Source organism: Notamacropus eugenii, chromosome 3 (assembly GCF_028372415.1).
Source record: "Notamacropus eugenii isolate mMacEug1 chromosome 3, mMacEug1.pri_v2, whole genome shotgun sequence".
Taxonomy (NCBI): domain Eukaryota; kingdom Metazoa; phylum Chordata; class Mammalia; order Diprotodontia; family Macropodidae; genus Notamacropus; species Notamacropus eugenii.
This window is the reverse complement of record NC_092874.1, coordinates 213446989-213702418: the sequence shown is the minus strand read 5'-3', so window position 1 is coordinate 213702418 and position 255430 is coordinate 213446989. Positions and strand designations below refer to the sequence as shown.

General features: G+C 36.7%; 2 protein-coding genes and 3 pseudogenes across 8 annotated transcripts; 3 read left to right on the top strand and 2 right to left on the bottom strand.

The window, feature by feature from the left end:
- Positions 1-22453: 22453 nt before the first annotated feature.
- ZCRB1 (zinc finger CCHC-type and RNA binding motif containing 1) lies at positions 22454-54087 on the bottom strand. Of its 4 annotated transcripts, XM_072654320.1 has the most exons (8): positions 53881-54087; positions 40156-40241; positions 38971-38999; positions 31904-32015; positions 31429-31536; positions 24382-24494; positions 24110-24185; positions 22454-23225 (listed from the first exon to the last, which is right to left on the bottom strand). In XM_072654320.1, the coding sequence occupies exons 2-8, from the start codon at positions 40237-40239 to the stop codon at positions 23094-23096; spliced, it is 654 nt and encodes a 217-aa protein (XP_072510421.1). In that variant the 5' UTR covers positions 40240-40241; positions 53881-54087; the 3' UTR covers positions 22454-23093. The 4 variants fall into 4 exon arrangements, with proteins under 4 accessions (XP_072510421.1, XP_072510424.1, XP_072510425.1 ...); XM_072654323.1 differs by lacking the exon at positions 38971-38999 and having other exon boundaries at positions 53881-54018; XM_072654324.1 differs by lacking the exons at positions 38971-38999; positions 40156-40241; positions 53881-54087 and adding an exon at positions 32460-32478.
- Positions 54088-54095: 8 nt separating this feature from the next.
- PPHLN1 (periphilin 1) lies at positions 54096-190835 on the top strand. 4 transcript variants are annotated; one of them, XM_072654316.1, is made up of 11 exons: positions 54149-54269; positions 63607-63638; positions 64623-64714; positions 84419-84586; positions 97764-97825; positions 119088-119299; positions 132456-132512; positions 135979-136061; positions 141371-141490; positions 154597-154737; positions 188520-190835. In XM_072654316.1, coding segments are annotated over exons 2-11 (1131 nt in total). In that variant the 5' UTR covers positions 54149-54269; positions 63607-63637; the 3' UTR covers positions 188715-190835. The 4 variants fall into 4 exon arrangements, with proteins under 4 accessions (XP_072510419.1, XP_072510420.1, XP_072510417.1 ...); XM_072654318.1 differs by lacking the exon at positions 84419-84586 and having other exon boundaries at positions 54096-54269; XM_072654317.1 differs by lacking the exon at positions 132456-132512.
- Positions 190836-237897: 47062 nt separating this feature from the next.
- On the bottom strand, positions 237898-238467 carry LOC140531958 (death effector domain-containing protein pseudogene; annotated as a pseudogene).
- A 10397-nt stretch (positions 238468-248864) lies between these two features.
- On the top strand, positions 248865-248961 carry LOC140497885 (U6 spliceosomal RNA; annotated as a pseudogene).
- Positions 248962-250602: 1641 nt separating this feature from the next.
- Positions 250603-251183, top strand: LOC140531362 (large ribosomal subunit protein eL20-like; annotated as a pseudogene).
- Positions 251184-255430: the final 4247 nt, after the last annotated feature.

The window sequence follows — 255430 nt, the reverse complement described above, 5'->3', positions numbered from 1 at the left end:
GCAACCAAATTTTGAAATAATTTTCTATAAGCCCTCACGACTAACAGTATCAAAGGCCTTGATCAGATCTACATATGTTGTATACAGACCTCTGTTCTGCTCCTGGCATTTCTCTTGGAGTTATCGGGCAGCAAACACCACATCGACTATTCCTCGGCCCTTTCTGAAGCCACACTGGCTCTCAGGTAGATGACCATCTTCCAAGTGAAAGATCAGCTTATTAAGGAGGACTCTTTCAAGAATCTTACCAGCAATGACTAAGAGAGAGACACCTTCTATGGTTGTCACAGGATAATCTATTTCCTTTGCCTTTATAGAGATGGACAATGGAAGCGTCCTTGAACTCCTGGGGAATAACCTTCTCTTGCCATATAACCTGAAAAATTTCAGTCAGCTTTTGTATTAGCAATGGACCCCCTACCTTGAAAATCTCTGCTGGAATAGAATCAGCACCAGGTACTTTGCCACATGAAAGGAGCCTAATGGCACTCAAAATCTCTTCTTCAATTAGAAGTTCAGCTAAGGAAGGATTGGCTTCAACCTGAGGTAGTTAGTCAATGGCCTCAACATTGATTGATGATGGACTATTGAGAACACTATGAAAGTGTTCAGCCCATCTCTAGGATCATGTCCTTATCACAAATCAATGTGGCTCCGTCAGCACTGAGTAGTTGTGATGCACCATAGGTTTTTGGTCCATAAATATCTTTCAGGGAATCATAAAAGTGCCTTGGATTGTTATTATCAGCATAAAACTGAATCTCATCTACCTTCTTACTGAGCCAGGAATCCTGCATCTCTCTAAACTTTGCTTGTACTTGACTTTTGATGGAATTAAATGCTGGCTTCTTAGAGATGGATGAACTGTCTTGCTGGTAAATTCTGTGGAGCTCTCATTTTTCAATTAGCAGCTTCTGAATTTCCCCATCATTTTCATCAAACCAGTCTTGGTGCTTGTGAGTGTTCTGACCCAGATGAGCAAATGCAGTGTTATACACCACATCTCTGAGAGCTGCCCACTCTTTTTCTGCTCCACTGTTGCCAACTGTGTATTGGCTCAACTTTCCCTCCAAGTTAGCAACAAATTGTTCACGCTCAGAGAAGAGCTCTAATTTGTTGACATTAATTCTTCTAGTTGTCCTTTTGCTTGGAGGTGCCACTCTTGAAGAATGAGAATATTTAGCTTGGAAAGGATAAGCCTATGATCAGTTCAGCACTCTGCACAACACATTGCCTTTGTCACCCTCACATGTTGTCTGTCTCTTCTCTTTACAATCACATAGTCTATTGGATGCTAATGTTTGCTGTGCGGGTGCATCCATGAAGTTTTATTGTGTTTAGGTAAACAGAAAACTGTGATGACAAGGTCTTCAGCAGTCAATGACCATTGCTGTTGCTGTTTCCAACTCCATTCCTCCCTAGGACTCCCTGCCAAGTTTGGTAGTCTGAGCCTACTGTAGCATTAAAGTCCCAGAGAATTAGAAGCTCTTTTGGCACCTTGATGATAAGGGTCTCTAGGTCTTACAAAATTTTTCTTTGACCGCATCAGAGTTCATCATGGTGGGAGCATAGGCATTGATGATGGTGGCATGACATTTTCCTAGAAGTAGTAATTGCATTGTCATGAACCTATCATTCACTCATTTTGGCAGGCATACCAGCTTGCTGACCAAATTAGTTTTGATTGCAAAATGCATGCCAGCTTCATGGTGCTCCCCTTCACTGCAGCCATTTCAGAAAAATGTCTATTCAGCTCTTACTTCAGTCAGTTGGCCTTCATTTGCCAGCCTTGTTTCACTCAGGACCACTATTTGGATGTGATACCTGTTGAGTTCTCTTGCAACAAGAGCTGTTCATCTTTCAGTTCTACTGGATTGAATATATGTATGTTCCTTGTGCCAAGGATGAGTGGAATCATCTTTGCAGATGTTTTTGTACATTTTATATATATATTTTTTTTGTTTGGATCACAGAGTGGGATTCCCCACTTGCCACAATATTCAGGATAGCGTTGGATAAGCAGACAATTTCTAGGGCACTTTTTCTAGCCCCTTCCTCACACCAGGAGGTGAGCGGTGCAATCCTTAAAAGGCTGCTCAGACACCCAGGGGACTGCTGAATCTCTCTGCTGCTTCCAGTAAGAAATGACCCTGTGGCCTGGGCCACCTGTGTGCAGGGTTGTGATTACAACTCCCATTGTATCTGCACCTGCTGCTTCATCACTTGCCTGTCTCCACAGGACTTTGAGGTATAATAGTAAAATGGTATGGGTGATGTCTTTTGATTCTAGCGTAAATTGGATTTAAGTGAGGCAGAGTTGCATGAAGTTGTCAGCCTCACACTCTCCATCATAGTCCAGTGGCAGGACAAAGTCAAGGCAACTGGCGATGGCTCAGGATGCAGTGGATGACCTTAGCATCTTCAGTGTCTAACCAAGCTCTAAATGCTCCACATCACCCGCTTCAGCTTCCTTCATGGCCTTTGGAACAAATTGTTCTCATCCATCCATTCCACCAGGGGAAGTCTTTACGTGCTTGGAGTAGACACCCCTCTAACTCACCAATGGGTTTGAGACCCCTCAGTTACCCTCAGCCTGGTTTAGTGATCTACCAAAACAGTTTACCAGGGTGTGACCACTGTGTATACTACAGCTTCTTGGAGTCACAGGTGAGAGCTGTGTGGAACAGGTGGACACCAGTGGTGAAAAGCAGCCATGAAAAGAGCTCGGCAGCCATCACATCAGAGATACTAGTCCTCCCTAGTGTACAGGGCTAGGAATCAGGAAGGCTTAACTTCCTAAGTTCAAATCTGGCCTCAGATACTTACTTGGCTGTGTGATCCTAGGCAAGGCATGCAGTTTACCGGTTTAACAAAAGCGTGTAGCTAACCAAACACTCTCTTACCTTCAGGGGATGGGGGCCCAGGGTGAAGTGGAAATAGAGCAGGTAAAAGCCTACTGGCCTTTGGTCACTGCAACCAAACAGAACAGGCAGGAAGAGTTCATTAGAGGAACAGAGGGTGCAGAAAAGATATCATTACCAGAGAGACCTGAAGTGATTTGGGTCACCAGAGGGCCCCAGAGCTTTCCTGACAAAGAATGGGGAGTTCCACCAAGGCAGGAGCTCAGAGATTGATGCAGGAACAAAGACAGAGGACTCACCAGACAATGAGGGGGTCAGACTCTAGAGAAACAAATCTCTAGTGGCACCTAGTCCATTCCCAAATACCATCTTCTGCAAGAAGTCTTTCCTAGTTTCTACTAGTTTCTCTCTTCTGAGATTTCTTCCCCTTCCATCTTTCCATCTCTCTCTCTTTCTCTCTCTCTCTCTCCATCTCCCTCTTTTCTTCCCTCCCTCCCTCCCTTTTTTCTTCTCTCTTTTCCCCTCTCTCTCTCTCTCCATTTATTTATTAGTGATAGTTTTGAGACATGAACTTAGGTACAGCTTTGGTTGCACCCCAAAGTTCTGGTATGTGTTTTTATTCTTTGCATTAATTTTAGTTAAATTAGTCATCACTTTCATTGATTTGTTCTGTGAAGATATTAAGGCCCAACAAGCAAGCTGGCCCCTGAACCTGGTATGACAACAATCCTTTGAGCTCACCTTCTAGATGATGTCAACCAAGCAAAATCCCAAAATTGTTTCTGGTCATGAAGCCTTGCTATGAGTCAAACTTGTCACATTGTTGTTGATAACCCTCATTTTTAGGGCTACAGCTCACTGTGCAGTGATTGGTATAAGTATTGAGATCTCCCCTCACCGAAGCAGTTTGTCTCCCATACACACTTATGTATTTGCTTGCAAGCTGTTTCCCTCTCTTTTAAATTAAACTTCTGCTTGAATCCCCTCTCTTCTGTCTGATCTGTTTGGCTTTATCTACCAGAGGTTAGAGGCCAGTTGCTCCTATTGACGTTGTTGTCAGAAGTGAGATTGGACATGAAACTGGGCCATTGGAGTCCACATTTCTCTCCTTTCCTCCCATCCCTCCCCCCTCCCTAAAACAATAAGCAATTTGATATGTGTGATCATGTACAACACATATCCATATCAGTCATATTTTGAAAGAAGAAGCAGACCAGAAGGAGGAAAAACATGAAAAAATAAAATGAACATAATATGCTTCAATCTGCATTCAGGCTCTTATAAGTTCTTTCTCTGGATGTGGATAGCGTTTTCAATCATGAGTACTTTGAAATTGTCTTGGATCATTGTATTGCTGAGAAAAGCTAAATCATTAATAGTTTATCATTGCACGATGTTCTTGTTGCTGTGTTCAGTGTTCTCCTGGTTCTGTTCACTTCACGCAGCATCAGTTTATGTAAGTCTTTCTAGGTTTTCCTGAAATCATTCTGCTTATCATTTCCCTTAGCATGATAGTATTCCATTACATTCATGTGCCACGACTTGCTTATCCATGCCGCAATTCATGCAAATAACCACAGTTTCCAATTTTTTGCCACTATAAAAAGAGCTGCTATAAATATTTTTGTGCATGTAGGTCCTTTTGTTTCTTTATTTTTAAAATCTCTTTGGGATACAGACCTATCGGTGGTACTACTGAATCAAAATTTTACTGCCTTTGGACATGTTTTCAAATTGCTCTCCAGAATGATTGAATTAATTCACAATTCCACCAACAATGCATTAGTTTCCCACTTTTTGGACATCCTCTCCAACATTTCTTATTTTCCATTTCTGCCATATTAGCCAATTTGGTAGGTGTGGTGGTACCTCAGAGTTGTTTTAATTTGCATTTCTCTAATCAATAGTGATTTAGAGCATTTTTTCATGTGATTATAGATAGCTTTCATTTCTTCATCTGAAATTGCCTGTTCATGTCCTTTGACCATTTTTCAATTGGAGAATAACTTGTTTTCTTATGAATTTGACATAGTACTCTATATATTTGAGAAATTATCAAAGATATTTGCTGTAAAGACTGTAAAGTTTCCCAGCTTTTTGCCTTCCTTTAATCTTGTTTGCATTGGTTTTGTTTGTGCAAAAAACTTTCTGAATTAATATAATCAAAATTATCCATTTTATATCTCATAATGCTCTTTGTCTCTAGGCCCTCTATGTCTTCACTTGTAACCCTTTGACTGAATCCCAACTTCACACAACAAATTCCCTTAATAAAAGAAACTAGGCCCTAGTTTCTGCCAACCTGTTTTCCAGTTTTTCCAGAAGTTTGTGTCAAATAGTGAGTTCTTATCTCAGAAGCTACGGTCTTTGGTTTTATCAAACGCTAGATTACTATGGTCATTTACTACTGTTGTCTTGTGTACCTAATCCATTCCACTGATATACCACTAAATTTCTTAGCCAGTACAAAATAGTTTGGATAATAGATGTTTTACAATATAGTTTGAGATCTAGTATAGCCAGTCCACTTTCCTTTGTATTTGTTTCATTAATTCCCTTGATATTCTTGATCTTTTGTTCTTCTAGAAGAATTTTGTGATGATTTTTTTCTAATTCTATAAAATACTTTTTTGGTAGTTTGATTGGGATGGCAATAAATAAGCAAATTAATTTAGATAGAATTGTGATTTTCATTCTATTGGTTTGTCCTACCCGTGAGTACTTGATATTTTTCAGTTGTTTAGATCAGACTTTATCTGTGCGAAAAGTGCTTTATGATTCTGTACTGATAGTTCCTGGGTTTGTCTCAGCAGGTAGACTCCAAACTATTTTCTATTGTCTACAGTTATTTTAAAAGGAATTTCTCTTGCTGCTAAGCTAAATTGGTATTATATAGAAATGCTGATGATCTATGAGGGTTTATTTTGTATTCTACAACTTTTCAAAATTGTTAATATTTCAATTAGTTTTTTAGTTGATTCTCTAGGGTTCTCTAAGTATACCATCATACCATCTGCAAAGACTGATAGTTTTGTTTCCTCATTGTATAGTTTAATTTTGTTGATTTCTTTTTCTTCTATTATTGATATAGCTTACATTTCTAGTATAACATTGAGTAATAGTGATGATAATGGGAATCCTTGTTTCACCTTTGATCTTATTGGGAAGAATTCTGGCTTATCCAATTACAGCCAATGCTTTCTGTTGGTTTTAGATAGATACTACTTATCATTTTAAGGAATTTCATTTATTACTATGTGCTCTAGTGCTTTTTTAAAAATAGGAATGTGTACTATATGTTGTCAAAAACTTTTTCTGCACCTATTGAGATAATTATATGATTTCTGTTCATTTTGTAATTGATATAGTCAATTATGCTGATGGTTTTCCTAATGTTAAATCAGCCCTGCACTTCCTGATATAAATCCCATGTGGTCAAAGTGTATGATCCTGGTGATATATTGCTAGAATCTCTTTGCTGGTATTTTATTTAAAAATTTTTCCATCAATATCCATTAGGGAAATTTGTTTATAGTTTTCTTTCTCTGTTTTGGCTTTTTCTGGTTTAGGTATTAGTACCATGCTTGTGTCATAAAAGGAATTTGGTAGGGTTCCTTCTTCACCTACTTTCCCAAACAGTTTCTATAGTATTTCTATTAATTTTTCTTTAAATGTTTGGTAGAATTAACTTGTGAATCCATCTGGCCCTGGGGATTTTTTCTTAGGGAGTTCATTAAGGGTTTGTTGAAATTCTTTTTCTAAAATGGGGTTAAGTATTCTATTTCCTTTTATGCTAATCTGGGCAATTTATAATTCTGTAACTACCCATTCATTTCACTTACATCATCAGATTTATTGGCATACAATTGGGCAAAATAGCTCCTAATTTTTGCTTTAATTTCCTTTTTATTTTTGGTGAGTTCACCCTTTTCTTTTTTGATATTGGTCATTTTGTTTTCTTTTCTTAAATCAAATTAGCCAATAGTTTATCTATTTTATTGTTTTTTTCATAAAACTAGCTCTTAGTTTTATTTATTAGTTCAATGGTTTTCTTTAAATTTTATTAATCTCTTCTTTGATTTTCAGGATTTCCAATTTGATTTTCAACCGGAGATTTTAAATTGTTCTATTTCTAGCTTTTTAAGTTGCATACCCATTTCATTGATCTTTCTTTCTCTACTTTGCTGATGTAAGCATTTAGAGATATAAATTTTCTCCTAAATGCTGCTTTGGCTGCATCCCATAAATTTTGATATGTTGTCTCATTGTTGTCATTCTCTATGATGAAATGATTATTTCTATGATTTGTTCTTTCACCCACTCATTCTTTAGGACTAGATTATTTTGTTTCATATTAATTTTTAATCTTTCCAGGGCCTTTTATTAAATATAATTTTTATTGCATCATGATATCAAAAGGATGCATTTAATATTTCTGCCTTTCTGTATTTGAATATCTGGTTTTTATGCCCTGATACATGGCTGATTTTTTTTGTAGGTGCCTTATTCCACTGAGAAAAAGATATATTCTTTTCTGTCCCCATTCACTTTTCTCCAGAGGTCTATCATATCTAACTTTTCTAAAATTCTATTCACCTCCTTTTAACATTTTTATTGTTTATTTTGTGATTGGATTTATCTATTTCTTATGCCCAAAGGACTCTAAAACCCTGCATACTCTTTAGCAATACCACTTCTAAGTCTATATCCCAAAGATATTTTTTTTAAAAAAGGAAAAAGACCCATGGGGATAAGAATATTTATAGCAGTTCTTTTAGTGTGGCAAAAATTGGAAACTGAGGGGATATCTATCAATTGTGGAATGGTTGAACAAGTTATTGTATATGATTGTAATGGAATACCCTTGTGCTATAAAAAATGACAAACAAGATGCTCTCAGAAAAACCTGGAAAGACTTATATGAACATTGTACATGGTAACAGTAATATTGTATGATGATTACTGTGAATAATTTAGCTTTTAACTCAGCAGTACAATGATCCCTAACAATTCCGAAGGACTTATGATGAAAAGGTGCTATCCATCTCCAGAGAAAGAACTGGTGGAGTCTGAATGCAGATCAATTTGCTTTCTTTATTTTTCTCGTTTTGTTTTCTTTCACAGAATGACTTACAGGAAATGTGTTTTGTATGACTACACATGTATAAACTATGTCAAATTGCTTGCCTTCTCAAGGGAGGAGGGAGAGCATTTAAACTCAAAATTTGAAAAAAAAAGAATGTTAAAATTGTTTTTACATGTAATTGGGAAAAATAAAATAATTAAAATTATTCATGTAATTAAATTAAATTAAATAATTTAAAATTTAAATTGTTTTAAAAATATTTATTTAGTTCTGAAAGGGGAAAGTTGAGGTTCCCAACTAGTATGGTCTTACTGCCTATTTCCTCTTTAATTCATTTAGCTTCTCCTTTAAAATCTGGATGCTATGCCATTTAGTGCATACATTTTTAGTATTGATATTACTTGATTGTATGTTATACTTTTTAGCAAGATGTAGTTTACTTCCTTATCTCTTTTTTATATTTTTTTGCTTTTGCTTTATCTGAGATCATGATTGCTATCCCTACTTTTTTTTTACTTCAGCTGAAGCATAATATATTCTGATTCAGTCTTTTACCTTTACTCTTTGTGTATCTCTGTGTTTCAGATGTGTTTCTTATAAACAACATATTGGAGGAGCCTGGTTTTTTTATCCCCTCTGCTATACATTTCCATTTTATGCATGAATTTATCCCATTCACATTCACACTTATGATTACAAACTATATTTCCTTCCATTCTATTTTTCCTCTGTTTGTATTTCTCTCTCTTTCCTTTCACTTTGTCCTTCCCCACCAGCGTTTTGCTTCTGACACCAGTTCCCTCAAACTGCCCTCTCTATCAGCCCCAACTTTTTCTTATCCCCCTCCCCTCCTACTTCCTATAGGGTAAGATAGATTTCTATATCCAAATAAGTATATATGTTTATTCCCTCTTTGAGTCAAATCTGATGAGTGTAAGTTCAAGCAATGTTTTACCTGCTCTCTTCTTTCCCTTCACTGTAATAGATCATTTGCATCTCTTCATGTGATATAATCTACTCTATTCTGGCTCTTGCTTCTCTCTTCTCTCAGTGCAATCTTCTTTGTCACCACTTAATTTTTTCTTATATCATCCCTTCAAAGTCAACTTATGTTTAACTTATGTTGAACCCTCTGTCTGTGTATACTTACATTGCTTCTAATTGCCCTAAGAAAGATAGCTTTCTTAAGAGTTATGTCTCATCTTTCCATATGTCTCATCTTCCTAGTTTAATATTATCAAATAACACTTTCATGATTTCCTTTTTGTGCTTCTCTTGAGTCTTGTTTTTGAAAATAGACACTTCTATTTAACTCTTGTTGTTTCATTAGGAATATTTGGAAATCTCCTATTTCACTGATTGTCCATTTTTCCTCTGAAAAATTATGCTCAGTTTTGCAGAGAAGGTGATTCCTGTTATCCAAGCTCCTCATAGGTATGCCACTGGCCTGTGGAATCAAAACTACAGGGCTTCTGCTGCTGATCTGTGCTATGACTAGGGACCTCCTGATGACTTGCCTGGACACCACCTATACTGGGCTGCACTCTCCTTTTGCCCAAGTGAGACAGACCTTTCCTGCAGTCCTTATAAGTTATTTTGGGCTAGAAAATTGTTTCACCCCATCCTTTTGTGGATTCTGTCCCACAAAAAATAGATTAGAAATCAGAATCCAACAATAAGTTGTTTAGAAGAACATACTAGAAGTAGAAAGACACACCCAGAGTTAAAATAACAGATTGGAGCAGAATATACTATGGTTCAGCTGAAGTAAAAAAGGCAGAAGTAACAATTAGGATGTCAGACAAAGCACCAACAAAAATAGACCTAACAAAAGAGATAAGCAGAGAAACTACATTTTGCTAAAAGGTATCATAGATAATGAATTATCAGTACTAAGCATATGTGCAAAAAAAAAAGGTAGCTCATCTAAACTCTTAAAGGAAAAGTTAACTGAAATAAAGGGAGAAATAAAGAGTAAAATCACAATAATGGAGGACATTAATTTGCCCCTTCCAGATCTAGATAAATCTAACAAAAAGAACAAAAAGAAACAGAAAAGGACCTGAATAGAATTTTAGAAAAGTTAGTTATTATAGACCTCTGGATAATATGAAATGGGAATAGAAAGGAATATAACTTTCCCTCAACTGTGCACAGTATCTTCACAAAAATTGACCATGTGTTATAATACAAAAAAACTCACAGACATTTGCAGAAGCAAAAAGTACTAAACACATCTTTTATAGATCACAATGCAATAAACAATATATTCAGCAAAAGGCCTTTGAAGCCCTTTTAAAGGCAGCAAGATTAAAAATTATTTGGAGACTAAATAATCATAAAGAATGGGTGGGTCAAAGAATAAATCATAGAAGTAATCATTAATTTCACTAAAATCAATGCAAACAATAAAATGACATACCAAAACTTTGAGGAGGCAGCCTAAGCAATACATAGGGGAACCAAGTTCTCCTAAGTTTATGTCTCAACACAGTCATCAAGAAGAGAAAGAGCAAATAAATTGGGCACACAACCACAATTTAGTCATCAGTTAGGTGCTTACTGTGTGCTAGGCACTTCACTAAGAGCTAGGGATACAAAGAAAGCCAAAGCACATCCCCTACATTCAAGGAATTCACAAAATAATGGAAGAAGACATCATATAACAAGAATCAGAAAAGTGTTGGGGGGTTGGAGGAAGAATGTGGAGAGATAATAATGAAGTTCAGTAGAGTGCAGCTGCGTTAGAAATAAAAAAGGTGACCACCCTAGTCTCTCTTCCTAAATGGAGGATTTGGGAGAAGTTCATCACCCACCATAACCTCTTCCATGGGAGAAAGGAAGGAGCCCCAGGGACAAGGAGTACAGGGGAGGCATCTTACATGATGGCGAGATTCAAATAAATTCCTAGAATACAGCCACCTGGGCAGTGACAAAATGACTTCCCTTCATGCCCTCCTTAAACTATGAACTTAATAGAGGCTCTAAAAATCTTGAAAACTAACAAAACTTAACATAATACCCAAATAGAAATTCTGAAAATCAAAGGAGAGATTAACAAAATGGAAGGGAAAATTGAAATAATAAATGAAACTAGAAATTGTTTTTTTGGGGGGATGAAAGTAAAATAGATAAGCCTTAGGTAATTTGATTTTAAAAAATGAAAACAAATTTTAAAAAAGCAAATTCACAGACAATGAAAAAGAAATAAATTTATTTGGAGGTTTTTGCTCAACTATATGCCAATAAAACTGATCATTCAAAAAATAGATGAATATTTACAAAAATATAGATTGCCCAGATTAACAAAATAGGAAATAGAATTCTTAACTAACCTCCCTAGAGTTGGAAGTACTAACTTTGTCACATATGTTACTTTTTATATGTGTGTCTCACTACTATCATGGTCTAAGTTTAAGCTTAAGCATCCCATGGGAACCAGGTTTTTTAGGACAGCATTTTGTATTAATTGTCTCTACTATGTTATCTCAGCAAATGACTTTGTTAAAAAAAAAACTGAGACTGTCGGATGACTGTCAATGGGGACTACTACATTTGGCCCATAGGACCTACAGTAGGAGAAGCACAGTTTCTGAGTAATCTCTAGAACCCTTAGAGTAGTAGTAGTTGCCTCTGGGGAACTAATCTGCTAATCTGAGCAGAAGATGGGGAATGATTTTTCTCTTCTTCCTTCTTCCATTTTTCCCTCCCCTGCCCCTACTACATAGTGTCCCTCTCTCTACTTGGGGTGACATTTCTTTACATGTGGATGCTCTGTCCATAGGAATATAATTTTTGGTTATTTATATTTTGTAAGATACTGGATTTTTAAAAATCCTTTATTTAGTGTTATTTATTTATTCATAAATTTTTATATTGTTGTTGATTTTTAAAAAGTTGGAATAATTTGCTTTTTGTCCCGTGCAGTTTTCATTTATAATTTCTTGAACTATAGCTCTGAAAAAAATAAGCTTTAAGAAAGCTTCTTAGCTAGTCTTTAAACTCAAATCACTGTATCACTTTGACTTTCATTAATTTAATTTAGAAAGGTCAAGGTCACACATTGTATCCTGGGCCATCACCAGTCATCTTGATTCTTTCTTGCCATTGGACTTAGATAACTCTAGAGAAGAGAGTAAAGCTGATGACTTTGAGCAGCTCTGCCTCACTTAAATCCAGTTCACTCTTGAGTCTAAACATGACTCTTGTGATGTCATTGATCCTCTTATAGATTGAAGAATTAACAAAAACGATAGTCCTGATACTTAAAAATGTGGTAAGTAACAACAGGAAGAAAACTATAGAGGAATGTCCTGGATTAATGGTGATGCAAAAATTTTAAATAAAATATTAGTAAGGAGACTTCAACAAAATATCACAAAGATTATATATTAAGGACTCAGCTAACTTTTCAATATTAGGAAAAATATAAACAAAGTTAACCATAATGAAACAAAAACATATTCACAAATATATGTAACAAAAATATAGATATATAGATATAGATATCATAGAATAGATGAAGGAAAGACTTTTGACAAGATAAAACATTCCTGTTAAAAATACTAAAAAGCATAGTAATAAACATAACCTTCCTAAAATCAGTAGCATATACCTAAAACCAAGAGTCAATTAATGGGGATAAGCTAGAAGCCTTTCCAGTAATGTCAAAGAGGTCCATTATCATCTGTGTTTATCATTCATTTTTTGAAGAAGACCATGGTCCATTATCACCACAACTATTGAAAATACTTCTAGAAATGATAGCTAGAGCAAAAAGACAAGGAAATAAACTTAGGCAAAGAATTTACAAAAGTATCACTTTTTGCAGCTGATATAATAGAGATCCCTAGAGTCAACTAATTGAAACAATGTAAGCAAAGTTGTAGGATATTAAATAAACCCACAAAATCATTAACATTTTTGTACATTACCAACAAAACCCATCAGGAAGAGATAGAGAAATTCGACTTAAAATAGTGATGGAGAGTGTAAAATACTTGGTATTCTTCCTGGAACAATATGACCACACAGGAACTATATGACCACAATTACAAAACATGTTTTAAAATAAACTAAAATAAAATTCTATTTAATTGTTACAATATGTAATCAATTGCATAATTCACAAAGTACAAAGTATTTTACAAAGTATTCTCCTTGGCTTGTCCAATTTTATACATACAAACTTTCCATACTTATCCATAAACTTGTCCAAAGTTATCCACACAAACTTTCAAAATAATTTTCAAAATCTGGATTACAAAATAATTTTTAACCTTTTAGGAAGTATTGCAATGTATTAATGCAAAACAGAATTGCTATTTCAAACTCTATTGGCAAAATGATTTTTTCATTTTAAGACCTAATATGCAAGTAAATGAACTCATAAATACTACCTCCTTTAAACATGCTGAAGAAACAATAGGAAAATGCAAGTTTATCTGAAAAAATAAAAAAAAACTTTGAATTAAGTTAATTACAGAATTCTAAATTCAGAGTTCTGATGATACTTTTAGGAATAGTAGAACTAAGAAGACTCTATAATCATACAAAACACTAAAATTTAATATTTCATTGCAAAATGAACCATTTAAAGAATAAAAACATCAAGAGGTACCTCTTTCTTGTAAACTGTAATAGGGAAATCAAATTACACTTGAGGCACATAGTACTATACAAGGCTGCCCTATGGGAAGATGTTCTTCCTACATACAAGGAAATTATTCATCACCCCAAAAAGAGAAAAGACCTCTCCGTATTATTTCTCCTGGATCTGATATTTCAAATTTTCCATTAAATTCTGCTAATATCTGAAAGTCTTTTGGTTTGTTAAATATCCATTTTTTTTCTTTTGGGAATTATACTTTGCTGAGTAAATTACTGTTGGTCATAACCCCAGCTCTTTTGCTGTATGAAATATAGTATTCCAAGACCTCCAGTCCTTCAACATAGTAACTGTAAGTCTTGTGTAATCCTTATTGTAGTTCCATGATATTTAAATTGTTTTTTTTCTTGTTGTTTGTAGTATTTTTTCTTTAACCTGAGAGATTTGACTTGGCTATGATATTCCTGTAAGTTTTTCTCCTGGGTAACAAGTGGATTTTTTCTATTTCTGCTTTGCCTTCCTGTTCTATAACTTCAGAGAAATTTTCCTTGATAATTTCTTGTAATATTGTATCAAGATTCTTTTTTTAATTGTAAATTTCAGGTAACCTAACTATTCTTATACCATTTCTCCTCAATCTGTTATCTAGATTAGTTGTTTTTCTGATGATATATTTCATATTCTCTTCTATTTTTTCATTCTTTTGATTTTTTGTTATTTCTTGTTGTCTGATAACATTATTAGTTTCCCCATACCCTATCCTATTTTTTCAATGAATTATTATCTTCTTTAAGTTTTTGCTTCTCTGTTTCAAGTTGGTTGATCTTTTCATAATTTTCTTGATTTCCTTGGATTGCTCTTATTTCCATTTCTAATTTTTACTTGATCTCTCTTACATGACTTTTAAAGCTCTTTTTATGTTCGTCCAAGAACTCTTTTTGTGCTTGGGACCATTTGAATGTTTCTCATTAAAAAAGGAGTGGCTTTCAGTGTGCAAGGACTGTTTTTGATAGACTTAGTCCTCCACAGCAAGGATCCATGATGTAAAATGCCATCTACATCCAGAGAAAGAACTATGAAGTTGGAGCACAGAATGAAGCAGACTATTTTTTCTTTTGTTATGTTTGGTTTTGTTTAGTTTTACTCACACTTTCTCCCGTTCATTTTAATTCTTCTGTGCAATATGACTAATGTGACAATGTGTTCAATAAGAATGTATGCGTAGAACCCATATAAGATCACATGCCATCTTGGGGAGGGAGGGGGATAAAATTTAAAATTTATGGAAGTGATTGTTGAAAATCAAAAACAAAATAAATAAATTTGAAAAAAAAGAAAAAGCAATAATAAAAAAAAAGGAAAAAAAGGAAAGAAAGAGGAGTGGCTTTTTTAGCTCTTCCTCAGAATATGAGCCCAGATCTTCTCTATCCTCATAGTAACTATGTTTGGGTTCTTTCTCCTTTGCCTACACATTTTTATTTTGTTTTATTTTGTTTTTAGTAGCTATTAATATAATCAAATTCTAGTTCCACAGTGTGGGGAGTGGTGCCTCAAACCTCAGGTACTTCTTACTTTTATTTTCTGAGATTTGTCCAGGACTCAACTTTGGGTTCTCCTCTCCATCCTGGGCCATCTTCAGTCATCCTGATGAATATCAGGCCACTGAACCCAGATGGCTCAGAAGAAAGTGAGGTTGGTGACTTTGCACAACCCTCCATCACTCATTACTGAATTACTGAAATGAAAGTCATGTCATCATCTGGATGTCATGGTCCTCTTTAAGAATGAAGGACAAACACCACCACCACGACAACAAGCCACAGCTAAGGCTCTCAGCCACGCTGTCCCACAAACACTCTTGCTTTCCACACTCTTGTTCCCTATAGTCCCTCATGTAGCTGCAAACTACAGTTTTTCTCTCTGCCTTGGGAATAAACCAGGGACTCTGCTCTCCTGCAAGTGCCCACAGACAGCAGGGTCCTTGCCCCTCTGCTTCTGCATTCACCTGCCATGTTCTAGCACCTTCTTCCCCTGAAACCACAGCCTGGGACTGAGTCTGTCCAGCACAGCTGTGCTTGACCTCCCTCAACAGTGTAAGGTCTTTCAGTCTTCTCCTGCTTGAACTTCCAATCCATTTTCATCATGAGATAAAAGTTCCTGAGGCTGAGGCTGCTTCCTAACCAGGCTGCCCCAGAGCTTGTTGCTTGTTAATCCTTAGAGTCAGCCTGCAGGTGTTTGCTCTTCAATCAGGTTGAACTTCCACCCCTGGAGGTCAGGTCTTTCCTGGGGTCTTTTCAAGTTGTCTTAGAATGACAACTGCTTTACTCTGACTTTTATTTATTTCTGCTGCTCTTTGAGGCAATGTTCTTTCTTTTTCTTTTTCTTTTCCTTTGTGGAGGAATTTTGGAGAGCTGAAAGTTTTTTTGACCTACTCTGCCTTCTTTCCTAAATCCTCTCTCTAGGGGAAGAGTTTGTGAATAAACAACAGAGAGTAAGGTTCACAGGAGATAAAATGGGTCATTATGATCACATAAAATTAGTTTCTGGGCAAATAAAATCAGTTCAGCTAAAATTAGAAGAGAAGTGGGAAATTGGGAAAAAATATTTGCAGCAAGTTTCTCTGATAAAGGTCTCATTTCTAATATAGTCAGTTCTCAGGATTCACACATTTAACTTTTGCAACTTCCAGCATTCATGTGATTTTACTAATAACTTCACTTTCACTTTTGTATTGGCAACCCCACACATTTGAAGCTACTGCACAGCAGAGAGAAAAAATGAGTGATATGATGTATGCAAGTTTGTGGAGTGGTTAGTAGCTTCACTAGTTTATCCACTCTACCATTGTAGAGTTAAGAGCTTGCTGTGCAAAATTTGAGAAATGCAAATTAAAACAACTCTGGGTTACCATCTCACAGCCATTATATTTTCAAAGCAGATAAAAAGGAAAATGGTATGCTAAAGAGGCTATGGGAAAAGAGGTACATTAATACATTGTTGGTGGAGCAGTGAACTGGTTCAGACATTCTGGAAAGTAATTTAAAACTATACCCCAGAAGTTATCAACTGTGCATAACAATTATACTACTTTTAGGTTTATGACCCACAGAGACCAAGAAAGAGTAAAAGGATCCATGTGTACAGAAATATTTATAGGAGCTCTTTTTGTGGTGGCAAAGAGTCAGAAACTGAGGAGGGATCCAAACAATTGAGAAATGGCTGACCAAGTTATGGAATACTATTGTGCTACAAGAAACGTTGAAGGGGATGGTTTCAGAAAAGCCCAAAAAAGACTTGTACGAACTAAGGGAAAGTGAAGTGAGCAGAACCAGAACAATTTATACAATAACAACAATATTGTAAAGATAAATATCTTTGAAAGAGTTAGTCATTTTCATCATTTCAGGGACCAATTACAATTCCATAGGATTCATAAGGAAATAGGCCTTCCATCTCTAAAGAGAAAATTGTACTAAAGGTACAGACTGAAATACATTTTTCTCTTTCTTTTCTTCTTCCTCCCTCCCTCCTTTTCTTTCTTCCTTTCATTCTTCTCAAAGGACTCATGATGGTTATTTTGGACATAGCTAATGCAGGAATTTGTTTTGCTTGGTTATACATATTTGCAATTAGTTTTGTTTTTCTTGCTTTTTCAGATCTCCAGAACTGAAAATAAAATAAACCTGAATTTTAAAAAGTCATAGGGAGGTTTGAAACAGGGGAGGAAAGAAAATAGTTCATTAGGATATGTTGATTTTAAGATGTCTACAGGAATCCAGTTTAAGATGTTCAATAGGCAGTTGAAGATGGGAGTAGAAAGGTTAAGGCTGTATATAGAAATGATAATTGAATCTATGGGAGCTAATAAGATTACCAAGTGAAACAATTTAGAAAGAGAAGTGGAGTCTAGAGTGAACTCTGGAGACAGTCACCATTATCAGTATGACTTGTATGAAGACCCAGCAAAGGAGAATGAGAAGAGGCATTCAGATAGATAGGAGACCAAGGACAGAGGTTGTGTCTTAAAAGCCAAGAGAGTATCAAGGAGAGAAGGGTGGTTAACAGTGTCAAAGGCTGCAGAGAGGATATAAAAGGATGCAGATTGAGAAAAGACTACTGGATTTAGCAATTAAAAGATCACTGATAATTTGAAGAGTGTAGTTTCAGTTGAATGATGAGGCTTTAGAAACCAGAATGCAGAGTTAAGAGGGGAATGAGAGCAAATGAAGTGAAGGCACCTTTTGTAGATAGCCATAAATGTAGCCATAGAAAGGAGGAGAGATATTGTATGATAGCAGGGATGGATGGATCAGGTGAGGATTTTTTGAGGATGAGAGAGACATGGGCATCTTTATAGGCGGTAGGAAAGCAGCCTGTTGATGGTGAAGATGAGAGTGAGACAGAAAATGATAGAAGAGGCAACCTTCTGAAGAAGATAGCATGGAATAGGGAGGACTTGTGCTTATTCTACTAAGGTGTTAGCCTTGGCAAGGGGAAAGGCCACCTTATGTGAGGCAGGCAAAGGCAGGGAATATGAGACAAGGTATTTAGCTGAGAGGCTGGAGGGGAGTAGCCATGGGAGATTTGAAGAGTGATTTTAAAAAAAGTTTGGAAAGCAAAAATATTTATAGCAGTTCTTGTTATGGTGGCACTTGTTATGGTTAAACTGGAAACTAAGGGGATGCCCATCAATTGGAGTATCAAAGAACAAATTATACTTTAGGAATGTAGTGAAATATTATTGTAAGAATAATGAATAATGAATATTGTAAAGAATAATGAAAGTAACACTTTCAGGGCAACATGGGAAAACTTGTGTGAATTAATAAAGAGTGAGGTAAGTGGAAGTCTAGCACAATTTATGCAATAACATCATGCAGTCAGCCTTGAAAAACTTAAGAATGCTAATTAACACAATAATCAATGAAGATGATACAAGATGAAAATGAAACATGAAACCCTCTTCTTGATCAAGAAGTAATGGACTGTGCTTATCAAAACATTTTTTGGACATGGCTAAGGCAGGATTTTGTTTTGCATGCTTATGTGTATTAGTTACATGAATTCTTTTTCAATGGTAGGGCTGATGGAAGAGAAAATAAATTTTCTTAACTGAATAAAATATTTCTACAAGAAAATGTATTTACAAAGAAATTACATATAGTAAGAACAATTAGTACAAAACATTTCCCCCAAAAGCTTGAGGTGCACATCTCCAGTTGAGGACACTCACATTGTGGTGACTTCATCCTATTGAGATCCTCATTGATGTTGGTACTACAATGTCTGTCCTAAACCTCACTGCTTTTCCATCCTCCTTCCTCAGAGTTCCAGAAAGACTTCAATAATGGGGATCACTATGTGCAGTCTGTCTATATTTCCCTCCTCCTTCCATTTATCCTTGGGAATTTGCTCAGAAACCATCCCTTTGAAGGAAATGATTATTTTTCTTATATTAATAACTAATTATTAACTGAGATTAAGGTTTTCCCTTTCTATTTCCTCGTTCAGAAATAATTCCCTCTATTCAACCAGTCTCTGAAGGACATTACTAATAGATGAGATTGCCCAAATCATTCCATCACAGTCATATACCACAATTCGTTTAGCTATTCCCTAATTGATGGACATCTCCTCAGTTTCCAGTTCTTTGCCACCACATAGATAGCTACTATAAATATTTTGAAATATACAGGTTCTTTTCCTTTTTCCCTGACCACTTTGGGAAACATACCTAATAGTGGTATTGTTGGGTCAAAGGGTAGTCTTTGGACATAATTTCAGATTTCTCTCCAAAATTATTGGATTCAATTCACAGTTCCACCCACAGTGTACTAGAGTTTCAATTTTTCCTTATCCCTTCCAACATTTGTTGGGAATGGGTATATGAGAACAATTTATTGCAATAGCCATGAAGGTGGTTGAAGTAGGCCCTGTGGAGTTGCTTGGTCAGACATTGAAGACACCAAGGTCATCCACTGCATCATGGGCCCTTGCCAGTCATCGTGACTTTAACTTACCAATGAGCTTCACTGATTCTGGAAGAGTGAAACTGGTGACTTTATGCAACTCTGCCTCACTTAAATCTGCCAGGCCTAGAGGCCTGTGTGGGCTACCCGAGTCTTCTTACCTCACCTCCGAGGTCTTCGGTTGGCCAAAACCGGATGCTCATATGAGAGAAAGGACGTTCCAGAGTCGAACAAGGGTTGAGCTTTATTTCAGGGTCTCGGTTACAAGTGCAGGGAGGTCTTCCTTAGGAGGAAGAGGGGGAGATTTCCTAAGGAGGCTAAGATCTTAAGGGATTGGAAGTAGAAGTACAAGCGGGGAGAGAGGGGGAGGGGAGAGAGGAAAGAAGAGAAGCGGAGCCTACTGTCCTCTTGGCTCCTCACGTGCTAAGAGAGCTTTCAGGCTTCCTCAATCCTACTTAACCTTCAGCCGCATAGTTTGCATCTAAATACCGTGCTGTTAGGTAACTAGGTGTGCCCAGATCCGGGACAATCTCGAGGGCGGGGAGATCTCTCTCCCATCACGTTTCTCATGGGAAGAGGCGGAATTACTCGAGATAGCTCGGTTCACCTCGATTCCCAGCCGTTTCCTGGGGGGGTCTCGTGAGAGCTCTAAGATTTAGAAGCTCCCACCTTTACCCGCCCGAGACTGTCCACACGGAATTGAGCTTCCAATCCCAACAAAATCCAATTAACAAATGAGTCAAGATATCAAGATGTCATAGGTTGTCTTTAAAAATGAAGGACAAACAACAATTTTCTCCCTAGTATTAAGCTAACTCTATCTAACTCTGAGTTGAAATATGGCTTTTATGTTGTGTGACCCTGGGCAAGTTACTTAGCCTCTCTGTATCTAATTGTCCCCAATTATAAAATAAGAGTAATAATAATACCTTCCTCTCAGGTTGTTGTGAGCATCGACCTAGGTGTTTGTAAAGTGCTTAGCATGGTGCCTGGCAAATGATAGGTGCTTAATTAGTTCTTGTTTACTTCCTACATATACTTCCACATCCCTCACACTCCCCTTTCCTGCTTATTTCTCTGTTGAGTTTGGTGTATTTCTGTTTCAAAATGTTTGTCTATGTATGTGTGTGTTCAACCCTTCTTTGACTATTTCAGACAAGACTGAAGTTCATCTGATGAAAGCTCCTCTCAACCTTTCTTTCATTTTTATATACTCTTCTCAGGCATAGCAATGAGAAGTAGGTTCCATCTCCCTTCTTATTCTTTTCTATCCTAGTGTGTTCCACTTACACTCCTTTCTCTTTAAGAGATAACACAACACAAGGTCCTCTGTTTTTGTTGTTGTTTTTTGCTCTTATCAGATGGTTAACACTATTTCACAATATAGCCCCTTTCAATCATTCAAATAAATTTGTTTCTATGTTTCTCTTGACACTGGGTACAGGCCCTCATTAACTTACACTCCCACCCCCGCCACCCCACCTTGGTCAACTCCAGTACTGCCTATCACTGTCAGATCAAATACAAAATCCTCCATTTTGTGTTTGAAACCCTTCATAACTCAGTGCACCTCTCAATCTCTTTCCAGTCTTCTTATACTTTATTCCTTGTCACTACTCTTTGAATCCGTGACATTGGTCTCCTTGTTTTTTCTTGAATAAGACATGCCATTTCTCAGCTCTAGGTTGGCTATCCTCAATTTGGAATTCTTTGCTTCATCTCTATTTACTGACTTCCTTGGTTTCTTTCCCATCTTCAATCTATAGGAAGCCTTTTCCAGCATTTCTTAATCACAGTGCCTTCTCTCTTTTATTTCCTATCTATTCTGTTCATAGCTTGTTTGTAGGTATTTGTTTGGTTGTTGTCTCTCAATAGAATGTGGCTTCCTCAGCATGTCTCTGATATCTTTGCCTCCCTAGTGACTTTTGGGCTTTTTCTTTAGGAGACCCTCTCTTGCTTTTGAAATGAGATGAAATGAAAAGGAATCATTCAGTCTTGCATATTTTCTAGCATTTCTAATCTGTTTAAAAACTCCAATTTATGCTTGCTGTTTGCTTGGCTACATGGGTTTAATCACTATCCCACATTTGTGATGGTCTTTAGTGTAACCAGTGTTTAATGGGAAAGGAACAAGTTTATGTATGTAAGCTTTCCCTTTAAGGTAAGGGTTGGTAACCAGAGAAGGAGCTTTGGTTTTGAAGCTGACTCATACCCTTAGTCAAGAAATATTTAAGATGGCAGGTAGATGTAATTCTCTTCCAATGCCTCTTTTGAAGATAGTTGAGAGGAAAAATCTCCTTTAATAGTAAAATTGTAGTTTCCTTTGAAGGATGGGCAAGATTATAGAGATATCTATCCAAGCTTCCCCTGCAAATGAACTACATTTTAGACAACCTCTGACATCCTTTTCATTATTTTGATTACTGTGGAAATTATCCTCCCAGTTCTACATCCTTTGCTCTGTATCTGTTTCTACAGATGTATGGTCAATTTAGGTAAAGACAGAGAACTTAGTCTTAGAGAGGAAATGGGATACTTTTTGTGTTATCAGGGAAGGAGATTAGGTGATAAGGTTGAGTTTTGAAGAATGGAGGAAATGGCGCTGTGAGTACTCATGTTGAACGGCCTCAAAACAAAATAGCAAGAATAATGAGATTTTTGGCTAATGTATGGAACAAATATTAGAACAAAATGTAAAACTCATTTCTCATTTTCTCAAAGGATTTAAAAAAAGTACAGTAAAATACTTTCCTTCTTTTAAATAGAGGAAGCTAAAGCTGGGACATTTTTGAAGAAACTGATTAGACTTCATGGATATTTGAAAATTGCTCATGTAGGTATTCAGTAATGAATAGGCAATGGAAGAATCCAAAGAGATGTGACTTTGTAATGATTTTATAGTTGTAAGTGTGACTCAAATTCCAAAGCATTATCTGTCAGACATTTATGTAATTTATTTATGTTTTACATAAGTAGAACACATAGTAAATACTACCTCTTTTTCCCCAAATCCTGCCATTCATCCTTTAAAAAAATTTTTTTGGTAAGTTAAGTAAAGAACATTTCTAAATACAATTAAGTCACTGACTTTCTTTAATTTTTAGGAAGTTTTTGTTTAAAATTAGATCTGAGAAGTGCTCGAGTTGACATGTGAAATGTGAAGAAAGCTTTAACTTTTTAGTAGCTACATAGAAAGTATTAAGCTTCAGCTTTTTAATGCATGTCTGCAGTGGCATCATGTCAATATTTAGCAATTTAGTTTTCTTCTTATTACTGAATACAACTGGTTAGATCGCATTTAGGCATGGTTTTAGAAAGGTAATAGTTTTAGAAGCAAAGTTGGATTTTTATTACTCTATTAAAATAAATTCAGAAACATGATACTTCTAAATTATTTTTTGGTTTCCTATGAAAGTAAACCTTGTAGTCCTAGTTTTAAGGTATAAAACAGGTTAGTTACATGTTTCCTTATATTCAAAATTCCACTGGTAATTTCAACACCAATTTTAACACTGAAACTATGCTTTAAGATTTTTATATTTCAGTAATATGTACATAATAAATCAATTTCAATCACTAAGTTCTTCCTCATCACTGAAATATGCACTTTTCTTTATCCTTGGGCGTCTTGAATCATCTGATGTTGAGGGTTCCCCTGCACTGGGTTTCCATCTTTGTTGGTCTTCTTCAATTTTGGCTTGCTACATAATGGATTTAAGAAAAAAAAGTTTAGATATTACTTCTTTTGTACTAAGAATAACCAAACATCATAATGGCGTTTTTATTATGCAAAATTATTTTTGCATAGTCTTTAATAAAAGTCAGTGTAATGCAATGGATAGTGCAGTAGATAGGGAGTCATGAGACTTGAGTTGTAATCCTATCTCCATCAATAATAAGATGTGTATAATCACAGGCAAGACATTGAATCTTTCAAAGTTTATTTCCTCATCTGTAGAATGGGAGTAACAATACTTATACTACCTACTTCATAAGACTGTTGTGAGGAAATTGCTTTGCAAGTGCTTAAGCATTCTATAAATGTCAAATGTCAGTATTGGTCAAATGACTGGAAAAAAGAATTTGATTTATGCTGTTTATGTTAAGTAAACCAAGCTACAGTATCATAAAAAATAATGATTTTTACTCAAATAGGAAATTATATTCACTATTTTCAAAGGTATTCCTTTTGCAGTCACCATGGATGAACATACAAATTTTTTACCTTTTTTGGTGGAGTTCTTTCAGGAAATAATGATGTGGGTAAATGAAAATTTTTCTTCTGTCATATGGGAATTAAAATCAGTTTCATTTTGCCTCTGTAGTAGAAGCAGAGGTAAGACTATGAAAAATACTGTTGCACACTGGTCAAGAAGAATACTGGGAATGCTACTCTAACTCATTATATCTATCTGTCTTGACACAAAAATTTTTCCCCCCAGTTTATGTGGAAGAGTGGAAAGGTAAAGAGAAGTAGAGATAGGGAGGGGCTCCTGTGATTCTTGCATGCTGATATAAGTGGTTCCAGGCAGTATGCAAAAAGTAGTGAATTGCTAACTGTAGGAAGATGGAAGCTTATACTAACCTGAAAAGCTATGGCTTGGCTGAGGCTATCAAGAGCAGGGTCTTCTCCTTCATCTTCACTTTCTTCCACTTCTTCACTGAAATACAAACATATACGTACATATGTACACATGTGTGTATACAGTATGTATACATATGTATACAGTATACATATGTATCTATATTACATATAGATATCTCTATATATCTCTCAAATCATAACATATATGATCCATAGTAGGTACATGTTATACAATGTAATATCTTATTCTCACAGAAGAATGATATACATACATTTCTTCTTCCAGTTCAATAATTTTCTTTCTTTTTTTCTTTTCTTTCTTTTTTGGTGGTTCACGTTCTCCAAGCACATTTTTAGGACAAGCGTAACTTAGGTGACCTGTTTCCTTTATTATATTTTTATTATTTGAGGGAAAAAAAAAGACATTAAAAGTATGCATTGGTGAGCAGGAATTTTTTTTTGTGGTTTTTAAGAACAATGTGTTGTTGGAATTAGAAAAAAAATACAGAAGCCACATCAAAACAAGCACAAGTAATATTCTTATCTCTTTGTTAGAAAATCAAAATAAAAACCAAAAACTAGAATGATAGAGCTTAAATTTTTTTCACATTAAATGAAAATTTTCTACAAATCAAAGATTTTTCCATTTGGAATGGACCTCAGCAACCATTCAGTCCAATCCAAAGAAGAGGGGAAAAAAAATCCCTACTATGATATCCTGGACAAGTAGTCATCAAGATTTTGCTTGAAGATCTCCAATGAGGCAGAACCCACAGCTAAGGCAGCCCATGCTACTTCTAGATAGCTCTTTTAGGAAGTTTTTTCTGGACATCAAGCCTTTATTTGCTTCTTTGCAACTTCAGCTCATTGCCTTTAGTTCTGCCCTCTGGGACCAAACAGGAAAATTTCAAATACTTGGAACATAGCTATCATATCTCCTTTGAGTTTTCTCTTCTACTGGCTTAAAATCCCTGTTTCCTTAAATTGAACTCCATATGGCATGGACTCAAGGACATTGGTTGCCTTCCTCTATTTATTTCTCAGTCTATCAATATCAATCACTATCAAATTACTGTGCCCAAAATACACAATACTCCAGATGTGGACTGATTAGGGATGAGTAAAGGAAAACTATCATCACCTTATTCTGTGATTCTATGCCTCTTTTAATATTACAGCCTCAAATTTAATTACTTTTGGCTATCTATGTCAAGTTTATAGTTTATTAATTGTCAGATCTTTCCCAGAACAACTCCTGTCCAATTATTCTTTCTCCATCTTTTACTTGTTGACTTTTTGAACCCAAGGGTAAGCAAAACCTTATATTTATTTCTACTGAATTTTATCTTATTAATTTCATCTTATTAAATTAAATGAAAACCCAAACTCTAGCTACTGAAAATCTTTTTGGATACTGAGTCTGTCACACGGTGTGTTAGCTGTCCTTAGCTTTGTGTCTTCTGGAGATGAGTATACCATCTGTGTCTTTATTTGAATCACCGATAAAAATTTTTTAAAAAATTTAAAATTTTAAAAAGAGCAAAGAATATATCCCTGGAGCACTCCACTGGAGACCAACTTGATACTAAATAATCATTCAATATCTCCTTCAATAGTGTCTAATACTATTCTTTGAGTCCAATCATTCAAACAATGGTAAATTTATATAAATGTGTCATTGCCTAGTCCACACTCTACAGCTTTTTGACAGGAATAGTATAAACTATTTTATCAAATGTCTTGCTAAAATTAAAGTATGCATACATATTTCCCTTGATCTACAATGTGAATAAGACTGTTAAATAATTATATATTATTTTACAAATTTTAAAGACTAAAAAAAAAGTTTCTTGCCTCAAAAAAGAATGTAAATTTCAAGATTCAGAGACTGAAATGCTCCAATAGATCTGTGATCTCATTGATGTTGGTGCTCCAATGATGCATAATGCAGTACAGCTATGCTTGAGTGTACCATGTGATTCTTGAAACTCCATGTTAAAAATAACTCAAATGTAAATGGATACGAAATAACATGTAAGCAGCCTGAAACTACTGTGACATTTTATAATATAAATATATAATAACAAGATAAAACCATTTCCAACAAAGAACACTTTGTTGTCTTTCAGTTGTTTCAGTTGTATCTGACTCTTCATGATAACGTTTTGGATTTTCTTGGCAAAGATACTGGAGTAGTTTGCCATTTTCTTCACCAGCTCATTTTCCAGATGAGGAAACTGAGGCAAACAGTGTTAAGTGACTTGCCTAGGGTCATACAACTAGTAAGAATCTGAGGCCAGATTTGAACGTAGAGCTTAGAACTCAGATCTGACCCCTGGCCTGGCACTGTATCCACTACACCATGTAGCTAGCCTAAGGAACAGTTTGTAGTTTCTTAACATTTAAGTTAGTTATGGGAGAAACATTAAAAAAAAAACATTAAAAACTACCACTGAGAAATTAAATTCTATGGTCCCCTTTTGAATACTGCTTACTTTTTTCTGAAACAAAATTTGGCTCCTTCCAATTAAAGTAGACCAGAGTCTACTTCAGTCTTTCAAGGATCTGTGATTTTATTGTGATTTATCTATAATTTCTCCAAGGCTGAATGCTTTGTAAGCTGCTGACTGAAAACATCTACCATTTAGCAGACAAATCTCAGGTGATATGACTCTGAATTTAGGCTGGCCCTCAGATGACAGAGAGACCATGGTAAGGACCATACACTGAAAGTTTTTGAATGTCATAGCACAGTCATTAGTTGGACTTTGCTAGCATTTCTTTGAGAATATAGGGTTACCTCAAAACTTTGATGAAATACCAGGCCCTAGCCTTTAGTAGAGATGAATAATTTGTAGTAATCTAAAATATTTTTTCTTACATCAAAAGTTTAAATTCTGATATAGACTAGTATAGCTTACTCCACTCCATATTTCATTATTACATTATATAGTTTAGCTTGTGTTTGTTGATACGTCCCTCATAACATAAAAGATGAAAGCTTAAACTTATCTCGGATGCAAAGATTACAAATACACAGAACAATCAGGGAAACTCTGATACTAATTTAGCAAGTAAGCTCTATGACAAAAGGAACTATCTGAAAGCATGGTGCTGTTTATAGATCTTGAATTAGGGGTTTTAAAAAATTGGCAAAAAAAGACATGTATTTACAGGTTTCAGAACCTGCAGTAATACCAAGCCCAAATGTCTGGGACCTGTTCTTGCATCCACCTCTACTGATGACAAAACTGGGAGAGGGAGACAGGGGGAGGATGTATTGTAAAAATTTATTTTCTATACCATTTCAGTTTGTATCCAGGTGTTTCCTTTATTCCCAATTTGAGTTATACCTATGGATGCATCCACTGAATCTATCCTATAGTCATCTCATTAGAACATGAAGGGAATGAGGCCTTAAGGGCCCATTAAACTATGAGCTCCTCGAGAGAAGGGGCTGTTTTTTGCCTTTCTTTGTCTCCCGAATGCTTAATACAGTGCCTGGCACACAGCAGATGCTTAAATTCTTGTTAACCAGCTTGTTGTTTGTTGACTTATGAACTATATGAAATTTTGTTCAGTGGTCCCAATATACTTTTCTTAACTTCATGAAACTGCTTTGCAAATATTTAGAGTTGGTTACAATGAGAATCAGGGAAGGAAACATGTATGACTTGGGAAAAAATCAGTACCTGAAAGACAAAGCATAAATCCTAGCTACAGAAGGTAGTTTGAGACAATATAATTTGATTTTATGCTGCATTTTGGAAAATTCTTAGTACATGAAGAATAATGATACAGCTACTGAAAACATATCCCTATTAGATAAAATATTCTGCAGTTTTTCAAAGAAGTAATTTATCCTCCACAAAGTCCTACTCCTATGTCTCTTGATGGCACTGAGGTGTCCTAACTGGCCAGATATAACAAGCACCAGCAGATTTTACCATGCTAGATTCAAGTATGATCTGAGAAAGAGATTGTGTCTTCAGTATGGGGATTAACTTAGAAAAAGGTCCTAATCAGTAGGATGGCCACTTGAAGATGATTTCTTTAGCTATGGAAACCCATGGGAAAAAAAAAAAAAGCAAAACTTCTGCAGAGGCAATGGCAAAGTGCTAAAAAAAAAAAAAAACGTGCTGAGAATCACAATTTTAAGATCAGAAAACAAATTTTAATTTGGCTTTTGGTATTCTAAATGTAAGAACCTTGTTTACATGGACAGACTACTGGAAGAATTGATTTATATCGATTTTAATGTTCTTGCTATAAATCAAATCAGAAGAAACAGTGGCACGTGAATTCATAGACACACATAGAGTCTAAGAACTTGACAGACTCCCTAAATGAAATGAAAATATTCTTTGATATTGGGTGACCTCGATGTAAAAATAGTAATAGATAAGAATGGTAAGAATATATATATATACATATATATATATACATGTACACACACACACATATTTTGAAACATGTGTATTAGAAACAAGTGAGAGAGGACAAAGACTTGTAAACAACACAAAAAACACATCTATACAACATGAAGACCTTTCTCAAGAAAAGAATAGGAAGGTTTTGGTCATGGCAAACACTGAATGATCACAAAAAATAAAAAAAAGCTTACATGTTAATAGGCAGGAAATTGACTCAGTACCATCAGATTATTAATGTTAAAAGTAAATATCAAAATTAGTACAAGTTAGATAAAAGAATAAAAATCATAAAAAGATATGGCATATACATGTTATACATACATAAATATATATGTATGTAGAGGCAATTCAATCCTGATGAATCAAACAACTTACTGATAGTTTAAAATATGGACAATGAGTGAAAAAAGAAGACATAGATGGATCATAATACTTTATTTATTTTCAAATAATTTTTTGTTTCCAACATGCACTTCCATAAGATTTTGAATATAATACTTTTATATAGAAGCTTAACTGATAGAAATTAATTGCCAAAATAAGGAAAGGTTTAAAAGTCTAAAAAATTGCCTCAGTCAGCAAACACAATTTATGTGCCAAGCCAAAAGTCTTATGAACTAGGATTACCAAAGACATTATAATGGAAACACCTCACAAAACAGAGGAAAGCAGTGGAGGGAAAAAAAATTTAAAGAAAATCTGGCACGAGATCCAGCAAAGCAGATTCACCTTAAAGACAAAATGGAAGGATAACAAAGGGAAGGAAACTGGAAGAGAACTGCAAAGATTTTTATAATAAATTTTTCACCATCAAGGATAGTGAAGCTACCATGCTTGGATTCTAATATCACAGTGCTGAATATATATGCTTATAGAAGTATTATATCCAAGTGAACAGATCTGGAAAAAGAAGTTGGAATAGAACAAGTATACACTGTAGACATGATAGGGGCAACATAACGGTGAGATTGAGAGACTGATTCACAATATATCTGAAGGAGAATAAAATACCAAAGACATGGAAAAATCTCAGACCTAATTAACAAAATTAATAAAAAGGAGATGGAGAAATCCACAACTACCACCCTATAATCCTATCTTTGCATCTACATAAAGTTTTTATGAGAATCATTTAAACACATACTGAAGGCATCCTTGAAGAGAATATGCTTAAGGATCAGGAAGAATTTGTAAGCAATATTAACAGTAGACCACTGTTTAGCATCACACAACTGATTGAAAAATATAAAGAATACAAGATCCTTCTATATCTTATTCACTAACTCCAAAAAAAAAAAAAAAGCATACTGATTTAACAGAGCACAACACTATTGGTGTCTCCTATTCACAAATCTAAAATATTCAAAGGGCTGATAGGTGGAATAGTGGATAGAGTTTTGGTCTTGGAGTCAAGAAGACTCATCTTCGTGAGTTCAAATCTGGCTCCAGACCCTTAACTAGCTGTGTGATCCTAAGCAAGTCACAACCCTGTTTACCTCAGTTTTCTCATTTGTAAAATGAGTTGGAGAAGGAAATGGCAAGTCACTCCACTATCTTTACCAAGAAAACCTCAAGTGTGTCACGAAGAGTTGGACACAACTGAAAATAACTGAACAACAAATTATTCAAAAATTCTTGGATGATGATGTTGGTTGACAACTCTCACAAAATATCAAGGGAGGCAAGGAATAGGAAGGTCTTTCTAGCCACAAGAGTTTATTACTGTCATAGAAGAAGGACAGTACAAAGTCAAAGGTGAAAAGGGATTCCTTATAAATAGTGAGGTCCTTCATTTGTTTCTATCTGCAGATAAAAGTTACATCAAATCCTAGAATGCTGCAGAGTCTCATGAAAAAGTTCTATAATCTTTCAAGAGTATGGCTTAACCATTCATGAAGGGAAAAGCAATGAGGAATGCTTATGTCTCAGATGATGGACTGCAGTCAGGAGAACAAGCTTTATTGCTTGTCCATCAGTTTATATATCTGGGACAGTTAGTACAAATGGACAATGAGTAGAGGGGATCAGATTTAAAAAGAAGAGTAGGTTGTATTCCTCTCAGGAAAAGTAAAGCTTCTTTAACAGTCTCAAACTTTTTCTTGAAACAAAGTCCTATCTTTTTAATATCTACCAGAGTTGCAGAATGTTTGCAAGTTATGGGAAAGTATAATTTCTAAAAGAATCAAAAATGGGCACCACATAGTCATATGGTAGGTGTGAATAGGCTGCAACATTTAACAAATAAGAAACTAACTATTAAACTATTATTTAACCAGTAAGAAACTAAGTTTTTTAAACTATTTATTATTTAACAAATAAGAAACTTCAAAGAAGAGCATGTTATCAGGGAAAAAAAGAAAGATTGGTTAAGGACAAGTATGATTGATAGACAGCCTGTGAGCTCTGCTAGTATTCTTGCAATTTCAGAAAAAATTGAGCAAGACCCCACCATGATAGGTAAATCCACTATTGCAAATTTATTAGAGAATATGAACACAAATTGCAGAGGATAGGAAGGAATAGATGGGTTGTGAAATGCATTATTGGAAAGAATATACAAACTGATGAGCTCACAGATTCACTTGAATACCCAAGTGATTTTTCATTTTATATTCACTCAAACCTTGACTATATGATCCAGGTTAAAGGAAATTAACTTGATAAGTGGCATGTATTACAGTACCGAAAATGAGGGAAAAGAAAAATTATATCGAACACAGTAAATTCCTCTTAGGGCTGGCTTTAGATACTCAGACTCTTCACATACAGCCTCCTTATATCATAGCTTTATGAACCAGAGTACTAGATAACTAACATTTATGAAACATGAATATGAAACATAATGAATAATAACGTATAGAAAATTTTGTAAAGTTTTTTACTTACTCCACATTCATAACACCTGGATTTATCAAAGTAGTTGCGCCTTCGGATAAATTCAGCAGCTCTTCCATTGTCAATAGCAATGCTTGCTTTTATCACTCTCCCAAATAACTAAACCAAGGAGGAAAAATAAAGCAAAATGTAAATTTTACACATCAGAGAATTCTATTTCCCCCCCAAACCTTCAATGTGATTTTTTTAAAAGTTAATTTTAGTTACTGCAAAATAGGGATGTCTGCTTTCCTGAAGCAAGAGCTAGTAAGCAATGGGCCTCCTACTTTCTCTCTCTTTTGAATCCTCTTTTCATTTTGGAAAGGTAAAGGCCAATGAAGCTCTGTAGCTTTTTCATTTCTTACATATTTTCCCAGTCAATCTACTAAATTCTCTCGGACTTCATTTTCATCTTTTATCCCCCTTTATTCTTTGAGTGGGTGGTCAGACAGGCAAGGTCTTTCTGCTGCCTAGATGACTGGCCTACCTGCTTATTGTTTAGTGCCCTCGAACAATTTTGTGCTGATTCTTTATCCAAAAACAAAATAAATGCAACACCTTTACTCTTCCTGGTATCTTTGTCTTTCATAATAGTAACCCTGAAAAGGAATATACAAAAGTATTGAGAAATCAAAATGGGTATAAGTGAATAGTTGGGAGGTACAAATAAAATGAGTATATTCAAAATCAAATACTTTAACGTGTAAAGGGAATTATTTCAGCAAATCAATTATTTCTAAGTTATGGATGATTTAGAAGGACAGCAAAGAAAATATAGTACTAATTTAATAAAATAAAAATATTTTAACTGCTATACTCCTTCAAATCTGTGGTTAAATCCATTAAATCAGTGGTTGCAGAATGGCATAAATTGGAGGACAATGGAATTTTTAAGAGAAATTATAATTCTTTCTTTTCCTTTGTTAGCAAGGCAATACATCTTTGAAATAAAAAAAAATTACTTAAAATGTCTATTCCTTTGCTTTGTCTGACTAGACATTTAAAAATTTGCTGATTCTTCTAATGTGTTACGAATGACATACTAAAATAGAATGGTGATCTATCCCATTCTCTCTGTTCCTTGGTTCTTTGGCATAACACTGGCAGTTTGGAGACTGTTGGCATCAACAGTTCAGAGGCTGCCTTTCCTGGCACTGGCATTGGTGCTTCCAGGTTGCAGTCCTTGGCAGGGTTTTGCTCCTGAAGGACTACGGCCAGGCTGGTTGTTACGGCCTGAGGAAATTTCCACAATCTGGAGCTGGGGTTCTATGGCACTGAAAAGAGGAAGGGGGAATGGGAGTTTAGGGGTGGGTTTTGATGTAAACCTATGTCATATCCTTGGAGCTGCTAATGCAGCCTCTCTGACAGTAGCATGAGATGTGGGGAAAGGGTGCTAAGTGAGCTCAGGGTCAGTGAGTGTCAGTTACTGGATTTTTCTTTGATCTTCTTTTGAATTCTGGGTATCTGACACCATGGAAACAGCTGAAGTTTCTTTATCGTTGGTGCATTATTTGTGTTTTGAAGAGGTCTGAGAGGTTGTGGGGTTTGGAGAAAATGTCCATTCTGCCATCTTTTTGGTCACCTTTCAGCTGATTTTGAAAGAATAATTAGGTAAGAAATGTTTTATCTTTTTGTAGACTTCCTTTAACTTCCTAGTAAATGTGGTGATTTAGAAGTTAAGACTAATTTCCTATCACTTATTTTTTCAAAGAATTATATTATTTACGCTACATATTATTGATATATACATATATTCATACATATGACAAAACATTCTTTAATTATTTTTTTCAAAATAAGATGAAAGGTTTGTTATACAAATTCTTAGTTAAATATAGTAGCTTTGATGGAAACCACTCTGAACTTGATCCCTCCTAGTCAAGGGCATGGTGCTGAGCATCTGGGAAAATTTTTCTTTGATATCTTTTTTCTTTATAATGACTAAGTTCTTTATAAATATACACTTACATGGAGACTCTCCAAGGAGCTTATTTTCTATTCCATTTTATAACCGTATTTCTTTACGTAACTTAGCAGTAGTGAGAGGATATTGGAGAAAAATAAAAGATGCCCTATACATTCAAATTTCATCTAGTTAAATACTTTATTTGCCCAGTTTGACTCAGTGATTACTTATTGCAATCTGGAAGTATTTTATAAATATTCTAGTAATTGTGAAAAACAATGATAACAGGCTTTATAGTTGGACTTCAGTTTTTTTAAAAAACATTTGAAACTCATACTTGAGTCATCTTTTATTCATGCATATTGAAGTAACCTGGTATTTTATTTTTCAGGAGTATGACAAAGACACACCTTGGTTTTGTAAGAACAGTTCTAGCCTCTAACTCACTAAACAAACTTTATAAACAAATGGTTGCAGAAATCTGACACTGCAGAACAAAGGATCAAGTGAAAATTTAATTTTAATTTAAAATAAAGGATTATATAAATTAGATATAATTAGTTTTCACATTCTCTAATGATCACAGGATCTCAGAAAATCTGGCATTTTTCAATTAGAGCTAAAAATCTGGGGGGCAGGAAGGGATCTATGCCTTTTTAGGGATTTCTACATAATTAGACTTAAATTTAGCCATCAAATTTTATTATCTACATTTTTATAAGGATTGCAAAGGTCGGTTAAATTTTAGATTGTTAAATTTCTATGAATGTACTCCCAAGGTATATGGTGTAAGAAAGGGATACATGGAAAAAGTTCAGTTCAAGGTAGGACCTAAAATTGGACTTGGTAACTTTTCTTTAATACTCTATACATATAGTATATGTAATATCTCATTACTTTTGTGATCAAAATGGGTTTTAGAAGCCAGGGTTTCATTTAAAAATACAACAAGGGCAGGACATGTAAATTTTCCAGGGTTGTGTGTTTTTTTCTAATGTGAAGGTCATGGCAAAATTATGAGAAACATGTAAATCAGCCTGTAAAGAAGCAATTTAAAGTAGCTATTATCACTAGGTACCTTCCAGATACTCCTGTGGTCTGTTAAGAGCTCAAAGTAAGATTATATACTATAGGTACGTGTACTAGGATTTTACTCTTCTGAATTTACCTCTGACATCTCGTTACTACTACCTGTTGACAAAAATTAAGTTAAACAGAACAGAAAAAGTTTTGTACATTCAAATGTGGTGTATGACTATAAAAAACTATAAAAAATAAGGCATTTCCTAAATCTATAAATTTCATAAATATAAAACAATCAACTGGGAGACTTTACTGATAATTGCTTCTGAATGTCATCAGGAAAAATGATGTTCAGAAAATGAACATGAAGCACTGATCCCTATGTTTCTACTGTATTGTAAGGATATGGTTATGTTTCATAATATTGTAATATTAAGTATAATTTATTAACATTTCTGTTGTTAACAAATATTAAGTATAATTTACTAACACCTTTGTGCCAATAAAAAGGACATCTTGTATTTCAACAAATGCCTGCTGAATACATGTGCTTGGAAGTTAGACCCTTGTTTTGAACTCAACCTTGTCTAAAATGAATTTAGTACCACTTCCTCCAAACTGCAACATTTTCCAATTAATTGTAAAAAGGTAAATGTGGTCCATTGCTGAATACAGCTTGTGAATGCCTGTTGAGGAACCAACAGGTTCCTCCCTAATACCCTCATCAAGGATGCCTCTGATTCATGTATAAATGACTGTCATAAAGATTTTTTATATATGAGAAGGTAGGGATATACATTCAGTGTTCTGTCTCCCAATAAAGTTTGAGATTTTTCCCATGCTTTTGTAACCCTCAATGCTATCACAATTTTGTTGCCTTGAGCATATATCTCTTCTATAAACATCAGGCTCAATCTGGTTATTTCTCTCCTCTGTTCTCCTTATTACTATTTCAATCTCCTTTATATGCACATTTGGACTGATTTTCAAGGTTTACCACATCCACTATTTTTGATGGAGCAAATCAGTCTGTCATAAAACTTTAACAGATCTTTCCAGTATTTCTTATCTTGAGTTCTCTTCTCATTTCCCTCCCAGGAAACAGAAAAATGATGATTTATGATTAGGATCTTTCTTTTATCTATCTGTTGCTTCTCCTTTCTATTTCATTCTTAAATGCTATCAGAATGATTTTCTTTAGCTGAATCTCTTGCCATGTTTATTAACAAACTGATTTTACCTTCTGCTTCTCTGTCTTTTGAAGAGATGCTGCTTGTAAACTTTTTCCATAATCCTTCTAAGATTTTAGAAACAAATTTTTATTCTAAACCAGTGTTGCCTCTAGCTGCCATATCAGGTTGGCATGTTCATTAAGAGATTCTAACTAAGATTTTAGAGACATTTTTGGACCTGTTTATCAAGACAATTGACTTACACCTGCTACATTTTCATGTGAAATTACAATTAGCATTGATATTCCTTCCTTTATTTATTTCCTGTTTTGAGGGTGTATAATAAACATGGTTATATAAGTCAAGTCAGAATTGCTTAAATTGCATACTATATCTTTTTCTGATTTTTACAATTTTTTTCTAATTTTGTACTAATTTTGATCTTTGCTTCAACAAGGCAATGTGATAGATAGCCTGCCTGTACCCAGAAGTCTAATTCAGGAATGAATCCCCCATCATTGATAATCATGTATTGCTTGTTAAAATATTATGGCTTTTATTCTTTGTAATGGTATTCAAAGTTTGCATTACCAGAGTCTTCTGATTATTTCTTTGACATTTTATAATTTGAAGTTTTTGGATGACCTACAAGTCTTTGGCCTTTCTCATTCCATATTCCTAACTCATATTTTCTAATATTTTTTCCAAAATCTTCACTTATTTCCACTTTGTACTGAAGTCATATTCATGACATTTGGAGAATTACTGAATTACGAGAATTTCTCTTCAGCTTCTGCAACATGTATTGTTGCATAACCTGCAATTACTTTGATCGGTTGCTCTGGAACATAAATTTGGATTTATGTCAGAAAAGTAACTAAACCATTTATTTTCAATGAATTAATCAACAAGCATTTATGATGTACCTATTATTTATCAGGAACTATGCTAGGTGCTGTGGATACAAATTCAAAAATGAAATAGTCACTACCCTAAAGATGCTTATATTTGACTGAGGGGAAAATTGTGTACCTATAAGTATATATGAAACAATTACAAAGTAATTGGGAGGGGCACTAGCATGTAGGTAGTCAAGCTGAGTTTTGAAGGGTACCAGGGATTCTTAGAGGTAGAGATAAGTAGTACATTCCATGCAAAGAGGACAGCCAGGACAGACTAGAGATGAAGGGTCATGTATGAAGAACAGTAAACAGGTCGGTTTCGTTAAATCAAAGTATTTGTGAAGGGGTGTAATATATAATAAGGCTAGAGATGTAGGCTGTGGACAAGTTGTTAAGAGCTTTAAAGGTTAAATCGAAGAGGTTACATTTGATCCTAATGGTAATAGGGAGCTACTGGATAGGGGAGTGACATAATCAGACTATTCAAAAACTCACTTAGGCCTCTTTGTGGAGAACAGAATTGAGAAGAGAGACAAATTAGGAAGTTATTTATTACATAAATCCAAGGAAGGTAATGAGGGCCTGAACTGGGGCAGGGGCTTTGTGAATAGAGAGAAGTGGACAGATTTAAGAGATTCTGTAGAATTAGATGAATATGGCTTAAAAATGTATTGGTTGAGAGAGAGTGAAGAGTTGAGAATGACACTAATATTTTCAGTCTGGGTGACAGGAAGGATGGTAGCAGACAGGTAGAGGAAATTTAGAAAACAGGTTTAAGGGGGAAGATGAGTTATTTTAGACATGTGGAGTTTTGAGATACCTACAGGACATCCAATTTTAAATAGCCAAAAGGCATTTCCTGATGGAGACTGAACTCAGGAGAAAGAGTAGTGCTGGATATATAAATCTGGGAATAATCTGCATAAAACAACTAATGAAGCCACCAAATGAGAAAGTAGAGACAGAGAAGGGCCCAGAACAAAGTCTTGGAGTATATGCAGAGTTAGGGGGTATAATCAATATGAGGAGATGGGAAAAGGGGAGATCACTCTTCTGTAAAAGACAGGAGGAGATGGGACCAATGATACATGAAAAAGGGTAGGCCTTGGTGAAGAGAAAGGTTATTTCCTCATGACTGACAAGTATAAAGTAGGAAAGAACAGGGACTGGTATCAATGGGTTCTGAGATAGAGAAAAAGGAAGAGAGAGCTCACTTTCTGACCTTTTTACTATATATGTACCCCAAAGAGTTCAAAGAATCAAAGAATCTTTAGAACCAAAGAATCTTTAGAACTTTAAACTTAAAAGAGATCTCAGAATCAAAGAACTTTAAACTTAAAAGAGATCTCAGCAGCTATTCAGTTAAACCTATACCTGAAAAAGAATCATCACTACAACACCTCTGATAAGAAGGGTCAGCTTTTATCCGAAGGCCTCCAGTAAGTAGGAACAACTAACTCCTACTCCACTTTTGGACAGCTCTAATTATTTAGAAATTTTTCTTTTATTAAAGCCTAACCTGGCCCCCTAGCAACTTCTACCCAAAAAAAGAGGGAAGAGTTCCATATGTATAAAAACAAATGCAGCAGTACTTTTTGTGGTAGAAAAAACCCCAAATTAAACCAAGGGTATGGATGTAAATTAGGTAATGGCTGAACAAACTATGGAGGTCTTTGAGTATAATGATAAATGATACTCATGCCAAACATTTTTCTTTTAAATCATGAATCCCTATCAATAATGAATCACAATAATGAACTGAAGGAATTCAAAGTTAACATGGGAAGATTATGGTACAGTGAAAGGAGTGTTGGATTTGGAGTTACAGGACATGATTTTGAGTCTTTGCTGTGTTGATTACTTACTACCTGTTTAACTTCTCTGGGACTCAGAGACTTATTCATCTGTAAAACAAGGAGGCTGGATTAGATGATATCTAACTCTCTTCCAGCTCTAAATCTATGATCCTATACATGGTACTTGTATAAAATGATACAGAGTGAAATAAGTACAGCCAAAACAAAAATACAAAGATGATATTAATGCTAACAAAAACAACACTAACAAGTGCTGACTCAGATTAACTTCAATGACCAATTTTGGTCTTGGAGAAAGATGATGAAGGAGATAGATGATGAAGACTCAATAAAACTAACAATGGAATATATAATCATCCTCTGGGAATCAAAATATCTGATTAACTAGAATTCCTAATATTCTCTGATCATGTCAGGTAACAACTTATAGTTGAACATTGGTATAGAGATTTTCTGTCGAGGGAAGTCCATCAATGCACACTGGCTATATTTCTTCAATTTCTTAGATGGTTGTGTGGAAGCGCTGAGAAGTTAAGTAACTTTACCAGCCTGTATGTCTCAAAAGTGAGACTTGAACTTAGCTCTTCCTGACTCCAAGGTCAGTTTTTTTAAACTACTATACTATGCTAAACTCTTTATAGCATTAAGTTGTTAAACAGAAATGGAACCATATTAAAACAACAACAAAATTAAAAACCAGTTTAAGAAATTTTAAAATTAAAATGCATACTTACTTTACAACTTTTCCATATTTGGAAAATATCTGCAATAAAGACCATAAAGGGAGACAAATCATTCTAACAACATACAAGTGTATGAATATGCCAGTTACCATAAATTATAAACTGATGAAATGCCTCTTTAGTGAAAGTCATAAAAAGTTCTACAGTCTAGTTCTAAAATTTAGGTTTAAGACAAAGAAGGTAAGGTAAATGATTTTTTTTACTGCCTATGGGTACAACATATCTTTCAAGTTTTATTAGTTGGGTTATTGAAAGTATCTCATGAGTATGCAGGAATAAACTGGCACCCATGAATTAAGGGGAATATGCTGGTACCTCTATAAAGGCAATGACCCTAAACGCTTTTCTTTCCCCACCCTAGAGTAGTACTCTGTATACAGCAAGCACTAAAAAGTTTGATAAACTGTCATTGGTATTGATGTTAATGTAAAACAATTCTACTTCCATTTATTAATGGGAAAAAAACCACTAGTTTCAAAGTCTAGGGAGAAATAACAAGCAGGTGTGCAATGGAGTCAAACTCAAATAGAAATCAATTTCTGCTGTTACATTTTGACTTAGAAAACCATAAATTAGTATTATCTACATTGTATTGTATTTTTATTTTATCAAGTGTTTCTCAATTACATTTTTATTTTAAAAATAAATTTATTTTACATGCACTTGTAATTTTTCCTCATGCTGAACAACAAAAAAAATTCTTTTAAACCCTCTTCATTAACCTGCAAATTTAAAGTCCAGCAAAACAAGTTTCCACATGCTAACTACATTTTAATCTGGCTTGATGACATTTCTGGTCCAGACAATGTTATGCTATTTTAGAAAAAACAAACAAACCCACTGTAGATTGGCTCCTAAATTAGTAGAGAAGACAGGAGAAAATTAGAGAATACTCACTTCTAAGTCATATAGCATAATTAATTAGTGGTACTTATAGGCACTGTATAACAGAAATAAAGTTGTCTGAGATATCTTCCTGATGCCCCATCTTTGAAGAATGGTCATTGTTTAATATTTGGAGATTTTTCTGATATATGTAAACACACATATTATGGACTGGATAGATTTGCATTTAAGTAATAGTTAAGCAGTTCTGTCAGGGCAAATATTGTTCATTTAGGACCCCAACACAGTTCATACAGACTTTAGTAAAGGTTTATAAATACATTTGCTTACCCTGTATAGGTCGTTGTTCGTCAGTGAAAAAGGCAAGTTGGATACATATACAGTGCTTTTACTTGGTGCTAAACCACCACTCATTTCTGTATCAAGAAGGGGAAAAAAGATGTAATCAGTTCAAATACAGCTAACCGTCATTCTAAGAAAACACAACACATAGCACACTGAAGTGTGCAAATCTGGTAGTTTAAAAAAAAAATCTGAAGCTTGGAATTCAGGAGAATGCTTAGGCTATTATTAGCTACCATAAACAGTTGCAAATTATCAAGATTAAAAAGCAAACATTTGCTACCCTTAATGTATTACACTAATCCAGTTGTTTCCAAACTTTTTGGATCACTCCTTTCTATCAGTAAAAATTTTTAAAGCATGTAACACCAATATATGTATATTTACTTATTTATAAATTATAAAGATGTACAACTGTATAAATATGTATACTATAAAACGCAAAAAGGAAAATTAAACAGCTTTTATATAATGATCAAATAATTTCTGATCCAAGAGTAAATAGGGAACATTAGAGTTTACTGAATGGGGGAATGACATGGTTAGACCCATCTTTAGGAAAACCACTTTGGCAGCTATATATGGCAGATGGATTGGAATGGAGAAAGACTTGAAGCAGGGAAAACAATTAGCAGTTTATTACAATGGTCCAGGGGAGAGATCATAAGGACCTGAGTTAGGATAGTAGCTAAGAAGAAAAAGGGGACAGATGTGAGGCAAATTGTAAAAGTAGAAATGATAATATTTAGAGACAAAGGAGAGTGAAAAGTTCAGAATGACACCAAGGTTTCCTACCTAGGTGAATGGAAGGAAGCAGGGAAAGATAATGTAATGAGATTTAATCTCAAGCCATCTGTATCAATGAATTTTCTGATGTCTAAAAATTTGAGTGTTGATTGTTGGTTGAATCCTCTTACACATTCACCAAATGTTTTTCTCTTAGATGACCTTATTTAATGATTGTTCAGGGATATTCTCTGAAGTCTTTGCCATACTAATTAATCACATTTTTAGGGTTTTTCTTTTATCAACTTAACATATCCCAAATGAAACTTTTTATCTTTCACCTCAAACCTACCCCTTTCCAAATTTCTTCATTACTATCAAAGGCATCCTCCCAATCACCCAGGCTTGTGGCCTAGGTGTCATCTGAAACCCCTTACTCTGTCTCACCCTAAAAATCTAATCTGTTGACAAGGCCTGCAAATTTTCCTTTTGTGACGTCTTACCCTTCTTTCCTTTGATACTGCTACCACTTTGGTGCAGGCCCTCATAACCTTAAGTATAGACTATTGCAACAGACTACTAATGTTTCCCAGCTTCAGTTCTTTCTGCAATCTCCACTCAGTTATCAAATGGTCTTAAAGCACAGACCTTAAAGCACAAACCTGGCTCCCTCCTGTCTTTCCAGTCTTCTTACTCCTCCCAGAGGGCCCCCTCCCCCAGCTCTGTGATCCAGCAATACTAGCTTCCTTGCTATTTTTCTCACAAGGTATTATATCTCTAGACTCCTCATACTGGTAATATTCTTGCTCCTCATCTCCATCTCCTGGCTTCCTTCAAGTCTCAGCTAAAATCCTATCTTCTTTTTTTTTTCTTTTTTTTTTTTTTATTATTTTTTAATGTTTAACAATCACTGCCATACAATTGAGATTTTATCCCCCCCACACCTACTCCCACTACCCCCCTCCCTCCCCACGACTGCATACAATTCTGCATAGGTTCTACATATACTTTCCTATTGAGTATACTTTCACTATAGTCATGCTATGTAGTCAGACTAAAATAAATGAAAGAAATCATATAACAAATCAAAACATGATACACAAACACATACACATACACAAACATGATCTGCTACATTTTGTGAATGACTTCCATATTTCTTTCTCTGAGTGTGGAAGGCATTTTGCCTTGAGAACCACCTTTGGGATTTTTTTTTTTTAATAAGAAGTTCTTGCGTTATTACAAAATTCCAAGTCTACCAGAAAAAACTCTCGCACACTGTGGTCGTTGCTGTGCACAAAGTTCTCCTGGTTCTGCTCCTTTCACTCAGCATCAGGTCATATAAGTCCTTCCAGGCCTCTCTGCAGTCTTCTTGCTCATCATTTCTTATGGCACAATAGTACTCCATTACATTCATATACCATAATTTATTCAGCCATTCCCCAATTGATGGACATCCCCTTGACTTCCAGTTTTTGGCAACTACAAAGAGTGCTGCTATAAATATTTTTGTACATGTGGGACCCTTTCCCATTTTTATGATCTCTTGGGGATATAGTCCTAGTAGCGATATTGCTGGGTCAAAGGGTATGCACATTTTTGTAGCCCTTTGGGCATAGTTCCAAATTGCTCTCCAGAATGGTTGGATGCGCTCGCAGCTCCACCAACAATGAATTAGTGTTCCAACTTTCCCACATCCTCTCCAGCATTTATCATTTTCTTGTTCTGTCATGTTTGCCAATCTTATAGGTGTGATGTGGTACCTCAGAGTTGTTTTGATTTGCATCTCTCTAATCAATAGTGATTTAGAGCATAAAATCCTATCTTCTGAGAAGCCTTTCCTGATATCCCTCAATGTCAGTGTCTTCCCAATCCTGATTATCTTCAATTTATCCTGTATATAGTTTGTTTGTACATAGTTGTTTACATCTTATCTCCCCTATTAGTCTATAAGCTTTTTGAGGACCAGAAACTCTCTAGCAAAAGGTGGGAAAACGGAAATGAAATGGTAGGTAGGGTGGTGGGACAGATAGCAGATGCCTGGGTAGGCTTGGCTTTTCTGGTAGACATTAGATTGGATATGAAGGATGCTCTAGAAATAATTAGACATTATGAGTTAGTTAAACAATATTCACCTCCTCACTAATCTAGACAGCAAACCCCAGAGTAGAATTCCAAAGCTGAGCAGACTAACTCTCTCAGTGAAGTGAGGCACAATCTCTTGAGGTCCAGTCTGGAGGGTGCTATTCCAGACAGAGAAAAGGGAAGCAGATGGCAAGATGCCCAGGTAGGACTGGATTTCCTGGTAGATTACTGGTTGGGATGTGGTTCATGGTCTGGGTTCATATTCACATCCACAGAAGATTGAATGTTGGCTATATACAGTTCACCATTAGAATGAAGTAATTTGTAGTCCTGCTATGAGTTTAATGTTACTTCCTATTCAGGGTTCTAATGCTTTTCAATTTAGGTGTGGGCTCCTATGGACTTAGTATGAAGAACAAATTGTTATGTTCATAAAGGGGAAGGTGTCTTGGGAGTGGGGGAAGGGAATGTTAGCGTTCTATCTGAGTACATGTATTCACTTCAGATTGAGCTCCCAATTAGGATTGGGGAAAATATAATTTTTGAAAGGTTCCAGTTATGTTTTATACTTAGGATACCTGAAACCAGGTTAATTACAAAGTATTTATAAAATACTTGATAACGGCATGGCAGCAAAAGAAAGAAGAAAAGTGGAATAGTAAGCAGTAAAAGCAATAGGTTTGAATAACACATGCGTCAAAAACAGAGGAGCCAATCTTGTTTTTATAAAGGTTCTTGTCCCACCTTGACTGATACCTGAATAAAACGAAGTTGTATTTTCCTATAGTTCATTATATTCCCAGGTTACTTTTTGGCATGCTGTTCTTGTTGTTGGAGGACAGATGACTTGTGACTGAAAACTTTTCCTACATGTTACACTCACAGGATTTTTTTACAGTATGAGTTATCTGATGTTGATTATAGTACTTGTTCAGGTTAAAGGGTTTCCTATATTGACAGCAAAAGATTTCTCTTCAATTATGATTTTTTTTTCTGATGTTGAGCAAAATTAAGCTTTCCAACGTTTATCACATTACTAGGTTCTTCATTTTGTGTGATTCAACTGATGTCTCTCCAAAGGCTAATTAAAGCTAAAACTGAAGGACTTTTCCACATTCGTTAAATTTATAGTGGCTTTCTCCAACAGAAAGTCTTTGTAGTTGAGTAAGATTTGAACAGTTAAAGAAGGTTTTCCCAAATTTATAATATGCATAGGGTTTCTCTTCAGTATAGTTTTGTGTATAACATGGGAAGAAGAATCAAAGAATGCATTTCTACTAATCTATTATGTGGATTGGGTTTTTCTTCTGTGTATGTAATCTGATGTCTTCTGGAAACTACTTCTAATGAAATATACAATGTTTTTTATACAGGGGAACATTTTCTTAAATGTTCATTTATTTATTTTTAGTTTTCAACATTCATTTCCACAAAATTTTGAGTTCCAATTTTTGGAACTCCTCCCATGTCTCCCCTCCCCCTACCCCAAAACGCTGTGCACTCTGGTTACCCCTTCCGCCAGTCTGCCCTCCCTTCTATAACAATCCTCTCTTCCTTTATTCCCATCTTCTCTTTTTTCTTGTAGGGCAAGATAGATTTCTTGAACCCCATTACCTGTATTTCTTATTTCCCAGCTGCATGCAAAAACAATTCTCAACATTCGTTCCTAAAACTTTGAGTTCTAACTTCTATCCCTCCCTCCCTCCCCACTCATCCCCACTGAGAAGGCAAGCAATTCAATATAGGCTATATATGTGTAGTTTTGCAAAAGACTTCTATAATAGTAATGTTGTATGACTAACTATATTTCCCTCCCTCCTATCCTGCCCCCCACTTATTCTATTCTTTTTTGACCTTATCCATTCCCAAAAGTGTTTACTTCTAATTACTCTCTCAACCCTTTTGCCCTCCCTTCTATCATGCCCCTCACCCCACTTATCCTTTTCTCCTCTGCTTTCTTGTAGTGTAAAATACTTTCATACCAAATTAAGTGTGCATATTATTCCTTCCTTAAGCCAAATGTGATGAGAGTAAGCGTCACTTTTTCCCTCTCACCTCCCCCCTTTTCCTCTCCATTGAAAACGCTTTTTCTTGCCTTTTTTATGAGATAATTTGCCCCATTCCATTTCTCCCTTTCTCCTCCCAATATATTCCTCTCTCACCCCTTAATTTTATTTTTTTAGATATCATCCTTTCTTATTCAACTCACCTTGAGCTCTCTGTCTATATATATGTATATAATCCTTCCAACTCCCCAAATACTGAGAAAAGTTTCAAGTGTTATAAATATTATCTTTCCATGTAGGAATGTAAACAGTTCAACTTTAGTAAGTCCCTTATGATTTCTCTTTCCTGTTTACCTTTTCTTGCTTCTCTTGATTCTTGTGTTTGAAAGCCAAATTTTCTATTCAGTTCTGGTCTTTTCATCAAGAATGTTTTAAAGTCCTTTATTTCACTGAATGATCATTTTTTCAATCAAATGAGGTCCACAAAGAGCTTAGCAGTATTTGGCTCATGCTGTAGTTCATTCCTGTCTGACCCACTGTGACCCCCATGGACCATACTGTCCATGGTGTTTTCCTGGCAAAGATATTAGAGTGGTTTGCCATTTCTCCAGTGGATTATGGCAAACAGAGGTTAAGTGACTTGCCCAGGGTCACACAGCTAAGTGTCTGAGGACAGATTTGAACTCAGGCCTTCCTTACTCCAGGTTCAGTGCTCTATCCACTGAACCATCTAGTTGCCCCAACAGACACATAGCAGGTGTTTAATAAATGCTTGGTTCTTTCTTCCTCTATTAAAAAGCAAACAAGTTAAGCATATAGTGGTCTTTTTGCCTGATCACTTATATTTGGGTTTTCATGTTTCTTTTGACTTGTGTATTTGTATTTTAAAGTTTCTATTCAGTAATGGTCTTTTCATCAGGAATACTTGGAAAAGATTCTATTAATTTTGCTGCATAGATTACTTTTGGTTTTAAAGCCTACATCTTTTGTGTCCTGAAGTATCATATCCTATGCTTTCAACTCCTACTAAATCTTCTGTGATCCTGTATGTTGTTCTTTGGTAGTTGAACTCTTTTTCCCCCCTTAATAGTATTTTATTTTTTTTCCAATTACATGCAAAGATAGTTTTCAACATTCATTTTTGTAAGATTTTGAGTTTCAAATTTTTTCCTCCCTTCCTCCCAAAGATGGAATGCAATCTGATATAAGCTATACATGTACAATCACACATTATTCATGTTGTCAAAGAAGAATCAGAACAAAAGGGAAAAAACATGAGAAAGAAAAGTAAAGAGAAAATAGTGTGCCTCGATCTGCATTCAGACTCCATTGCTTTCTTTGGAGCTGGACAGCAAATTCCATCTTGAGACTTTTGGAACTGTCTTAGATCATTGTATTGCTGAGAAGAACTAAGTCTATCAGAACTGGTCACTGCACAGTGTTGCCATTACTGTGTACAATGTTCCCCTGGTTGTGCTCACTTCACTCAGGATCAGTTCATGTAAGTCTTTCCAGGTTTTTCTGAAATCTACATGATCATTAATTCTTGCAGAACAATAGTATTCCATTACATTCATATATCACAACTTGTTCAGCCTTTCCCCAATTGATGGGCATCCCCTCAATTTCCAATTCTTTGCCAGAAGACTTTACAGAAGAGAGCTACTATAAATATTTTTGTACATATGGGTCCTTTTCCCTTTTTTATGATCTCTTTGGGGTACAGACCTAGTAATGGAATTGCTAGGTCAAAGGGTATGCACAATCTGATTGCCTGTTGGGCATAGTTCCAATTTGCTCTCTCTTTACAACTCTACCAACAGTGTATTTGTGTTGAACTCTTTTCTTTCTGGTTGCTTGTAATATTATTTTCTTTGACATGGAAGCTCTGGATTTTGCTCATGATATTCTGTGAGTATTTATTATGGAGATGATCAATGGTTTCTTTAAATTTTCATTCTGTTCTCTGGTTATAAGAGGTCTGGTCAATATTCTTTTTTTCATTTCTTGAAATATGATATCTAGACTTTTTTTTTTAATAGTCCAGCAATTCTTAAGTTGTCTCTCCTTAATCTGTTTTTCAGATCCATTGTTTCTGATATGAAGAGTTCATTCTTTCAATGATCTATGCCAGAAAATCTAGGATTGCTGTTCTGGTCGAGAGTTTAGGAGCTGAGTCTGTGATCTTGATTCCTCTGAGGGGAACCTTACCTTACCAGTGCTGTCCTGTGATGGGACTTCTGGTCTGGGTATTCCTAAACTTGGGGTTCCAGGTGCTCATCTGTGCTACTGGCTCCATAGAAGAAGACTCTGTGCTGCTGGCCTGAGTTCATGATCATCTTGATCATGTAAATGGAAAAAAATTATATCCTTGCACCAAACTGGGTACAGAGCTGGTGCATTCCTGAGCCAGACTCAGAACTCTGGTCACTGAGACCATGTTCTTTCTTTGGGAGATCCTGTATTGCTGGCTTAGTCTAGAGTTTGAAGCACTAAGTTTGTGAGCCTGAGCTACAACTGTTCCATAGATCTTTTTTTTAAAGAATTTTTTCCCTAATTACATGTAAAAACAATTTTTAATATTTGTCTTAAAAATTTTTGAGTTCCAAATTCTCTCCCTCCTTTCCATCCCTCCCCCTTCCATAGGGTGTGTAATCATGCAAAAAATTTCTATATTAGTCATAGTGTGAATGAAAACACAGAACAAAAAAAAAAAAAAACATGGGAAAAATGAAGTAAAAAGTAGTATGCTTCGATCTGGATTCAGACTCCATCAATTCTTTTACTATTGTTAATAGCATTTTTCATCATAATTCCTTCAGAATTGTCTTCGATCTTTGTATTGCTGAGAATAGTTCATTACCATATAATACTGCTGTTACTATGCATACTATTCTGTTCACCTCACTCTGCATCAGCTCAGGTAAGTCTTTACAGGTTTTTCTGAAAGTATCCTGCTTCTCACTTCTTAAAGCATATTTTATCACAATCATATACCACAACTTGTCCAACCATACCCTCAATTTCCAATTCTTTGTCACCACAAAAAGAGCTGCTGTATTTTTGTACTTACAGATCTTTTCTCATTTTTTAAAAGAAAAATCTAAAGAGGTGGAGCCAAGATGCGGGAGTAACAGTATAGACTTGCTAGTACTATCGCCCCAAACGCAGCCAAATACTTATAAAAAATGACTCTAATCAAGTTCTGGAGCGCAGAACCCACAGAATAACGGAATGAAGCAAATTTCCAGCCCAAGACAGTCTGGAAGGTCACTGGGAAGTCTATCATGCCATGCTGGGAGCAGAGCACAGTCCAGTATGGGCCATTTTGGCACAGATGGGACCTGAACAGGTCTCAGGGGGACTGAATCTCGGGCACCTGTAATGGTTTCCAGACTTCATGACCCCAAAAGGCTGAGGAAAAATTGGAAGGTCAGGGGAAAAAAACCTATGGAACCTATGGGAGAGAGCAGAGTAGTCAGGTTCCAGCCCCAGTGTGGCAGAGACGGTGGAGGAGCCCACGGCAGCAATAGCAGGGGCAGGGGCACCAGCAGTGACTGTTTCTGGAGCTCTAGGCCCACAGATTGTGGGGGGAATCAAATGGCTGACTACACCTCCTACCCCCACTGGAAGCAGAGAACTACCTTGACAAAGAGCTCAAAAGTCAAGTAAACAGCTGGAAAATGAGCAAAAAACAGAAAAAGAATCAGACTAGAGAATCTTACTTTGGTGATAAGGAAAACTAAAGAATACAAACAGAAGACAGCAAGTCAAAGCTCCTACAACCAATGCCTCCAAGAAAAATCTGAATTGGTCTCAGGCCATGGAAGAGCTCAAAAAGGACTTTGAAAATCAAGTAAGAGAAGTAGAGTAAAAATTGGGAAGAGAAAAGAGAGGGATGCAAGAAAATCAAGTCAACTGCTTGTTAAAGGAGACCCAAAAAAATGCTGAAGGAAATAATACTTTAAAAAATAGACTAACCCAAGTGGCAAAAGACATCCCAAAAGCCAATGAGGAGAAGAATGCTCTAAAAAGCAGAATTAGTCAGGTGGAAAAGGAGGTCCAAAAGCTCGCTAAAGAAAATAATTCCTTAAAGATTGGAATGGAGCAGACCAAAGCTTGTTGTGTTTGTCCTTTGTTCTTGAAGAGGACCATGAAATCAAGATGATGACATGACTTGTACTTGACTTTGATTTGAGTGAGGGAGGGCTGTGCAAGGTCACCAACCTCACTTTCTTCTCCTGAGCCACTTGGGTCAGCTAGTGACTTTTTGAAAAATCAAGAAATTGTAGAGCAAAGCCAAAGGAATGAAACAATAGCAAACAATGTGAAATATCTCATTCGAGAAACAACTGACCTAGAAAACAGATCCATTAGAGACAATTTAAAAATTATTGGACTACCTGAAAGCCATAATCAAAAAAGAGCCTAGACAGCAACTTTCAAGAAATTATCAAAGAAAACTGCCCTGATATTGTAGAACTGGAGGGCAAAATAGATATTGAAAGAATCCACTGATCGCCTCCTCAAAGAGATCCCGTCCTGAAAGAGATCCCCCCAAAACCTCCTAGGAATATTGTAGCCAAATTTCAAAGCTCCCAGGTCAAGGAGAAAATACTGCAAGAAATCAGAAAGAAATAATTCCAGTATTGTCAAAACACAATCAAGATAATACAAGATCTAGCAGCTTCTACATTAAGGGATTGCAGGATTTGGAATATGATATTCCAGAAGTCACAGGAGATAGGATTAAAACCAAGAATCATCTACTAATTCTTCAGCGGAAAACATGGTCATTCAGTAAAATGGAGGACTTTTGAGTATTCTTGTTGAAACAATCAGAGCTGAATAGAAAATTTGCCTTTCAAACACAAGAACCAAGAGAAGCATGAAAAGGTAAACAGGAAAGAGAAATTATAAGGGACTTATTAAAGTTGAACTGTTTACATTCCTCCATGGTAACATCACATTTGTAACTCTTGAGACTCTTCTTAGTACTGGGTAGGGATGATATCTAAAAAAAATAAAATTAAGGGGTGAGAGAGGAATATATTGAGAGGAGAAAGGGAGAAATAGAAACAGGGCAAATTATCTCACATAAGAGAGGCAAGAAAAAGTTTTTTTCAATGGAGCAGAAGAGCGAGGAGGTGAGAGGGAAAGAGTGAACTTTACTCTCATTGCATTTGGCTTAGGAAGGGAATAACATGCACACTCAATTTGGTATGAAAATCTACTTTACACTACAGGAAAGTAGGGAGAAGGGGATAAGGAGGGGTTGGGGGATGACAGAAGGGAAGACAAATGGGAGGAGTGGGTAATGAGAAGTAAATAGTTTTGAGGAGGGATAGGGTCAAAAGAGAGAATAGAATAAATGAGGGGCAGGATAGGATGGAGGGAAAAAAGTTAGTCTTTCACAATATGACTGCTATGGAAGTGTTTTGCATAACTACACATGTATAACTTATATTGAATTATTTTCCTTCTCAGTGGGGATGGGTGGGAAGGGAGGAAGGGAGAATAACTGGAACTCAACATTTTAAAAATGAACGTTAAAAATTGTTTTACATACAACTGGAAAATAAGATGTACAGGCAATGGGGTATAGAAATCTGTCTTGCCCTACAAGAAAATAGAGGAGATAAGAGAAGGGAAGGATGTGATGGAAGGGAAGGCATATTGGGGGAAGTAGTAATCAAAATGTATGCTGTGTTGGGATGGGTGGAGGGGAGAGATAGGGAGAAAATTTGGAACTCAAAATCTTGTGGAAGTGTCAGTTGAATTAAAAATAAATAAATAAATAAATTTCAAAAAAAAAAAAAGAAAAGAAAAAAGAGAAATCTCTTTGCTGTACAGACCTAGTAGTGCTATTGCTGGGCAACTGTACAGCTCTCTGATCACAGTCCTAAATTATTTTCCAGAATGGTTGGATCAGTTTACAATGCCACAAAGAATGCATTAGTGTTCTAATTTTCCTACACCCCATACAACATTCTTCATTTTCCTCTGCTTTATTGTTAGCTAATCTGATAGAGAAATTAATGTTATACTTTTTTATCAATAATTATTAATTTATGATTTACTCTTTTCCTTTTTGTTCTCTTAAAAACCAACTCCTGAAAAAATCAGTCTTTGAAGGGCATGGCTGAGAGATGAGATTTGCTCCTAGACCAAAAGGAACATGCTCCTTAGTTGGATAGGTCCCCACTCAACTGTGACAATTAGGTAATTTTTGTTTACAGTATGAACAGAATTCAATCTGGGCAAGTCTTTGCCTAGAGGAGCCCCCATCCTTGGTCCCCTCCGTTAGATTTTAGGGCAACTCACTCATGGAGAAAACTAGCTGGAGAGGTCTGGTTGGAGATGGCTTCCTCTGCCTAGATACCTGGAGGGTGCTGCGTCTCATGATCAAGCCACATTCTCAGCAGAAAGAACTAAAATTTTTAGTTCACCTCCTCATTAAAAACGTCCACCAAGCAGCCCTGGCCCTCTAGGTCCTCAAATGTGGCCCTTTGACTGAATCCAAATTTCACAGAGCAAATCCCCTTAATTAAAGCATTGGAGTCAGTCAAAAGGCCATACCCAAGGATCAAGAATACACATGTGGCCTCAAAACTGCAGGTTCACCATCCCTGCCCTAGGGCATGTTCTCCCACAAATATATATAAGAGTCTTTTGGAGAGGAAAATGTTCATAAACTTGAAGTACAACAGCAATAGGTAAGATGTGAAGGGAGCGTATTATGGACACATTGTGTCACACTGTGAAGAAGCTAGGCAGTCACAATTATGGACACACAACTGATATTTTTTCTCTCTCTGGAGAGTCTTCATGATGTAAACTGAGGGGTATGGCATTGGTGATAGACCAGTTGTTCTACTGTTAGGCTGGGCCAGATGGTTGGCTGTTGAACAGATTCCTCAGACAGCATGGTACATACCCTGGATGTATTAAGCCACTGTGCTTACTAGGCTCACTCTTTAATAGGCAGCTGCAGTCTCTATGACCTACAACGTTAGGCTTGTCTGTGTGCTTTAAAAAGGTATAGACCCTTAATGCTGAAATGACAGAAGTCTTTCTAATTCAACTCCCTTGGAACCTCAGTTCTGAGGTTTGTTACCTCTCATGCAGGAAGAGGGAGAGAAGTAGCTTCTTGGTTTTTTGATTACTCTTTCTAGTTTAACTCCTTAGAGTACCTGAAAAGGCCAGCCTAAAAAGGCCAAGGTCTCCCACTGCATCCTGGGCCATCTCTGGTTATCCTGTTAAATATCTGGTTACTGGATTCAGATGGCTCAGGAAGAGAAAGTGAAGTTGGTGACCCTGCACAGCCCTCCCTCACTCAAAACAAAGTCAAATGCAAGTCATGTCATCATTTCTCTGATGTCATGGTCTTCTTCAAAAATGAAGGATGAACACAGACAGACTCTTTCTGGTTACCTTGGTAAGAGATTTAATTCTAGCTAATTTGTGACCACCTACCACATATCTGAAAATCTACCTTTCTCTTATGCTTACTGGCTGGGGACAGGCTACTGAAGTGATCTATATCCTGGTTCTAAGTTCAATGTACCTGTTAGCTTTATGTAGTTGAGCTACTTGATTCCCTAAAAAATACAAAATAATTCAATTACTCTTGAAAGGACGTCATCTTTATATTTCATTACCTTTATCTTTGCCCCTTCAACTTAGCTGAAGTTTAAGGGGGGGGCATATGCTTAAATTTTATACATGCCATAACATTTTCTGAGACTAAAGCATTACTGGGTTGGATAGCTTTCCCTTTGTCTCCTTATTGGATTTTCCAAACCACCGTCAAGAGAAATAACTGTGGATAAAATCAATACCTGTGTTTGCTTGAAAAAAGAAACTATATTTAAGACATGGTAAAATTAAGAACAGAGTCAGCCTACTGTGGTGGAGAGAGAACCAGACTCAGAGGCACAAAGACCTGAATTCAAGTTTTGCCTTCTGATGCATACTTGCCACTAGCCAGGCCAAGTCACTTAATTGTCTTAGGCAACTTGCCAAAATTCTAAATCAGAGAACAACTGCCTAGCTTCTTCACAGTAAAGAAATTCTAGAGTGATGGAATCACAGATCAGAATAAGAAAAAAAACCATCAAGAACATCTCCTCTCCTCTTCAGTTATGAAGAGACAATAATTCTTTCTTTTGACATAAAGCATACTTTGACCCTGACCAAGTCCCCTAACCTCTGCTTGCCTCAGTTTCCTCATCTGTAAAATGGGGCTAATAAGAGTAGCACCTACTTCTCAGGGCTGTTGTGAGAATCAAATGAGATTTCTGCGAAGTGCTTAGCGCATGATCGGCCCATATAGAAGTTCTACAAACTCCTGTTACTATTATTTTATATTATTTTATTATTATTTATACATATATTAAAAATATAAATATATATTATTTTATATTATTACTTGCATAATGTCATATCCATAGCTTTATGAGACTTATCGGTAAAAAACCCCCAAAACTCATTTACTTAAATAGCCGCATTTTCCTCATCAGTAAATCACACAGGAAAGTGTCTAGTGACCACAGTGAAATGAGGCTGCAACTAAATTCTTCACTTTAATTGAAAACAGAGGAAAAGGGGGGCATCCTGCATACGTATATTACCGTTCCAGGAACCCACGTTCATCCCACTGGCCGGAGCCTGAGTATGGCCCTAGAAAAGCAAGGCGGTAAATACGCTTTCATTTTCTTCCCGAACCTAGCTGCGCAGCCTGAAGCGATATTAGAGGGTCCTTTCAAAGCTTTTCATCTAGATCGCCTGCACCGCACTGGGCGTAGCATGTACTTAAAAACGCTGAAAATCCTGAGGAAGGCAGGTGGTAGTAAATAAACAAGTCTGGCAGGTTGGAGATGAAAGCGGGTTTTACCTTTCTCTCACAGCACGACGCGCCGGGAGATCTCTGGAGTTCCCCCGAACCACTGGAGATCCAATCCGCCTTTACCTCCTCCCCTCCAACAGCAGTCACCGCCAGGCCGGGTGTCTTAAAGACAAACAGCAACAGCAGGGCCTGTTTTTATTTTTTTGTATCCTCGTCGCTTTTCGGATGACGTAGGACGCTGGAACTCACGCTTTCAGGTGGAGATGGACCAGCTGAGTGTTACGTAATTGCTCGCGCGCCGGATGTGATCATCTAGGAGAAACGGCGTAGCGTGGTGTGGTTTGACGGTTTCCTGTGAGTCCGCGGGCGGCGGAGGGGCTGATCTCCTGGAGGAGGCGGCGTGGGGCGGCCTTCCCCTGGTACCGTGGATGGTCGTGGTGAGTCTTGTTCTGTACTGGTTCTGTAGTACTCGCTTAGGCCTGTGTACGCCGAACAGTCCCTTCTTTGCCTAAGCCGGGAGGAGTAAGGGAGGCTGGTGGTGGGGCCTCCCGCTTCGGTCTAGCCCCGGTGGGGGATTTCTTCTTCCCCTTAAAAAAAACACCCCCGTTCCCGTCAAAACGAACGGAAGCCACCTAACAAAAACCCCGAAGGGAGACTAGGCCACACGAAGTCGATCCCATTAGGTTCACACTGGATTCCAAAGTTCTCATTTTAGAGAAGGGAAGGGAACAGACATTTAGTTGTCGTCTATTATGTGCCATGTAGTTATACAAATGTTATCTCATTTAATCCTCACCCTAGGAGGTAGGTGCTGAATATTGTCCCCATCTTGCACTTTAGGAAATTGAGGCAAGTAGAGGTTAAATGACTTACCTTAGGTAACAGTTAGTGAGATGCGGAATTTGATCTCAGCCCCAGGGGTCTACGCGCTGAGCCACTTAGCTGCCACATTTTACAGAGCGGAAAATTGAGGCCCAGGTAGACTAGATGTATTTTGGTTACCTTTTGTTAGCAGTTGAGTCTTTTGAGATAGTGGTATTCAGTGATTTGCAACCGTATAGTTTTATTGGGATAATACTGGTGTTAAAGATGTCCGTTTGCTTTAGTGAGCAGCTTGAGATAGTTTAAAGCACTGTGTAGTATCTCAAATGGGTAGCCAGGTGGCACAATGGATAACGGATAGAGCACAGGGTCTGAAGTTAATAAGACCTAGGTTTAAATGAGGTTGAAGACTTGAGCTTTGTGATCCTGGGTGAGTCACTTAACCCTGTTTGCCTTAGTTGCCTTATCAATAAAATGAGCTGGAGAAAGAAATGCAAGCTGCTCCAATATCTTTGCCAAGAAAACCCCAAATGAGGTCAGAAAGGTGCAGTACTGAAAAAAAATATACACACATATGTATATATACATTCATGTACACACATCTCATCCTGGGCCATTTCCAGTAGTCCTGATAAATATCAGGCCACTGGACCCAGATGGCTCAGGAGAAGAAAGTGAGGCTGGTGGCAATGCACAGCCCTCCCTCACTCAAGTCAAGTCAAGTGCAAGTCATGTCATCTTCTTGATGTCATGGTCCTCTTTGAGAATGAAGGACAAACGCAACAATCTCATTTTGTGTTCTGAATCTTTCACTTCTCTCTCAGTAGGGAAGTAACATTTTCATCATTAGTCTTTTTGGATGATGGTTGGTTGTTAGGCTGATCTGAGTACCTAAAGTTGTCCATCTTTACTATTTTGTTGTTGTATAATTGTTCTCCTGTTTGTTTGACTCTTTAGGGGTTTCCAGGTTTCTCAAAAACTTTGTTGTTCATCATTTCTTATAGCACAGCAATATTGGATCATATTTATATACCATAATCCCAATTTATGAGTACCCCCTCAGATTCCTCTTCTTTGCTACCTCAAAAATAAATGTAAAAATACTTATATTTTCTTAAAGTCTGTTATGTGTAGTACTAATTCCTCTCTTAAAATGCCCTCTTGATTAGCCATTCTCCACTTTCCTTCATATTTCTCTATTGCATGAATTATTTGTGTACCCACTTGTGTCTGGGTATATTCTTTCCTCCTTTGACCAGCTCTGATGAAAGTGAAGTTTAAGTGTTAGTAGCTCTCCCTGTTTCTTTTTCCTTGTTTTTATATAATTATACTTCTGTACCCCAATTATGTGAGGTCATTTTCTTTAACTTTTCTTTCCTTTCCTGTTCCCTTACTCCTTTTTCCCTTTCTTTCCATTCTTCTTTCAGATCATCAAGACAAAACAAAACTACTCCCAGGCCTAGTCTAATTCGATTTCCTGTATGACCCTTGATGTTAGGTTTCAGTGGGGACATTTTTTTTTTATCATCTCTTCATATTTAAATGTAAGCAGTTTATCCTAATAAAAAAGTATTTACCTTTTTATGTTCTCTTACCTCTTGTGTTTGAACTTCAAAGTGTCTGTGCAGCTTTGGTTTTTTCATCAGGAATTTTTAAGAAATCTTCTATTTTGTTAAAAGTATAGTTTTCTTACCTGTATGATTATACTCAGTTTTGCTAGAGAATTGATTATTGGCTGTAAGCCTGGATCCTTTGGCACCTGGAATATGTTATGCTAAGCTCTCTGCTGCTTCATATTGGTGACTGCTAATTTGTATGTGATCCTGACTCAGGCTCCTTGGTTTTTGAGTTATTTCTTTCTGACTGCTTGCAGGATTTTTTTCTTTCACCTGGGGTTTTCATTTTGGGGTTTCTTGCAAGAGCTGACAGGCAGGTTCTTTATATTTTCACTTTGCTTTCTAGTTCTAAGAAATCTGGGCAATTTTCTTCTTAGATTTCTTGAAATATTATGCCTCGGCTCTTTTGGTCATGGCATTGAGATAGTCCAATGATTATTAAAGTTTTTCTCCTCAATCTGTTTTCAATCAGTTTTTTCTGTGAGAAATTTTATGCTTTTTATTTTTTCAGCCTTTTGACTTTGTTTCAGTATTTCCTGAAACCTCATGGAAATATGAGCTTTTATTTGGTTCATTCCAATTTTCAGGGAGTTTGTTGTGTGGGCAGGATTTTGTATCTCTTATGCCAGACTGTTATCTCTCTTTCTAATTCTTTCTTCCATAATTTATCTTTTCCAATTTTTTTTATCAAGTGATCTCACTCAATTTGTGAAAAAAAACCCAAAAAACTCATCCCATTTTTAAAACTCTTTAAAACTCTTGCTTCATCTTTCTCCCAAATTCTTATTGAATTTGTGCCCAATCTGTGTTGTTTTTTTTTCTGAACCATTATGGCTTGTAGATGTTTTGATGACACTCTTGTCTTCTTTGTTTGTGTCTTGATCATCCCTGCTACCATAATAGTTCATTATGTTGGGATTCTTTTTTTTGTTTCCTCATCTTTCCAGCTTGCTTCCTGACGTCAAATGATGTTAAGACTTGACTCTGTGCACTTCAGGAGGGAAAGTCTGCTGGTCTGGTCTTGTTATTGTTTTCTTGGAGATATTGAGTTCTCTGAGTTATCTGATCCAAGATAAAGTCTGGTTTGTGCCTTTTTGGTTTGAAGCCTGCAAGTTAATAACTTGGGTTTGAATTTGAACAACAGTAGCATGCTGTTGGACTTAGCCACTGTCAACCTACCCTAGTTATTCGTTTGTAAGCTTCAGATTGGACAAGAAAGTGGAAGTGAGATTGAACCTGTTCCTTCCTAGATTCTAGTTCTTCCACTGCTGCTTCCTTTTATTAGAAGACCACTTGTGAGCACAGTTCTCCTCAATCTATTCTAGATCTGACCCCTGAAACTGGATAGTAAGCAACTGAGACGCCAGGTGACACTTGTACTCTTGTCCTGATCTATAACTACTTCTTGTACTGAAGTACTCATGTCTGTAGCATGACCCTGTCCAGATCTGTGCCTTCAGACCTCTCTGTCTCTCTCTGCTGATCTGGGCTGGAAAAATGATTCACTGTGAGTTTTGCTTAGATTTTCCCATTAGGATTCAGCGTTTTCTGGATCTTTTTGTAGGAATTTTGCAGGGGAGAATCTCAGACTTCTTTAAAAATATATGTGTCTGTATGTACATGCTACTACATGCATGTGTAAACACATTTTTCAATCAGCAAAAGTCTTGTCTTTTCAATCCTTGACCCCAAATTTCCCTCCGTAACTTGAGAACTATAGAAAAAAACCCCATTGCCAACATGTATAGTAAATTAAAAAAAATGTTCACATCGGTCATGTCAAAAAATAAATATATTTGTTTCATTTTGCACCCTGAGTCCTTTATTTGTCTTATCAGTATGTAGAAACTTGTTTCATCATTAGTCCTCTGACTAGTGGTTGGTCATTATGCTTGATATGAGCTCCTAATTCCTTCCAAGTTGTTTGCCTTTATCATAAATTGTTCTTCTGGTTGTATTCACTTCAGTCTTTAAACTAATTTAAGTAAGTTAGGTTTCTTTATAATTTCTTGCAATTTCAACAGTGTTCTATCACATTTTTATGTTACTGGAATAACTTGTTTATCCATTTTCTGATTTGTCTGCACCCCTGAAGATTTCCAATTTTATCACCTCAGAAAGAGTTTTATTTTTTGGCGGGGAGTACGTCCTTACTTCTTATTTTCCTTAGTATGAATCACTCCCTCCACTTTCCCCTCCCCCTCTCATCTTTTCTTTCTATTTCTCTATTGAATAAAATGTATTTCTGTACTTGTGTATGAGTGTGTGCATGCATATGAATGTGTATGCCGGTGTGTGTATTCTTCCTTTTTAAACCAGTTCAGATGAGAGTGAGGTTCAAGTGTCACCTGGTCCTATCACCCGCTTCTCCTTGTTTATAAAGATGTCTGCTTGGTATCCTGATGATGTGAAATAAGTTTTTGTACCCCCCCACCCCCACCCCCAACATGTATTTCTCTGTCCTTTCCATTCTTTTCTTAAGCTCATTAAGACATAAAAGAGCCATTTCCAGGTCTGGTCTAATTGAATTCCGTTTGTGACTCTTGGTGATGTTAGGGCCCAGAAAGGACATAGGTATCATCTAGATGTCACAGTAGATAGAGCATTTGGACCTGTAGTTAGGAAGATATGAGGTCATATCCCATCTCAGGAACTTACCAGCTGTGTGACTCTGGGCAAGGCACTTGAACTCTCTCTGCCTCAGTTTCTCCAACTGTAAAATGGGGATAATAATAGCACCTACTTTGCAGGGTTGTTGTGAGAATAAAATCAGCTAATATTTGTAAATCACTTAGCATAGTACCTGGCACACATTTGGTGCTATATAAATGCTTATTTCCTTTCCTTTGTTAAAAGTACAGTTTTCTTGCATGTATGATTATACTCAGTTTTGCTAGAGAATTTATTATTGGCTGTAAGCCTGGATCCTTTGGCACCTGGAATACGGTATGCTAAGCTCTCTGCTGCTTCATATTGGTGACTACTAAATTGTGTGTGATCTTGACCCTGATTCTTTGTTTAGTTTCTGTCATCGTTCATTTATATTTACCTTTTTAGTGTTTCTCTTTATTCCTGAGTTTGACATGATTAGTGTTTCTCTTTATTCCTGAGTTTGACATGATTATATTTGTATGCAGGAGGGAAGGAGCCAGTATAACTGGAGAAATTGAGATAAGAGAAGGGAGATAAGAGATAAGAGATAGTAAGGGCAGTTTGCTGGAAAAATTGGGAAGGAATGGAATCAGGGGTGTCTATAGAAAGGTTTTCCATGTTAAGAAGAAAGGCTATCTCTTCTTCCCAGTAAAAGAGGAGATCATGGAGGAAGGTGTCTGAAATGATATGAGATCTGGAGGAAGAGAAAAAGGAAGGATCTCTCAGTAAATGGTCTCAAATTTTTCAGTGAAGTTTTTCAATACAGTGGGAGGCTTGAAGAGAGCTGAGGTTTCAGAAAGAGTGTGATGGAATAGCAAGTCAAATAGGGATGAAAAGAATGTTTGCCGTGCTTTAATATAGAATGCACAGTTGATATAATGTGTTTCACTACATATGTGTGTGTGTGTGTGTGTATATGTATAGACATAATAGTAAATCTGTATAATTTATAAGTAAATATACATATATTGAGCCAAGAGATAGAATATCTTGTTCATGGTTCACAGCAAGGATCCCAGTGTCACTGGATGGAAGAGTATGTGGTGGGGAATAAAGTGTAAAAAATGGAAGTTGAGGCAAGAAAGACGAATTAGGTTATGAGGATCTTGTATTTGATCTTAGAGAAAATACGAAAGCTGCTGGGGTTTATTGAGTAAATGGGGAGGGGAGAGGTAGCTGGTCATAAGATGATCTGTCTTGTATTTTAGTCTCTTTGCCAACTGAATGGAAGACTGGTTAGAGTGGACAGGCTGACTCATCAACAGACTATTGTAGTCCAAGTTTGAGCTTATGAGGGTCTGTATTAGTGGAGTAGCAGTATCAGAGAAGACAAAGGGGTATATTTAAGAGATACTGCAAAGATGAAATCAACAGGCTGCATATGGAAGATGAGAGAGTAGTTGAGAGGGACACCTAGATTGAGAACCTGAAGAACTGGGATGCACTCAATAGTGATAGGGCAGTTAAGAGGAGTGGAGAATATAGGAGAAAAGATAATGAGTTCTGTTTTGGACATTCTGAGTTTCAGATAGCCCCTGGACTTCCACGGAGATGTCTGAAAGGCAGTTGGAGATGCAAAATTGGAGGTTACCAAGGAGGTTAGGGCAGAATAGGTAGGTATGAGAATCATCAGAATTGAGGTAGTATTTAAAAACTGTGGAACTGAGATTAGCAAGCCACTCAGTCTGGAGGGAGAAGAGATAAGGGCACGGGACAGAATCTTTTGGGACATCTATGTAATCGTAGATGACCATGATGTGAATGATGATCCAGCAGAGGAAGCAGTGGAGCTTTCATATACATAGGAGGAGAAATAGGAGTGAGTGATGTCTCCAAACCCAGTACCAAGGAGGATTATTAATTATTATTAATATTATATTTTGATAATATTATTTAACCATATTGAATGTCTAATGCTTCAGAGAAGTTGAAGAGAATGAGATTTGAGAAAAGGCCATTGGATTTGACAACTAACTGATGATTTCTAACTTTGGAGAGAACATTTTCATTGGAATGATGAAGTTGAAAGCTGGGTTGTATGGATTTAAGAAGAGTGAGAAGAGAGTAAGTAGAAGCATATATTGTAGATGGCTTTTTCCCATCTATTGTAGATGGGAACAAAGGACAAAAGTCTAGCTAGAGGATGATAATGGGAATGGAAGGGTCAAGTGAGAGTTTTTTGAGATTGGAGGAACCAGGAAATGTTTGTAGTTAGTAGAGAAAGAACCATTAGATGGAGATTGAAGATAAGTTTTTAGAGAGGAGATGACAAGGGGCAGTTTGTTGGAGAAGATGGGTTGGAATAAGATTGCTTGTCCAGGTGGAGGAGTAAGCCTTCTTGCTAAGTAATAAATCTAATTTTATGTGAGACAAGGGTTAAGAAGGAGGTGTGGGTAGGCAGAAAGCATTTGAATGATGTGAGATGAGAAAGAAGAGGGAGCTGGTGGCGAATAGCTTCATTTTTTTCTGTAAAATATGTGGCAAGGTTCTCTACTGATAGGGTGGGGGTAGAGGGAGCTATAGGAGTTTTGAGAAAGGATGAGGAGGTTTGGAAGAACTGCTGTGGAAAGAGGGACAGTAAGTTGATAAGAAAGGTTTAGAGATTTCTAGGGACTGCAGACAGACTGAAGATTGTTGGTTGGTGTGGGTCACATGACAGCTGCCTGAAATCCTTTTGCAGACCACATGTTGTGCAGGTCTGGTTTAGAAAGATTGCCTAGTAGTAGTAAGGTCCCAGATGAGGTTGTCTAACATAACTGTGTAGTGGGCCCAGTCAGAATAGTTGTGTGACTTTCTCTACCTTCATTCAGTAGCATCAATAATAGTATGTGATCCAAGGCTGAGGCTTGGGAGGGCAAAATTAGAGATAAAATAGGGGAGCCAATGAATTCAGTAGATGTAGAGCTGAACTAATTCACCAAGGAGTGAAAGTGCACGGGAGATGGTCTAGAAGAGAAATGAGGGTTCACGGGATTGGAGGTCCCATTGTGAATGGATGGGTTTTGGTAAGGGAAGGCAGGAGAGGTGGAAAGCCAATATATTAAAGTCAAATGAGGAGATTATGGAATTCTTGAACATGGAGGTGGTACATTTTTGGGTAATCACAAGGTTAAGTATGTGATTACTCTAGTAAGTTGCAGAACTGAGTTAACTCTTTATACCACCTGAAACTGCTCTCTCCAAGGTTACCAGTGCTCTCTTAGTTGCCAAATCTAATGACCTCTGCTGAATCCTCATTAATCTTTACTTTTCTACATCCTTTAGTTCAAGGGTCTTCTGGTTTCTCTTTCTGCACTTGGGGGTTTATGCCCTGGTGTGCTATCTCAGCTCTTTGGCTGAGAAGATCCTGATGTGCTATGGTTCATGGGATCACAAAGAGTTGGATACAACTGAATGATTGAACAATGACAAAAATGTATGGGTTGGACTAGATAGCCACTTCCCTAACTCAAAGATTTTGACTTTCTGATTTGTTGACATGATTATAATCGTTGTGTATATTCTCTTTTGTCTGCTTCTTTTCCTTTGTACCAGACTATACAAATCTTTCCTAAATTCCTAATTTATTATTTTCACTGCATATTATAATACTACATTCATATGCCATGTTTTCAGCCATTTGCCTTTGATGTAAAATTTTTTTTAAAATTTTTGGCTACATCTACAAATACTTTGTTGTTCATTCGTCCTTTGTTTCTTTCTTTGACTTCCTTGAGATATCTATCCAGTAATGTTATTGCTGTTTGAGATAGTATGGACAGTTCAGTCATTTTTCTTTCATAATTCCAAATTGAAACCCAGAATAGTTGGACCACTTCACATTTTCATCATGCATTTCAGTGTGCTTTCTCTTAGCCCAGTCATTCCAACATTGATTTTTCTTTATTTTTCTCACCTTTGCCATTTTGGTCAGTTGTGAAAACTTGAGTTGTTTTGATTCCCATTTCTCTTACTGTTAGTCATTTGGAACATATTTTTATGTGGCCATTTTTAGTTTGTACATCATTATTTGACTTCTCTGACTGACTTCTGTACTATATCCCTCTAGTGGATACCGTCTCCATCATTCCCCTTTGAATTTCTTTTTGTGTTTTTTCTTCCTCTACCCCATTAGATCGTTAATTTCTTGAAGGCAAAACTGTTTTTCTTTTTGTATCTCCAGTACTTACTGCAGCGCCTTGCTCGTAGTAGATGCTTAATAAATGTTATTGAAGAAGAAACTTATAATGCTTTGTAAAGTGAAATAATTTATTTGCTAAGGACAAATCTTTATTCAAAATATAAAGGTGAGGGAGATACACAATTAATTGGTTAATTTTGTTAATATTGCCATGGAATCATTTTTTGTCTTGAATATGTTTAGTTATAGGAAATATTAGGCATGACTTATTTGAAGATGAATATATTAAGATATCATTTACCTTTGATAAAAAGGAGAATATTTGGTTCAGATTTTTAAATATATCGTTCAATTTTATAAGCTATTATTTATTTCATTAATTTTATTTTTCATTCATTTTCATTACAAAGCCCTCCTAGACCCAGAATCTTAACCTTATGTTTTTAATGCTGTGGAGTTTCTGGCAATGTGGATTATACATATTTGTGACTTTTATTTTATATTAATTGTTGAATTCTTTGTATAGAAACAGCTGTTTAAATCTGTACTTTTTTCCTCCTATAGGAGCTTATTGATTCCTGAAGAAATATATGCAAGTAAGTTCTCTTATTTATTTGGAGGGAAGGGTGACAGATTAGCCAAATTCATCAGTGTTTACATTAAATAAATAGATTACATTAAAATAGGTTAGTATTTTACTCATGTCAAATTATTTATTATTTCATCCAAGGTTATAGTATTATTTTAAGTTTTTAAAAAAATTTTTTTTATTTTTGTTGCTTTTAGTTTTCAACATTCACTTCTATAAGAATTTGAGTTCTAAATTTTCTTCCCCTCCTTTTTTCCCTCCCTCCCCAAGGCAGTATACAATCTGATATAGGTTTATTTTAAGTTTTATTGATAATTACTTTAAAAAGTTATAGTATAAATGTTTTCATAATCTTCCCATTTCTGGAAAATAAAACTTTTTTTTGAAAAGTTTAAATTTTCTCTAAAATTTTTGGATGAAGATGGGAAACTATGTGACTAATTTTTGTTTTAGAGAAACTCACAGCCTCTGTTCCAGCCAATACAGTATTAAAACATATACCTTATGTCAGGCTCTGTACTGGCAGGGGGGTGGGGGAGTGAGGATGGGATAAATGGATGACTAATAAGTAGTTTACAGTCTAGCAAGGGAAAGAAGGCAAATATACACATAATTGCAATGTAGAATAAAATGTGATTATGTAGTGGTTTGTTGAGGGCTTGTAGATTATATCTGTTTGAGAGCATCAAGGAAAATTTTATGGGAAGTGGAAGCAATATATGTGGACCTTTAAAGGTGGGGAGGACAGAGGCCATTGGATGGGTGAATGAGGCATATTTCATGGGTAAGCACATCTACAGAGGTGGGATAGGGTTATACAGGAGTATAATAATAATAATGATAATCAATTTGGCTGAGTCATCAAGTGTTTAAAGAGGTTGTAAAAGAAAAGAGGGCTTTGACTGTTAGGCAAAGCAGTTTATTAAATAGTTTATCTCAATAAGTATACAAATTATGATTCAGTGATTCTTTTTTGTTTTTTATTTCTTAGTGGCATATAGAAGAGATGATATGTGGTCTGAAGGACGCTATGAGTATGACAGACTCCCAAGAGAACGCTTACCTCCTCGAGGTCATCCTGAGGTTAGTTGCTCTTATAAAAAAGAAAAACACAAAATAACTTTTGGAATTTTAATAGACTTTGATTCAAATCATTACTTTACTTTTCAAAGGAAACAGTAAAATTCCGTAGTATTAAAAACTCTTAAAATACTAGTTGGATAATAGGTATTATTTGCTTACTTTTCCATTGCAAATGAGTCAGTCAGACGTGAAACACAGATGTCTTTCATACAGTATGAATGTGAGCACTAGTGGTAGTATCAGTGAATTATATTTGTGTAATCTTAGAGTTTCCAATGTTTTTATCATAGTTGTGCTGTAAGACAGGTTGTGTAAGTAACACTATTTCCATTTTACAGAGTAGAAAACTGACGTTTGTTGAGGTTGTGTCTCACCCAGTATGACGAATAAAATTTCCTGAGACACAGACTTTCTGGGTAACTAATAATCAATTTATTAATTATGGCTAGCAAATATTTAATAAAATGATATCAGTGGTACTCCTGGGAATCAAAGATGAACCTTGGGGAACATTGAATGCCTTTTGAAAGGGGAGTGTACCTGAGGGTAGAAATTAGCTGTGATGGCTTAACAACTAGTGAGGGGGATTGACAAGGAGGTGAGCTAAAGACCTTCAGCTCCTCCTTCTGGCGACGTGACAAAGCTCAAGTACCTCCAGCTATCTAAACAAAAGCATCCATGTCTACCCAGTCAATGAAAAATGAATGATGTTGGGGTAAGAATTCCACCTAGATAATACTCTCTTTTAAGGTCTTCTTGTTGTGGTCCCATCAAAGATCAAAAAACTTGTATCCTTTGGATTTGGGCAATCTCATCTATTACAATGTGCTTCAGAGACTGGCTGAATAACCTATAGACTGGTTTCTGAATGAGGAAATAAGAGAAAACTTTAATTCTAATTTAACGATTGCTTATTAATATGAGAGAATTCGTCTCACTCAAAGGGTACAGCTGGTGACAAGGATATGAGTCTAGCATAGCAGACAAATGCTACAGATATAGTTTACCTAGATTTTAACAAAATATTTTTCACATGTGATTCACTTGGACAAAAATGGTTAGCTGGTAGTGCCATTAGGCAAACTCTGAATTAGTTGAATACCTGGACCCAAAGGAGTAGTCCTTAATGGTTTTTTTTTGTCATCTTAGAAGGAGATTTCTAGTAGGATGCTCTAGGGCTATGTGATTTTCATCACTGACTTCGATGATGAAATAGATGGCATGTCTATCATTTCCAGATGTCACAAAGCTGTGATGGGTAGCTAACATCTTTCAGGATTTTACTCTGTAAGTTAACATCTAAGTCTTCAAAAATATCTTGATTGTCTGGAATATTAGATACAGTCTAGTAAAGACATATTTTAATAGAGATAAATACTAAATCTTACGCTTGTGTGCCAGAACAACTTCACAAATGTAAAATTGGGTAGGTGTTGTTCCACAGCATTTTGCCTGAAAAAGATGTAAGATTTTCAGTGTACTAAAGACTGTACTGAGAATAGTGTGGCATTCAAGAGAGGAACTTCAATCATAGGCTACATTAAGAGTGTGATAATGTCTAGGTCTGGGGAGATGATAGTCTCATTGTTCTCTATATCGGTCATACCACATCTGGAATATTGCATTCATTTCTAGACTCTGTGTTTTAAGAAGGTATGAAGAGTGTCTGCTATAGCTGTCTTCAAGTAATGGAAGTGTTGCCTGTTATGTGAAGAAAATTAGATTTTTATAGTATTAGAATTGTTCTTCGTAAGTCTGATAAAATTTACTTGTAATTCCATTTATTTCTAATGATTTTTTCCTTTATAACTCATTATTACATTGTTCAATATATTTTTCTGAGATTAGGATATTTAAGTCCTCTTTCTTGTTAATTTGAGTATTTTTATTTTTGTAAAATATTCATGTACATCATTTAGACTATAAAGTTTATTGGTATATTGAAATATTTTCTGATTTAATAGTGAAATAATTTCTGTTTTGTTATTGTGAGGGTTGTATATTCATTTTTAATTTTAGGTATAGTTAATTTGATTTTCTTTTTTTAAAAAAGTAGTACCCTAATGGTTTTTTGGCATTTTTTTTTTTTTTGTATTTCCAATAAACTAGTTTTTATTTTTGTTAATTTTTTAAACTTTTGTTTTCAGTTATGCTGATCTCCAAATTTCAATATTTTCCTTGGGTCCTTAGTTGGGACCTAAAGCATTTATTAGCTTTTCTAATTTTCTAGTTGCACATGCAATTTATTGTTCTCTTTTGTTGACTGAAGTGTTTTATATATTCATGTGCACACAATCATGAATATGTATATACTCATACATTTATACACACACTTCTCCTAAAGACTTTTTTAGTGATATCTCTAAAACTTAAGCATGTTATCTTTTTGTTGCCCTTGTCTTTAATGAAATTATCAATTGTTTCTTTGATTTATTCTTTGACCCATCCATTCTTTAGGATTTATTTAGTCTCCAATAATTTTAAATTTTGCTTCCAAGTCTGCTTTGTCGGTATGATTTTTGTTGTGGACCATAAAAGATGTTTAGCATTTTTACTTTTTGGCATTTGTTTATAAGGTTTTGTAATTCATGCTCAGTTTTTGTAAAGGTATAATAAACAGTTGAGAAATATGACTGCTTTTGTATTCACAGTTCAAAAGTTTTCTGATGTCATTTTCTGAAATTCTATTCAACACCTTACCTTATTTCTTGTTTCTTTTTTGTTTTCATTTATCAAAGTTTAGGAGAGTTAAATTGAAATCCTCCAGTTTATGTTTTACTGGCTGGGAAGGTGCTCAGGGAAGATTAGTACCTCTGGTGTGAGAGCTGCTGTGACCTTTTAGGGCTGCTTTCTTCCTTAGAGTCCACCTGGTTGTCCCAACTCTCACCTGTGGCTCCAAGAAGCTGTAGCATACACAGCAGCTACTCTCCAATAAATTGTTTTGGCAAATGGACTAAACCAGTTTGAGGGTAACTGAGGGGTCACAAACTCTTTAGGGACTTAGGGAGGTGTCTACCTCAAGCCTGTGAAGTCTTCCTGTGGTGCAAGGGGAGAATGAGAACAATTTGTTTGAACAGTAATGAAGGCAGCTGTAGCAGGTGCTGTGGAGTGCTTAGAACTAAGACATGAAAGATGCCAAGGTCATCCCCTGCATGCTCTTACTTCTTTAAATTTAGAAGATTTTTTTTTTTTAGACCCTGCTATATGTTTATGTCATTCCTTCTTTAACCCAGTTCTCATGAGAGTAAGGTTTCGGCACTACCAGCCCTCCAACCCAACCTATTTCCTCTGTATTAAGTTCTTCCTTTCAATGCCTTTTTTGTGTGGTGAGATAATTGCTCCTTTTAATCTTTCTCTGCTGAGTTTTTTTTAGAATCACCCCATCATGTTTAGTTCAGCAGGAGTCTTTTTAAAAAAATAATTTATTTTTCGTTTTCATCTTTCACTTCCATAAGATTTTGATTTCAAAATTTTCTCCCCATCTCCCTCTTCCCTGCACTGTAAGAAAGTGTGCATTCTAATTACCCCCTCCCCCAGTCTGCCCTCCCTGTTGTAACTACAACCCCTGTCCCCTGCTTCTTTGGTCCCCTTCCCTTTCTATTTTCCTTTTGGGCAAGATAGATTTCTATACCTCATTGCCTATATATCTTATTTCCCAGTTGCATGTAAAAACAATTTTTAACATTTATTTTTAAAACTTTGAGTTGCATATTCTCTTCTTTCCTCCCCACCTACCCTCATTGAGAAGGCAAGCAGGTTGCTAGTTATACATGTGTAGTCATGCAAAACACTTCCACAGTAGTCATGTTGTGAAAGACTAACTATATTTCCCTTCATCCTATCCTGTCCCCCATTTATTCTCTTCTTTCTTTTGACCCAGTCCCTCCTCAAAAGTGTTTGCTTCTGATTACCACCTCCCCTAGTCTGCCCTCCCTTCTCTCATTCTCCCACTTTACCCCCTTCCCCTCTACTTTCCTGTAGAGTAAGATAGATTTCCATACCCAGTTGAGTGTGTATTTACTCTGTTCCCTTCTTAAGTAAAATCAGTCGAGAGTAAGTTTCACTCATTCCCTCTCAGGTTTCTTCTCTTTCCCTCAACTGTAAAAGCTTTTTCTTGCATTTTTTGTGTGAGATAATTTACCCCATTCTGCCTCTCCCTTTCTCATTCTCCCAATACATTCCTCTCTCATTCCTTAATTTTATTTTTTAGGTATTCCTTCACATCCAACTCACCCTGTGCCCTCTGTCTCTCTCTATGTGTGTGTACACACACACACACACACACACACACACACACACACACACACATATTCCCTCTAATTCCCCTAATACTGAGAAAGGTCTCATGAGTTACAAATATCATCTTTTGTAAATAGTTCAACTTTAATAAGTCCCTGTGATTTCTTTATCCTGTTTACTGTTTTATGTTTCTCTTGGGTCTTGTATTTGAAAGTCAAATTTTTTATTCAGCTCTGGTCTTCTTATTAAGAATACTTGAAAGTCCTGTATTTCATTGAATGTCCATTTTTTTCTCCTGAAGGATTATACTCAGTTTTGCTGAGTAGGTTATTCTTGGGGGTAATCCTACCTTTTGACCTCCAGAATATCATATTTCAAGTCCTCCTATCCTTTAATGTAGAAGTGGCTGAATCATGTGTTATCCTGATTGTGTTTCCACAGAACTTGAATTGTTTCTTTCTGGTGACTTGCAGTATTTTCTCCTTGACCTCGAAACTCTGAAATTTAGCTATAATCCTAGAAGTTTTCTGTTGGGAATCTCTTTCAGGAGGAGATTGATGGACTCCCTTAGTTTCTATTTTATGCTCTGGTTCCAGAACATCAGGGCAATTTTCCTTGATAATTTCTTGAAAGACTATGTCCAGGCTCCTGTTTTGATCTTGGCTTTCAGGTAGTCCAATAATTTTAAAATTCTCTCTCCTGGATCTATTTTCCAGGTCAGTTGTTTTTTCAATGAGGTATTTAACATTGTCTTCTATTTTTTCATCATTTGGTTTTGTTTTATTATTTCTTGATTTCTTATAAAGTCATCAGCTTCCATTTACTCCATTCCAGTTTTTAAGGAATTATTATCTTCAGTGAGCTTTTGGACCTCTTTTTCCATTTGGCCAATTCTGCTTTTCAAGACATTCTCATCATTGGCTTTTTGGACCTCTTTTATTATTTGTCTTAGTTCATTTTTTTTTTTAGGTGTCATTTTCTTCGGTGTATTTTGGGGTCTCCTTTAGCAAGCTATTGACTCGTTTTTCATGATTTTCTTGCCTCAATCTTCTCTTTCCAATTTTTCCTTTTGAGCTCTTTCATGGCCTGGACCAATTCTTTTTTTGGAGGCTTTGGATGTAGGAGCTTTGGCTTTGTTGTCTTCTTCTAGTTATATGTTTTGATCTTCTTTGTCACTAAAGTAAGATTCTATAGTCTGAGGTTTTATCTACTGTTTGTTCATTTTTCCAGACTTTTAAACTCTTTGTTAAGGTAGAACTCTGCTTGCAGTATGGAGAGGGTATACTGTCCTGAGCATCAGTGGTTTTGAGCAGCTGTTTTCAGAGATACTGCTAGGGACCTGTAAATTTTCAGTTCTCCTAAGGTGGTACGTATGATCCAAGAAGAGGGAAGTGATTACTCCTTTCCTCGCCTGTGCTCTGGTCTGTAAGTGACTACAAGCACTCTTTTCTGCCTTGGAACTTTGAGGATGATTCCTTTTCAACTGCCGCCACAAGCTCTGCCACAGCAGCACTTATCCTTGCTCCAGGACTTCCACCCAAGACTGCAACCCAGTTCCAAGCAAGGGCAAAGCAAGAGACTCCTGCCTTGGTGCCAGCAGAGAGATCCCTGTAATCCTCTCTGATCAGCCACTTGATCCCTCCACCTTCTGTTGTCCAAGAGCTCAGGAAGCAGCTGCCACCACCACTGCTACTTCAGGTTTGGGGCTGGATCACTCTCCTCTCTCGCCCAGGTCTGTCAAACCTTTCCTGTTGACCTTTTAAGTTTTCTTTGACTTTTGTGGGTTGAGAAGTCTGGAAACCACCACAGCTGCCAGTGATTTAGTCCCAGGAGGCCTGTTTCAGGTTTGCCAGAACCTGGTCTATGCTGGCTTGTTTTGCCCTGGGTTGCACTCCTTTCTCAACCTGGTGCAACAGACCTTTCTTGCTGATTTCCAGGTTGTCTTGGGCTGGAAATTTGTTTCATTCTGTCATTTTTGTGGGTTCTGCTGCTCTAGAATTTGTTTAGAGTCATATTTTACATGTATTTAGAGGGGTTTGAGGGAGAGCTGAAGTGAGTCCCTGCCTTTTACTCTACCATCTTGGCTCCACCTCAGCAATGACAGTCTTAAGAGTATTGATAACATTTTCACATATAAGAAGTAAACAGTTTGATCTTATTGAGTTCTTTATAATTATTTAATGTTTACCTTATATTTCTCCTGAATCTTACATGACCATTGAGTTTTTGTTTTTTTGTTGTAATACCTGAAAGTCTTTCAGTTCATTAAACATCATTTTGTTTGTTTGTTTTTTGTAATTCGGGACTGTACTCAGATTTGCTGGGTAAGTTATTTTTGGGGGCAACCACACCTCTTTAGCTCTTTAAAATATACTGTTGTAAGACCTGTGGTCTTTTAATGTAGAAGCTGCTGGGTCTTGTGTGATGATCTTAATTGTAGCTTTGGAGTGCTTAAATTGGGGTTATTTTTCTTGTTGTTTGTAATATTTTCTCCATAACCTGGGAGCTTTGAAACTTGGGTTATGATATTCCCTCCTGGAATCTCGTTCAGGTGATGATTTGTAAATTTTTTCTGTTTCTACTTAGCCTTCTTGTTCTAGAACTTAAGGACAGTTTTCCTAATAATTTCTTGTAAGATTCTTTTTTTTTTGATTGTAACTTTCAGGTAGTCCAACAGTCTTTGTATTGTTTCTCCTTGATTCCATATCATTTGTTTTTCTAGTGAAGTGTTTCACATTTTTTTCTGTTTTTTCATTCCTTTCTAAAAAAATTATTTCTTGGTGTCTTATAACATGATTAGCTTTCCCTGGTTTTCAGGGAGCTATTTTGTTCCTTAAATTTTTAGATCTTTTTTCCATACACTTTATCTGTTGGTCCTCTGCTTGAAGGGAATGCAAATTTTAATCCTTGAAACTTTTGTATTTTTTTTTTCCTAAAGACCAGCCTTAACCCCAAATCATCCTGGTCCCAGACCAAGCATTACTTGGTCAAGGTTTAGGAGCTGATTGGCTTGGAATGAATGTAAATAACAATTGTAAAGCATAGGGACTGTGGTAGTAACAGCTTGAAAGTCCCCTACTTGAACTTTTGGGAGCCAAGATGGCAGAGAAAACTGTGAGTGCTCTCACTTTCCTTTGCTGACCTTGAAAAACCTAGAGAATGTTGCCTCAGGAAAAATCCTGAAATAGTGGAGTCAACAGAAGGGGCACAGAAGTCTTTTACCTCAGAAGGCTGGGGAGATTGAGGTGAAGGGTTCCCCTTGGTGTGGCTGAAGGGGACTAGTGCAGGACCAGAGGCATCCCAGCAAGTTCCACCTTTGTGGACTAGCAGGAAATTCTGAACCCCAGCAGCATAGAGCCAGTAAGTGCCACCACCAGGACTCCAGGTGTGCCTTAGGACAGCCAGGGGAGTTGGACAGACACCAGCACAGATGGGGTTCCCCAGCCACTGAGTCTGCTGGTGTTCCAGTGCAGTCCTTGGGGAGAAGGAGACCTCCAGCAGCCAGACCACCCCTACTCAACACCTCATTCCAAGATTTTCAATGTGACCCTGGGGAGATTCAGATAGTCTTCACCTGGCCTCAGCCTTGGCATGCACCTGGCATGCACCTTAGCTGAGCACCTGGTAAACTGCAGCATTGTATAACTTCTGGTTGAAAGAACCAGAAGTCACCGCATACAAAGCCAGTATTCAGGCCCCTAACTCCCAGCATAAGAAATGTGAGCCTTCTGTGCCCAAGAAGCAGAGATCCACTTTAAAAGCCAGGAAAAAGACAATCACCATGAGCAAGAAGAAAATTAGGAAAGCAGAGATCATAGATTTTTACTATGGCTACAGGGAAGATCAAAATATGCATTCAGAAGAGGACAGCATTGACAGTGTACCCTCATCTCAAACCTCAAAAGGGAATATGAACTGGCCTCAAAATGACCCAGCAATACCACTTCTAGGAGTGTACCAAAGAGATCATAAAAATGGGAAAAGGTCCCACATGTACAAAAATATTTATAGCAAATCTCTCTTTGTGGTGGCCAAGAACTGAAAATCGAGGGGATGCCCATTAATTGGGGAACAACTGAACAAGTTGTGGTATATGAATGTAATGGAATACTATTGTGCTGTAAAAAATGATGAACAGGAAGACTTCAGAGAGGCCTGGAAGTGGTGCTAAGTGAAAAGAGCAGAACCAGGAGAACTTTGTACTCAGTAACAACCACAATGTGTGAGGAATTTTTCTGATAGATTTAGCCCTTCACAGCAATGCAAGCACCTAAAAAATTCCCAATGGACTTGAGGCAAAATGCCTTCCACATCCAGAGAAAGAAGTATAAAATTGGATTGCAGAATGAAGCAGACTATTTTCTCTTGTGTTTTGTTTTGTGTTGGTTTTTCTCATGGTTTCTCCAATTCATTTTAATTTCTTCCATGCAACATGACTAAGGTGAAAATGTATTTAGTAAGAAGGTATGCGTAGAACCCATATTACATGCTGTCTTGAGGGACAGAGGATGGAATGAGGGGAAAGCGTGGGGGAGAAAATTTAAGATTTATGGAAGTGATTGTAGAAAACTGAAAATAAATAAAATTTGAAAATCTCTTTTGAGATAACAGAAAATTGTCCTGAAAAATAGGTACAGGAGAGAAAATCTAAGAATTATTGGTCTAACAGAAGCCATGAAGAAGAAGAGAGCCTGGACAATATCTTCCAAGAAAGCATCAAATAAAACTTCCCTGAGGTCCTTGCTCCAGAGGTCAAAATGGTCATTGAAAGAATCCACCAATCACCTCCTGAGAAAGATCCCAAATTGAAAACGCCAAGGAATATTGTTGCCAAATTCCAGAATCATCAGGTCAGGATCGTAGTAGTTCAGCAATAACTGAATTGTTGCTTTTTGGCTGCTTGCAGTATTTTCTCCTTGACCTGATCTTTCAGGAGGTGATTGGTGGATTCTTTGAATGATAAGATGTGAGAATGTTGGAACCCTAATTATTTGTTGGTGGGGCTGTGAGCTGATCCAAACATTCTGGAGAGCAATTTGGAACTATGCCCAAAGGGCTATTAAGCTTGCAAACCTTTTGACTATAGGAAATTGCCACCAAGAGTAGGAACATTGAAGGGATACACTATCTCCCCAACTTCATGTCAGTTCCAGGCAGGATTAGATTGTCCACTTGCATTCAGTCAGGCTTAAAGTCTGCCAGATGTCAGTGGGGAAATTGAGTCAGGAGAATCCTACTTCAGCCCAGAAGGAACAGCCACTCTTCCACCCTTCCCATGACATCACCTTTTGCAGTTCATACCAGCATCTCACCAACTTACTGGCTTCATGGATTGGAGGCTCAGACTGCCTTTCTTGCTATCCATACCTGGAGTTAGACTCAGAAGAACAGTCACTTAATAGTCCCATAGCATCTAAAAATGGCAAGTTCCAATAACCAGATTTCAAATATGATTATAATTTCACTTTGGCTAAGGAACATCTTTTGAGGCAAGTCTTAAGTGGCTTACATGCCTTTCTATATGTGTTCTAATTCCTGATTAAATAGCAGTCATAAAATCAACTTTACCATTAAAACCTTAACTTTTCCATCAATGCCAAATTTTACCCTAGATTGCCTTCCTCTAGGAAATTTAGACTACAGTTCTTTTCCCCAAACTAGAGATATCATTGATTTATTCTCAGTAATTAATTCAGTCAATTCTTTTAATATTAATTGCTTTTACCTCACTTTGTGACATGTCCAATTTTTCTCCCCATCACTCCCCTCCCCCTGCTTCCTAGTACCTTGCATTCTGACTACTCCTTCCCTCAGTGTACCCTGCCTTCTATCACATCCCACTGTTCCCTTATCCCCATCTTCTCTCTTGTAGGGCAAGATAAATTTCTACACCCCATTCCCTGTATTTCTTATTTCCCTGTTATATGCAATAAGAATTCTCAACATTCATTGCTAATACTTTGAATTCCAACTTCTCTCCCTTCCCCCTCCCTCCCCAGCCCCACTGAGAAGGCAAGCAATTCAATACAGACTAAATATGTGTTGTTTTGCAAAAGACTTCCATAATAATCATGTTGTGTAATAGTAATTATATTGCCCTCTGTCCTACTCTATCCCTCCTTATTTTGTTTTCCCCACAGTTGACCTTGTCCCTTCTCGAAAGTGTTTATTTCCAATGACTCCCTTCTCCCATTTGCCATCCCTTCACCGCACTTGTCACCACCTTTCCTACTTTCCTGTGGTGTGATATAAATTTTCATATCAAATTTAGTGAGCATGTTATTCCCTCCTTTAGCCACATGTGGAGAGAGTAGCTTCATTTTTTCCCCTCTCCCCTTCTCCCTTTTCTCCTCCATTGAACAAGATTATTTTTTTTTTAATTTTACCTAAAATTGCGTTTTTATTGATGCAATTAATGATATCAGGCAGTGTATAACAATAGTTTTAAAAAACATTTTCTCAATTGTATGTAAAAACTATTCTTAACATCTTTCAAAAATTTTTTTAAGAATTATTGTTATTTTTTTTTAATTTAACTTTTGACATTTATTTTCACAAAATTTTGGGTTACAAATTTTCTCCCCTTTTATCCCCTCCCCCCCCCCAAACCCAAGCATTCTAATTGCCCCTGTGACCAATCTGCTCTCTCTTCTATCCTCCCTCTCTGCCGTTGTCTCCATCTTCTCTTTTGTGTTGTAGGGCCAGATAGCTTTCTTTACCCCTTAACCTGTATTTCTTATTTCCTAGTGGTAAGAACATTACAGTTGATCCTAACACTTTGAGTTCCAACTTCCTTACCTCCCTCCCTCCCCACCCCTTCCCTTTGGAAGGCAAGCAATTCAATATAGGCCAAATCTGTGTAGTTTTGCAAATGATTTCCATACTAGTTGTGTTGTATAGGACTAACTATATTTCCCTCCATCCTATCCTGTCCCCCATTACTTCTATTCTTTTATGATCCTCTCCCTCCCCATGAGTGTCGACCTCGGATTACATTCTCCTCCCCATGCCCTCCCCTCTATCCTCCCCCCCACCCTACTTGTGCCCTTGTCCCCCACTCTCCTGTATTGTGAGATAGGTTTTCCTATCAGAATGAGTGTGCATTTTATTCTTTCCTTTAGTGGAATGTGATGAGAGTAGACTTCATGTTTTTCTCTCACCTCCCCTCTTTATCCCTCCACTAATGAGTCTTTTGCTTGCCTCTTTTATGAGAGATAATTTGTCCCATTCAATTTCTCCCTTTCTCCTCCCAATATATTTCTCTCTCACTGCTTGATTTCATTTTTTTTTTAAGATATGATCCCATCCTCTTCAGTTCACTCTGTGCACTCTGTCTCTATGTATGTGTGCGTGTGTGCATGTGTGTGTGTGTACTCCCACCCAGTACCCAGATACTGAAATGATTCAAGAGTTACAAATATTGTCTTTCCATGTAGGAATGTAAACAGTTCAACTTTAGTAAGTCCCTTATGACTTCTCTTTGCTGTTCACCTTTTCATGGTTCTCTTCATTCTTGTGTTTGAAAGTCAAATTTTCTTTTCAGCTCTGGTCTTTTCATCAAGAAAATTTGAAAATCCTCTATTTCATTGAAAGACCATTTTTTCCCCTGAAGTATTATACTCAGTTTTGCTGGGTAGGTGATTCTTGGTTTTAGTCCTTGTTCCTTTGACTTCTGGAATATCCTATTTCATTCCCTTCGATCCCTTAATGTAGAGGGTGCTAGATCTTGTGTTATCCTGATTGTATTTCCACAATACTTGAATTGTTTCTTTCTAGCTGCTTGCAATATTTTCTCTTTCACCTGGGAATTCTGGAATTTGGCCACATTGTTCCTAGGAGTTTCTCTTTTTGGATCTCTTTCAGGCGGTGTTCTGTGGATTCCTTGAATATTTATTTTGCCCTCTGGTTCTAGAATCTCAGGGCAGTTTTCCTTGATAATTTCATGGAAGATGATGTCTAGGCTCTTCTTTTGATCCTGGTTTTCAGGTAGTCCCAAAATTTTTACATTGTCTCTCCTGAATCTATTTTCCAGGTCATTTGTTTTTCCAATAAGATATTTCACATTATCTTCCATTTTTCCAATCTTCTCGCTATGTTCTGTGATACCTGTCTTTCTCACAAAGTCCTTAGCGTCCATCTGTACCATTCTAGTTTTGAAAGAACTATTTTCTTCAGTGAGCTTTTGAATCTCCTTTTCCATTTGGCTAATTCTGCTTTTGAAAGCATTCTTCTCCTCATTGGCTTTTTGAACCTCTTTTGCCAATTGAGTTAGGCTAGTTTTCAAGGTGTTAATTTCTTCAACATTTTTTTGGGTCTCCTTTAGCAGGATGTTTACCTGCTTTTCATGCTTTACCTGCATGTCTCTCATTTCTCTTCCCAGTTTTTCCTCCACCTCTGTAACTTGATTTTCAAAATCCTTTTTGAGCTCTTCCATGGCCTGAGCCCATTGGGTGGGCTGGGACACAGAATCCTTGATTTCTGTGTCTTTGCCTGATGGTAAGCATTGTTCTTCCTCATCAGAAAGGAAGGGAGGAAATGTCTGTTCTCCAAGGAAGTATCCTTCAATAGTTTTATTTCTTTTCCCTTTTCTGGGCATTCTCCCCAGCCAGTGACTTGTCCTCTGAATATTCTCCTCACACCCACCTCGCCTCCTGGTCCTCCCAGCCAGCGTTTGGGGACTGAGATTCAGATGCTGCTTCCCACCTTAGGGCTTTTGGCGGGGGCAGGGCTGCTATTCAGCGTGAGAATTAAGTTCAGGTGGTCAGGTCGGGGCAGGGCCGCCTCTCAGGCTCCGTTCCCTCAGGGGGTTTATGTACAGACCTTCCACAATGGATCCAGGCTCCCGCCCGCTTGGGGAGCCCCTGTCTGCAGCCGCCTCTCAGCTTCTACCTCCCGGGGGGCCCGAGCCATGGGGGAACCCCACTCCCCTCTCGATCCGCCAAAGAGACTCTCTCACCGACCCCCCTCACCTGTGGGTGGCGGGACTTGTGCTGCCGCTGGAGATCCTGTCCCTGAAGCCTGCTCGGATCTGTACCTCTTGGAGCCGTGGCCGCCGTAGGTTTGGGCTGGGCTCCGCGTCTGCAGTGCGACGGACCTTTTGTGAGAGGTTTGCAGGTCCCTCTGTGGGTGGAGGGACCCGCGTGGCTGCTGGAGATCCCGTCCCCGTAGCCTGCTCAGATCTTTTCCTCTTGGTGTCGCGGCCGCTGCAGGGCTGCACTCAGCTCCCAGTCCTAGCGCCCAGTCCGCAGCGCGAAGGACCCCCCGCGAGAGGTTTGCAGGTCTCTCTGGAACAGAAATCTCCCTCGCTCCAATATTCCGTGGCCTCTGGGTGCAGAATTCACCGTGAGTTGGTCCCCTGTAGCCATTGTATGGGTTGTGGGTTCGGAGCTATGTGTATGTGCGTCTTTCTACTCTGCCATCTTGGCTCCTCCCCCCAAACAAGATTATTTTTATCTCTTTTATGAGTTATAGCCTGCCCCATTCCATTTCTCCCTTTCTCTTCCCGGAATTTTCCTCCATCCCTTAATTTTTATTTTATTTTATTTTATTTTTTTTGGTATGGATAGCATCTCTTCTGATTCAACACACCTTGTACTCCCTATCTATATATGTGTATATGTGTATGTGTATGTACAATCACTCCCTCTACCCAAATATTGAGAAAAGATTCAAGAGTTATAAATATTTTCTTTCCATGTGGTAATGTAAGCAGTTCAGCTTTAGAGAGTCTTTTATGATTTTTCTTTCCTGTTTACCTTTTCATGCTTCTCTTGATTCTTGTCTTGGGAAGTCAAATTATCTGTACAGATCTGGTCTTTTCCTCAGTATGAATGATTGAAAGTCCTTTATGTCATTGAATGACTATTTATTCCCTTGAAGTATTACAGTCAGATTTGCTGGATAGGTGATTTGTTGGGGGTGTAAGCTCAGTTTTCACATGAACAGTCTCGGGCAGGTAAAAGTGAGGACTTCTAAACCTCAGAGTTCTCATGAGGCCCCCCCCCAGGGAACAGCTGGGGATTGAGGTGTGAAACACGGACTATCTCGTGCATTTCCACCTCTTCTCAGTGGGAAACCTGCTGAGGAGAGCATCCCACCCTTGAGATTGGTCCGTGGTCTGAGCACACCTGTTGTTGACTAGCTAGGGGCTGAGAGCAGGTGCGGTATTCACGTGCAAACTATGCAACTGGAGAGCTTAAGTAGGGACAGGAAAGCCTGAAGGCCCTCTTCTGGATGCGGAGCCCCCTCAGGGGGCTCTTCACACTGAGGGGCCCTTGGAGGGAAGAGGGTCCCCCCTCTTCCACTCCCATCCTCTTGCTGTATGATCCTTGCCCCTTGGGAGGAGGAGGATTCCTCTCTCCTGAGGAAGAATTCACCCTGCACATGTAACCAAGACCCTGAATAAAGCCTAACCCTTGTTTGACTCTGGAAAGTCTCTTCTCTCAATACGTTTGTCCGGTTGGCCGCCGAACACCAGTTAAAAGGTAAGTCTCGGGTAGCTCATCGGCCTCTATGCCGAACCGTGATTCTTGGTTTCAATCCCAGTACCTTTGACCTCTGAAATATCCCATTCCAAGCCCTTAGATCCCTTAACATTGAAGCTGCCAGATACTGTTTTATCCTGATTGTATTTCTACAGTACTCAAATTGTTTCTTTCTAACTGCCTGCAGTTTTTTCTCCTTGATCTGGGAACTCTGAAATTTGGCCACAACATTCCTAGGAGTTTCTCTGTTCAGATCTCTTTCAGGAGGTGATCGGTAGATTCTTTCAATATTTATTTTGCCCTCTGGTTCTAGAATATCAGGGCAGTTTTCCTTCACCATTTCATGGAAAGTAATGTCTAGCTCTTTTTTTGATCATGGTTTTCAGGTAGTCCCATAATTTTTAAGTTGTTTCTCCTGGATCTATTTTCCAGGTCAGTTGTTTTTCCAATGAGATGTTTCACATTATCTTCTATTTTTTTATACTTTTGGTTTTGTTTTTTAACTGTTTGGTTTATGTCATAGTCATTAGCTTCCCTGAACTCAATTCTCTCTTTTAAAGAACTGTTTTGTTCAGTGAACTTTTGAACTTTCTCCTCCATTTGCTAATTCTGCTTTTTGAAGCCTCCTTCTCCTCATTGGCTTTTTGGAGCTCTTTTTCGAATTGAGTTAGCTTCTTTGGAAAGGTGTTATTTTCCTCATTATTTTTTTGGTTCTCCTTTAGGAAGCTGCTAACTTACTTTTCAAGCTTTTCTATTGCCTGAGACCAGTTTAAGTTCACTTTGGAGGCCCTGGAGGCAGGGGCCTTGACTTCCTGTGATAGTATGCATTGTTCTTCCTCTTCTGAAAAGATGGGGGGAAATACCTGTTCCCCAAGAAAGTAACCTTCTATGGTCTTATTTTTTTCCCGTTTTTTTGGCATTTTCCCAGCCAGTTACTTGATTTCTGAGTTTCCTGTCCACACCTACCTCACCTCCAGTTCCTCCAAGCCAGCAGTGGAAGCTGAGATTCAGATGAGCTGCTCCAGAGGCTCAGGGGCTTTAGGTGGGGGCAGGGCTGTTATTCAGTGTGAGACGAAGATCAGCTGCTCAGGTTGGGGCAGAGCTGCCACACAGGGCTCACATCCCTCAAGGGCTTTACGATGGGACCTTCTACAATGGATGCGGGCTGCTTCCTGCTTTGGGAGCCCCATCTGCTGCTGCCTCCACTGCTGCCACCTGAGGAGGCCCGAGTTATGGGGACACACTGCTCCCTTCTCAGCCAGCTGAAAAGCCCCTCTCACTTACCTTTGGCGCTTGTGGGTTGTGGGATCTGCCCTGCGGCTGCAGATTCTGTTCCTGAAGCCTGTTCGGATCTGGTCCCCTCAGTGCTACATGGTGAAGGCTGGCCTGGCCTCTGCTCTGGGTCTGGTGAGACAGACCTTTCCTGTCAGTCTTTCAGGATACTCTCGGCTAGAAATCTCCTCCATTCCTTTTTTTCTGTGGCTTCTGCTGCTCTAGGATTTGTTGAGAGTTCTTCTTCACAGGTATTTTATGGGCTGTGGGGTAAGAGCTAGTCTTTCTACTCTTCCATCTTGGCTCTGCCCCCATGATAGGGTGTTCTTAAAAAAATAAAACTTTAGGGAGAGATCATACAAATGAGGTATAAAAAGGATATTTAATGCGGAAGGAGGCTAGTAGGGGTGGGGTGGATGTTGCTGGAACCCTATTCTGACTGGGAATGAATTCAGAAGGGAACATCATATATATCTAGAAGGGTGTAAAAGCCTTCTAAATGCAAAAGAAATAAGAGGACCAAAGGTGAGGATTAGGCCCGGAGGTTTAGAGGGGTGACTAGGTTAAAGAATAGGAGGGCAGTTTAGTGGGTAGAAGTAAATCAGAGTAATGAAGGAGAGATAGGGTAAATAGGGTGAGAAAGATAGTGTGGAAATATAGGAAAGAGAAAAATACAAAACAAGGAATTGTCACTTAGAATGTGAATGGGACAGATTTGTCCATAAAATGGAAATGGATAGCAGATTAAAAATTTGAATTCAGCAGTATATTGCTTTTAGGAAACATTAAAATAAGGCTTCACAAAAAGATAAAGGAGAAGAGTTAAACTTTGTTATGTAAAAATAGCAGGGATAGTAATCATCATCTCAGAGTGTTAAAATAGAAGCTGCACTGTGTCAACAATTTTCAGTATTGTTTTAGACCATTTCAAATACCTATATAGTAGAAAATACTTTAACATAGACCTACCAAACAGACAGACCTATATGATCATAAACATAAAATGCTTTTTTATAGAAATAAACTCAGATCTAAATAATTGAAATTACATTTATTGTTCATGGGAGGTAAAGCCACTATAATTTTTTACATGACTATTTTACCTAAGGTATTTATTCAGTGTCATCTCAGTTAAATTACTAAAAGATTATCTTACTGAGTTAGAAAATAAAAATTCGTTTGGAAGATTAAAAGCTTTGGAACTTCAAGGAAATGAGGTAGAAAAGGTGTAAAGGAAGTAGATTCAGCAGTATCAGACCTTAAACTATATTATAAGGTGAGAGCACTGTTGGAAGTGTGACAAGGATGATTTGATTATTTTAAATAAAAATTTTCTTATATAAGTAAAACCTGTGTACCCAAGAATAGAAGGAATGCAGAAAATTGGAAAAATTTTCAGGCTCTCAGGTAGGATGTGATTGGATTGGAATACTGCTGTGGTATATGCCATGATGAGCTGGGTGATTTACAGAAACACAGAAAGACTTGAAACTATGATGGAAGATGCTATGCACCTTTAGAGAAACAGATGACAGGTGGAGATAAGCATAGTATGGTCCTATGTGTAAGAGTGTGTTTGTGTATGTATATGTCCCTTTATAGATATCTGTCCGTGTGTGTATCCATGCTTAATTTTAGCCTTCTTTGGAGGTTGGGGAATTAAAAACTGGAGCAGAAAACAAAAAAAGCAGCAAGGAAGCAAAGAAAAGGTGGGCAGCTTGGGTAACAAGGTGTAGTATAATAGGTTTTCTTGAAATAGACAATTATTTTATATTGAATCTTCTCTTTTGATATGCTGTGTATGTGGCAATTTTTTTCTTATTTTGTCTTTAAGTTTAAAATGAAAACAATTTATAAGAAAAACCAAAAAGAATGTAGTTTTTTGTTATCTAAATAAATGCTACTGTGTAAAAATTAAATTGTTAATAGGGTATAGAAAAATCAGAAATTGTAAGACCAAAATAAATGATTCAGGAAAATTTTGAATAGTTACTATGAAGTAGATGTTTGGTAGACATAGTAATTAATGTAAAAATAGCACAGCTTTGTCATTAAACAATCATGGTTTTATTTGTACCTTTACCTTTAGCTTTGTGTAACCTTAGGGATGTTGCTTCTTCAATGTGGGCCTCAGTTTTGTCATCTTTAAAATCAAAGTGTTATACCATATGACCTGAGTTATATACAATACTTGCTTCTACTTCTTTGTTTATTGCTATCATGCTGTCTTTTAAAGTGTTATTGTTTTCCCTTACAAATGGAATATTCGACTGAATGACTCTGTGCCTGTACGACAGATTACCTTCAAATGTGATATATTTTCAGTGACATAAAATTGATTCAGTAATAGTGGTACTTGACATAGAAACATTTTAAAATACATGTGTCTTTCATCCAGGAAGATCCATCAAGGAGACTGAGAAGGAGCACTCAGATAGGTAGGAGAAGAGGAAGGGAGAGATGGATTACGAAAACCTAGAGAGGAGAGTATTCAGAAGAAAAGTGACAAGTCAGAGACTGCACAGAACTTAAAGGTTGAAAACACAATTTTAAATTTGGCAATTAAAAGTTCGGTAGTACTTTTTGTGAATATAGTTTGACTTGAATGATGAAGTTGGAAACCAGATTATGAAATCAAATTGTGTCCTACTCTGGAGTGTTTTACATAAAAATAATGTTGAATCATTATTTGGCAAATTGAACCACACAGCCTTTGAGGTCTCTTCTATTTTTGTGTTTTTAAGTCTTTAAAATACAGGGACTTTATTTGGGAAGAGAGGGTATTATTTGTTTTGATTTGTTGCTGATGTGTTAGTTTGTTATTATTACCAATTCCTGTTCAAATAGAAGTGACATATCAAATATATCTTAATATATAACCTATTCTGATAGTGGAGAAATTATTCTGTATTCTCCTTAAGTCTACTTAATACGTACACGCACACGCACCCACGCACGTAGTTTTTATAAGTTGCAATCCACAGATTGGTTTTTAGAAAAGAGGATAAGTGAAATTGTTGTTTTATTGCATGTTTTATGAGTTCTCTTTTTGCCCTGAGCTTAGGACATCAATTGAATTTTGAATAAATAAATAAGTTCTAAGGATTTAAAGAACTTCTGGAAACAGCTTTGGAATTTGTTTAACTATAAACACCAGTAAGATCTTCCTTTCATGAGTGAAATAGTGATTTTATTGCTTTCAAAATAGCATTGTCAAAGCCATGTATCTGTAATTTTTTAGCTGTTGGGTTTGCAGATTCTAAATTTATTGTATACTAGAAATATTTTAAGGTCATGGCCACTAACTTTGGTCATTTGCTCTATTTTGCAGAAGTTCAGAGATATCCAAGTTAATGTATAAACTATCAGCTTTTTACTTAAGCCTTTCACTGATCTATACAAATACATTTAACTCAATTATATCTTATATTTGTATAGAGCTTTATAGTTTTTCTGAATACATTCAAACTTTAGCTTATTTACATTAATGGAGAGAGGAAATGCCATAGTTTCTATAATTAGCTTTGTTTCACTGAGTAGCTTACTTAAATTTTTCTGGTCTTTTAAAGGCTTTATAGTGTTAGGTTAATAAGATTTTTTTTTTTTAAGTTTACCCATTTTATTTAAAGGAAAAGACTCCTGTGCTTTTAAAAAAGCCCTTCTAGTAGAGGAATTAGTGATTTTATATATTTCTTTTTGTCTGTTTTAGGATGACTACCATAGAGTAGTTAATAATGTATTCAAGAAACCACCACTGCTAGACAGACCTGGTGAAGGAGGCTACAGTAGATATGATTATGGTCATGTTGATTATCGGGAGTATGACGAGGGCCGCAGTTTTTCTCATGATCGAAGAAGTGGTCCACCCCAAAGAGGCGTATGTAAATTTCCCCTCCCACTTGTCACTTTTTTGTTCCTGTACTTTTAGAAAGTTGATCAGATGCAATTTTTGACTGCTCTGTGGTCATGTAGACAGTTGAATAAATCTTTCTGACTTGATGTTCTTTTAAAATGCCTACTACATAGAAATTGTAGGTGAGACCTATTTAAGCATCATATCTTCCTCCCTCCTCTTTTCTCTAGGTGGGCAAGTGATTGGATCATCCATGGCACTCTAGAGATGGGTAGATAGTCTGTGTATATATGGCGGTTCTTAACCTTAGGTTTTTACGTTATAATTATTGTTTTGAGCATTTAAGATACAAGAAGACAGTAGAATTTGTTTGGATTAGAGTTGTCAAGATTGTGTGTGTGTGTTTGTGCATGTGTGTGTTTATTAGGCTATTTGCTAACTTGGAGAACAAAAGCTATTGTTTCTTTTATTCCTTTTTTTTTCTGATATATTGCTTCATTGGTAGCTAGCAGTCCCTTGGTGTGATTCTTTTCTTCTCTCCTGCCTTTTTATTTGCCATTCCTCTGCTACTTATTTCTTCAGTATCCTGAATTAATAGGTAATGAAGCATATGTCAAGGTCATATAAGATTACCCGTGAACATTAACAATTCTTGTTTGATTAAAGAGTAAGTATTGGGGATGTAAGAAGATAGGAAAGGGAGAGCAGAAGGCTTGGTTATAAAGGGCTTTGAATGCCAAACAAAAGATTTTGTATTTGATCCTGGAGGTGATAGGGAGTGGGAGTTTATTGAGCAGGGAGTAACAAGTTCAGACTGACTTTAAGAATATCACTTTGGGAGGGGGAGCCAAGATGGTTGAATAGAAAGATGGACCTGCCATAGCTCTTCCCTCCCCTCCCCATAGCCATAAAATACCTGTAAAAAGTGACTCTAAACAAATTCTAGAACAGCAGAAGCCATAAAATGAAGGAGTGAAAGAGATTTCCAGCTCAAGACAGCCTATAAGGTGGACAGGAAAGGTCTATTGCACTGGGTTCAGAGCAGAGTGCGACCCAGCCTTGGCTGCACAGGATGGCAGGAGCAGGACTACCACAGGTTTCAGAGCGTGGAATCATGGGTAGCAACTGCGGTTCCCAGATTTCTCAACCCACAAATGCCAAAGACAGCTTCAAAGGTCAGTGAGAAAGCTTTCACCTGGGTGAGAAGGGAGCAGGTCTGGCCCCAGGGTGACAGCAGCATCCATTTTTGGGAGTCCTCTGCCTAAATACCCTGGGGGGATTGTGCGTCTGGGTCCTGGGGTGAGGAGGGGCACTGGTGTGGTGGAGCTGGTGGAGGCTCTGGAGAGGGAACCCTACTCACATCCTGGGCAGAAAAGCTTGCGATTGCTCTCAGACCAGAGTGCAGGCCAAGAGAGGAGTAAACTCCTCTCCCTGGATTGTGCCACCTTGAGAGGAACTAAGAACTTACAGGTCCCTGGAGTATACCTTCCACTTGACAAAGAACTCAAAAGTCAAGTAACTGGCTGAGAAAATGCCCCAAAAAGGGAAAAAAAATAAGATTATAGAAGGTTACTTTCTTGATGAACAGGTATTTTCTTCCATCGTTTTGGATGAGGAAGAACAATGCATACCATCAGAGGAAGACATCAAAGTCAAGACTCTTCATCCAAAACCTCCAACAAAAAAATGCAGTGGTCTCAGGCCATGGAAGACCTGAAATAGGATTTTGAAAATCAAGTAAGAGAGCTGGAGAAAACATTAGAAAGAGAAATGAGAGCAATGCAAGAAAATCATGAAAAGTAAGTTAACATCTTGCTAAAGGAGACCCCAAAAAAATGCTGAAGAAAATAATACCTTTAAAAATAAACTAACCCAAATGGCAAAAGAGGTCCAAAAAACCCATGAGTAGAAGAATGCTTTAAAAAGCAGAATTGGCCAAATGGAAAAGGAGGTTCAAAAGCTCACTGAAGAAAATAGTTCTTTAAAAATTAGAATGGGCAGGTGGAAGCTAATGACTTTATGAGAAACCAAAAAATTATAAAACAAAACCAAAAGAATGAAAAAATGGAAGACAGTGTGAAATATCTCATTGGAAAAACAACTGACCTGGAAAATACATCCAAGAGAGATAACTTAAAAATTGTTGGTCTACCTGAAAACCATGATCATAAAAAGAGCAAATAATTTGATATAAGTTGTACTTGTTATATATATGTTATAAATGTTCAGGCATACAAAACTTATTACCATATTAGTCATGTTGTGAAAGAATACATAGACCAAAAGGGGGGAGAAAGCCAAGGAAAGAATACAGAAAATGAAAAATGGTATGCTTTGATCTACATTCAAACTCCTATCAGGTCTTTCCCTGAAGCTAGAAAGCATTTTTCATCATGGGTCTTTTGCAGTTGTCCTAGATCATTGCTTTGCTGAGCATATATAAGTCATTCACAGTTAGTCATCCTACCGTACAATGTTTTCCTGGTTCTGCTCACTTGACTTGGTATCAGTTCATATAAGTCTTTCCAGGTTTTTCTGAAATCAGCCTGCTCATCATTTCTTATAACACAGTAATATTCCATCATAGTCATATACTACAACTTCTTCAGCCAATATCTAATTGATGGACATCCCATCGATTTTCTAATTCTTTGCCATTATAAAAAGAGCTGCTACAAATATTGTGGAACAGATAGGTCCTTACTACTTTTTGATCTCTTTGGGATACAGACCTAGTAGTAGTATTGCTCAATCACATTGTCCTCTGTAGATTGATAGGACTAGTTCACAACTCTACCAACAGTGTATTAGTTTCCCAGTTTTCCTACATTTTCTTCAATATGTATCATTTTCCCTTTATTTCATATTAGCCAAACCGATAGGTATGTGGTGGTAGCTCAGAGTTTTAATTTGCATTTCTCTAATTAGTAATGATGTAGAGCATTTTTATATTATTATAGATAGCTTTGATTACTTTATCAGAAAATTGCTTGTTCATATCCTTGGACCATTTTGTCAGTTGGAGAATATGTCTTATGCTTATAAATTTGATGTAGTTCTCTCTATATTTGAGAAATGAGGTCTTTATCCCAGACTTGCTGTAAAGATTGCTTCCCAGCTTTCTGATTTTTTTTTTCCTTTCTTAGTCTCATTGGTTTTTGTTTGTGCAAAAACTTTTAAAATTTAATGTAATTAAAGTTGTCCATTTTACATCCAGTAATATTATTATTTGGTCATAAATTCTTCCCTTCTACAAAGATCTGATAGGTAAACTATTCCATGTTCCCTTAATTTGTTAGTGGTATCAACTTGGATGTTAAAATTAAATCCTTTTGATCTTATATTGGTAAACACTATTGGTCTATACCTGTTTTTTTCCATACTGTTTCCCAGTTTTCCCAAAAGTTTTTGTCAAACATTGAATTCTTGTCTGAAAAGCTGGGTTCTTTGGATTTATCGAACACTAGATAACTATGGTCATTTACTACTGAATCTTGTATACCTAGTGTATTCCACTACTCGACCAATCTATTTCTTAACCAGTACTAGATGATTTTGATGATTATTGCTTTATTATAGTTTGAAATATGGTATGGTTAAGTCACCTTCCTTCACTTTCTTTTCCCCCAATAATTCTCTTGAACTTTTGTTCTTCAAGATGAATTTTATTAGTTTTTCTAGCTTGATAAAATAAGTTTTTGGTTGATTGGTATGGCACTGAAGAAGTAGATTTATTTGGGTAGAATTGTCATCTTTCTTATATTGACCCAGTCTATCTGTTAGCAGTTAATATTTTTTTCCAGTTGTTTAGATGTGAATTTATTTGGGTGAAAAGTGTTTTGTAATTGTGTGTCAATAAATTCTGAGTTTGCCTTGGCAGGTCGACTCCCAACTATATTATATTGTCTGGTTATTATAAATGACATTTTTATTTCTCTTGCTTGTGGACTTTTTTGGGTAACAGAAATCCTGATGATTTGTGTGGGTTTATTTTCTATCCTGCAACTTTGCCGAAGTTGCTAATTATTTCAGCTCATTTTTTAATTGATTCTTTAGGATTCTCTAAGTATACCATTATATCATTTCTGAAGAGTGAAAGTTTTTTTTTCTGCCTCATTGCCTGTTCTGATTCCTTTGATTTCTTTTTCTTCTTTTACTGCTATAAACCAGCATTTCTAGGACAATATTGAATAATTATGGTAATAATGAGCATCCTTATTTCACCCCTGGTCTTATGGAGAAGACTTCAAGGTTATTCCCATTACAGATAAATGATTACTGATGGTTTTAGATAGTTACTACTTAATCATTTAAGGAAAGCTTAATTTATTGTACTCTATATTTTTAATAGGAGTGACTATTGTACTTTGTAAAAAGCCTTTTCAGCATTTGTTGAAATAATCATGGTTTCTGTTAGTTTTGTTATTGATATGGTCAGTTATGCTGATGATTTTCCTAAAATTGAAGCAGCCCTATAATTCCTCCTATAAAACTCACTTGGTCATAATAGATGATCTTTGCGATATATTGCTTTAATCTCATTGCTAGTATTCCATTAAAAAATTTTTTTTTTTAACAATATTCATTGGGAAAATTGGTCTATAATTTTCATACTCTTTTTCTGCTGTTCCCTGGTATAGCCATCAGCACTATATTTTTGTTGTAAAAGGAATTTTGTAGGACTCCTTCTTTGCCTGTTTTTTTTTGTTTCTTTTTTTTTAATACATAATTTTTTTATTTTTCAGTTTTCAACATTCACTTCCACAAGAATTTGAATTCCAAATTTTCTCTCCATCTCTCCCCATCCCCAAGCCCCAGGACAGCATGCACCCCATCCACCCTTTTCTCTGTCTTCCCTTCTATTAAACCCCTCCCACCTTCTTACATCCCTCTCCCCTCTAGTTTCCTGTAGGGCAAAATAGATTTCCATACCCCATTGTGTGTACATCTTATTTCCCAGTTGTATGCATGCAAAAACAATTTTTAGCATTCATTTTTAAATCTTTTAGTTCCACATTCTCTCTCTTCCTTCCTCCTCACCCCACCCTCAGTGGGAAACCAAGCAATTCAGTATAGGTCATACATGTGTAGCTATGCAAAACACTTCCATAACAGTTAGGTTGTGAAAGACTAACCACATTTCCCCCTGTTCTGTCCTGCCCTCCATTTATTCCATTCTCTCCCTTGACCTATCCCCCCATAATAGTGTTTGCTTCTGATTATTACTCTCCCCAATTTGCTGTCCCTTCTGTCATCTTCCCTCTACTGTCCCCTTCCCCCCACCTTCCTGCAGGGTAAAATAGATTTCCATACCCAATTGAGTGGATTATTTCCTCCTTAAGCCAAATCCAGTGAAAGTAAGGCTCACTTATTCCCTTTCATCTCCCCACTCTTCCCTTCCATTGTAAAAGCTTTTTCTTGTGTCTTTTATGTGAGATGACTTGCTACATTCTACCTCTCTCTTTCTCCTAGTAAATTCCACTCAAGAGTAAATTTTATTTTTTAGATATTTTCCTTTCATATTCAGCTCACCTTGTGCCCTCTATGTGAGAGTATATGTACATATATATGTATATGTATGTATATATGTATATGTATACACCCATATGTTCATATAAATAACGTATACATACACACATACACCCATATACATACATACACATATACAGTATACACATACGTGCACATACATACCAACATCATATGTATGTGCGTATATATGTGTATACACACATATACATTCTAACTACCCTGATACTGAGAAAGTCTCATGAGTTACAAATATCATCTTTCCCTGTGGGAATGTAAAACAGTTCAACTTTAACGAGTTCCATATGGCTTCTCTTTCCTGCTTTCCTTTTCATGTTTCTCTTCATTCTTGTTTTTTGAAAGTCATTTTTTCTATTCAGTTCTGGTCTTTTCAACAAGAATGCTTGAAAGTTCTGTATCTCATTGAAATTCCATTTTTTCCCTGGAAGTATGATGCTCAGTTTTGATTCTTGGTTTTAATCCTATCTCCCTTGACCTCTGGAGTATCATATTCCAAGCCCTCAGATCCCTTAGTGTAGAAGATGCTAAATCTTGTATTATTCTGATTCTATTTCTACAACACTTGAATTGTTTCTTTCTGGCTGTTTGTAATATTTTTTCCTTGTCCTGGGAATTCTGGAATTTGGCTATAATATTCTTAGGAGTTTTCCTTTTAGGATTTCTTTCAGCAGATGATTGGTGGAGCCATTTTTATTTTACCCTCTGGTTCTAGAATATCAGAGCAGTTTTCCTTGATAATTTCTTGGAAGATAACATCTAGGTTCTTTTTTTGTTCATGGTTTTCAGGTAGACCAATAATTTTTAAAATATCTCTCCTGGATCTGTTTTCCAGATCGGTTGTTTTCCCAGTGAGATATTTCACATTGTTTTCTATTCATTTTTTTGGTTTTGTTTTATAATTTCTTGATATCTCATAAAGTCATTAGCTACCATCTGCTCCATTCTAATTTTTAAAGAGTTATTTTCTTTCAGTGAGCTTTTGGATCTCCTTTTCCATTTGGCTGATTCTGCTTTTTAAGGCATTCTTCTCTTCATTGACTTTTTTGGACCTCTTTTGCTATTTGGTTTTGTATATTTTTAAAGGTGTTATTTTCTTCAGTATTTTTTGGGGTGTCCTTTTAGCCAGCTGTTGCCTCATTTTTCATGATTTTCTTGCATTGCTCTCATTTCTCTTCCCAGTTTTTCCTCCACCTCTCTTACTTGATTTTCAAAATTCTTTTTGAGCTCTTCCATGGCCTGAGACCATTGAATATTATATTTTGGATGTTTGGGATGCAGAAGCCTTGACTTTTATGTCTTTCCCTGATGGTAAGCATTGTTCATCTTCATCTGAAAGGATGGGAGAAGATATCTGTTCACCAAGAAAGTAGCCTTCTATAAGTCTTATTTTTTTTCCCTTTTTTGGGCATTTTCCCAACCAGTTACTTGACTTTTGGTTCCTTTGTCAAGAGTAGGGCATACTCTGGGAATCTGTAATATCTCAGTTCCTCCAAGGTGGCACAATCCAGCGTGTACACTGATGTGGAAGCAGGGAGAAATTTTTGTGTCCCGAATCTTAGCAATTACCTCTCCACAGCTACCTGGCCTCCAGTTCCACCAAGTCAGCGCTGGAGGCTGATTTTCAGATAAACTGGATGGGCAGGGCCGCCTTTCAGTGTGAGACAAAGACCAGCTGCCCCAGGGCCTCCACACAGGACCGAGGCAAGACTGAACTCCTCAGTGCCCCCAGGGGTTTTACGATCCAACAATGTATGTGGGCTGACGTAGGGGCTGCCATGAGAACTGCTGTTGCCTGCCCCATGTGGCCTCTGTGGACTGCTGCTTGAGGCTGGAGCTTTGGGAAGGCCCTTCTCCCTTCCCAGCCAGCTGAAAAAACCCCTCACTGACCTTTGGCGCCTGTGGGTTGAGGGATCTGAGGACTCGCTGCTGCTGCTGTGACTGGAGATTCTGCCCCCAAATCATGCTGCACGGCCTAGGCTGGACTGGGCTGGGCTGGGCTCTGTGCTCCGTGTCCGGTGCAACCAACGTTTCCCGCTGGCCTTTCAGGTCACCCTGGGCTGGAAATCTCCTCCACTCTGTTGTTCTCCACTTCTGCTGCTCCAAAATTTGTTGAGAGTCCCTCTGTACAGGTATTTTATGGGCTGTGTGGGGAGACCCTGTATATGTGTGTCTTTTTACTCCACCATCTTGACTCCGCCCCCCCCCCCTTAAAATTCTTATAAGATTTTTCTTATGGACCTGTGACAGATTCATATTTCTCTTTGAGACTTTGCCATTTTTCATTGTTGTCTTCTTCTGAATTTGTATTTTGATCTTCTATGTTGCCACAATAACTTCTATGGTTAAGGTATTTTTTTTTTCCCCTTTCTACTCCCCATCTTTTTTCCAGCCTATTTTGCATCTTTTAATGTTGGGCACTGTTCCTGGAGTAAAGCTTCCACTGTTCCATGCTTTTTGTGCTTATTGCCCCGGGGTTGCCTACTTGCCTACTGTACCATGGTTTCAGGGCCTACTTACTTGCATGCTTCCCTTGGGCTTCTGGGGTGGTGCTCATCTCCTGAGGCGGGGCCTCTGAGTTTGCCTACTTACCTACTGTGCTGGTGAATCTGGGATTGGTTGCTCCTGTTGTGCTGGGGCCTCCAAGCCTGGCCACTCACCTGATGCCCTAGGGGTGGAGACCTCACATCTGCCTTGTGCTGCTGCCCTGCTCTACCAAGGCCACAGCGCCTCAGTTGTTGACCAATGCTGGGGTAGGAGCCTTTTGCTGACTTGCCGGGACACTGCCTGTGCTGGACTGTACTCCCCCTTTACCCAAGTGAGACATACCTTTCCTGCACTCCTTCTAAGTTGTCCTTGGCTGGAAAATTGTTTCACTTTGTCTTTTTGTGGAATTTCTTTTGAGGTTTCAAATAAACTTTTTGGAGGAGGATTTGGGAGAGCTTGGACAGGGCCCTGTCTTTCCTCTGCCTCTTCCTCCTCATCATTTCTTAAAGCATAATAATGTCACATACTTCATGACTTTTTCCATTACTTAATTTTCAATTGTTTGTTATAATGAAAAACATTTTTGTACATATGGGTTCTTTTCCTCTTTCTTAGCTCTCTTTGAAATAGAAACTTTGTAGATAGTGGTATTACTTGGTCAAAGAATATTCATAGTTCACTGGTTTTTTTGGCTTACCTCCAAGTTGCTTTCCAGAATAATGTATCTGTTTTTTCACAGCTTCTCTAGCTTCTGTTTCCATCAACTTTGCATTGTTTTAATTTGCACTTCTCTTATTAGTGATTTAGCATATTTTTTCTTTCAGATTTCTTCTGAAAGCTGCTTATTCATATATTATGATCATTTATCAGATGGATGCTCTCAGATTTTAGGCACTTTCATTTTTACTTTTTTGGGTTTAGAAGTTCATTTGCCTTTTGAAGGATAAAGAATGGGCACTGGACTGACCAACCTATCATTTTAGTGGTGTGATGAAGTTCTGGCTGAGGAATCTAGTAAATTACTCAGAATGTTGCTTTGACCCCAAAGAGGTTAAGTGGCTTAGCTAGGGTCACATAACCATTATGTCTCAGAAATAGGACTTGAACCCAATCTTCCTGATTTCAAGAAAAACTGCAGCCATAATGCCATGCTGCATCTATGATTGGTTGTTGTCCTTCCTTCTTGAAGAGGACCGAAAGGACATCACTGTGGTAGAGTCAAGTTTCATTGTGTCAGACTGTGGTTGAACAGACCTATATGAGGTCAGAATTCTCTACCATGGGTCAGGCCCAAAAAGTCTGTGTGAACACCTGGAGTGGATACTCTAAACTTGAGCATCCTGCATTTCCTTTGAGCTATTTCAGGACTGCTTTTACTGGTAGAGCACAGCACCTTCTCTGATGTGGGCATGGCTTTCTGAGCAGTCCTGTGCCATTGTCTCCCAGGTCACACAGTCAATTCCAGAATTCTTAAGAAAGATCTTGAGAGTGTCCTTGTATCACTTCTTCTGACCACCATGTGAACACTTGCCCTGTGTGAATTCTCCATAGAACAGTCTTTTTATCAAGTGAACATTTTGCATTCAGATAACGTGGCCAGCCCCTTGGAGTTGTGCTCTCTGAAGCAGAGTTTGATGCTTGGCTTAGATCAATTAAATACTTCAGTGTCTGATACCTTATCCTGCCAGATGATCTTCAGAATCTTCCCAAGACAATTCAAATCAAGAGATTCAGTTGCCTGGCATGGTGCTGGTATACTCTCCAGGTTTCACAGGCTTACAACAATGAAGTCAGCACCACAGCTTTCAATTTGGTAGTCAGCCTAATGCCCCTCCTCTCCCATGCCTTCCTTTGTGACCTCTCAATCACTGAGCTATCTCTGGCAGTGCATGTGTCAACCACATTATCTGTATGTACATCCTTGAAAAGTAAACTGTTAGTAGAAAGATGTTCTTTAGTGGAATTGTGAAATGAGAATGGACACTGTACTTTCCTTTAATTCATTGTGCCTTTCAATTAAATCCAAGAAAACCCAAAGATTTCATTTTCCTATTAGTTTGTTGGATATAAGATTAACATTCTTTTTCTCAACAGTAATAATATAGTTGTCATAATTTTTTTCTTTCTTAAAATCTTAGGCGATTTAAATCATGTTAAGTGTTTAGGATGTAGCGTTCATATTTATTCTTTTATTGACTTTTAAAAACAATATTTACTGTTAAAGACTTTGAACTTTCTGGATGTTTCCTGATATTTTGAAATACCATTTACTGAAACTCTTTGGAGAAGTTAAAACATTACAGTTGCAAAACTGCTGATATTGTAACCAGATTTAGATTAGCTTTTTTTTTTTTTTTTTTTTTGGATGAGTCCACTGGGCTTAAATGACTTGCCCAGGGTCACACAGTGTCATGTGCCTGAGGCTGGAATTGAACTAAGGTCCTCTGACTACAGGGCCAGTGCTCTATCCTTTATGCCACCTACCCGCCCCTAGACCAGCTATTCTTACACTAAAAAGGTCTTGTGGATAGTTTTTAGGGAAGTCCTTACATTTTTTTTTTGTAATATTAGGCATTTTATTTTATACATAATAACATTCTGGAAGGATATATGGGTTCCAACAGAATGTGAAAGTAGTCTTAGATATAAAAAGAGAAAAGAAAAATAGGAAAAAGTTGTTGATCAGTTTAGATCTTTTAAAAAAAAGCCATTGGATGAATTGCAATGATATTGCTTAAGAAATATGTTGGGATTGGTTGAAGAAACGTCACATCATGTAATTTGTTAATTGCAGGCCAGTTCAGGACCAAGGGATTGGAGGTGAGGGTCAAACCAGGAGGAACTATTCCAGGCATATTCTTGAGAAACAAATTTTTTAAATATATAATTTATTTATTTTTCAGTTTTCTACATTCATTTCCACAAGAATTTGAATTCCAAATTTTCTTCCCATTTCTCCCCATCCTGCACCCCAGGGCACTACCCCTTCCTGCAGTCTGACCTCCTTTCTACCCCTCCCTCCCCAACACTTCTATCCCCCTTCCCTCTATTTTCCTGTAGGGCAAAATAGGTTTCTGTACTCCAAGAAACAGTTTCTTTAGGAGTGAGGAGAATGTCTTGGATTCAGTCTCTTTCCTATCCAATCCTTTGTCCAGAGGAAGACCTTGTAAGTTTTGAGGGTTCAGAAGATTTTGGATTAAGGGCATCTTCCCCAATATTGTCCCAATTAGTTAGCAACAGTATCAACAAGACACAGGAGCTCATCTAAAAATCTGCATCATATCTAAGAGGAACTTAGTGAGTTCTACATAAAATTAAGGAAAGGAATTCTTGGCAACTTGGAGCTGCATATGTTCTCTTAAGTTGAGTTCACTTTCCCCACTACTCTGTTCTGGTAGGAAAGCATATCACTGACTTTTTAGGGGAGAAAAATGTTTTAGTATCAGTACTTCTTATTGTATCAGTTTGGTAAATACCCCTTTCTAAAAGCTGATTAAGCTTGCCTGATTAATTGATGTTAACTGATAAACATGTGGGAGAGGGCTGGTAAACTATACATACATACATATATATACATATATATATACATATATATATATATATATATAGATCCTCAGGACTATATATTGAGTTCAGAGTCACATGACTGCTACATTCTGGGTTCTATCTTTACCAAAAAAAAAACCAAAAACACCCCCACAACCTTTACAAAGACTGAACAGTCTGTTAAGGGATAATTAGACATGTAAACATAAGTGTGATAGGAGATAGAGTGCTAAGGACAAAAGGCTATGAGAGGAAGGGAAGAAACAAAGATAACTTTTTTTCAGGGCAGTATTACAGAAGACTTCACATAGGAGATAACATCCATAGAAGAGGTCTTTTAGGATAAGAAGAATTTTTACATTTTTATAAATTGCTAAAAATGTAACTCACTCAGTGTAACCAAGTTAGTTTTATTGTAATCCTTATTTTAAGCAGGAAGTCTTCTTCCCAGACTGCTTTCAGGATAATGTAAAAAGCCATTTGGCCCCATTGTATATCTGCTTTTTAGAGTTATAGATAAAGAACCGAGGGTGTAGGGTGAATATTTTCTTTCATGCTGGTTACTTCAGTTATGGGAAATTGAAATTTGTAAAAGCTTCAAAACAGATTTGAATTTGATGTCAGGGCACTTTGTCTTTCCTGTTTGGTTAAACCAATATTTTTATTATTTGTTGCTATTGTGTTTTCTTTATAAATTTTTCAGGACTTATGTTAGAAAATAAGGATGAGTATTTTAGATTTATATGTTGTTTTAGTACAATATCATTCACGTACTTGGTGGATAAATAAATGATATTTTTCAGGTTGTACTTAGTTTTAATTGTAGCTGAAAAAAGAAATGATCATGTAAAAAGGAGAAAGTACTAAGTTCATTATTGATTTGAAACCTGGGAAAGACTGGAATTAGTCATCAAAAGAAAAGTCAAGTAGAAAGTAAGAAATAATGCTTGAAAAAATATACTTAGGCATTGACTTGAAACAAATTAATATTTTTTGTGCTAACAGTTTGTCTTGGGGCAGAGAATAGTTGTAATGATGATGGTGATGATGATGATAACTAGCATCTATATATTACATCCTATGTTCCAGACACTGCTAAATGATTTACAAATATTATCTCATTTGATCCTTACAACAACTCTGGGAGGTAGGTGCTATTATTATTCTATGAATATACAGTTGAAGGAAACTGAGTCAAACAGAGATGAAAAAGAATAAGCCAACTTGAGTTTTTAAATTAGTTGGGTAGCTGATAATCCTATCTTTCTATCCACTCTTTTGGTTGTTAAAAGTGTTTTATCTATAAACCTATGGCAAATAAATATTCAAAAAGTGGGTTTTTGCTTCCCTCTGAAGATAATTTTGTTTTTTTGTCACTGAGGTTCATAGATTTATAGCTGAAATGGATTCTTATAAGTCTCTGCCATCAAGTCTAGCCATCAGGCCCTGTGACTCCAAATCTAGCACAGATTTTCAAATACGTTTGGTTTATCTAAAATAGTTGCAGTCATAGTTTTAGTTTCATAGTCATATTCTACCATAGTCATATTCTATCAAAATAATTAAAATGTAATATATTTAAGTATCCAAATGTGTAATAAGTGTCTTTTTTATGTTACAGGATGAGCCCAGCTATCGATGGCCAAGGGATGATCATCCCATAAGTAGACAGCCTGACTACAGGTAAAAAAAAAATAAGAATAACTTCTATTAGTGGAACTGCTTCCTCACCTGTTATATGTGTTTTATCAGGTTTTATATTTGATAATTAACATCTGAATATAGATTTCAGATTGATATCTAAAATGTCTTTTATTGGGGTAGTGATTTTTTTTCATGCAACAAGAATTTATTAAATTCCTTTTACAGATATATTTTTATTCTAGTGGCAGTAGCACTGTGCAGTACATTGGTGAATGTTTTCCATCACGTAAAGTATTTGAATAACTACATCTAAATTTTTTGTATGATCTCTATTAAAAGCTTCAAAGAAGTAGTTGATGGTCTTTTCTCTAATTGTTTATGAACAGGAACTTCTAATCATCCTCTCTTCATTTATGGTATTAAAAAAAAAAATCCACAGAATTGTTTAGGCCATAGTCAAAATTTTTCATATTTTTGATACTCTGATATGTATTTGACCTTGAAGCAGGTAGTAATACACGCCTTGGTAGACCTCAGTGTCATCAGTGTTTCAACCCTTAGTTATTTAGAAAACACACTTATTCAGTGTGAATCCTTCTCTGTCAGTCAGATCACTTGAAATTTTTGCTGAGAGTGGGGTGTGTGTGTGTGTGTGTGTGTGTGTGTATGTGTGTGTGTGTGTGTGTGTGGTGTTTATGATAGTCGTAGTACTAGACAAATAGTATGCACTTGATTGATTATTTGATATGGGAGACTTACTGAATAGAGTTCCTATTCTGTAACCAAAAAGACCAGGGCTCAAGTCCTGCCTCTGACACCTCTAAGGCCTATAACAATTCTCAAAGTGGATTTTTGTTTTCCTCTGCAGGTAATTTTGTTTTAGTTCAAAAATTTACTGCTAAAAAGGACATTGGATGTCATCTGATCTAACATCCAGGCCCCTTTCACTCCAGCTATAGTGAAGTTTTCAGATATGCTTGGGTTATCTAAAATAGTTCCAGTCAGTCTTAATTGACTCATAGTCATATTTTGCCTTTGTTTAATCAGAATCACTTTAATGTATACCAGCTGTGTGATTGTGAACAAGTCACTTTAATTGATGTTCTGAGTAACGCTCTAAGAGTATAAGTTGCAAAGAAAATGCTAGCCAACATTGTTATAGGGAGTTTACTGAGGAGTTCCTACACCAGTGAAACCACAGATCCAGTCTATATTCATATCATGTCTAACATGTGTATATATATTCATGTATAGACATATGTAGATATATATGTAATATTATATATGTGTATATACTTGATGAAGTCTGTGAAGATTTATAATAATTTCTTTTTTTTAATGGGAAAGGAACATTTTTCTTTCCAAGTACAATAAACATTTTAACATTTCCTAAAATTGTAATAACATTCATTCATTCCTTTTGCATGCCTCCTGGGTTATCAGAGGCTGTCTACCATTTTATATTCTACAAATGAGTAAAATGAAGCCTCAGGATATTAAGTAACTTGCTTAAGGTCATGGAGTTAGTATTCTGTGGGGAAAAAAATTAGCCCAGATGACCAAAAAGGGAACCTGAGGCAGATTTATGGGCCAAAACACTTTACTAAAGGGACCTGGCCACCTTCAATGAAGGGGACCCCAGAACTAAGTTCTTACTATCTTAGGTGCCTCCTTTTTCCAGGAGCCTTATTTTATAAGGTTAGATATCTAGACATTCAAAAGAGACTCTGTCAGATACAGAATCAGTTCATTGGTTGGAATATGATGCATAGGCTAAAATAAGCTAAAATCAAAAGGGTCTTGGATTGGACAAGGCAGGAAATAATTTCCACCGACTGAGTGATCACAAGATGAATGGGTTACTTCTCAGGGAAAGAGGAGATCTTTCAGACTATACATATGTTCTTGAACATTTTGGCGGTAGAGGACTAAGTGACTTTCCATGCCATGGCAAAATTTCTCCGAAGATGTTTATGTTAGTGTTCCTTCAGTCTTGTGGTTGTGCAAGTAAGCTCTATAGCTGATAAACAAGTATTCACCATTATATTAAAAGCTGGGGGCCTATTATAGGACCTTCCTGTTACAATCTGTGTTCTTTTGCAACTTATATAAAATATGCATTAAGAATAATTAGATGGCTGGCTAAGTACATATTACTGGATGAATATAGTAAAATAATTTCTAACAATCACTCCCCCTTATAAAATCAAAATGAGCACCCTAATAGTGATTAGGTTTTGAGTAGGGGTCCTTAAGGAATCAACTTTCTTATATCAAAAAAAAAGGTTTTAAACCTATGTCATCTAACTTGTAATCAGTGTTTTTTGCCTCTAGCTAATATGATGACTTTACCTTCAGACGGTATCAAGATTTATTTATTCATTCATTCATTTATTTATTTATTAATCAGTTACTGGAGGCAACTAGGCCTGGAGTCAGAAAGACTCATCTTCCTGAATTCAAAGGTGACTTTCTTTACTGGGTGTGTGACCCTGGACAAGTCACTTAACCCTGTTTGCCTCAGTTTCCTCATTTGTAAAATGAACTAGAGAAGGAGATAGCAAACCACTCCAGTATCTTTGCCAAGAAAACCCCAGCGCAGTCACACAGAGTGAGGCATGACTGAAAAGTGACTGAAGGTGCTTATTAAGTGCCTGGCACTGTGCCAGTGCTAGTGAGAGAAGAAAGAGGCAAAAGACAGTCTTTGGACTCAGGTAACTTAAAGTCTGATGGGGGAGATGTCATTTAATCAAATATTTGAAACAAACTTATTGAGGATAAATAGAGCTTTTTGACTATAGTGGAGCACAGGGTACAAAAAGTTAACTATATATGTGTGTGTATACACACAGACACACAAACCACTGTACTAAAAAAAAGCTTTATGGGGTTTAAAGGCAATAAGCTGTACTGAGGAGGTAACATGGGATTTGGTCTTTAGAGGGATAGGAATTTAGACAGTAAAGGAAAAAAATGGCAAAGGAAAAAGTATGAACAAAGGAAGATATCAGAAAGGCAGAAATTGCTGGAGATGTGGAGAATGAAAAAAATAAGATGAATTTAATTGGAGTGTAGAGAACATGTAAAGGATTAATATGAAATATAACTGCAGAATAGGTTGAGAGAGGGCCTTGAATGCTAGGCAAAAGAGTTTAAATTTTACTTGGCAGGTAGTAAGTAGGGAGTACAAAAAACATTGGAATCTCTTCTTGTTTTGTGTGAGTGACAAATAGGTAGAATAAAGATGAATTAAAGATAAATGTTTTCTTATTTTTCTTGAAACTCTAAATGGTCATATACACTGATGAAGAATTTAACCATTAAACCTGACCTTTACAGTGATATTCTTTTTTTTCACATAAATTTTTTTTCCTGAATATTTTATTTTATATTTTTGCCTCTTATAGTACATTTTATTGTATTTTTAAAATTATTTTTTAATGTTTAACAATCACTGCCATACAATTGAGATTTTATCCCCCCCACACCTACCCCCCCCACCCCCCTCCCTCCCCACGACTGCATACAGTTCTGTATAGGTTCTACATATACTTTCCTATTGAGTACATTTTCACTATAGTCATGCTATGTAGTCAGACTAAAATAAATGGAAGAAATCATATAACAAATCAAAACATGATACACAAAAACATACACATACACAAACATGATCTGCTACATTTTGTGAATGACTTCCATATTTCTTTCTCTGAGTGTGGAAGGCATTTTGCCTTAGAGAACCACCATTGGGATTTTATTTTATTTTTTTTTTAAGAAGTTCTTGCGTTATTACAAAATTCCAAGTCTACCAGAAAAAACTCTCGCACACTGTGGTTGTTGCTGTGCACAAAGTTCTCCTGGTTCTGCTCCTTTCACTCAGCATCAGGTCATATAAGTCCTTCCAGGCCTCTCTGAAGTCTTCTTGTTCATCATTTCTTATGGCACAATAGTACCACATAAATTTTTTTAATGATGCCTAAATAAAAGTTAAAAGGCAAAGAGAACTGATGTTCCGGAAGCATAAAAGGCAGAATTGTGTTATTATTATATGAAAGGCAAAAATTCATGACAACATTCAAAGACAGAGCTGGAACTATAGTATTTCAGCTAGTGGGAAGATATAAAATGAACATGAATAGTAATGTAAAATACAACAAAATGGTTATGAATAGAACGAAAGAGAAAATTTCAAGTGGAGATAGGACTATGTAAATACATTCTGCATTCTTCCTTTAGTCTAACAAAGCTTGAATCACATTGCTCCTCTTTTTCAGTGTCTTCAAAGAATATCAAAACTGTATTGTTCTGGCAAAATTAAGTGTAGGTTATTAGATATTTAGAATTCAGAATTTCAGTCCAGTAGCCATCAGGTTCTTGAATAAATGCCAGTCCTTTTCTTTTTCCTTCATCACATTTCTTCACAAATTTCACTCTTACTGCCTCAAATCTTTTGCAATCACCTGGGAGATCAAGAACAGCAGTTCTTATGTGTCAAAAGCCCCAAAGGTCTGAATTGCCATTATGCTAAGCAGGGTTTTCATCATTTTCAGTGTCTCAGTTGTGTGCTAACTCAAATGTACTTTTCCTGGAAACTGTCCAAGCTGTTAGCTTTTGGGATATCATTTGGTACACAAAAGTCAAGAAATTGAGTGAAAAGTTTGTAGTGGAAAAAAATATACTTTGGGACTAGTGTCATTCTAAGAACCTTTGCGTAGAAATCCAGTAACTTTGGGGGATCTTTTATTTTTTTTAATTTTATTTTTCATTTTTAACACAGTTTCTTACAGATAAAACAATTCAAACTTTTGGTCAGGTGATACTTCTTTTTAAAGCATTTACAATATGGACCACAAAAGAATTTTTTTTTTAAACTTTAACCAACTGAGACCCAAATAATATTTATGTTGCTAACTTCACAAATTCTTGACCTAATTGTCTCCACAGTATTCCTAACAATTAAAGGATCCTAACTTATTGTTGTTGGTCTAAAGTCCTATGCCTAATAGCTTAATTTTAGACTTAACCTCGGATGTTCCCCTACCAATAATCTATAATTTAACAGATCTGGTATTAAGCTTGCAAACCTTTTGACTATAGGAAATTGCCACCAAGAGTAGGAACATTGCAGGGATACAGTATCTTCCCAACTTCATGTCAGTTCCAGGCAGGATTAGATTGTCCACTTGCGTTCAGTCAGGCTTAAAGTCTGCCAGGTGTCAGTAGGGAAATTGAGTCAGGAGCATCCTACCTCAGGCCAGGCTGAATAGCTGCTCTCCCACCCTTCCCATGACATCACCTTTTGCAGTTCATACCAGCATCTCACCAACTTACTGGCATCATGGATTGGAGGCTCAGACTGCCTTTCTTGCTATCCATACCTGGAGTTAGACTCAGAAGAACAGTCACTTAATAGTCCCATAGCATCTAAAAATGGCAAGTTCCAATAACCAGGTTTCAAATATGATTATAATTTCACTTTGGCTAAGGAACATCTTTTGAGGCAAGTCTTAAGTGGCTTACATGCCTTTCTATATGTGTTCTAATTCCTGATTAAATAGCAGTCATAAAATCAACTTTACCATTAAAACCTTAACTTTTCCATCAATGCCAAATTTTACCCTAGATTGCCTTCCTCTAGGAAATTTAGACTACAGTTCTTTTCCCCAAACTAGAGATATCATTGATTTATTCTCAGTAATTAATTCAGTCAATTCTTTTAATATTAATTGCTTTTACCTCACTTTGTGACATGTCCAATTTTTCTCCCCATCACTCCCCTCCCCCTGCTTCCTAGTACCTTGCATTCTGACTACTCCTTCCCTCAGTGTACCCTGCCTTCTATCACATCCCACTGTTCCCTTATCCCCATCTTCTCTCTTGTAGGGCAAGATAAATTTCTACACCCCATTCCCTGTATTTCTTATTTCCCTGTTATATGCAATAAGAATTCTCAACATTCATTGCTAATACTTTGAATTCCAACTTCTCTCCCTTCCCCCTCCCTCCCCAGCCCCACTGAGAAGGCAAGCAATTCAATACAGACTAAATATGTGTTGTTTTGCAAAAGACTTCCATAATAATCATGTTGTGTAATAGTAATTATATTGCCCTCTGTCCTACTCTATCCCTCCTTATTTTGTTTTCCCCACAGTTGACCTTGTCCCTTCTCGAAAGTGTTTATTTCCAATGACTCCCTTCTCCCATTTGCCATCCCTTCACCCCACCTGTCACCTCCTTTCCTACTTTCCTGCGGTGTGATATAAATTTTCATATCAAATTTAGTGAGCATGTTATTCCCTTCTTCAGTCACATGTGGAGAGAGTAGCTTCATTTTTCCCCTCTCCCTTTCTCCCTTTTCTCCTCCATTGAACAAGATTATTTTTATCTCTTTTATGAGTTATAGCCTGCCCCATTCCATTTCTCCCTTTCTCTTCCCGGAATTTTCCTCCATCCCTTAATTTTTATTTTATTTTATTTTATTTTTTTTGGTATGGATAGCATCTCTTCTGATTCAACACACCTTGTACTCCCTATCTATATATGTGTATATGTGTGTGTGTATGTACAATCACTCCATCTACCCAAATATTGAGAAAAGATTCAAGAGTTATAAATATTTTCTTTCCATGTGATAATGTAAACAGTTCAGCTTTAGAGAGTCTTTTATGATTTTTCTTTCCTGTTTACCTTTTCATGCTTCTCTTGATTCTTGTCTTGGGAAGTCAAATTATCTGTACAGATCTGGTCTTTTCCTCAGTATGAATGATTGAAAGTCCTTTATGTCATTGAATGACTATTTATTCCCTTGAAATATTACACTCAGATTTGCTGGCTAGGTGATTCTTGGTTTCAATCCCAGTACCTTTGACCTCTGAAATATCCCATTCCAAGCCCTTAGATCCCTTAGTATTGAAGCTGCCAGATACTGTGTTATCCTGATTGTATTTCTACAATACTCAAATTGTTTCTTTCTAACTGCCTGCAGTTTTTTCTCCTTGATCTGGGAACTCTGAAATTTGGCCACAACATTCCTAGGAGTTTCTCTGTTCAGATCTCTTTCAGGAGGTGATCGGTAGATTCTTTCAATATTTATTTTGCCCTCTGGTTCTAGAATATCAGGGCAGTTTTCCTTCACCATTTCATGGAAAGTAATGTCTAGCTCTTTTTTTGATCATGGCTTTCAGGTGGTCCCATAATTTTTAAGTTGTTTCTCCTGGATCTATTTTCCAGGTCAGTTGTTTTTCCAATGAGATGTTTCACATTATCTTCTATTTTTTCAAATTTTTGATTTTGTTTACTAACAGCTTGGTTTAACTTGTAGTCATTAATTTCCCTGAACTCAATTCTCTCAACGAATTATTTTGTTCAGTCAGCTTTTGGACCTTCTCCTCCCTTTGGCCAATTCTGCTTTTGAAAACCTCCCTTTCCTCATTGGCTTTTTGGATCTCTTTTTCTGATTGAGTTAGCCTCTTTTTTAAAGGTGTTATGTTCCTCAGCATTTTTTTGGTTCTCCTTTAGTAAACTCCTAACTTGTTTTTTAAGGTCTTCTATTGCCTGAGCCCAGTTTAAGTTCCCTTTGGAGGCCCTGGAGGCAGAGGCCTTGACTTCTTCTGACAGTATGCCTTGTTCTTCCTCATCTGAAAGGATGGGGGAGACACCTGTTCTCCAAGAAAGTAATCTTCTATGGTCTTATTTTTTTTTCCCTTTTTTGGGCATTTTTTTCAGCCAGTTACTTGACTTCTGAGTTTCCTCTCCACAACCACCTTGCCTCCAGTTCAGCCAAGCCAGGGCTGAGAGTCAGATGAGCTGCTCCAAAGCCTCAGGGGCTTTAGGCGAGGGCAGGGCTGCTATTCAGTGTGAGATTCCGATGAGCTGCTCAGGTCTGGGCAGGGGTGCCACACAGGGCTTAGTTCCCTCAGGGGGTTTACGATGAGACCATCCACAATGAATGGGAGGTACTGCCTGCTTTGGGAGCCCCATCTGCTGCTGCCTCTTCTGCTGCCACGTGAGGAGGCCCGTGCTCCCTTCTCAGCAGCTGAAAAGACCCTCTCACTGACCTTTGACGCCTGTGGCTTGAGGGATGTGCACTGCCACTGGAGATTCTGTCCCTGAAGCCCACTCGGATCTGCTCCTTTTGATGCCATGTGGCCAAGGCAGGGGTGGGCTCTGCTCTGCGTCTGGTGCACGACAGTCCTGTCAGTCTTTCAGGTCACTCTGGGCTAGAAATCTCCTCCATTCCTTTTTTTCTGTGGCTTCTGCTGCTCTAGAGTTTGTTGAGAGTTCTTCTTTATAGGTATTTTATGGGCTGTGGGGTAGGAGCTAGCGTATGTGTATTTTTCTGCTCTCTGCCATTTTGGCTCTGCCCTCCCCCAGTAATATTCTTTTTTTAAAAAATTTATTTGTTTTTAGTTTTCAGCATTCATTTCCACAAAATTTTGAGTTCCAGATTTTCTCCCCATCTCTTGCCTTCCCCACCCCAAAGCACCATGCATTCTGATTACCCCTTTCCCCAATCTACCCTCCCTTCTATCACACCGCCTCCCTTCCCTTATCCCCATCTTCTCTCTTTTCTTGTAGGGCAAGATAGTTTTCTATATCCCATTATCTGTATTTCTTATTTTCAAGTTGCATGCAAAACCAATTCTCAACATTTGTTGCTAAAACTCTGAGTTCCAACTTTTCTCCCTTCCTCCCTCCCTACTCATCCCCACTGAGAAGGCAAGCAATTCAGTATAGGCTGTATATGTGTAGTTTTGCAAAAGATTTCCATAATAGTCGTGTTGTGAAAGACTAACTATATTTCCCTTCATTCTTTCCTGCCCCTCATTTATTCTGTTCTCTCTTCTGACCTTGTCCCTCCCCTGAAGTGTTTACTTCTTATTACTCCCTCTTGCCATTTGCCCTCCCTTCTATCATCCCTCTCACCACACTTATCTCCTTCTACCCTACTTTCCTGTAGTGTAAGAGATTTTCATACCAAATTGAGTGTGCATGTTGTTCCCTTCTTAAACCATATGTGATGAAAGGAAGCTTCACTTTTTGCCTCTCACCACCCTCTTTTTCCCCTTCATTGAAAAAGCTTTTTCTTGCCTTTTCTCCCTTTCTCCTCCCAATACATTCCTCTCTCAACCTTTAATTTCTCCCTTTCTCCTCCCAATACATTCCTCTCTCAACCTTTAATTTTATGTATTTAGATATCATCCCTTCCTATTCAACTCACCCTGTGCTCTCTGTCTATATATATATGTGTATAATCCCTCAGGCTACCCAGATACTGAGAAAAGTTTCAGGAGTTACAAATATTATCTTTCCATGTGAGAATGTAAATATTTCAAATTTAGTAAGTCCCTTATGATTTCTCTTTCCTGTTTCCTTTTCATGCTTCTCTTGATTCTTATGTTTGAAAGTGAAATTTTCTTTTCAGCTCTGGTCTTTTCATTAAGAATGCTTGAAAGTCCTCCATTTCATTGAATGACCATTTTTCCCCTTGAAGTGTTATAATCAGTTTTGCTCGATAGGTGATTCTTGGTTTTAATCCTAGTTCCTTTTGACTTTTGGAATATCACATTCTGAGCCCTCTGATCCCTTTATGTAGAAACTGCTAGATATTGTGTTATCATGATTTTATTTCCACCATCCTTGAATTGTTTCTTTCTTGTTCCTTGTAATATTTTCTCCTTGACCTGGGAACTGTGGAATTTGGCTACAATATTCCTAGGAGTTTTTCTTTTTGGATCTCTTTCAAGAGGTGATCAGTGGATTCTTTCAATCTTTATTTTGCCCTCTGGTTCTAGAATATTAGGGCAGTTTTCCTTGATAATTTCGTAAAAGATGATGTTTAGGCTCTTTTTTTGATTATGGCTTTCAGGTAGTCCCATAATTTTTAAATTGTCTCTCCTGAATCTGTTTTCCAGGTCAATTGTTTTTCCATTGAGATATTTCACACTATCTTCCATTTTTTCATTCTTTTGGTTTTGTTTTATAATTTCTTGGTTTCTCATAAAGTCATTAGCTTCTATCTGCTCCATTCTAATTTTTAAAGAACTACTTTCTTCAGTGATCTTTTGAACCTCCTTTTCCATTTGCTAATTTTGGTTTTTAATGCATTCTTCTCCTTTTTGAGTTTGTGGACTTCTCTTGCCATTTGAGTTAGTCTATTTTTAAAGGTGTTATTTTCTTCAGCATTTTTTTGGCTCTCCTTTAGCAAGCTGTTGACTCTCTTTTCATGATTTTCTTGCATCATTTCATTTCTCTTCCCAGTTTTTCCTCCACCTCTCTAACTTGATTTTCAAACTCCTTTTTGAGCTCTTCCATGGCCTGAGACCATTGCATATTCATTTAGGAGGTTTTGGATGCAGAAGCCTTGACTTTGATGCAATAGACCTTTGCTGTCAACCTTTCAGGCTGTCTTGGGCTAGAAATCTTTTTCACTCTATTGTTTTATGGCTTTTGCTGCTCTAGAATGTGTTTAGAATCATTTTTTACAAATATTTTATTAGCTATATGGGGGGAGAACTTCTACAGGTCCATCCTTCTATTGCTCCATCTTGCCTCTGTCCGCTTACAGTAATATTCTTATTTAAAATGTGAATTAACAGTGTTACCAAGTGGTCAGATAACTTTCAGAAGTTATCTTCCTTATTTTTCAGTGTTATTCATTTTTATATTTTCAGATTTTTCATCGGTTTTTAAAAGTTAATATTTGACTGTTATTTTTAAATTTAGAAAAAATTCCTGGTTTTTTTTCAATGGTTCAATATTTCAAAGTGAGAGAATTAGTTTAAGGAAATGAGGAAAATATAACTAAGTGTATCATGCACAAACCTTTTCCTCTTGTCAGATTCTTAGTATACACTTAGCAGATTATATTGTACCTACTCTGGGACCCTTATTATTTTATAGCTTATACCCATTCATGCCTTTTTAGCTCTCAAGGAAAGATGCCAGTTTTTGTGAATTTTATCTAATTTTCTATCTGCATGATACAGACATAATTTGCTAAAACAACATCTTCAGTTGATTACTAAATGGACTGACGAATATCCTTTAAATCTGTTTTAGATAGTTTTAGCGTGGGTTGTTGGCTTATGTGTGTCAATTATTTAATAAAAAAGGAATTTATGACATTCATATTAAAAATAGTAATGTATTATCAAATTAATAATTATTACATTAGTGTTGTTTAAATGAGATTCTATTCATATCAAGAATATTTTTGTAACTGTTCTGAATTGGGTCTAAAATTCAACCACTACTTAGAAAATTCTTCCTTATTTTAGGTTCTGTTAACATGCTTCCATTTTATCTCCTATAATCATTTCATCTCTTACCTGGTCAGTAACTCTTCAACTCTCTCAATTGTGAATGGTATTTTCTTCCTTGATTCTCTTAAAGTTATTCATGATGCAACCTTTTTTATTTATATCAAGTATCCGTTTAGAGCTTCTTTTAGTATATGTACACGTATACTTATACAGTCCTATTCAACATATGTCATATATATGTATGCATGTATATATGAATATATGTATGCGTTTATATATGTGTGTGTGTATGTGTGTGTGTATGTGAAGTCTCTGTAAACTTAATCCTAACCAGGCTTCTTTCTAATCTTTTTACAGTTACTGTTGAATTATAAGTCCTTATTCCACAAGGTTGGTCTTTGGGTTTATTAAGCACTTATATATTTTAAAATTTAAAATAATATTTTGGGTTTCATTATAAAGTTCCAGACTATCTCCCTCTCCATATTTGACACAGATTTATAAATATATGTAAAATTATACTATGTATACTTGCTTTTATCAGTTCTTTCTGTGGACGTTGATAGCATGTTCCTTTATAGGTTTTTATAGTTGATTTGAATATATATGGTACTCTGAATAACTTTCACAATTGTTCTTTGAACAATAAATTTTCAGTATTTTGTTCAGGTCTTTCCTTGTTTTTCTAAAATCAACCTGCTCATCATTCATTCTTTCATTCATTCATTCATCTGTCTGTCTGTCTGTCTGTAAGTCTATCCATTCACCTTCTACTTAGTGGTATGTAATTTTTCCAGTTGCATCTAAAGATAATTTTCAGCATTCATTTTTTTATTTTATGTTATTTTTTTTGTCTTTTTTGTTTTATTTTTAATTAATTTTATTTATTTTCAGTGTTCTACAATTACTACAATGTAAGTTAGATTTTTTTCCCCCTCCCTCCCCGTTACCTCCATCCTCATTCCCCGAGACAACATGCAATTTTATATAGGTTCTATACATACATTCCTATTAAATACATTTTCACTATAGTCATGCTGTGTAGAAGAATTTAAATGATTGGGAGAAATCATAAAACAAACCAAAACGTCATACACACAAAAAAATGATCTGCTACATTCTATGATTGAATTCCATAGTTCTTTCTCTGGATGTGGAAGGCATTTTGCCTTAAAAGACCAGTGGGAATTTTTTTAAGTCCTTGCATTGCAATGAAGTTCCAAGTCTACCAGAAAAAACTCTTGTATGCTGTGGTCGTTGCTGTGCACAAGGTTCTCCTGGTTCTGTTCTTTTCCCTCAGCATCAGATCATATAAGTCTTTCCAGGCCTCTCTGAAGTCTTCCTGTTCATCATTTCTTATAGCACAATAGTATTCCATTACAGTCATATACCATTATTTATTCAGCCATTCCCCAATTGATGGGCATCCCCTTGATTTCCAGTTTTTGGCAACTACAAAGAGTGCTGCTATAAATATTTTTGTACATGTGGGACCCTTTCCCATTTTTATGATCTCTTGGGAATACAGTCCTAGAAGCTGTATTGCTGGGTTAAAGGGTATGGATATTTTTGTAGCCCTTTGGGCATAGTTCCAAATTGCTCTCCTGAAAGGTTGGATCAGCTCACAGCTCCACCAACAATGAATTAGTGTTCCAACTCTCCCATATCCTCTCCAACATTTATCATCTTCCTGTTCTGTCATGTTTGCCAGTCTGATTGGTGTCATGTGGTACTTTAGAGTTGTTTTGATTTGCATCTCTCTAATCAGTAGTGATTTAGAGAATTTTTCATTTGACTATAGGTATCTTTAATTTCTTGCTCTGAATACACCATTTATCAATTGGGGAATGACTTGTATTTTTGTACATTTGACTCAGTTCTTTATATATTCTAGAAATGAAGCCTTTATCACAGACTCTAGCTGCAGAAATTCTTTCCCAGTTTTCTGCATCCCTAAGAATCTTGTTTGCATTGGGTTTGGTTGTGCAAAAACTTTTCAGTTTAGTGTAATCAGAATTATCCATCTTGAACTTCATAATGCTTTTTATCTCTTATTTAGTCAAAAATTATTCCCTTCTCCACAAATCTGATAAATACACTATTCCTTGCTCCACAAAATTGTCCATAGTATCAATCTTTATATGTACATTGTGTACTCATTTGAACTTCTTGTGCACAGTTTCAGGCATTGGTCTATGCCTAGTTTATTCCACATTGTTTTCCGAGCAATTTTTGTTGAAAAGTGAGTTCTTATCCCAGAAACTGGGGTCCTTGGGTTTATCAGATAGGAGATTGCTGTATTTATTGCCTACTGTGTCTTGAATACTTAGCTTATTCAACTTGTCTCTTTTTCTTAGCCAGTACCAAGTAGTTTTGATAATTGCTGCTTTATAATACAATTTGAGATCTGGTAGTGCTAGGCCACCTTCCCTACCATTTCATTAGTCATATTCTGGACCTTTTATTCTTCCAGATGAATTTTGATATTATTTTTTCCTGCTCTAGAAAATAATTATCTGATAGTTTAATTGGTATAGCACTAAATAAGTGAATTAATTTAGGTAGAATTGTCATTTTTATTATATTGGCTCAGCCCACCCATGAGCAACTGATGTTTTTCCACTTAGGTCCGACTTTATTTGTATGAAAAGTGTCTTGTTCATATAATTACTGGGTTTGTTTTGGCAGGTAACCTCCCAAATATTTTATAGTGTCTACTGTAGCTTTAAAAGGGATTTCTCTTTCCATCTCTTGCTTTTGGTCTTTGTTACTAATATATAGAAATGTAGAAGATTTGTGTGGGTTTATTTTGTAACCTGCAACTTTGACAAAGTTGTTTATTATTTCAAATAGTTTTTTACTTGAATCTCTGGGATTCTCTATGTATATCATCATATCATCTGCAAAGAGTGATATCTTAGTTTCTTCTTTGCCTATTTTAATTCCTTCAATTTCTTTATCTTGTCAAATTGCTACAGCTAAGATTTCTAGTACCATATTGATTAATAGTGGTGATACTGGACATCCTTGTTTCACCCCTGATCTTATTGGGAATGCTTGTCCCCATTGCATATAATGCTTGCTGAAGGTTTTAGGTAGATACTGCTTATTTTCTTATGGAAAGTTCCCTTTCCTCCTATGCTCTCCAGTGTTTTTAGCAGGAATGGGTTTTGTATTTTGTCAGAAGCTTTTTCTGCATCTATTGAGATAATCGTGTGGATTCTGTTAGTTTTGTTGTTGATATGATAGATAATGCTAATAGTTTTCCCAATATTGAACCAGCCCTGCATTCCTTGTATGAGTCTTACCTGATCATAATGTATTACTCTCGTGATAAGTTGCAGTATTCTTTTTGCTAAAATCTTATTTAAAGTTTTTGCATCTATATTCATTAGAGAAATTGGTCTATAATTTTCTTTCTCTGTTTTGTCTCTTCCTGGTTTAGGTATCACAACCATATTTGTATCATAAAAAGAATTTGGGAGGATTCCTTCTTCCTCAATTTTCCCAAATAGTCTGTATAGTATTGGAATTAACTGTTCTTTAAATGTCTGATAGAATTCACTTGTAAATCTATCTGACCCTGGAGATTCTTTCCTAAGGAGTTCGTTGATGGCTTTTTCATTTCTTTTTTCTGAGATGGGATTATTTAAGTATTCAACTTCCACATCTGTTAATCTGGGCAATTTATGTCTTTTAAAATAATCATCCATCTTATTTAGATTGTCGAATTTGTGGGCAGATAGTTGGGCAAAGTAATTTCTTATTATTGTTTTAATTTCCTCCTCTTTGGAGGTGAGTTTGCCCTTTTCATTTTTGATATTAGTAATTTGGTTTTCTTCTTTCTTTTTTTCAATCAAATTGACCAAAGGTTTATTACTTTTATTGATTCTTTCATAAAACCAACTCTTAGTTTTATTTATTAGTTCAGTAGTTTTCTTAATTTTAGTTTTGTTAATCTCTCCTTTGTTTTCAGTATTTCTAATTTGGTATTTACTTGTGGATTCTCAATTTGTTCTTTTTCAAGCTTTTACAGCTGCATGCCCAATTCATTGATCTGTTCTTTCTCTATTTTATTTATGTCGGCATTCAAAGATGGAAAACTTCCACCAAGAATTACTTTTGCAGTATCCCATAAGGTTTGGCAGGGTGTCTCATTATTGTCGTTCCCTTGAATGAAGTTGCTGGTTGTTTGTATAATTTGTTGTTTAGCCCACTCATTCTTTAGGATTAGATTGTTTAGTTTCCAATTAGTTTTTGGCTTATATTTCCATGGCCTTTGATTATGTATAAGTTTTATTGCATTATGATCTGAGAAGGATGCCTTTCTGCACGGTATTCTGAGGTTTTTGTGGCCTAGTACATGGTCAGTTTTTGTCTATGTGCTGTGTTTCCCTGAGAAAAAAGTATATTCCTTTCTATCCCTATTAATTTTTCTCCAGAGATCTATCATATCTACCTTATCCAGAGTTCTGTTCACCTCTGTAACTTCTTTCTTGTTTATTTTGAGGCTAGATTTATCAAGTTCAGAGAGAGGGAAGTTGAAGTCCCCCACTAGTATAGTTTTGCTGTTGATTCCAGTTAAGTACAGAAATACAGCTAGCTCTATGGGCAGTAGGAGGGGAAGGGGGAAAGAAAAGGAAGGGGTGGCTAAAAGGTGGGAAGAAGTAGGAATTGAAAGGGATTAAAAGGGAGGGTGGCTGAAAGAAGGGAAGGAAGACTGAGGGAGGCTGTTGTCATAAATTAAAACCATTGTGGAGGGGAAGGGAGAATTAAAAGTATAAACAAGGGGAAAGAGGATGGAGGGAAAGACACAGATAGTAATCATAGTTGTGAATTGGAATGGAATGAATTCTCCCATAAAAGGGAGATGGATAGCAGAATGGATTAAAAACTATAATCCAGCAGTATGTTGTTTACAAGAAACACATTTGAAAGGAAAGATACACAGGGTTAAGTTAAAAGATTGGAGCAGAATATATTGTTCATCAGCTGATGTAAGAAAAGCTGGGGTAGCAATTCTAATCTCAGACAAAGCAAAAGCAGAAATAGATCTAATCAAAAGAGATAAGGAAGGAAACTATATCCTGCTAAAAGGAAGACAAGGAAACAACTTTGTTACTAAAGGTAGTAGCATTCAAATTCTTAGAGGAGAAGCCAAGGGAGTTACAGGAAATTATTTTAGGTAGAATTTTGATTACCTCAGATGGGATGGTGAGGCCTAGAACCCTCACATCATTTTGCTGGCTCCCACAAGGGATCTAATAAGAACGACACATATATTACAAATTTTGATTGTTGGCTCTCTAGTGACCACTGGCCCTGGGAGGTGGGATTCCCCTCAGGGTCTGCATCCAAATTCCCTCAACCTGAAGTAAGTCTCTCCTAGCTGCAGATTAGTCTGCCTTGATTTATCCTTAAATTCTTTTCCCTTTCTCTTAAGAAAAAGCCCCCAATTGGGCTAAGAGGGCCATTTGTGTCTGGATTTATAAGTTCTGGAGCACTCAGATTTGACTTATATAAAAATTATATAGTCATAATGTTAATTTTTAAGACATAGACCAATGTTTTTTCTCTATTTACTTTTACTTTGTTAAATAGTGCTGCTTAGTGAGATTCCGTAGTGAACCTATTAGTTTCTCTTTTTTAGGCAGTAGCTGGATGAACTTGCTTTTACTGGAGTTAAAATGGATTTTTGCCTTTGAATTTTTGCCTTTGCCTTTGAAAGAATAATTAAATCATTTTTGTCATTAAGTAGATCAAACTGGTTGAGGTGGTGCTCATTTCAGTGGCTCACAACAGGGGGAGGAACTTCCCTAGAGGACCCTGCAGTCCAGTCATTAGATGGGTAGGGTCTTAGCCCAGTGATCTCATTACTAGAGTACTCTTGACATCACTTTGAGGGAACATATGCCTGACTTTAGACAAGACATTTCCACACCTTAGTGCTAAGCCACGAAGACACGTGGCCTTCCTGAAAAGCATAACCTCTACTTCAGGAGGTTTTCCTTCAATTATAAGTAAGGCTGTTTTATTTATTTTTAAGGAAGCTTTAAGGGAAAGCTGGTGTAAATCTGATTGAATTTTAATTTTACCTCAGTGAAAAGTACTTTATTAAATTGGTATGTAGGTTTTTTCAGTATACTCAATCACAACACTAAGGGGAAAGAGTTAACACTGCTGGTGGCTGAACCTGTGATTAGATGAGATAGATGTGGATGGGGTGCTGGTGCTGTTATTAATCTGAAAGAATGAAAGAAAATACCTTTTCACCACGAAAGTAACCTTCTATAGTCTTATTTTTTTCCCCTTTTTGGGCATTTTCACAGCCAATGACTTGACTTTTGAGTCCTTTGTCAAGTGGAGGGTATAATACCCTAGACTTAAGAGGTTTTGTGAATCTGTTTTCCAAGATATCTCTAGGGCCCTGTAAGTTCTCAATTTCTCCAAAGTGGCATAATGAAGGGAGAGGTGTTTACTGTTCTCCTGGCCTGTACTCTGGTCCTTGAGAAACCATAAGCACTCTTTTTGGCCTTAGAACTGGGAGTAGGATTCCCTCTCCACAGTCACCACCAGCTTCACGCCAGCACTCTTCCTCACCCCAGGACCACCAATCAGGACTGAGACCCAGATCAGTCTCTTGATTCCCCCACCATCTGTAGATGTAGGAGCTCCCGAAGCAGCCACTGTTGCTGCAATGGCTTCCACTGCTCCTGGGCAGGGCCTGGGCCAGGACCATGTTCCCCTCTCACCCAGGTGAGAGACCTTTCTAACTGACCTTTGAAGCTGTCTTTGGCATTTGTGGGTTGAGAAATCTGGAAACTTCAGCAGCTGCCCTTGGTTCAGCTCCCTGAAGACTACCCTAGTCTGGTTTGTGCCAACATGACCCATGCTGAGCTGTGTTTCTCTCAGAGCGTGGTGCTATATACCCTTCCTGTCAGCTTTCCTAGTTGTCTTGGACTGGAAATCTATTTCACTCTGTGATTTTGTGGTTTCTACTGCACTGGAATTTGTCGGGAGTCATTTTTTACGGGTATTTTAAGGGTTTTGTGGGGAGAGCTCGAGCAGGTCCTTGCTTCTACTCTGCCATCTTTTCTCAGCCCCCTGGAAGTCCATTATGCTCCATTTTGCTGGGTTGTTGATTGTTGGTTACAATCTAAACTCCTTTGCCTTCCAGAATATCATATTCTAAGTCCTGCTCAGATCCTTTAATATAGAAGCTGCTAGGTCTAGTGCAATCCTGACTGTGGTTCCATAATGCTAGAATTGCTTCCTTCTGGCTGCTTACAGTATTTCTCCTTGACCTGATAATTCTGGAATTTGGCTACAATATTCCTTGGGGTTTTCATTTCTTGATCTCTTTCAGGAGGTGATCCATGGATTTTTTTTTGATGACTTTTACCCTTTGGTTCACAGTTTTCCTTGATAATTTCTTGAAAGATGCTGTCCAGGTTTTTTTTTTTGATCATGGCTTTAAGGTAAACCAATAATTCATAAATTATCTCACTTCAATCTATTTTCCAGGTCAGTTGTTTTTCTGTTGTGGTATTTTACATTTTCTTCTATTTTTTCATTCCTTTGATTTTTATCAACTGATTCTTGATGTCTCATAGTCATTAGCTTCTACTTGCCCAATTCTAATTTTTAATTAATTGTTTTCTTCAGTTTCCCTTTGGCTGATTCTCCTTCTTACAGGGTTCTTCTCCTTAGTGAATTTTTGTATCTCTTTATCCATTTGGCCAATTTGTTTTCTAAGGAATTATTTTCATCAGTTGATTTTGTTTCCATTTCCAAGTTATTGATTCTCTCTTGCCTGCTTCTCATTTCTTTTCCCATTTTTTCTCCTACATCTCTTATTTGACTTTAAAATCCTTCTTGACTTCTTCCAGGAAGGCTTTTTGGGTTTGAGACCAATTCATATTCATTCCCCTTTCAGATTTTAAATGTGGGTATATTGACAGTGTTGTCCTCTTCTGAGTTTGTGTGCTCATAGAAACTGTCTTTTTGCTCACATTCTTTCCCTGTTTCCTGGCTTTTAAGTTGAGCTCTCCTACTGGAGTACAGGGAGTACTGTCCTAAGCTGCTTCTGCTGGGGGCCAGGGTCCTGGTCACTGACAGTGTTCTTGAACCTCGGGTGCTGGCAGCTAGAGGATATGGGGGTCTGGTTGCTTACTTGGTGCTGAACTGGGGTCTTAGTGGTGGTGTCTGGTGTGTGCTGAGGCCAGGTAGGGTTTTTCTGCATTTCCCTGGGGTTGCACTGGAGCACGATGAGGTTCTACTGCTAGAGGATGCCTGCCTACCCAGGGCTCCACCAGAGCATGGTGAGGTCCAGCAGATGGAAGATGCCTGCCCACCTTGGTATATGCTGAAGCCCACGATGTTTGGCTGCTAGGGGTTGCCTGCCTGCTCAGGGCTTAGCTAAAACATAGTGGTTCTCCAAGCAGGAGTCTGCCAGTTCCCTTGGCTCTGCTAAGGCACATGGGGGGTCCTGGTGTTGGCATTTGCCTACTCCACCACCCTTGAGCTCAGGATCTCCTGCTGGTTTACTGAGGTAGGATTTGCTGCTGGCTTGCTGTGATACTGTCTGTCCTAGATTGTGGTCCCCTTTTAGCTGAGTGAAAAGGATCCTCCAAGTTTTCAGGGCTAAAAGACTACTCCACCCAATCTTTTTGCAGCCTCTACTCTTCCATGACTTTTCTTGGGGTGCTGTTTTCTGTTTTTTTTTCCCCCAGAGGTCAATATGGGAAAGTGACATTGATTTACTGCTTACTCTGCCATGTTGGCTCCTGAAAGTCAAGTGTAATAGAAATGATTAAAAACATAAGTAAATTAGTAAGGTACAAAATAAATCCATAGAAATCTCAAGCATTTTTATACACACCAATATCTGTATATGCTAATAAAAACCAAGAAAAGAAAATACGAAAGAAATTTCATTTAAAATAACTACAAAATTCATGATGCATTTGAGAGTTAATCTACCAAAACACATTTAGGAATTGCATAAATACACCTATAAAATATTTTTTTAAAGGGATACTTAAATAATTGGGCATTTAACCAAAACTGGTTAGCAGGAAGAACGTTATCATATAGCTTTTTTGTAGTAGCAAAGAAGTGGAAACTTTATGTATACCAATTTTTTGGGAAAGGGCCAGAACAAAATCTGATATATGAAGGTAAAGAAAAACAATTGCAGCTCAAGAGAGAAATATGAATAGTATACAACAAAGTAAACAGATCCAAGAACCTTAAATACATAATGCCTATAGTAAAGTAATTAAAAAACACACTGAAAGGAACATGAACTCAGATGAATATCAGTGATCATTTTGGGTGGTAGAAAACAAGGGAGCAAAATGCATTTTTCCCCAGAAGGTGAGAAGTCTGACCTTCTCTGAAATTTTGCATGTACCGCTCAGTGCATTAGCCTTGTTGATCTATTTTATTTCCTCGTTTTTCTTTGTTCTGGTGAACGAATGATTTGGCATGGACCTTATGAGAAATTTCCTGGTGTCATTAAAGTGACCAAAAAGGAGTAGGATAGGTACTCTTTTGTGTTTAATGGTTCTAGGAAAGTTTTTACATGAGGGTTAGAGTGTAGGGGAGCAGGTTAAAGAACTACTTTCCTTTTTCACCTAGGACAAATCATTCTAAGTTCCTAGTCATCAGTTACCTCATCTATAACATGTAGAGAATTGAATTAGATGGTTTTTGAAGTTACTTCCTCCTCTAGATATATAGTCTTCTAACCTTTTTCTTCTAGCTATTGGATTCTTTAATATTTGTTTAGAAGGTAGTAGTTATCTTTTCAAGATTTGTTCATTCCACATTATGAAACAGTAGTGATAAGGTACTATAACATTTTCCAGTCTCACAATTGGATTTTATGGGGGCACCAAAACTTACATGAAAGTGGACTAATAGGCCTTATAACTGTTATGTGAAGTGCTTAGTTATATAGTAATCATTGTCTTTTTTATTTTGGTTTGTATTTTTTAAGAAGCATAGTGAATTTTATTTTATTTTCTTCAAAGGGACACTAGAGATGGCTTTAGAAGAAAAGGTTTCTACTCTTCCCATTACGTGAGAGAACGCTCTCCTCATAAAAGGGACAATCCATTCTTCCGGGAATCTCCTGTAAATCGAAAAGATTCTCCACACAGCAGATCTGGCTCCAGTGTCAGCAGTCGAAGTTACTCTCCAGAACGGAGTAAAGCTTATTCTTTCCACCAGTCTCAGCATAGAAGTATGTGTTTAGGTTTTTGTGTTAATTTTTCTCTCAAACGTAACATACTGTGTGTCTTTGGCATGGTCTTGCAGATAAACCAAAATGGTGTCGCATTTATTTTTAAGTTCTTCCTTAATCCTCTCATGTTAATACATTTTAGTGTCTGTTTATTTCTATCATTCCCAAATCACTAAAGTAAGAAAACTGATATATTTTTCCAGTTATTTCTCTATTATTAATCTTGCAATCGCCTGGTATAGCTCATTTATATTGACTTTGAACTGCTTAAAAACAGCAACTCAGATTTAATTTATGGGTATGTGACATTTTAAGAAATTCTGACACTTAAAGTAGCGAAGTGGTACGGAATACTTTCAGGAGTGATATATGGCATTATCTTCTCTGATTTGCTTGTGTGTTTAAGTTGTTCTTTTTCATTCCTTTTTTGTTTTGTTCCTCTTTTTGTTCTCAGTTTACTTTGTGATTCAAAGGATAAATGTTTTATTTTAAACATCTTTTTCTGCTGACTGATGATGATGAGGAAAGACAGCCTCAAATTTCCCTGTATGCTTTATACTGGATTGATCCATTCATTGCTTCATCCATTTAACAAATATTTATGGATTAGAGTGCTTCCCATATGAATATTGTTTTTCTAAGGAGCAGTCAGGAACACAGAGGTATAATGTGGTGTGCACATACTTTGAGTCAATAGAGTGGAGTATAGTGGTATATGCCTTTAATCTCAATTCCTACAGGCTGAAGCTGGTAGATCTCTTTAGCTCAGGAGTTCTGAGTCACAATGGACTATGTGATCAGGTGTCTGCACTCAGCTCTAATTTTAATATGTTGAGCCCTGAGTGAGAACCAGCCCTTATCAGAACCAGAGCAGGTCAAAGTTCTCATGTTTATGAATAGCCCAGGTGTAATAATCTCAGCTCAGTATTTCCGGACTGAGCTAATAAGATATGGAGGAAAAGAAGGTTGGTAGGGAGGGGAAAAGATGGGAGATTGATTCTTAATGATTTGTGTTGTGTTAACTATTTTATAAGATGATTTAAGAGTCTGATGTTTTCAAAGTCTTTCTTTCCAAACTGTTGTTTCTAATACTTGAATCTTGAGGTGTTCAATATCTTAGAATACAAAAATGTAACATAGTAATGATTTGGGTTGTCAGAAGAGGTTAAAAAAAAAACACCACCTCTTAGCTCTCCTAGAAGTCTTTGTGATACTGAATATAAAAACTGATATCTCCTTTTTTTCTGATAGCGAAGAAAATATAGCTCTTTATAGGATGGTTAAAATAGTTGTGTCACAGTTATTTATAATGCTACAAAGTAACTTATGGTGATATATAGAAAGGTTAAACTTGTTTTTTCTTTTCATATAAATCATGACAGTCATTCGCCAAAGAGATCAGATTTTCATTTAATTATTTTCATTCTACTTGACATAGTCAATGACCACAAACCCCTGTACTTCTTGGAGATAAACATAGAGAAAGCAAAAATAAGAGATTTCCTTTTTAGGAGCTTTAGTACTATTTATCTGTTTTCCTTGAAACATATTAAGGAACTTACAAGTAATTAAGTAAATTGAAAGTGATTAAATGGAAATTTAAATATTTAAATATAATTTAAATTTAAATATAATTTTAAATTGGTTTTCACTTAATTATTTCACTTTGAAAATGGAATTCTTTAATCAAGAAAGTAAATTTATCTCCTGGATATATTTTTCATAAATAATTCTCATTGGTTCTCTTTCTTATACTAGAAAAATGATTTTTAGGTTCTAATAATGTAGCTGGGTTCATAGCTAGAGCATATGTACATGTCTATATACGTATTATTGCATAGGTATTATAGGTATATGTGTGTTATATATGTGTAAAGATGGATTTAGTCAATTCACTTTTATTATATATTATTTAAATGACAGCAGTGTGGCATAATGTAGAAAAAAAGATATTGGAGTGGTCTATTTTTAACAGTTAGTGAGAAAAGGGAAAAGCAAGACAAAAACATTTATAAACAAGCACCGTGTTTAGTTCTGGGGATGCAAGTACAACCAGAAAGAACAACAATCTCTTGTCCTTAAGGAAATTACATTTTAACAAGGGAACGTAAACCGAAAAGGGGAACTGAAGTTAAGAAAGCATGAGAGCCAGGAAGGAGGCATATTCACAGGGGCACTGTGTTGAAATCTGGAAAGTTACCAGGTGAATGAGGATAATAATGAAGGCTGACTGGCTTGGTCTCCTTCCCAAAATAGAATGCCGTACACACAGGGTAAAGGTAAAAGGTTGGAGCAGAATATATTGTGCTTCAACTGATGTAAAAAAAAAAACAGGGGTAGCAATCCTAATCTCAGACAAAGCAAAAGCAGAAATAGATCTAATCAAAAGAGATAAGGAAGGAAACTATATCCTGATAAAAGGCACCATAGATAATGAAGCAATATCATTACTAAACATATATTCTCCAAGGGGTATAGCATCCACATTCTTAGAGGAGAAGTTAAAGGAATGACTAGAAGAAACAGGCAGCAAAACTATACTAGTGGGGGACCTCAGTGTCGCTCTCTCTGAACTTGATAAATCTAACCTCAAAATAAACAAGAAAGAAGTTAAGGAGGTGAATAAAACTCTGGATAAGGTAGGTATGATAGATCTCTGAAGAAAATTGAATGGGGAAAAAAGCAATATACCTTTTTCTCAGCAGTACATGGCACATATACAAAAACTGAGCATGTATTAGGCCATGAAAACCTCAGAATCCAGTGCAGAAGTCCATGCATCCTTCTCAGATCATGATGCAATAAAATATACATAATCAAAGGCCATAGAAATATGAACCAAAAACTAATTGGAAACTAAACAATCTAATCCTAAAGAATGAGTGGGTTAAACAACAAATTATAGAAACACTCAACAACTTCATTCAAGAGAATGATAATAATGAGACAACCTACCAAACCTTATGGGATACTGCGAAAGCTGTCCTTAGGGGAAGTTTTATATCTTTGAATGCCTACATGAATAAAATAGAGAAAGAGCAGATCAATGATTTGGGCATGCAGCTGAAAAAGCTTGAAGAAGAAAAAATTGAGAATCCCCAAGTAAATACCAAATTAGAAATACAGAAAACCAAAGGACAGATTAGTAAAATTGAAATTAAGAATACTGTTGAACTAATAAATAAAACCAAAATAGAATGCCCAGGAAGAACTCACCAATAGGAGAAATGATCTAGTAGTCATTTCCAGCAAGTTTAGCCATTAAAATATACTAAAAGGAATAAAAGTAAAAATAGTTGTGTACAACCGTCATATTTGACTTTTAAATCCAGTACATGCATAGATGGCCTAAATTTGCTACCTACTTTTTCTGATCATGTTTTTCATTAGAAAATGATGATCAAAGTGCTTCCAACAAACTGATCATTTTAAATGTATTTTATATTTCTATTCATGTAGTGAACCCATTAAAATGCTAAATTATGTTACTTCATAAACTACAGGTCTTGAATTCTGTGCCATCAAAGCCCCAACTGTCAGGTTCTGTTACAATAGAGAGACTTTTCAGCATTGGCAGTAGGCTATGTCTTTCATTTGAGATCTAGCTGTCATCAGGATGGTGTTGGGATGATTAAATTCCATAAATTTCATAAGAACTCTCAGTTGAGAACCTCAGTTGAGGTTTCATACATGTTTGTTAATTCATAAATGATCCACTGACTGGCAACACAGCTATATTTGTAATGAACTAGAGTAGTATTGTGATAGGGCTAGCATTTTCTTGATGCAACTTCCTTTGGCCCCAGATTCTCTAATGCAGTTTCTTGGTTGAGAGACATGAAAATTCCCAATCATGTGTAGTCTGGGCCTCCCAGACTTCTTGGGTGCCTGACACCATGCAAGTTGGCATACCCTGATGGCTCACTGACCAAATGGATTTCTTGATGATGATGATGAGATGAGGGGAACCATATTACTGCCATTGTATCCTTATTGTTGTCTTTTGAATGCCATCATCAAACTGAACTAAGAGGATGCTGCTGTTGGAGCCTAGCCTAACAAGAAATACTTAATTCCTTGTAGCAATATGTATGTTAAATGTAATGGAAGGAATTTTATTTCTTGTTGTTAAAGACTTTTGAATCTTGAAGCATTATGAATGTTTAAGGATTCAAATAACATGCCAAATTCTTAGAAAAACAAGTATCTTCATAGATCAGAAACCTTATTTTTATAAGCATGCCCTTATAATTTCTTCCACTAGGATTTTTTTTAAATATGCAATTTGAGGTCCTACTCTCTTAGTAACTGACTACATAGCATTTATAAAAACAATTATGCATCTTCAACTAATTTATCCGTTTATTAGATAAGGAAAACCTTCAATATCTTCTTTTATAAGATCTTTTGTGTATTTTTAAAAAATTGTTCCACATTCTTGTTCTTGAAAAATTCTTCTCTTTAAATCTCCTTCCAAGCCTTATTTTCTTTATTTAAAAAAGTTTTTTTTACAAAAATTAACATGTTATTTTTCCATTACCTTGATTTATTGATATATCACTACCCCATTCTCTATTTAATAAGTCATCTTTCACAACAATGTATAAAATGAAAGAAAAATTGCAATATAATTAAACCAATGAACATATTGATTAAATTTGATAGTATGTGCAATATTCTACACCTTTAGTCAGTCTTATATCTACAGAGAGAGAAGGAAGGTATATTTATGTATTAGGTCATTATAATTACAGTGTTGAGTTAATTTTGGGAGTTGATTTTGTTAAAAATCATTGTATATATTTTTACCTGGTCCTTTTTACCCTATCTCATGTATATCTTCTTATATTTCAAGATCTTTTATATTCATTGTTTTTATGACTCAGTATTGCATTACATTCATATAATTTTTTTAGCCTTTCTGTCATCTCTTGGCCACTGCCTTGTTTTGTTTTTTTTTTTAACACATAGATCAGGAAGTGCTGCTATAGATATTTTGGAGCATATATCTTTTTTTCTTCTGGTTTTATTTGCTAATCTTATAAGTGTTACATTTTCCCATGCTAGGTATCAGATAGGACCAGCATAATTCATACTGTAAGTGATAATCCTTAAATTACAATTTATTTTATAGTCTCCTACAATCATATAGATATAGCCCGAATAGAACTTGGCCCACCTACTTCAAATCTCCTATTTTATACGCTAGAAAACTAAAATCCATAAAACTTTTATCAACTGTGGAACCCAGGGATTTTTATTTTGCTCATACGTGAAATAACCAGATATTCTTATCTTACAATTATATAGTTTTCTTTTTGCTCACAGCTTTACTGCCTAATATAAATACTTATATTCTCTCTCTTTCTGATCCTTCCTTTACTTATTTTCTCCTTTGAATCCACAGCATACTATTCTGGTGCTTCATTATAACATGAAAGTTACCTATGGTTATTGAAGACTATGTCATTTGGGTGTGAATTCTGAAAGGTTCTTGAATGTTAGAAAGGCTTTAATTGCAGATTCCATAATATACTATTTCTTGCCAAGATGGCTATCTGAATAGAAAGATGCTATCCAGCTCTTAGACACTTTGTCCCACAAATTCTTGAAGTTCACATTGGACAAAATAATGATCAAGAAATTTAATAAGAAACTAATGTTAAGTGACTTCTTTTACTCCAGACCTGCACACAAAAGTCATCCAGAATCCCACAGCCAGTAGAAAAGGGTCCCCTTCAGCACACCTAGTGCCAGCATGACCAGAGTTGGGATATGTACCCTGAATTCAGAAGCAGGAAGAATGGAGAACTCCCCTCAGAAAGTCCCAGGGTCATCAGAAAACCCCAGATTGGAAATCTTCAATAGTCCTGGGAAGCACAATGGGCAACAAGCAGTACAATGTCAAGCAGCATGGTGTTGCCAACGCTGAGGTCCCTACTTCTCTGAGATGCCAGAGAAGATCAAGAGCACTGAAAATCAAAGATCCAGGGGAGCCTAACCACAGAATGTAGATGTCAGCAGAAAAATCCAGGAGTCTAAGGGTGAGACCAAGCAGGGCTGATCATCCTACCCCAAAATTCAGCAAGATATTGGAGTCTGGCCCCAGCTCAAAGCCCCAGTGCATTGACTAAGACTGGACAGACACATGAGTAAGACAAAGAAAATACTAATTTTATGACTCTAAAGATTCCCCTCCCCCCCAAAGAAGAAGGTAATGTAAAAACAATTAAAAGCAGAGAATCAAAGAGAAAGACCGGATTTTCCCCAAAGACAACATGAATACCTAGAAGAAATGAAGCCAGAAAAAATAGAAATAAGACTCTGGAGGAAAGAATTGGAATGAGAATAAAAAGTGATAGGCCTTACCCAGAAATTGGACTCTGAAAAGTAGAATTGACAAAGCAGAATTCATACAGTAGCTAAGTAGCACAGTGGATATCTAGTATGGATCTTAGAGTCAGGAAGACCTCAGTTCATATTTTGCCTCAGACACTTATTTTGGTAACCGCTTTCAGCCTCTGTTTCCTCATCAGTAATATGGGGAGAGTAATAACACTTATACTTCACAGAATTGTTGTCCTGATCAAATGAGATAACATATATAAAGTGCCTCAAATGCTGTAAAACATTATTATTAACTATTAATTATTAATATTATTATCTCTTATTAAGATCATTGTTAAGAAATATCAGAACAAAATAAAAACATTCAAAAATAGAAGAAAATGGAATAGAAGAATATATCTCAAAATAACTGACTTGAAGAAGGGTAAGGAGAGAATTCAACAATCTGTAATCCCTGAAAACCATAATTAGGAAAAAAAATTCTGGACACAATCCAGAACTCCCATGTTAATATAAAAAAAAATGCTGTAGCTATCCAGAAAGAAGTTAGGTACTAAAGAACTATAACCAGGATTCCATAAGACTTAGTGGCCCTGACAATAGTGATAATGATGATGATGATGACGATGATGGTAGCAGCATGTACGTAGTACTGTAAGGTCTGCAAAGCAACTCTAAAAGCTAATTGCTTTTATGATGTCCATTTTACAGTTGAGGAAACTGAAGTATACAATAGTTAAGTAATTTGGTCACACATTCAAACAAGTGTTTGCGGCTAGATTTGACTCAAAACTTTTGACTCAAAGTCTACTTGGCACTGATCACTGTACCACCTAGCTACTTAATGAAATCACGGATCACAGTGTTTGATAAGATAAAGGACAGGCTTAAAACTCAGGATAACTTAACCTTTATAATTGAATATAATCTTACAAGGGAAAAAAATGAACCTGTAATTTATAGTACAGGATTTTGAAGTATTTTTGATGAAAGACCAAAGATGAGTAGGATCTTTGACATATAAACCAGGAGTCCGGAGAGACCTAGAAAGGTAAATTTATTTGAGAATTAAAAAGAAGCATATGTTGATGTAGTGCTAATATTCTAATAAGTTTGAGATTCTTAACTTGGAGTCCATAGGCTTGTTTTTGTTTTTTGACATTTAAATTTCATTATAACTTGTCTTCCCCTATATTCATATATATTTTATTATATGCTTTTTAAAACTTTTCTGAGAAAGGGTCCATAGACTTTACCAAACTGTCAAGTGCAAACATACACACACACACACACACACACACACACACACACACACACACACATACACACACACATCATCATCATCATCATCATCATCATGAGGAGAACAAGTGTCCCTTAAGAATGACAGTAAGAAAGGCAATAGTCCTGGGTGATTGAGTGGGAAAATTACTAACGTTCTGAGAGTTTTGAAAGGGCAGAGAGAAAAGAGGGTAAAAAGAATACACTAGTTAAAAGGAGGAAGAAAAAGAGTGGAATTAGCCATTTGTCATGATTGAAATGTTTGAGAAGAGTATACAAACATAGAGGGAGCGAAAGGGGGAGTAGGCATTTAACAAAACTAATTCTTATCTAAAATGAACAAATAAGGGCAGTTGAATATACTTAAAATAATTTTGGTGTAGAAGTTCATCAAAATCAGCAGATAAACAAGATGGAATGGGATGTACAGACAGACATGAGTGAGGCTAATACTGGGAAAGGAATGGTCACAAAAAGAACAGACGTCATCTTAAAAGGTGGAGGGAGGCGAGTAAGGTAAGAGGCAAAAGAAGATCCTTGGATCCTAGGGCTTCTTTATATTGACTAGTTGGATAATGCCTGAACAATTATGGATCAATGTAAGGGAACATTATTGTATCATGAAAATGATCCAAAAGGTAATTTCAGACAATCCTTGATAATGTGAACCGATGCAGAGTGAAATGAGGAGAACCAAGAGAATAATTTACACAAGGCCAACAACATTGTAAAGAGCAACAACTTTAAAAGACTTAAGAACTCAGATCAATGCAATGACCATGTCTTGAGAAGACCTGCAATGAAGTATGTTACCAGTTTCCTAATAAAGAAGTAGTGGACACAACAGAGGCTTACATTTTTGGACATGGTCACTGTGTAGATGTTCTTTGCTTGATGATGCTTATTGGTTACAGTTGGCTTGTTTTCCCTCTCTTTTTAAAGTGTGTCCTTTTTTTGTGGAGATTGGGGACTTAGCAGAAGTAATGCTGAGGGAAAAAAAGCTATCTATTGTAACATTTTTTTTTTTAATTCCTAGAAAAGAATAGAAGAAACCACAGACAAGCAGGGCAATTTTGAAAGTAACATGTAGAATTTATTAAACACATTTTTAAAAAAACAAGCAGTTTCAAACTGAGATTTGTGGCTTCATTTAGAATTTTTTTTTTTTACTGCTCTGTATAAGGAAATGGTGTGTGTGTGTGTGTGTCTGTCTGTGTGTCTGTGTCTGTGTGTCTGTGTGTTCTGGTTTTTTAAAAGTAGGGCCCACAGGGATTGCGAAGAAGTTATGATTAAATGACTTTGGAAAGGGAAATAAAGAAATTAGCTGTGTTAATTTTTATTCTGTCGTCAAAGCTACTTTTCCTCTTAGAACATAGGTTGACTTGGGGACGTGTATTCCAGTTTCCATTTATTCTGTGGGTCTCTTCTTAAGACTTGAGCACAGTGCCCCTCTGGTGTGTTTATCTTTGAATTATTGGTCAGATGACAAAATTAACTCAAAAACATAGGCAGTTATTGAAATTTTTATAGTGAAAAATTATAATAAAAAAACATTTCTACCATCCTTCCTCAAATGGACCCCACAGCATTGAGTATGAACACAGAGGTTACAAGTAGAGAGGTGTATCTGTGGGGAAAATATGTGGAGAGATATGCACATGGAGGGAACATATGTGCTGAAGGCTGCAAGGTAACTTATGTCTTTACTCTGAACTGATATCGATACTGTTGTGTCTGCTGAACCCTACCATGCTGAATAACATACCAATATAGAGAGTTGAATGCTGTCCTTGGAGTCCAGTAGACTGGGCTCTTCTACCTAGAAAATTCTTACATGTGTAACTCTGGGCAAATTATTTAGCCTTTCTACTGTTATTTAGCCTTTCTCATTTGTAAAATGAGGAGGTTGGACTCATTGACTTCTGATGTCCCTTTGCAGATTTTGTAATCAGTTGCAGAGGAAGAAAATAGAGAAGTTAAATTAACATATACTTTAATAGTCTATGATTTAAATGCTAAGGTTAGTAACAGTGGCAATAATAAAAAATATCCTGGAAAACCTGGCTTCAAGAATAATGGACAAAAGAACCTAAAAGTTTGTAAGCTATAGGAAAGTTTCATGAATATATTTCCTGAATATGCCTGTATCTTCTGGAATAGTTGTATTACTCTGGATATGGGAATCTTAATAACATTTGGAAATTAAATTTACTATCTTTGAACAGAAAGTGCTAGTTATCAAGGAAAGTTCTTTTTGAACCAACTACTTATGTGCTTTCAACTTTTTATATATACATCCTAGAATAAAGATCAAAATGAGAAAATATGGTGACTGAGGCAACTCCATTTTGACTTATTCAGAACAAACTGCTAATGCGAAACAATTGGAAATGGATAAAAGAGTGAATTTCATCACTCTCATCATTTTTTAAGTATATTGATCTATAGTAATCATTTATTATAATGAGGCAATCAAAAAGAACCTAGAAATCATCCCACCTAGTTATCATTTGGCACAATGGAAGTTGCACTGAATTTGGAATCAGAGAATCTGATATTAAAGTCCTGCCTCACATTACCTCTAGTCTTGAGTTAATCGCCAGTCTTGGGTTTCTGTCCTAGTTTGTTCATCTGTAAAATGAACACATTTGACTGGATGGCCTTTTGAGTTCTTTTCCAGCTCTAAATCTATAATTATATGATTCTATACATGTGGGAAAACTCGAGTGGATAAAAAGCATGTTTATTTATGTTATGTTGAATGGACAACCCATAAACTTGATCCATATATGCCTTATAAACTCTTTGTGAGGAGAGTGGGCTATATTGCTTTTAGAAAAATGCACAGTACTTTTAGTGACCTGAAGTATCTCTCAGAAACAAAGTCTTCTTTTTTCAATATAAATAAACTCCCTATGAAACTTGATGGCTATGTGTCATAGTATACCACACTCAAAGTCTCAAAGGAAAAATTGCAAGTTAAAAAAAGGGCAATGTTATTGAGCACATGTACAATGGGGAAAGATCTGGAACAGGTTATAACCCACAAAACAATCATCAGACATTTTGAGTGCTACCTGTGAAGCTTAGTGGAAGGCCTCTAGCAATTGGATAGGTTCTTCATGGATTATCTCTGGGAGGATATGGACAGAAATAACACAGAATATGGAGATGAAAATTCATTGTAGTTGATAGAAGTAGTTTTTTCCTTGCCAAGGCCAAACCACATAATCTTATCACCTCATTATTTTTCTTTCATCTGTCATTCACCCTTATTCTTATTTCACAGAAATAACACAGAATATGGAGATGAAAATGCATTGTACTTGATAAAAGTAGCTCTTCTCCTTGCCAAGGCCAACCTACATAATCTTATCACCTCATTATTCTTCTTTCATCTATCATTCACCCTCATTCAAGGCAAGAAATCCAAATTAGCTATAGCTGTATTAAAAGAAAAATGAAATACATATGAAAGCAACTCTGAAGTTTCAACTCATATCCAGTCAGGTGGACAAAACTGACAAAAATGGAAAATGACAAATTGATAGAGGACCTGTGGAAAAACGGGCAAATCGATGTCACACTGGCTTCATTGCTCTTAGTCATTTTCTGACTCCATGCTTTTTCATTTGCTTCCCCCAGTCCCCCGTGTACTTCTATCTCTGTTCAAACCTCACCTTCTATACAAGGCCTTTTCCAGATTCTCTCAATGCTTTTCCTCTGAGATTACCTATTTATATTTTGTTTATACATAGTTGTTTACATGTTGTCTCCCCCAACAGAATGTGTGCTCTTTGATTATTAGGATTGTTGTTGCCTTTCTTTGTATCCACATACTTAGCATTTATTGTGCTTAACAAATGCTTGTTGACTTGACTGATGAGTTGTTGGTGGAGTGTAAATTGGTACAGCCATTCTTAGAAGCGACTTGGGACTGTGCACAAAAAGATACTAAATTATGCATACCCTTTGAGTTAGTAATACCACTACTAGGCTTACACCTTAGAGAAATCAAAAGAAGAGGAAGCAGTCCTATACATACAAAAATATTTTGTAGCAGCTCTTTTTGAAATGGCAAGCAATTGGAAACTGAGGGGTATGCTCTTCAACAGTGGAGGGCAACAAACACTTATTAAGTGCTTACTAGGGCCACTAACAGTGCTAAGTGCTGGGTGTACAAAGAAAGGCAAAAACAGACCTTCCTCAAGGAGTTCACATTCTGTTGGAGGGGCTGACGTGCAAACAAAAGCTCATTTTAAGTGCATCTCTTTTAAGAGACCCCTCCTGATTTCCTCAGTTGTTAATGTGAACCATCCCCTCACCCTCAGTCTATTTTGCATATATTCTTGATTTGTTTACCTGTAAATATCATGTCTCTTTAGTAGAATTCAGGCTTCTTGAGATCAGAGTACATTTCACTTTTGTATTTTTATCCCCAAGGCCATCATAGTTTCTGACATAGAAGATATTTTTTTTTTAATTGAGGTAAATTGAATTTAGACTGTGTGAAAGGGAGTAATATGAAACTGAGTAGGAAAAGTATGTTGAAGTCAATTGTGGATGAACTTAAATAACTGGCAGAGGAATTAGTAATTTATTTTGTTGACCATTGAATGTTTTTTTTTAACGAGGGATTAACATGAATGTAAGAATCAGGAAAATTATTTGGGCATTTTTGTGTGGGACAGTTTGAAAGGCCTCTTGGTGAGAAGCTAGTTTAAGCTAGAAGTGATACTGAGGATAACAATGTGAATAGAGAAGAGGGGACAGCTTTTAGAGAGATTGTAAAGGTAGAAATGACAGAATCAATTGATTTGAATGAAGAGGTGAAAAAAAGAGGAATCAGATGATTCCAAGGCTTTGAGTCTAGATAGGTTGTGAATATAATCAGTGCTTTTGAAGTAGCACCAGAAATAGACATGTAGAAAGAGGCTCGGATTTAGAGACAAATGTTAGATAGATAGATGTGAGGATAAGTAGGTAGAAATATCCAAGAGACAATTAATGTGGTATTAGTACTTGAAAGTATTCATTTATTCATTCACGCTTTTAGTCATTCATCATACATTTATTGAGAGCCTATTATGTTAAGATATGTCAAGTACTATAAGGTTTACAAATGTGACTTAAGACATAGTCCTTGATCTCAAAGAAGTGCTTTACCTTGTTATATTTATTATTATTTTCTGTCTTCACTTTGGGGATAGATGAATTCTTTACCTGGCTGTAGTAATCCTCTATAGTTATTTGTGCCACCACCATAGTGTACTATTGTGTATTGTAGTGGACCCTGGCTTGTTGCTGGTTTAGAACTGAAGCATTTCCTTATATACTTGGTGGGTTACAGGTTATGTAATCAGTTCATTGTGGAGTATTTGGGGGGATATGAGGGCAGTCACCTGCAAACATACGTGCTGTAAAGTGCTTGCTGCTTTGATCCTTGCTGCTTGTCTTGGGCTTTTTGCCTTTTTTGAGAGCACAGAGAGGTGCTGGTGTTAACTCCTACCTGCCCACCTTTCTCCAGAGTCCGTGCGTGCTGGTGCCTGCTACAAACAGCAAAATGAAGGAGAGCCAGGAAGAGGTGAGTGTTGAAGCTGAATTCTCATTTGGGATTGGCATGGGAGGGACATGCTAGTTGTTGTGGGAAGGGTGAGGGTATGGTATTTGGTGCATTCAGTCTCTAGCTGCAAAACAGAAAGATCAGAGCTAAAACTTGAAAATATATGTACAATCACATGTGAGTACACACACTTTCATATACATATACACACACAAATACTTGTGCATATTTGCACAGATACACACATATATCAGCATGGTATAGTGGATAGAGAGCAAGACTTGGATTCAAGATGACTTGAATTCAATTCCTACCTCTAACATAATCTGGCTGTGTGGCCCTAGTTATGTCATTTAACATCTCGGTGTTTGAAACAGATTTCTGAAATGATAAGTTGTAGTATATTTACACATTTCCATTGGCTAGAGACATTTTCCTCAGCAGGAGCCCTGACAACAATGAAATCACGGGCCTTTCTGTATGCCTGTTTCCCCACCTAGTTGGTATAATTGGTGGATCGGGTGAAGTGGAGGTTAGAAGTTGGAGAAGAGATCCACTTAAATCTTTCTACTATGGCTCCAGTCTTTTCTATACTTGTTCTTCCAGCATGGAGAATTGGGAAGGGTGAAGTCCATATCATGGCTTTATTAGAAGAAATGGATAGGACTTATGCCAGAAGAGTTCATCCCTTCTTATTTTTCCTACTCCTGTGTTTTTCCCACTGCCTCTATTCTTTCTCCAGCTTTCTCCCCCTAAGATGCATAATTTTTACTCAGTGTCTCTTATTGGATTACCTTATTGCCCCAGATATTCACTGCAGTAAAATCTTTTCAAAAACTCCCTACAATATTATGTAATGATATCTGAAAAATAAGAATCATTGGTCATACTCGCCATTTCAGGAACAAGTTTATATGGATCAGAACAAATTTACAGTCATAATTTGAGAGCAGTTGAAAATAGAAGCTTTAAACTTAATACCTGAAAGTAAAATTAGGATTCATATTTTGGTATATCCGAAGAGGTCTACTGTCCTCTTTATTTATACAAATAAATGCAATTCTTTGGTGGGTTAATAAAGTGCAACAGTGTGTGGAACTCCATGTAAAATTAGTGTCACTCATCCATTTGAGGATTGAATATTAGCCTTCTTTGCTATCACATCTTTTTCCTAATCCTTCTGACCCCAAACCCCATGAAGAGATTTATTGACCGAAAAGGATACAAAATTACTTTGTAAAACTTTAATTGAATGTTTGGAGGAGGAGTGAGGGTTTACATTATTACATAATTACCTATATGTCAGTTATGTCTACTTATACTATTATTTCTCTTATATTGTAAATTCCTAAAGGTCAAGAGCTGTACTTGTTCAGTTTGTTTTATTCAAAACTCAGGGTAGTGCCACCTGTAGGTGGGTACTATATTTGTGCCTCTTATAAATTACTGGATTATTAAAATTGGACTTTGTAGAGAGAGATTGTCAGAAGTTGCTAAGAATAGAAAAGAGCTCATCCTTGTTTATACAGAGAATATCACAATATCCTTTGTAGTTTAGGTTCAGGGCTGATTTTGCTCTTGGAAGTCAGTCATTCATTCCTTATTCCTGCTATATCAAAAGTGGTGTAGAAGTTTCTTGTCTGCAATAGGTTTTGCCTCAATATCAAGGTTCTCATGTTTCTGATTTGATTTATCTGTTTCTTACAACTAGCTTTATTACTGCCGTATGTTGACTTTCAGCTTCTGAGTGATCTCCTACTCTTTAATGATTACCAAGCTTTGTCCTATGAGCCGTTCTGGGCCGTCAGCTTCCTTCTGATTTGTGGTGCCCTTTTATTTCTCTGACATACTGCTCTCTGTCTTCATCTTTAGCTGATGTTTAATTTCTTGGACTATAATCATCTGTTATTTGGACTTTGGTTTACTTGGCTTTGTCTAAGTTTGTCTTATCCACTACTGCCCATGACCACCATGGTTTTAGCCCTTTCTTTTCATTACCAGTCAAATAGTTGTTTTGGTTCATTTTTATTTTTGCATATAAAATTGCACCAAATGATTTATTCTTTATTTACAAAACATAGTATAATAGTAGTTGACATTTACTGGTAATTTAAGATTGCAGAGCACTTAATATGCATTACTTCATTTACTTTTAGTATGAATTTAGTAAAGTTTAAAATGACTAATTACTCAAGTTTACCATTCATTGTACAAGTTGCATTCATTTAAGCATTTTGTTGTATATAACCTACTATGATAATTACATTGTTTTTAAAATGTTTTACTAAAATTTTAAAATGTGTTTTGCTGAAGTGTTCAAATAACACTACATTTTGTGCTAAAGTAACTAAAATTTTAAAATTTAGTAAAGTAACTAAAATTAAGGCTCACTGTCTTCAACAGACACAATTAAATTGTTTTGAATTGTATTTTGCTTTATTATGTAAACATTTGAGATCAATAGGTACCATTGCTAAATTATACTATTATGTTTATTATTTTTTCACCTTATGCTTAGCTAATAGTGGTGGTCACTAGAGTCATTGCCTTTGGTAATTTTGGTCTACATAATTATATTGTCAGCGTGATCCCTGCAGCAGCTGCTATGAATATGCATACGTATTTCCAGAGTTGAATTGCAAAATATAACAAACACTTCCTCAAAGATGAAACCAAGGTATTTATTCAAATACCAGAAAGCCAGTTCCACCATGGTAACAAAGAAGTTTATACACATCACCAATCCAGGGAGTACTGACATCCTCAAGCCTTCCCTCCATCAGGACTCCCCACAGACAAGCTTCCCTAGGTGAAATTCCTCCTGCTCTCACTCATGCTAGTTTCTCTGCCTCAGCTCTGCCTCACTCTCTCCCAGCTCTGCGTCATTCTCACTTCCTACTCCACCCTTCCTATCCCCAACTGTTTGGCAAGCTCCTCCCACTATATGCTCCATTTGATTCAGGTTCCCTCTCACTCAGGCTCCATCACAACAGTCAGCTGGGCCCAAGTTCAAAGCAGGTCACATAGGCCTATTTATGGGTGGGAAAGATCTACGCATTTCATTAACATTACAATAATGAATGCCTATTTTAAAAGCAGGCATTTGAGTACCTGACACACCTACATGTGGGAAGCACTTATGACTGTTGCAGCTCTTATTCTACTATTTCTCCCTTGGTGATTCTTATTACCTGTTGGGTAACAGCTAGTGAAAAAGATAGGCACTTCTCTTGGACTTCTAGTTTCTTCAGACTTTTGAATAGTACCTTGTGCTTGGCTAGGTCAACTATCCTAGATATTATCAGCTTGATTTGAGTACCTTAATAAACTATGTAAAAGTGATGACCTGAACCTCTGCTTTTACCTTAAGGAATTTGAGATTCCTTTTTGAAAAATCAGAAAATACTGTGGAAAAGGATGAAAAAAATTTTTTTTAAATAGTTACTATAGCATTTTAAAATTAATCCTTTAAAAAATTTTTTTAAAGGTAAAGAGAGACCTTCTGTCCAGTCTTTGAAAACATCAAGAGATACTTCTCCTTCCAGTTCCACAGCAGCTCCCTCATCAAAGGTTTGTTTTGCTTCTTAGATTTAAAAAAATGATCACTTGAATGATATCAATTAGCAGAATTAATTAAGGACTTACCATTTGCAGTGCCAAATATACTTGCTACAATAAGCCTTTTCATCTTTATTTACTAGTGTAGTTAGGAGGGTAATTTGTCTTGATTTTTAGACACTTGAGTTTTGATTACTGTAGTTTGAAATTTAATGTTTCCAAGTATCTTTCAGCACTTTGAAACTATGAGGTACACCTTTTACATCTATGAGTATGAGTTTAAGTTCTTAACCAAACAAGGAAGAAAGGCAATTTAGAAGAATAAACTAGATAATTTCTAATACATAAGACTAAGAATACTTTGTGTGAATGAAATTCATTCATCTAGGATAAGAAGATAAATAGTCAACTGGGGAAAATCTTAGTATGAAATATTTCTAACAAGAATCTGATCTGATATATGAGATACATAGAAAACTTTATTTTATTTAATAATACCTTAAACCATCCCTCAGTAGAAAAGTAGGCAAAGGATATGAACAAACAGTTCTCAAAGGAAGAATTGTAAGCCATTAAAGAACCATTTTTTAAAATTCTCAAAATCGCTAATAAGAGAGAAACAATCCTGAGTTTTCACCTCACTTCTAGCAAACTGACAAAGATGTTAAGTCTTTGTTGAAGAGGTTGTGAAAAGATAGGTACACTAATATGTTTCTGTTAGAGTTGTGACTTGGTCTAATTGTTTTGGATGTGAATAGAATTAGGGAGATGGACTAGAATGCCCATGCCCTCTGACCTAGAGATTCTGCTGCTTAGGTATATATTCTAAGTAGGCAGTGAGAAAAGACAGGCCCCATATCAGTCAGTCCACTGAAATATTTATAATTGTTCTTGTGGTAATGAGCATAGGTGCCCATCAATTTTGGTAATTGCATGAAATGAAATATTATTGAGTTGTAAGAAACAATGAATATGAAGAATATGGAGAAGCATGAAAAGATACATGAACTGATGAAACATGAAGTGTGTAGAACCAGGAGAACAATTGGACACAATGACAACAATGTAAATGGGAAAAAAATCCATAAAACAAGTGAAATCTAATTCTTTGACATTATGATGGTTAACCTTTTCTCCAATAAGAGATAATAGAGAGCATATTCCCTCTTTAATTTTCAAGAATAGAGGTATTATGGGTTTGGAAAACTGTAATAATGTCAGATGTTTTGATAATGTTGGTTATTTTGCTCAACATTTTTTTACCCCTCTTTTTCATTCTTTGTTATAAAGGTTAACTTTCAAGGAGAATGAGATTATAGTATGTATGGGTAAATATAGCTGATTAAAAATATATCAATAAATATTAAATTTTTAAAAATTGACTTTTGAGACTAAATGAGCAAATTTACTAGTACTGATAGGGTTAGAATGTCTTCATTTTTAAATTCTGTATTACTTAATTAAATACTTCAAATGATCTATAATTTCATTATTGTTATTTGCACTCCGAACTGCTTTCTAATAATCAGCCTAGCTAAGTGTGGAGAGCCTTATGTTTAAACAGTAAAGTGATGAATTTCTTGGTCATGGCAGCTGATGAAGCAAAGAAAAATGGAAAATAGCCCTGAATTCTGTGTAGTTTTCTTCTGGAGTAACTGTGAAGGAAAAGTACAAAAGGAAGGCATAGTGTGCTAAAAATTACCTGTAAACTTAGCTGGTTGACATATACGTTAATATTCAATGACTTTATTGTCTTCCAGTGAAAAGATGATTTTTACTTGAATAAAAAAAACCATGCTCCATGGGCAGGTATACTATGGTATATAAGCTAATTGGAGAGAAATAAAATAAATCTGTTTACATACAATAGACCTTTATAACTTTTTACATATTTTAAAGTCTTTTAAGATGCATTATGCTTATTTTACCTAATTATTTTATTACTACTATTATTTTATATATTTTATCATGGGGTGTAGGGTGTGTTCAGGGAGGACTAGAACTTTTGGTATGATGGCAGCTGAGCCCTTTTCAGGACTGTTTCCACCTTTGGTGTCTACCTGTTCCACTCAACTCTTACCTGTGGCTCCAAGAAGCTGCAACATGCTTAGCAGACACACCACGGTAGATCGTTTTGGCAGACGGGCCAAGCCAGGTTGAGGATAACCAAGGGATCTAAAACCCATTGGTGAGTTAGGGGGGTTATCCAGGGCAAAATGACTAACAGAAGAATTAATGTCAACAAATTAGAGCTCATGCAGTTTGTTGCTAACTTGGAGGGAAAGTTAAGCCAACACACAGTTGGCAACAGTGAGCAGAAAAGGAGGGACAGCTTTTAGAGATTTGGTGTACAGCACTGCATTTGCTCATCTGAGTCAGAATACTTGCAAACATCAAGACTTGTTTGATGAAAATGATGGGGAAATCCAGAAGCTGATAAATGAAAAATGAGCACTCCACAGGATTTACCAGCAGAATAATTCATTTATCTCTAAGAAGTCAGCATTTAATTCTATCAGAAGGAAAGTGCAAGGAAAGCTTAGAGAGATACAGGATTCCTGGCTCAGTAAAAAGGCAGATGAAATTTAGTTTTGTGCTAGTAACAATCCAAAGTGCTTTTATGATTCCCTGAAACCTATTTATAGACCAAAAACTTATGGTGCATCACAACTACTCAGTGCTGATGGAAACACATTGATTAGTGATAAGGACATGATCCTAGAGAGAGGCTAAACACTTGCATAGTGTTCTCAACAGACCATCTGAGGACATTGCTGAGGACATTGACCGTTTACCTCAAGTTGAAGTCAATCCCTCCTTAGCTGAACTTCTAACCAAAGAAGAGGTTTTGAGTGCCATTGGGCTCCTTTCATGTGGCAAAGCCCCTGGTGCTGATTCTATTCCAGCTGAGATTTATGAGGTAGAGGGACCATTGATCATACAAAAGCTGACTGAAATTTTTTAGGTTATATGGCAAGAGGTTTTCCCCCAGGAGTTCAAGGATGCTTCCATTGTCCATCTCTATAAAGGTAAAGGGAATAGGTTGTCCTGCGACAATAAAAGGGAAGTCTCTCTCTTAGTCACTGCTGGCAGGATTCTTGCTAGAGTCCTCCTTAGTAGGCTAATCTTTCACCTGGAAGATGGTCATATACCTGAGAGCCAGTATGGCTTCAGAAAGGGCTGAGGAACAATCGATATGGTGTTTGCTGCCTGGCAACTCCAGGAGAAATGCCAGGACCAGAACAGAGGTCTGTATACAACGTTTGTAGATCCAAGGCCTTTGACACAGTTGGTCGTGAGGGCTTATGGAAAATTATGTCAAAATTTGGCTGCCTGGAGAAGTTCATCAATATTGTATGTCAGTTTAATGATAGCGTGTTTACCTGGATTCTGGATAGTGGACAATGCTCTCATGCCTTCCCAGTCACCAGTGGAATGAAACAAGGCTGTGTGCTTGCTCCCATGCTTTTTAGCTTGATATTTTCAGCCATGTTGTCAAATGCTTTCAATGAGGGTGAAGATGGCATCAAGGTCAACTACCGTAAGTTCTTCAGTTTGAAAAAACTGTAAGCCAAGACCAAAGTGGAGGGAGTGTTGGTGCATGACTTTCTGTTTCCAGATGATTGTACACTCAGTGCAGCCTCTGAAGCTGAGATGCAACAATGTCTGGATCAGTTCTCTGCTGCCTATGCTAATTTTGGCCTAATAATTAACACCAAGAAAACACAGGTGTTCCATAAACCACCACCACACCATCCAATGTGTGGAACCATCGGTTACAACAAATGGAGAAGTTTTGAATGCTGTGAATAAGTTCACTTACCTTGGTAGTGCACTGTCCAGGGATGTACACCTTGACAATGAGGTTGATGCATACATTGCCAGAGCTAGCTCAGTGTTTGGGAGGCTCTGAAGAAAAGTTTGGGAGAGAAGAGGTATTAGACTGACTACCAGATTGAAAGTCTACAGAGCCATTGTGCTGACCTCATTGTTCTTTGCCTACAAACATGGACAGTCTACCAACTGCATGCCAGGAAACTGAATCACTTCCATTTGAACTATCTTAGGAAGATTCTGAAGATCACTTGGCAGAATAAGGTACCAGACACTGAAGTCCTTGCTAGAGGTGAACTGCCAAGCATTCAAACTATGCTTCAGAGAGCGCAACTCCGTTTGGCTGGCCATGTTGTTCAAATGCAAAATGTACACTTGCCAAAAATACTATTTTATGGAGAACTCACATGGGGCAGGCGATCCATGGTGACCAGAAGAAGCGATACAAGGACACTCTAGAACTTTGGATTTGATTGTGTGACACCGGAGACACTGGCACAGGACCACTTAGCATATTGTGCCCGCATCAGAAAAGGTGCTGTGCTCTGTGAGGAAAGCAGAATTGAAACAGGACAAAGGAAACGCAGAATGTGCAGATTTGGAGTAACCACCCCAAATGTTCACACAGACTCTCTATACCCAATCCATAGTAGAGCATTCCAAGCTCGTGTTGGTCTGATCAGCAACAGTCATCTACATTGAAACTTCACTTTTTCATAGTGATGTCATTTTGGTCCTCTTGAAGAACGAAGGACAACTCCCAACACTTAATCATGAGTTCACAAACTTTAATGTATTCTTTACTTCATCATGCAGCCATAATTATCACTATTAATCACACCTTTGTCAAATAGTGCATTTTTCCAGGTTGTTTTGGTTGTTATCCATAGCTTGTCCATGTCATCTATATCAGGTGAGTTCCCAGGCCAGTGAAGCATGTTCTTAATCTTTTGATATATATTCTGTTTCCATTTGAAATTCTGATAATCCTAGAACAATTCTACTTATTCATATCTTTTGACCATTTATCTATTAGGAAAAGATCCTTTGTGTTATGGTAGCTGTTTTATAAAGGAAATAATTACTCACTAAAATTTTAACATTTTATTAAGTGCTTTTTAATTTTTAGATTCAGGACACTCAGATGTGGAAATTCATCATCATTGTCATCATACCCTGTTTATGTAGTGTTTTGAAGTTTATAAAATGTATATGAAGTAGATAGTTTTAATCATCAATTCTTATTTTACTAATGAGGAAATAATCAGGAAAGAACAAAGTGACTTGATCAGTTTGTGTCAGCTCTCAGGTATTAAATATGGAACTGCAGTCTATACTCCAATCTTTTGATCATTAAGACCCAAGCTCTTTACATTCTTACCATTTCATTTCATAAATTGCTTCTGCTTGAAGGGAGGTATATCTTTTATTTTTATTTTAACATTGAAAAGGCTTTTAGAGTTTTAACAGATTGTTTTTTTCATTAGGTCTTGGATAAACCTAGCAGACTAACTGAAAAGGAGCTTGCTGAAGCTGCAAACAAATGGGCTGCAGAAAAGTTAGAGAAGACTGATGAAAATAACTTACCAGAAATTTCTGATTATGATGTAAGAACCACATTTTTCTGTCTACCGTTCTCCATAGTTAAGAGAGATAATTTGTTGTCTTAACATATTCCATTTACTGGAGGAGAAGCAATGGGATTGCCATTTCATTATTTCTTAGATCTTTAGATATTTTTATAGATACATGGCTAGTTTTAGCGTGTATATGTGTGTGTGTATGTGTATCTGTGTATTCATTCTCTCTGTGTTTAGAAAATGAGGTAAAAGCTTTTTCTTTTAATCTACACCTGTGATTTTATCAGTAAGCTTATTTTATCAGATAATTCCAAGTGAAGGCATTCCCTCTGATTGAACTCATCTGCAGTGTACAGGCTAATATTTACTTAGGACATTAAGAGGATAATGCATTGCCTGTGGTCATGATTCTAAGGCTAACTATTTCTTGTTTTTACAGTCAAAATAAATTACACATTAGAAGAGCATGAGTTTTTTTTTTTAAGGGAGCATTTAGTATTATATTTTTCCCAGTTAGATGTAAAAACAATTTTTAATATTTGTTATTAAAACTTTTGAATTCCAAATTGTCTTCCTTCCTCTACCTCCCTTCCCCCATGAGTTCTTAACCGAAAGAAAAAAACTAGTGGATTAAGACTCATGTTGAAATTTTTAAAAGAATAGTTATTTATATATATATATATATTTATATATATTTGGAATTGCTGAGTAGTTTCCCAGGATTCCTTAAATGCTTTGGGGCATATATATTTATCAGTGAGTTGTAGTGGAAAAAAAACAAGTTTTAGGATAATTATTAATGAAATTTTCAGCTATCAGTAGTAGTAATAACATTGATTATATAATTGTGCAATTTTGGTGTTACTTTACTGTTTTCTTCAATGACAACAAGAATATATCCTTCAAAATGTGTTATTAGTGTTGGTTTAAAAATTGCAAGTTATCTGATACACCGAACTTTTTTTAAAAAACACCAGGCAAACATAACCTAATTCAGTCTGACTTTGAATATGATTACGTGTCCCATTTGAAAATAAGATGCTAAATTCGTTTTGATAAAAAATGGAGTGAGAGGATTGTTCCTATTAACTGCTGTTTGGCCTCCTGCTCAGTGTTGCTAGCATTTCTTTAGACTTTTAGCCTTTTTGTATCTAAAAGTAAATTACCCTAATCACCACTCTGTGATGATAATCTTCATAATCCATCTCTTACTGAGAATCTCATTTTAGCCTGGCAGTTATGTGGATATTGTTATCTTAGTTTCCTACTGATAACATGAACAGAAAGAAGAGTATAAGATATAGTAGTGATGAAGTACTTTGGTAGTTCTAGATATCTCCTGGAGATCCCTGCCAAACACCTAGCAATTGATTTATTGACTTGTGTTAGTTACAATTAAGGTTTTTAAGAGGCAAAGGAACAAAAGCTTAGCATTTCTGTTTTGGATCTTATTTTCATTCACAGGAACAAACTGTTTCCTGGAATGTAATGATAAGAGACCATGGGTACTTGCCTTCTATCTTTAATACCTCTGTCTTTAAAAGTTTTGATAGAAAACAGAAAAATCATTTGGGGAGAGTAGATTTAAAAGGGATCAGTGGAAGGATGGGTAGCATCCCATAGATCAAAAATCTACGGAAGATAGCCTTGAAGAAGAATAAAACTCAAAAGACAGAGAATTCTGATGCAGAAGAAAAAGGGGATGTCAACTAGAGAAATCAGTATGGAGTCATAAGGAATTCATTGGATACTCTGATTTTAAAAAGACACGTACAGTAAGGGCAGGTAACAGAAGAGTTGGGTCAGGACCAATAAAATAATCTGAGGCTAGTAAGGAAAACCAAGTAAAACAGAAATGAGGAGGAGGTGGTGTTGGGTGCTGGTATGGGAGAGTTAGCCTACAGAAGAGAAGACTGTAGAGGGCATTGTACCTGTCTTTAAGTATGTTGAAGGCCTACCTGAAAAAGACGTTAGACTTGTTTTAGTTTGCCACAGAAGGCAGAATTGAGAGGAATGGAATGAAAATTGCAAAAGGCAGATTTAGATGTAATGTAAAGAAAAACTAGAGCCATCCAGAAGTGGACTGCATTCAGAGATCATATATTTTTCTTAATATATTCTTCATTTGAAGTTGAAAGAAAAGCAAAGACTGGATAACTACTTGCTTCGTGTGGTATAAAGGAAGTTCTCATTCAGATTGTTGGGTTAGATGGATCACTGAGGTCTTGTTCAGCTTTAAAATTTCATGATTCTTTGAGGTGATAAAGTTAAAAAAAATGTGTGTGGACTGTTCAGTTAAGAGGTGTGATGACAGAAAAATTTAGATTTATTTTATTTAAAAATCATTAACCTTTTTTAAAAAGCCATTTTTGTTTTTGTTGTATTTGACTTTCAATTTAAATACTTTTCCTCCCTTTTAATTTTTCTAAAACTGAGGCCTATTTGATTTAAATATTTCCTATGGTTTACTGTTCGGCCTAAAGGCTGATGGACTACCCGAGCCTTCTTACCTGTGTTGTCCAGGTCTTCGGTGATCAGCCAGATTTAGGTTTTGAGAGAAGAGACTTTCCAGAGTCGAACAAAGGTTAGGCTTTATTCAGGGTCTTAGTTACATATGCAGGGTGAATTCTTCCTCAGGAGAGAGGAATCCTCCTCCTCCCAAGAGGCAAGGATCATACAGCAAGAGGATGGGAGCAGAAGAGGGGAGGGACCCTCTTCCCTCTAAGGGCCCCTCAGTGCAAGAAGAAGAAGAAGAAGAAGAAGAAGAACCTTCAGGCATTCCTGTCCCTACTTAAGCTCTCCCAGCCGCATAGTTTGCACGTGAATACCGTGCCTGCTCTCAGCCCCTAGCTAGTCAACAACAGGTGTGCTCAGACCACAGGCCAATCTCAAGGGTGGGATGCTCTCCCCAGGAAGTTTCCCACTGAGAAGAGGTGGAAATACACAAGATAGCCTGTGTTTCTAGCCTCAATCCCCAGCTGTTCCCTGGGGGGCCTCATGAGAACTCTAAGATTTAGAGGTCCTCACTTTTACCTGCCCAAGACTGTCCTCATGAAACTGAGCTTACACCCCTAACAGTTTACCAACTATGAAAGGCAGTCTCAAGAAGTAGAGAGTGAGAGATCAAACCTGGATGACCTGCGCATGAGTCACTTGAACTTTAAAAAAGTTCACACAGAGGGTGCCGACTAACATTGCTAGAGGAAATTTTTTCACCATTTCTACTGAGAGTTCTCTTTTCAGTAAAATCATAGGTGCAATCCCTTTGATTTTCTCATATTTTAATATTTAGACCTGAAAGTGTAATGAATTCAGAAGCTCTTTGAAGAATATATGGTTTCCCTTCTTTTTCTCTCTTGCCCGTGGCCTGTTCCATTCTGTGGAGTACCTGTTCATGTTGGCAGCAGTGTAAAGATGGCTCAGTCTGAGAACCATACCACTCAGAACCAGTCATGAAAATGGCACAGAAATGGCATCAATAAACCTAGAGATATGAGACTCTGAAAGGGATTGACCCCCAAGATTCTGAGAAATACATGCTTTGCCAAGAAACATAACAAGAAGGGGCTGAAAGAGATATAGACCAATAATACCAAAGCCATCAAGGTTTGAGCAGAGGCTTCCAAGACCAATATCCACAAGAACAGAGCACAGCATGCAGGCCTCAATATGGCTCCCAGCATCTAGTCCCTTGGGTCAATAACATAGTCTTCAGCATCATGAAGCTTAACTCTAACGTTGCTATAACCAGTGACCCCAAGGACACCAACTCTGACATCAGATTCAGTAAGTCTGACACCAAGACCACCAGATCTGGCCCAAAAGCCATCAAAGTCTCTGAAACCTCCAAGTCTGACACCAGGGTCACCAAGATTGATCCCGTAGCAGCCAAGTCTGAAGCCAAGGTCACCAAGTCTGGTTCCAGGGTCATGAAGACCGGTTATTCCAAGTCACCCAAACTCAGTGATTCTAAGGCTTCTAAGCCCACTGACTGCAAGCCTACCAAATCCACCAATCCTAAGGGCACCAAATCTGAAGATTCTGGAGCCTAGAGCTACTAGTCCCAACCCTTCAAAATTGATGTTTCAGGACAAAAGGATTTATTTAAATCCTTGACCACTTTTTTTTCCCAGCCAGAGTATGATTATTTAATGTTTTGTACAAGTAAAGGAAATGGTGAGTCATAAGAAAAAAAGAGATTTTGTGGCTTCCTAATAGTTCAAAATTTGACCATTGGCCCAATTGAGATGAAAAGGGAATTGGGAAACAAAAGTAGCCTGAGCCTGGTGTCATTGCATTTATGAACCCTAGTACTACAAGCTTATTTTTTGTACTCACCACTGTTCATAAGCCTCTTTTCTTTTCTGTGGCACTATACTTTTCTGTCATCTCATTCTTTCAGCTTTCCTTCTCCAGTTTCCACTATGCCATGTTGCACCACAGCACAAAGGCTACTATAGTCTTGCAAATGAGTACTAAAAGTTATTATTACACAAAATTTTAATTAACCCCAGCCCCTTATCCTTTGCTCTCTTTTCAATTCCATCCTAACACTGGGTCAAAAATATAGTACAATGTAGGGGGGTAGAGCCAAGAGGGCGGAGTGAGAGCATGGAGTCACCTGAACCATACCACAGATTCCTTCAGACACCTCTAAAAAGAATCTAAATGAATTTTAGAGTGGTAGAATCCACTAGAAATAGAGTGTGGCAGATTTCCAGCCCAGGACAGCCTGGAATATCAACATGAAAGATCTGTTACATGGGACTGGAGGAGCGCAGAGGGCACAGGCTGCACTAGCGCAGACTCCACTCTAGTGGAGCAGAGCAGGAAGTGCTGCAGTAGACTGAAGCAGAAGCAGAAGTGAGAATTCTCAAACATATCAGCCCAGGACAGGTGACCAGTGGAACTGAGAGAGAGACAAGCAGAGGGGCCCCAGTAACAGCAGCAGCTGCTCCTGAGACTATCAGCCCATAGATTAAATGTTTGAAAGGCACCTACCTGAACTTCTGGGAGTCAGTATAGTGGAGTAAACAATAAGTACTCTCATCCTCCTGTTGTTGACCTTGAAAAATCCAGAGAATATTTCTCCAGGGAAAGTGCTAGAATGGTGGGATCAGCAGAAGGGGTACAGCAGTCTATCATCTTGGGAGGCTGGGGAGATAGAAAAGAGTACCTCCTGTTGTGGCTGAAGGGGACCAGTATAGGACTGGAGGTGTCTTAGACAGCCCCATCTGAGCAAACCAGGAGGAGATACTGAGCCATAGGGAGGTGGAGCCCATAAGCACCAAAACCAAAGCATACCCTAGCACAGTTAGGGGAATTGGGCAGACACCAGCGCAGATGGTGTTCACCAGCCCCTGAGCCTGCCTGTGCTTTAGCAAAGTCCTAGGGGAGGAGGAGAACTCCTGTGGCCAAGCCATCTCTCCCCCACATCTCATGCCAGGAGCTTCAATGTAAACCTGGGAAACTCATAAAGTCTTCACATGGCCTCGGTCTTGGCACACACCAGGCAACTCAGCACCAGGTAAGCTGAAGCATTCCATTTTCTACCTGAAAGAATCAGAGGCCACAACACACAAAACCGCCTCCAGTTCTCAACACAAGAAATGTGGGACAGAGCCCCCTGAACCTCAGAAGTGGAGATCCACCTTGAAAGCCAGGAAAAAGGCAATCACCATGAGCTGGACGGAAATCAGAAAAGAAAGAGCATAGAATCTTACTGTGGGGACAGAGAAGATGAAAATACAAATGCAGAAGACAGCATTGACACTGTACTCACATCTGAAACCTCAAAAGGAAATGCGAACTGGTCTCAAGGCCAAAGAGTTTTCTTGGAAGATCTCAAGAAGAATTTTAAAATTCAAATTAGAGAGGTAGAAGAAAAATTGACCAATGATTTTAAAAATATGAAAAAAGAATTCACTGAAGAAAATGCTCCTTAAAAAGCAAAATTGGGCAAATGAATAAGAAGATACAAAACCTAAATGGAGAAAATAAGTCCTTAAAAGGAACAATTGGACAAATGGAAAAGGAGATGCAAAAATTAACTGAAGAAAACAATTAATTAAAAATTAGACTTGAGTAAGTAGAGGCTAATGACTTTATGAGACATAAAGGATCAGTCAAAATCCAAAGAATGAAACAATAGAATAAAATGTAAAATACCTCATTGGAAAAACAACTGACCTGGAAAATAGATCCAGGAGAGAAAATCTAAGAATTACTGGTCTGCTCGAAAGCCATGATGAAGAAAAGAGCCTGGACAGTATCTTCCAAGAAATCATCAAGGAAAACTGCCCTGAAGTCCTAGATCCAAAGGGCAAAATAGTCATTGAAAGAATCCACTGATCAGCTCCTGAAATAGAACTCAAATTGAAAACGCCAAGGAATATTGTTGCCAAATTCCAGAACTGTCAAGTTAAGGAGAAAATACTGCAAGAGACTAGAAAGAAACAATTTAGATATCGAGGTGCTACAGTCATGGTCACACAGGATCTTTTAGCTTCTACATTAAAAGATCACAGGGACTGAAATACGATATTTCATAAGGCAAAGGAGCTTGAACTACAACTAAAGAGCAATTACCTAGCAAAATTGAGCATAATATCTCAGGAAAGGAGATGGACATTCAATAAAATAAGGGATTTACAGACCTTCCTGATGAAAAGGTTAGAGCTCAATAGAAAATTTGATCTTCAAATACAAGTTTCAAGAGAAGAATAAAAAGGTAAACGGGAAAACAAAAAACAACTTGTTATTCAGTAGAGGCAAACTGTTTACATCCCTATATGGGAGGATGATACTTGTTTATCTTGAGAATTGTATCTTTATTGTGACATTTAAAAGGGATATACATAGGTAACGGGAGTGGATATAAATTAATCTGATGATAAAATGTAATTAAAGGGTATGAAGGGATTGTAATGGGAGTAGAGAAAAGGAAGAGGCAGGACGAGGTAAATTATATCACAGGAAGAGACACAAAAACACATTATAGTAGAGGGTAAGAGGGGAGGGAGATGATCATTTTTTGAGCTCATTTGTTCTGGTTCAAGGAGGGAACCACATACTCAGTTGAGTATAGAAATAAAATGGAGGGAGGGACTGATAGGAGGGAAGATTGAGGGAGGCTGGGGTCAAAAGTAAATCTCTGTTGAGGAGAGGAAGGGACAAGGGCAAAATAAGAATATAAATGGGGGAGGGGAAGAAGGAGGGCAAGGAATAGGATGGAGAGAAAGACACAGATGGTGATCGTAACTGTGAATGTGAATGGGATGAACTGTCTCATAAAAGGGAGGCACATAGCAGAATGGATTAAAAACCATAATCCTGCAATATGTTGTTTGTAAGAAACACATTTGAAGCAGGGGAATATACACAGTAAAGGTAAAAGGTTGGAGCAGAATATGTTATGCTTCAGCTGATGTAAAAAAAAAAAGCACAAGTACCAATCCTAATCTCATACAAAGCAAAAGCAAAAATAGATGTAATGAAAAGAGATAAGGAAGGAAACTATATCCTGATAAAAGGCACCATAGACATTGAAGTAATATCATTACTAAATATATATGCACCCAGTGCTGTAGCATCCAAATTCTTAGAGGAGAAGTTAAGGGAGTTACAGGAAGAAATGGACAGCAAAACTATACTGGTGGGGGACCTCAATATCCAGCACTGTGACCTTGATAAATCTAACCTCAGAATAAACAAGAAAGAAGTTGAGGTGGTGAAAAGAATTCTGGAAATGGTAGATATGATAGGCCTCTGGAGAAAATTGAATGAGGATAGAAAGGAATTTACCTTTTTCTCAATAGTACTTGGCACATACACAGAAATTGACCATGTTATTACTAGGGCATAAAAACCTCACAATTCAGTGCAGAAAGGCAGAGATTGTCAATGCATCCTTTTCAGGTTATGATGCAATAAAAATTATATTTAATAAAGGCCAGGAAAAGATAGACCAAAAATTAATTAGAGACTAAATAATCTAATCCTAAAGAATGAGTGGGTTAAATAACAAATCATAGAAACAATCAGTAACTTCATTCAGGAGAATGACAATGATGAGAAAACCTATCAAAATTTATGGACACTGCAAAAATAGTTTTTAGGGGAAGTTTTATATCATTGAATGCTTACATGAATAGAATAGGCAAAAGAGGAGATCAATGAATTGGGCATGCAGCTTGAAAAAGCTAGAAAAAGAACAAATTGAAAATCCCCAAGTAAATACCAAATTAGAAATACTGAAAACCCAAGGACAGATTAATGAAATTAAGAAAACCATAAAACTAATAAATATAACTGAGTTGGTTTTATGAAAAAACCACTAAAATTGATAAATCTTTGGTCAATTTGATTTAAAAAAAGAAAGAAAAAACCATATTACTAGTATCAGAAAGGGAAAGTGTGAACTCAACTCTAATGATTAGGAAATTAAAATAATTATTAGGAATTACTTTGCCCAATTGTATGCCCATAAATTTGACAATCTAAGTGAAGTGGATGAATATTTTAAAAAATAAAATCCCCCAGATTAACAGAAGAGGAAGTAAAATACTTGAATAACCCATATCAGAAAATAGTTGAACAAAGCATCAGTGAACTCCTTAGAAAAAATCTCCAGGGCCAGATGGATTTACAAGGGAGTTCTATCAGACATTTAAAGAACAGTTAAAATTCTTTTAATGATACAGATATTGAGCTGATACCTAAACCTGGAAGAGCCAAAACAGAGAAAGGAAATTATAGACCAATTTCCCTAGTGAATATAGATGCAAGAATTCTAAATAAGATATTAGCAAAAGGATTACAGCAATTTATGAGAATAATACATTATGATCAGGTAGGATTTATACCAGGAAGGCAGGATTGGTTCAATATTAGGAAAACTAGCAGGATTATTGATCATACCAACAACAAAACCGACACCACATGATTATTTATCTCAGTAGATGCAGAAAAAGCTTTTGACACAATAAAACATCGTATTGAAAACATTGGAGAACATAGGAATAAATGGAGCTTTCCTTAAAATAATAAGTAATGTCTACCTAAAACCATCAACAAGCATTATATATAATGGGAACAAGCTAGATGCATTTCCAATAAGATCAGGGGTGAAACAAGGATGTCCGTTATCACCATTATTCAGTATGGTACTACAAATGTTAACTTTAGCGATAAGAGAAGAAAAAGATATAGAATAGGCAAAGAAGAAACTAAGTTATCACTCTTTGCAAATGATAGGATGATATACTTAGAGAATATCAGAGCATCAAGTAAAAAACTACTTGAAATAATAAACAATTTTAACAAAGTTGCAGGTTACAAAATAAACCCACATACATCATTTTCATATCTACATATTACTAACAAAGCCCACTAGCAAGAGACAGAAAGAGAAATTCCATTTAAAGTTAGTGTAGAGACTATGAAATATTTGGGAGTCTACCTGCTAAAACAAACCCAGGGACTATATGAACACAATTACAAAACACTTTTCACACAAATAAAGTTAGATCTAAGTAATTGGAAAAATATCAGGTGCTTGTGCATAGGCCAAGCTAATATAATAAAAATAATTCTGCCTTAATTAATTTACTTAGTGCCATACCAATGAAACTATGAGACAAATATTTTCTAGAGCTTGAAAAAATAACATCAAAATTCATCTGGAAGAACAAAGGGTCCAGAATATGAAGGGAAGTAATGAAAATAAATGCTCGAGAAAGTGGTATTGCCATCCCAGATCTCAGAATATATTATAAAGCAGCAATCATCAAAATCATTTGGTACTAGCTAAGAATTAGAGTGGAATAAGTTAGGTATACAAGAAATAGTAGTCAATGATTATAGCAGTCTACTGTTTTATAAACCCAAGTACTCCAGCTTCTGAGATAAGAATTCACTGTTTGACAAAAAACTGCTGGGCAAACTGGATAATGGTGTTGCAGAAACTGGGCATAAACCAATGCCTGGTGCTGTCTGCCAGAATAAGGTCCAAATGGGTACATCATTTACATACAAAGACTGATGCTATAAACAAATTAGGGTATGAAGTGATTGTTTATTTGTCAGAGTTACGGAGAATGAAGAAATTTATGGCCAAACAAGAGATAGAGAACATTATGAAATGTAAAATGGATAATTTTGATTACATTAAAATTGAAAAGTTTTCGCACAAACAATACCAATGCAACCAAGATTTTGAGGAAAGCAGAAAACTGGGAAAGAATTTTCACAAGTAGTGTCTGTGATAAAGGTCTCATTTCTAAAAATATATAGAGAACTGAGTCAAATTTACAAGAATACAAGTCATTCCCCAATTGATAAATGGTCAAAGCATATGAACAGGCAGTTTTCAGAGGAAGAAATTAAAGCTATCTGTAGTCACATGAAAAATTGCTCTAAATCACTGTTCATTAGAGAGATGGAAATCAAAACAACTCTGAGGTACCACATTTCACATATTAGATTGACAAACATGACAAAATAGGAAGATGATAAATGTTGGAGAGGATATGGGAGCCTTGGAACACTAATTCTTTGTTGCTAGAGCTGTGAGCTGATCTAACCATTCTGGAGAGCAATTTGGAATTATGTCCAAAGGGCTAAAAAATTTTGGGCCCCTTTGACCCAGCAATATCCCTTCTAGGGTTGTATCCCAAAGAAATCATAAAAATGGAAACAGGTTCCACATGTACAAAAATATTTATCACTATTTTTGTGGTGACCAGGATCTGTAAATTGAGGGAATGCTCATTAATTGGGGATTGGCTGTACAAGTTCTGGTATATGAATGTAGTGGAATACTATTGTGCTATAGGAAATGATGAACAGGATGACTTCAGAAAAACCTGGAAAGACTTATATGAACTGATGATAAGTGAAATGAGCGGAACCAGGAGAACATTATACACAATTACATCCACAGTGTGTGAGTACAGTTTTTGATAGATATAGCCCTTCAAAGCAATGCAAAGACCTAAAACATTCCCAAGGAATCTTGATGCAAAATGCCGTCCACATCCAGAGAAAGAATTTTGGAATGCAGAATGAAGCAGACTATTTTCTCTTGTCTTAGGTTTTGTTTTGGTTTTTCTCATGGTTTCTCCCATTTGTTTTAATTCTTCTATGCAACATGACTAATGTGAAAATGCGTTTAATAAGAATATATGTGTAGAACTCATATAAGATTGCATGCCATTTGGGGAGCGAGGGGTGAGGGGAAGAAAATGTAAAACTTATCAAAGTGATTGTTGAAAACTGAAAACAATTATTTTTAAAAATATATAATACATCGTAAATAAAATTAAACTAGCAACCTTTATGTAATTTTCCATTTGTAATGTGAACTGTTTGTAAGGCTCACTATGTAGTGATGTGAAATTTCAACAATTTACCCATGCAACAATTCTTTACAAATTTTTGCATTTCTTCATTAAATGTGTTTGTAGATATGACCAAAAATAAAACTATAGTTAATTGTTTAAAATGAGATGTCAAAAAGAAAACCATAGCTGGTTGTTTAAAATAAGCTACTTAAAGTGAGCTTTGTTACTTTGAAAGTTACTACTTCCTTTGAGGTTTCCTCCTTTGTTATTTAAAAAATCTATATTCTGAGGTAGAAGAAATTCTGATTCAGAGAGTAGATTCAGAAATCAAATAAAACTTGCCCCTTGTAAATTGTAAAATGTAAATTCCCAATTTCTATTCTACTTTTTCTTACGCCTCTCCTCTTGTTTCCCAGTTCAGACAGTACATCCTTTAAGGACTACTTCTGGAAGAGATGACAGTTACTCTAGTTTGATCATAATCAAATACGTAGATTATTTTTAGAATAAATTCTTCATATCACCCACTATGAAGAAAGATACCTTTCTCTGTAATTCCCCTATATATTCTCATTTTGTATAGTGAAATCAAAAGCTTTAAAAACTTGTCTCTTATAAACAACTCTGTGAGGCATCTTTTACAGAATTTTATTCATTTTTCTTATATTTTCATTTATTTTGTTAAATATTTCCCAATTACATTTAAAGTTTTTAATTTCTCTTCTGTCCCTCCCTTTATCTATTGAGAATGCAAGCAATATAATTTATACATATGCAAACATGAAAAACATAATTCCATATTAGCGACGTTGTAATAAAAAGGCCCCCCTCCCCCTGCACACACACAAATGCAAGAAAAATAAGGAAAGTGAAAACAGTATGCTTCACTCTACACTCAGAATTAATCAGTTTACTCTCTGGAGGTAGATAGCATTTTTCAGCATGGATCCTTTGGAATTGCGTTGGATCATTGTTTTGATCATAGTAGCTATGTCTTTCACAGTTGATCATTTTTGCAATATTTCTGTTAGTATATTTAGACATTTTTTGGTTTTGCTCATTTCACTTTGCAGAAGTTCATGTAATCTTCCCAGCTTTTTCTGAAACAAACCCCTCATTATTCAAAGTACATTATTAGTGCATTACAGTCATATATTTCAGCTTTTTCAGCCTTTCCCCAGTTGATCCTTTCAATTTCTAGTTCATTGCCACCACAAAAAAAGCTGCTATAAATATTTTTGTACATATGGGGCCTTTAACGTTTCTTTGGTCTCTCAAAGTATAGGCACAGTTTTATAGCCCTAAAGTATTGTTCCAAATTATTCTCAAGAATGGTTGCATTATTTCACAGCTCCAGCAAATTAGTGTACCTATTTTTCTACATCCCCTCCAACATTCATAATTTTCCTTTTCTGTCTTAATAGCCAATCTGATAACTATGAGGTGGTATCTAAGAATTATATTAATTTGCATTTTTTTAATCAATAGTGATTTAAAGCATTTTTTCTTGTGATCACTTTGATTTCTTCTTCTAAAAACTGTACTTCATATCCTTTAACCAGTTTGTTCAGTTGGGCAGTGGTACTTATTTTTATAAATTTTGTTGAATTCCCTACATACTTGAAAAGTGAAACCTTTATCAGAGAAACTTGTTAAAAAAAATTTCTTCCTACTTTTAATTTTGGCTGCATTGGTTTTGCTTGAGCAAAGCCTTTTTAATTTCATGTACTAAAAATTATGCTTTATATAGTTTCAAAATTATCTTAATGTCAGTTTTATTCTTTTTTAAAGGCTGGATCTTCAGCTCCATTATACAATGACCAACCAGAAGAACCTGAGACAAATGCCACAGATAGTATTGAACTGTTTGAAGATAATCATGTAACCAGTCGCTCAAAAGCAATAGCATCAAAGACCAAAGAAATTGAACAGGTATTCTTATTTCTAAAAATATGCTGTACTAACTGCACCTAACTCGGATATTTCAGTGGATAAGGTTATTGTAAAAATTACTTACTGTTTACTTTCACATTAAATATTGATAGCAACCTCTTTCTGAAGGAGGGGGAAAAGTCTATTTTAAGTTCTTGTATTTATTATCCTATGTAAGATTCTATATATAATACATATGTATATGTATTATATGTTCATATATACACACATATACATATACATGTGCGTGTGTGCTCTGTGAAGAGATATATGGACTGTAGCTTCTTATCACTTCTTACTCTGAACAGAATTTCACTTTCTGAACAGACCTCAGCAGGATTTTATTGAGATTTTCCCTAGTAGTCAAATAGTATTTATAGCTTTAAAGACATCACTTTTTGTCATAACTAGCATTTGTCACTTGCTTTTGCTTATTCTGAACTTTAGCTGTGTTATCATAATTTTTGTAGAATTTTAATAAGCTTTTATGTTTACCTCCTTTCTTGCTTCTGTACCTACTGTATTTAAAAACAAAAAACAAAAACTATCATGGTCAATGCATTTCCTGTGCAGTCGCTTTAGGCATTTTCTTCCTTATCAGAATTGCTTCTTTATGCTTTCAAAATTTTATTGAGATCTTTCCATCCTTCCTGAGTTTATCTCTCTTAGTATAATTTTACTTTACTTTTACTTCACTTAGCTTTACTTTTCCTTACTTGAATCCTACCTATACATCTACTTGGTATCTTCTGAAGTCTTTTAAATATGTGTTCTTTAGATATGTTACATATGGACTAATTCCAGTTTTCTTTTCCTCTTTTATGAATGTGAAATTGATATTTCCATTTCAGTTTAATGGCTTGGAAGTTGAACTAGATGACATCTGTTCTAAGTCTAGTATTTGGTGATCCTTATTCATATTACCATTTTTATGTATTACCTAGAAGAAATGTAGAATAAAATATCGAATGGTTATCTATTTTACTTAGTACACTTGGTACCAGATTACTCAATAACTTTGTGTGTATGTATGTGTATGTATATATGCATGCATGTATGTATGTGTATGTTATATATACACATCTGTGTGTATATATACACACACATATATGTAATATTTATGTAAATGTTGGTTTGACCTCTTTCATTCATAACCATACCTAATTTTATTGCATTATCCAAATTTCAGTTTTAAATGCTAACCTTAGAACCTTAAGTATTCTCTCTAAATGGAAGGGAATAAGCATTTATACAGCAGGTACTACGTGTCAGACACTGCACTAAGAGCTGTTTATAAATATCCTATTTGATTCTAACACCAAAGAGCTATTTATACACAGTATCCCATTTGATGCTTACAGCACTTCTGTGGGATAGGTACTATAATTGTCTCCATTTTACAGTTGAGGAAATTCAGACAAAGTGGTGCTTGCTCAGGGTCATACAACTAATAAATGTCTGATACCAGATTTTAATAATGATGAGAGCTAACATTTATATGGTGCTTACTGTGTGCCAGATGCTGTATTAAGTAGTTTGCAGTTCTTATCTCATTTGATCCTCACAACAGTCCTGGGTGGTAGGAGCTATTATTATCCCCATTTTTAGGCAGATAGAAGTTAAGTGACTTGCCCAGCGTCACACAGCTTCTAAATGTCTGAGGCCACATTTGAACTCAGGTCTTCCTGACTCTAGGTTCATTCCTATCCACTCTGCCACCAGCTGCCTCAATACAATAATAGCTGGCATTAATATAGCGTCTACTCTGTGCCAGGCAGTATTTTAAGCACTTTAAAAATATTGTCTAATTTCTAAAGTGATAGTATGAGCAAGTAATTTTATTTGTTAGACTATTTTACATAATATAGTAATAATGTACTTACAGTGGCCATTATTGATGTTCAGAAATTTGTCACTTTCCTTCCCACTCTCCACTTTGTTGAAAAAGAAGAAAAAAAAAGCAAATTTGACTGCTTCCTAAAGTGAAAAATGTGGAATTTACCATTCCTTATGTTATTTTCATCTTGACATGGAAATTATTCAGATTTAACTCTATTCAGCATTCAATTTAGTTTAACAGATAAAGAAATCTTTTCTGATTACTATATTAGGGAGGCCTCTAAAACTGTGGTCACCAAAATAGATGCCTATCATGAAAATCTATACTCTTTCCAAGTATATATTATTACATATTAGTTAATGATTATTATATTTGCACTGTAATAAAATATAATTTATATGTTAGTATATGATTAATATATTTATTTACAAATTATATATGTGAATTGTTATACAAACGTTACAAAACAGACAATGTAGTATCAACTATGCATTCTTTAAAGCAAGGTAAACATTCTGTTCATCTGTAATTGATTCACTGTCCCATTACTCATTTTACCATGTGACTTTTGGAAACCTCATTTCTTTTCATGTCTCCTGTTCTACCTTCTCACACCTTCTTAGCTAAGGACTTCCCTGAAAAAACTTAGACCATTCACTGAAATCTTTTTCTTCTCTTCCACATCTCACATCATTCAGACATCTTCTTTCACAGTCTTCTTCTTCACTCCAGTCTAGGATGAAGAGGTGCTCTTGTCCTTAGCAAGGCAAACTTCTGTACAGACAGCCTTGATCCTATCCTCTCCGAATTTCTTTAGCAAAATGTCCTTAATATTTTTCTCTTATCTTCATTCTCTCCTGATCTACTGGCTCCTTCCATGTACTCCTCAGATATGCTTATGTGAAACACAGTAATGAAGAGAAATTTAAAAATGACAACATGAATCAACAGTGATAAAAAATTAAACAAGTGACTTGCCCAAAGTCACATAGGTAATAAATACATTTCTGTGATGGAATTGGAACTCAGGTTTTCCTGACTTCAGGCCCAGGCTCTATTCTTTGTGCCACTCGATGATACATGTGTCCCATCTGAACCCTGACATCATTGGGAATAATAGAGGAAGTTTAATTCGACTATGAGTAGGCCAACTAGGTAGCACAGTGGATAGGGTGCCAGGCCTGGAGTCAGGAAGACTCATCTTCTTGAGTTTAAATCTGGCTTTAGGCACCTAGTGGCTGTGTGACCCTGAGCAAGTCACTTAACTCTGTTTGCCTTGGTTTCTTCATCTGTAAAATGAACTGGAAAGGCAAACCACTCCAGTATCTTTGCCAGGAAAACCCCAGATGGGGTCACAGAGAGTCAGACATCACTGAAAATGACTGATCAGCAGCATGAGAGCTTCTGGTATGTCTTGATGATCTTGAGAAAAAATTGAAAAGGTTGAGAAATAAGAATGCACTGGGGGAGAAGGAAGAGGAAAGAAGTACAAAATGACTGCAGTTACAGAAGTGCAAAATAAGTTCAGGGTAGGAAAAGTATCTCTATTTGTGTAGCTAAGTATAAAACTCGTTGCAAACCTTTAAAGCATTATATAAATGTTTTCTATGAACCTATTCTCCTCTGATAGAGTCACCTGTGGAGTCCCACCTCCACATCAAAATAGTGTTCTCCAGTTAAGGGAGCTGATTCCTGATCCCCAATCTTTATTCTCAGCTACCAGGTCTCCCAGTGCCCCCAGGAAGGGAAAGACATGGCTCCTAGGCCAGGCAAGAGTACTCCTCTGTAGAACCCTCAGTTCTTGAGTACCTCCCCCAAAGATTTTTCTCTGTGTATTTGCACTTCTGATATTGTATTTCAGTATAATAGAGAACATGCTTTCTGGAAAGTTCAAGAGCTAGTTAAATTCTTGTCCTTTCCCTCCCCCCTCTAGTTCCTTAGATCTCCTTTGAAATTAGCCTATAAAAGATCTTTTTGATCTATCAATTGAACTGCAAGATGAGAATTATAAAGAAACCCTAGTATTGTCTTGCTATCTGTAATTATTTAACAAACTTCCCTTCATCTTAAATCTGATCCTCTTCTACTTCTTCCATTAAATAGATCTTATTGAAACCTAACTTTTCCTTGATGGCATAACTTCCCTCTTCAGTCCTGGCTGTACCTTCCAGGTTCGTCCCTTTTACTCTTTCATTCAGGAACCTCTCAGGAACCAAATTCATGCTATTAATATCTATCACCCAGTCAAAATCTTGGTAACTGCTGTCTACAGACCCCCCAAGTTACTCCCCTTCCTTTCTCAACAAATGTGATATCTGGCTTACATTTTTTTTTCTCCTCTCACACTCCTACTCTCATTCTAGGGAACTTTATTGTACATGCTGACTTTTCCTTAAATACCCTAACCACTCATTTCCTCTTCCTACTCACCTACCACCTCATCTCAGCCACTTTACAAAGGTGGTTGTACCCTTAATCTTAACTATCACCAATGTGCCACTTGCACCTTCATGAATTCTGAAATCCCTTTATTTGACCATAATCTGTTGTCTTTTTTTACCTCTCTCCCTCCCTTACCTTAAGTTACCCTACCTTTTGTCCTCATCTTAACTTCCAGTCCCTTGATCCTCCAATTCTGCTAGGCCATCTTCCCTGCAGTAGCCACTTACTCCTCTTCTCCCTGTCTTGATTCCTGGATGAACCAATTCACATCTATACTGTCCTCCTCTGTTGAATCTGTAAACCCCTTATCCTTTCACTGATCCTTGCCTCAGCCTTGGATTACCTTCATCATTCATCACATCTATATATGTGCTGCTGACAACCTTCTGCAACAGATGGCCCGCCTCTGTCAGCCCCACCCTTTGACTTGTTTTCAGTCTTTCCCTTTTTCCTGGCTCATTTCTTCTGCCTTCAAATACGCTCATGTCTCCCCCTATCCTGAAAAACAAAAGCCCTTCCTTTTGGCTAACACTTGTCCTATTTCTCTTCTGCCCTTTGTAGCTAAATTCATCATAAAGAGCATCTACAATAGGTGCCTTTATTTTCTATCTTTTCACTCTCTTATTAATCCCTTACAATTTGACTGCTGATCTTATCGTTCCATGGAAACTACTCTCTCCAAAGTTGCTAATGATCTCTTAGTTGCCAAATCCAGTGGCTTACTCTGTTTTCTCATCTGTAAAAAAGGGATAATAATTGTACCTGCTTCTCAGAGTGGTTGTGAAGATAAAATGAGATAATAGTAATGATGTGCTTAGCACAGTGCCTGGGCATGGAAGATCTATACTGTATAAAATCTAGCTATTATTATTAGTCCTATTAGTATTATTAGAATGTAATGTCTTTGAGGGTCTGGATTGTTTTATTTTTGTCTTTATGTCCTCAGTGCACAGTACCAGGTACATAATAGGCACTTAGTAAATGTTTGCTGAATTTATTTGAATTAAGTTTACTGTAAAGATGTGTTCTAATCTATTATTTATGCAGTTTAACCTTTTCCATTCTTACTGTCTTTCTTAAAATGTCGTTGATAAATGTGTAAATTGGTCTCATAACATTTCTGTAGAGATTGGAAAGTAATGTGTCTAAATAATAACTGAACAGACCTAACACTTGAGCCTTTGGGGACATCCACAGTGAGTTTATTTGACCTAGATGATCTGGCAAAGGAAACTAAGATGAATTGCCACTCAACTAGAAGGAGAACAGATAGAGCAGTGTCACAAAATCCTATAGGGTAGAGAGTAGGGGGAGAAAGTGGTCAACAGTTTGAAATGAAGCATAGAGGTCAAGAGGGATTAGAATTGTTAAAAGATAATTAAATTTGCCAAGTTTGGAGAGAGCAGTTTCAGTTGAATATTGCTGGCCAGAGAAGATTACAAAGAATTTTTAAAAAGGAGAAAAGAAAGGAAGATGTGGAAGTAAGTATAATCATTATTTTTCAAAGAATTTAGGATGATCAAGATGATCCCATTTAAGATAATAGGATTTAATGACAGATATTTAAGGGTGGTTGAAATTGGGGTGTTTTGTAGGCAATAGGAAAGGAACCAAGATTAGAACTTTAGAGAACTGAATAGAGAAAAGGTGAGATTGATAGTAGAGACGGTCACATCAGAAATTAATGATGTCAGAATGTAGATTTGGCATTTGCATTTTATTGATACAGAAAGTAGTTGTATTAGAAATTTTTGCACTTCTTTTTCATGACTTGTTTGTTTTTCTCCTCCAGTTTCATCCTAAACCAATCTTGGGATGATTGGTTTCTCTTACCATGCTTTCTGTAACTTGTTTATTCCTTTTTCTCAGTATTGTAGGAGGTGATACTGATTATAATTTTCCATTGCCTTCCTGTGTAAGATTATTATGCCCCTTCCTTCTCCTCTCCAAAGGATGGTAAATTTAGATGGCCAGAAGATGCCCAGCTGACTTGAGTTTTACTGGCTCTTCTCCCCTCCCCTTCCCTCCCCTCCCTTGCCCTGACCTATCCTTTCCCAAAACCTTAAACCTACTGCACTCTGAAGCTGGGATGCCAGTGGGCCCCTGCCTAAGGGCTCTTCTGGACCCTCCTAGCTTTAGAGTGATTATCAATAGTAGCTGTTGCTGTTGCTTGGCCTCATTAAAGGGGCCATGCCCTGGCTACTTCTTAAACAAATGGACATTGACTCCTCCTAAGTGAGTACCTGCAAAGACCTTGGCCTAAATGTCCCAAGGTCTCCCAGTGTATCCTGGGTCATCTCCAGTCATCCTGATGAATATCTAGTCACTGGATTCAGATGCCTCTGGAGGAGAAGTGAGGCTGGTGACTTGCACAACCCTCTCTCACTCAAAAGAAAGTCAAGTGCAAGTCATGTCATCAGTTCTCTGATGCCATGGTCTTCTTTGGCAATGAAGGACAAACACAAAAAGATATTATGAATGACTTTACATACTAAATAGGTGTTGCCCTTAGTTGCTGCTTTTTCTGCACTGGCACTTAGTAAGTGCTTAATAAATATGTATTGATTGATTGCTGATACCACCTTTTTATCATAACCACTTTACACTGCTTAAACTTCCTTACGAAATGAGGATAGATCATTTTTCTTTAGATTCCTTTATCTATTTCTAGCATCTGGGTCAATTTACTAAATCTGTGAAGTAGATATGGATGGGTCTGCTCATTTGTATTCCTTTAGTTTCATTATAATCTAATTTTTGCTCTAATAAGTCATCTCTAAAATGTAATCCTGTCATTTCACTGCTATAGGGAATTCCCAAGTTAGGAACTCCTTCTGCTAATGAAATTTGTCCCTGTAGGCCAATGCAGTATTCACAGTGCCTATGGTAGCCATGAATATGCCAGTGCAATTCTGAATTGTAAATACAACTGACTCTCCACATGGAAGAGAGAACCAAAACATTTATTCAGACACCAGAAAGCCTAATCCCAATACCAAGAAGCCAAATCCATCATAGTAACAAAGAAATCTATACATAGTAACAATGCAGAGGACAACACCAGTCCCAGGCCTTCCCTCTATTAGGCTTCCCACACACCAGCTCCCTTAAAGAAAATCACAAACAAGCTCTCTCACTCAAGTGAGCCAGCCAACCTGCTTTCTCTCTTCCCCTCAGTTCTGACTGCCCTCTGACCAATTTCCTCTCAGTTCTGTTCCACCCTTGCTGCTCCACCCCTTCAGCTAGCTCTTCACACCACAGGTTTCATGTGACTCAGACTTTCATGTGACCTAGGCAGGTCACATGGGCCTGTTAATGAATAGGGAAGATCTTCCCATTTAAATTACCATTACAATCACCTTTTCTTTAATTTATAGTCTTAGAAAGCTGCTTAGAGGATTGAGAGGTTAAATGACTTGCCCAGTGTCACAGCCACAGTGTGCCAGAAATGTGACTTGAATGCAGGCCAACTCTGTCCATTATGCCATAGCTCAAGATTCATAATCAGTCTTTTTTTTTTTAATCAAATTACTCAGTTTCATACTACTTGGCCTTTATATGTCAAGATCCTCCCACTTCTCTTGTTGAAAAAGAAATGTCTCTGACATGCTTAGCATTGTATTAAACAGGAATGGAGAAGTGAGGCAGATTCAATCAATCAGCAGTCATTTACTAAGGTCCTGTTAGGTACTATATATTATCCATTATGTTCTAAGGTAATCATTAGGAACACAAAGATAAAAATGAAACAGTCCATGCCCTCAAGAAACTTCAATGTTCAATTTAGAAAGACAACATTTACACAAAAAGTATATGCAAAGTAAGCATTGAATTATTTATTGTTATTAAAATTGTTTTACTTATTTAACATTATTGTATTGTTATTTAATTAATATGTTGCCCATTATTAAACATTTACCGTAACTTCAAAAAATATTGTTTTGTTTAGAACTAATTTTCATCCTAGACATTTATTTTTGCTTGGGTGATATGTGTAGCATTAATGTGTAAAATCTCCACTTAATATTTTAAAAATGCTGAGCATGGTAAGTTAGGCCTGTAAAGCTTGCTTAAAGTGGATGCCAAGGCTGATGTATTGCTTGAATCCTGAGCTACAGTAGGGCTAAAACTAACCAATACCTGAACCAAATCCAGCCTCAGTATGGTAAAAACTGCTCCCTACTTTGGAAGCCTAGACCTGCTTTTTCTCCCCTCCAAATCTACATTCCTCATATTGGGGCTGGACTTAGTGTAGGCAGCAATCAACAGTGGGATCAGAGGCATGAGTGGTAGCTATACTTACAGCCTGAGTGAGCTAAGGAAACCCAATCACTCTCCCCACCAATCTTAAAAGACATTTTAGGGGGTGGAGCCAAGATGTCGGAGTAGAAGGATGGACCTGCTCTAGCTCTCCCCCTATAGCCTATAAGATATCTGTAAAAAATGACTCTAAACAAATTCTAGAGCAGCAAAAGCCACAAAATGACAGTGAAACAGACTTTTAGCCCAAGACAGCCTGGAAGGCTGACAGGAAAGGTCTGTCACTTTGCACTCAGAGTGGAGCACAGCCCTGTGTGGGCCATGCAGCATGAACAGGACTGGAGTAGGCTTCAGGGCATGGAATCATGGGCAACTGCTTCAGTTCCCAGATTTTTCAACCCACAAACCCCAAAGACAACTTCAAACATCAGTAAGAAAGCTCTTTCAACTGGGTGAGAAGGGAAGGTGGTCTGGCCCTAGCACTGGGCCCCAGGATGGCAACAGTAGCAGCGGCATCCACTTTTGAAGCTCTTGATCTAAACACCCTGTGGGAATCAAGCAGCTGATCTGGATCTCAGTCCTTAGTGGTGGTCCTGGGGTGAGGAGGAATGCTGCGTGGTGGAGCTGGTGGCAGCTTTGGAGAGGGAATCCTACTCTTAGTTCTAGTGCAGAAAAGAATGCTTTTGGATGCTCACAGACCAGAGTGCAGGCCAAGAGAGGAGTAAACTCCTCTCCCTTGATTGTGCCACCTTGGAGGTGCTGAGAACTTACAGGTCCCTAGAGATATGTCAGAGAACAGCTCCACAAAATCTCTGAAGCCTAGGGTAGTATACTCTTCACTTGACAAAGGACTGAAAAGTCAAGTAACTGGCTGGGAAAATGCCCCAAAAGGGGGGGGGGGGGGGGGGAATAAGACTGTAGAAGGTTACTTTCTTGGTGAAAAGGTATTTTCTTCCATCCTTTTGGATGAGGAAGAGCAAAGCATACTTTCAGAGGAAGATGGTAACTTCAAAGGTTCTACATCCAAAGCCTCCAAAAATAATGCAGTGGTCTTGGACCATGCAAGAGCTCAAAAAAGATTTTGAAAATCAAATAAGAGAGGTGGAGGAAAAATTGGGAAGAGAAAAATGAGAGCAACATGAGAAAATCATGAAAAATGAGTCAACAGCTTGATAAAGGAGATCCAAAAGAATGCTGAAAATTTTAAAAATAGACTAACCCAAATGTCAAAAGAGGTTCAAAAAGTCAATGAGGAGAAGAATATTTTAAAAAACAGAACTGGCTGAATGGAAAAGGAGGTTGAAAAGTTCACTGAGGAAAATAGTTTAAAAATTAGAATGGAGCAGAGGGAAGCTAATGACTTTATAGGAAACCAAGAAATTACAAAACAAAAGCAAAAGAATGACAAAATAGAAGACAATGTGAAATATCTCATTGGAAAAACAACTGACCTGGAAAATAGATCCAGGAGAGATAATTTAAAAATTATTGGTCTACCTGAAAACCATATCAAAAAAAGAGCCTGGACATCATTTTTAAAGAAATTATCAAGAAAAACTGCCCTGATATTCTAGGACCAGAAGGTAAAAGAGAAATGGAAAGAATTCACTAATCACCTCCTGAAAGAGATCCCAAAAGGAAAACTACTAGGAATATTGTAGACAAATTCCAGAGTGCCCAGGTCAAGGAGAAAATATTGCAAGCAGCCAGAAAGAAACAATTCAAATATTGTGAAAATGCAATCAGGATAACAGGATTAAGCAACTTCTACACTAAGGAATCAAAGGACTTGCAGTATGATATTCCAGAGGTCAAAGGAGATGGGATTAAAATGAAGAATCACCTACCTAGCAAAACTGAGTGTAATACTTCAGGGAACAAAATGGAAATTCAATGAAATAGAGGACTTCCAAGCATTCTTCTTGAAAAGACTAGAGCTGAATAGGAAATTTGACTTTCAAATACAAGAATGAAGAGAAGCATGAGAAGATAAACAGGAAAGAGAAGCCTTAAGGAATTCATTAAAGTTAAACTGTTTACATTCCTACATGGAAAGATGTTATCTGTAACTCATGAGACCTTTTTCAGTGTTAGAGTAGTTAGAAGGAATATATATGTATATATGGGTGTGTAAGGGCATTTATGTATATATTATATATGTGTAGGTATGTGCATGTATGCCTGTGTATGTGTATATATACACACACACATACACATTCATACATAGAGGACACAGGGTGAGCCGAATATGAAGGGAGAATACCTAAAAATTAAATTTTACTGTTGAATGTAGTAGAAGTAAGACAAAGGGAGAGGTAGAATGTAGCAAATCATCTCATCTAAAAGAGGCAATAAAGAGCTTTTTACAATGGAGGGGAAGAAGGGGCAGATGAAGGGAAATAAGTGAGCCTTACTCTTATGGGATTTTACTTAAGGCTGGAATAACATACACTTAATTGGATATGGAGATCTATTTTACCCTGCAGGAAAGCAAGGGAGGAGGGGATAGGAGAGGGAAGATAATAAAAGGGATAGCAAATTGGGGAAAGAGATAATCAGAAACAAATAGCATTATGGGAGAACAGGTCAAGGGAGAGAATGGAATAAATGGAGGGCAGGATAGGATAGAGGGAAATGTGGTTAGTCTTTCACAGCATAGCTATTATGGAAGTGTTTTGCATTGTTACACATGTATGACCTATTTTGGATTGCTTGTTTTCTCAATAAGTGTGGTTGGAGAGGGAGGAAGGGAGTGAATATGGAACTCAAAGTTTTAAATAATGAATGTTAAAAATTGGTTTAGCATTCAACTAGAAAATAAGATATACAGGCAATGGGGCATAGAAATCTATTTTGCCCTACAGGAAAATAGAGGGGAGGGGGATGTAAGAAGGGGGAGTAATAGAAAGGGAGGGCAGACTGGAGGAAGAGGTAGATGGGGTGCATGCTGTTCCGGGGGTGGGGTGGGGAGAGATGGGATGAAAATTTGAAATTCAAAATCTTGTGGAAGTGAATGTTGATAACTATAAATAATTAAATTATATATTTGAAAAAAATTTTTTAAATGAACCTTAAAAATAAGAACATTTTAACACATTTGGTGCTAGAAATGTTACTAATTCTATCAACTTTCATGAATAGAACTTGGGTTGGTTTTTTTTTTTTTGTCAGTGTGCTTCAGGATTTTTTATAGCATTCAGAATTATGTCATATTACTTTTTGGAAAAACCTGAATAACTTTTCCCCTAAATAGTAAATTCCTGTAGTTTGCTTACATTCCCTATAATGTGTTTTGTGATTAATTATTTACAAAATAGGGAACAAGTTTCAGTGTATTTTTATTTTTCTAATTCAAAACTTTTAATTAACTTTTTTGTCTTTGTGGTTTAGGAGGGGGATATTCCTGAAGGCTAGATTTTTTTTTCTCTTTGCTTACAATTTTAATAACTAGATCAAGTCCTAGAAAAAAAATGTAATCTTACAAGTTGAATTCATTATGTATTTAAAAATTAAAAAGCAAAATATATGTAGTACAAATTCACATTTTCACAGATGGTCTTTTTTCTTTATGTAAATGTTCAATGTTGTTTGCTAAATTAAGAATAAAACATGTAATCTATACATGTATATGCATATATATGTATACATACATGTATCAAGCACCAAGCTTTAAATCATTTTATTTAGCACAGTGCTAGATTTCTTATTATAAATTATGCCTCACTGAATTTTCTGTGGAGCTAAAAATACTTTGTTTTTCAGAACAGAGTTCCTTGCCTTGAAATATTGTTATGGTTTTATTTCAGATTTTTAAAAATACTCTGAAATTTGAGAGTATAGCAAAAAATAACATTTAATGAATGAGAAAATAATATAAAATGTAACCTTTTCGTGTAACATTTAGTAACTTAAATTCACTGTTTTATTAGCATTTTAGTGTGCTTTGTGTAATACTATGGATAATATAAAATGTGTTCATCTCTTAAATTCAGTACTTAATTAAAATAGTCTTTTGAATTTTCTGCAGTCATTTTATAGTTGTGTTTCTGATTATCGCATAACTTTTTTTCAAACCTGGCTTCTTTAAAATTTTGCTTTAAATTATAATGATTCTTATTTCACAGAAATTGTCAGTATGTTTTGTTTGGGGAATAGAAAGTAAGTTGTGTTACTGAAGTAAATCATACTTCAGCTATGTCATCATCTTCACTGTCATCTTAACTACACATTGTTGAATTCAACCATGCTTGTATTTGAATTACTTTTTAATACTTTTAATATTTGTGTCATGTTTTGTTTTGTTTTATGGTTTCTCCCATTCATTTTAATTCTTCTATGCAACACAACTGAGGTGAAAATGTATATAATAAGAATGTATGTATAGAACCTATATAAGATTGCATATAGTCTTGGGGAGGGAGTGAAGGGAAGGAGAGGATTGTAGAAAACTGCAAATAAAATAATTAAAAATGTGTTTTTAACATTAATATTATTTTTAAGTATTCCTACTCATGAATGAATCTTTCTCACTGGTGACATCATTCAGAAAAAAATTCTTTGCTCAGTTTTGCAAACAAAAATAGTTTCTTTGAGGAATTTGGTAAAAGAGATTTTGGAGAGTTTTGGGGGCCAGCTGTGTGAATGACAACCTGAACTTTTTCTCTTATGAAGAGAGTGCCATATCATAATTTGTTCTCCTTAGGTGCAATATTTTACTTAATTTTATGATTGCTTTTTAACAGATCACATTCCTTTCATTCAGTAAGTATACTACTATTGTTTTGAAATATGTATCTAATCTCAAAACCTTGCACTAACAGCAACCTTTGTTAAAATAATAGCTGTTTTTTCAAAATAATGTGTGATTTGAATCACCTGTGGTTCCAAAACAAAATTCATCCAGATACCAGATTGGGTGAACTTGTTAATTGAGAAATCTATTATGCCTGAGGCAGCTAGGTGGTTCATTAGATAAGAGTACTTGCTGGGTCTAGAGTCAGTTCAGAATTCAAATCTGCCCTCAAACACTTACTAGCTGTGTGGCCCTGGGCAAGTCACTTAACCTCAGTTTGCCTTGGAGATAACTAGGTGGCTCAGTGGGTATTGCAGAGGGCTTTTAGTCAGGAAGACCTGAGTTCAAAGCTGGCCTCAGACACTTAATACCTTTGTGACCCTGAGCACATGACTTAACCTCTATTTGCTTTGATGCACTGGTGAAGAAAATGGCAAGCCACTCCAGTAACTCTTTGCCAAGAAAACCCCATGGTTTGTGACCACAGGGCCTCAAAGTGTTAAGTTATACATGACTGAACAACAACAACAAGCATTACTCTTTATCTGGGCCTTGGACTTCTGAATTGATGATATATTGTATTTTAAGACCTAGATCAGCAACAAGTTTATTACTATTTCAAACAAGAATTTAAAATAGCCACACCTTTTTTTGGGCTCCATAATCTCAAAGATTCATTTCTAAAATCCTGCTAAATCAAAAATTCTCTTAAAATTCTATAGTTCTAATCTGCTCCTTGTTCATTTCTTAGAACAAAACAAAGATAATGCCATGCAAAAAAAAGAGCTACATAACTTTCCTTTCACAATGAAGCCTTTTTAAATTTGTTATGGAGACAACTTTTTGCCTAATTTTGTAATTCCAAATTCAAGAGAAAATATGAGATGAATACTTGAGGTTTTCAAGTTTAATTTTTTTGTGAATTGTGTAGCTGCAGGCATATTCAAGATATGCTATCTGAGTATCAATCTGAGCTAATTAACAGAATAATATCAAGAAGGCAAAAAAAGGTAACTAACTTAGTTAAGATGAGAAAACATTTGTGCTTGCAAACATTTGGATATTTGAATCTGTGTTTGAGTTTGTTTATAGGGGCTATTTTAATTTAAGAGTAAAATCATAATGGAAGCATTCAAGTCTTCAATACTTGTATTAGATGATTTCATTTTAGCACATTATTCAGGTTCTGATTCTGGTTCTGTCATTTATATCACTCTGAGACCTTGGACAAGTCACTCAGTTTCTTGATCTCTGTTTTCATGGGGTTTTTGGAATATTCAAGTGAGATAACTAATTGCAACTGTAAAACTGTGTCTAAATGTCAGCTGTTAATTGGAAAACTCTAGTTGCTATATTTGAAAGCAAATTGTTATATATTTTAAGCACCTTTAACTTTAAAAACAGTTTTTGACATTGACTTCTTAAAATTGTCAGTGTGTATGTATAGTACAATGCTATGCAAATAATATGGAAATTCTTGAACTAAAGAATATGTTCAAATTTACTGTGAGCGAATAATAGAGCTTCAGTTATAGTGTCATAGAATGTTAGAGTTGTAAAGGATTTTGGAGATTATCTAATCCTGGGGTTCTTTACCTAGGGTCTCTGATGTTATTTTAACAATATTTTTATAACTTGTTTTAGTGTCCTTTTTAATTGTGTGTATTTTATTTTATGCATTTGAAAACATGCTGAGGAATCCATGACACACTAAAGGTTAAGAATCCTTGGCCTAATCCAACTCCCTCCTTTTATAGATGTCAGCTGAGATTTAAAGAGGTTAAGTAGCAACCCAAAGCTTCTCAAGAGAGAAATTTTAAACCTAGAACTTTGTAACTTTTAAGGCCAGGGCTTTTTTTTGGTATACCCCATTGCATTCTGTTCATTTTGTAAGATGAGGAAACTCCCTATTCTTTATTAAATGAACTGTAAAGCTCTTTATTCTGATTTTCCACAGTCCTACTCCAACTTAGTCTGTATTTTCTTATCTCAGAGTGCTCTATTTCAGATATTCTCTTTTAGTGAAACTATCCTGTTCACTATCCAACATACTTGTTCTGCTTCTGCCTTCACTTAATCTCAGTCCCTTTCCTCATACCATCCTGCTTGCATGGAATGGATTTCTTCCATCTTGCCAATTAACTCCTTCCACCTTTTTTTCAAGGCTCAACTCAGATGCCTCTTTCTTAATGAAATCTTTCTTTTGATTACACCTACCTGAAAATGATTTCTAATAGTTTCTAAAGTTACTACCTTTGTATTCCTCACCCTGCCCCCTCTCAGAAAAACATCCCATATATCAAAGAATATTGTTTTTGGGGGGGAAGTGATAGAAGAGAAAAAACAATCAGTAAACCTAATCAGTACATTGAAAAAAAAATCTGAAAATATATTCAGAGTTCTATACATTGATTTCCTGTTTCCACAAAGCTGTGAAAGGAGTTATCTTGTCAGAATTTTTCTTTGGGTCCACTCTGGTTTTTATAATTTTGCGGTGTTCACTTCAGGTCGTTTTGTGGTTTTCTTTCCATTTGCATTGTTTTAGGCATTATGTATATTGATTCCTTGGCTCTGTTTAACATAATTCTGCATCACTTTATATATTTTTCCATGCTGCTCTGTATTCATCATTCTCATTGTTGCTTATAATACAGGAATGTTCCATTATATTCATGTACCAGTTTGTTTAGCTATCATCCAGTTGATGGGCATCTAGTTTGTTTCCAGTTCTTTGTTATCACACAAAAAAAAAAAAGTGCTCCTATAAATATTTTGGTGAGTATGGTGCTTTTCTTTATATCACTGGCCTTCTTGAGTTGTATATCTAGTAGTGGAATCTCTGGCTGAAAGAATGTGGGCATCTTAGTCATTTTGTTTGCCTAATTCCAAATTGTTTTTCAAAATGATTGTGTTGATCCATAGCATTGACTACAATGCACTAGTGTACCTATCTTCTCATAACTCCATCGACACTGATTTTGGTAGTGTTATCATTGCTAATTTTTTCTGAGTGTGAAGTTGAAGTTGTTTCTAAAAGTTAGTTTTCATGGGGTTTTTAGAATATTCAGTTGAGATAACCTAAGTGTAACTGTAACTGTAAAACTATATCTAAATGTCAGCTATTATTGGATAACTATTGTTATAGTTCAAACTACATTAATAAATAGTGATACTATTTATACAGTATATCTGTAAGTTATTGATGTATATTTGATTATAAACAATAAATTATGCAAACAAAAAAACTCAGTGAAATATAACAAAGCAAATTCAACTTACATTTTTCTGTAATATTGGGGTTCCTCCAAATTAATTTTTTTCCCTCCTTAAGACAGTACTTTATCGTTTCAGTTATTTTAGCTTCATCTCCTTTAGTGCAGCCCTATTACACCTGGTTCTCTTCCCCTCACTTAAACATAATCCTTCCCTTCTTTACCCATTTTCCTGCCTTTGGAGTTTGGTTTAACTTTCCTTTCTTTTTTCTTCCTTTTATCTAGTTAATTCTTTCCCTCTTCTTTTCTTTTAGGTAGTCAAGTCAAATTTTGTCCTTTCTTTTAACTTCTTTTGTTTGTTTTTTTATTTCCTTTTTCTGCCTTTTTCCCAAAAAGGATTTTCTCCTTTTCTTCATTGCCTTCATTTATCCTTTTCTGTCTTTTGTAGGCTTTTATTCATTAGTTCATGACCTTTAAACTTCTTTGTTCTTCTTTAATCTTTTGTATTCCTCATGAAATTAAAGCTTCTAAGGTACCTACTTTGAGTTTCCTCTTCTAAACAGTTTCTGTATTATTGCTTTGTAGATATTGCACCCTGCTTCCCTTTTCCTGTTTGTGTATCACTTTTAGAAACACTAATGCTGTGGTTGTTGTCCTTCATTCTTGAAGAGGACCAAAATGAAATCACCATGATAAAGTGAAATTTCAGTCTGTCCGACTGTGGTTGATCAGACCAATACAAGCTTGGAGTGCTTTACTACAGGTTGGGCACAGATAGTCCGTGTGAATATTTGGGATGGATTCCCCAAATTTGCACATCCTATGTTTATGTTGTGCTGTCTCATTTCTGCTTTGCTTATAGAGCACAGCACCTTTTCTGATGTGGGCACACCATGCTGAGCGGTCCTGTGCCAGTGTCTCTCATGTTGCACAGTCAAATCCAAAGTTCTTGAGAGTATCCTTGTGTCACTTCTTCTGACCACCATGTGATCACCTGCCCCATGTGAGTTCTCCATAAAAATAGTCTTTTAGGCAAGCATACATTTTGCATTTGAACAATGTGGACAGCCCATCGGAGTTGCACTCTCTGAAGCATAGTTTGAATGCTTGGCAGTTCAGCTTGAGCAAGGACTTCAGTATCTGGTACCTTGTCCTGTCAGATGATCCTCAGAATCTTCCTAAGACAAGTCAAATGGAAGTGATTCAGTTTCCTGGCATGGCATTGGTAGACTGTCCATGTTTCACAGGCATACAACAATGCTGGACAGGTGATAGAAAAGATAGAAGTATTTTCTAACGGTACAATTTTCCTTTTTTCCTGACTGCAGTTCATTACTACCTGTTGCTCTCCCATGATCATATTTCTCCTAAATACCATGAAACCTCTTCTCCGGTTCCATGCCTTCCCACTATTCTCAGTTTCATTTGCCCACAGGAGGCCTCATTCCTCTTCTCTTGAGTCAAGGTGAGTAGTCCCTTTAAGCACCAAATATCTTCAGATTATACTCAGTGTAAGGTCTCTGCCATTATTAATATCTCTCTCCTTCCTCTGGAGCTTTCTTTAGTAGGATTCCCTTTCACCACTGAATGAAGGCTTTTCCCTGTCTTTTCCTCTGTTTCATTCCCTCTTTTTGACATCTCATCTTTTCTCCTGTAGGCCTTCTTATCCTCTGCTTTGTAATACATCATATATTTTCCCCTTTCCCCTTTTATGTGATTTCCAGTTCTGCAGTTTGACAGTTTAGTACTTTTTAATGACTGTTTCAGTAACATTTCAGTAATATATTTCATGCCTCTTCTTCCACCATCTCTTTTTCTGGTTTCCATTTTAACCATCCTCTCATTGTGGAGTTCTCCTTTTAGAAATCTTTTTGTGTTGTTGGTATTGTTGTTGTTATCCTTGTTGTTAACCTCATAGATTTCTTTCTCCTCCTGAATTTACCCAGTTTTCCTTGGTTGTTGTATTTGTTTACCTTTCTTATTATTTGTTTTCTCATGTATTTGCAAAACAAATCACATGTTAAGGCACGTTCACATTTTCTTGATAGGAATGCTTCAAATGCCTTTTTTTATTCAAGGTCCATCTTTTTTTTTTATCGCTGATACATGGTCAGGATTGTAGAGTACGTCACCTTGAGTTGCATCTTGGAAATCTTTTGGTCTTTGGAACACATTATTCCATTCCCTGCTGCAGTTTCTGATCTTTATGGAATTGTCTTGTGTTTTTCAAATGCCCTTTATGTTTCAAGGTCTTTTTCCTGCTCCCTTGAACTATTGAAATCTGTAGGTTCTTTGGATTGGCACTTTATTATCTATATTTGGAATTTCTAAGTTGTTTTCATATTTTTTCCTTCCATTATACTATTAAGGGGTTTTTAATTTGTTTTTTGACCTTTTAATGTTCTTTTGGGATACCCATTATCCTTAAGTTGTCTCTAAGCATCTTTTCTTTGAGATCAGTATGTTTTGCTCCTATAGAGATAAGTTTTTGCTTTTTGCTTTTCTTTCTCTAGATTTCTCTAGATTTCCTTTACTTCTGTAGTTTCTGTATGTTGTATTGCCATTAGTTTTTCTTTCTTTTTTCCTTGGTGAGGTTTGCTATTGTAGATTCAAGTTCTGGTGATGCAACCATAAATTCTGCTTTCTCAATTCTTATTTCTCCTAAAAATTTAGGAATGTGCTGCCGTGCTTCCATGCTGTCTTGGACATGGATTTTTTGTTGTTTGTTTTGCAATTTTTGTTCATAGGTATTGGACAGATTTAGATCTGAAGGTCGTATTCTTTTCTGTTATTAATATCTTCATTGTTGGTTTGTGCTGAAGGTCTTTAATTCAGTTCTCTTCTGCCTGAGATCTTTGGTAATTTCCATCTTTTTTTCCTTAAAATCTCCAGTATCTGAGTCGTTTTCCCCTCAGGGCTGGATCTCAAACCTTTCTTTGACTCCTCACAAGCAAGGAATTCATTTTTATAGTCTCTGCCCTAAGTACCTTCTAGGCCTTAGTTGGATAGTCCCCCTTTCTTTGGAGCTCTTCATAGAAACTGGTACTATACCGCCATTAACTTCTGTTCCTCAGTTCCACTACCAGAATGCCATTCCAAGCCAAAAAATTTCCCATTACTTGTGATGCAGGAAATGGGGGGTGTGGATGGGAAGTTCAGATTTTAATTCTGCATCACACCTGTGGGTCAACTTCTGTACCTTCCCAGAGAGTATTAATTGGTGGCGCAAAGTTAGGAATTAGCATTCTCTTAATTTATGAGCTTTGTTAGGCTTTGTGGGCTCTTGGCCTGTGGAAACAGCTATGATTGTTTTTCTTCTGCTACAGCATTGCTCTTTTGGGGTAGTTTTTCAGAATTTATCAAGATTGCAGAAAATTATCATCCTCATCAATGTTAGTACTCATATGTTAGTACTTTTTAAGCTAAGGAAATGTTTGAGACAAAAGTACTCTGGTATTCTAATTAAAGCAACATAGGAAACTGTGAAATCTCAGCTACTATGTAGTAATCCCAGTGAATTCAGTGAATGTATTTTCTCCTTCTTAGAAAATATGGACCTATTTTCAGATGAAATAATTAAAACTACTTGTAATCATATAAAAAAAATGGTCTAAATCACTATTGATTAGAGAAATGCAAATCAAAACAACTCAGAAGTACCACCTCACACCTATCAGATTGGAAAATATGACAAAAAAAGAAAATGATACATGTTGGACATGCAGGAAAATTGGAACACTAATGCTTTGTTGATAGAATTGTGAACTGATCCAGCCATTCTGGAGAGCGATTTGGAACTATGCCCAAAGGGCTATAAAACTGTACATACCCTTTGATTCAGAAATACCACTTCTAAGTCTGTATCCCCAAGAGATCATAAAAATAGAGAAAGGATCCACATGTACAAAAATATTTGTAGCAGCTCTTCTTGTAGTGGCAAAGAATTGGAAGTTGAGGGAATCCCTTTCAACTGGGGAATGGCTGAACAAGTTGTGGTACATGAATATAAAACTTGCATGAACTGATGCTGAGTGAAGTGAGCAGGACCGGAAGAACATTGTACACAGTAAAAGCAACATTGTATGGTGATCAACTATGACAGACCTAGCTCTTCTCCGCAATACAACAATCCAATGGAAAATACTGTCTACATCCCTAGAGCAACCTATGGAGTCTGAATGTAGATAAAAGTATACTTTCTCTTTTTTTAATATATCCAGTGGTTTTTCCCTTTTGTTCTGATTCTTTTACAATATGACTAATGTGGAAATATGTTAAATGTGATTGTGTGTGTGTAGCCTATATCAGATTGCATGCCGTCTTGGGGGGAGGTTGGAGGGGAGAGAAGGAGAAAAAATCTGGAACTGAAAATCCTGTAAAAGTGAATGTTGAAAACTATCTTTAGATGTGATTTTAAAAAATACTACTACATGAATAAAAAAGAAGAATAAAGAAAATACGAACCTTTACAATAAAGTTCAAGGTCAGTTAGATGACTCAGCAATGACATTCATACAGATTGGCGCTTTTGGTTTTCAATCTGGACAACATACCTGAGATATTTATATTTGTTATTCTATATTGACCGTCAGTTTAAAAGACTGCCATAAAATAGAAAATGTCAAAACCATAAAGGATTTTTAATTGATCAGAAGTTTTATGAAGTAGTAAGTCCATATCTTCAGCTTTTCTTATTTAGACTATCAACATTGTAACTCTGGGAGACAGAAACATGAAAATTACATTGTGACTTATTTTGGCACCCCAATCAGATAACCTCTATCTCCTATTGCCAGTCTTGACCTCCTGCTTACAAAATCGAGGACGTCTGGTACACAGAGGAGCAACTTTGACCTCAGGCCTTCCATCACCTTCTGTGCCTGTACCTTAAGGGAGGAGGAAGAGGAAAGTTGGTTGGAGTGGGATTTCCTTCTCTTGTTGTACAGTTTCCCACCTAATCTCTAGCCTTTGGAAGGAAGAGGAGTAATGAAATGGGACCTCCCATTTCTCTATTGCCTTTCATTTCATACTGTACTGCCTTTGTCCTCTGATCCTCAGTTTCCTCTGAGATGAGCATACTCAAGCATATGACTACACGATGGCCATATTCAGAAATATATATATCTTTCTGCACTTGGGAGTCTTTATCACCTCTCTATTAAAAGGTAGATAAAATGTTTCATTATAAGCTTTTTGGAAACAAGCTTGCTCATTGAATTTATCAAAATTTCAAGTCTTTCCAAGTTGTGTTTCTTTACAATGTTACTATCCTTGTATAGATTGTTCAGTTTCTGCTCACTTCATTCTTTCTTAGTTTATATACTATGCAAGATTCTCTGAAATCTTTTTCATTCTTTTCTATGACATAATCATATCCCATTTCATTCATAAGCACAATCCATTTAATCATTATCAATTTAGGGGAATCTCCTCAGATTCTAGTTCTCCCCCTCAGCCTCCTTTTAGTTTACTCTCTTCAGGATCAGGAATTTTGTTTTGCTTATGACTGTTTTCCCTTTGATTTTAGCTATGTCCCAACTCCTTCTCCCACTTCTGTCTCCAGTTTTTCTCCTAGTCAGTTTGAGATATTTTTATACCAAATTCTGTGTGTGTGTGTGTGTGTGTGTGTGTGTGTGTAAGTAAGTCTCCTTTGTCTAGTTTAGTAAAGGTGAGATTCATCTTCCCCCTTTCACCCCAAACCCCTCTGAAATGATTTTTGTTCCTCATGAAACCCAGATTATGAGGAATAGCAAGTTCTACTTCATTCTTCCTTTTTTTTATATGAGTTTATTCTTTTACTCTCCCTTTGCTTTCTCCTCTTCAAACGCTCAAAACAGAACCAATTTCTCCCCAGACTTATGGTTTTATTTTTATTCACATTATTACATATTTATATTATTATTTATATATTTTTCAATGCTCTTTGAAGACATTAACATTCTGAAGGAAAGTTGTTTCTTCATTACTTGTATTATATATCCCCTTTAACTTGTTGAAATAAATTTACATTTTTGGTTTCTCAAAACTTTAATGTTTGTATTGGTTTAAAATTCAGTTTTATGGTTTTTTCAGCTCCAAATTCTCTGCCTCCCCAACCTATTGAGATGGCAAGAATTATAATACCCATCATAATATAAAGTCGTGCAAAATATATTTCCATATTAGCTGTATTCCTGTGGAATTTTAAAAAAAAAGAAAGGAAAAATATACTTCAATCTTATGAGTCCCAACAGTTCTCTATCTGAAAATGGATAGCATTTCTCATCATGAGTCCTTTGTGTTTTTGGTAGATCACTGGACTGAGCTAAATCTTTCAGAGTTGATTATCTTTACGATATTGCAGGTTTTGTGTAAATTGTACTCCTGGTTCTACTTACTTCATCTAACATCGATTCAAATAGGTCTCCCCAGATTTTTCTGAAACCATTTCTTTCATCATTTCTTAAAGCACAATAGTGTTCCATCATCTTCATGTACCATAACTTGGTCAGCCATTTCCCAGTTGATGGGCATCCCCTTAAGTTTCCAATTTTTTACTACCTCAAAAAGAGCTGCTATAAATATTTTTGTATATATGGGTTCTTTTCCTCTTTCTTTGACCTTTTTGGGTTATAGACTTAGTAGTGATTTTTTCAAAGGTTACGTACTCTTTTATAGTTTGGGGAGCATAATTCCATTTTGCTTGGACCACATTATAGCTCCACCAGTAGCACATTAGTATACCTATTTTCTCACTTCCCTTCTGTAATGGTAATTTAAAATGGGAAGATCTTTCTCATTCATTAGTAGGCCCATGTGACCTGTGTGGGTCACATGGAAACCTGAGTCACATGGAGCCTGTAGTTTGCTGAATGGGTAGAACAGGAAGAGGTGGAGCTAGAGCAGAGCTGAGAGGAAAATTAGCGAGAGAGCAGTCAGGTGTTAGGAACGAAGCAGGCAGCTGACTAGCGTGAGTGTGAGAAGGGCATTTTGTGTAAGGAAAGCCTGCTTTTGATTTGTTTAAAGGACCTGTTTTGCAGGAAGCCTAGCAGGGGGAAGGCATGGGGGCGGGGGGGGTGGTGTTCTCTGCATTGTTATTGTGTATACATTTTATTACTATGATGGATGTGACTTTCTGATGTCTAAATAAATGTTTTGGTTCTGTCTTCCATTTTGAGAATCTGTTGTATTTCACAATTCGGAATTGCTCTGTGATATTCATTGCATTAGGAGTACACCCTCCAGAATTTGTCATTTCACCTTTTTCTTATCTTAGCTATTCTGGTGAGTGTAAGGCTGTACTTCAGAGTTGTTTGTATTTTCATTTTTCTAATTATTAGTGATTTAGAGCATTTTTCATGACTATTAATAATTTTGGTTTCTTATTTTGAAAATTGCTTCTTCATATCTCTTGGCCATTTGTAAATTGACCACTGCCTCTTAGACTTATAAATTTGGCTCAGCTTCATATATATTTGAAAAATAAGACTTTTACCCAGAGAAGTATGTTTGTATTTCATAGTTCCACTTGCCTCTAGTTTTTGTATCGTAAATGTGTGAAAGTATTCTATTCCACTTATGGTTTATTTTTTCTCCAAGTAGGCTGGTAGTAAGTTATTCTTGGTTGTAAGTCTATATAAGTTGCCTTTTAGAATGTTGTATTCCAAGATTTCCTTTTGCTTATAGTAGAAGCTACCAAGTCTGTGTGATCCTGTCTGCATTGTTTTGGTAGTTGAATGACTTCTTTCTGCGAGCTTGTAGCATTTTTTTTCTTTGTTATTGGAGCTCTATTTTTGGGCTATACCATTCCTGAGGATTTTCCTTTTATGATTTATTTCAGGAAGTGACCAGTGGATTCTTTTTTCCATTTGTTTTTTCTATCTTTACTGTTCTAACATCTGAAAAGTTTTCATATATGATTTCTTAAAATACAGTCATCAGTCTTTTGGGGGGTAGAAAGTGTGAATGGTGGGTGGAATCATGATTTTCAAGAAGTTCAGTGACTTTTAAATTATTTTTCCTTGATTTGTCTTCTGGATTATTTTGTTTAAATATCAGGTATCTTATATTATATCCTGTATTTTCAATCTTTTTATTTTATTCTAATATTCATAGTCATAGGTGGTTTTTTAAAAATCTCTAGTTTTCATGGAATCTGTTATTTAGGTAAGATATAACACTTTTTCATTTAAGTTGTTTATTCTCCTTTTTAAAAAAATTTATATTTTCTTCTGAGGTTCTCTCTCTTACCCTATCCTCTTGCCCTCCTATTTCTTCATAAGTTAAGAAAACTTTTATACATTACTAAAAGTATATGTTATTCCTTTTTTAACCCACTTCCAATGAGAATAAGGTTCCCACACTACCCACTCTCCATCCTATTCTGCTGTCCCCGAAAGAGTACTTCCATTCATGCCTCTTTTGTATGAGATAATTTGCTCCATATTACTCCCTCTCCAGTTTTATTTTTGAGGATCATCCAGTCATAATCAACCCCAAGACTTCAGTATATCTCTTTTGAACTATTGTAGTAATGATAACTTTTTTAAGAGTTAACAAATATTTTCCTACATAAGATGTAAGCATTTTAACCTTGTTAATCCCTTAGTCTTTCATGTTTACCTTGTTATGGTTCTCTTGATTCTCTTAAGATGAATTTTCTGTTTGGCTCTTCTCTTTTCCTCAAGAATATCCATTTTTTTCTTTTCAGGATTACACTCAGCTTTGCTGAGTTGGTTATTCTCAGTTGCAAACTTACTTCCTTTGCTATTCAGAATATCATGTTCCATACCCTTTGGTCTTTTAATATAGAAGCTACTAAATATTGTGTTATTCTGGATATAACTCCACAATATTTAAATTGTTTTTTTGCTTGTGATATTTTCTCCTTGACCCTGGCAGCTTTGAAACTTAGTTTTAATGTTCCTTTGAGTTTTCATTTTGGGATCTCTTTCAAGCAGTGATTGGTAGATTTCTTTTCAATTTCTGTTTTACCCTCTATTTCTAGAACCTCTAGACAATTTTATTTGATCTTGACGTATAGTGTCAAGACTTTGTTACCATAACTTTCAGATAGTCTGACGATTTTTATATTATCTCATCGCAGGCTGTTTTCCACTTTTTTTAAAAAATTGATTTATATAATTTATGTATTTTAAGTTTTCAACATTAACTTCCACAAGATTTTGAATTCAAAATTTTCTCCCCATCTCTCCCCACCTCCCCACGCTCCAGGACAGCGTGCACCCATATCACCGCTTCCCCCAATTTGCCCTCCCTTCTATCACCCCCTACCCTTCCATTCCCCTACCCTCTATTTTCCTGAAGGGAAAGATAGATTTCTATAGCTCATTGTCTGTACATCTTATTTCTCAGTTGTATGCAAAAACAAATTTTAACATTCATTTTTAAAGCTTTGAGTTCCATGTATTCTCCCTTTTTCCCTCCCCACCCATCCTCATTAAGAAGGCAAGTGATCCAATATAGGTCATACATGTGCAGCCATTCACAACACTTTCATAACAGTCATGTTGCAAAAAACTATCCACATTTCCCTTTATCCTGTCATGCCTTCCATTCATTCCATTGTCTCCCTTGACCTGTTCCCCCAAAATGTTTGCTTCTGATTTCCCCTTCCCCCATTCAGCTGTCCCTTCTTTTATCCTCCCTCTTCTATTCCCTTCCCCCCTGCTTTCCTGCAGAGTAAGATAGATTTCTGTACCCAATTGAGTCTGTGCTATTCCCTCATTAAGCCATGTCTGATGAGAGTAAGGCTCACTTATTTTCTCTCACCTCCCCCTTCTTCCCCTCCAGTGTAAAAGCTTTCTTGTGAGGTGATTTACTACATTCTCCCTCCCTCTTTCTCTTTCTTTCAGTACATTCCTCTCAACACTTATTTTATTTTTTACCTATCTTCCCTTCACATTCAACTCACCCTGACCCCTCTATGTGTGTATACATATATATGTATACTATACACATACATACGTACATACATACATACTTACATACATACATACACGTATGTTCCTTCCAGGTATCCCAGTACTGAGAAAGGGGTCGTGAGTTACAAATATCATCTTTTTATGTAGGAATGTAAACAGTTCAACTTTAATGAATCTCTTATGGCTTCTCTTTCCTGTTTACCTTTTCAATTTTCTCTTGATTCTTATATTTGAAAGTCAAATTTTCTATTCAGTTCTGGTCTTTTCAGCAAGAATGCTTGGAAGTCCTCTGTTTCATTGAAATTCCATTTTTTTCCCTGAAGTATTATACTCAGTTTTGCTGGATAAGTGATTCTTGGTTTTAATCCTAGTTCCTTTGACCTCTGGAATATCTTACTCCAAGCTCTCCAAACCCTTAGTGTAGAAGCTGCTAAATCCTGTGTCATCCTGATTGTATTTTCACAATACTTGAATTGTTTCTTTCTGGCTGCTTGTACTATTTTCTCCTTGACTTGGGAACTCTGGAATTTGGCTACAATATTCCTAGAAGTTCTTCTTTCATGGTCACCTTCATGAGGTTATTGGTGAATTTTTTCCATTTCTATTTTACCCTCTGATTCTAGAATATTGAGGTAGTTTTTCTTGATGAGTTCTTTAAAGATGATGGCTAGGTTCTTTGTTTCATCGTGGTTTTTCAGGTAGACCAATAATTTTTAAATTCTCTGTCCTACATGTGTTTTCCAGGTCCGTTTTTTTTTCAAAGAGATATTTCACATTGTCTTCTATTTTTCATTATTTTTTTATAATTTCTCAAAATCATTAGCTTCCATTTGCTCCATTCTAATTTTGTGAGCTTTTAAACTTCCTTTTCTATTTGGCTAATTATGCTTTTTAAGGCATTCTTCTCTTCATTGACTTTTTGACCTCTTTTGCCTTTTGGGTTAGTCTATCTTTAAAGGTGTTATTTAGCATTTTTTGGGTATCGTTTAGCAAGCTTTTGACTCATTTTTAATAATTTTTTTGCATCACTCTCATTTTGCTTTCCAATTTTTCCTCTATTTCTCTTTCTTGATTTTCAAAATCCTTTTTGAGCTCTTCCATGGCTTGAGACCATTTCATATTTTTCCTGGAGGCTTTGAATGTAGGAGCCTTCGCCTTGCTGTTTTCCTCTGGTTGTATGCTTTGATCTTTGAAACAGTTTTTGGCATTTGGAGGTTGAGAAGTCAAGAAACTATAGCAGCTACCAGTGATTCAGTGCCCTGAGGCCTCCTCCAGTCCCATCTGTCAAGTTGTTTTTCTAAGGAAACGTTTCATATTCTCTTCTCTTTTTTCATTCTTCTGCTCTCATTTCTTGATCTCTTAGGAAGTCATTAGCTTCCCCTTTCCCAAATCTGTTTTTTTTAAATAATTCACTTATTTATTTTTAGTTTTCAGCATTCACTTCCATTAGATTTTGAGTTGCAGATTTTGCCCTTGTCTCTCCCCTATCCCCACCCCAAGATGTTGTGCAATCTGATATAGGCTCTGTATTTACATTCATATTAAAACATTTTCATGTTAGTCATATTGTAAAGAAGAATTAGAATCAATGGGAGAAACCAAGAGATAGAAGAAACAGAGAGAGCAAGCAAATATTATGCTTCTATCTGCTTTCAGACTCCTGTAATGGTAATTTAAAAGGGATGATCTTTCCCATTCATTAATAGGCCCATGTGACCTGCTTAAATCACATGGAAGCCTAAGTCACATGTGGTGGGAGGAACTTGCTAAATGGGTGGAACAGGAAGGGTGGAGCAGAAATGGGATAAAGTTGGTGAAAGCACTTAGAGTGGAGAGAGGACAAAGGCAGGCAGGCACAGCTTAATCTTGTGAGTATTTTCTTGTGGCAAGGTCCTGGAGGAAGGGAGAGGCTTGGGAATGGCTTTGTCCCCTGCAGTGTTGGTATGTATTGACTTCTTGGTTACTATGATGGATTTGGTTTTCTGGTGTGTGAATAAAGGTTTTTCTTCTGCCTTCTATAGGGAGAGTCTGTTACACTATGCAATTCAGAACTACACCAACATATTCATAGTCACCCTCAGTGCTGTGAATATTGCCTTGGCAATAGAACTACATCATTCTCTTTCTAGATGTGGATAACATTTTTCATCATGCATTTTTTTGGAGTTGTCTTAGATCTGAGAAGAGCTAAGTCTATCAGAGTTAGTCATTGCACAGTGTTGCAGTTAACTGTGTATATTAACCTTCTGGTACTTCAGTCAGGTCAGACCACCACCTGGGGAGGTCATTTCTTTCCTCACTTCCTCCCAATTGTCTTTGGCTTAATTAATGTTTTACCCTGTCTTAATGACTTATGCAGTCCTAAAATTTACTTCAAGGCATTATTTGATTTGTTGGGGAACTTTGGAGAACTAGATAGTTTCCCACCTTATTTCACCATCTTCTTTTTGTTCCCCTAATTTATTTCTCTAGAGCTTCTTTTTAAAATAGTAAAAACAAAACAAAACAAAAAACTACCCTCTTGTTTCATTCCTTACAGGTATTTATGTAATACTTACGGAAAATGCTTTTAAGGGTTTTTGTTTGTTTGTTTTGTTTGTTTGTTTGTTTTATTAAGGAACCATCTGTTGAATAGCTTAAAGAAGTCTATTTATTGAATGGATGTATCTCACTCAAAGTGAGATTGTGATAAGACCTTAGTCTGAAAGGGCCAGGGTCTCACATTGCATCCTGGGCCATCCCCAGTCATCCTGATGAATATCAAGCCACTGGATCCAGATGGCTCAGGAGAAGAAAGTGAGGTTGGTGACCTTGCACAACCCTCCCTAACTCAAATCACAGTCAACTGCAACTCATGTCATCATCTTGACGTCATGGTCCTCTTCAATAACAAAGGACAAATACATAGGGATACAGACCTAGGAGTGCTGTTGCTGCAGTATGCACAATTTTATAGCAGTTTGACCATAGTTCCAAATTGCTTTCCAGAATGGTTGGAACATTTCACAACTCCACCAACAGTGTATTAGTGTCCCAGTCTTCCCATATCCCCTCTTAACATTTTTTATTTTCCTTTCCTGATATATTTGCCAGTCTAATAGGTATGAGGTGGTACCTCAGAGTTGTTTTGATTTGCATTTCTCTAATCAATGGTGATATAGAGCATTTTTGCATATGACTATAAATAGCTTAGATTTCTTCTTCTGAAAACTATTTCATATCCTTTGGCCAATTTATCAGTTAGGGAATGACTTGTATTCTTATAAATTTGACTCAGTTTTCTCTTTTTGAGAAATGAGGCCTTTATCAGCAACATTTGCTATAAAAAAAATTTTCCCCTAGTTTTCTGCTTTTCTTCTAATTTTGGCTGCATTGATTTGCTAGTGCAAACGCCTTTTAATTTAATGTAATAAAAATTATCCGTTTTGCATCCTGTAATGTTCTCTATCTTTTGTTTGGTCAGAGATTCTTCCTTTAACTGTATCTGACAGGTAAGCTCACCTATTTTGCTCACGGTATTACCCTTTATGTCTGAATCATTGAGATGAATGAAAAGCTCATGAGACAGAGTTTTGGGGTAATTAATAATCAATTTCTTAATTAGACTAACAAATAATAAATTGATGGTTAGTTGTTTCTCTCTATAACCAAAGACAAAAGAACATGGAGTTTATCAAATGAGTAAATGCCTTTGGAAAAGTGGATGCCTCTCACAGATGGGGATCAACCCTAATTGGTGAATAATCAGTGTGTGGATAGACATAATGAGAAAATGGGGCAGAAGTCTTCAGCCTCTCCTACTGAGAACTTGATTTGATCATGAGGCTCAGCCTCCAGCACTTGGCAAAAGAATCTATCTCCACCCAGACCACTATATAAGTGAGCAGTGGGGAGGTTGGGGGTGGGGTAGAATTTCAATGCTTTTAACACCCAGAATTCACCTAGATTAGATTCTCTTTACACTTTAATCGGAAATAAACTCAAGATTGAGGAGAATTGTTCCTGGAGGGTTAGACCAATCCCATTACCAGCCCCATCCTTCAGAGATCTTCTGACTTCTAGGGCTAGTTCCTGAATAAGGGAATAAAAAGAGAGGAAAAAAAAATAAAACCTCTTACTAATAACTGACCTACTAATAATTAGTTATTAGTCATAGAAAAATAACTATTTCTCTCATACAGTATGTGATGTTAGTCTCTGCCTAGTTTCTGTCAAATTATTTTCCAGTTTTCCCAGCAATTTCTGTCCATTTGTCAATTCTTGTTGAAAAACTGGGTTCTTTATGTTTATCACTCTAGATAAAGATGGTCATTTACTACTGTGTATTGTGTACCTGATTTATTCCATTGATCCATTTCTCTATTTCTTAGATACTACCAGATTATTTTGATGATAACCACTTTATAATACAATTTGAGATCTGGTACATCTCATAGACCCCCTTCGTTTTTTTCCATTGATTCCCTTGATATTCTTGACCTTTTGTTCTTCGAGATAAATTTTGTCATTTTTTCTAACTTCATAAAATAATTTTTAGTAGTTTGATTGGCATGACATTGTAGAATAAAGTTAGGTAGAATTTTAGTTTTTATCATGTTAGCCAGGCCTACCTATGAGCAATTAATATTGTTTACATGTGACTTTGTGTGAAAATTTCTTTGTAATTGTGTTCCTGTAGTTCTGGGATTGCCTTGGCCGATAGACTCCCAAGTATTTTGTGTTTTCTACACATACTATAAATGGAATTTCTCTATCTTTTGCAGCTGAACTTTGTTGGTAATATATAACAATGCTGATGATTTGTGTGGATTTATTTTATATCTTACAGCTTTGTTAATGTTATTATTTAAACTAGTTTTTTAGTTGATTCTCTAGAATTCTCTGTGACATCCTATAGTCAGCAATTGTTTTGTTTTCTCATTGCCTATTCAAATGCCTTCCATTTCCTTTTCTTCTTTTATTGCTATAACTAGCATTTCTACTACAATAATGAATAACAGTGGTAATAATGAGTCTCATTTCTTCACCTCTGATCTTCTTGGGAAGTTTTCTAGCTTGTCATCATTACATATAATGCTTATTGAGGGTTTTAAATTAATACTTATTTTAAGGAATGTTGCATTTATTCCTATGCTTTCTGGTGTTTTTAATAGGAATGTGTTGTATTTTGTCCAAAGCTTTTTCTGCATCTATTGAGAAAATCATTTCATTTTTGTTGATTTTGTTATTGATATGGTCTATTGTGCTCACACGCTCTGTATTTCTTAACCAGTACAAAATTGTTTTGATGATTACAACTTCAAAAATAGTTTCAGATCTGGTATTGTTGGTCCCCATCCTCACCCCACCTTTTTTTTTTTTTTTTTGATAATTCAGTTGATATTCTTGACCATTTTATTACATTGGCTTAGCCTACACTTGAGCAGTTAATACTTCTCTCTGTCTTTAAGTGAAGACTGTTTACATTCCTATGTGGAAAGATAATATTTGTAACAATTGAGACTTTTCTCAGTATTTGGGTAGTTGGAGGGATTATATACATATAGACAGAGGGCACAGGGTGAGTTGAATAAGTAGGGATATCTAAAAGAATAAAATAAAGGGGTGAGAGAGGAATGTGTTGAGGGGAGAAAGGGAGAAATGGGATGGGGCAAATTATCTCATAAAAGAGGCAAGAAAAAACTTTTTCAATGGAGGGGAAAAGGGGGTAGGGTAAGAGGGGAAAAGGTAAAGCTTACTCTCTTCACATTTGGCTTAAAGAGGAAATAACATGCACACTCAATTTGGTATGAAAATCTATCTTACAGTACAAGACAGTAGGGGAAAAGGGGATAAGTGGAGTGTAGGGGGATGATAGAAGTGAGGGCAAATGGGAGGAGGGAGTAATTAGAAGTAAACACTTTTGGCAAGGCACAAGGTCAAAAGAGAGAATAGAATAAATGGGGGACAGAATAGGATGGAGGGAAATATAGTTAGACTTTCACAACTTGACTTTTATGGAAAGTTTTTTGCATAACTACACATGTACAACCTACATTGAATTGCTTGCCTTCTCAGTGGGAATGGGTGGGGAAGGAGGGAGAGAAGTTGGAACTCAAAGTTTTAAAAACGCATGTAAAAAATTCTTTTTACAGACAACTGAGAAATAAGAAATACAGGTAATGGGGTATAGAAATCTATCTTGCCCTACAAGAAAATAGAGGAGATGGGGATAAGGAAAGGTAGGGGTGTGATAGAAGGGAGGGCAGATTGGGGGAAGGAGTAATTAGAATGTATACTGTCTTGGGGTGAGGGAGGGGAGAGATGGGGAGAAAATTTGGATGTCAAAATCCTGTGGAAGTGAATGTTGAAAACTAAAAGTAAATAAATAAACAACAATTTAAAAAAGTAATAGTTTTGCTTCCTCTTTGCCAATTTTTATTTTGTTGTTCTTGTTCTTTTGCTATACCTAGTGTATCTGGTACAAATTGAATAGCAATGGTAATAACAAACATCCTTTTTATGTCTAATCTTATTGAAAAGGGGTCTAGCTTCTTGTTATAGGTTCTATCCCTTTGTTTCTGGGTGGGAGTTTTATTAGATTGCTGCTTGACTTAGCCACTATTAATTTGCTCACTGGGATGCTCTGCAGGTTCAAAGCAACTGAACTGCTGGCTTCTCCTTTGGTCTGGGAAGCTACTCTCTGTTCCTAGTATCAAAACTGCCTTTGCAAATAGTATTTGCGTACTGGAACTTGATCTGTCCTTAGTACGTAAATAATTTCATTCCTCACAATTGCTTTTCCCCATCATGGGAAGCATTCATCAGAATTGGCCAGTGAGCAGCAGAGCTACCCAATGACACCCTTTCCTGTACCCATTTCTTACTTAAGGATCTCTTTCTGCCCCTGTGCTTCTTGTCCTGGTGTCCTGCCTTAGCCTTCTCTGTCATCCTGGGTGTCTTTTTGGCTACATCACACTTTCCATTGCCTACAGACATCTCTGTCCATCTCCCTAAACTGTTGTAAACTCTAAAGAAAGTGAATATTTTTGACATCTTGTTGGCTTTTCCAATTAGAATTTGTTCTGATGCTTTCTGTAGAGCTTCGTGAAGGAGGAGGTTTGGGGGCAAGCTAGATTGTAATGCTTCTTCTTGCTCTGCCATCTTGATTCTCATTCTGCTGTCTTGACTCTCCCATATGCTATTAAAAGGTAGCAGTGATTACCATGTATTTCATTTCTAGACAATAATTGAATTAGAAGTGATGCTAGTGAATTTGCTGTCCTATACTTTTCACTCCTAACCATATTTTAAAATGTGTTTCATCTTTCTAGGTTTATCGACAAGACTGTGAAACTTTTGGGATGGTTGTGAAAATGCTGATTGATAAAGACCCTTCTTTAGAAAAGTCTGTGCAGTTTGCTTTGAGACAGAATTTACATGAAATAGGTGAGCGATGCATTGAAGAACTGAAGCATTTCATTGCAGAGTATGATGCTGCCAATCAAGAATTTGGGGAGCCTTTCTAAGACCTCATGCTGAGGCAAAAGATAATGTACTTCTTTGTTGTTGTTTTTTTCTGGATTATATAAATCCTTAATATATGGAATACTTTTGTAGGTACTTAGGGAGATATTTTAGTACAGTTAGCATACATTTAGATATCTTTATCATTATTGTATTTAAAGAATATCTAAAAATCTTTTTATTAGCACTGAGGGAAGGTTCTGGATCCATAAGTAAGCGTAAGCTTTTTCTGTAGGATGAAGAATGTCAATTCTTTTTTCCCGTATGCCTCTTTGCAAAAAAAAAAAAAAAAAGTCCTAGAGGTTAGTTTTCTACAATTATTTGTCTTCAGTATCAGATACTATACAATCATATGCTTTGTCATACAAATTTAAACTGTTTACCAATTAGAAAATACTTTGAAGTCATTTTTTCCATTCATTGAAAATCTTTTGAATTTTCACGTGACCTGTATTTTCAGAAGTTCAACTCAAAAGTTCTATGACTTGATTTCATTATTTGACTTATTTCTTAAGCCTTCAAACTTTAAACATTCTAATGATCTATTTTCTATATTAACTGACCATTTGAAGTTCTCCCAGTTTAAATATACTAATTTGATCGTGTGAGAATTGCTTTTAAAAAATCCTAAAGCTCTAATAACTTCCAGATTCAAAAATATAAGGTTTTCAATAATAAATTACTGTTTCAAAACCATCTGTGTTCCAATACTTCTGAATCTCATAAATACTTACATTGAAATATGAATCTTATAAGATCACATCTGTGTCAGATGGAAGGGAAAATTTGTGAATTGAAAGGTGAGTGACATATTTAGGCTGAGATTTTCCACAAATTTTATAGACCTAGAAAGAAATCTTTATCAGCATGAGAAACAATAGATTTTTTTCCCCCATAGGTCTTTATTTCAGAGTTTATCAGTTTGTCTTTTGCTCCATGGAGCATTAGGAAATTAAGAAATTGTACCAGTGATTTCAGCCTAAAGGTTTGTTTATTTAGGTCTCCTTATTAGGGACTCTCAGGACCATGGATATTCTACCAATTTTTGATGTTAGGTATGACATTCATTTTTTCTTTTTGTGGCATTAATAAGTCACAGAGTTTTAAATCATGTTATTATTACTGCCTACTTTACTTATCTTTCCAGTGACTCTTCTCTAACCTGAATTCTGCCATCATTTTTAGTGGCTTATTTTGATAATGTTTTGAAGGCTTCCAAACACTAGGGACCAAAATTATGTTAAATGTTCATTTCCAGCTAGCCATTTATTTAAAAATCATGCTAGAATGGAAATAAGGAAACAATGTAAGTGGTACTGAATATAATAAGGACCACACCGGAAAATTGAAGGAATAAGAGAAAAATATAATTCCAAATCATCCCCAACCTCAGCCTTGCCAAATTAGGCCACTTTGAGTCATACATAGTTTTTGATACTTAGTGTGCCAGTCCACAGTTTCTGAACCATAAACTAAAACTAGTCCTTATCCATCATCTCTGATAATCTTCTCCAGTGTATGAAACTGTTTTATTAGCTACCTAGCCTAGAGAGAAAACTAAGGCAAAGCAGTTTTGTTACTCAATTCTCCATTTCCCTTTTTCATTTAATTTTGTTAAGTAATATCATTTCCTAAATAAAAAATGAAAAAATATAGTAGAGATACCAAAAACAATGAACAATTTTTTTTTGAGCTTCATTAAAAATAGTTTTACTAAGTTAAAGGCTGTGTATTAACCAGGTAAATATAGTTTTGTTCTTCTCCTCAGAACATTGTGTTCAGTAGCTAAAAGTTTTTTACAGTTAACCATCAATAATATTTTTGTAGGGATATCTGTTAATTGTAGAAAAAAACGGTAGACCTTAAAGGATAACTTCACAGCATGCAAATTCAAATGTCAGCCAGAGTGGTTTATGTTAGTTCTCCTTGTTAAAACATTTTTATTAGAGAATTACCCATTATTTTCTGCAGAATATTCCCAGATAATATGCTTTCAGTATGTCTTCTTTAATGCCTTGTAATTGCACTAATGCATGTAATTGAAGTTAAAAGGAAAATGGAATTTTGTGAGACCTACTTGTGTAAACTTCTAAAAAATAAATAAAATAACCAGTTTAAAATAATTGGATTGTCTTTTATTGTAGCAGTCTTCATTTCATTGTGTCTTCAAAGTGAAGAATTCATTTCACATCAATACAGATACAACTTTTGGCACTACCTTAACCACCAAACCCCGAAGAGGGGCTGTCTCTTATGGTCTCATGGTTTATCATATTCCATCAGGGAGTTTACCAGAGTCTAAGGAATCTACAGTGTAACTTATTATCTCTCCCTTCAAACCAACTCCCTTTCCTTACTTAGCTGTTTCTATCCATGTTTCTATCCCCCAACCCCCTACACACACACACACACACACACACACACACACACACACACACACCCTTTTTCTTGTCCTCATTTTCTCTCTTGTCTGACTCCACAGAGCTTTGTAGTCTGGCCTGTGTGTCACCATATCACTTGACTGAAGCTGTTCATTCCAGAGTTAGCAATGATCTCTTAATTAACAAATGTGATAGTCTTTTTTTCAGATTTTTTTTTTTCCTGAATACTCTTCTCTGGGCTTTCATGTGTCTCATCTCTCTGATTCTCTTCTTGCTTATTTAAATGCTTTTTCTCAGTGACCTTATCTGGTTCATTATTCACATCATGCTTTCTTGCTAGATGTGTTCTCCAAGGCTCTGTCCTAGGTACCCTACTCTTATCTAGATATATTATTAATGATTCCTTCTATACCAGTGACCCCAAATCTGTATTTTCAGTCTGGTTATCATACCTCAGATTCAATCCCACATCATAAGTAACTTGTTGGACATTTCCAGCTTTATATATTTGAAACTTCTTAAACTCAAGACATGTAAATTAAGACTCATTATCTTTCCTTCCAAGCCCACCCCTCTTTCAAACTTCCCTTTTGAGGTTTCCACTATCCTTCCATGTTCTCAGCTTCATAATACTTTGTTAAATAATACTTTTCCCAATTACAACACTTAACAATTTCAGCATTTAACATTCATTTCTTAAATTTTGAGTTCCATAACATTACTAGATAGAAAATGAATAATTGTTATTATATTAAATAAAAAGGTTTTGTACAAACAAAAGCAATACAATCAAGATTTGGAGGAAAGCAGAAAGCTCAGAAACAATTTTTACAGCAAGTGTCATTGACAAAGGCCCCATTTCTTAAATACAGAATTACATCAAACTTATAAGAATGCAAGTCATTTCCCAATTAAATAATGGTCAAATGGATATGAACTGGCAGTTTTTAGATGAAGAAAGCCAAGCTATCTATAGTCTGATACTGTCAGTCATGAGGGCTTATGGAAAATCATGGCAAAATTTGGTTGCCCCGAGAAATTGTTCAGCATTGTAATGTCATTTTCATGATGGCATGTTTCTCCAGGTGCTGGATAATGGATGATACTCTCTCTCACTTTCACAGTTATGAGTGGAGTGAAGCATCAGGGCTCTGTGTTTGCTCCCATACTTTTTAGTTCGATGCTTTCAGCTGTGTTGCCAAATGTCTTCAGTGAGGACAACAGGGCCACTGCACTGATGGTAAATTCTTCAGCTTGAAAAGGTTACAGGCCTTTTAAAAAATATAAATTGCCTAGATTAACAGAAGAGGAAGTTGAGTACTTAAAAAACCCCATCTCAGAAAAAGAAATTGAACAATCTATCAACGAACTTCCTAGGAAAAAATCTCCAGGGCCAAATGGATTTACAAGTGAATTCTATCAAACATTTAAAGAACAGTTAATTCCAGTACTATATAGATTATTTGGGAAAATTGCCAAAGGAGTCCTACCAAATTCTTTTTATGATACAAATATGGTTCTGATGCCTAAACTAAAAAGAGCCAAAACAGAGAAAGAAAAGTATAGACCAATTTCTCTAATGAGTATAAATGCAAAATTTTTTAATAAGATATTAGCAAAAAGAATCCAGCAACTTATCACGAGAAGAATACATTATGATCAGGTAAGATTTGTATAAAGAATGCAAGGCTGGTTCACTATTAGGAAAACTCAGCATTATTGATCATATCAACAACAAAACAGAAACCACATAACTATCAATAGACGCAGAAAAAACTTTTGAGAAAATACAACACCCATTCCTGTTGAAAACACTGGAGGGCTTAGGAATAAATGGAACTTTCCATAAAATAATAAGCAATATCTACCTAAAACCATCAACAAGCATTATATGTAATGGGGACAAGCTAGATGTATTTCCAGTAAGATCAAGGGTGAAACAAGGATGTCCATTACCACCACTGTTATTCAATATGATATTAGAAATGCTAGCTGTAGTAATAAGAGAAGAAATTGAAGGAATTAGAATAGGCAAAGAAGAAACTAAGTTATCACTCTTTGCAGATGATATGATGATATACTTAGAGAATCCCAGAGAATCAAGTAAAAAACTACTTAAACAACTCCGGCAAAGTTGCAGGTTATGAAGTAAGCCCAGATAAATCATTTGTATTTCTATATATTTCTAACAAGGCCCAACAGCAAGAGATGGATAGAGAAATTCTATTTAAAGCTATAGTAGACACTATAAAATATCTGGGAGTCTACCTGCCAAAATAAACCCAGGGACTATATAACACAATTACAAAACACTTCACATAAATAAAGTCAGATCTAAGTAAGTGGAAAAATATAAGTTGCTTATGGGTAAGCCGAGCTAATATAATAAAAATGACAATTCTACCTAATTTAATTTACTTATTCAGTGCCATACCAATCAAATTACCAGATAATTATTTTCTAGAGCTAGAATAAGTAATATTGAAATTCATCTGGAAGAATAAAAGGTCCAAAATATCAACAGAATTAATGAAAAGAAATGCTAGGGAAGGTAGCCTAACCCTCCCAGACCTCAAATTGTATTGTAAAGCAACAATCATCAAAACCACTTGGTACTGGCTAAGAAATAGAAGGGTAGATCAGTGGAATATGTTAGGACAGTAGTCAATGAATATAGCAATCTATTGTTTGATAAATACAAGGACCCCAGCTTCTGGGACAAGAACTCACTGTTTCACAAAAGTTGCTGGAAAAACTGGATAAAAGTGGGGCAGAAACGGCATAGTCCAATGCCTGACATCATACACAAAAATAAAGTCAAATGGATACATGATCTACGTATAAAGACTGATACCATAAACATATCAGGGGTGCAAGGAATAGTGTATTTGTCAGATTTATGGAGAAATTTTTAACCAAACAGGAAATGGAAAACATTATGAAGTAGGAAATGGATAATTTTATTTACTTTAAATTGAAAAGTTTTTGCACAAACAAACCCAATGCACCCAAGATTTGGAAGGAAGCAGAAAACTGGGAAAGCATTTTTGCAACTAGGTTCTCTGATAAAGGCCTCATTTCTAAAATATAGAGAGAACTGAGTCAAATTTACAAGAAGATAAGTCATTCCTCAATTGATAAATGGTCAAAGGATATGAACAGGCAGTTTTCAGAGGAAGAAATTAAAGCTATCTATAGTCATATGAAAAAATGCTCTAAATCACTCTTCATTAGAGAAATGCAAATCAAAACAATTCTGAGGTACCACATCACACCTATCAGATTGACCAACATGGCAAAACAGGAAGGTGATAATGTTGGAGGAGGTGTCGTAGAGTTGGAACACTAATTCATTGTTGGTGGAGCTGTGAGCTTATTCAACCATTCTGAAGAGCCATTTGGAACTATGCCCAAAGGGCTACAAAAATGTGCATACCCTTTGACCCTGAAATACCACTTCTGGGACTCTGTCTCAAAGAGATCATAGAAATGGGAAAAGGTCCCACATGTACAAAAATATTTATAGCAGCTCTCTTTGTGGTGGCCACCAACTGGAAATCAAGGGGATAACAATGAATTGGGGAATGACTGAACAAGTGGTGGTATATGAATGTAATGGAATACTATTGTGCCATTAGAAATGATCAAGAAGACTTCAGAGAGGCCTGGAAGGACTTACATGAACTGATGCTGAGTGAAAGGAGTAGAACCAGGAGAACTTTGTACACAGCAACAGCCATAGCATGCAAAAAATCTTTCTGGTAGATTTAGTCCTTCACAGCAATGCAAGGATCTAAAGAATTCCCAAAGAACTCTTGAGGCAAAATGCTTTCCACATTCAGAGAAAGAACTATGAAATTGGGTCGCAATTGAATGAAGCAGACCTTTTCTCTTGTACTATGTTTTGTTTTCTTTCATTTTGTTTTATAGTTTCTCCCATTCATATTAATTCTTCTATGCAACATGACTAAGGTGAAAATGTATTTAATAGTAACGTATGTGTAGAATCTGTTTAAGATTGCAAACCATCTCAGAGAGGGAGTGGGCAGGAAGGGGAAAAGCAGGGGGAGGGAGGGAAAAAAATCTAAGATATATGGAAGTGATTGTAGAAAACTGAAAACAAATCAAAGAATTAAGAAAAGGAAAAGGCATTGGGAGTGCAAAGAAGTAAATATATTAAATGAGCTAAATGGGAGTCCACAATTTAAGAGTTTGTTTTAGAAGTTTTTTTGTTTTAACTATATTTTAGTTCTACGGTGTTTGTTTATGTCAATGTGTTTTTAAGCTACTTTAAGTCATTAAATTGCATACTCAGAAGTCTTCAGCAAAAATTATTAACTGCTCCTTTCATCCAGTTCAATTGCTTAGTTTCTTCAAAAAGCAAATTGTTTTAACTAACTAAATATCTTTTAAATAACAAGTCCACTCTGGTGCAAAGGATAGCAAAGGAAGTTATTTAAAACAACTAGAAAACTCTCCACAAGGTCAGGGATGGGGTTGGGGGGGGGGGGGGGGGAGGGAAGGTCAATCTTGCTTTCCACAACAGTCTTTTATCTTATCTAAGATCCCAAATATTTTTACAATTGTGATAATTCAAACAAGGTGTTTTTTGTAGTGGAGATTTGTTTACAAGCTTTAATTAAGATTATGCCCAAGATAGGATTTAGAATTCAAGTGATTCTACTGGGCTTTGATCTTTTAACAGAAAAGTTATTACTTTTGATACTGTCTATTGACTTCCTGTCAGGCATCTTTATTTATTTATTTTTTTTAGCATTGGAATTGCATTAAAGTACTGAATGAATTGAGTAGGTTTTATGCTTTCTTGAAGAGTATGATAAAATTCATTGGCATAAGCTTAATAAAAATGATAAAAACAAAGCAAATGAAGTTTTTCTTTAGTTAATTTAGCTAATTTGAGATTCAGTTAAAAAAATTTATCCCTTAAAATATTATTAAATTGATTTTGTAAACATAATTTATTTTTGGTTAATGGGACCATACAAGAATTCTATTAAAAAAAAATTTTTTGTAGGAGGAAGGCATTGGATTATAAATATTTCTTTATGGTGTTATGACACAACTATTAACTAAATTTGATGTGGCATTATGTCAACTATGTACTGCTTATATTCGCAACACAACATACAACCACATCATTTTTCATCACTCCCTCTCTGGGTCTTTTCAATAGACGAAATTTTGGTCTCATACTAATTTTCCATCATAACTGCTAATAACGTTCCCATTCAGCCAGTCTAGGCTGGTCTCATTTTCTCTGAAACACTTGTTCCTAAATTCGAAGTCCTTTGTCAATACTGATTCCCCTGACTAGAATACCTACAATTTGCTCTCCATTCAACTACTAATATACAATCAATGCTTCAAGGGCAGACTCAAGTTCTTTCTCCAGGAAGCCTTCCATAACAACTTCAACTTCTATTCGTCCTTCCTCTCTGATTTTCTATATCCTTTATACAAACTACTTGTTTTGATATTTCCTATCAAATAGTATTTTGCATGTAACAAAATTTAACTCTTACTGTTACTGGAATTAATGTTCTTTCTTCTCAACAATGTTGATTATAAGTATCTTTTCATTGGAACATCACTTCAGTTTCCCCCATTATAAAATGATGCCAATATTGCTAATCTGAATGACTAGGTGGATGGTGGTACCCTCAACTGTTATAGGGAAGAAGAAAGGGTTTGGTGGAAGATAATGATCTGTGTGTTCCTTGTCCATATCCTCCTATAAGAATCTCCAATCATCCTATAATAAGTGACACAAATGCATCATGGGGAATAGGTGTCTGTTATTCTTCATTCGACCTACATAAACAGTGTAGATCATTTTTGGATCACTATGCTATGTACACATGCACACACATACATATATCTGTGTGTACATATAAAATTAATTTGATTATCTGCTTCCTGTGCATGCATCTTTATTACAGTACATTTGTATTCATCATATCATATCACTTTCTTTTTGACCCACAATTTCAGTTGTTTAGAGATGGTGGTATTGCATTATTCACAGATATGCACACATATGTATAATCAGAAAAAAATGCTATTAAAACATGTGCTTTTGTTTCAGGCAGAAGCTTGAGGTTATTAAAAATACTGTACATTTTCCCAAATGGTATTCAACTCACTCTCTTCCTATTTTTAAATTCTGGGTCTAGTTCATTTTCCAACTGTATTGTCAATCATATATGTATCAGCCTTGATTGCTTACTCTCACTCTCCATGCATCTCGAATCAGTTACCAAATCTTTTCCTTTCTACCTTCCTAACATTTAACATAACACCCTTTCTCCACTAACAAAGGCACCAGAATGGAATAGAATAATAAACTGTGAAAAGGAAAGGAGCTCAAGATACAATTCTAAAAATTATATACCCTGCAAACCTGAATCTAATTATCAATGAAAAAGGTGAAGATTTAATGAAAGAGAAGCATTTAAAAAGAGAGAAGCACTTGAAACATTCCTATAAAAGAAACCAGATTCAAGAAGATCGTTTTTCATTTTGTGAACTCCTTAAACAATAGAAACAGAAAACAAGTAAATAAATGTAACTATCAAGGAACCCACAAATAACAAAATAATTTGATCTCTAGAGACTATTAAAAGGGGGAAAGCCTCCAGGAACACAAAGACACCTATGAGGGCTAAAAAAAGAAATAACAAAAAGTACACAGACAAAAATGAAAGTATAACTTAAAAAAATAGGAACAATAATGCTGTAGGAATAGGTCTGAAATATGGACTAAACTTCATAAATCTCTGCCTTCAGGTGAGTCAATGTATTTCATGGGATTAACTTGCAGAATGGGAACAGGCAGAAGATAGATGGGAATGTGATTTACCTTAAGTTAATGATAAACAATGGAGGTAAAAGGACTCATAGTTTCTCCACAAGAATTGGGGCTATAGGAGAATGAGTGAGGGCAGCAATTCAGGTACTGGCCAACAAGCAGATGTAGGCTTTAGTGGTGGCAGATGGAGTGGGGACCCAATGACAAAAGGGTCAGCACTGGCACATATAATGGCAAAAGGCAGGTGCACTATATCCCATCATTAAATGTAATCTGGAACTGGCTCAATCCTTAAATCACTGCCAGGACAACACCAAATGGTCACTGCATAACTCCTCCTGAGAAAGAGTTTGGTGGAAAAAGGGATGGTATTGGTAGGAGAGGGTTTGTTTTATGATAACAGAGGGAGGTGAAAATGTTTAGTCAGTCCCTACAGAAAGGGGCAAAGATTTTGTATTCTATTCCACTCCCCTTAGGATTCCCAGGGGGGAAGAGGAATTATTGACTGGTAGACCAGTGAACACTAAGTGGTTGGTGGTAGAGGACAAATTTCCCTAACCTTTGATGATAATTAGTAACTATTCAGCAAGCTCTCCTGTACTCCTAAAGTTCTTGGTCCTGCTCCTGCTTATATTCTCTTTTGTGCAATTTAGAAATCCACTGTGAACTACACAGATTCAACATCAAACCAACCTAATACACCTAATTTAGACCTGTGACTTAGTCCTTTCTAGGACTTTCCCAGATTCAATTACTCTTTTTGGGAGTCACATTGTTTTATTTTTTTCTAAGCTTCTGTTTTAGTTTTTCTTTTCCTCCTTTAATAGGGCCTATCTTAAGACCTCTTGAATATTGGAGGTCAGGATTGACCAACAAAGCCTAAAGCTCTGAGCTGATCCCACCATTCTGGAGAACAATTTGGAACAATGACTGAAGGGCTATAAAAATGTGCATACCCTTTGACCGAGCAATACCACTTCTTGATCTGTATCCCAAGGATCATACAAATGGGAAAGGATCCACATGTACAAAAATATTTATAGCAGCTCTTGACAAAGAAGTGGAAATTGAGAGGATGTTCATAAATTGAGGAATGGCTGAATAACTTGTGTATGTAAATGTAATAGAATACTATTCTGTAAGAAATGATGAGCAGGTGGACTTCAGAAAAACTTGGAAATACTTATATGAATTGATGCTGAGTGAAGTGAGCAGAACCAGCAGAATATTGTGCACAGTAACAGCCACAATGTGTGATGAACAGCTTTGATAAACTTAGCTCTTCTCAAAAATGCAAGGATAGAAGACAACTCCAAAAGACTCATGATGGAAAATGCTATCCATGTGCAGAGAAAGAATTATGGAGTCTGAATGCAGATTGAAGCATACCATTTGCGATCTCTTTTCCTTTAAGAATTTGGATGCTATAGCATTTGGTATATATATGTTCAGTATTGATATTACTCCACTACGAGGCCTCCATTCCCAGTGCAGAAGGCAAATTACTAGCCCGCAGAACTCTTGATGCCACTAGACCAGGGTAAAATAGTAATTGAAACAATCTGCCAATCACCTCCTGAAAAAGATGCAAAAATGAAAACTCCAAGGAATATTGTAGCCAAATTCCAGAACTATCGGGGCAAGGAGAAGGTACTTCAAGCAGCCAGAAAGAAACAATTCAAATATCAAAGATCCACAGACAGGATTACACAGGACTTAGCAGCTTCTATATTAAAGAATCAAAGAACTTGGAATATGATATTCTGGAAAGCAAAGGAGCTTCAATTCCAACCAAGAATTAGTTACCCAGCAACACTGAGCATAATCTTTTAGGGGGAAAATGGACATTCTATGAAAGAGGGAACTTTCAAGCTTTCCTGATGAAAAGATCCAAGCTGAACAAAAATTTTGATTGTCAAATACAAGAATCAAGAGAAGTAGAAAAATGTAGAGGAAAAAAAATGCCATTCAACAAAGTTAAAATTTTTTACATCCCTGCATGAGAAGATGATTCTTGTAACTTTTAAGAACTGTATCTCTATTAGGGCTGTTAGAAAGAGTATTTACATAGACAGAGGGTGTGGGTATTAGTTGACTTTGATGTGATGATATTAAAAAAATTGTGGGTGAAAAAAGGATAGTAGTAGGAGAAGGGGAAGGCAGAATGGGGTGAATTATATCACATAAAGAGGCATAAAAGACCTATTACAGTGAAAGGAAAGAAGAGAGGGCACAAGCATTGTTTGAATCTTATTATCATCAGATATGGCTAACAGAGAGATATGACCACTCAGTTGGGTATACATATCTATCTTACCCTATAAGGAAGTGGGAGGGGAAGGGGAAAAGAAAAGAGGTAGAATGATAGAAGGGAGGGCACACTGAGGCAGACTGGTCAGAAGCAAAATACTGATGAGGAGGGAAAGGGTTAAAGGAGAAAGAAAGAAGTATAAACAGGAAAATTAGGATGGAAGGAAAGAGAGTAATCATAACTGTGAATATGAATGAGATGTATTCTCCCATAAAATGAAAGCAAATAATAAAGTAGATTAAAAACTAGAATACTGCAATATGTTGTTTACAAGAAACACATTTGAAGCAGACAGACACACACAGAGTAAAGGTAAAAGGTTGGAGCAGAGTATATTATGCTTTAGCTGAAATAAAAAAAAAAAGGAGGGGTGGTGATGGAGGAGCCAAGATGGCAGAGTAAAAACAGGGACCTACTTGGGTTCTCCCTTCAATGCCCTCAAATACCTGTAAAAATGACTAAACAAATTCTAGAGCAGAAGAAGTGAAAAAATGACAAAGTAAAACAAATTTCCAGCCCAAGACAATCTGGAAGGCTGACAGGAAGGATTTATTGTACTTGGCTCAGAGTATGGCATGGCCCAGGCTGCATGAACATAGATGGGACTAGAACAGGTCTCAGGGTGCTGAATCACTGGCACCTGCTGTGATTTCCATACTTCTCAACCCAGAAATTCCAAAGATAGCTTCAAAGGTCAGTGAGAAAGCTCTCTCACCTGGGTGAGAGGGGAGCATGGTCCATCCCCAGTCCTAGTCCTAGACCCAGGGCAGCAGCAGCCACTGCCACAGTGGCAGCTTTTTCTACAACTCACAGTCTATAGATAGTGGAGTAATTGAGCTGCCAATCTGGGTCACAGTTCTGAGTGGTGGTCCTGGGGTGAGGAGGAGCATTTGCTTGGTGGAGCTGGTGGTGGCAGTAGAGATGGAATCCTATTTGCAGTTCTAGGACAGAAAAGAGTGCTTCTGGTAGCTCACAGACCAGAGTGCAAGACAGAAAAGGAGTAAACACCTCTCCCTTAATTATATAACTTCGGAGGAACTAAAAACTTTCAGGTCCCCCGAGATATCTCTGAAAGCAGCTGCACAAAACCTCTGAAACTTGGGGTAGTATACCCTCCACTTAACAAAGGGCTCAAAAGTCAAGAAACTGGTTGGAAAAAATGCCCAACAAGGGGAAAAAAATAAGACTATAGAAGTTTTCTTCTTGGTTAAAAGGTATTTTCTTCTGTCCTTTCTAATGAGGAATATCAAAGCATACAACTGAGGGAAGATCAAAGCATAGAACCAGAAGAAGACAGCAAGGTCAACACTCCTACATCTAAAGCCCCCAAAAATATGTGAAATGGTCTCAGGCCATGAAAGAACTCAAAAAGGATTTTGAAAATCAATTAAAAGAAAAAGAGGAAAATTTGGGAAGAGAAAGGACAGTGATGTAAGAAAATCATAAAAAATGTTTCAACAATTTGCTAAAAGGGACCCAATATATGCTGAAGAAAATAACATCTTAAAAAATAGAATTACCTGAATGGCAAAAGAAATTCAAAAGCCAATGAGGAGAAGAATGCCTTAAAAAGAAGAATTGGCCCAAAGGAAAAAGAGGACTAAAATCTCACTGAAGAAAATAATACCTTAAAAATTAGAATGGAGCAAATGGAAGCTAAGGACTTTATGAGAGATTAAAAAATTATGAGAAATTATAAAACAAAACCAAAAGAATAAAAATAGAACACAATGTGAAATATCTCCTTGGAAAAAGCAACTGACCTGTTAAATAGATCCAGGAGAGTTAATTTTGAAATTATTGGTCTATCTGAGAACCATGATAAAAAAATCACACATCATCTCCCGAGAAATTATCAAGGAAATCTGCCCTAATATTCTAGATTCTGAGGGTAAAATAGAAACATATGGAATCCACTGATCACCTCCTGAAAGAGATCCCAAAAGGAAAACTCCTAGGAATATTGTAGCCAAATTTCAGAGTGTCCAGGTAAAGGAGAAAATATTGTAAGCAGCCAAAAAGAAACAACTCAAGTATTGTGGAAATACAATCAGAATAGAACAGGATTTAGCAGCTTCTACACTAAGGGGTCAGAGGGCTTGGATTATGATATTCCAGAGGTCAAAGGAGGTAGGATTAAAACCAAGAATGAACTACCCAACAAAACTGAGTAGAATACTTCAGGGGAAAAAAATGGAATTTCAATGAAATAGAGGACTTCCAAGCATTCTTGTTGAAAAGACCAGAGCTGAATAGAAAATTGACTTTCAAATACAAAAATCAAGAGAAATATGAAAAGGAAACAGGAAAGAGAAGTCATAAGGGACTCATTAAAGTTGAACTGTTTACATTCCTACATGGAAAGATAATATGTGTCACTCATGAGACTTTTTTCAATATTAGGGTAGTTAGAGGAAATATATATATATATATATATATATATACACACACACATATATACATATGCACACACACATATATACATATATATGTATGTATATATACATATATACACACATTCATACATATGTTTATATGCATGTGTGTATGTGTGTATATATATGTATGCATATATTACATATGTGTATGTATATTTGTAAGTATATATATGAATATATATGTGTGTATACACATATTTGTATATATGTATGTATGTATAGACAGAGGGCATAGAGTGAGCTGAATATAAAGGGAGAATACCTAAAAAATAAAGTCAACTTTTGAGAGGCATGTACTGGGAGAGAGAGAAAGGGAGAGGTAGAATGTAGGAAATCACCTCACATAAAAGAGGCAAGAAAGAGCTTTTACAATGGATGGGAAGACAGGGGAGGTGAATGTGAATAAGTGAGTCTTACTTTCATCGTATTTGGTTTAAGGAGGGAATAAGATATACTCAATTGGATATGGAAATCTATCTTACCCTGAAGGAAGGCAGAGGGAAGGGAATCAGAGAAGAAGGATAACAGAAAGGACAGCATAGTTGGGGAAGGGGCAATCAGAAACAAACACAATTGTAGGGAGACAGGTCAAGGGAGCAAATGGAATAAATGAAGGGCAGGACAGGATAGAGGGAAATGTGGTTAGTCTTTTGCAACATGAATGGTTATGGATGTGTTTTGCTACATGGCTACACATATATGACCTATATTAAATTACTTGCTTTCTCAATGAAGGTGGGTGGGGAGGGAGGAAGGGAGAGAATATGGAACTTAAAGCTTTAAAAATCAATGTTAAAAAGTGTTTTTGCATGCACGTGGGAAATAAGATGTATAGGTAATGGGGTACAGAAATCTATCTTGCCCTATAAGAAAATAACAGGTAGGGGAATTGGAGAAGGGGGTGATAGAAGGGAGGATACGCTTGGAGAAGGGGTGGATGAGGTACATCCTGTTGTGGGTTGGGGATGAGGGGAGTTGGGGAGAAAATTGGGAATTCAAAATCTTGTGAAAGTGAATGTAGTAAACTAAAAATAAATACATTGTATATTTTTTAAAAGAAGGGGTACCAATCGAGATCAGACAAAGCAAAAGCAAAAGTAGAGCTAATTAAAAGAGACAAGGAATGAAACTACATTTTGCTAAATGATATTATAGTTAATGAAGTGATATCTGTACTAAACATACATGCATCTAATGGTATCACTTCCAAATTTCTAAATAAGTTAAATGAATTACAGGAGGAAATAGTAAAACAATAATAGTGAGGGAACTCAACCTTCCCTTCTCAGAATTATATAAATTTTACCACAAAATAAACAAGAAAGATGTTAAGCAGGTGAATAAAATTTGAGAAAAGTTAGATATGACAGCCCTCTGGAGAAAATTGAATGGGGATAGAAAGAAATATACTTTTCTCAATGGTGTGTGGCACCAAACAAAAACTGACCATGTGTTAGAGCATAAAAACCTCATAATAAAATGCAGAAATATTAAATGCATCCTTTTCAGATCATGATGCAATAAAAATTGCATTTAATAAAGGGCTATGGAAAAAGAGATTAAAAATTAATTGCAAACTAAATAATCCAATGCTAAAGAATGGGTGGGTCAAATTGTTGGGATTGGAAGCTCAATTCCGTGTGGACAGTCTCGGGCAGGTAAAAGTGGGACTTCTAAATCTTAGAGTCTTATGAGGCCCTCCATGAACAGTGGGGGTTCGAGAAGGTTAGACTGAGCTAGCTCGGCTAGCTCGGGTATTTCCGCCTCTCCCCGGGAGATACGTGATGGGTGGAGTCTCCCTGCCCTCGAGGTCGTCCCGGATCTGGGCACACTATTGTTATCTAACAGCACAGTATTTAGATGCAAACTATGCTGCTGGAGAGTTAAGTAGGATTGAGGAAGCCTAAAAGCTCTCTTAGCACGTGTGGAGCCAAAGAGGACAGTAGGGCTCCGCTTCTTTTCTTTCCTCTCTCCCCTCCCCCTCTCTCCCCGCTTGTACTTCTACTTCCAATCCCTTAAGCTTAGCCTCCTTAGGAAATCTCCCCCTCTTCCTCCTAAGGAAGACCTCCCTGCACTTGTAACCCAGACCCTGAAATAAAGCTCAACCCCTGTTCGACTCTGGAACGTCCTTTCTCTCATACGTGCATCCGGCGTGGCCAGCCGAAGACCTCGGAGGTGAGGTAGGAAAGACTCGGGTAGCCCAATACAGGCCTCTAGGCTTGGCATCAAATAACAAATCATAGAAAGAATTAATAATTTCATCAAAGAGAATGACAATAATGGGACAACATATCAAAATTTATGCGGTGCAGTCAAATCAGTACTTAGGGGAAATTTTATATCTCTAAATGTTTACATAAATAAATAAAGAAAGAGCAGATCAATGAATTGGGCATGCAATTTAAAAAGCTACAAAAGAACAAATTAAAAAATCTCAATTAAATACCAAATTAGAAATCCTGAAAATCAAAGGAGAAATTAAGATAATTGAAAGTAAGAAAGCTATTGAGTTAATAAATAAAACTAAGATCTGCTTTTATGAGAAAAACAACAACAATAAAATGCCATGGGTTAATTTGATTAAGAAATGAAAGAAGACCAAATTATCAGTATTAAAAACGAAAGGGATGGATTCATCACCAAAAAAGAGGAAATTAAAGAAATAATACGGAGCTATTTTGCCCGACTGTATGACAATATATCTGACAATCTAAGTGAAATGGATAAATATGTACAATATAAATTACCCAAATTAACAGAAGAAGAAATGGAATACTTAAACAACCCCATTTTAGAATAAGATATTGAACAAGCCATCAATGAACTCCTTGATAAATACTCCCCAGAGCCAGATGAATTTACAAGTGAATTCTACCAAAAATTTAAAAAAATTAATTTTAATACTTTATAAACTATTGGGAAAAATAAGAGGAGCCCTACCAAATTCCTTTTATGATACATATGTGGTGCTGATTCCTAAATCAGGAAGAGCAAAAATAGAGAAAGATAATTGTAGGCCAATTTCCCTAATGAATGCTGGTGCAAAAAAGGAGATGTGGAAAAATACCAACATGTCAGAGGTGCTGGGGGTCAGGCAAAGATCTGGAAGGGGTCTCTGGGAAGGATCTTTTTGAAATTGGCTAAAAATCAGAGTGTAAGTATAACTCTGAGCTCTTGACTGGTCTGAATTAGAATTCTAAGTTGGTTTTCCATACGCACTTTCCTGTCATATCTGTCAAATGTCTGTGTGTTTGAGAAATGTTTTATATTTTGTGAGAAATTCTTAAGGTCTGTAATTAGAGAAAGAGGACATATGGAGAGATCTCCCACCTTAGGCTTTCAAGGGAAGATTAAGATTCTTTTCTTTTGGGTCCCAATACTGACCAAGTTGCAATACCAGACTAAAATTAACTGCCCCAGAGGCATTATTATTGTAAAGTACTTGACACAAGGATGGGCATATGTTAGACACAACATTATTATTATCTCTTCAAGTTAAGGTAATTGTTCTATACCTGATAACTTTGAAATGGGTTTTAAATGCCAAAAATAATAAGACCAATAATTTCTGGAAATGCAATTGATATGTTATTACTGTATTTCTAAATTATATTGTATTTCTATAGGAATCTGATAAATTTAAACTGTTATATTTGGTTAAAAACATGATAATGCTATTGATGTTTGCTAGGATGGCAGACTTTCCATTTGAAATCTTGGCTATTAAGAAAATGTATATACAGTGGTTTAAAGTTATAGTTCATTCTCTGTGAAAGGTTATTTGGAAATGCATTCACCTAAATTGATAATGGATTATTTAGAAAGCAATTTCTCTTAATTGTACTGTCAGAAAAAAATGATGAGTGGGTTAAGTAATATATCTATATCTGTATATCTGTATCTATATAAGGATGTGATTTTTAAGCCTGTTTCATCTAAGGATATATTTATGTACATTAATCTGGAGGTTTATGTACTACTACATTAATTCTGTAATAACCAGGAATTTAGTGTGTTATAATATTTTGGGAATTTATGTTACTTAATAATATTTTACATTAAATTAGTTCTAATGAATTCCAGGGTTTAAAAGTTTATTTTGGTGATTAAGAAGGAAGTTTCAGTTAAAATTGTTTTGCTCTAAATCTAGCATTTACAAAAGCATGTTGGTGAAAGGAAACTTGGTAATTATGCAAAGGCTTTGTAAAATCTCCTCTTGAAATTTTTGCCAATTATGTACAAAGGTTTTGTGACTGGGAGATATAGGAATTTTGTGGTATTTAAGAAATAATGTTAGGACAAATTTTGGACTGTTTTTGAAAGGAGAAATACCTTTACACAGAAATATTTTATAAAGCCCTTTGTATGATTTTAGAAGACCTACCAAATTTCTATTTGTAAGCCAATTTGTTGAAATAACTTGATATTGAAGTTTATATTCAAACCTACTGTGAATTTTCTGAGTTTTGGGGGTGAAACTCTGATATTTGGGGAATTCAGGTACAGTGCAGTCAAGGGGTTTTTCTTTTTATCCCAGATCAGATTAGGAAGAGAGAGCTTTACCTTTCCCCACCCCACCCTGACAAAAGAGAAGGAGGGAGAGGGACAACATCTACAGCAAAGGCTTCACAGATAATGAACCTGGGCCCCTGAGGCTGGAAATCCGCGAATGTTTTATTGAGGGGGACAGTGAGGTCAGAAATCAGCGGACCTCCAAACCTGACTTTTAAAATCAACAAAAATGATCTCTAGGGATTAGCTTTTAGGACAAATTTGAAATTTAAGATGTGAGTCCTGGTAAAGTTTGGATTAATGTAACTTGCCATCTCATATAAAAGCTTCTGGGACAATAACAGATTGTGTTCTAAGCTCAATATGGGGAAGATGCTATTAGCTACTCAGAGAGAATGTAACTATTACAGGTAGAGGTTTGCCTCAGGGAGAAAAAAGTGGAAAGGACAAACCTGCCCCTGGCCTGGGATGGGATTCTTCTGCCTCAGTTTTCCCACTGTGTTCCTTTGAAAAGGAATGTTTTCCCACCTGACTGTTCCTGAGTCTGGTACTATAAGGTGAATATGATTTTGCATGTGGAAGGCTGTGATGCTTTATCTTTGTCTAATCAGATCCTTATTTTTCATCTTCATGGCCTGTTTCTGGACCCAAAACAAGCAGTGAAATCTTGTTGTTTTTGATCAAATAATTGGGTGAATTGGCACTCTTGTATAGTCTCATGAAAGATAAAATCCCTGGAATAAGAACGTTCTTTCCAAATGTTATGAGAATCATTAGATAAAGGAAAAGAAACACAGGTGCAAATACAATGCTGAATCATTATCCCATAGACTAAGACTGAGATTTAAAGTCAACTATAACAAAAGTTTATCTGTATGATAAAAGGTTCTTACATGTTTCAAAATGATGTAAGAATAATTGGGCATTAATAAAATTAACTTAATTAATTACTGAAACTAAATCAGAGACATCTCCAGCTAAGACGTCAAGTAGGGGTGGAGAGCTGCCTATGTGTGAATCCAGGTGACAGTCAGGAGTGGCCAGCCTACAGAGGAAGAGCCATGGGACTTGGAAGTCAATCTTAAGATGAAAAAGAACTTTTTTGGACACTTGCTATTGACTGAGGAGATTGTTCTTACTGTGATTTAGTTTGGTATTTTCTGCTACCCCTTAAGGATGTATCATACTAGGGAAGACCTAGTCTATGACCCCATGATTTTGGGGATGCAATGATATATGCTGTGTAATGTGTTGTGCTAGGGAAGACCATAGCCTGGGACCCCCTGATTGTGCAAACAAGTATTTTGAGGAATGCTACTGAATGCTGTGATATATGCTACGTGCCATAAGACACACTGAGCGTTCTGATTTTTATATATATTGAATGATATGTTTTCCTTAAGGATGTTCTATGAATGTTATTCTTTATGTTATCAAACGATGTTCAGTTCTGAATAGAGAGTTCATTATACTACGTGATTAGATCCTGAAAATTATTCACAGCAGCAGTCCTCAGGTGTGCTGTTGTGATTGGTATTGCAGGATGTCACATTTTAAGAAGGATCTTAATGATGTATAGAGAGTATGGATTATTAACCAGAGTGATGAAGGGTTCATATCACATAAGTTAAATAGACTAGAGAAAAGATGACCTAAATGGAGGAATTTTTTATCTATCTTAAACCATTTGAAGGGCTCTACCTGGAAGAGGAAATTCAATTTGTTCTGTTTGGTCCTAGAACACAGAAAGAAGAGCTATGCATAAAAGTTCCAATGAGCCAAATTTAGGCTAAAAGTAAAAAGTTACCTAACAATGAGAGCTAACTGAAACAGGAATGAATTGCCTCTGGACACAGTATACTCTCTTTTACTGAAGTCATTCAGACAAAAGATAGATGGGCACAAGGTACAATGAAGAACAATTTTTATTTGGGGTATGATTGGGATTAGTGAGGTCTCTTCTAACTCTGAAATTCAGTGATTCTGTCTTTCTTTCTGCCCTGAAATTGAACTTTTTCTGTTTTTGTGATCAAAAGATCACAAGTATGATTGCAAGATTCTTTCTCTTATGTTTCAGTGACTCTTGATTTATCTATCTACTTTCTCTAGGTCTTTCAGCCTCTGGTTTAGTTTCTTTTCCTTATGTTTGTCTTATTTTCTTCTGCATTTTGTCAATATGTCCAGTCTGTTTCAGTTATTTGGGGGCAAAAGAGCTTTGCTTTTATCAATCCTTATTCTTTCCTGGTGTTTTGTTTATTTATCTTCCACAGGTATTTTATATCAGAGTACAAATATTGTAGGAATGAAAGAAATAAGGATTTAGTAAGCACACTATGTATCACATGTTGTGTGAGTCCAAGGTATATGAATTTAAGCAAAAATAAAAAGTCTCTGCCCACAAGGAACTTTCTAGGTGGAGCAATCTGAGCCTTTTGACAAAATGGAGGCTCCAGGATAAACTCACTAATGGGAGGAGGGAAGCCTTGCAAAAGGAAACTCCAGGGTGAGTAGACCAGAGATTTCAGGCTGTTCCAGGACAAGGAGGTTCCAGGTTAAAAAAGCAGTAAAGGTCATGATTTTGAACTCCAGAAAACCAGTCCTTTTCGTGAGATTTCAAATATGTGGATAATTGTGTTAGTACTTTTATTCTCATTTAGTCTTATTCATAAATAATCTCTTCTAAGTTGATTGCTTTCAGAAAATGTTGGTCAGGGCTCTTTTTCTTTTTTTTTAACAGTTACAAAAGATTTCCTTGTCTTCTAAAAAAATTAATTTCAGTATTAACATATTGCTTCAATTATTCTTACCTATCTTTAATCTCTGAATGGGTGATACCGCAGACAAACTGAGACCTAGGAAAGATCTTAGCTTTAAAAAGCCAAGGTCTCCCACTATCTCCAGGGCTATCTTCAGTCATCCTAATCTATAGCTTGCCACTAGATCCAGATAGTGCTGGAGGAGTGAATAAGACTTAAGACAATCAACTTAAGAACCGTCCCCACAGGACCCAGGAACATCTGCATTGTCCATGCATGAGCCTGTTGTGGGAACTACTAAGAATGACTGTGTCTTGGTTCAGCTCACTTGTGGGGTTTTTTATGTATATAAACCTGCCTTTGCCCCAGCATTCTTGGGGTGGGAGTGAGGGCTACTGCTTGCAAGTGTTTTCCTCACTCTGAAACTAATTAAACTTCTATTTAATCCCTGACACACCTGCCTCTGGCCTGCTCTATTCATCTCTGGCCATTCCCAGGTTAGAAGCCAGTTACAGTGACAGTGCTGCCAATTGGCACCAATTGCTGATTCCAAAGCTAACTCGGGGATACACTGGGATCTCTTTCTGTTTCAGTGCTTCCTGACCTAGTGTTTAGTCTAATTCTTTTTACTGTACCTGGGTTCTGAAATTATCCCTGCTGCTACCTGCGCTGTTTCTGGCCAGGTCCATGGACTTTTTTGTCCATGTTCCCAAGGCTCCTTTGACTGGAAAAATGCTCATTGTGGCTTTTTATTGGCTTTTTTCACTCAGATTGGTCTGGTATATTTCCTAGGTTTTGTAGAATAGGTGTGCTAGAACAGTTGAGAAAAAATGCTGACTCTCCCTCCATCATCTTGACTCTGTCCCCTGAAGCATTATTTTGAAGCAATGTTTGTACTCTCTTTACTTAGTATCCTTGTATAAGTAGGGGCATTAACTTGTGAAATAATTGGTTAAGGATACACCCTACAGGTATGGAGTAGAAGAGTAAAGATTAAAGACTATTGGTCTGTGTTGTGATAAAGCCTATAAATTATGAGTCTTATGTTTAGTGATTGTGCCAACTGATTATCAACACAATCTGACAGAAGAGTTTATACAACAAAAAGTATACAATCAGATGGAAAATATCAAGTCCAAACAGTTTCAATATCTAGGTTTGGTAAGGAAAATTTATATCTGAACTTGTAGAATGAATAATGCATTTACTAATCATCTTTATTTGGGTAAGCTCCCTTATTATTCAGGAGAGGCTGAAATAATCTGGGAATTAAAATCAACCAATCAGGAAGTAGAATGAGAGTTGCTTGAGTTTGACATACCAGAGTCCCTTTGAGGTGTCCATAGGGTGAACTCAGAACACCTCTGTTATGCCAGCAATCACAGGGTTGGTTCAAATTGGTTCATACTGGCCCCAAATGGACAGAGCTTGCACAAACATCCTGGGTCTGGGTATTCTGTATTTCTCCAATTCTCCTGCTTTCCTTTGTGGTAAAACCTCATAAACCACTCTCTAAACCTGCCAGTCTCTGAAGCAGCAGATTAGATTCTGCTATTTCTCACATGTGTGTACTGTACTGTACTCACCCAATAAATACTTCTGGCTTTGCACATTAACTATGTCTTCATTCCCTTTTCTTCAGGAGGACTCTGTGCCTCAATTAATCAAATTGCCAATTAATAAAACTGAAAATCTTATAAGCATAAGTAATTCTCCCATTTAAGAAAAGATCATTGATTTTTATTCTTTGATAATGTAGCACATTTCATTTCTTGAAATAATATAAATAGAACATGAGCATGTTCTATTTGTAGATAACTTGTATATTTATGAAGAATATTCTAAATTTTTGTAACCTTAGTAAACGCTCTTTCCAAAAACTAATTTAGACTGACTGATTATTAGTGGAAGTATAGTGGTGGGAACTCAAAAGTCTAGGTGATAATACCCATAAATATACGGGGAGAACAGGAACACATTTGAAGTACACAGGTAGTGAGGTCTGCATAGAGAAATCATGGTCAAGAATCATTCATGAATCCTGATCACTGAAATCCTTGTCTCATAGTTGATCATCATAACAATATTGCTGTTACTGTGTACAATGTTCTTATGGCTCTGCTGACTCTAAACCTTTCCAGGTTTTTCTGAAAGCATAGTGTTCATCATTTCTTATAGTACAATAGTATTCCACTATAATTATATGCCACAGCTTGTTCAACCATTCCCCAGTTGATGGACATTCCCTCAATTTCCAATTCTTTGCCACCACAAAAAAGATTAACTATTAACATTTTTGCTATTAATATTTTTGTACATATAGACCGTTTTAGTTTTTCTTTGATCTCTTTGGGGTACAGATCTAGCAGTGATATTGCTGGGTCAAAAGGTATGCACAGTTTTATGGCCCTTTGGACATGGTTTCAAATTGCACTCCAGAGTGGTTGGATCATTTCACAACTCTACCAACAGTACATTAATGTCCATATTTCTCCCCATCCTCTCCAACATTTTCAATTTTCCTTTTCTGTCATATTAACCAATCTGATAGGTGTGAAATGATATCTTGTGTTGTTTTAATTTGCAATTCTCTAATCAATAGTGATTTAAAGTCTTTTTTTCATCATTTAGAGTCCACAGATAGCTTTGATTTATTTATCTGAAAATTGCTTGTTCACATTCTTTGGCCATTTATCAACTGGAGAATGACATGTATTCTTATAAATTTGACTCACTCCTCTATATTTGAGAAATGAGGCCTTTTTCATGGATATGTGCTTTAAAATTTTCCTTGCTTGCTTTCTTTCTGATCTTGGCTGCATTATTTTTGTTTGTTTCAAATACTTTTAAATTTAATGTAATCAAAATTATACATTTTACATCCTGTAATGCTCTCTGTCTCTTGTTCGGTTCTAATTTCTTCCTTTTTTCATAGCTCTGACAAGTAAACGATTCCATGTTCTCCTGTTTTACTTATGATATCATTTATGTCTAAATCATGTAGCTATTTTGAACTTATCTTAATATCTGGTGTGAGATGTTGGTCTATACTTTCTCTCAAACTGCTTTTCAGTTTTCCCATCAGTTTTTGTCAAATGCTGAGCTCTTGCCCTAAAAGCTTGGATCTTTGTATTTATCAAATACTAGACTGTTATGGTCATTACCTACTGTGAACTGTGTACCTAATCTATTGCACTGATCTACCTCTCTGTTTCTTAGTCATACCAGATTTCTTCTTTTTTTTAATTAATTAATTTATTTAACTTTTAACATTCATTTTCACAAAATTTTGGGTTTCAAATTTTCTCCCCATTTGTCCCCTCCCCCCACCCCAGAACACCGAGCATTCTAATTGCCCCTATCACCAACCTGCCCTCTCTTCTATCATCCCTCCCTTCCCTTGTTCCCATCTTCTCTTTTGTCCTGTAGGGCCAGGTAACTTTCTATACCCCATTGCCTGTATTTCTTATTTCCTAGTTGTATGCAAGAACAATACTCAACAGTTGTTCCTAAAACTTTGAGTTCCAACTTCTTTTTCTCCCTCCCTCCCCACCCCTTCACTTTGGAAGGCAAGCAACTCAATATAGGCCAAATCTGTGTAGTTTTGCAAATGACTTCCATAATAGTCGTGTTGTATAAGACTAACTATATTTCCCTCCATCCTATCCTGCCCCCCCATTACTTTTATTCTCTCTTTTGATCCTGTCCCTCCCCATGAGTGTCAACCTCAAATTGCTCCCTCCTCCCCATGCCCTCCCATCATCCCCCCCACCCTGCTTATCCCCTTATCCCCTTATTCCCTACTTTCCTGTATTGTAAGATAGGTTTTCATACCAAAATGAGTGTGCATTTTATTCCTTCCTTTACTCGAATGTGATGAGAGTAAACTTCATGTTTTCCTCTCACCTCCCCTCTTTATCCCTCCACTAATAAGTCTTTTGCTTGCCTCTTTTATGAGAGATAGTTTGCCCCATTCCATTTCTCCCTTTCTCCTCCCAATATATTTCTCTCTCACTGCTTGATTTCATTTTTTTAAGATATGATCCCATCCTCTTCAATTCACTCTGTCTCTATGTGTGTGTGCATGTGTGTGTGCATGTGCATGTGTGTGTGTGTAATCCCACCCAGTACCCAGATACTGAACAGTTTCAAGAGTTACAAATATTGTCTTTCCATGTAGGAATGTAAACAGTTCAACTTTAGTAAGTCCCTTATGACTTCTCTTTGCTGTTTACCTTTTCATGCTTCTCTTCATTCTTGTGTTTGAAAGTCAAATTTTCTTTTCAGCTCTGGTCTTTTCATCAAGAATGCTTGAAAGTCCTCTATTTCATTGAAAGACCATTTTTTTCCCCTGAAGTATTATACTCAGTTTTGCTGGGTAGGTGATTCTTGGTTTTATTCCTAGTTCCTTCGACTTCTGGAATATGATATTCCACACCCTTCGATCCCTTAATGTAGAAGCTGCTAGATCTTGTGTTATCCTGATTGTATTCCCACAATACTTGAATTGTTTCTTTCTAGCTGCTTGCAATATTTTCTCCTTGACCTGGGAACTCTGGAATTTGGCCACAATGTTCCTAGGAGTTTCTCTTTTTGGATCTCTTTCAGGTGGTGATATGTGGATTCCTTGAATACTTATTGTGCTCTTTTGTTCTAGAATATCAGGGCAGTTTTCCTTGATAATTTCATGAAAGATGATGTCTAGGCTCTTTTTTTGATCATGGCTTTCAGGTGGGCCCATAATTTTTAAATTGTCTCTCCTGGATCTATTTTCCAGGTCAGTTGTTTTTCCAATGAGATATTTCACTTTATCTTCCATTTTTTCATTCTTTTGGTTTTGTTTTGTGATTTCTTGGTTTCTCATAAAGTCATTAGCCTCCATCTGTTCCATTCTAATTTTGAAAGAACTATTTTCTTCAGTGAGCTTTTGAACCTCCTTTTCCATTTGGCTAATTCTGCTTTTGAAAGCATTCTTCTCCTCACTGGCTTTTTGAACCTCTTTTGCCAATTGAGTTAGCCTATTTTTCAAGGTCAGCATTTTTTTGGGTCTCCTTTAGCAGGGTGTTTACCTGCTTTTCATGCTTTTCTTGCATCTCTCTCATTTCTCTTCCCAGTTTTCCCTCCACCTCTCTAACTTGATTTTCAAAATTCTTTTTGAGCTCTTCCATGGCCTGAGCCCATGGAATATTTCTTTTGGATGTTTGGGATACATAAGCCTTCACTTCTGTGTCTTTCCCTGATGATAAGCATTGTTCTTCCTCATCCAAAAGGATGGGAGGAGATATCTGTGCCCCAAGAAAGTAACCTTCTATGGTCTTATATTTTCCCCCCCTTTTCTGGGCATTTTCCCAGACAGTTACTTGACTTCTGAGTGTCCTTTCCACACGCACCTTGCCTCCAGGTCTCAAATGCTGCTTCCCAGCCTCAGGGCTTTTGGCAGGGGCAGGGCTGCTATTCAGTGTGCAATAAAGTTCAGGTGCTCAGGTGGGGCAGGGCCACCTCACGGGGCTCAGTTCCCTCAGGGGGTTTATGTGGAGACCTTCAACAATGGATCCGAGCTCCTGCCTGCTTTGGGAGCCCCTGTCCACTGCCACCCCTGCTGCTGCCTCCCGAGGGGACTGGAGCCATGGGGACACCCCACTCCCCTCTCGGCCACCCAAAAAGACTCTCTCACATGTGGGTGGAGGGACCTGCGCAGCCGCTGGAGATTCTGTCCCTGAAGCCTGCTCAGATCTGCTCCTCTCGGTGCAGCGTGGCCAAGGCAGGGCTGGGCTCCATTCCAGGTCTGGTGTGCAATGGACCCTTCGGATCAGTTTTTCAGGGCTCTCTGAAACAGAAATCTCCTCCACTCCATTTTTCTGTGGCTTCTGCTGCTCCAGAATTTGTTGGGAGTTCTTCTTTACAGGTAATTTATGGGCTGTGGGTTTGGAGCTAGCATATGTGTATGTTTCTACTCCGCCGTCTTGGCTTCTCCCATACTAGATTTCTTTTTGATGATTACCACTTTGTAACAAAATCTGAAATACGATTTTTTTCCCATTTATTCTTTTGATATTCTTCACCGTTTGTTCTTCTGAATGATTTTTGTTATATTTTTTCTAGCTCTATAAAATGTTTTCTTTTGGTAATTTGACTGGTATGGTACTGAATAAATTAATTTTCAGGCCACACTCTTGAACCACTCCTACCGCCCCATGCTTTCACTCCTACATATGTGCTATTGAACAAAGGTGAAGAAAATCATGAAACCATTCTGACTGGGTCCACTACAAATTTACATTATATAAACTCAACCGTTACCTCCCTTATCATTTCACTGTCTTACCTAGCAGTTCTTTCAAACCTTTTCATCCCTCATTAAATCTCTCATGGTTTTTCATCTACTCACTACAACAGCTGAGAACATGGCTTCATATTTCCTCCCTCAAAATGAGGCCATTCACATTGAGCTCACTCTTCTCCCTCCTTCCTTATATCACTTAAATGGCCATCTTCCATGTAGAGGATCATCCTATTAAGGTGGGCTCTGGCAAGAACCTTGCCAGCAGTGACTGAGAGACACCCCCTGTCATTATTACAGGATAATCTCTTATTCCTTTATAGAAATGCACAGTTAAGGCATCTTTGCACTCGTATTGCCATATAACTCAGAAGATTTCAGTCAGTTTTTGTATGAGCAGTGAGCCCCCTGCCTTGTAAATCTTAGAATAGAATCAGCACAAGATGATTTGTCACAGGGGAGGGCTGGATGGCATTCAAAACATCGTCAGAAATTCAGATTGACTGCAACCTGAAGTGTATGGTCAGAGGCTTCATTCTCCATGATCACCTCCTTATCACTGATCAGTGTAGCTCCATCAGCACTGAGTAATTGAGGTGCACTATAGGTCTTTGGCCCACAAATAGCCTTCAGGGCATCATAAAAAGCACTTTGGATGTCTACTATTAGTATAAAACTGAATTCATCTGCCTTCTTATTGAGCAAAGAATTCTGTATATCTCTAAGCTTCACTTGCACTTTTGATGGAGTTACATACTGCATTCTTAGGGACGGATAAACTATTCTGCTGGTAAACTCTGTGGAGTTCTTGTGTTTCCTTTAGCAGTTTCTGAATTTCCCCATCAGTTTCATCAAGCCAATCTTTGATGTTTGTAAGTGTCCTGGCCCAGATGAGTAAATGCAGTACTGTACACCAAATCTCTGAAAGCTATATACTCCCTTTCTGCTCCACTTTTGCCAGCTGTGTGTTGGCTCAGCTTTCCCTCCAAATTACTCTAAGAACTGTTCCCATTTCCATTCAGAGAAGTGCTCTAATCTTGACATTAAATCTTTTGGTAATCCTCTTGCCTTGGGACTGCTGCTTTTGCTGAATGCATATATTTAGCTTGGAGAGAATAAATCTATAATCAGTCTAGCATTCTGTGCCACACATTGCTTTCATCACTCTCACATCCTGTCTGTCTCTTTTCCTTACAATGACATAGTCTATTAAACGCCAATGTTTGCTGCAAGAGTGCATCCACAAGATTTATTGCATTTAGGTCAATAGAAGAGAGTGTTGGTGTTGAGGCAATGAGATCTTCAGTACTAAGTAACCATTGCTGTTGCTGTTTCCAATTTCATTCCTCCCAAAGACTCCCTGCCATGTCTGGTGGTCTGTGTTTACTCTTGCATTAAAGTCACCCAGAATTATAAATATATCATCTTTTAGGCACACTTGTCTTCATAAAATTTTTCTTTGACCTTATAAGGGTTCATCATGGTGGGAGCACATACACTGATGATGGTGGCATGACACTTTGCTGTAAGTGGCAATTACATTGTCATGAACTTGTCATTTACTTCTTTTGGGAGGCATACAAGCTTGTTGACTAGATTGGATTTTACTAAAAAACCAATTCCAATTTCACAGTACACTTTTTCACTGTGGCTGCTCCAGAAAAGCATGTATTCAGCTCTGACTTTTGTAAGCTGGCCTTCATTTTCCAGTCTTGTTTCACGCAGGTCTGGTATTTTATGATATACCTGTTGAGTTTTCTAGCAACAAGAGCTGTTCATCTCTTTCAGGCCTACTAGATTTTATGTTGTCCACAAGAGAGCATATCTCCCATGTTCAATGATGGTGAGTGGAATCTTCTTTGTAAAATGTTTTTGTACATTATTTTGCATGTGTTTTGACCACAGGGTGGCATCTCCACCTACCACAGAAAGAAAATCAGGATTAGTTGAAGCAAGCAATTTTTAGAGCACCTTTGATAGTGTCTTCCTCACACCAGGAGGTAAGCAGTGTCCTTAAAAAAAGCTGCTCAGACTTCCGGGGGGCTGCTGAATCCCACTAGTGCTTCACTCCAGTAATAAGATGACCCTGTATATCTGTATCTGCTGCTTTGTCCCTTGCCTGTTGCCACAGGACTTTGAGGTAGGTAAAAATGATAATGACTTGGCTGTGAAGATGAGTTATCATGAGGTTGGTATTCCTTTGAGGAAAACTGATAGACTTTTCAACTACATGTATTCAACTGCACCCCCACCTCTTGTTGAGACATCTTGAACTATATCCATGATTGATTTTGGTTGTGAATTGCACATATTTCAGCTTTATGTACAGTACTTCAAGGAAACCTGAAATTATATTCGTTAGAAAAGTATAGGACAGATGCTGTTATCTACATTAAGGCCCTATCCACAGAGTCAGTGGAGAAGCTCCTGGTATACAATAAAGCTATTTGGAAACATTATAATACCAATCATGAGACAGATGACTGGTGTGTGTCAACCGAAGGACATGACCATGTTCCACAGTACATAACTGTATCTAGGCCACCTGAAAAACAACAACATGTCTTTAGTACTATACTTGAGAAGGACTTTGGAAAACTGCATTATGCCAAACATTTCATATCTTATTTTCACACTCTGACTGGGTAGAATAGATAGAAACTGAATTCCATGGCTATCTTTCAGACCTCCTAAAGCATTGAACTGTACCATTTGACTGTAAGAAGAAAGAAAATAATTCTGGCTACTGTGAATTATTTTTACCTACTGCAAATGAATCTAACATGTTTTGCTTACTTTTCAGCGGACTTTCAGGGACTAGGTTTCAGGTATAGAAATATTCAGCTTCCTCATGGGACCCATGCAACTTACCTTATTTCACTTACATCTAGTAAAAGGATTTTTTGCTAAATAACTAGCAACTCAACAAAGTCCTTAAAGCTTTTGAAGGAATATCTATTTACCATGTGATTATAATTTCTGTGGTGATCCTAATTATGACACTAAGAAGCAGTGTGATGGTGGAGCAGGTCAGAAAATTACAAGATCTCAAGATTTTTCTCCACAAAAGAGATAAAATAGAACTTCTGGGCAAACATAAAGAGGTGAAAAGAAATAAGGGTAGAGGCAGAACAGAGGTCCTCCTGGGATAATTAGAAAAGCAGTGTGATGTAAGAGATAGAAATCCAGCATCGGAGTTAGGTTCAAGTCTTGCCTTGACACATGCCTGCTCTTTTTTTCTTACCTCTTTATGAGAGATAATTTGCCCCATTCCATTTCTCCCCTTCTCTTCCCAATATATTCTTCTCTCACCCCTTAATTTTATTTTTTAGATATGATCTCATCCTATTCCACTAACCCTGTACTCTCTGTCTCTGTCTCTGTCTCTCTACGTGTGTGTGTGTGTGTGTGTGTGCGTGTGTGTATAATCCCACCAACTACTCAGGATTTAAAAATCAAATGAGATTGAGGAAAAAAAAAACCAATCCAAGAGAAACAAGATTATATCAAATATAAGTCAATTCATTAGAAAAGGAGATCCAGAATCTTAAGAAAATGACTCTAAAAATCAGAACTGGGCAAGGGAAAGCCAATGAAGTTAACAGATCAAGAAGAGAAAACATAAGAATAATTGGACTACCTGAAAGCTATGATCCCCCCAAAATTATCTTGATATCTTGATACAATAATATAATAAATAATTAAAGAAAATTGTCCTGAAGCATTAAAACAAGAGGAGAAAATAGAAATAGAAATGGAGGGGAAAAGGAGAGAGATGAGAGGGAAAATATGAAGCTTACTCTCATCACATTTGACTCAAGGAAGGAATAAAATGCACACTCATTTTGGTATGAAAACCCATCTTACAATACAGGAAAGTGGGGGAGAAGGGGACAAGCAGGGTGAGGGGGATGATGGAAGGGAGGGCAATGGGAGGAGGGAGCAATTAGAAGTCAACACTCTTGGGGAGGGACAAGGTCAAAATAGAGAATAGAAGAAATGGGGGGCAGGATAGGATGGAGGGAAATATAGTTAGTTGGTTAGTCTTATACAACATGACTACATTATGACTATTATGGAAGTCTTTTGCAAAACTACACATACATAGCCTATATTGAATTGCTTGTCTTCCTAATGGGGATGAGTGGGGAGGGAGGAAGGAAGAGAAGTTGGAGCTCAAAGTTTTGGGAACAACTGTTGAGTATTGTTCTTGCATACAACTGAGAGATAAGAAATATGGGTAATAGGGTATAGAAATTTATCTTGCGCTACAAAACAAAAGAGAAGATGGGGATAAGAGAAGGGAGGTATGTTAGAAAGGAGGGCAGATTGGTGGTAGGGGTAATTAGAAAGTTCAGCGTTTTGGGGTGGGGGAGGGGAGAGATGGGGAGAAAATTTGGAACTCAAAATTTTGTGGAAATGAATGTTGAAAACTTAAAATAAATAAATGAATTAAAAATATATATATTGCCCTTTTTAGAATCATCATAGGCCAGGACATTGGGGAGACAGGGGAACTTTCACCAACATCTGACTCCAATCTGAATAGTTTGCCTATTAACCCTGTAAGGATTTTTGGTTTTCTCTTCCCTCAGCTAATATTAAATTTTATTCAGGAGACCCAAGCTGATTCATTACAGAATTCATTATTATACCGAAACAGGGACTTTTATCATGGACTCTTAAAAAAAATGGATACACTCAGTAGCTTTAGCTTTGCTTGCTGAATTGACAGAATCTTTAACATTAATAAAATGACATAACTTTAATTGTCAAAATGTTTGAGACAATGGATTTACTTAGTGATAAATTGCCAGTTGGAACCAATTTTTTTATAAGGGAGAGAAACAAAGTTACTAGCCTACTGAGTTACATCAACCTATTAACCTTTAACATTCATTTTTAAAAAATAATAATTTAATACTTTTACAAAAACGTCCACATGGCAACAAAGCTTTGAAGTTTTGGGTTTGATCAGAAAATCTGTGAAATCTAAGTGTGATTTATGTGGATAATTTTTGATACCTTTTAGTTTTAATATGCGCAGTTAACCTTCAAATCCTTTGTATAAACATTTTTTGGAGAGTTTGTAAAATATCTTTTCCTTTGTTTCCTAACTCTTAGTTGAAGGCATTTAGAAACACTTTGGCATGGAGAGAACACTTTATTTTACTTTCTACAGCTACTAGCTGGGGTACAGACCATAATCACTTAAGCTGGAACCACCACATTTAAGACCCACTGAATTGAACCCAACCAGTCAATAAAATAAATGACTTCTTTAAATCTAAAATTCCCTTGTGGGAATTATTAATGTTTAAGAGAAAAGGGTTTGACAAATATTATATCATCCTTTCAGAGCTGTCTCAATGTATTACTCAATCTTCAGATTAGGTTAAAGCTTAATTCTAGATGACTTTATCTAACTGCTACATGATCTCCCTGCATTAGCCTAAAAACAGACAGATGCCTAGCCAAACAAAGATACATCTCCCAAGGGACTAGAAGTATATTCTTGATAACAGAAGGGAGCTGAAATAGGGACACTTAACTGAGGATAATGTGGAAAAAAGTAAAAGTTTAGTTAAAAAAGGCCAGTTGTCACTTAGGTGACAACTGTTGAGTTCACATGCCTGAAGCCTGAGTAAGACAAACATTTAGTAGTTAGCACCTATCTATACCTTAGGTCTGTCTGTAGTCAATCAATCAAAAACATTTATCAAGCACCTACGGTGTGCCAGGAACTATGCATTGGGGATACAAAAAGAGGCAAAAGACAGTCCTTCCCCCTCCCCTCTCTCTGATAGTAGTTTCAGAGGAGCAGATGGACTAGAGAGAGAAAGAGAAAGACAAATCTTATACAGTTTTGTTTATATGGTTGCTAAAGGCAGTGTCAGGTCAGAAATAAAAAGAAATAAGATGTGTGCAGTTTTAATGGGGCTTTAATCAAAGCCCACTAGAAGGAATGAGTATGTAGAAGGAGAACAGTACCAGTAAAAAGTTTAAGGAAAGAATAAGAGGTCTGGAAATTTATGGAAAGTTGTTGGTAAAATTCTCTTTCTCTTTCTACTTTCTAACCCTGGCCAGGTTTTGGAAGTGGAGAGAAAGACAAGAAAAAAAGCAGGGAAACTTTCCCCCTCATATCAGAGAGGCAGACTAACTAGCATTTAACCATTTTATGCCTCACCTAAAAGAGAAAAAGTTTTGTGTAATGGGAAACAACCAAAAGGTAAGTGCATTCTGGTGATATTTTAAGTGAAATGTGCCACTCTTACTTTGATGTTTAAGATAGGTCAGAATTTATTATGCTATTTGGCACTAAAGCAAACTGGGAAAATGCATAGATCTGAAAAAGAGGCACCTCAGAGACAAAGCTTTGAAATCTCCACTAAAGAAAAAGGGGACTAGGTGCTACTGGATCTTTTTACAGAGTCTCCCTCACTTCGACTGGCAGATTCATAGCCCTCTCTTTCAAAGAAGTTTTTAAGGAGTGGACACAGAAGTGAAGTTTACTTGAGTAAAAGTTAGAACCATTAAGATCTTTCACCCTGTAGTGCTGACTCTGACACCCAAGCTAGGGTTGCAGTGAATAGTTTGAATAGCTAAAAACATTTTTAGCAGATTCTGTTAACTTCTCTCATCCCAGATCAGATCAAGAGAAAAGAGTGCTAAAGCATAATAGGGAATTTGAGCTTGCCCCACCTAGCAAAAGCAAGGAGAGGGGAAGCATAGCAGCTATATCGGGACCCTCCTGACAACAGCCTTGGGTCCCTGGGCTCCCTGAAACCCACCCCTCTTGACAAGCAGAGGAGCCTATCCTCTCAAATCCCTCAGTCCTTGCTCCCATATCACTGGAGCTTGGTGATTTTGCTCCCAGTTCGGTGAAGCTGAGCAACCCCTATCAGGAAGTTCATAGATTCTTCAAGGATCTTCCTTATCCACCAAATCCCCCTTCTCATTGACTCCCAGACATTTAATTCAGATGCTGGACTCCACAATCTCTCAGCACTCCCTGGTCCTACAGTTCCTCTTACTCCCTCTTCCCAAATCCCTGACTCCTCCACAACCACCCTCTGCACCTGTGGGGAGAATAGGGGATGGGCCAGGGAAGTACGAGATTACAAGCCAACCAGGCTCTACATTTGGTAAACTCAATTTTCTATCAATAATTTTTATATGTGATGGTTTGAATAGGCAATTAATGTCATCTAAAATTTATTGTTTATATTATTATTATATTTCTAAATTGTAATAAAATTCTCTTATATTGTAAAAACTGAATGACCACTGTAATCCAGCAATGGTGTTAGACAAAGCAATTTTTAATCTGAATTTTGTTGAAACTAAAAGATGTTGGAAAAATTGTGTAAAACCAGTTATGTTACTTTATCAGTCCTGCTAACTCTGTCTTATAATGTTTTATAACTACCATTCAGAAAAACAGGTGTTTTTACCTTTGCCTGTAGTTAAAAAGTGGCTACAGCTAAAATAACTTGGCTATCACTTATGAAAGTTGAAGGATTGTTAACTAAGCAGTTTGAGGTTACTGTTTTAATGCTGAAACCTAAAATTGTTAATTGATTACTGCACATGGGAAAGAGGGAATTGGGTGAAAACTTTATTCGGATTGTTTCTGCCCAGTCAGAGCAGTCCTCCTGTATGTTGGTAGGCAGGGTCACTAGCACCAATCCCTCTTCCTGGGGTCCATGCTGATTCCCCTTATTTTGTAAAATTACTAAGGCTTCTAGAAACCATCCATATAGACAAGGTCATCAGTCCTAGGAAAGGAACTTGTTTGGGTTATGTAGTTCTTCAACAATGAACATGACTTGCTCAGAAATTGTAATAGATAGAAAGGATTTTTAACAATGGGCTTTTATACCAGGACGAGTTTTAAATTTGAGAAGGAAACATGTTAAATGGAATCCTTTATGTATGTGAGTCTTGGTGAATCTTTATTCCAGATTGCAACTTCATGAGAATAAAAATAACTGTATCTGGCTCTAAGCTGTGATTAGTGAAACTTGATATTTAAGCTAAAAGGCATTTGGGACCATAACTAATTTTTGCTTTGAGTTTGAATTTGGATATGGTTGTCTGCATTAAATAAGTATCTGAGAGAAAGGCCACTAGCTACTCAGAGGGAATGTGATCCTGCACTGTTCACAGGTGAAGTTTGCATCTGGAAAGGAAAGAGTAAGGGGACAATTCTAGCCTCATTTTAGGATAGGATCCTTCTGGCTCAATTTTTACATTGTGTTCATGTAAAAGCAATGTTTCCCACCTTACTATTCCTGAGTCTGACTAGGAAACACACTACTTGATTGGAGAATTTCACTCATCTGAATTCAAACAGAGTCAAGGAAGTCTTTATTCTGTCATATTTGATATGTTGTGTCTCTGCTTTTTTCCTTCTTTAGCAAGTTTCTATGATCAATAGTAAGTGATCAGTAAAACATATGTGTCCTTTTGTGTAATTTTACTGGGAAATTAAATATTATTTTTATCTAGAATTAGAACATGTGCTGAAATTTATGTGAACTACTTAAGGCTCATGTTCTCATTGTTTAAAAGGTTTTTAAAAGCAGTAGTATTTTTCTGTTATTAGTCTCTTACTGTTACCAATGTGAGATTCTATTACAACACCTTTTTGACTAAAGCATTTTGTGATATCTAGGAATTCTGCAATAATTAAGAATTGAGTTTGTTATAATACTTTGGGAATTCATGTTACTTAAGGATATTTCTATACCAATTAAGTGTTAATGAATTTTAATTATAAAGGTTTATTTTTGTTTTAAGGTGAAAAGAGTACTATCATTTTAAAAGTTTTCAACTAATTTTCTTTATAAAAATTTAGTGACTCTCTTAACATCAGGATAAATTGTAAACTGTTTTAAAAGAAAAGGAAATACATTTAGAAGAAATGTTTCTTTAGGGGGCGGAGCCAAGATGGCGGAGTAGAAAGACACACATATGCTAGATCCGAACCCACAGCCTATAAAATATCTGTAAAAAAGAACTTCCAACAAACTCGGGAGCAGCAGAAGCCAACAATGGAGCAGACGAAATTTCTGTTTCAGAGAGCCCTGAAAACCTCTCACAGAAGGTCCATCGCACTGCGGACCCAGAGCTGAGCCCAGCCCTGCCTTGGCCATGCGGCGCTGAGAGGAGCAGATCTGAGCAGGCTTCAGGGACAGAATCTCCAGTGGCCGCACGGGTCCTTCCACCCACAGGCTCCAAAGGTTGGTGAGAGGATGTTCTCGGCTTGCCAAGATGGGAATGGGGTGCTTCCATAACTCAGGCCCCCTCGGGAGGCAGCAGTGGATGTGGGAGCAGACCAGGGCTCCCCAAGCAGGTAGGAGCCCAGATCCATTGTTGAAGGTCTCTGCATAAACCCCCTGAGGGAACTGAGTCCTGTGTGGCTGCCCTGCCCCCACCTGAGCACCTGAACTTAATCTCACACTGAATACCAGCCCTGCCCCTGCCCAAAGTCCTGAGGCTGAGAAGCAGCATTTGAATCTCAGACCCCAAGCACTGGCTGGGCAGATCTGGAAGTGAGGGGAGGGGTGGAAAGAAAACTCAGAAGGCAAGTCACTGGCTGGGAAAATGCCCAGAAAAGGGAAAAAAAATAAGACTATAGAAGGTTACTTTCTTGGGGCACAGATATCTCCTCCCTTCCTTTCTGATGAGGAAGAACAATGCTTACCATCAGGGAAAGACACAGAAGTCAAGGCTTATGTATCCCAGCCCACCCAATGGGCTCAGGCCATGGAAGAGCTCAAAAAGGATTTTGAAAATCAAGTTACATAGGTGGAGGAAAAACTGGGAAGAGAAATGAGAGACATGCAGGTAAAGCATGAAAAGCAGGTAAACACCCTGCTAAAGGAGACCCAAAAAAATGCTGAGGAAAATAACACCTTGAAAAATAGGCTAACTCAATTGGCAAAAGAGGTTCAAAAAGCCAGTGAGGAGAAGAATGCTTTCAAAAGCAGAATTAGCCAAATGGAAAAGGAGGTTCAAAAGCTCACTGAAGAAAATAGTTCTTTCAAAATTAGAATGGAACAGATGGAGGCTAATGACTTTATGAGAAAGCAAGAAATCACAAAACAAAACCAAAAGAATGAAAAAATGGAAGATAAAGTGAAATATCTCATTGGAAAAACAACTGACCTGGAAAATAGATCCAGGAGAGACAATTTAAAAATTATGGGCCTACCTGAAAGCCATGATCAAAAAAAGAGCCTAGACATCATCTTTCATGAAATCATCAAGGAAAACTGCCCTGATATTCTAGAACCAGAGGGCAAAATAAATATTCAAGGAATCCACAGAACACCGCCTGAAAGACATCAAAAAAGAGAAACTCCTAGGAACATTGTGGCCAAATTCCAGAGTTCCCTGGTCAAGGAGAAAATATTGCAAGCAGCTAGAAAGAAACAATTCAAGTACTGTGGAAATACAATCAGGATAACACAAGATCTAGCAGCTTCTACATTAAGGGATCGAAGGGCATGGAATAGGATATTCCAGAAGTCAAAGGAACTAGGACTAAAACCAAGAATCACCTACCCAGCAAAACTGAGTATAATACTTCAGGGGAACAATTGGTCTTTCAATGAAATAGAGGACTTTCAAGCATTCTTGATGAAAAGACCAGAGCTGAAAAGAACTTGACTTTCAAACACAAGAATGAAGAGAAGCATGAAAAGGTAAACAGCAAAGAGAAGTCATAAGGGACTTACTAAAGTTGAACTGTTTACATTCCTACATGGAAAGACAATATTTGTAACTCTTGAAACTTTTCAGTATCTGGGTACTGGGTGGGATTACACACACACACATGCACATGCACATGCACATGCACACACACATAGAGACAGAGTGCACAAAGTGAATTGAAGAGGATGGGATCATATCTTAAAAAAATGAAATTAAGCAGTGAGAGAGAAATATATTGGGAGGAGAAAGCGAGAAATGGAATAGGGCAAATTATCTCTCATAAAAGAGACAAGCAAAAGACTTATTAGTGGAGGGAAAAAGAGGGGAGGTGAGAGAAAAACATGAAGTTTACTCTCATCACATCCCACTAAAGGAAGGAATAAAATGCACACTCATTTTGGTATGAAAACCTATCTTACAATACAGGAAAGTAGGGGATAAGGGGATAAGCAGGGTGGGGGGGATGATGGAAGGGAGGGCATGGGGAGGAGGGAGCAATTTGAGGTCAACACTCATGGGGAGGGACAGGATCAAAAGAGAGAATAGAAGTAATGGGGGACAAGATAGGATGGAGGGAAATATAGTTAGTCTTATACAACATGACTATTATGGAAGTCATTTGCAAAACTACACAGATATGGCCTATATTGAATTGCTTGCCTTCCAAAGGGAAGGGGTGGGGAGGGAGGGAGGAAGAGAAGTTGGAACTCAAAGTTTTAGGAACAACTGTCGAGTACTGTTCTTGGTACTAGGAAATAAGAAATACAGGTAAAGGGGTATAGAAAGTTATTTGGCCCTACAGGACAAAAGAGAAGATGGAGACAAGGGCAGAGAGGGATGATAGAAGAGAGTGCAGATTGGTGATAGGGGCAATTAGAATGCTTGGTGTTTTGGGGTGAGGGGAGGGGACAAAAGGGGAGAAAATTTGGAACCCAAAATTTTTTGTGAAAATGAATGTTAAAAGTTAAATAAATAAAAATAAAAAAATTAAAAAAGAAATGTTTCTTTAAAAAATCTCTCTTGTAAGGCCTACTAAATTTTCATTTTCAACATAATGTATTGCTAAATTAATATGCAATGTTCTATAAAGCAGAGAAGGATAAACAAAGATGTATAGCAATTCAGTTGTGAGGTTCAAGTCAGAAACCTCTTTTGTTTAAGGCAGTATAGCTATGCTAGAGAAGAGTAATAACTTGGTATCTCTCTTGTCTATGATAGAAATACAAAGGAACGTGAAGCAGTCTGAGTAATGGGTTCAAAATATTTGGAAAAATAAATAAAATCAAATAAATAATAAATAAAATCACAGAAAAATGAATAAATAAAATAAAAAATATAGAAGGTAAGAATGCTTGAGACAAGTGGTCATCCAAGTCCCTGATGTCCCTGGATAGTTACTAAATATGTTGAAAGGGTGCGAGGAAGTTTGACAGTATTCTGATATGCACTCCACTTCTAGCTATTTTCTTCCTATTCCTTTTTGGTCCTTGTTAGTTTAATCTCTTTGCCAGATTTGTGTCTTCTAGGTTCAGTACCCTCCACCTGCAGTTGGCAGCTCAGGCTTGGTACCATCCTCTATCCAAGACCATGACCCAGCACCCTCTGCATCTGGTATTGCCCAAGTTCCAGACACTGGCTATAGACCCAACCCCTTGAATGGTGGGACCCTGTGAGACAGGGACAACTCTGTGTCCTCTCTCAGCATGAAGCTGTTTCAGAAGCTGAGACCTTCATCCCTTACCCGAAAAGATTTAAGGGGGGGAATGATGGGGTGCTTGGGTGCATGTGCTTGGACCCCAATTCTAACATCACATTTCTCTTTAAAATTATCATTTCTCTCTAGCCTCAAAACACTGTCCAAGGCAGTTTCTCTCCAGCCCAAGGACTCAGTCTGCCACTGCTACAACTGTTACCTTGCTTCCTGATATGGTATACAGCTGTTCCTATAGAATTTATTAGTGTGAGCCGCTCTATATAGACTGAACGGGCTGTTTATTGGGTCATAATGGCATTTCCTATTCATTGACCAATCATATGTATCCTAGACTTGGACATACGTATACTCCCTTACATTTATCTTGTCTAACAAGGTATTGATGAGAGAAGCCTGCTATTCCTTAGTCAGTCCTGATCACTAGTTGAGTTAGTGACATTTTGGGTCTAAAACCATGCCTCCATGTTGCCCTACCTTGGGTTATTTCCCAGTGAATTCTGGGTAAAATATCTCTGCAGTAGATACCAAAAGTTCATGCTCCTTTAAGAACTAGCCACTCTTTAACCACTTCTTAATCCTACTCTGAATCAACTGGTTTGCATGTTTGGCATGTTTTTACTATAGAATATCCTACATAAACTTTACCTGTACCTTTCTAAGGTTACAGGTTCCCTAAGAACTCTTGCCTTCTGAAAAGAGTAATAAAACTTTACTTTGACCTCAACAATGCTTGAGTCCATGAATTCTTCTCCAGATGGCCCACACAGGGAATTCTAGTATTGGAGTTCCTGTACCCCAGCCCCCTTCCAGCCCTCATCAAAGACACCCAATTTCCAAGATGAAATAGACTTTCTGTCAATTTCATTTCTTTGGACTGACTGGGGGGAATGATTGGAAGGGGATTTAACTAAAACAGTAAATTTTTTGAATTCCTCCTTCTCTACCCTCCTACTTGGCCCTAACACACAGCTGGAATCTATCTGGAATGCTGAGGGTTAAGTAATTGGGTTGCTGGTAAAGAGAAGCAGGGCCATCTGGTTGTTCTCTTACTTGATCAGAGGTGTCTATTAGGCATAATTAAGTACATTTGTTTTCTCCACTCCTATTCTTTTCCTCCCCACACCCACCCACTTCCCCAGAGTCCTGAGAGCCTCAGGCTCGTAGCAGTTAGATAATCTGAGCCAGTGGAATCAAGCTTTGGAGGAGAGAAAGGACCTATTAATTAAACTGGGGGTGTTTTTTCTTTTAGAGGAACTGAAACTCCATATTTCTGAATTTTTCAAGGCACACACTCCATTTTTAATGAAACAGAGAAATAAAACCTTAATTGTGTGAAAATGGGGTGAATCCAAATGCAATGAATCTAAATGGTGCTCTGGTGTCCTGTCTGGATGTTGCAGCTAGTCCAGCATAAATACCTTACGAAGCAAAGAGTGACATTCTGGACCCAGATCTGGAGAAACTGAGATGAGGACTCATCTGGCAGAAGATGCTGCCTTTGAGAATGAATTTGGTAGGACCTGTTTTTTTTAGGATCTGAACTAAGGAACTGAACTAACTGAGCCTACTGCTTTCAGAGACAAAGGTGGTGTCAGGAGAGTAAGTACAAGGAAAGTACATGTTATATTATTTGTATATCTTTGAAGCAAATCATCCCTTGTATCAAATTGATGTGAAGTGGTTAAATGGAATTGGGTCAGTCACTGACTCCCAACAACAGGGAAAACAGTACAGAGTGGGAGCCTGAGTCAATGAAGGTAGAAAACAGACACCTCAACCTCTAAGGATAACCTCTGAGGGAGATATATAGCCTACCTGCTTCTGGAAGCTTGTTTGGAATAAAATTGGACCCTTTGTGTTTGTTGAGACCTTTGGATTTCCAATTTTTGATACTCTAGTTTTAATAATCTTAGAAAAATTGGCAAATAAAAATTTTAGGTTGCATTGTATAGTCAGTTTTTTAGTATATATTTCCTCAGAAGTCAGTTCCATTAAGGTGATTTTGCCTTTGCTGATTCATTGAATGTTTACTGATGGTTCCTGTATTATTGAATCCTTATTAATATTGAATTTAGTGAAAAATACGGATTTTGAGTCTGTAGGATGTCAGTACTGAGCTGAAAAATGCAATTGTAAAAACCTAGAATATTTACCTAGAATGTGCTCTGCAAGTCCACAGGGTAAGGCCTACAAGTGTTCCTATAAACTCTAACTAATCAACCTTTAGTGCTCATTCTTTTTTGGGGGTGTGGACCTTGCCAGCTTTTGTGGTTCATTTGACCTAGTTTTGCTGTTTTTGCCAACTGCAAATTTTTTTACCTAGATGAGTTCAGGATTCCATCCACATCACCCTTTCAGTGGTCTCTTAGGCCTACTGGGAGAAATTAGGCCCTTTGGAATAAAGACTAGGATGAAAACTTTTGTGGACCTCTAAAGAAATAGCCTATGGTATATAGAACCATTGGGAAGTTATGATATGCCATATTTAGAAAGGGACATTAAGAAAATTTAGTCTAGAACTGAGTTAGATGGTCTTCTGCATTTAGGATATCATGATCGATTTTCACTCCTAAACAATTGCTTTTTCACGAGAGGGTGAAGGGGCAGGGGGACTTCCAGTTCACCTCAAGTACCATAATCCCTGTGTGGAGGGAACCCGATATGCTCTGGGATTGTGATAGATACTCAGCTTTCCTGAGATGGTTTTTAAAGGGAGAACTAATATTGTCTTAGCTCAGTTCCATGTTAGAATGAAAGGAATCACTCACAAGTCACTGAACAGTTAACAAAAGGAAGTTTACTTTGTCTTCGAAATGAGGATATGTTATAAAGACACAAAGGCACTTAACTTCTCTGGATGTAGCCCTCTCCTTTCCATTTGGAAATACAGATCATCAAGGAAGGACATGGTTAATGATATGATGATTAATATGGTGTCAAAAATCCACTACAGCTGAGAGATCCTGACTTAATGTAGGTAGAAATTTTTGTCCTTTTAGATGATCAGGAGGCTTTATTAAAGGGCCAATCAGGCTTTAGGTAGGCTTGCCATGTTCTATTACAAGAAAGACATATGAAACTGAATTTCAGCAGCCACTAATCTTATAACATAGAGTATTATAGGGAATGGGGGTCCTGATTAGTCCTTACAGAGGGCTGAATTCTTATCTTCATGGCAATACTCCCCCAATGTCAATGGCAATGGGCTCACTCTCAAGGCTTTGCTATTCTTGTAATGGCTCCAACTGATTGTTTAGCACAGGGGTGAGCAACCTGTGACCTTAAGGCCAAATATGGCCCTTTAGGTCCTCAAGTACAGCCCTTTGACTGAATCTAAACTTAACAGAACAAATCCCCTTAATAAAAGGATTGGTTCTATAAAACTTGGATTCACTCAGAAGACCACACCCAAAGGTCTAGAAGGCCACATGTGGCCTTGAGGTTGCAGGTTCCTTACCCCTGGTTTAGTATATAATATCTCTGATGAGTGTTGACATGCCTCACAAATAACTGTGCAGTGGGAGGCATTTGACTCCAAAGGGTAGCATTTCATTTTCCTGTCTTTTGCTTTCCAGGTCTCAGAAAACTCAGCCAGAACCAAGACTGCTGCCTAAGAATTAGTGTAGATGAACTTTTTAGCCTCATCCTTCAAGGCACCCTCACATTCTAGCCATGAAGCTAAGAGCTCAGACCTCTGTAAGGACTAATCAAGACATCCCCCTATTCTCTATAATACTCTATGTTACCAGATTAGTGATTGCTGAAATTCAGTTTCATATGTCTCTCTTGTAGCAGATAAAGCCATCAGTAAGACAGGGAAAATCGTTTTCCTCAGGAGTCAATGTGTCAGTGGAGGAAGCAGGATTCCAGGGTCTTGACTGAAGGCCTTAGTTTCTAGAACAATTAGCACCTGTTTGTGAAGAATACTAACACTGCAGGGACCTAGGTAATCATGATTTCTAATATACCTCTTCCATTTAATGAAAGAAGCCTCTTGTGTTCTACCTATCTTGTTAGAAGGACTATCACTATCATGCAACCTATAATGTACAACTCTGGGCAAAGAAGGATTGTACGACCATGTGCCATCTATTTGGTAGCAACTAGAGCCCTGTAATAAACATTTGCTTTTCAAATTTCAAAATAAAATAAATTAAATAAACAATTGCTTTTCAATTCTGGCCACATATTGGTGTCTGCTAAAGGCTCAATTTAGCTTGGTTTTTGTGGGCAGAGACCTATAGAAACCTGACTTTTGCAGGGTCACAAGGTCAGAAAGGGAGCTATGGCCAATCTGCTTTTTGTAGTGCAATCGACTGTTCTGGGATCACTTGAAAGAAACAGATTCAGTAAATGGGAAATATTAGGATATCCAAGTGGGCAGTGTGGGTTCTCCAAAACCTGAAGAGGCCAATCAGTTTCAGGGCTTTCTTCTTCGATTATGGAGAAGCAAATGTCAGTAACTTATTCTAGACTTTGCTTGGAATCCCCTAGGTTTCTTTACTCACTGTATTCCTCAGAACTTGACCTTAGATTTTTCTAGGGTTGTTTTTCCATCCCTTATCCTTCATAGGGACTGCTATATGATATAGAACCTCTGCCACTAATGGTCTTATCTGCTTCAGTCAACTCTATAGAATCAATGGAGCAATCCTCTCAGAGTCCTCTTTCAGTTCTCTGCCCATCAGAATGTGGAAATATGAGGGAGAGATCAGGTAGTCCTGAGGGAGAATAGTAAAGGGATATCAGACTTCTTCCCAAGTGAAAGCAAGTTTCTCCTGACTAGCCTCATCAACAGGAATAGGGAAAAAATGTTGTTAAGATTGATATCTCCATCCTATTCATCTTTCTTTTCTCTTTTTCTTTTGCGTTGGAGTTGAGGAAGACCTTTCAAACAACAAGTCAGGCCCTTGTTAGTATTCTAAGCAAACAGTAATAACTGGCCAACTTTGTGAAATGTTCCTTGTTTGTTGAGTTTATACAACTTCATCCTGGAGACAATTGTGATTTTTATTTATTCATGAGAGACTCTGTAAGATTTTGCCACTTTGAGTGCTTTGAGACTCTTTCCTTTATGGCACTTGGCAAGCAAATGAAAGAATAATGCTTATGCCTCCCCAGAAACCCCAGAGAACTGTTCTGAATTGGGGACATGAATGTGTCCAAAACACAGTCCTGCCTATATTCCTCCATCTGGTTCCAGTTAACTGCAAGTCATGTCATCATCTCTCTGACATCATGGTCCTCTTCAAGAATGAAGGATAAATTCAACCTAAGGTCAAATTTTGAGGAATACTCTGTGTAAAGAAACCTAAAGGATTCCAAGCAAAGTCTAGAATAAGTTACTGACATTTTCTTCTCATCTAAGAGTGAGGGAATGACTTCCATTCAATCCCAGATCCCAAATCTATTAGGAGAGGCTGTTCTAGATAGTTTTGTAAAAACCATCTTTCCCTGGTGCTCTATCCACTGCACCACCTAGCTGCCTCCAATTGCACAAGGATAGGGAAGGATAAAAGATATATCTTTGGAAGATGGTACCAAGTTAGTTTGTGAAGCTTAAAAATAATAAACAGATGTCCTGGAAGTATCCCAGGGACTATGAGTATGAGAGATGACTATTTTCTTTCAATGATAACGTTAAACTAACTCAGAGGGAAAGCTAAATTCCTGGAATCAACTTAGAAAGGAGACTTAAGCAGATATAGAATCAATTACAATATGAAATTAATACAATATAGAATCATTTACAAACTAGAATTAATTTGAATTTCCCAATTCCCCTCTTTGATTCTTGGGAGGCCACCTTGTGAGTGCTTGTCTTGTGTGAGTTGTCCATAAAACAGTCTTTTAGGCAAGCATACATTTGGCATTCAAATAATATGGCCAGCCCATCAGAATTTTGGTCTCTGCAGTAGCATTTGAATGCTTAGTAGTTTAGTTTGAGAAAGGACTTCACTGTCTGGTACTTTATCCTGCTAGGTTATTTTCAGAATCTTTCTAACACAATTCAAGTGCAAGCTATTCAGTTTCCTGGCATGGCATTGGTATACTGTACAGGTTTCTTATGCATACAAAAATGAGGTCAACACAATGTCTCTGCAGACCTTCAGTTTGGTAGAAAGTCTAATACCTCTTCTTTCCCACACTTTCCTTTGGAGCCTACAAACACTGAGCTATCTCTGGTAATGGGTGCTTCAACCTCATTATCAATGTGTACAGCCCTGGAAAATATACTGTCAAAGTAAGTGAACTTATCCACAGTAATCAAAACTTCTCCATTTTATGTTTCCATGTGTGGCTGGTATGGGGCTGATTGGCAGAGCACCTGTGTTTTATTGGTGTTAATTGTTAGACAGAAATGATCATAAGCAGCAGAAAATCGATTCATATGTTGTTGATTCTGAGCTTCAGAGGCTGCATTGAGTGCACAATCATCTGTGAACAAAAAAAATCATGCTCTACCTCTACTTTAGTCTAAGCCTTTTTCAGTTTAAAATTTCAGTTTTACCACCACTGTAGCAGCTGACCTTGATGCTCTGTTCATCCTCAGTGTCTAACATTGCTGAAAAACATCATGCTAAAAAGCATTGGGAGCAAGTACACAGCCTTGTTGGACTCCACTGGGAAGGTGTGAGAGCATCATACATTACCCAGAACCCAGGTAAGCATGCTGTCATGAAACTGACATACAATACTGATGAACTTCTCCAGTCAACCAAATTTTGACATAATTTTCCATAAGTCCACATGACTGACATCATCAAAAGGCTTAGTCAGATCAAGGAACATTGTGTGCAGACCTCTGGTATGCTCCTGTCATTTCTCCTGGAGTTGACAGGTTGCAAACACCATATTGACTGTTCCTTGACCCTGTCTGAAACCAACCAACATAAACATGTAAGCTAAAGTTAAAGTACTTTTCTAAATTGGCGTTAGCTTCATTATCATTTACCTTAAGACTGATGTTCATTTATTTCATTCTTCATTTTGGATTTAAGCCTCATTTATGAGGAGAAGCTGGTTTTACTACTTTTAACTGTCCTGTGATGTAAATTAGAAAATTATTATGTTGATACATTTAAGAAATTCAAATAAATGATTGAAAAATAAAAACCTAAACATTTTAGAGTACCACAAAAGGCAGCCTTTTGAAAATCTTTTGAATTAAGCATTTAAAAAACCCTCCAAAATGCCTGGTTTGTGTGTGGGGTGAACAATACAATTTGTGTGTATGTGTGTATGTGTGTGTGTGTGTGTGTACATGTGCGCATATGTATATGTATATAAGCATGTATATATGTATTTAGAAAAGAACTTATTATTAGAACATGATCAAAGTCTGTAGACTTTAGATTAGAACAATTTACATTTCACATATATAATTGTCTAATGTTGTTGCTTCTCAAAATTTTCCACTCCAACTAAACAGTTAGTTTCTCCCTTAGGAGAATGAGACACTTTAGGAATCTAATCCTAAACAGGACTACATAGCTCTTTGCAAGTAAAAGGTGATTATTTAGCTTCAATTGTAACAGACAACAAAAGACTTTGGATGGGAATAAGTACTTAACCTCAGATTGTTGTACAGAGAACATTGTATATCTCAAACAAACAGTCTATATGTAGATTGCTTGAACTTCCAGTTATGCTGTACACACAGGTGGTTAATTTCTAATTAAATAACAAATCTAAGTAAAATTGGATTTGCTTTTAAAATAAGACAAGGTAATTCATAAGTTACTTTCCTCTAAAACAGGAAGGTGATGCCATGACTTCAAATGAATTAAATTTAAGTGAGGGAGAGCTGTGCAAAGTCACCAGCCTCACTTTTCTCCTCCAGCGCCATCTGGGTCCACTGACAAGATATAGATCAAGACTTGCATATGAATTTTTTGGGGGGCTGCAGGATACATTTGTTTTCACTTCAACATGGAAGAAAAAGTGCCACGCACCCCTTTCTCAGGGAGTGTGTGCTCCTAGCAACCCTTCTCCCATCCTGAGTACACAAAGGCACTTGTGCACAAGAGCACACAGACAGGAGTAGGGGGGTGGGGTACTTGCTCTGCCCCAGTCCTCCCTTCTCACTGATTTGTTGAAGAGGAGCTGACAGAATGTAAATAAGGGACACAGATTAGGAAAAATACCCTAACTTCTGTCCCTGGGAAGTGGGGGGAGAGAGAGGAAAACATCAGGGGCCAGGAGTGAGCAAGTGAGGAGGGCACACCTTTAAAAATGTTGTTCAAGTAGTTCGTTAAAATGTCAACAGGGTGGAGGAATGTGGTAAATCCCTGTTACTACCCTGACTCTTACCTCTCTCCAGCAAGCTCCCGCATCACAGCCTTTTGGTTTCTCAGACAAAACAAAACAAACTAGCCCTCATGAAGCCTGAAGGCAGTTGAGAGAGCCTCCTATTGAATTCAGAACATCTTCAGCAGTAGTTCCACCGAGCATTCTGAGACAAGACTGCTTCTTCCTTCCTGGCTCAGGCTGGAGTCTGATAATATTTAATATAAAATTTTGGAATAATCTCTTTGTTCTCTCTGAAACAAACTCAGAGAGTGCCTCTTCCTACATCAACAAAAGCCAGATAGGGCTGACTTGGCATTCCTTAAGAGACCTTTAACCTAAGACACTTTTTTCTGAATGATGGGACGTTTTCCATATCTTAATATTTTGTGGACATATACTATGTTATGGCATATTAATGGTAAAGAAAACACAGACATCTTGGGTCATAATTTCTATCTGAAACTTTGTCAAACTCTGTTAATCTTATTGTATTTACAACCTATGAAATTAAGAAATTCCTTTCTAATGGTCTAGTTAGTCACTTATGGAGACCATAAATCTGAAACAGAACACCTTCTTTGTCCTAAAACAGATTTAAGGCTGGCTGTTCTTGGTATCTGGGAGCTAGATCTAGCTCCATGGACTCCATGTACTATTACTTTAAAGAGAATGAATTAATCTATAATAAATAACGGAAACGTATGCATTTAGTCTGTTGCCTCTACTTTAACCAAACTTAAAGGTTAACAATTCCCAGGCTTGTGGAAGTCTGGGTGGGGGAGGGCATGACAAGACACACCACTTACACTTTTTTGCCTTTTCTTTTTAAAAAATAAGGGGAGGGGGAGTGGAGATGACAAGAGGGGTGTGCAGAAAATCCCAAACAGTGTGTGTCCTCCACAGACAGATGCTGAGCTGAGGTCACAGATTTGTGAAAAGTGAGAGGAGAGTTAGGGCACTGCCTTCAACATCAAGTTCGTCAAGAGTTTCTGTTGGCCCAGCTCATAGTCCTCATCCACATTCACCAGCAACTTAACAGCCTCATGGCCCACAGTTTTTTTAAGTGAATTTGTGATGAAGACACCTTTGAATGCCTCCAGGAGGAACTCATTGATGCCAAAAGGCATCAAGATAGGTGAACTCTAGAGAGTTTGTTGTCACAGATGATGGAACCCAGGACCTGGGATTTGAGTATGGTATGGGCCTGGTTGAAACACTCAAACTGGTGTTCAAGTGGGCCCTGCTTATTTGAGGATATGTTGCTCTGCAGGGCTGTCTCATGCCCTCTCTCATGCCCTCACCTGAAGCCTGATGTTGCAGGTCTGTTTCTCCTTGGGGACTGGTGTCACAGACTTCAGATACTTCTACTGACTTGCAAGTGTTGTTCTCCCTCGAGCTGACTGTTTGATGTTCATCTGTTGGCCAGCATTGGGGCAGCACACCACAGGATAATGGGGAGGCACTGATTTAGGAGTCTGGGGACTTCCTGGCTCTGGGTTACTGTGGGCTCTAGGAATCATTAATAGGTAGATGACAAGCACAAAAAGTCATTTATTTAATTATATAGGATATGGAATTGACTACAAATGCAGAATAAAACAGTGGGATCTTTCATACTTCCATCCTATTATATTAACTCAGATGTACTGGATTATGTTATAACAATAAAATTCATTACATTAAAAAAATTGTAGCTTTACCTACCCTGGTTAGCTATGAAAGGAAGAAACAGGGACATGATTATAGCACTATTAAAAGTGGTCCTCTAATCTTAAACCTAAGGACACAGAATGACTCAGCATAGGTATAATAGTATAAACTAGCCTTAGTTCTCTTTGATTTCAGGTAAGAGTTATATTTACTATTTGGAACAGTACATACAGAAATAATACAGAGAAGTTTCACCACATTCACAGAACAGCATAACCAACTCAGAATTAATCAGGTAGGAAACATTCCTGTACCCACAATGGGAAAACTGAGTGAAGAGGATCCTATCATAGGCTACACCAACCTTTCCCAGTCACAGAGATCCACTTGTGGTAGTTCTCAGACTGGACTCCTTTGCTAGTGGCAATTTTCCCTAAAATAGTGGATTATTGACAATGATCATTCTGATGATTATATCTGAATCAAAACTCAGAACAAATTAGATTACATGTCCATGAGATTTTACCTCAAATAGCAAAATTTTGCTAATCAGTTTGTGACTCATAGTTATTATTAATCTCATGTTGTTTTGTTGTTAGCAATAAAAATTTACCAGGCTTCCAACAAACAAAAAAGATTCCACTCAACACCCTTTTTTTTTTCTTCTCCTTTTCTTCCCCTCCTTCTTCTCTTCCTCTTTCTTTTCCTCCTGCCCTTCCTTCTTCTTTTCCCCTCCCCCTCTGCTTCCTCTTCTTTGTTCTTCTCCTTCTTCTACTTTTCCTCCTCCTCCTTCTCCTCATCCTCTCCCAATTTAAACTCATCCTGGTGTCAAAATCAATTATTAGAAATGAAGAATATAATAACATTCTGGAATTCCACATAGGTGGTAAAGATATGACAATTCACTCAAAAAAAAAAAGACAGAAGAGTTTTTTTCTGGTACATGGAAGAAATAGCTGTGGTTGAGAGAAAGTACTACTCTCTAACTAGAAAACTACTAGTTTTCTTCTCTCTCTAATCAAAGACAAAATCGAGAGAAAAAAATACAGAGCCAAGATGGTGGAGAGATCAGTAATTGCTATCTCTCTCTCTCCTTGTTGACCTTGACTAGCCCAGAAAATGTCTCCCCAGGAAAAACCTTAGAACAGTGGGAGCAGCAGAAGGGGTAAACAGTCCCTTAGCCCATAAGGCTAAGAAAACCACTAAAGAGGGTCCCTCTTACTATGGCTGAAGGGGATCAGTGCAGGATAAGAGATGTCCCAGAGAGCCCCACCTCAGAAAACTGGGAGAAGATCCTGAGCCCCAGGGGTTAAGCCCACAAATGCCAACACCAGGACCCCAGGCATGTCTCAACATCCCAGGGGAATCGAGAAGACACTAGTGCAGATGGGATCACCAACCACTGAGCTTGCCTATGCTCTAACTCAACAGAGGAGATCTCCTGTGGCCAGACCACCCCTCCCCCACACTTGACAAGCTATCTCCAGGGTAACTGCATGGAAACCCCAAAAGACCTCAGCTGGCTTCAGCTTTCCAACACCAGCCAGCTCAGCACCAGGTAAGTTGCAGCACTTCAGCTTCTAGTAAAAAGAACCAGAAGCCACAACACACAAAGCCTCAACTTTTAGGCACAATAACTGTGAGACAGAGCCCCCTGTGCCCCAGATGCAGAGATCTACTTTAAAATCCAGGAAAAGGGTGATTATCATGAGTAAGAAGCAAAGCAGAAAAGAAAAGACCATAGAATCCTTCTATGGGGACAAGGACCAAAACACAAATAACAAAGAGGTCAGCATTGAGACTGTGGAAGAAGACAGCATTGACACTGTACTCACATCTGAAATCTCAAAAGGAACTGTGAACTGGTCTCAAGCCCAAAGAGCATTCTTGGAAGAGCTCAGGAAGGATTTTAAAACCCAAATTAGAGAAATAGAAGAAAAACTGACCAATGACCTTAAAAATATGAAAAAAGAAATACCAGAAGAATTTAAAAGAACAATTAGACAAATGGAAAAGAAAGTACAAAACCTAACTGCAGAGAATAACTCCTTAAAAAGAACAATTGGACAGATGGAAAAGGAGATGCAAAAATTAACTGAAGATAACAATTTGATAAAAATTAGAATCAGGCAAGTAGAAGCTAATGAATCTATAAGACATCAAGAATCAGTCAAACAGAATCTAAAGAATGAAAAGACAGAAGAAAATGTAAAATATCTAATTGAAAAGACAACTGACCTGGAAAATAGATCCAGGAGAGAAAATCTAAGAAATCTATAATGAGAAAAAGGGCCTGGACAAGAAATCATCGAGGAAAATTGTCCAGAAGTCTCAGATCCAGACAACAAAATAGTCATCAAAAGGATCCACTGTTCACCTCCTGAAAGGGATCCCAAACTAAAAACACCAAAGAATAACTTTACCAAATTCCAGAACTATCAGGTGAAGGAGAAAATACTGCTGGCAGCCAGAAAGAAACCATTCAAATATTACGGAGATACAGTCAGGATCACACAGGACCTCGCAACTACTATATTAAAAAATTGAAGGAACAGAAATATGATATCTTGTAAGACAAAGGAGCTGGGACTACAACCAAGGATTAATTACCCAGCAGGGGCAACTAGGTGGTGCAGTGAATAGAGCACCAGTGCAGGAGTCAGGAGGACCCGAGTTCAAATCTCATATCGGACACTTGACACTCACTAGCTGTGTGACCTTGGGCAAGTCACTTAATCCCAATTGCCTCATCCTGGATCATCTCCAGGCATCCTGATGAATATCTGGTCACTGGATTTAGATACTCTGGAGGAGAAGTGAGGCTGGTGACCTGCACAGCCCTCTCTCAATCAAAAAAAGCAAAGTCAAGTACAAGTCATGTCATTATTTCTCTAATGGTATAGGCTTCTTCAGCAGTGAGGGATGAACACACAATTACTCAGAAAAATAGAGCGTAATATTTCAGGCAAGGAGATGGATATTCAATGAAATAAAGGATTTCCAGACCTACTCGATGAAAAGGCCAGAACTCAGTAGAAAATTCGATCTTCAAATGCAGGTCTCCAGAGAGGCATAAAAAGGTAAACAGGGTAAAAAAACTTGTTACTCAATATGGGAAAACTGTTTACATCCCTATAAGGGAAGATGATACTTGTTAATCTTGAGAACTGTATATTTATTATGAGATATAAAAGAGATATACGTAGATAGAGGAGTGGATATAAATCAAATGATGTGATGATAACAAATGTAAATTAAGGGTGTGAAGGGATTGTAACACAAGATGTGAAAAGGAGGAGGCAGAAAAAATAAATTACATCACAGGAAGAGGCACAAAAATATATTACAGTAGAGGGAAAGAGGGGAAGGGGATGAGCATTGTCTGAGAGGTACTCTCATCTGATTGGATTCAAGAAGGGAACAACAAACTCAGTTAAGTATAGAAATACAACTAGCTCTATAGGCACTAGGAAGGGAAGGGGGAAAGAAAAGGGAGAGGAAGTTAAAAGGGAGCGAAGAAGCAGTAAGGAAAAAGAAGATTAAAAGGAAAGGGGACTGAAAGAAGGGAGAGAAAACTGAGTGAGGCAGTGGTCAAAAATTAAAACTTTATTGTGGAGGGGAAAAAAGAACTAAAAGTGTGAACAAGAGGAAAGGGGATGGAGGGAAAGACACAAATAGTAATCATAACTGTGAATGTGAATGGGATGAACTCTCTCATGAAACAGAGATGGATAGCAGAATGGTTAAAAACTATAATCCAACAATATGTTGTTTACAAGAAACATATTTGAAACAGGGGGATACACGCAGAGTAAAAGTAAAAGGTTGGAGCAGAATATATTGTGCTTCATCTGTTGTAAAGAAAAGCAGGGGTAGCAATCCTAATCTCAGAGAAAGGAAAAGTAGAAATAGATCTAATTGTAAGAGATAAGGAAGGAAATTATATACTGCTAAAAGGCACAATAGACAACGAAGCAATTTCATTACTAAACATATATGCTCCAAGTGGTATAGCATCCAGATTCTTAGAGGAGAAGTTAAGGGAGCTACAGGAAGAAATAGACAACAGAATTATACTAGTGGGGGACCTCAACCTCCTCCTCTCTGAACTTGATAAATCTAATCTCAAAATAAGCAAGAAAGAAGTTAAGGAGGTGAATAAAATTTTGGATAAGGTAGATATGATAGATCTCTGGAGAAGACTGGATGTGGAAAATTGAATGAAGGAATACATCTTTTTCTCTGTGGTACATGATGCATATACAAAAATTGACCATGTACTAGGCCATAAAAATCTCAGAATCCAGTGCAGAAAGGCAGAGACAGTCAATGCATCCTTATACGTAATCAAAGGCCATGAAAATATAAACCAAAAATTTATTGGAAAATAAACAATCTAATCCTAAAGAATGAGTGGGTTAAATAACAAATTATAAAAACAATCAACAAATTCATTCAAGAGAATGACAATAATCAGACAACCTACCAAATCTTATGGGATACTGCAGAAGCAGTTCTTAGGGAAAGTTTTATATCTTTGAATGCCTACATGAATAAAATAGAACAAGAAGAGATCAGTGAATTGGGTATGCAGCTGAAAAAGCTTGAAAAAGAGCAAATTGAAAATCCCCAAGTAAATACCAAATTACAAATATTGAAAACCAAAGGAAAGATTAATAAAATTTAAATTGAGAAAACTATTGAACTAATGTTTTATGAAAAAAACCAATGAAATTGATAACACTTTGGTCAATTTGATTTAAAAAAAGAAAGAAGAAAACCAAATTGCCAGTATCAAAAATGAAAAGAGTGGACTAACTGCCAATGAGGAGGAAATTAAAACAATAATTAGAAATTACTTTGCCCAACTGTGTGCCCATAAATTTGACAATCTAAATGAGATGGATGGTTATTTTAAAAAATACAAATTGCTCAGATTAACAGAAGAGGAAGTTGAGTACTTAAATAACCCCATCTCAGAAAAAGAAATTGAACAACCCATCAATGAACTCACTAGAAAAAAATCTACAGGATCAGAAGGATTTTCAAGGGAATTCTATCATGCATTTAAACAACAGTTAATCTCCATACTATATTCACTATCTGGGAAAATTGCTAAAGAAGGAGTCCTACCAAATTCTTTTTATGATACAAATATGGTTCTGATACCTAAACCAGGAAGAGCCAAAACAGAGAAAGAAAATTATAGACCAATTTCTCTAATGAATATAGATGCAAAAATTTTAAATAAGATACTAGCAAAAAGAATACAAACTTATTACAAGAATAATACATTATGACCAGGTAGGATTTATACCAGGAATGCAAGGCTGGTTCAATATTAGAAAAACTATTAGCATTCTCAACAACAAAACTAACAGAAACCGCATGATTATCTGAATAGATGCAGAAAAAGCCTTTGACAAAATACAACACCCATTCCTATTGAAAACATTGGAAAGCATAGGAATAAATAGAACTTTCCATAAAATAATAAGCAGTATCTACCTAAAACCATCAGCAAGCATTATATACAATGGGGAGAAGCTAGATGCATTTCCAGTAAGATCAGAGGTGAAACAAGGATGTCCATTATCACCACTGTTATTCAATATGGTAATAGAATTGCTAGCTGTAGCAATAAGAGAAGAAAAAGAAATTCAAGGAATTAGAATAGGCAAAGAGGAAACTAAGTTATCACTCCTTACAGATGATATGATGGTATACTTAGACAATCCCAGAGAATCAATTAAAAAACTACTTGAAATAATAAACAACTTTGCAGGTTGCAAAGTTGCAGGTTACAAAATAAACACAGATAAATCATCTGCATTTCTATGTATTACTGCCAAAGCCCAACAGCAAGAGATAGAGAGAAATCCCGTCCAAAGCTCTGGTAGAAACCATAAAATATCGGGGAGTATACCTGCCAAAATAAACCCAGGGACTATACGAATGAACACAATTACAAAACACTTTTTGCACAAATAAAGTCAGATCTAGGTAAGTGGAAAAACATCAGTTGCTCATGGATAGGCTGAGCTAGTATAATAAAAATGACAATTCTACCTAAATTAATAAACTTATTCAGTGTCACACCAATCAAACTACCAGATAATTATTTTCTAGAGATGGAAAAAATAATAACAAAATTCATCTGGAAGAACAAAAGGTCCAGAATATCAAGGAACTAATGAAAAGAAATGCTAGAGAAAGTGGCCTACCCCTATCAGATCTCAAATTGCATTATAAAGCAGCAATCAACAAAACCACTTGGTACTGGCTAAGAAATAGAAGGGTAGACCAGTAGAATACTCCAGGACAGTAGTCAATAAATATAGCAATCTATTGTTTGATAAACCCAAGGACCCCAGCTTCTGGGATAAGAACTCACTGTTTGACAAAAATTGCTGGAAAAATTGGATAAAAATGTGGCAGAAACTGGGCATAGTCCAATGCCTGACATCACAAACAAAAATAAAGTCAAATGGTTACATGATCTATGTATAAAGATTGATGCTACAAACAAATTAGGGGAGCAAGGAATAGTGTATTTGCTAGATTTATGGAGTATGGAGAAATTTATGATCAAATGAGAGACAACATTATGAAGTGCAAAGCAGAAAATTTTGATTACATTAAATTGAAAAGTTTTTGCACAAACAAACCCAATGCAACCAAGATTAGGTGGGAAGCAGAAAATTAATAAAGAATTTTTCAACTAGTGTCTGTGATAAAGGCTTCATTTGTAAAATATATAGAGAACTAAGTCATATGTACAAGAATACAAGTCATTCTCCAATTGATACATGGTCAAAGGATATGAACAGAGAGTTTTCAGAGGAAGAAATTAAAGCTGTCTCATAATCATATGAAAAAATGCTCTAAATCACTATTGATTAAAGAGATGCAAATCAAAACAACTCTGAGGTATTACATCACACCTATCAGACTGGCTAACATGACAAAACAGGAAGATGATAAATGTTGGGGAAGATGTGGGAGAGTTGGAACACTAATTCTTTGTTGGTGGAGCTGTGAGCTGATCCAACCATTCTGGAGAGCAATTTGGAACTATGCCCAAAGGGCTACAAAAATCTGCATGCCCTTTGACCCAACAATATCACTTCTGGGACTCTATTCCAAAGAGATCATAGAAATGGGAAACGGTCCCATGCTCGGGGTCAAGGCCCGAGCCCCCTGGATCCCCCTGACCCATGGGCCTCTAATCTGTGGGCCCTGAAGGAAGGAGACTGGAGACAAGATGATCCAGGCAACAACAACTTTATTCAGCTGAGGGTTAGGGTTTATAAAGGCTGTATCCACCAATCACATACATGCTGAGCTCATCCCATTACTTCACCATCTCGTGACTATTCCACATCCTTACACCCGCAGTAAGGAAGAAAGCTTATCTTGTTCCTGCAGCTAGTTCCTGGGTTCCCAGGCTCACTTGTAACTTTACTGTACAGAACATCAGGTTCCAGGGTCACACAGAGCTTCTGCCAGGGTGTGCGTCAGCACCGTTCCCACAGGAACAGGCTTTGCCTCTGACTTGCACCCCCTGGGACCCTCTGGGCCCCTTACAGTCCCACATGTACAAAAATATTTATAGCAGCTCTCTTTGTGCTGGCCAAAAACTGGAAATCAAGGGGATGCCCATCAACTGGGGAATGGCTGAATAAGCTGTGGTATAGGAATGTAATGGAATACTATTGTGCTATGAGAAATCATGAACAGGAAGACTTCAGAGAAGCCTGGAAAGACTTACATGAGCTGATGGTGAGTGAAAGGAGCAGAAGCAGGAGAACTTTGTACACAGCAACAACCACAGTGTGGAAGGAATTTTTCTGACAGACTTGGTACTTCATTGAAATTTATGGACTTAAAACATTCCCAATGGACTCTTGAGGCAAAACACTTTCCATATCCAGAGAAAGAACTATCAGGTTGGATCTCAAATAAGAACAGACCATTTTCTTTGGTATTATATTTTTTTTGTTTTATTTTATGGCTTGTCCCACTCATTTTAATTGTTATATGCAACATGTATTTAATAGGAAAGTATGTGTAGAACCTATATAAAATTGCATGCCATCTCAGGAAGGGAGTGGGGATGAAGGGGTAGCAAGGGGGAGGGAGGAGAAAAAATCTAAGATATGTGGAAGTGATCATCGAACACTGAAAACAAATAAAATAATTTAATTAAAAAAAAAGTCAGAAAAACACTAGCTAATTACTACAAATCTCCAGAATAATAGATATTCATCTATTAAGGTATTGTATGTTAATGCTTCAAGTAAAATTAAATTTCTAAGACAGGAGTCTGTTAAGACTAAATTGACTCAAGGTGTATCTTCAATATATATTGTTTCAAGTGTACCTTCATAATTTTCGTAATCACAAATTGCCACATAAAGTACTTATACACTACAAACAAACTTATAAATTATCCCCCTTTGTCACAGAATGTTTCTAATGGAAGAGGGAATCCTATTTTCTCCAAAAACCAATTCATGAGTTCTTTCAAAGGGGTGATAATATTTTATGACCTTGTTCAAGCAGAAGGAACTTGAAAAGCTTGCAAAGAAGGAGATTTTACAGTCTCTCTCTCTTTCTCTCTCTTTCCCTCTCTCTCTCTCCACAAAGTAATTATTATTCTTCTCTTTTAAAATATACCCAATTAAATGCTTCATAGGCTTTAATATTATGTCACTAGCTTCTAAGGACTTAAGTAACAATTTCACAGTATCCAGATCCAAAGGAGTTAAATTATGCAATCACAAAATCTTATACCCTTAACAGCATTTATCATTAATCTAAATTATGAAACAAAACTGTTATTCAGATGACATTGAATTAATCAAATTCATTTCCAAATCATCATATAAGAAAGCCATTCATTTTGTAACTTCTGAGATTTTACATTAAATCACTTCCAAAATCTAATAAAGCATTCTATTAAATAAATTCAATTCAAATAAATAAATAAATAGTATTTATATAGTGCTTATTATATACCAGATCTTATGTTAAGCACTTCACAATCATATGACCCTTGAAACAATCCTTTTATCCTCTTTACAGATTAGTAAACTGAGATTAAAAACATGAGGCTGCTTACCTAAAATTACACAGTCAACAAATTTACAGAGAGATCATATTTTTAACTCATATTTTCCTTGATCCATTTTGTTTCTGTATTTTGCTTTAATGCCAAGCCCTAATGGTAAGAGAGGCACCAAAATTCGCTGAAGAGAAGAAATCCTTAAAAAGCAGAATTTGGCAAAAGTGGAAAAAGTAGTACAGAAATTCACTGAAGAAAATAATTCTTTAAAAATTAGAATTGAGCAAGTGGAAACTAACTCCATGAAACTTCAAAAAACAATAAAAGAGTCAAGAAATGAAAAAAATAGAAGAAAATGTTTAAAATTTCATCAGAAAAAGAACTGACCTGTAACATAGTTCGAGGAGAGATAGTTTAAGAATTATTGGACTGCTTAGAAACCATGATCTAAGAAAGAGTGTACATATCATATTTCAAGGAATTATCAAGGAAACCTGCTCAGATAACTTAGATCCAAAGGGCAAAATAGAAACTGAAAGAACCACCAATCACCTCCTAAAAGAGTTCCTAAATAATGAAAACTCCCCGGAATAGTCTAGCAAAATTCCAGAAGTGCTAGGTCAAGGAGAAAATATTGCAAACAACCAAAAAAATAATGCAGATATCATGGAGCCATACTCAAGATTTAGTGACTTCCATATAAAAGGAACAGAGGGCTTTGAATATGATATACTGGAAGGCAAAGAACTAAGATTGCAGCCAAGAATATTCCACTGAGCAAAACTGAGTGTAATCCTTCAGGGGAAAATGGATATTTAATGAAATAGAAGACTTTTAAGGCTTCTTAGTGATAAAACCGGAGCTGAAGAGAAAATTAGACGTTCAAAGAGAAAAGACACAAGAGAAGCACAAAAAGGTAAAAATGAAAGAGTAATTATAAGGGATTCAATAAAGGTAAACTGTTTACATTACATTATATGGGAAGATGATACATTTAACTCCTAAGAAATTTATCATTTTTAGAGCTACATAGACAGGGCATGAGTTGATAATGTTTGTATTATAATCAAAAGAAAAAATAAAGAGAGAAAAAGGACACACTAGGAGAAGAGGGAAGGAGAAGTATAATGGTGATGGTATTTTCACATAAATGAGGCATGCAAGGAAGAGTTTTTGCAAGGGAGGAGAAATTTATTCCATGTGTTTCAGTAACATATATAATAAAATCAAACAGTACAGAGAAGCATGGCCTCTGCACAAAGATGACATAAAAATTTGTGAGATATTATATATTTTTTAAAATGGAGAGGAAAATAAAGGTATGTTTAGCAGGTGTTACTTGAACCTCACTCTTGACAGGAATTGGTTCAAAGAGTGAAAAATACACACACATAGACACCCCTCTCCCCCCATGTTCAGTTAGGGATAAAAATTTAACTTACCCCAGATGGAATTTAGAGGGGAAGGGATTAAGAGAAAGGGGGAAATGATTAAAGGGTGAACAAATGGTTAGGTAGGTAGTGGTTAGAAGTAAAATAGAATTTTAGGGAGGGAGAGGATAAAAAGAAAGAAGAAGAAACAGAAGAAAATGAGATGGAGGGAAACACATATTTTGTAATCATAAGTATGAATGTAAATGGGATGAATTCACCCATAAAACTGAAGAGGTTGACAAAATGGCAAAATGACAAAAATTAGAAACTAGAATCCAACAATATGTTGATTACAAGAGACCCATGTGAAACAGAAATACACAGACAGTTAAAATGAAGGTCTGGAGCAGAATGTAACATGCTTCAACTTAACTAAAAAAATTGCAAGGATAGCAATCATGACCTCAGACAAGTAAAAACCAAAATAGACCCAATTAAGAGATGAGCAGGGAAACTACATTATGCTTGAAGATACCACATACAATGAGATAGTATAAAAATTTTTGCAAGAAGTTTCTCTGATAAAGGCCTTATTTCTCAAATATATACTCAGTTCTATAACTGAGTCAAATTAATTAGTCATTTTCCAACTGATAAATGATCAAAAGATATAAACAGGCAATTTTCAGAAGAAGGAATCAAAGATATAATCTTATGAAAAAATAGTCTAAATCACTGTTGAGTAGACAAAGTCAAATTAAAACCATTCTGAGGTACCACTTCATACTTACTAGAAATGACAAATGCTGGAGGGGATGGGGAGGGAAAATAGGTGATGAAATGTTGGTGGAATAGTGAACTGGTCCAACCATTCTGGAGGAAAATTTGGAACTAAACCCAAAGGGTCTAGTGCATACTGTATAAGCTGTGTATACCCTTTGACCCAACAATACCACTGTTAGGTCTGCATCCCAAAGAGATCAAAGAAAAAGGAAAATATGTACAAAAATATTTATAGCAGCTCTTTTGTGGTCTCAAAGAATTGGAAATTGAGGGGATGTCCATCAACTGGGGAATAGAATATAGCATATTACTGTGATAGAGTACCATTGTGCTATGAGAAAGGAAGGGGGGGTGGTTTAAAAAGAACCTGGCAAGACTTATATGAACTGATGCAAAATGGAATGAGAAGAATTGAGAGATCATTGTGCCCAGTAACATCAAGTTGTAATAATGATCAACTGTGAAAGACTTGGGTAATCGGATCAATTCAGTGATCTAAGAAGATTCCAAAGAACTCAAGATGAAAAAATGCTATCCACCTTGGGAGAGACAACTGATGAGCTCTGGGAGCACACTGAAGCATAATTCTCTCACTTTCTTCATTTTTCTTCCTTTAAAAAATATGTTTTACATTATTTCACATGTATAATTGTCATCATATCACCAGCCTTCTTAATGGGTAAGGGAGGACATGGGAGGGAGGTGAAAAATTGGAATTCAAAATTTAAAAAGAAAAGAATATTGAAAGTAAATTAAAACACCTTTTGCGGGTTGGTGGGGAGTGAGGTGGCAGCACCATGAAGGTCTCGGGCACCCTGAGAGAGTATAAGGTAGTTGACCACTGCCTGCCTACTCTCAAGAGTCCTGTGCCTCCTCTTTATTGGATGCACATCTTTGCTCCTAATCCTGTTGTGGCAAAGTCCTGGTTCTGGTACTTCATTTCCCAGTTGAAAATGATGAAGAAGTCTTCTGGAGAAATCATATGCTGTGGACAGGTCTTTGAAAAGTCCCCTCTCAGGGTGAAAAATTTTGGCATCTGGCTGCACTATGATTCCAGGAGTGGGACCCACAACATGTACAGGGAGTACAGAGACTGACCACTGCTAGTACCGTGACTCAGTGCTACCGCCTGGGCCCACCCCATCCAGATCATGACAATGGAAGAAATTCTTGCCAAGAAGTGCCACCGGCCCGCAGTCAAGCAGTTTCACGACTCCAAAATCAAGTTCCCTCTGCCCCACAGAGTTCTGCGACACCAGCACAAACCACGCTTTACTGCCAAGAGGCCCAACACCTTCTTCTAAGTGCAGAAACATGGAGGCACCTGTTTTATTTGATCTGTTTAAATAAACTTCTCAATTGGAACCCCCCCCAAAAATAAAAAAAGAAATCAAACTTAAAAAAAAGGATATATAGAAAATTGACCTTTGACTTTGTGTTACTTCCAGGCAAAGATACTCTCCATATATATGTAATCTGGCCTAATTGTACAGAAGTTTCTGACTTTGTTTTCTTGAGTGTTCTTTCCACTTCCTCACATAAAGTATCAGGCACTGGGGTGTTAGCTTATGAAGGTGCTGGTTCTACTCTAATTAAAGATAAAAAGCGGTTGCTACAGAAGCACTAGTACATCTCTTCCATTTCACATCTCTTTGTTGCCCTTGTTCTATAATAATAACTTAATTCTACATTGTCATATTTCTTACAACAGGTTTAGTAGTATTAAATGAATTATTCACCTTCATATAGCTAGTAAGTAGCAGACCTGGGATTTGAACCCAGGTCTTTTCATACTAAATCCAGTATTTTTCCCTCTCTACCTCATTATCTCCAGAAATACTCTTGCCATAATCTGACTTAGTTTGGTCTCTCTCCAATCTTTTTTTCAAGCTTGTTTCACTGCCCTTTATTGTTTCATGAGGTGATTCTGCTCCTCATTTTCATCTCTGTAATGTTTCATAAATGAGTTCAAATCAAGTCTTTGATACCTTTGATTTCTTAATCTCAAAACATATTTTTTTCATCATCCTCTTCCGCTCTCACCTTCTTAGTCAAGTTATCCAGTACTGGAGTATATGTTCACTTAGTTTAAAAGTTATCAATATGGGAATCATTTGAGCTGAATGAAAAGTCCATGAAACAGAGTTTCTGGGTAATTAGTAATCAATTTATTAATTAAGCTAGCTGATAATTAATAAATTGATGCTCAGTGGTTTCTCTCTGTACTCAAAGACAAAACCACTGAATAATATCTTTAGGAAAGGAAGTGACCCTGGTAGGTGAAAATCAACCCTGATTGGTAAATAATTAATGAGGCTGTAGACATTTTAATGAGGAGATAGGCTAAAAATCTTAAGCTCCTCCTGCTAAGAACATGACCTGATCATGTTATTCAACTTCTTTCAGCAATCTGGACAAAGGAATCCATCTCTACACATACCACTCCACTTGGTTTCCTTCTTCATAAATTGGGCTACTCTAGACTGCAGTGGGGTGGGGTTGGGCTGCAAGGGTATAGACTCATTTCCTAAGGGCAAGAATTCACCTAGATTCTAATCTGCTTGTAATCTAATCTAATCTAATCTAATCTAATCTAATTCTGTTGACAAGGTCTTTAGTTGGGTGAAGCCCACAATCACAGAGCATGTACTAGGGGGATTTGAGCAATCTCATCTATCAGCAATGTCCTTCAGAGAATGACTGAAAGATCTATAGGCCTGGTCCCTGAATGAAGAAACAGAAAGGAAAAAACTCAATCCTAATTTAATAATTGGTTACTAATATAATTGAAAAATAATCGCTTCTCTCATATTTCACCATCAGCCATTTGTCTGTGTGCATTCAGATCATCAAATGTTTAGAACAAGGATTATGCAAAATCTTGAAAACCTATTTACTTTGAACTGGTGCTAATTACAAGCAATGTCTAGCTAGCTCCCTTCCTCTGCTGTTCACCGTTCCTCTTTCTTCCCAGATTTTGCCAAAAATATGAGCTACCCCCAAACGTACTTAGAGTCTGTGTATATGGATGCTTTCTTCCCATCTAAGAGTTTTAGAGCCTGATTCGGAGCATACAATTCACAAGTTTGTGCAGACCGTGCCTTAGGTAAATGGTTTGCTTGCACCAGAGAACTTTCATCCCCATCTACTATAGCATATCCATTCAATCTTTCTCCTTCTGCTACCCAGGAGGATCTATCTATAAACCAATTTACTCCTTCAAGTAGTGGAGATTCCTGTAGATCCTCTCTTACTTTCGTTTGAAAATTTATCAAATCTAGACAACAGTGTTCCAAACACATAGTCTCTCCGGGGGAGGCTGATAAGAAGTCAGCCGGGTTAAGCTTGTGATCTTGTCATAATACTAGATCATCCTTTTCTAATAATATAGCCTCATATTTCAAAATTCTTGAATCTGTTAGCCACCTTCCGACTTTTTGGTTTAGAATGGCTCACACCTGATGTGGCATACTCACAATCAGACACCCCCCAAAGGTTATTCTTCTGCTTTCCTCTACCAGTAGGGTGGTGGCCGCCACAGCTTGTATGCAGGTTGGCAAACAAGCCTCTTGCCACTGGATCTAACATTTTTGATAGGAATGCCACCGGGTGTCTCTGTCCTCCTCTTATTTGTGCTAGGACCCCCAGGGCCACTCCTTTATCTGTATTTACTAATAGATGAAAAGGCTTCTCCAAAGAGGGCAGTGTTAACATTGGGGCTGAGATCAAAATTCCTTTAAGTTGTTTAAAGCTCTTTTCACTCTCGAGGTCCCACTGGATTTGTTCTGGCTTCCCCTCAAGCAAATGACTGTATAGAGGTTTGGTTAGAGTTGCATAGGAATCAATCCAATTTCTACAATATCCTACCAGGCCCAGAAATTTTCGGAGTGTTCTCTTTGTCTCTGACCTGGTTGTCTGTATTATCTCTTCCACTTGGGAGGGATCTAATCTCTTCTTCCCTTTACTTATTAAATGACCCAAATATTTCACTTCCCTTTCTACAAACTGCAGTTTGTGAAACTCTAACCCTTGTAACCTTAAATAGTTCAGAAGTCTTCTAGTTGTTAGACTGACTATCTCACACTTTTTTCCTGCTATGAGTAGGTCATCCACATACTGAAGGACTTTAGTCCCTGAGAGAGGGTCAAAGCCTTCTAATACTCTTTCCAGGACTTGCCCAAATAGGTTGGGGGATTCTGTGTATTTTTGGAGTAGGACACACCATCTATACTGTTGTTTCCTTCCAGTATTCGGGTCCTCTCAAAGGCAAAAATATCCCTACTTTCTTTGTCCGAGGGGCAGCTCCAAAAGGCATCTTTTAAATCTATTACACTAAACCATGCACTATCCTCTGGTATACTCCCTAATATAGTATAGGGATCTGGTACTACCGGATATGAGGGCAATATAATTTTATTGATTTCTCTTAAATCCTGTACCATTCTATATTTCCCATCCCTTTTCCTCACAGGAAGAATAGTGGTATTGAAGGGAGAGATACAGGTCTCTATAAGTCCTGTGGCTAAAAGCCCTTCAATCATAGGCTTTAATCCCCTCCTTCCTTCCAGTGAGAGTGGGTATTGTCTGACCCTGACTATTGTGTTTGGATCTTTCAACCTGACTCTGAGTGGTGGGATGTTCATTCTTCCTGGATTTGTTGGACTAGCCCAGACTCGGGGATCAACCTGTTCTTTCTCATCCTCTCTCATCTCATATATTTTAGTTGGTACTATCAAAGTGCCATAGGGTATTAGGCTAACAGAAAGTTTAATTATTAGATCTCTTCCCAAAAGATTCACCCCGCTTCCGGGACCAGGAGTAATTGTGCCAACACTCTGATCCCTTGATATTCCAATACTATCACTTTAGTTAGGGGAATAGGAAAATTCTCTCCTTTCACTCCTGAAACTATTAGAATTTCTGAGGATAAACCTGGTCCCTGGGGTAGCTGGTTTATTGAAGTACGAGTTGCCCCCGAATCTACTAAAAACAACTTTTCCTCCCCTTGAGGTCCCACCCCTAAATTTATTAAAGGCTCTGAGTGAGACTTTTCAACTAGCCCCTGACATACCTAATCCTCAAGTTCCATGAGGGAACAGACCCTCTGCTCATCCTTTTGTTGGGGACAATTCCTTGACATGCGCTTCCTCCCACATACCTAACAAGTCAGGGGCCCTTTCTGACCTGTTCTTCCTCATACATTCTGATTCGCCCCATTGTCCCTTTGCCTCATGTTTCCAGGGGTCTGATTTCAGTTCCAACCCTGCTGATCTTCATGTTGTTTCATAACAGCATCAGCCACTTTCCGTATCGACTGTACAAACAATTTTGCTTTCTATTTTTGTTTCTCATCATCTCTTCTCACAAAGACCCTGGTTGCCTCCTCTAATAATTCCCCTAGTGGCCTCCTATTCCATCCTTCTATTTTCTGCAATTTTCTACTAATGTCCAGCCAGGCATTTGTGACAAAATGGACTTTTAACATGGCCTCTGTATCGGGGTCTCAGGATCTAGACCTGAGAATTTCCTGACACCCTCTTTCAATCTTTCTAAAAATTCTGAGGTTGTCTCTTCCCTTTTCTGCATAATTTCAAAAGCCTTTTTCAAATT

What these genes read in the sequence shown, in the direction of transcription:
- ZCRB1 (XM_072654320.1), bottom strand. Translation starts at nt 40,239, where the DNA reads ATGAGTGGTGGTTTAGCACCAAGTAAAAGCACTGTATATGTATCCAAC. An exon ending in AAATATGGAAAAGTTGTAAA is followed by an intron (nt 32,016 to 38,970) that starts GTAAGTATGCAT and finishes ATTCCTTTTCAG; the next exon opens with GGTTACTATTATGAAAGACA. An exon ending in GCCAAGCCATAGCTTTTCAG is followed by an intron (nt 23,226 to 24,109) that starts GTTAGTATAAGC and finishes TCCATTATGTAG; the next exon opens with CAAGCCAAAATTGAAGAAGA.
- PPHLN1 (XM_072654316.1), top strand. An exon ending in CTCCTCGAGGTCATCCTGAG is followed by an intron (nt 64,715 to 84,418) that starts GTTAGTTGCTCT and finishes TGTCTGTTTTAG; the next exon opens with GATGACTACCATAGAGTAGT. An exon ending in CAGCAGCTCCCTCATCAAAG is followed by an intron (nt 136,062 to 141,370) that starts GTTTGTTTTGCT and finishes TTTTTTCATTAG; the next exon opens with GTCTTGGATAAACCTAGCAG.